Below are 288,358 nucleotides of genomic sequence, written 5' to 3' on the forward strand. Positions count from 1 at the left end.
CAACACAACATCAATCATTTGAAGTGCCCAAAGAAAACAACTTGAAACGAAGACCATAATTAGTGTTGGATTACAACTCAACAAAATCAGGTGTTGATACGCTAGATCAAATGAGCTCTTACTATTCTGTGAAAAAGGGTACAAAACGTTGGCCATTAGCAGTATTTTATGATCTTGTCGATCTAGCTGCACTCAATGCCTACAGACTCTTCTGTGTTGCTGTTGAAAAAACAGAGAGAAGTCTTTTTCTAATGAAGTTGGCCAAAGAAATGGCAAAGCCCCAAGTGGAACGTCGTTTGAGTTTACCACAAGCAAGGAACAAGGATATTATTAGCAGTATCAAACGGTGTGGATTTGATGATCTGTTAGACAATGGACATCCAGACGTAATACCCGACAATCAGAAGAGAAAGCGAGGCAGATGCTCCATTTGCCCACGATCAAAGGGCACAAAATACAGTTCAACGTGCAAAAAGTGTAACAAATTTGATTGCAAGGAACATTCTGAAATAGTTACTACTTGCAAAATATGTGCAGATGACTATGGTACGGATTCCGGTTAGAATTATGTTTCCTGTTGAGTTGTTCATCACATTTTCTGTAAATTTGAAGCCATTGTGAAACATTTAATAAAAAAGTTCTATCCTGCAACTGTTTTTGGCTGTCATCCTTTATTGTGAAGAATTTTAACAGTTGCTGCTGCAGCCATGTTTAAAATCTTGAATTTATGAGTGAAACAAATTATGACAGAGTAACTTCTGATATGTAATTACTCTGCCATACGTAATTTAATTCTACTATGTACATACCTGTTAAAAATGCTGTGAAATGTTTCTAAATAATAAATAAAATGTAAACAAACAGTATTAAACGACAGTACGTTGTTCTCTGAATGATTAGTACACACAGTCAATTATATATTGATTGGGGTCATGTATGACCCCAGATGGAGTACTAGGGAAATTTTAGCAGAGTGAGTCCTAGGGCTAAACTGACAAACTCTGGGAGGTTGTAGGGGACACCAAAACAAATATTTTCCCCTAATTTCATTTTTCCCTATGAGGATTATTTAAATTGGTGGAGGCTGTATTATGCTCTTCAGTTGTTAGAGGCCGTATTACACTCTTCAGTTGCAGGCAACTACTGTCCACCAATTTAGTAGTGCATTGTTTCTGTTTACTAATGGAGCAATACACCTGGAGTGAGTACGCCGATATGGTTGGTGCGTACTATGTAGCGCACCACAATGGACGAGCAGCACAGTGGGTTTATCAACAACACTATTCTAATTGCCGTATCCCGCATCATACGACCTTTGCTGCTGTGTACCAATGTCTGCATGAGAGCAGGTCATTTAGCAGATTACCTGGGCAGGGACGCCATCGCACGGTAAGAACGCTGCAATCTGAGGAAGCTATCTTGTAGCATGTGGAGCGGGATCCTTCAATTAGCACTCGTGCAATTGCACATAACATGGGGACGAATGTAAGAACAGTCCTTCGACAGCAATTGTTACGCCCACTTCACTTACAGCATGTCCACAACCTGGAACCAGTTGATTATCCACCCAGAGCACAGTTTTCGCAGTGGTACCTGGAACAGTGTGAAATGCATCCTACATTTCCATCCTCTGTGTTATTTACCGATGAAGAAACATTTGGGCATGATGGAGTCTTCAACGTGCACAATTTGCATGTTTGGATTGAGGATAAACCACATGCCACAGTTACTAGCATTCATCAAGTGCGGTTCTTCGTTAATGTGTGGGTCGGTGTTGTTGGGGACTGTTTAATTGGGCCGTATCTGCTACCTAGGACATTAAATGGCAGGCACTATTACAATTTTCTCGCCAGAGCATTGCCAGAATTTCTGTAAGACGTCCCGCTCCCTACAAGACAACGCATGTGGTTCCAACATGACGGGGCGCCAGCACATTTCAGTCATCATGTGCGTCGATTCCTGGACCCACGGTTCCCAGAAACGTGGATTGGCAGAGATGGTCCTGTACTGTGGCCTGCTCGATCCCCAGATATGTCCCCGCTGGACTTTTTTTGTGTTGGGAGAGATGCACAACCTTGTTTACGCAACTCCTGTTGCATCAGAAGAGGATCTGGTTGCCCGGATAGTAGCTGCAACAAGAACAATTCAGAATACTCCTGGGGTTTTCGGCCGTGTCAGACAGAACATAACCCGAAGGTATAACCTTTGTTTGTGTGTCAATGGACGCATTTTTTTAAATCTACTGTAATTGAAATTGGGTTGTGTTAATGTGTCGTCTCTTGGTCTTAAAAAAAAATGGAAAAGTGTTTGTTGGTTTAATTAATTTGCCACCAGAGAAATCTTCCTCTACCGGTTTAAATACTCCACATAGGAAAAAATGACATTAGGGAAAAATATTTGTTTTGATGTCCCCGACAACCTCCCAGAGTTTGTCGGTTGAAATACTTTTCACCCTGTATACACTAGTTCCCATCTTCTCAACAGATACTTTTAAGTGCAAAACATGCTGAACTGAGCTTGTGAGTTATAATTCGTCCATTTTAATTTGACTCGCGTGAAGTTTTAGTGATTTTATGCACACTGTTTCATTTAGTTGACAGCTATTAATGTCTTCCTCTGGTAACAAAAAGTTACTTTTGTTTGTATACTATGAGTCTTTGAAGTTAAAGTCTAAAATGTTTGTCATGAGCCAGTTTCACCTGTTCAGACTGTACCATACACATTTCTGCTGGTGCCTACAAATAGAAGGGTGAGCGGAAAACTGAAGTTGCAAGTGAGCACTTTGGTAGATCTGCCACTCTATAATATCCACTAATCGTCACTCTGACTTATTTGTTGTAAATGGTTTGTGTTGGGATGCTCACACTATTTATAATGTGATTTATGCAGCAAGGAACTGTACAGAATGAGAAAATACTTTGTCATCAGTGACCCACAGCTTTATTCTCTTCACTACAAATTCGTACAGAGTCCCATCACAACTTCAGAAAATAACAGAGCAACTTCGGCATCAAAATCTGAACTTTATATAGGATTACAATGATAAGTTAAATTTTATATAGGGAACTGTTTATGTACTACTTTGTCATGTGGGATCTAAATACAGGGTGTTTCAAAAATGACCGGTATATTTGAAACGGCAATAAAAACTAAACGAGCAGCGATAGAAATACACCGTTTGTTGCAATATGCTTGGGACAACAGTAAATTTTCAGGCAGACAAACTTTCGAAATTACAGTAGTTACAATTTTCAACAACAGATGGCGCTGCGGTCTGGGAAACTCTATAGTACGATATTTTCCACATATCCACCATGCGTAGCAATAATATGGCGTAGTCTCTGAATGAAATTACCCGAAACCTTTGACAACGTGTCTGGCGGAATGGCTTCACATGCAGATGTGATGTATTGCTTCAGCTGTTCAATTGTTTCTGGATTCTGGCGGTACACCTGGTCTTTCAAGTGTCCCCACAGAAAGAAGTCACAGGAGTTCATGTCTGGCGAATAGGGAGGCCAATCCACACCGCCTCCTGTATGTTTCAGATAGCCCAAAGCAATCACACGATCATCGAAATATTCATTCGGGAAATTAAAGACGTCGGCCGTGCGATGTGGTCGGGCACCATCTTGCATAAACCACGAGGTGTTCGCAGTGTTGTCTAAGGCAGTTTGTACCGCCACAAATTCACGAAGAATGTCCAGATAGCGTGATGCAGTAATCGTTTCGGATCTGAAAAATGGGCCAATGATTCCTTTGGAAGAAATGGCGGCCCAGACCAGTACTTTTTGAGGATGCAGGGATGATGGGACTGCAACATGGGGCTTTTCGGTTCCCCATATGCACCAGTTCTGTTTATTGACGAAGCCATCCAGGTAAAAATAAGCTTCGTCAGTAAACCAAATGCTGCCCACATGCATATCACAGTCATCAATCCTGTGCACTATATCGTTAGCGAATGTCTCTCGTGCAGCAATGGTAGTGGCGCTGAGGGGTTGCCGCGTTTGAATTTTGTATGGATAGAGGTGTAAACTCTGGCGCATGAGACGATACGTGGACGTTGGCGTCATTTGGACCGCAGCTGCAACACGGCGAACGGAAACCCGAGGCCGCTGTTGGATGACCTGCTGCACTAGCTGCGCGTTGCCCTCTGTGGTTGCCGTACGCGGTCGCCCTACCTTTCCAGCACGTTCATCCGTCACGTTCCCAGCCCGTTAAAATTTTTCAAACAGATCCTTTATTGTATCGCTTTTCGGTCCTTTGGTTACATTAAACCTCCGTTGAAAACTTCGTCTTGTTGCAACAACACTGTGTTCTAGGCGGTGGAATTCCAACACCAGAAAAATCCTCTGTTCTAAGGAATAAAGCATGTTGTCTACAGCACACTTGCACGTTGTGAACAGCACACGCTTACAGCAGAAAGACGACATACAGAATGGTGCACCCACAGACTGCGTTGTCGTCTATATCTTTCACGTCACTTGCAGCACCATCTGTTGTTGAAAATTGTAACTACTGTAATTTCGAAAGTTTGTCCACCTAAAAATGTACTGTTGTCCCAAGCATATTGCAACAAATGGTGTATTTCTATCGCTGCTCGTTTAGTTTTTATTGCCGTTTAAATATACCGGTCATTTTTGAAACACCCTGTAAATGCAAAGCCGAAAAACTCTCACAGTCCAAAAACAACCTCCCCCTTCCCCATTCAACTGGCTGCACAATTCTCAGGAACGCTGCAGATTGCAAGCAGCAGGCCTTTCTGATCTTTAAGCATTTAACATGAATAAAGGGAAAAGAGTGTGTGTGTGTGTGTGTGTGTGTGTGTGTGTGTGTGTGTGTGTGTGTGTGTGTGTGTGGAGAGGGGGGGGGGGGAGGGGGACGAACCAATGTTCCCTTGACCCAGCACAACACCCAGAGACACTGCTTCTGCATCCCTGCCGTCAGTTGGGTGTTCTGAAGGCAAAGAAGTAGGCTGTCACGATGCACCCAGTTCTAGCAGTGTGCAAAAACTCTGTAGATGTTGAGTGACACTCCCAGCTTGTCCATTTAGTGAGCTAATTTTCATCCCCTTAATATACTTTGATGGTAAGAATTCCTTGCACTTCTCTTAATAAAAGATTAAGAAACTAGCACTACATTCTGGCTTCTCTCTAGACTGCCACATTTGGGCTAGTCCACACCTTTAGTAGTATGAGGGTGGCTTGATAAGTTCTCGAAACTGAATAGAAAAAAGAAGTATTTATATCCTGAAACTTTTTTTATTTTTCAATGTAGTCTCCTTGTAGATTAATGCACTTGGTCCAACGATGCTCCAGTGCCTTGATTCCATCTCAAAAATGAGTTTCCTCCAGGCCTGCAAAATAGTTGTCAACCCCAGCTATAAATTCTTTGTTTGAAGTGAATCTTCGCCCACCAAGAAAAATTTTCAGTTTTGGGAAGAAATGGAAGTCTGACGGAGCCATATCAGGTGAACAAGGTGGGTGTGGCAACAATTCATACCTTAGTTTGTGTAATTTTGCCATGGCCATGGCACGTATGCGCATTGTCTTGATGGAAGATGTTTCTTCCTTGCTAAACCTGCCCTTTTTTCGCGTAATTTGTTGCAGTTTGTCCAGGAGGTTAGTACACTATTCTCCAGTAATTGTTTGCCCAGTGTAATCTACAAACAGAATCCCCTTCGCATCGCAGAACACTGATCCATAACCTTTCCTGCTGAAGGAACTGTCTTTGCTTTCTTTTGTGGGGAGAATCAGCATGTTTCCACTGCTTTGTCTCTGGGGTATAGTAGTGCACCCAATTTTCATCTGTGCTCACAAACCGGCACAAAAAATCTTGTTCATTTCTACTAACACAATCCAAACATTGTTCTGGTGTGTCCATTCTTACGTGTTTTTGATCCAGTGTCAAGAGTCGCGGCACCCATCTTGCAGATAACTATCATTTTTAATTCTTCAGTTAAAATGTGATATACCCTTTCAGATGACCTCTGGCAAGCATGAGCAATTTCATATGCTTTCAATCGGCAATCCTCCATGTGCACTTTTGCAGTTATTTCTGGAGTAGTGACACATCTTGGCCGACCACCATGCAGATCATAATCTGCGCTCTTCCGAACAAATTTAAATTTATTTGTCCACTTAGCAACAGTTGAATATGAGGGAGTAGAGTTCCCCAGTGTATTCTGGAAATCGGCATGAATGTCCTATGCTTACATACCTTTCTTTACGAAGTGTATTTACAGGCAACAGTCCAATGAATATCACTTTAACAACTTGTTGCACTAGTGCTGACCTCTTGTGGTGATTCCGAGAACTTTTCAAACCACCCTCGTAGTTACACTCCAAAGGGGGTAGGGAGCGAGGGATAAAGATGCACCACAAAGGAATTATCTGAATAGGACGGAAATCAAACAAATGATCATACTTTCAAAAAATTGGATGATTTACTGAAGAGAATGAGCTTCAAAAATTCAGCAGGTCAATAACCTCTGACCTTTATGTAAGTAGTTATTTGGCTTCACATTGATTGATAAAAGTTGTTGCATGTCACCTTGAGAAATATTGTCGAATTCTGTCCATCTGGTGAGTCAGATGGTCAAAATCCTGAGCTGATTTGAGGGCCCTGCTCATAATGTTCTAACTGGGGAGAAATACTTTGTTAGCCAAGGTGGTATTTTGCAAGCATGGAGAGAAGCAGTAGAAACTCTCGCTGTGTGCAGGTGAGCAATATCTTGCTGAAATGTAAGCCAAGGACGGCTTGCCATGAAGGGCAACAAACCGGGCATAGAATATTGTTGATTTATCACTGTGCTGTAATGGTGCTGCAGATGACAACTGAAGTGGCCCTGCTATGAAAAGAAAGTTCCCCAAACCATCACTCCCGAATGCTGGGCCATATGGCAGGCAACAGTCAGTTTGGCATCCCACTATTGCCCAGGGCGTCTTCAGACACCCCTTTTCTGATCATCGCGGATCAGTTTGAAGCAGGACTTGGCACTGAAGACATTCTACACCACTGAATAAGATTCCAGGCCGAAGATATATCTGGAGACGCTCCAGACAACAGTGGATTACATATCTGACTGTCCTCTGCCATATGGCCAGACATCAAATGCATTCGCTATTACGATTATGGACAAACATCAGTTGTAGAATGAAGAGACAACAATGAAAATTTGTTCTGGACCAGGACTCAAACCAAGATTTCCCATACATCGCGAGTGGTTGCCTTACCATTTGACAATCCATGCGCAACTCACGGCCAGACCCAAACTCCCATACGTCAATAACACAAGCACTGCAATATCGTATACCAGGAGTGACGGTCTGACGGTGCCATTTCTTTCCCCTTTGGTCCACGGCACCACTGCAGCACAGTGACAATATTCTATCTCCCCCCCCCCCCCCTTTTCCCTCCTGTTTTGTTGCCCTTTACGACAAGCCATCCTGGGCTTGCTTACATTTAAGCAAGACAGTGCTGGCCCGAACATGGCGGGAGTTTCTGCCATTTGTATTCATTCTTGCCAAACCCTACCTTGGCCAGCAAAGTTACCACATTTCTCCCCAATTGAGAATGTTTGGAGCATTATGAGTAGGGCTCTCCAACCAGCTCAAGATTTTGGCAATCTAACATGGCAGTTGGGCAGAATTTGACACAATATCCCCTCTGGATATCTAACAACTATCAATCAATACCAAACAGAATAAATGCCTGCATAGGAGCCAGAGGCAGATAAATGCATTATTGACATGCTCAATTTGTGCTGTTTTTCTTGTATAAATCGTCCATTTTTTCTGAAACTGTAACCATTTGTTCACCTGCACATGTACATCACAATTACCAATTTCCGCCCCATTCAGATAATTCCTTCAGGGTGCATCTGTGCTTCACTTAACCTTAGCAAAAGTATTAATTCAGAAGATTAGTTTTAGGACCTGCCAAATGGAACTCTTTAATTTATGATTTGCGCCTTGTGCTGTTGTACCGCCTCAAAAACCGCTATGCTTCACTCAGTTAATAACTGTAGCCATCCATCCCCCAACTTGCTTCTCTCTTGATTAGTGTTATATACCAACTGCAAAGATTGAAAACTGTGGCTGATATTACTAAAGGTGAGTAATTGCCAACAAAAAAATTACATTATAACTGACCAATTAATATTTTAAAAGATTTTGAAATGTGGTTATTGTTTAAATAGACAGATTACATGCTGTTGTCTTATATATATATATATATATATATATATATATATATTTGAGTTTGGAGTTTTGCTTAGTGCCCTTATGAAAAAGAAAACATAATTTTAAGTCTTTGGATGACCACTTATGTTGGTTAACAGGAGCGGACCTAGTACTGATCATCTTGGAAACAACATTTAAGGTTCCACAATTCTAAGTTGATCAATTTGATTATAGTAGCTGGTGTATTTGGAAGCTTTTGTTAAATTTTAATATCGTCCATTTAAAGAACTTCTCTATATGCACAATTTCTTCTGAGTATGACCTGAAAATGGCCTCTAGAGCTGAAACTGGTCAGCACTGATGTGTCAATAAAGTGTAATTTTAATTTTATCCTTGAGAGAATATTTAACAAAGTCCAAGTAACATGAAATAAACAGCTATTATACTTCTGTAATGAATGAAACGAGTAGACAGCAACCAGTGATGTTGCATTCTGAAGTAAATATGAAGTCATACAATGGATCTCTTCAGAGATGGAATCAGGAAAAATGTTAGACTAAAAGGATACAATTATACACACAATTTAACTTGGGTCTTTTCTGGGAACAACAGAAGTCCGATTATTTCAGGCCACTACCAAATGTTTTCACCAGCCAGTTGCCAACCTTAGCTACTGAACAAGACATCACATCACAGCATTAAAGTACGCACTGTGAATGAAATGTTGATTTCACCATGCTGCCTGCCTGCGAAAAAGTGGAGACCTACTACTCCTCCCCCCCCCCTTCCCCCCACAGCCCATCAACTAGGCAGTGACAGTGTGGCAATATACCTAACACCCCTGCAAACAAACCAAGTTATACTGTGCATGTAGTACCTTGATTAATGAGAGTATTTTCAACATAAAAAAAACACATACCAAACAAAGCTTGGGACCCAGCACTCTGAAAACTAAAATCATAGTGTCAGCTGAGAGCCACTTCTGCACCCTACAGGATCTACAAAAGCACCGAAAGACCATGAGAGCCACTTCTGCAGTTGGCAGGATCTGTAAAAGAATTGAGAGACCATGGTTCGCACTCAACCTTTAGTTATCCCATCCCAACACCACTCCACTCGACCCGGTGTGACTCTGGGGAGGGGGGAGCAATCACAGTGAAAAGGAAGAGCGATATAGTGAAGACTCATTCTACAGGTATCACCTGAAGCTCACAGCAAGGTACTGTCAAAATATCATGTTACGAGAATGACTGCGTCCACCTGGACACCCGTGAACATTACAAACAGCTGATCTGCTGGGAAAGCTTAACACCATACGCACTTTTCACTTGCTCTTCTGCAATTTGTTGTTATAAAATGTCTTGCCTGATGTGCTGAAGCAAACAACACTGCTTTAAAAGAAACATACATTAATTGTGCTTTATTGATGAGCTACATTGATATTCCTAAAGGCTGCACGTACTCAATGATATTCCACATACTTGTCACGAGATGGAAGAATTTTCCCTATACAATGCTTTAGTAAATTTTGGCCCATATGTGAGAAATAATATTATTCAAGGAAGGGGGATAGGAGTGCATTGTAATGGAAGTTCCTCTAATGATCTGTGATTAGGCAAATGGAGATTTGGAAGGTAGGGAAATACGTCCTTTGAAGAAATTATCCCTTTTATAGGATGTAAAATAAGGAAACCGAACATAAATGGATAAGGAAGATAAATACAACTGCTCAATAATGGCAGTGGCTGGCTGTCTTGCCTATATCTGTTACCAAAAAAGACACTAACCAACTGGATGAGGGAGGAGTGTAAGGGAACAGTCTTAGTCTGTGCCATCCAAATATTCAGGTGAAGTGAATTGGGATGGCCAGAGACAGATATAAAATGCTGTACACACAACACTACAGGATAAATAAAAACAAAGTTCTTCAGGTTACTGCACTTTCTTTTTAACACTCACATACATCAACATTATCTATACAACACAGTCACACATTTATTTTCAAAAATAAATTACTCATGAGCTCATATTCATCAACAATCATATCAGTCCTTCACCAACAAGAAATCACATAAAAGTGCAGAATAAAGATTTGTCTTCTACAGGAGATACATATCATACAAGTCACTTTTAAAGGATCTGCAGTTCATAAAGTAATAGCATAGCCCATGTTACATCACACAATTTGCTCAGAATTGAATCTACTGTCTCTGATAAAAGAAATACTCAACAGCATGTGTGTATTGATGTTAGTTTCTAACAATATTCAATAATTAACACCAGTTTGTTTGAACAGAAAAAAAAGCATTTGAAACCATGGGCTCCAATCCAAAGTTTTACATTAACAGTCCAGATATATGCAATGAGTATTCCAGAACTTTTAACAGATCAGCTTTGGCAAATTACTTCTCTACAGATGTATGTACATTAGTTACAAATGTAAAATAAAATACACTTAAGTTGCAGTGTGCAGTGCGCTGACATTTCATATCAATACATGCCTCCCAGAAGCAATGTTATAACAACTGTATGAGAAAAATATGAAATCCATACATATCAATATTTCACACACATCATGAAGGAATTTAATATTCCTTTACAAATGAACAGTACCTTTGGAAATCCTACATTAAGTAAACCTCACCAGAGCCTATAAAATACAGACTAAATGGAACAAAAGTAAGTTAATATTGCTAAATAAGTAGCTTTAACATTCAGCACTCAAAACTGGACACAAATTACTTGTTGGACAATTACTACAGATCAGGTGGGGGTGGGGGGGAAAAAATCTTGCTATCGTTACAAGCAGACCCTCAATCCCAAAGGTTGATATTTGCATTGCTGATATTGATATGTAAAAACATCAGAAAGCAGCAGTGTCACTATGATGTAAGTAAAAGCTAAATGTTCCACATATGTTCTAAAATACTGATTTATAGACAATTAAAACAAACATCTAATGCAGATAAAAAGCAAAACAAATATTTGATGACCTATTTCTCAACATACATTACTTTTGCACAAAATGTAAAGTCCATAAGAAAATTAAATTCTCACATATACAAAAGGATAGCAAATACAATCTTCATATCAGTTTCTATTTTAAGTGACACAACCACTCTGCGATGGAAATTTCATGGCTTTCACATGAACATTATTGTACTGAATACTAAGCTGCCTGAAAGTCAGCACGCACCATGTTCCAACACAGAACACAGCTGTTTATTATTGGGCAAAAATGCCCTGAAAACTGCACACTGCTAGAACTAAGACAGTTGTTCTTGCCTACCGAGATAGTGCTCTGTGCTATTAAAGCATCTGGTGGAAATCTTCAGGCTCTGTTGGGAAAATGTGCACAGGGAATACAAGCCTTCTAGCCACTGTCATGTATGAATGTGACATGACAAGTTTTGAACTGGAACCATGAGCTAGAAAGACACTGCTCAAATGGCCATTGCCTCATCAAGGAGAGCAGCAAGTTCTCTAAGGTGATGGACTTTGCTACCAGTCGCTGGAGACGCAGCTGTTGGCCGACCCGCATAACTGAAACAGACACATCGAACATACTTTATTCTGTCAAAATGAATGAACAAAACAATACAAATAGCATAGCTTTCCCTAAATGAATGACACATGAACATTTCGTTGTACTCAACTCCCCCCCTGGACAAGGGTTCAAAAAACTCAAAGCTACCAATGTCAAGTGTCATCATGAATCAACATCTTGCTTTACTGGACAATTTCTGTTAAAAATTATTAACAGGTAAGAAGTAAACATTTCTTAGCTGAAAGGAGAATACATCTATTCTGCTCTGACATGACTCAGTACTTTCCTATAAACAATTAGAAACAGCACCATTATATATTTAAGGAGAGTGGGCAAGGCGGGAAAGGCGGAGAGTGGATGGAGGGTTGGGGAAGGGTGGCTGGTGACTGGAAGAGGTAGAAAGCACATTGTATAGAAATGCCGTGCTTGCAAACTCATTCTGGCTGCAGGAAGGGGGAGTTTTGTAAAGTGTACAATGATGTGGAAGAATGGTTGAGGACAGGGAAATAGACTACATGTGGTGAAAGATTGTTGGAAAGTAGTATTGATAACACTAAATGGGTGAATTTAGGATCAAAGGGCATGGGTGGAGGTGAGTGTGGGCCACAGGGGCTAGCGGAGATTGAGGCCAGGAGGATCACAGGATCGAAGGGTATGCTGCAAAGGAAGTTCCTTTCTACATAATTCAGAGAAGTTGGTATTGGCATAAAGCACCCAGACAGCATAAATTGTGAAGTAGCCATTTAATTCAAGCATGTTGGCTTAACAAATGGATGGGCAAACTCTACTCTTGGCCTCAATCTGGGTGTGGCCATTTATTTGAGTGGACATCTGGTTGGTGGCCTTGCACACAAACAAGCAAGTTGCTGAGCACAATATCCTTGAATTTCATAGCTGCTCTACAACCCATGCAGTCTGGATTCTTTTCCTCCAATATCAGTTTCCTGAATTGTGAGGATCGGAACTGTTTTTGCAACATATGTTTCAATCCCATAAACTTCCAAAGCTTCAATCCCCTCTTGCCTAGTGAGCCACACCAGTCTCCACCCCAGCCGCAGGACCCAAAATTCCCTCATCCTGCACTAAATACTCTCCTCACCAAAGTCTCCTTCTTTTGTTCTATTTCCCAGTCTCAGTCCATTTCTCTCTGCCACTGTGTGCTGTGCACAACTTCCTCCGCCTGTGACCAGAACTATTTCACTGGTGCCACATTACTGTCTTGTGCACCTTATGTTTCTTATTCAAAGCCATGAACCATCTTTCCTCCTACTTTCCGCCACTTTTCTCATCTCATGTAGTCCACTAACCACTAGCCCCAGTCAATCTGCAGTGCCAGCACACTGCGATCAGCTGGGAGAATGTAGCCAAGCAGTTTTACATGTAATCTAAATCTCTGAAGAAGGATTCGTCTGAAAGCTAGCAACATTCTCACTTTGTTGTGTACATATTGATGACTCAGCACCTCATTGGTTACCTTTACTCCGTAAAACAACAAACAACCATTCTAACTAATTTGAAAAAGAGTAAATGTCATTTTTTGAATTCCATAAATACAAAGCACTGTATGCCACATTTTAACAGAATGTATTTCATATTTTGGCAACAGGATAGAAGCCAAAATATGTGGGGGTCTGCCCTATACGTTAGTTGATAAGAAGGCTGGTGATATACAACTTTTAAAATTTTGGTCGAACAGTACGTTGGTGTACTGCCAATTCACAGTGTCCAATGGGCACAATATTTCAGTGATCAGACATGTTGCCATTGTCAACTGCGCTGACCAACTGAGCTCCTGAGGATGCACAGCCAACTAATATCTCCTGCCCCCATGAGCTGCTTCATCGATGCCACGGCTGTATGTCTGCAGTTACAGAGACGCTTGCCTCTGTGTCTGTGATACTGCTGATTTACATCTCTGTCTGCCCTGGTCGCCAAATCATTTTGTTTGCTGAGAATCTTCTTAAATAAACTCATTGCTGGTTCCCAAGCCTTGCTAAGATTACAGCCACAGTTGACAATATCGTCCCTGGTGTGAATTTCTATGGCCCCTCTAATGAGGCTTTGGAAGTCTGTGCAAAGATCCTGGTACATTCATATTCCATCGCATGATTCTCGGGCAAATAGTGCTCTGCAACAACTTCCTTGTTGGAAAACATCAGTTGACTGTGCCTCTGGTGTTCTCGGCAATGATCTCCCACAGTTCGCACTGTCGTCCAATACATGTCTTCCCACACTGACATGTAATCTGGTATATGCTGGCCTTACACAAACAGAGATCATCTTTGATGCTTCCTAATAATGCTCCTGTTTTATTGGGCGGGCAAATGACAGGGTTTACTCGGTGCTTCTTCAATATGCAGAGTATGGTATAAAGGTACGAGTATTAGCAAGGCATGCCCTCAGGAGCTCAATTCGACATCACACCTGACGAGGCTGACGTGTCTGATCGCTGAAATACTGCGCGCATTGGGCACTATGAACTGGCAATACACCCGGACTGTTCAATCAACAAATACGCTGGGAGAAACTGAAGAGCCATATTGCAAATTTTATTCATTTGCTTGGAATCTAGAATATTTTAAGCTCCAAGTTTTAAGAGCATTGAAGAGTAAGTAGTTCATCTTAATTTATAATTTTTCTCATAAGTCTTAGAAGTGGCATTTTTAGTGTGGTTTTGTTCAAGCACATTATTTTAAACTCTAATCACACTCATCTACAGGATTTTAGTGCATGTGGCAAACACCTTATTCTCATGCATCCATGCAATAAACAATACCAGCACCAACACATAGGGGAACCTTGTTAAGTAACGCATGCCACTTATTTGAAAGTAGCATTGAATCCAAAGCTATTAACTATGTTAATCTGTGTTTGTCAACATGATGGTTAATCCAAGTTTCCAATACACCTCTCTCTCTCTCTCTCAATAGCGCTGGTCATGCAACACCATGGAAGAGCTTGTATTTAGTTTGGAGTCTATGAGAGGAGTTAGTGGTAGGTTGAAGCATAGAGGCAATCCATGAAGCATGCCATGATAGTGCACTAGACATTGCACTATCCACAGAAGGCAAGGCTCCAGCTCCCATAATTCTATTGAATATGGTAATTTATTATAGTTATGTTTCACATTTTCAGGTTATGGCAAATATTTCTGTCAGTGACCATGAGGCACTGGTAGCAACAATGATTACTAAGTACAAAGGGCAGCTAAAACAAATAGGAAGATCTGAATAGTTGACCAAGCACTGGACATACCCGTCTGTGAGAGGGCAAGCAGAAGTGATCCGAAACATAACCATCCAATCTCACTAACATCTGTCTCTTGTACAACTCTGTAACATATTCCCTGCTTGAATATTAAGAATATCAACCTGAATGAACTACTCCATGCCAACGAGTACAGATTCCGAAAACATCAATCTAGCAAAACTCAGCTAGTGTTTACTCACAGGGCAACCTGAAACTGATGTATCAATGCAGTCACACAGATGCAATGTTTCTGGTTTCCAAGATGCATTTTACTTGCTACCACAAGAACATTTATTGTGACTGGATTGGATTTCTTGGTAGGGAGCATGAAGCATGTTGTCTTGGATGAAGAGCCATCAACAGATGTAAAAGCAACATCAAGCATGTCCAAGGAATGTATTGGGGCCCCTACTGTTCATGTTTTACATTAGTGACCAAGCAGACAGTAGTAACATCAAACTTTCTGCAGATGCTGCAGTTATCAGTAATGAAGTATCACCTGAAAAAATTGCACAAAAATACAACCAGATCTTTAAATAAGATCCCTAAATGGTGCAAAGATTGGTAGCTTGCTTTAAATGTACAAATTAAAATTTGCACTTCATAAAAGGCATTATGGAAATGGAAGAGGATGTAGATGAAGATGAAATGGGAGATATGATACTGCGTGAAGAGTTTGACAGAGCACTGAAAGACCTGAGTCGAAACAAGGCCCCCGGAGTAGACAATATTCCATTGGAACTACTGACGGCCGTGGGAGAGCCAGTCCTGACAAAACTCTACCATCTGGTGAGCAAGATGTATGAAACAGGCGAAATACCCTCAGACTTCAAGAAGAATATAATAATTCCAATCCCAAAGAAAGCAGGTGTTGACAGATGTGAAAACTACCGAACTATCAGCTTAATAAGTCACAGCTGCAAAATACTAACACGAATTCTTTACAGACGAATGGAAAAACTAGTAGAAGCCAACCTTGGGGAAGATCAGTTTGGATTCCGTAGAAACACTGGAACACGTGAGGCAATACTGACCTTACGACTTATCTTAGAAGAAAGATTAAGGAAAGGCAAACCTACGTTTCTAGCATTTGTAGACTTAGAGAAAGCTTTTGACAATGTTGACTGGAATATTCTCTTTCAAATTTTAAAGGTGGCAGGGGTAAAATACAGGGAGCGAAAGGCTATTTACAATTTGTACAGAAACCAGATGGCAGTTATAAGAGTCGAGGGACATGAAAGGGAAGCAGTGGTTGGGAAGGGAGTAAGACAGGGTTGTAGCCTCTCCCCGATGTTGTTCAATCTGTATATTGAGCAAGCAGTAAAGGAAACAAAAGAAAAATTCGGAGTAGGTATTAAAATTCATCGAGAAGAAATAAAAACTTTGAGGTTCGCCGATGACATTGTAATTCTGTCAGAGACAGCAAAGGACTTGGAAGAGCAGTTGAATGGAATGGACAGTGTCTTGAAAGGAGGATATAAGATGAACATCAACAAAAGCAAAACAAGGATAATGGAATGTAGTCTAATTAAGTCGGGTGATGCTGAGGGAATTAGATTAGGAAATGAGGCACTTAAAGTAGTAAAGGAGTTTTGCTATTTGGGGAGCAAAATAACTGATGATGGTCGAAGTAGAGAGGATATAAAATGTAGGCTGGCAATGGCAAGGAAAGCGTTTCTGAAGAAGAGAAATTTGTTAACATCCAGTATTGATTTAAGTGTCAGGAAGTCATTTCTGAAAGTATTCGAATGGAGTGTAGCCATGTATGGAAGTGAAACATGGACGATAAATAGTTTGGACAAGAAGAGAATAGAAGCTTTCGAAATGTGGTGCTACAGAAGAATGCTGAAGATTAGATGGGTAGATCACATAACTAATGAGGAAGTATTGAATAGGATTGGGGAGAAGAGAAGTTTGTGGCACAACTTGACCAGAAGAAGGGATCGGTTGGTAGGACATGTTCTGAGGCATCAAGGGATCACCAATTTAGTATTGGAGGGCAGCGTGGAGGGTAAAAATCGTAGAGGGAGACCAAGAGATGAATACACTAAGCAGATTCAGAAGGATGTAGGTTGCAGTAGGTACGGGGAGATGAAAAAGCTTGCACAGGATAGAGTAGCATGGAGAGCTGCATCAAACCAGTCTCAGGACTGAAGACCACAACAACAACAACAAAAGGCATTAAATTAGTATCCTATTACTACAATATCAATTAGTCACAACTGAAATCAGTCACCTCCTATAAATACATGGGTGCAACTATCTGTGAGGATATGAAATTAAATGATCATATAACCTCCGTTGTTGTTAAAGCAGGAAGCAGACTTCAGTTCCTTGATAGCATACAGGAAAAATGTAATCAGTCTACAACGGAAACAGCTTACAAATAATTTGTGAATCCCATCTATGAATACTGCTCAAGTTTGTGGGATCCATACCAAATAGTATTAACAGAAGGTATTATGCGTGTGCAAAGAAGAACAGCACAAATGGTCACAGGTTTGTGACTTGCAGGAGAGTATCAATGAAATACTATAAAACCTGCATTGGCAGACACACTAAGATGCACACCAATTATCCTATGAAACCCTACTCAAATATCTTCAAGAACCAGCATTAAGTGAAGAGTCTAGGGATACTTCAGCCCCTCATATCAATTCTGAAGGTACTTTGAAAACAAGACTAGACTAATTATTATGTGAACAATGACAGTTAAGCAGTCACTCTTCCCGTACTTCATATGTGACTGCAATGGGAAGAAACCCCAAAACACACAAATTTTAAGCATCCTCTGCGAAGCACTTCTCAGTGGTTTGCAGAATATATATGTAGATGGTAGATGTAGCTGCTGTGGAATTTCATTAGTAAGTTTAAGCTGTGATTCTACAAATTTGCATCAGCCTTTCTTATGGACAGTTGTGAGATCTTTTATGATAAAATTGTCAGTAGTGTTACAAACCTTTTCATTGTTGAAGAAAGTCATCTATAGTGGTACTATCCAAATGAGTAAAAACTCGTTGAACAACAGAACAATCATGAGCCATTCACAAGGTAAGAAAATATTTGTACACTCTTAACAAATTTAGTGATCCCAGTCAAAAGCTGCTACATTACACTGATACTTTAACAGGGGACCAGAACTGAAAATATACCATAACTTAGCTTCTGTAATATAGTTACTAATTATAAGTGAAGCAGGTCAGAAGTTTATTATACAAATTGTTGGCTATAAATCCCATACTACCCCTCACCTAATTTGTCTGATTGCAGAAGAGGGAGGGTGAAGTTTCGAGCTCTCAGTTTCAGCGGGTTCAGACTGTCTGCCAAAGAACCTGCTAAACAACCCACCGTGCTGCACCTCAGGCGTTCTGGAAAATGCAGTAATCACAAATTCTTTCCTATCATGACCAAATTCAAAATATTCAACCACAAGTAACATACAGAAATGCAAACAGAAATGTATAAGGAAAATAACAATTTCACATTAGATACTACAGAAAGATGGCTTTATTTTCTCATGAACACCTGCATTTGTAATGGATAACTATGATTATGTTACTAATCTTGTGTTAATTTCACCTTCAATCAGTTGTGGTGCTTTTCAACCACCCTTCCCAGTTAGTAGCAAGATACAAGAACAAGACATTATTTGTGTTGTATGCATGCAAATCACAACATCCTCCTACACACACACACACACACACACACACACACACACACACACACACACACACACAAAACATCACTCCCTGCCTGAAGTGCTACTAGAGAGAGAGAGAGAGAGAGAGAGAGAGAGAGAGAGAGAGAGAGAGAGAGAGAGAGAGAGAGAGAATCTATGACTGCACTTGGAAAATACAAATATGTATCATAAAACGCAACAAACAAAACGATTTTGTGAGAGTACTCCATTTTCTGGAGAATAAAGCAGGAGTTGTCTTTAAAACAGTGAACATGAACTATCTGACACAAAAATCAACTATTTGATCTAATCAAGTTTACACAGGGTGTATATGACCTGGGGCAACCTGGAAAAACTCAGGAATGTTTTTAGAATTCCGGGAATTTTTCATTGTTTTAGTATTCATTTAATTTTATGTAATTTTGACTGGTAAGAACCGATAGCCTAACAAACGATATTACTTTATCCCACTACTGCAGAATAATATTGCAGCAACAAAATATGGACAAGAGAATAAAACTTAAATTGCAAAGGAAATGAGCCATATAAAAAAAACACAGTGCTCATACAAGCGTCTGCCATCAGCAAAATGTGTCAAAGGCTTTAGGAACACTATGCAATGCTTTGTAACAACAAGTTACCTCCGAAGAGCACGACATCACAACTGTTTACATTAGATTCATTTAAGTGGTTACAGGCGGGCTGATGTGCACGCACAGTTGAGTCGCTTATGAGTAGTACCTTCTCCCACTTCTCGCTATACATATGTCGCTGTTGGCTGCATAAGCAGCAAACCAGGGTATCTGAACTGGGTGGCGAATTTGCAGATGGGGGCGAAATCATATTCTTGATGAAAAAAACCTTGTTTCACAAAGCGCTTAGCATCTAGCACACATTAGTCTATTGATTATTCAAATGATTTTGAAATGCACCCCTGTTGGTTTTTGAACATTTTTGAACACATTTGAAGTTGATTTCTGAATTAATCATAAGTTGATTTTTGAACATGTGCATAGTGAACGTGATGTGTTTGCCAGGGGAATCCTTGTCGCATCTAGAAATACACTTTCCTGCAGACAAAAGGAGATGGGGCTACACGAGCTGAGCGGAATAAAGCCGAATGGGTGAATGCCAACTGCTGTTTGTTTATGTGATTGACTGGGCATGCGAATGATCAGCATTGTTATAATTACTACCGAAGTCCATAGATTCAGACTACCAGAGTGGAAATAAAAGGCCGGCCGATGTGGCCGTGCGGTTCTTGGCGCTTCAGTCTGGAACCGCGTGACCGCTACGGTCGCAGGTTCGAATCCTGCCTCGGGCATGGTTGTGTGTGATGTCAGGTTGGTTAGGTTTAAGTAGTTCTAAGTTCTAGGGGACTGATGACCATAGATGTTAAGTCCCATAGTGCTCAGAGCCATTTGAACCATTTTTTAGAAATAAAAGACTAACAAATAACAGGTAAGAAACATTACATATTATCTTCTTGGTGTATCCAAGAAAATGAAATTTTGACAGAAAAGTTTTGGCCAGATTGCTACACTAGAAAGGACAAGTTGTACAGTACCTGGCTAACAGCCGCGTAAGTTCTATTCTGGGAGTAGTGTGGAAAACATGTTGTACGAACTCATAAGACCTAACCAGAGAATAATCGCTGGATAACTAAACTGGCGATTTTGGCAGGGTTAGCAGAGTTAACCAGAGAATGAGTTTTGACAATGGTATGAATAGTTACAGAATTTGTGATGAGAAGATTGATTGTTAGAACGAGGAAGGAGAAGAAATTATGGAAGAATATGACGATTCCAAATTTATATAAAAATTTAGTACTACTACTTTTCAATCTCAATCTCATGCTTGAGAAACTGAGCGTATGAATCAAATAAGAAACTATTTCCTAACTTAAAGCTTTTTGATTGTAGTAGGCCAAATAGGCATTTCATATTGGTACTTCGCCAATTATATTCTGCTGTATTATAAAAATGACCATTATAACCAAAACAGCCACACACCAAATAAGTGAGTTACAATTGCTGCAATATTAGAAAGACCTATTTTGTTTATCTAGCAGATCGAGAAACCACGTTAGTCTTGGGTTACTATTTGTAATAACAGCTTTTTCAGTATTAGACATCAACATTTTGATTTTTCATGTTGCAAAATGTTTGACGAACTTTGATGAGGTAATAGATTCTTTCACAGAGAGAAAAGCACAAGCACGCCATGTAAAGCTGAAGCAAGATAGATAGATAGATAGATAGATAGATAGATAGATAGAGAGAGAGAGAGAGAGAGAGAGAGAGAGAGAGAGACACTAGGACCTAATGATTGAAGAAATGTGTACGGTCTTGCTTGTCTCTTGTCTTTACTAGTTTTATGTATCCTATATTTAATTTTATGTCACAGAGAACAGAAAGTTTTTTTTTTTTTTTTTTTTTTTTTAACAGGGGCAGGATGTCAAGCCGGCCGACTGGGAGCAGGAGAGGCACCCCAGGACATTTTAATTTCCGCTGTTCAGAATGTAGTTTGATGGGATCCATTACCAAATATACACATTTGAGTTCCACAGTGAGAAATACAGTGATGTGCAGCAGAAGAAAGCTGTGTGAAGAGGCGTGGCACTGCATTTTGGCACACTTAAGACCAAATAACACATCTTACATTTCCTCGAAGTAATTTGTTTTGTGCATCAGACTCATCGGAAAATGTGCACTTCAAAATGAACATATTTTTGAAAAGTCTTTATTTTTTAATTTATGATGTCCTATTGCAAGTGCTAGTGGGGGGGAGGGGGGAGGGAGGTGGGGACCATCTAGCATTGCCCTGGTTTGAAACATTGTAGGTCTGGGGCTGCTGCCCAGAGCAGTCAGTTATACGGAGGGGGAAGGGGGGGGGGGGGGGGCTCCACATCACGGGATCTGTGTGTTTACATTCAGTGACTGCTGTTTCCTCTTCGTTTACTGCTCTCTTTTCATTTGAAAAAAAAAAAAAAGTGAATTAAAATACATTCACATAATTACGTAAGGCTAAAATATGTTATTAGTTTCAGATTTTATTTTATTTCCACCTTTCTGACAGTCAAGCATTAATCGCCTTGCAGAACAATGAATTTATTTTTGTCGCTTTGCTAAAGAAATTCAGCTTTTGTTTTTCTTTTCCACTGAGGCAGCCAACTTATTTGAAATGAAGTGTTTAATTCCACACCATTGGCTAATTTCAACTGTTCGCTGCATTTCGAGTGCACGTTTTCTTCTTCTAGCACGTATGGCATTATGCCATAATAAAGAACCAAACATAAAATAATACAGTACTGGTACTCCAAGAAAATTTACATGCTGAAAACCACACTGAAAAGCTCAATATCAGGTCGAGGCCTACCGTATTTACTCGAATCTAAGCCGCACTTTTTTTCCGGTTTTTGTAATCCAAAAAACCATCTGCGGCTTAGAATTGAGTGCAAAGTAAGCAAAAGTTCTGAAAAATGTTGGTAGGTGCCACCACAACTAACTTCTGCTGTCGAATATATGTAGCGCTACACAGGCATGCTTTGCAGGCACAAAGATAAATACTGGCGACAAAACCTCTGCGTCAGTAAATAAATTAAAAAAAAGGTGGAAGACGAGCTTTTTACTCTCCGCTCCGAGTTTCGACCACTGCATTTGCATACATTATCCAACGAAGTAAATACGAATTCCGTATTGTTCATCTTCGAATGTAGCAGCATTTCAACGTACTACGAAAATCCGACTGGCAAGACTGTTGGGGATGTTTGTCAATATGGCCATCTCTACGTTCTGAATTGTTTCCTACCTGTGAGAAGAGATGGTTCCTTATAGGAACTTTTATGAATTGTGAATCACATGCAGTATTCTCTTCACCGTAAGAATAATATGAATATAAACATTTTGCCATGTATTCTTTCGTGTTTGCTGCTAACTCATTTAAATCCTGTCTGCCTAATAAACTACGAAACTAGAGTGAGACAACAGCAAACGCAGAAGAATATACATATCATGTCATGTTTATATTCGTATTACTCTTATGCCTAATAGTGATACAGTCAGAAATGAAGCACGGCAATTGACTAGATTTTTAAATCTAAGATGACTCTAATTTATGTGCAGAATGTAATGTACTAGAGAGGCATCTGCAAAGATTTTCAAACGGAGAAAAATTTTCGCTAAACTCTCGTTCACAACATCATCTATCATACGCAGTCTATTATTTGGTTCTTGTTGATCATTATCAATGAAAGCAGCAGTGCAAGTAACAACAAATAGCAGTCTCTTGTCATTGTTTTGCTAATGAGACAATTCCTCCCCCCCCCCCCCCCCCCCCCACTCTCTCTCTCTCTCCCCCCTCTCTCTCTTTTTTTTAAATTGTTAGCTGCGGTAGCGTGCACAAACGCAAGTCATGCCGCGAGTGGCGACAGGTCGTAAACACTCATTATCAGAATGCGACAAACAATGCATGACAGTACAGTAATGCATTTTCAGCTTAGAGTGACGTAAACACACATAACAAAGAGAATGGCACCTATCAGATCAAAGAAACATAAGCAATCAATTCAAACCAGACGAAGCACGTGAAAAAGGAAGGGTACCCGTATAAATACGAACGGAGCGCCTGGCACACAGCAATGGCTACCTGGTAAAGCTTAACTGTTTAGCTTACGACTCGAACCAAACTACTGTAGCTGTATCGTCATTCATTCGACCTAAATTGTGTCTCATATTACAATGGACCAACTTTGTTTCGATTTGGAGGTGCGGCCTAAAACTTTTCTTTCACCTTGAATCTCGAGTCTCAAATTTCAGGTGCGGCTTAGATTTGAGTAAATACGGTACTTTGTTGGGAATCTCCACATACAAATGTGCACTTTAAGCCGAATTATTCATTTCAGTATGGTTCATGACAATCCACCGCACTCAAGTATCCTCTGACGTCTTGTTTCTTTTATGACATAACGTACGATCTTCTAAAGTTTGACACATACGAACACACGGGCTTCCTACGTCATTGTAGCTGCCCAAGTGTGGTGACACCTCTTATCTGGCACTCTCTGTCAACTGCTCAAACAAATCTATTTCCAACAGATCGCGGGAAAATATTGCGAATTGTGGTTTGAAAAGCGTTAATTTCAAAGTAAATTTCCTTTTACACAAGATGAACTATGTGCGAGAATGTCCAATGAATTTCTTAAATCGGAGAGCCTTTAACTCTCATTCAAAAATCAACACTCTGATGGCAAGCCATTTAGAAGAATTTTGAGCCCAGAAGATTAAAGATTTATGTCGGTATTTAACATTTTACTGGCACATTTGTGTGATGTATCTTAAAGTGTAAAAAGCGCAACAAAGATTATGTGAAAGCTTAGCTTTTCTTGTAGCTCATTAATCTTCGAGACAAATATTATATAGGAAAGTTTTGCTTTTCTTGTAGCAACACTGTATATTAATTTAAACCATTAACTTTTCCTGTTTGCAACATGCGGTGTTTGGTAGAATTCAAATTTATACTTTCGTAATATGAAAATATGCAGTGTACATGTAGCTGCACATCAAAGAACTTTCTGAAACATGTTTTTTTCTCCTCCGAGTTTTGTTTTCTAAAGTGCTGGGGAATTCTAAGTCGCCATATAAAACCATAACCATTAAAATGATTGATAAGTTTTACTGTTCCAAGAGAAAGTATACTGTCACTTAACACAGAAGTAGTTTATTTTTAACCGGGAGATCTGGGAATTTTTTTTCCTTGTCCACTTATATACTCAGTTACAATAATTGTCATTTAGAGTTTTTCTGTACAAACTTTTGAGTCTTTCTCACATGCTTTACATAAGACAATAATAATAATAATAATAATAATAATAATATTGCAAAGAGCATGCCAAACTACAGGCAATGCACAGCTACAGATATCGGCAATGTGTTTACAATGCTATCTCTTATAGGAAAATCCCACTGATGTGGCAGCATTGTATTCTGGTCACATTGCCAGAGCAGCCAGAAATAGTGGTCATGTGAGCATGGGGTGTGCTTGCTTGTGTGAATGCTTTCGTTTTTGAAGAAAGCTCAATGCATAATAGTCCTTTTGTTGTGCCTGTCTACAACTCAACTGCATGGTGAGTAGCAACCTATCTTTTTCATAATATTGTTGATATTCCAACCTGGATTTTCTATTGTTCCATTTCACCCAAAAGCTTTCCTTCCATCCCACAACCCAGTGATATTTTCCTTTGTCACTATTCTTTAAAGCATTATTCTACTGATTCTTTCCTTAGTTATTTTATTGGATTCCAAACAGCACACGCTACAACTTCGAGCCACACTGCAGCTATGGTCTCATCCACACACAACACACGGTTATGTGACTGTGATGATTGCTGATGCAGCATCTCATGATCCAAATTCTTCCCACTGATAATTATTCCTACTGATCACACTTCCTCCTACGTTGTTGCTTATTTTTGCATGTTATTTTCCACACCTACATGTGCCACACCCTTATATTATGTTCATACTTCCATAACTCATACATTCCATCCTTTTTCTCATACTTTTTGTACGGGTTTTAGTTATTTGTTGATAAATGTACATATTTTTTACACTATTTTCTGTTATCCAGCTCCCCTCACAACCACAAATGCCTTCATTTGCCCACTTCCCCAACTCCGTCCGTACCGCAATGGACTACGGCTCCAGCTCAGAAATCTATCCATTTCCCTGATTAAAACTCTGTCCCACATAATGTTCTTTACATGCTGCCTAAACCATGGAACCCTGGACTTGTCAAATATCTACTCTCCTTCTCAATCCCTGCAACGGGAACATTTCTTTGCCACTAATCCCTCCAACCAAAGCCAACCTGTCCCAGTACCAACCCCTGCCTCTCCCAGTTCATGCCACCATCCAACAGTGACCCATCCTCCTCCCAAATAACCAGCCACTGCTCATCCTCCAGGAAATTCTTACTTCCAACTTGGCCACATCATCCTTCCCCAGGACCCTTCCTAAAAATGCTAACCTTTCTGCAGAACGAAGGACAGCCACAAACAGCCTCAAAACAGACCATGATCTGATCACCCTGCTAAAGACAGAATTTCCACCAAAGTCGCTATGGATCGCAATGGCCACCTGGAGGATGGCCACTGCCAGTTGCCTGATGACTCAACTTATAAACAATGCCAGAATGATCCCATCCCAGAAGTCCAACATAATTTCCAACCCCTGCTCCAGGCCTTTCGCAAAACCTCTAACTTGGATGCCTCTCCCTTCTCACCCCCTATGACAACCCACATACCCAAATTCTACATGCTCTCCAAAATCCGCAAACCCAACAATCCTGGATGGACCCACTACAGCTGCTTATTGTGTTCCCACTGAAAGGATTTTTGCCCTCACTGACCAAGACCTCCAATCTACTGACCGAAATCTAGTCTCTCAAGTCAGACACCAACCACTTTTCTCACTGACACTGCCATCCCCACCCCTTTACCTCTGGATCACTACTCGTCACCATTGATGCCACTTCCCCATATAGTGATATCCTTCAGGCCCATGGCATCTGAAGGTCTCGCAAAGGCCTTCACAGACAGGCACTATTCCCCATACCTAGTCTGCAAACACCTTTCCTGTCCTATGTCCCCACACATCAAATTCTCCGACACTCCTATGAACCAAGTACAAAGGAGCACCCCTTCATCACTCAATACACCTCAGACTGGGACAACTTAATGATATCCTTTGCTAGGGCTTTGATGATATGCCCTGAAATGACTAATGTCCTTCCCAAGACAATTCCCAACCCTCCTAAAGTCATCTTCCGTCACCCACCCAACATCCCTATCATCTTAGTCCCTATGCCACACCCAATTCCAACCCCTTGTCACAGGGAACATATCAAGACCCAGACACAAGACCTGCCAATCTATTGGCCCAGCAGTTCCTATTCCAGTCCTGTCACTGGCTAATCCTACTCCATCAGAAGCCAGCCCACTTGTGAAAGCAGTCACATCATATATCAGCTCCGCTGCAATCACTGCACAGCTTTTTACGAGGGTTGGCACTTTAATAGTGGCAACTATTTATTTACAGCTTGTACAAAATATATACGTGTTTCAAAGTTTTACTGACCTTCAAACTAGTCACCAGCACTGTTGCCACATACCTCCACCACCTCCAGCACCCGTTGCCAGCGATGTGGAAGTCTTAGGATACTCTTATCTGTGCCAGTTGTGTTGAAAGTTCGAGTGGCGCGATCTATTGCCCGACGAATTTGTAGCAGTTCTGAAGCGAATGCCATGAAGTGCTCGAACTGTCAACACAACTGGCATTGCTAAGAGTATCCTAAGACTTCCACGTCGCTGGCAACGTGTTATACACAATGCTGGTGAATACTTCGAAGGTCAGTAAAACTTTGAAACACTTATTTCTTTTGTATGAGCTGTAAATAGATAGTTGCCACTATTAAAGTTCCAACCCTTATATATTGTTGTGACTACCAACCAGCTGTCCACCAGGTTGAATGGTCACCACACAAGCAGCTGAACACAGCATGCTGGATTTTAATGACTGCTTCACAATCTGGGCCATCTGGACCCTCCCCTCCACCACCAGTTTTTCTGAGCTGTGTACATGGTAGTTATGTTTACAACACTCTCAAAATCATCCGGGCCTCAACCTACAATAACCTACTGTCCCCATACAGTCCACTCACCAGTTCCCTCCCCCTCCCCCCATCCTATCACCTCCGCCCAATTCACAGCCCCTCACACTCATTGTGCACCACTTTTTACTCTTCTCTGTTCCTCTCCTTTACTGCCTCCCATTCCCTCTCCCACCCCCACCCCCACATCATGACATTGGACCTGGCAGCCTTATCTGGCTATCATCTATTCCCTGCACACACTGCCAGGCAACACTTCACTCTTGCTCTACTTTCCTTCCGCCCTTCCAACACCACTCTGGGCTGCTTATGTAAAATAAGGGATAAGAATAGCTTTTCCAATGATTTTATCAGCAGCATGATTGCAGCAAAGAAGGGGCTGTATCCTGAAACGGTAAACAAAATACGAGCAAGGAATGCATGTTGTTGCTATGGCATGAGCACAAGTAAAATGTGGAAACAAGGACAAGAAAGAGTGCAATTCATTCTACATTCACATGACTACTCCACAATTCACACTTAACTGCCTGGCAGAGGAGTCATCTAACTACTTTCACACTTTCTCTACCGTTACACTCCTGAACAGCATGCAGGAGAAGCCAATACTTAAATCTTTCTGTGTGAGCTCAGATTTCTTTTTTTCTACTGCCATGGTCATTTCTCCCTATCAGGTCAGGTGTCAAATTATTTTCACATTTAGAGAAGAAAGACTGTGATTGAAATTAAAGGAAAAGATGTCATTGCAACAAAAAATGCCTTTATATCAATGATTGCCATCTCAACTCTCTTATCACATCCGGAACACACTCTCTCCTATTTTGTGTAAATACGAAACAAACTGTCCTTCTTTGAACTTTTTCACTGTCTTCCATCAATCCTCCCTGGTAAGGATCCCATACAACACAGCAATACTCTATCTCAGGATTAACAATTGTAGCATAAGCCGTCTCTTTAGAGGATTTGCTGCACTTTCTAAGTGTTGTACCAAAACTTGAATCTTGGTTCTATCAAAATGGACTAAAACTAAATCTAACTAAAACCAAAATGATGCAATTTGAAGCTAAATCAGTAGAAAGGAGTGAAATAAAGATAACTTGCAATGATCAGGATATCACAGAAGCAAACCACGTGAAGTTTTAGGCCTAAATCTTGACAAAAATTTAAATTGGAAGGTACACATAGGTTACTTAGCAAATAAACTGAACAACTTAGCATTTGCAATGTGTATTTTGTCAGGTGCCACAAACATGGATACCAGAAAGATAGTTTATCACTGCTACTTTGAGTCAGTTATTCGTTATGGCATAATCTTCTGGGGAAATTCAGCAAATGTCACTAGGCTCCTAGTATTACAAAAGAAAGTAATTAGAAACATGTGTGTTGCAAAAAAAACGGGAATCCTGTCGACCACTGTTAAAAAATTTAAAAGTACTATCTATCCCCTCACTTTACATATATGAGATGGTGGTGTTTCTATACAGAAATCAACATACACTAGACAATTTCCGTTTTGACCACAACTACAGCACTCGCCACAGAGATAACTTCAAACTTCCAACACATCGTTTAAAACTTTATGCCCAAACGCTAGAGTATATGGGGTTAAAAATCTTCAATAAAATAAAAGGCAGTAATATATTTAAAATGGAGATTGGTTCACTGAAAAGATTGCTCTTTACTCTCCTGGTGGAAAAGTGTTGTTATTCTGTCGATGAATTCATTGAGGACAGCTTCACAATCTGAACACAGGGATTGTAATACATTATTATTTTATGTACATGTGTAGCTGTAACTTAGAAATGTAAAATATAATGTAAACTTTTGTATTTCTCTTAAAAAAAGTGAAAAAAGTTTCTTTTGTAAACCTTGACATGTCTCCTGTACATCAAATCAAATGATTTGAAAATTGTATGTAATGAGATGAATAAACCACATAACATAACAATAAATCACAGTCTTTGGTTTGCTTTGCCCACAACATTTTCTATGTGATCATTCCAATTCAAGTTATTCGTAACTCCCTGAGCATTTAGTAGAATTGGCAGACTTGAATGAAATGTGTGTTACGTAACTGGCCAGCAGTTGTGCATGCCTAACTTGCAATGGAGGCACTCATGCTTCCACAAGGACACTAGTCACCGGACTTGTCCTAAAAGGTCCTGTCGCTAGGCGAACACCACAGTGGTGCACTGGGTCGAGTAAATGCAACACTGAGGCCGCCGCCGAACCATAAACCAAACTCCCATAGTCAAGGCGGGATTGAACAAGGGCTCTGTAGAGCTGCAGCAGCGTAGAGCGATCTGCACCCCAGTTGGTGTTGCTCAGGCAGCGAAGGGTACTGAGGTGCTGCCAGCAATTCCGCTTAAGCTGATGAAGGTGAGGAAGCCAGGTCAATTGGGCGTCGAAATCCAGTCCTAAGAATCGTTATGTTCCCACTACAGTGAGTGAATCATCATTAAGGTAAAGTTCTGGTTCTGAATGTATGGTATGACACTGACAGAAGTGCATAACACTCGACTTTGCGGTGGAAAACTGGAAACCATGGGCTAGAGCCCATGACTGCGTTTTGTGGATGGCTCCCTGTAGGCGCCGCTCAGAAACACCAGTACTGGAGGAGCAGTATGAAATGCAGAAGTTGTCTGCATATAGAGAAGGTGAGACAGACGGCCCTACAGCTGCTGCTAGACCATTAATGGCCACTAAAAATAGAGAGCCCTGCAGGACCCCATTCTCCTGGATATGGGGATAACTATGGGAGGCACCATCTTGGAAACGGAAAGTATGAAGTGACAGGAAATTGTGGATGAAAATCGGGAGTGGGCCTCGGAGACCCCACTCGTGTAATGTGGCAAGGATATGAGGTCGCCAGGTCGTGTCATGCACATTTCGTAAATAAAAAAAAAACGGCAACCCGGTGTTGGCATCTGGAAAAGGCTGTTCGGATGACAGACTCCAAGGACACAACATTATCAGTGGTAGAGCGACCCCGGCAGAAGCCGCTCTGACATGGAGCCAGTAGGCCACGTGACTCCAGGATCCAACACAACCATCGACACACCATATGTTCCAGCAGCTTACAAAGAATGTTGGTGAGGCTGATGGGCCGATAGCTATCCACATAAAGTGGGTTTTTACCGGGTCTGATCACCGGAATGATGGTGCTCCCCCACCACTGCGATGGAAAGACACCATCGCACCGGATCCGGTTGAATATGACGAGGAGATGTCGCTTGTAGTCAGAAGAGAGGTGTTTAATCATCTGACTGTGGATCTGATCTGGTAAAGGAGCTGTGCAAGGGCACTGAGAAGCTCCCACTCTGTAAACAGGGCGTCATAGGATTCACTGTGGCGTGTAGTAAATGAGGGGACTTTCCCTTCCAGGCACTGTTTGAGAGTGTGAAAGGCTGGGGGGTAATTCTCCGACACAGAGGCTCAAGCATAGTGGTCAGCAATCACGTCTGTGTTGGCAGATAACACGCCAGTTATGTTAACACCGGGAACACTTGTTGGGGTCTGGTACCCAAAAACACATTTGATCTTTGCCCAGACTTGGGAAGGTGACGTACAGCACCCAATGGTTGAGACATATCTTTCCTAACACTCCTGCTGCTTCCGCCGTTTGATAAGTTGGTAAACACGAGCACGGAGCTGGCACATTAGGCGCTCCAAGGAAAGGTGTTGCTTATGCCGATGTTCCCATGCAGGGGAGATTCAATGGTGACAGCAGAGGCGAAAGTTTCCAGTACGCCTCATTTAAAGCCCATCTGGGCAGCCGTCCGTGGGCTTGATGCCGGGGCAGTGACAGGAAGATGGGGTAGTGGTCACTACCACACAGGTCATCATGTGCTCTCCAGTGGATAGATGGGAGAAGTCCTGGGCTGCAAATTGATAAATCAATGGCCAAGTAAATACCTCTAGCCACACTGAAATGTGTGGTGGTCCCAATATTTAAGAGGCAGAGGTCGAAATGAGACAGTAAAGTTTCGACGTATCTGCCTCGGCCAATAAGCACGTTGCCATCCCACAAGGGGTTATGGGTGTTTAAATCTCCCAAAAGGAAAGGTTTAGGGAGTTAATCAGTGCAGTTAATACATTCAGGGATATTAAACCATCTGGAGGAAGATATACACTGCAGACAGTTATTTCCTGTGCCGTCCTTATTCTGACAGCCACAGCTTCAAGAGGGGTTTGAAGGGGCACAGGTTCACTACAGACTGAGTTTATGACAAACACAAACTCCACCTGACACTCGATTACAGTCGCTACACTTCCTGTAGTATCCCTTATAGCCGCGGAGGGCAGGGGTTTCCTGGAGGGCAATGCACAAAGCAGGTGTAAAGCTTAACAGCCGCAATTCCACTGGAGGATGACATCATCATGAGACTGGGAAGGCATGCAACATTCAATGAGGCAGTTTATGCCTCAGGGTCACCTGCTGCCACAGACTTTTTGCCTGAGCAGTCTATATCCATTTTGTCTGAGCTTCTCCAGCTTAGAAGTGGGGACGGACATCCCCAATGGTTGTGGGGGGGTGTTGCTCCTGAAGTAGGTGGTGCAGGAGCAACAAAAAAAATGGTTCAAATGGCTCTGAGCACTATGGGACTCAACTGCTGTGGTCATAAGTCCCCTAGAACTTAGAACTACTTAAACCTAACTAACCTAAGGACAGCACACAACACCCAGCCATCACGAGGCAGAGAAAATCCCTGACCCCGCTGGGAATCGAACCCGGGAACCCGGGCGTGGGAAGCGAGAACGCTACCGCACGACCACGAGATGCGGGCGCAGGAGCAACAGGGAGCAAATAACTCAAGCAGCAGGGAAAACTTTAGGGTTGGCCAAGAATAAAAAGAAGACATGGTGGAATGAGGAGTGTGAAGAAGCACTAATACAAAGAGCTCAAAAATGGAGATGTTCAAAAAAATGAGGAAGACCTTGAACAATTCAGACAACAGAGAAAAGAAACATCAAAAATAACACGGAAAAATCATAAGAAACTTTTAAAATTCTCAGCTTATTGAAATAGAAGAAAATTTCACCAAAAATAATACCAGCAATTTTTACCAAACTTTTAAAACACTTACTTAAAAGATATCAGGCACCAAGTATTTATTTCAAAGATGAAAATGGCAAAATGGGATTAAACAACAAAGAAAATTGTGAAATTTTAGCAAAAAAGCTGTTAAATTGTCCAGTTCCAATAGATAAATTAGAATTTCCAGTGACACCTCAAAATCTAGAGGAAGATTTCCAACCACCAGTTAGAAATTTATATATGAAGTCATCAAAACACTCAAAAGCAATAAAGCAAGTGGTGAGACTGCATTACAGCAGAATTATTGAAGTGGTCAGAAACAAAAATCATAAAGGATCTACAAATGCTTCTTGAGAACATTTGGAAAACTGAAAAGATTCCAGCTGAGTGGAATACAGCAGTAATCCACCCGCTACATAAAAAGGGAGACTATCAAAATGTCAATAATTACAGAGGAGGGTCACTTCTGCCAGTGGCATACAAAATACAGAGTGGTAGATATTTTAGACAAACAACTAGGAGAATATCAGGGTGGTTTACAAAAGGGAAAATCCTGTGCAAAACAAATTTTTAAGTTAAAGTGCATAATTCGCCACAGAATGTTAACCAGCAAACTAATAATAGTATCATTTATTGATTTCAAGAAAGCATTTGATTGTATAGACAGAGAAACAACAGATAAAGTCATTAGAGAATTTGGTGTCAAATCAAAATTAGCAAATATAATTCATGAAACACTAACAGGTACAATATATAAAGTCAAATTTATGGGAGAAGTATTTCAGCCATTTGAAACAAAAACTGGTGTTAGAGAAAACTGGTCTCAAAATTTTAGCTGAAAAAACAAAATTCATGACACACATAAAAAATGTGCCAAAATTCATAGAAATACAAATAGGTAAAATACAGCGAGTAAATAAATTTAAATATCCTGGAGAGACTATACAACAAAATGGACTAGAAAAATCTGCAATACATGTAAGAGTTAATAATATGGAAAGAGAATATGGTCTGACCAAAAATATTTACAACAAGAAATGTATATCCAAAAAAAAAAAAAAAAATTTTTTTTTTTTTTTACACCACAGTGGTACAACCAGAATGGATCTGAATGCCTAACGATGAATTATAAGACGGACAGACTAGAGGTACTGGAAAGAAGGAATATTAGAAAAATAATGGGCACAATAAAAACTGTAGATGGTTGAAAAACAAGAAGTAATGAGGAGATCTACAAAAATGGAGAAAATATCTGAAGTAATGGCCAAACAAAGATTAGCCTTTTTCGGACACTTTTACCGAATGGATGGAAATAGACTTAACAAAACAAATACTCCTATATTTCTGGAAGAAGAAATCGACAACAGCATGGATTACAGAAGTAAGGAAAGATCTAGAAAGAAACAACATCAAAAAATAAGAAATAACAGAAAGAAACCTTTTAGAAGTAATATACCAAATTTCGAATGCTTTCAAAGCAGAAGAAATAAAAAATTGGGAACAACATGGATAGAAGAAAGAAAGAGACTTCATGGGGAGAAAATGAGGGAATACTGGAAAAGTAGGAAACAACAACAACAAAGAAAGAAGAGGAACTGAAGTTGTTAACATGATCCTAGTTGGTCAATACAAATGTAAATAATAATAATAATAATAATAATTATTATTATTATTATTATTATTACTATTACAACAATATTGGCATGATGGAGGTTTAACTGCGGCTCGCCCACATTGCAGTCCAACACTAAACATGGCACCGTTGTCAATTTATGTTCCTCTATATGGCACTTCCTGTCCTTGGACCATTCACTGTCTCTATTTTGCAGCTTTTTCACAGTTCAGTACACCTTCCTCCTGTTTTCATGCTTGATCTGTGTTCAGTTTTTGATAGTCTGTCTGAGAGGGGTGCGACTGGATGTTTCCCTTGAAAGTCAATGGAAACACAAAATGCAGTCCTTTATGTCACGCATTTCGATACTTGCAAACTCACTCATTGAAATCTGTACTGTACTTCCTGCTGACCTAGAATCATGAAATATGGAAGAAGCATGGTTTAATAGTACAAGTAAAGCAAAAAGTCCCAGGGCCAACATATTACCAGTATCAATGTCAGTAACAGACAAAAATTATTGACATTCTCACTTCTGGGAACACGTGAACTGTCTATACAGAGTGAAAGTTCTACTTGCACCTGACCAATTTTTTGTATTTTCTTACTGTATTGGTCACTTAAAAATCAACAGTATGTTGGGAATTTGCATATCCTAGAAAACCAAAGGCAGAAAGACTTGTTAAATCACACACATTTAACAACTAACATGTGTCCACTGCACTATTTTATATAGGAACTGACCACCAATAAACTGGCTCTGTACATGAATGGACACAGAACAGTCTGTCTTGGGGAAACCCCATACCCAGGACAGTTTGAAACCTGATTTAGGTTTTCCACTGTTTCCCTAAACTGCTTAAGGCAAATGCTGGGGTGGTTCCCTTGAAAGGGCACTGCTGCTTTCTCCTCCATCCTTCCCTAATCCAAGCTTGTGCTCTCTCTCTAATGGCCTCATTGTCAGAAGGACATGAAACACTACTCTTCTCCTCCCCCAGTACCCATTTACTGAACATGCTCTACAGTAGAGCCACCCAATACTACAAAGTGTGTTAAAAAAGTAATGGTAATTTTGTGATTCTGCATGTGGCATTAGTCTGATTTGCATGATGTTTTTCATAGTTGTGATGGTAATCCTGTCTGAAAAGAATCTGTACAGTGTCAGCCATGTCAGACATTTAGTCTATTGATGGCTGACAAAATTTTTACAAGTGTTTTGGCAATATCAGCAATTAATTATTTTGCATAACAACTGGTCAGAAAATCTGTATTAAATTTTGGTGGAAGAACACAATAAAGTACAGTAAAATTTTAGAAATGTTAAAGAATGCTCTTGGTGAGTCTGCTACGAGTAAACCATGGTTTACAAACGGTATCAGCATTTTGAAAAAGGCTGAAAAGGTGACATACCATGGGTGCCCGAACAGATCACCACCAACATATTACTTGGTTCCTCCTAGTTCTTAATTGCACTAATCATTTCATTTCTCTTGTTCTTAACTCATCTTTGCTTCTCACTCTTTTAATCATCTCCGGATTGAAGCTGTCACAGTGCTTACCAATGTACTTTGATCTCCTACTGTGTCTGACACTCCACCATTCATCTTTGTCTCTCTTTTGTTCTTGCTCCAAGTGGACCCCTCTCATCCTGGGGTCTATGTGACTTGCCCTCCCTTTTTAGTATTCTCCAACCTTTCCTTCATTCTTTTGTGTTCAAGGGACTAACACTTTTGAAACCTTGGATAATTTCCTTTACTCCCCCCCCCTCTCTCTCTCTCTCTCTCTCTCTCTCTCTCTCTCTCTCTCTCTCTCTCTCTGTGTGGTGTGTGTGGAGAGATGGTTACTACCTGAAGGGTCATATTGGTCAGCAATTTGTCTCAATTTTACAGTGAAGCATACTTATGCTTACAGAAAATTAGTCTCTAATAAGCAACTGTATTTAGGAATTTTTACTGCAAAACACAAAATGTCTTCCTCAATGCAGATACGATGTCAGAAGGGAAAGCAGTAGTTTGTATCTGTCACGGAAGAATGAAAGTCATCTTCTATTTACAATGACTGTTTATGGGTGATGCAGTCACATGTGAAGAGAGGTGACACTGCCCAGGAGGACTTGCATATTTCTATGCTTAGTATCTCAGTCAATACAAAAAATTTAACAGAATGTACATTAACAGAAGAAACAATGTGTTGTTTGACTACATCATACATATATTACCAAAACATGATATTATTGCACTTGGCTGTTATTTGAAACACCCAATGATGTTACAGTATGCAAGTACAGTGGTCACTAAGGAAAATGCGCTGCATTGTCAATGCTTTCAGATCAGTTGTGCATATACTGCCAACTTGAATTACATGCAAACTCATCATAAGCAGACCAAAGCGATCTCACTCCCAGGTGCAATAATATTGTGGTCAACTTACAGTAGAGCCAATATCAGGAATAAAAGGCATAAAAGAAGACAAGATGATCACTTACCCAAAGCTGACCACAGCATAGAAACCCACAACAAGAAACTCTCTTCTCTATTTCTAGTATAGCCACACACACACACACACACACACACACACACACTCCATTATCATTCTTGCATTGGTCATTGCAGTGTGTATTTGGATGTCTGAACAGGTGTGTGTGTGTGTGTGTGTGTGTGTGTGTGTGTGTGTGTGTGTGTGTGTGTGTGTGTGTGTGTGTGTGCGCGCGCGCATCTGTGTACTTTTCCTAGAAAAAGGCCAAAGTTCGAAAGCTAGTGTGAATATTGTTTTCTGTTGCGTGTTTCAATGCTCCACACATCAGTCCACTACAGGTAAGGGGCTTTTCAACCAGGAAATTCCATTACTGTTATAGAGAATAATATGTATAGTTACAATCTGTAGAAACATTTGATGGAAAAAACATAACACACACTAATATCATTGCCATCGCCTGTTTGACATCTGCTGCTGAATGAAGACCTCCTTAATACTCGCCCAAAGCATCCATTTTGCTCCAGCACATTTTCCAATTTTATCTGCCTATCTCCCATTAGACAGTCATCTTCATCTTTTGTCTCTTGGAAAGGAGCAAACTACATTCCTGATACATTATCCGCCATTAGTCTAGCTCAATGTACTCCCTACTCCTTTTCATTTTCATTACATTCAAAATTAGACCTTACACTCCAGTTTTTTCTTCACTCATTTGTGTGCCTTTCTCACTCTCTTAGCAATTCTGAGCATATATTTCTACACTGCACAATAAGGTATCCTTAGTTTGAATTAAAAAGTCCATGCCATATTTCAGAACTGGTAACACACACTAACTGTCAACTTTCCCTTTCAGTCACATTGGAAATGTAGTTCCACAAACACTATTTACTTCACCAAAAGCACCACAAGCAATCTGTACTCTTATGTTCAATTTGGTTTTTTCACATATATCTAGTAGTTAAGGTCGACCTCCCTAAATACAAATGTGATTGAATCACTTCATTGTTAATTTCACCTATTGTCTTTTCAATAACAACAGCAACAGTCCATTATGTCAGTTATATATTTTTTCAGTCTTATTATACATTGAAAAGCTGGAGAAACTGGTATACCTGCCTAATATTGTGTAAGGCCCCCGTGAGCACGCAGAAGTGCCACAACACAACATGGCATGGACTCGATTAATGTCAGAAGTAGTGCTGGAGGGAATCGATACCATGAATCTTGCATGGATGTCCATAAATTCGTAAGAGTACGAGACAATGGAGGTCTCTTCTGAACAGCACGTTGCTAGACATCCCAGATGTGCTCAATAATGTCCATGTATGGGGAGTTTGGTGGCCAATGGAAGTGTTTAAACTAAGAAGAGTGTTCCTGGAGCCTCTCTGTAGCAATTCTGGATATGTGAGGTGTCACATTGTCCTGCTGTGATTTCCCTAGTCTGTCAGAATGCACAATGGACATGAATGGATGCAGGTGATCAGACAGTATGCTTACGTACGTGTCACTTGTCAGAGACGTATCTATACATAGCAGGCGTTCCATGTCACTCCAACTGCATGTGCTCTATACCATTAGAGAGCCTCCACCAGCTTGAACAGTTCCCTGCTGACAAGCAGGGTCCATGGATTCGTGAGGTTATCTCCATAATTTGTGAAAGGGTTGCACTTCTGTCACGAACAATTCTCTTCAGTCATCACTGGTCCCATTCTTTCAGCATAGTTTTCCAGCCACAAAAATGTCCAAGATTTGATGTTTTACCGGATTCCTGATATTCACAGTACACTCGTGAAATGGTCGCATCTCATCGCTCATGCACTGACTATAAAACAACATTCAAACTCACTTAGATCTTGATAATCTGCCATTTTAGCAGCAGTAACTGACCTAACAATTGTGCAAGACACTTTTTGTCATACATAATTGTCAGCGACTGTAACACTGTTATCTTGCCTATTTACATACCTCTGTATTTGAATACGCATGCCTATACTAGATTCTTTGGTACTTCAGTGTAGTTATCAAACAGAACTAAAAAGGCATACTTAATGTATACAAAGAAAAGTGGCATGAATGGTCAGAGGTTGGTTTGACTCATGTGCATCTCAGATCAGTTGGTAAACTCTAGAAGATAGATACGAACTGCTCCACAAAGGCGTAGTTACAAAATTTCAGGAACCAGTACTAAGCAAATAGTATAGTTACATTCTTCAATTTTTAAATTTTCACTCTTATAGAGACCGTGAAGACTGAAGAGGCATTTAAGCAGTTATTTTTCCCGTTTCCCACATAAAATCGAGATAAGAAGAAAGTAACATGTGGTACCATGCTAAGTAGCCTCTGTTGTGCACTTCACTTTGGCTTGCAGTATGTGTACATAGATACAGATGTTAGTTTATATTGCTAAGATTTATCTGCACTAAGAGATAAATGAAGGTGGTTCAAGTATGTTCCTTTTTAACACAATTTCTTTTTGTTTTCCCAGTTCATGGATCTACAAACTTCCTCCTGTGACGAAAGCTCCTGCGGCATAAATTTGTCCACTGTATTCCATACAACCCATCATGGAGGAGGACCTTTGCAGATGTGGAAGGAGTCATGGCAAACGTTAACAAAAGAGAATCAACTTTTAAAATATGAATAAACTACTAATATACTTCATCATACTATCTGTGCTTATGCCAACTGAATATAACATCATCAACTGGTAGTTAAGCCATTACTGTAAAGAGAGCTGCTGTTTCCTCAGTTATTTAATTAGTTATCATTCATCTTTTATTGTTAGTTTAATATTTACATGAGTACATACATATTTCACAACGAAAACAGTTACCTATATCTGTAACAATAGAGTCCTGTTTATAAAGCACTACTACTTGCCATACAAAATTTCAACCCCCGAATCTAAATTATCAGATAGTCTGTGAAAGTGATGCTTCCAATTTTCTTTTGAACTAGTACAGATTTCCAATTTATTGTTTCATGTCAGATGGGAGCATGTTTAATACCTTTGTGCCATAACACACTATTCAATCTTTAACTGTAGACGAGGACGTAAACTCTACATTAAAATTAGTTGTGTGTCTAATTGTGATGAAGCAAATTAAGAGTTCAGGTGAAACATATTTACTGCAAGTATCAAAAGCCAAAAGGTGTAAATGTACTGAGAAAAGAGAGTAAGAACTTTATGATTCATAAACAGATCTCTGTATGATGTCCAGTTACCTGTTTTATTCAATACTGTTACTCATTAGGTCAACAACCAGTAAACCCAGAGCCTTTGAATTGTACTCCCATGCATAAAACAGCTTCAAACTTCTGATTAAATAGTGTGTTATATATTTGACATTCAGCTTGTAAGCAAGAAAAGGTTTGAAGTTATGCTTAAGGTTTGTCGGAAATCACTAAGTGCTCTCATTATCAAACACTGGATTGAATATAGTCTGTCAAAGTTGTGCTCAGTTTTAAACAAAAGCTAGTTTTTTTGCATCTCAATGTTTTTATGATGTCACACTTCCTGGACTGTGTGTTGTACAATGATAGAATTTTGAGGTACATTCAGTGCCATACGTAGATGCTGTCTGCAAAATACATTGCAAATAGAGTTCATAGTACAGAAAATTAAAATGCCATGCATCTTACTAAAGTTTAACTTTTTATACCTGGGATTCACAGTCATGTAGAACTTTATAAAAGCCATCATTTTTACGCCAGTGACTGTAACACTTTCTTTATTTCACAAATGCAATTACGGCCTTAGGCCATTATCAAGCACAGTTGAAAAATACAGAATGTTTATAAATTATTTAACAAAATCTTTGTATATCTTGATATTCGGCCGATTACACAGAATGAAAAATTTAATTGTGCAAGCATGTTACTTACATTTTTGTGGCTTTACACCGTGTCAACTTAAAATGAGCTGACACATTTATATGTTGTCGTCATTACTATTAATTACATTCGTGACGCTGCTACACATTGCGAGCACACATATCCATATGTCATAAAACAACATAGTCTGTAGACACTCATGTTCGTTAGCCCATCACTAGGCACTTATGCACTAAACTTCAGCGGCAGATTACTGTTTACATGCTACTGGTAGCATGTTTGGGCACATAAAACGGATTACAGATATTGTTTTGCTCTGTGTGGAGCGCCATTGCTGTCCAGGGACTTTACTAGGAAACATGGTGTGTGCCCTCGTTGTACCACTATAATATTTTACGTAACCTATTTTTAATACATCGTACATAAATTACATGGATATTGATCACCGTTTTACTTATATAAAGGATATACATCATTATTCATCATATTACACACATAAAGCATATACACCATTATACATACTTGTAGGTATTCTTTTGTTGCACACTCTTTCTGTTAAATTTGTACAGGTTATTTATTTCTCCATGGTTTATTGTATTAACGTAGCATAACCAAAGTCACAGAGTCGGTCTCATGTCACACACAACCTCATAAACGTTCCAAATCAGCAACACACTCCCATAGAACCAGCCTCATTCAATTAAAACACCTTTTAAATGACCAAACTGACTTGAGGAACAAACAATACCTAGATAATTTTTACTCAATCTTACAATGCATACACAAATAGTAGCTTAGACATAGGCGCAGATTAATCTATTAAATCTAGTATTTATCAATTTGTTGTCTTCAGTCCTGAGACTGGTTTGATGCAGCTCTCCATGCTATTCTATCCTGTGCAAGCTGCTTCATCTCCCAGTACCTACTGCAACCTATATCCTTCTGAATCTGCTTAGAGTATTCATCTCTTGGTCTCCCTTTACGATTTTTACCCTCCATGTTGCCCTCCAATACTAAATTGGTGATCGCTTGATGCCTCAGAACATGTCCTACCAATCGATCTCTCCTCCTTGTCAAGTTGTGCCACAAACTCCTCTTCTCCCCAATTCTATTCAATACCTCCTCATTAGTTATGTGATCTACCCATCTAATCTTCAGCATTCTTTTCTAGCACCACATTTCGAAACCTTCTATTCTCTTCTTGTCCAAACTATTTATCGTCCATGTTTCACTTCCATACATGGCTACACTCCATACAAATACTTTCAGAAATGACTTCCCGACACTTAAATCTATACTTGATGTTAACAAATTCCTCTTTTTCAGAAATACTTTCCTTGCAACTACCAGTCTACATTTTATATCCTCTCTACTTCAACCATCATCAGTTATTTTGCTCCCCAAATAGCAAAACTCCTTTACTTCTTTAAGTGTCATTTCTTAATCTAATTCCCTCAGCATCACCCGATTTAATCCAACTACATTCCATTATCCTCGTTTTGCTTTTGTTGATGTTCATCTTATATCCTCCTTTCAAGACACTGTCCATTCCGTTCAACTGCTCTTCCAAGTCCTTTGCTGTCTCTGACAGAATTACAATGTCATCGGCAAACCTCAAAGTTTTTATTTCTTCTCGATGGATATTAATACCTACCCCGAATTTTTCTTTTGTTTTCTTTACTGTTTGCTCAATATACAGATTGAATAACATCGGGGAGAGGCTACAACCCTGTCTCACTCCTTTCCCTACCACTGCTTCCCTTTCATGCCCCTTGACTCTTATAACTGCCATCTGGTTTCTGTACAAATTTTAAATAGCCTTTCGCTCCCTGTATTTCACTCCTGCCACCTTCTGAATTTGAAAGAGAGTATTCCAGTCAACATTGTCAAAAGCTTTCTCTAAGTCTACAAATGCCAGGAACGTAGGTTTGCCTTTCCTTAATCTTTCTTCTAAGGTGAGTCGTAACATCAGTATTGCCTCACATGTTCCAATATTTCTACGGAATCCAAACTGATCTTCCCCAAGGTCCGCTTCTACCAGTTTTTCCATTCGTCTGTAAATAATTCGTGTTAGTATTTTGCAGCTGTGACTTATTAAACTGATAGTTCGATAATTTTCACATGTGTCAGCACCTGCTTTCTTTGGGATTGGAATCATTATATTCTTCTTGAAGTCTGAGGGTATTTCGCCTGTCTTGTACATGTTGCTCACCAGATGGTAGAGTTTTGTCAGGACTGGCTCTCCCAAGGCAGTCAGTAGTTCTAATGGAATGTTGTCTACTCCCGGGACCTTGTTTCAACTCAGGTCTTTCAGTGCTCTGTAAAACTCTTCACGCAGTATCAGATCTCCCATTTCATCTTCATCTACATCCTCTTCCATTTCCATAATATTGTCCTCAAGTACATCGCCCTTGTATAGACCCTCTATATACTCCTTCCACCTTTCTGCTTTCCCTTCTTTGCTTAGAACTGGGTTTCTATCTGAGCTCTTGATATTCATACAAGTGGTTCTCTTTTCTCCAAAGGTCTCTTTAATTTTCCTGTAGGCAGTATCTATCTTACCCCTAGAGAGATAAGCCTCTAAATCCTTACATTTGTCCTCTAGCCATCCCTGTTTAACCATTTTGCACTTCCTGTCGATCTCATTTTTGAGATGTTTGTATTCCTTTTTGCCTGCTTCATTTACTGCATTTTTATATTTTCTCCTTACATCAATTAAATTCAGAATTTCTTCTGTTACCCAAGGATTTCTACTAGCTCTCGTCAATTTACCTACTTGATCCTCTGCTGCCTTCACTACTTCATCCCTCAAAGCTACCCATTCTTCTTCTACTGTATTTCTTTCCCCCATTCCTGTCAATTTTTCCCTTATACTCTCCCTGGAACTCTGTACGACCTCTGGTTTAGTCAGTTTATCCAAGTCCCATCTCCTTAAATGCCCACCTTTTTGTAGTTTCTTCAGTTTTAATCTACAGTTCATAACCGAGTGGTCAGAGTCCATATCTGCCCCTGGAAATGTCTTTCAATTTAAAACCTGGTTCCTAAATCTCTGTCTTACCATTATATAATATATATGAAACCTGTCATTATCTCCAGGCTTCTTCCATGTATACAACCTCCTTTTATGATTCTTGAACCACGTGTTAGTTATGATTAAGTTGTGCTCTGTGCAAAATTCTACCAGACAGCTCCCTATTTCATTTCTTACCCCCAATCCATATTTACCTACTATGTTTCCTTCTCCCCCTTTTCCTACTCTCGAATTCCAGTCACCCATGACTATTAAATTTTCATCTCCCTTCACTATCTGAATAATTTCTTTTATCTCTTCATACCTTTCTTCAATTTCTTCGTGGTCTGCAGAGCTAGTTGGCATATAAATTTGTACTACTGTAGTAGGCATGGGCTTCGTGTCTATCTTGGCCACAAAAATGCATTCACTATGCTGTTTGTAGTAGCTTACCCGCACTCCTATTTTTTTTATTCATTATTAAACCTACTCCTGCATTACCCCTATTTGATTTTGTATTTATAACCCTATATTCACCTGACCAAAAGTCTTGTTCCTCCTGCCACCGAACTTCACTAATTCCCACTATATCTAACTTTAACCTATCCATTTGCCTTTTTAAATTTTCTAACCTACCTGCCCGATTAAGGGCTCTGACATTCCACACTCCGATCCGTAGAACGCCAGTTTTCTTTCTCCTGATAACGACGTCCTTGAGTAGTCCCCGTCTGGAGATCCAAATGGGGGACTATTTTACCTCCGGAATATTTTACCCTAGAGGATGCCATCATCATTTAATCATACAGTAAAGTTGCGTGATCTCGCCAAAACAAAGTTGTACAATATTTCACGATTAAAAATTTTGTATTTTTCGATGATACGAGGGCGGTTCAGAAAGTAACCTCCGATTGGTCACAGTGCGGGTTGTGGGGGGAGTAGCGACGCCATCTGTGCGTTCACGCACTCAACAGGTCAGTCGGCATCAAGCCGTGGTCGAGTGAACGTCGTACCTGCGCTAGTTTAGTTTTTGTGGCAGTTTGAAATGTGTGCTGCAATAGAAAACCCCGCCAAATGTGAAGTGCGTGCTGTCATAAGGTTTTTTACAGCCAAAGGATATTCTGCAGCAGCTATTCATCGTGAGCTTTGTGCCGTGTACGGACCAAGAGTTATGAGTGAAGGAGTTGTCCGTGAATGGGTACGTTTATTTAAAAGTGGACGAGAAAACGTTCATGATGAAGAGAGGAGTGGTAGACCATCATTGGTGACTGACGAACTCGTTCAGACAGTTGATGCAAAAGTTCGTGAAAATCGGCGTTTCTCAATGTCGGAGTTGTCTACTGGTTTTCCACAGATTTCTAAGACTCTCTTGTACGAGATAGTGACAGCAAGATTGGGTTACCGTAAGTTCTGTGCACGATGGGTGCCCAAAATTCTTACCGACCACCACAAAACTCAAAGAATGGCCTCTGCATTAGACTTTCTGTCACGTTATGAGGATGAAGGAGAACCATTGTTAAACAGAATCGTGACCGGTGACGAAACCTGGATTAAGTACGTGAACCCTGAGACAAAAGAACAATCAAAGATGTGGGCACATTCAAATTCGCCTACCAAACCAAGAAAAGCCTCGCAAGATTTTTCTGCCAGAAAACTGATGGCAACGGTGTTTTGGGATGCCAAAGGGGTGTTGTTGGTTGAATTCATGGAACGTGGTATGACCATTAATCAAGACGTGTACTGTGAAACAATAAAAAAGTTACGACGGGCTATACAGAACAAACGCCGTGGTATGCTGACTTCCGGTATCGTTTTTTTGCACGATAACGCCCGTCCTCACTCTGCTCGCAGAACAACGGCCCTTCTTGAGTCCTTCAAGTGGGACGTTATCAACCATCCACCTTACAGCCCAGACCTGGCGCCAAGGGATTATCACCTCTTCATGCATTTGAAGAAATGGCTCGGGTCACAGCGGTTTGATGACGACGAAGAGCTCAAAGATGCGGTCACAGGCTGGCTCCAGGCACAAGCGGGTGATTTTTATGCAGAAAAGTGCCTCAATCGCTATGGAGACTATGTAAAAAAATAGTGCAAAGATGTAGTTGTAAGATGTATATATTAAAATATTTTTATTTAACTTGGTGTATTTTTTTAAATCAACCGGAGGTTACTTTCTGAACGGGCCTCGTATTAACACTATTCTACACAACTGACACAGAAATACACATTACATTGTCATATCATTTTAGTATGCTATGTAACGATCAATTTGTGTGCTTATAATTTATGTAACATTGACAAAATGTCACACCAGCTGTGTTTTAATTGAATGAGGCTTGTTCTATGAGAGTGTGTTGCTGATTTGGAAAGCGCATGAGGTTGTGTGTGACATGTGACTGCCTCAGTGATTTTGGTTATGCTAAGTTAATACAATAAACCATGACGAAATAAATAACCTATACATATTTAACAGTAAGAGTGGGCAACAAAAGAATACCTACAAGTATATATAATAATGTACATCCTCTATGTATGTAAAATGATGAATAAGAATGCATATCCTTTATACAAGTAAATTGGTGATCAACATCCATGTATTTTAAGTACAATGTATTAAAAATAAGTTACGTAAAATATTATATTGGTACAACTAGGGCGCACACTATGCTTCCTAGTAAAGTCGCTGGACAGCAATGACGCTCCACACAAAGCAAAACAATATCCGAAATCCGTTTACGTGCCAAAACGGCTACCAGTAGCATGTAAACAGTAATCTGCCGCTGTAGTTTAGTGCATAAGTGACTAGTGATGGACTAACGAACATAAGTGTCTACAGACTATGTTGTTTTATGACATATGGATGTGTGTGCTCGCAATATGTAACAGCATCACAAATGTATTTAATAGTAATGACAACGACATATAAATGTGTCAGCTCACTTTAAGTTGACACGGCGTAAAGCGACAAAAATGTAAGTAACATGCTTATGCAATTACATTTTTCATTCTGTATAATCGGCCGAATATCAAGATACACGATTTTGTTAAATAATTTATAAACTTTGTATTTTTCAGCTGCACTTGATAATGGCCTAAGGCCGAAATTGCAATCGTGAAATAAAGAAAGCGTTACAGTCACTGGCGTAAATATGATGTCTTTTATAAAGTTACTGAAGTTTTATTGCATGAAGAGCAAAATTGTAGTAAGCAATATACTTTTTTCCTTTCATCATTTTATGGGGATGCCAGTGAGAAAAATTTTCAAATTAAATTTTAAGTTTGTTGCAAGTCACTAAGCGCTCTCATTCGTTAATACTGGATGAATACAGACCGAGTTGCCTCAAGACATACACAAAGTTTATAATTGTAATATCTGTCTTACTGTGTTAAACCTTCAACCTTAGATTGTCGCTCTTAATGAGTACAGTATAACAGCATTTCAAATTTGGTCAATAAGTATATGAAACACTAGCTGAGAAACCTGGCATTGCCCGGGTATTTATTTATGTCTGAGCCCAAGACTTCGTACATGGGGAATTCATTTTTGACTTATAAAGCTTTTTTTTCCCCTTACAATGTATGAAGTAGTGTGATTGGGGACATGACTGAAGAGCTTGTTTGGTTCATTACCATGGCAAAAAGCTACGCAGAGCAGGCCACACGAAAAGCAACTTATGTTAAGGACCACTTCTGCAACACGCAGCATCTGGCCTTTACGATCATGGGAGAACGTAACCTCACTGGGACTTGCAAATGTTTAAAGCGAAATGGTAAATTGTAGGAAGAAGTGGGATTCGGTGTGTAACAACTCACTCAGCTGCGCCTCTTCCCACAAATTTCCACTTGTATGATGTAATGTTCGGGAGAAGTAACTTTAACCCTCTGTGAGTGAAGGGTATTGAGGAGCAACATAACGCACGATGCTCTCTATCAGAGCTCCATCATGTCTTGCTTTCCGAATGCATTTGCAAAGGGCGAGTTAAAAGCCCAACGTCTTGCCTCAAGATCTTCACAAGGTTCTAGAGAGCGCACAGTCCTCAGTCTTAACAGCTCTGGTGTATTCAGAAAGACTATCATTTTCTAGGCATATTCATAAACAAAATAAAATGTAATGAGTATGGACCCAAATCACAAAGCAAAGTTAACAAATCCATATTTCCCAGCAAAGAACATAAATAAAACCTTTTGAAAGGAGCAAATCAATGGTGTTCAGTTTTTAATAGATGAAGCAAAAACAATAAATCCATGTATTCTAGCTATTTAAACTCAATTTTAGATTGTGGTGGGTGAATACCTCTGCCCCAAGGAAAAAAGACCCTTTCCAAGGAAACAAGTCAAATAAAAATAAAATCTACTGAAAGAAGCATAGCAATGCTGTTAAGTTTTTAACACACAACATGAAATCAGTAAACCTGTATATCAAAGCCAGCTAAAATTTGCTGTTAGTTTGTATTTACAAAAATAAGGCTGCAGTGCTTAGTTCTGTCACTGACAAACTTCCAAAAATACATCTGTCACAAATTAAAAAACTAACAGCACCATCTATTGGATCACGGGTGTGCTGTGAAACTGACATCACCATCTACTGGTTTCTTGGTGTACTACACCATGATGATTAAACATGCTAACTACTAGGATGAGAAGATGATTTTAGGTAAAACTTTAAATTATGGTACAGTTGTTTGCTTGTCCCGATTCTGATGAGATATAGCCTTTATGTTGCCTCAAGCTTCACTCAAGTTACCTGTGGAAACCTCACAAAAATTCGTAACATATATTTGGAGACTAGCCTGTACCAACAGAGATAATGGTTTTACAATTTTATTGTTAGTATAGATCGAAAATCAAAATTTTCATGGCCTTGGAACCCACCAAATAAGCAACCTGCAACAGGGACTGATTGCCATGAACCAGGTTAACAGTTTAGCAACATAGATATGGGAGCAATACATGCCAACCAAATTTCTTGATTACTTTACACTGAGGTGACATAAGTCACGGGTTAGTGGTATGCACATATACAGATGGCAGTAGTATTGCGTACACATGGTATGAAAGGGCAGTGCATTAGTGGAGCTATTATTTGTACTCTGGTGATTCATGCAAAAATGTTTCTGGCATAACTATAGCAGCATGACGGGAATGAACCGACTTTGAATGTGGAATGGTGGTTGGAGCGAGACACATGGGACATTCCATTTTGGAAATTATTACGGAATTCAAATTTTGAGATCCACACTATCCAGAGTGTGCCGAGAATACAAAATTTCAGGCATCATCTCTCACCATGGACAACTCAAAGCCTTCACTTAACGACCAAGAGCAGCAGCATTTGGTAGAGTTCTCAGTGCTGACAGGCAATCAACACTTTGTGAAATAACCACAGAAATCAATGTGGGACACGACGAAAGTCCCTATCCAGATGGGCAAAACCTAGCATAAATTGGCTATGGCAGCAAATGACAGACACAAGTACCTTTGCTAATAGCACTACTTTGCCTGTAGAATGTCTCTAGGCTTGTGACCATATCAGTTGGACCCCAGATAACTGGAAAACCATAGCCTGGTCAGATGAGTTCCGATTTCAGTTGGTAAGAGCTGATGGTAGGGTTTGAGTAAGGTGCAGACCCCATGAAGCCATGGACCCAAGTTGTCAACAATGCACTGTGCAAGCTGGTGGTGGCTTCATAATGGTGAACTGTATTTACATGGAGTAGACTGGGTCTTCTGGCCCAACTGAATTAGCCACTGAATGGAAATGGTTATGCTTGGCTTCTTTGAGACTATTTGCAGCCATTCACGAAATTCATGTTGGTAAACAATAATAATGTGTCACTGAGCCACAACTGATCTGGACAATTAGAGCAAATGATTTGGCCAAGCAGATCACCTGACACGAATCTCATCAAACATTTATGGGACATAATCAAGAGGTCAGTTCGTACCCAAATCCTGCACCAGCAAGACTTTCGCAATTCGGGCAGCTATAGAGGCCGCACGACTCAATATTTCTGCACAGGACTTTATGACTAAGCAAGCTGGAATCCTTTTACTTCCACTCTTGTTTTGCCAGGTGCCTCCTTAAATTCATTTTATTTTCAATTTTGCCTAATTACCATTAACATACAAGAGTAAAATCTGCATTTTCATAAAAGAGAAAGGTTGGCCCTCAGTCTTATGAAATGTAGCACCAGATCTAATTTTGTGCTTAGTTTTGTGTATGTAATTAATTTCCTAATTTATTTGGACTATTCCCATTTAATATTTTTTGTTATAGGGTGAAATCCGTAATTGGTTCATGACTTAGATTCTATTGTTGACTTATAAAAAAATATCAATTCTGTAATAAACATTTGGAAGAAGAACTGCCAGGATGCTTTTAAGTATTTATTTGGTTCTATTCGAAAACTATGTCAGCAAACCCAGTCCTTATTTAATTCCAAAATAATTACCAGATTTGTCAAAAGCATTGTTTGCGTAACTATATATGTTAATTTCATTATTTAAACAATTAATTCTGCCTAACCTTTGTAGTAGAAGAAACTGTTATAAATAAGGAATTTTTGATGTATTCATTTAATGGAATGAGTTATGTTTTAATTGTAATTTCTGTCAAACAACAACAATGTATTTTTTCAGTACCTATTATCACGAGGATATATAGAGGCCCAATTTTTGGTCCCAAGGCAGTCAGTCCACAGCTGATTTTCAGACGGGAAGTCTGTATCAGTTAGAGTAACAATAATGCTTTAAATGATGGAATTAGTGTAACACAAATAGGCCATGTGTTAAAACAATGGACAGCGTCCATTCAATTTATTTGACAAATAGCGTCACACATTCACTATTATTCTGCAAGAACTGTGAACCGTGTGGTTACGTATTTACTGCTACAAATGTTCAACAACAAACTATTGTAGCAGTATGCTGATGTTTGCCTACAAGCTATTAATGAAGCTTATCAAAATTTACCAACAGTGAACTGGCCATATAACAGCGTAGTATTGGAGGGGTTGTGAACAGTAAAAGTAAAGGCCCTGTGGAACGCAACTGTGTGCAACTGTTGGTTACAGCATTTACAGTAGTCAGTGTTGAATTTCCCTTCCCCCCGCCCCATTTTTTCATCCAGTATAGCAATGCAGTACGTTGACATCAAGGACTATCAACGAAGAACTAAAGCAAGCGAATGTTACAACTTGCAACGACTTGTTCAGTCCATGCCATGCCAAGTTGCTGTATTATGCTGGACAAAAGGAGGCCCAACATGTTATTAGGGAGGTATCCCATTACTTCTGTCACCTCAGTGTATCCATATCGAGTCCATTTCAACTTGTTATTCAGCTGGACATGGTGTTTCACATACCATAAGACCAAGCCTGGTTCTGGTGCTAGCATGAAACTACATAACATGAGCCTTTTTGAATTTAAGACAAACTATATGCTATGAGCCAGTTTTAGATTGGTTCACTTATCATTTGACAGCACAGATAAAAAATAGTTGTGCACTAATACACAACAGCAAGCTATTCTTTAGAATATAAGGAATCCTGTTTCTTTTTGTCCATTCTCTAAAGTCACTGTATCAGAGACGGCAGAGACAGCCCATACCACAAGCAAAGAAAATGCTTACCTCAGTGGGAAAACAAATTATTGTACCCAAGTAGGTGAAAACATTTCTAATTATGTCCCGCTCTCCATTTCATATTTCACAGTACATCTCATGTTTCTCGAATATACCTACACTTAGGACCCTGGGACGATTTATTTTCTGTCACACCTGTTTCCTTTATACTTAAAAAGAAACAGCACTTTTTCAAAACTTATCACGTGTTCTTATCAAACCAACTAGTATCCCGTCTGCTGATCTAGTTTTTCTGGCTTATTCATGTCAATTGAAGGGTAAAAGAAAAAAAAAATCACAATGCAATGAGAACACCATGTGAGGTAATTCACTTACACAATATCCCTGGTTCCATTTATTGCCGTGTGGAATCGTGGTTGAACGTATGTCCATGAACCTTGATTTTTGTGTTCCTCTTGTGCCCAGCATAGAAGGGCATTTGGATACTTTGCACACTCCTTCTTCACCAAGTCATATGGGAAAGGGGAGATCTGCAATTACAGCACAAAAGAATATTTTAGTTCTCTACTGAGCTATCTGGAATAATGTTTTGTTATTAGCAATATTAATATATTAAAAATACCTGCTCAATCCTTGTAATGGCTACATCACTGCTCAATTTTTTCTCTTCACGAGCTTTCCTTAAGTCATAGAACACCTTGCCTGTGCAGAAAACTAATTTCTTCACACCTCCTGGATTTTGGCTTGGGGCTCCGTCCTCTGGGATGACCCTGATTGCAAATTAAATAGGTTGACTAATTAAACACCACCAAATTAGCTGCAAACTATGCTACTTCATTTTATGTTTGGATATCAAGCAGCAGAGAGAAACAGTGATTTGAGAACTCAGGTAAGCAAAAAGTTACCTAATACAAACACTAACACTCACTTATCTCTGTGACTCAAGACTCAAAGAGAAAAGTGAGTATATATAAGTAACTGACTATGTTATCTTAAGGGAAAAGTGAGTATACATATGTAATTGGCCGTGCTATCTTAAGGAAAATGAACTGGATAAAAGGAACAACAATAATTTGTCTTGAAACACATAGAAGTGCTTAAAAGGGCAGTCCTCTTGAAAATTTCAAAACATTGATTTTTCTTTTTTGTCTTAAAAAATTTTTCTCTTGGACATCTGTTTTACTGTAGTGTTCACCCCAAGTTTGCCTGAAACTCCATTATCGAGTTACAATGCAATTTGTAAACAAGGGTGCCTGAAAAGCATTCACACAGGGAAAAAAAATTCTCAAAGTGTAACTTCAATGACTGCCTAACAAGCATTATGGAAATTGCGAAAGTGCTCGAACTTCAGTTCAGACCAGCCTATTACAACCTCTGCACAAAAGTAGATGCAAAACTTATTGAGTGAGCAGAGCAGTGGATGACAGAAAACCACAAAGAGACCTGAAGGACCATCATATGGAGGAGAATATGGAGGAGGACCTCCTTTTGGATCTGGGAGCATTGCTGTATACAGGGTTGTCCCAAGTTTCCCCAAGTGAAATTCCCTGATATTTCCCCCGATTTCCAGACATGTTGTAGCATTCTTCCCTGACAAATTTTGAGGTCTCAAGGTTAAGTAAAGACATAAGATGACAAAAAATGTAAGGACTTCTTTATTTCTACCCATGTGAGCAAAAATCTTAAGTACTAACACCAACATCTTTTGTAATGAACTGTTTTTAGACGGAGAAAGCAAGCCCAATGGTCTATTGTTTCATTAAGACCACTGATGTTATTTTATTTCAATAAAATGTAACACATTTGGTGGCAAAAATATGCATTTCCTTGGAGTCACAAGACAGATTTAAAACGCCTTCATTGATTTCAGAAATAACCTCAGTACGACGTTGGCCTATTGAAAGAAGTGTATGAGGCTGGGAAGAGTTGGGAAAATGAACACTATAGGCCAATAAAATTGATGAAAAATATTATTTAAAGGCAAGAAAACATTTTATTAGCTTTGTAATTACACCCTGGATACGAAAAAAAAAAACACATTTACTGTAAGAAAATACACAGAAGTTACACACAAGCCAAGAATAAAGATATTGACAGCAGAGTCATGGAGCAGCACATAAATAGAGACGTCAAGGAATTTTTTCTTTTCTTTTAACACTTCCTCCAAAAGAAAAAAATCATGAAATTATTGCTTTGTCTCTTGCATGCCAATTTCTGAACATAGAAAATTAAATCGAACTCGTTCAAGAGGTTTCGTCAAAATATCTGCCAACTGGTTGTGTCATCAATGTGTTCCAAGAAAATCTCACCGTTCAGATATCTTTCACGAACATAGAAATGTCGGACCTCTATATGTTTAGAACGTCGATGATATTCTGGATTTTTTGCCAACTTGCATCAGGGACGTATAAAACATTGTCCATTCTAGCATTGTACCATTTATTGTTTCGTCGGATTTGGATGTAAACTGTTCCTTGACCGTACGCACATATTTTCACATTTTGTTTTCCCAATGAAATTACTTGAGGAACATCAAATTCACTATACGAAACAAAATACTGTTTGTTGGGAGTGACATGATTTGTAGCGCCACTGTCGCAATACCATTTATTTGGGTCACTGTGATTACTGGTACACACACCCATAGCGTATGAAGTAAATGCAGCGTATTCACAGTCTCCCTTCTTCTCTTTTCTTTTATTGCTGTCACAAGTGTTCTGTGGACACTCTGCTGCCCAGTGACCTAATTGTTTGCATTTATTACACGGAAACTTCTGTTTTAATTGTGACTTCGTCATCTTTACTTGCTGATTACTTGTTTGCCGTTTTCTTGTTTTAGAAACGACAAAAGCTGCACTACCATTAACGTCTTGTTCACGCAGTTCAATAGTACAGAGTTTTTCAATCAATAAATTCAAGCTTTGCTTTTCTGTCGGTATCGTATCCCAGAGATCCTTAAAATTGTCGTAGTCTTTTCCCAGTGTAGACAAAATTCGACCATTTAAGATTCTTTCAGATAGCGTATTTTCTTCATGTTTTGATAATTCATCGTTCAGGTCCACAAATAACTTTTGCAGTTTGGCCACATGTGCACTAATATCTTCCGATTCATCACGTTTAACACGGAAAAATGTTTCATTCAACATATTCAAACGCTGATTACTGCTACGTTCAAATCGGGCGCGTAATTTTTCCCAGATTTCTTTAGCATTCTTGCACGTTAAGACGAGTTCTGCAACAGGTTTACTTAGCGCACTTGCTATAAGACTTGCTGCCTTTGCATCGTCCTTGAGCCATTCCACATACGCTTCTTTTTGTTCACTTGTCGCATCTTGCGGCAAATCTACACGTTCACGTGTACCGTTAATAATGTCTTCTAGTCCATATGAACGTAGCACCATAGAAATATGCCATTTCCATTTCGCCCACGATAAAATAGGCATGGGTCTGCATCACTGTTTGAAAAACCAGCTTTCTTCATGAACTCAACAAAACGTTTGTTCCAGCAACGTGGCGCTTGCTTCAACCCATAAAGACCTTTTTTTAAGAAACATACTCGGCCTGTACCATCTTCGAAACCTTCTGGTTGTTCCATATATACTTCATCTTCAAGTATTCCATTCAAAAAAGCTGTCTTTACATCGAATTGTTCTAACAGCATTTTCTTTGAAGCAGCTACAGCCAACAGAGTTCGTATGGTGTCATAACGTGCCACAGGGCTAAAGGCGTCGTCATAATCAATTCCTGCTTTCTGAATACAGCCTTTTGCAACCAATCTGGCTTTAAAGCGAGTACCTCCATTGACTGCGACCTTTCGCCGTAGAACCCAGCGGTTTTGCAATACTTTGGCATTCTTCGGACGGTCAACCAGCACCCAGGTATTGTTTTCCTCAAGTGATTGAAGTTCTTCACTAATAGCTTGCATCCATTCTTCCTTCTCGTTTGACTGCAATATTTCTGAAAAACAGTTTGGATCTTTGTATCCAAGTGCATCAACTTTTGTTGCCATACAAAATTCACCACTTTCCATCCAGGTTGGTTTTCTTTGTTGTCCTTTATTCTTCTGTTTCTCTTCATTAGAAGATTCAGCATCTTCTGCTTTTAGAAATTCTGTTAATTCTTTATTTTCTTCAGATTCACTCGACTCTTTACTTTCTCTAGAATCGAGAGTGCCAATTTTTTCTTGAGTTAGGCTTCCTCCAGAAGTGTACAGCCTAGGAGATTTACATTGGTCATCTTTAGATGAATTCGGATCATTAAATTCTTCCCGGGGGACTTCAAATCCAACATGATCACTATGTAAATCACAAACAATTTCTGGCTTAAATTTTACATCGTGACTCTATTATTTTACAAGTATTGTGTGATTTATCTATCAAGGAATACATGAGTACGTAGTGTACAAACTGTCAGCCACTGCCACAATTTTCTTCTTCTTATCATAAACACTTTCCAATATATAACAATATTAGAGTAGGAAAGTTGCTACTCACCATATAGCGGAGATGCAGAGTCATGATAGGCACAACAAAAAGATCCACACAATTACAGCTTTCGGCCAATAAGGCGTTTATCAACAATAGAGACACACACACACACACACAAAACTTATACACACATCTGAAGTCTCAGGCAACTGAAGCCACAGTTTCAGTTGCCTGAGACTGTACACATGTTTGTGAATTGTGTGTGTGTGTGTGTGTGTGTGTGTGTGTGTGTGTGTGTGTGTCTGTCTACTGTTGACAAAGGCCTTAAGCTATAACTGTGTTAATCTTTTTGTTGTGCCTATAGTGACTCAGCATCTCCATAGCAACTTTCCTTCTCTAATATTGTTACATTCCATCCTCGATTTTCCATTGATTGATTCGAATATATAAACTACCTTGAAAGTGTGAAAATGTACGAGAGTACATAAAATGTCTACAAAAGATCACAATGTACACAGTACTTGTGGTGAGACGATCGGGATTCCTGAAACCCATCACCCGTGGCCTCTAGCCTGCCGAGGAGCACCGCAGTCCTGTGTCCATGGACAAACCATGATAATCCGGAGCATTACACCTCACACAAACAGACCCTGCAAGTAGATCAGTGAGGCTAGATCCAATGGGCAGGTCCTGCACATTAGTGGGAAATGATGGGCTTCAAATCAGCAGGCCTGATCCATTACAGGTACCCACAAAAACTGCCTGTGGCTTCGGACCATCTTTAAGTCCACTTGCGTGGATTTGGAATGAAGATTGCGGACAGTGCACTGCAACATATTGAGAATGCTCTTCTGAAGATCGGAAAAGTGGCACAAGGAGGAGCATATATGAAGAAGGAAATGAAGAACAAATTACTAGAGGCAGTGAGTGAAATAAGAAAATGCTTAGAATCTTTGAAAAACGAAACAAAAGCAAAGGAGGAGGAGAATAGGAATCCTACGAGAGAGGTTAGGAACATCCAACAAAAGGAGACGAGCGAGGGAGAAGACAGCTGCACTGCCGAACAACTAGCGACATCAGAGAAACACAGGAAACAGCACATAGTGGACTGCTGGGCACTTAGTGACATCTATTAGCAAAATGCAGGAAACAGCACATAGCACACAGAGGCAGACGGAAGACACACCTACAAGATCTGAGAAGAACTTCAACGGAGACATTGGAGTGTTTCGCTTCCTGGAAAAAAAAAAAAAGACAGAAATGGGAGAACTGAGGCATAAAGTGGAGGAGATAACTGATTTCCTAAAAAACCAACTAGGGATATTAATACAGGAACAAATAAAACACTAGAAAAGGAAAGTCACCTAGACCCAGAGAAAACCAAAACTGATTGAAACAACATACAAACTAAATACAACAACAAAGTTAAACCGAGGGGAACAACAATATTTGCTCCAGCAACAAAATCAGCTAAAAGTCCAAATCAATGCACATGAGCAACATAATAAAACCTGAAATCAGGTTAATGAACTAGAGGAACCAACTTGGAGTACTGTGGTAGGAAGGAGCCGGTACGGAAGATACCAGAGTAAAAATAAAACCATACTGGGTACAAAAAAAGACAAAGAAATGCAAGCAGCAGAAACAACAGAGTGGCTATATATCGTTAACTTAAAGAGAACCTCCATAACTGATACAGTAGTGAAATACCTTAACAAGAACGGAATACTGGGACAACTAGAATGTGAAGAACTGCGCACACTGGGTGACAAAAAAGCTTTCAAAGTAGGCATTCCATTTGAAAAGCTACAAATCACACAAGAACCAGAATTCTGGCCATAAAACATAAAAGTACGTTGATTTCATTTTCCAAGATGATCAATGGAAGAGGGAGCAGAGTTCAGCTAAACTAAGAAGAAAACCAGAAGAGCAAGAAATAAAAGCAGTCTTGTGGAGTACGTAGGGAATAAAAAGTGCTCTTAATCTAACACCAACAGACATCCTGCAAAACTCTGATCTTGCAATTCTAACAGAAACCTTCCTGATAGACAACTGGCAACATAAAGATTTCTACAATTATCACCTAATGGCAAAGAAGGGGGAAAGAGGATGACCCATGGGAGGAATATCTATCCCACTGAAACCCTGTTTGACGCCCACCAAAAAAAATCATGAAACAAGAAAATGTATGCTACCAGAAGCAGCAAACATAAATATAATTGCAGCCTATTTTAAACCGCACACAAATGCTGTAGAAATAATTGACGAAATAGTCACACTTATCAAACAATGTGACAGCAAACCCACCATTATTGCAGGCAATCTCAACTGCAGAATAGACACGGAGAACTGTAAAACAAAACTAGTCACTGAAACCCTAGAAGAAGATGGTTTCACCCTACTGAAAGATAGACAGATACCTACATACATATGCCACAATGGGAAAAGCACCATTGATATCGCATTAACAAGAGGAGAAATAAAAGGAAGTATTCAACCAATATGGCATGACTCCATTACTCCTATACGAAAGCACATTCCAATGAAGATGAAAATAAATAACGTCACGTCACCGCCAGCAAGAAAGATTCACCAAATCACACAAAGAAAAATAGACATACAAAAATTAACAAACCAGCAAGAACAAATAACACAAATAGAAACTTTAATAGAGGAAGGAGACCTTGAAAAAGCAATAGACCAAATAGAAGACCTAAAAAATTCAGTGATACAAACAAACCCAAAAACAAGGACAGCAAAAAGATGGTTCGATGCTGAATGCTACAGCAAAAGGAACACTGTTCTAAGAATGCTCCACAGACTAAGAAACCAGCATGACGAGGAAACATACAAACTGTACGCAGAAGAGAGGAGAATCTACAAAAAAACTAATAGAAGAGAAGAAAAAAGAATACGTAGAAAGAGAGGCAAAAAGAGAAGTGGATGAAGCAGGGAAAGACCCATACATAGCAGCAAGACCAAGAAAAATGGCTCATACACCAAATATAGACTTGAAGGAATGGGAAGACCACTTCAGTGAGATACTGAACAAACGAGGAATCAAAACACCCCCAAAGAAAGAGAAACAACATCAAACTAAGGAAAAAGACAATATATGGGAACCTCTAAATGAAGAAGATGTGAAAGAAGTAATAAGAGCACTGAAGAACAAGAAAGCAGCAGGACCCGATACAATATATAATGAACATATAAAAGATGCAAAAGAGGCCCTCCAACACGTATGGACCAAACTATTTAACAAATGCCTGGAACTTGGAAGAATTCTGACACAATGGAGACACTCGACAATAAAAGTTCTCTACAAAGGTAGAGGAGACCCAACGGACCCAAACAAGTACAGAGGCATAGCCCTGGAAAATACTCAATTCAAGATGTTTTCAAAAATAATAACACAAAAAATCAAAGCCTCTGTGGACAGTAATCTCTCAGAACGACAAATGGGTTTCAGATCTGGAAGATCAACACTTACAGCAGTCAGGCTTCTTCTAAACAACATCGATGAAGTGCTACAAAAGAAACAAATGTTCTACACAGTGTTCATACGTTTTACCAAAGACTTTGACCTACTGGAAAGAGATTTCATAGTCCGAAACCTGGAAAACACTATGGGAGAAGATGGCGTACGGGCAAGAATAATCAAGTCAATCCTCGAATACAACTTAATCACAATATCAGACAACCTCTCTTTTTCGAACCTCATTCTGCAATCGAATGGAGTCTTACAGGGTGGCCCAATGAGCCCTTTGCTTTACATTCTTGCCACTGAAGAAGTACTCCGAATTGGTGAAAATGAAGAAGATGTATACATATATGCATACGCTGGCGACATAGCCATAGGTTCAACAGATATACAGAAGCTGCAGAAAATCATTGAGAAAATAGACAAATGGTGCATTGAACACAAACTACACATAAACATAACAAAGACAGAAATGGTGATTTTCAGAAAAGGAGGCAAAACACCCAAGAATGCGGACACCAACATCAGAGGACAAAAAATAAAAATCTCATCAGACTTTAAATACCTAGGGGTGACATTGCAACCAACAGCCAAATGCTTCACAAAACATACAACAGAACATGCAGCCCAAGCAATAATATAATAGCAATACAGGACATCAAAAACATCCGCCTACTCAGTCTAGAAACAGCCATGAAATTATTCAATGCAAAAATCTTGCCAATCCTGGGGGATGGAGGTTATATGGGACCAGCTGACAGAAAAAATCTAGAAACACTAGAAAAGGTAAAATTGACTTATCTAAAAAGAGCACTAGGTCTCTCAAAGACAACAAGATCTAGACTAGTGTACCTGCTACCGAGAGACACATTCCTAATTGAAGACATCAAACTTTGATGTATGATGCCACACACCAGGGCTTCCAGAAAGCAACTGAAGATCATGGAGGACTAACAAGAAAAAGTATGGCCGGAGTTCTATGGCACTGAGGCAAAGACAAACCACTCATGGACAGCACCAAACTTCGAGCTGCGTCATGTCTTAACTAGACTTTCTATTCATGGCTTTCATCATCTAATTTGCAAAAACAAAACTTATCACAACCCAACCACAACATGTGTATGTGAACTGTGTAACGAAGCCTGTGAACAATATCACATAGAACTGTGCAGTAAAAGAGTGAAATCGATAAATGAATATGCAAAAATGAAAAATGTAGAGGTAAATGTAAAATCTTAAACAAAGTAACTGTATATGGCTATTTGGCTGCAATTTTATTAAATAAAATAAGTTCACTTGTGTGGCCAGCTATTCACGTCACAGGCACCATGTTCATGAAATGACACCGTGATGATCAGTCCAAGAAACAGATAACTTCTGCGAATACTCTTAGAATCAATACTAATGAGGGTAGATAGCAACTTACCATAAAGATGATCACTGAGCCGCAGACAGGCACGTAGAAAAGATAGTCACACTCTCACAATTAAATTTTTGGCCTTAGCCTTTGTCAGAAAATGAGAGAACATACACATTCACACAATCATTCAGACACAGCTTTTGCTCATGTGACTGCCATCTCCAGCCACTGCATCAACAGAGTCTGAGAATCAGATCCAAACAAACCGCTCAGCATGCCTGCTTACCTCTCATCGGCAGCTGCTAGGTTAGTGGCAAGATGTGATGGTAGGACTGACTGCAAGCTGAAGGGAGTGGTAGAAAGGGGAGAAGCAGTAAGAATGAGGGAGTAGGGAAGTGGCACATATACTCAGCTGCATCCGGCCAGTGACAGTACTTAAGATCTCAGTAAAGAAACAATTTCATCCGAGACAAAAATGAGATTTTCCAGAGTTTTTTTTCCAAATTCTCCTGATATTTCCCTGATAAGTTTGAAATTCCCTGATTTCCAGATCTTGTGGCAACCCTTTGTATAGTCCAGGGATTGCTGACTAGAGGCATTTTTAACTACAAAAGAATGCACAACTCTAAATGATTTTCTTCAAATTGGTGGGAACATAGTTTGAGAATGGTATCTATGATTTTGATCAGAATTTGATGCTGTATGTAACATTTTGTGATACCTTCAAAAGCCCATTTCTGGTGACCGCTTTTGTCTCAATTTTGTGGGTGAAGATGATAACATATGTTTCAATATGTCAACATTTTGTTAGAACTTAACATTTTTCACTATCCTATGGATGATGATAAATATATTGAAAAGACTTATACAAAATTATTTTGTTACAAACCCAGAAGAAGAGCTTCGGGAATTCCCACTGATGATGAATGTTCTACTTGCAAGGTGTCCTTTCACCTAACACAGCAGTTACTGAGTGTGTCCAATGTGAACACAACAATGACTTCTTGAAGACAAAGCATAAGGAATAAAACTATATCATCAGCCACAGCATTACTTTTTATTTTACTTGAAATAAGAATAATGAAAATTACATATTTTTCATGCATTCAAAGACAGCTACTCCCTTCAATGAATATTACGAACAGGATATTCATAGCAATTTATATATAAGTTATTACTCCAACATTCAATTCAATTGTATGAATTACAAAGGGGCAAAAATAAGCTGAATAATTTGTTTCTCCACAGCCTGTTTTCTGCAGAGGCTTGCATTAGGCAGCAGCAAAGATTTTTGTTACAAATTTCATACTTTTTATAGCCAAAGCTTGCTTTGTACTTTACGATATAGAGTGCAACACTGATGTCCAATATCCTGAACCACGTGTCAGTGTCAAAAGAGCTAAACAGTCAATTTACTCCCTGTCTTTTCTTTCTGTTCCCCCACCCCCATCTCTCACACATTGTTCTCAAAGACAGACAAGCAACTCTACTGTAGAATATAGGAGGATATTCTCTTTCTGAACACAGTGCATTCACTCCTCATAATCAACAACACTGAACAGCTGCATATGCGAAACTGTTGTTCATGGTGACAATACATGTGGGGCGGAATGGGGCTTTTTCAGTTAGGCACAGTTAACAATATATTAATGATTCAAGCATCAAATTCCTAGCACAGGTGTTTGATACCATCGTAACAAAAATAAAACATATAGCCTTCCGATAACGAAAGATGGCAATTACTTAACACTGTACAAATCTCGATCTCGCTGTGGAACAGATTTTGAGATGTAACTCAAAAATTAGCTTGCTGTACAGATCAACAATAAAATGACAACATATGAAATTAGAAGTGCTAGCTGAAAGGAATGCAAAATTACTTTGAAATGAATAGAGAAGAAATATGGAAGTGAAGGATGGTTTATCTTTGTAACTGCTCCACATCCGCAATTTTCTAAAGTGTAAGTGGTCAACTGGCACAAGGAAGAACAATTATGATACCAATGCTAGATGTTTCATACATAAATAATTAATAAGGAAAGTTACTAAGTTGGGTGATCAAAATACACTTTTATTCAAATCATAAAATCAAATAAAAATAATCTTTCATTATGGGAGCAATTCTGTAGTGGTTTATACAAAAACTTCATTAGTAGTTTATCAATGAAATACTTGTCTTAGATACTAATCTAGAAAGGGAAACTAAAGTACTAACAGATGACATCAAATAAGTGATATATAAAAAAACACCACTCAACTCTAATCTTGCACTAATTCACAGTCCTATTCTGAACACACAGCTTGACTAACGGTACACACAAAACAAGTCTTCGTGAGTGTAAAATAAAATAAGTCATAAAAAGGTTAAAATACCTGAGAAGAGAAGTGCAGCGATAGGTCACTGAGGTGAAATGGGAAAAAAAGTAAAGGGTACAATCAAGCAGAAATTAAGCAACAGAAGGATTATGTGAGGACACTGAACATGCAACTCAGTGATGGTGAGAATCTAGTAATCATGGGTTGGAGTGGAATGCCACAGCAGAGGAAGGAACTGAATGCAGAGTTATGGAAGAAAATAATTTCAGTAATAAGAATGAGAGAGCAGGAAGACCGAGCTCTGCAATAAATGTCAGTTATTAATAGTGAAAACACTGTTTAAAAATAATAAGAGGAAGAGGTATACTTGGAAAAAGGCCTGGAATTACAGGAAGAGAGAGACTGAAACATCACGTATTGGATTCTAAAGTGTACTGAAAAGAAGATATAAGCTCAGATCACAATTTAGTAGTGATGAATAGTAGACTGGAGTTTAAGAGAATCATCAGGAAGAATCTATTAGTAACAGTACATCAATGGCCTCTATGGGGAGGGCGGGGGGAGGTAGTGAAACTTCGTAGATATGCTAATGCATTAATGCAGAACCAAGAGATGCTGAAAAAAATTGTTACCAATCTGGCCACCAGGTGCAAATTTGGCGCTGTACAGCATCTCATCGACGTCTCCAAAGCTCATACTGTACAAACTGTGAAGTCGCGCTTAGTAATAGGGGGGGGGGTGGTGGTGGTGGTGGTGACTGTCTCCTGAAGTGAATACACAAGAGGAAATGGTATTAGATTAAATGTCTGAAAGAGCTTTGGGACACTTGAAATCGAACAAAGCAAAAGGCGCCTATATCATTTCTTCTGAACTTCTGAATGATTGGGGGAAGTGGTAACCAAAGTATTTTTACAGGTAGGCTAGCCAGTTTAGGAATATTTCAGAGTTTCAATATAATTTTAATTCTGATTTATTTTATTTTATTTACGCTGTTCAACTAAGTATTTACCATGAGCTCCTTCAGACCCTAAGTGCGTGGTGAACCATGGCATAATCATCAGACATTATTGTTTCCTGAACTTTGCTGACAAAAGCACCCAAATCCATCACAAGATGCAAACCATAAGGGAAGTGAGAATCGTGTCACATGGTGGTTGCTGGCTGCATCTTTGAGTGCAGAGCCTATTCTAGTCACTCTCTTGTGCTCCATGTTTTCTGTCTTTTGGGTTCCAGCCTTCTTATAGAGCAGATGGGTTAGGCCACCCGTCTCTGTAACTCTTTTCCTCCTTGATAGGCCATCAGCTTATTCACAAGTTAAATGCCTTCTCTCCCTCAATCTAGTCCCACATTCTATAATCTAGAGTGGTGGGTGCCCACAGTCAAGCCTGGACAAGCTCTTCTGTAACCCAAATTGTAGAATTTAACTAAAATTTACTATGCTTCACTCTTTTATTCAAAAACTACCTGCAGACACCCATCTTCATCCATCCTGACCAGGCTCCAATTTTATGCCTGAACAAACTGACATCAGAACTTGAGACAACAATCTATTGGTCTTAAGAGAGCCCGCTAAAAGTTTGGTTCATATGTAATACTGTTTGGTCAGTGGAAAATTTGTCACCAGGCTGCTGCTGTTGTTTCGCTGCACTATATCAGCACATATCACTCTGAACTTCGAGCAAAGCCCACTTCACCACACTGCTTGAAAGCAGTGTGCCATCCAGGTACACATGAACTTACCGCAGACTAGCCAGCACCTGCCTGTGAAATGCAAAGTGCATGAGCCTGCTGCCTGCCACTGTCGTAGCCTGGCCTGCTGGCCACACTGTACACACCACTGGGCATGCTGTTTGCTGCCATTCAGTCATGTGACCCACCTGCTGCTCAGTATCGTGTTGCCCACTATTGTGCCACCAATGAAGTCCAGCAGGTTGTGCTCAGCTGTGTGCCCATCACTGGTTGTTCTTGGCCACAGCTGGGCAGTGCCAATTCATTCTCATGGACAGCTAGTTTGTCATACTCACATAAAATGTGTGACGATTTGGCAGGGGAAGACAGCCAGCAGGCTACGTCTGGGGGACTGTGCCTCTGTCGAGGCCTTTGTGAGACTTTCACCACACTCGACAAAGAAATTCACATTGCTGCAGATATGCCATCCCCACGTGGACAGACAAACTGGGAGCTATTTTTAGAATGGAAGTGGTGAAAGCTTTCAAAATGTAGGTATGATGGTTAGTGGTCTTCATATGGACAGAGTTAAGAATGGAGCCATCAGAGAAATGGAGGTCAACATCTAAAAAGCTGGCATGCTAGGCTCAGGACCAGTTGAAGTGGACAGAGGAAAACCTGGAAAGGTTGTGGAGGAATGAGGATAGGGTGTCTTTGTCCTGGGTTCAGATAATGATAATACAATCAGCGAACCTGAAACGGACAAGAGGATTGGGGGGTCTTGGGAGGCTAGAAAGGTTTCCTCTAGATGGCTGACAAACAGGCCAGCACAGGAAAGTGCCATGTGGGTGCCTATTGCTGTATTACTTTTTTGTTTATACATCTTCCCTTCAAAAGGATGTAGTTGTGTGTGAGGATGCAACTGGTGTGGTTTACAATGAATGAAGTCATGGGTTTGGGCTCAAAAGGACTTTGGGGGCGGTAGTGTTCGAGTATAGCTAGGCTAGGGAAGTGCAACAGTGACAGTAGGGATCCATGTGGTAATGTTTGGGGATGGTCAAGAATCTGTGACGGAAGTAGTCTGTATCTTTGATGTGAGAGGCTAGGCTACAAGCAACTGGTTGGATGTGCTGGTTAACAAGAGTGGTGATTTTTTTCAGTGGGGACACAGTAAACAGTTACAATCGGGTGCCCAGGATTACTGAGTTTCTTGATTTTGGAAAGAATGCAGAATGTGTGTGTGTGTGTGTGTGTGTGTGTGTGTGTGTGTGTGTGTGTAGGGGGGGGGAGGAGGGGATGACACACATTGAGATGAGGAGGGAAGTGGATTCAGGGAAGAGATTCTGGAATGGGTCTAATAATATGAGCAGGAATTTGAGGTTATGTTGGACTTCTGGGATGATGGGATCACTATGGTAGAGCTTGTAGGTGGAGGCGTGACAGTTGGCCTTCATTCAAAGAATAAATTTCTGAGAATGTTCAACTGGAGTATAACACTATAAGGAAGAAAAGCATTTGAGATGTGGTGTTACAGAAGGATGCTAAAAATTATATGGACCCATACGATAAGAAATGAGTAGTTTCTTTGCAGAATTGGCATGAAAAGAAATATGTGAATAACTGAGAATGAGATGAGACAGGAAGCTAATATACGTTAATATATCAGTGAATAACTACCATGGTACTCGAGGTCATGATAGAGAGACCAAAAACTTACAACTAAGACAGAGACTGGAATAAATACAACAATAACTGAGGACACTGGGTACTGCTCTTAGATGAAGGGATTGGTACAGGAGAGGCAAGCTGCATCAAATCAGTCAGAAGACTGGTAGGAAAGAAAGTATATGCTACTTAAGAAACAAAAATTACATAGTACCCACAATATTTCAATACTCACACTGTATTATAATAATATAAAATTTTAATCAACATAAAATAACTGAGAATCTGCCACCATTTTTTTGTGGAATCCATCCTCCTCTATACGAAGAAAATACATTTAACCCACCTGAGAAATTGTGTCTCCTCAGTCATTTCGTCAAAACTTGATCTGGCCTCAGGATGACGCAACAGTGATTTTGGTGTCATCAAAATGAGGGGCTTGCGGAATGGAAGGGCTATCTGCCGGCGCAGAATGTGGAAATAGTTGGCTGGTGTTGAGCAGTTTGCTACCTATTACAGACCGAGTAGATTCTAGTTTTACATTTAAGGTCTGACACATTATAAACACACAGATAAAAGCTGGAGAATCAAAGGACATTTACAATAATAAGATTTATTTACTGCATTGAGACTCAAACCAGGAGCCTCCAATTTTGCTGGCAACGTGGTAACAACTGCATTATTCATTTGTGCCTTATGGAGCAACTCAGTTTCACCTCGTTACTTATGTTCTGGGATCCGAAGCCAAGAGCTGGACTGATACATAGTTTTTTAACCTGTCACCGAATATTCAGTGCAGATTACATTTTCCTAAAGAGCAGAAGATTTTTAATTTGTACTATTATCTTTTCAATATCCACAGCTGTACTTTGCGAGCCACCACAATGTGGCCCATAGTGTATCAGAATCAGTGGTCCATAGCGTACCAGAGCCATTTTCCCTGTTCTTATTCCATTTACAGGAGGTATGTGGAAAGGAGAGCCTGTCAAAACCTTTCAGTATGAGCTCACATTTCTCTAATAATAGTCTTGTGATCACTACACAATATGTATGCTGGAGGATGTAGGATATTTCTTGAATTGTTTTGGAATACGAGCTCTCGGAACTTTGAGAGTAAGGCTCTCAAGGGACACACAATGCCTTTCTCATAGTGTCTCCCACTGCTGTTTAACAAGCTTCCCCATAAATTCAGCTAATTTAATTTGGTGATGGTTCTACATCAATGAATCATACTCAAGAATAGGTAAGCAACCTTGAGCACAAATGACAATTTCTAACGGTTTAACCTACACATCCAAGTTTTACACCTATCTTCCCCACAGCTAAATTTATTTTGGCATCCACTTTAAATCATATCAGACTAATACTTCCCAGATACTTAAGTTGTGAATGATTCCAGTGACTAATCACCTGCCAGATAATCAAACAATATTTTATCTATTCATTATTTATGCGCTTGATGCTATGTATGTTCACAGGCAAATGCAAATCTTTACACTAGTTACTGATCATCTACAAGTCTTTCTGCCTTTCAAAACAAGTTTCTGAAGATGTCACCACAATGTACACAACTGCATAGCCTGCAAACAGCATCATAACACCACAGACTATCTGCACAGTCATTTTATACGTATTGTGAACAGAAGTGACCCTATGCCACATAGTACATTATCATTATCACTAAACATTATTATCATCTTATAATATCTTATAATAACTGGTTTCCTGGTCTACCATCTCATTTGTTATAATAATTTCTTCCAAACAATGTTGAAGTTTACCTTTACAAGAGGGAAAGAGTATAATCTCTCTCTCTCTCTCTCTCTCTCTCTCTCTCTCTCTCTCTCACACACACACACACACACGCACACACGCACACACGCACACACACACACACACACACACACAAAACATAGGTGGTTTAAATGTTAAAACATGATCCATTAAAATGTATTTCTTTTCATTTTTTTCCACTTTATGAATCTGAAAACTACAGCTACTGAACATAATTCCCTCAATGCTGCAAAGTCATACTGTTTTGATGAAATCTGATGGAAGCTGTGTCCTTTAACTTATCCAGACCAAGGATTCCTATATCTGTAGAATTAAAGGTCAGACATCTTCACAAGGGCATTCAAGCTTAAAGATGACAAAAGGAAAACTTTCAACAGGATCATAACAAATTAACAAACATGGATTGCATGTGAAAAATAAGCATAAATGCTATATACATTGTGTGTGGGCAGAATTAATTTGATATTTTTTCAACATGACATATATAAAACAAGAAACTTTGTTATGTTTCTGGGAGATACAAGATCTGAAACTGTTACCTACCTCAAAAACCTATTACAAGTTAAAACAAAGGTAACGATGTTTGCGGTTATCACAAAAGAGAAACATTTAGCATGTAGAAAATTTAGAGTTGGTAACTACATTACATATCCTCATATTTCTTTCACATCAAATTATATTCCAAATAATTCAACAATGATCATATAAAACTATATTGTAGCTGTATAGCCTTGATAATTCTGGTTATACTTACAATCCAGTTGATATCGTGTAACTGTCGCACGGCAAACTCTTCACTCTCTGGTGGGAAATAGTCAGGGTCATCAGAAGACATCTGCAGGAATCTCTCTAGACGAGCACTAGAATGCTCAGGACCCTGAAAGAAATATAAAACATTTAATTAGATATATTTCAACAGCACATAGATAAAAGTGAATAATTCTGGTTAAAACCCAAAAATACTTTAATCTTTGAGTTAAAATACAACAATAATTTCAAAATTGTATAACTTTTTACACACTTCATGTCTTCATGATTAGCCCCAGCTATTTAAAAAAAAAAAAAAAAAAAAAAAATCAAATGAACGCACTCCACAAAAAGATTGTTATTACTGATACATGCAATAAATTTCCTGACGTATTTATTCCTTTAACAGACCTGCATGAAAAACTTGGAGGAGGAGGAGGAGGAGGAGGATATTAGTGTTTAACGTCCCGTCGACAACGAGGTCATTAGAGACGGAGCACAAGCTCGTGTTAGGGAAGGATGGGGAAGGAAATCGGCCGTGCCCTTTCAAAGGAGCCATCCCGGCATTTGCCTGAAGCGATTTAGGGAAATCACGGAAAACCTAAATCAGGATGGCCGGAGACGGGATTGAACCGTCTTCCTCCCGAATGCGAGTCCAGTGCGCTAACCACTGCGCCACCTCGCTCGGTGAAAAACTTGTCTTATCAGTTACTGCATACTTTTTCCTGTCATGTGTACTTGCAGTTGTGCTCCTTGAATTTAATTTTGCTAACTAATACTTTGTAGATTCAGGAGGGGACAGTTTATCTGTGTTCTGTTTTTCCTTGTGTACATCTAATACTATTGCGCTGACAGTCCATGGTGCTCCATACATTGTCGCACTCTATGTATGGGTACTTGTCCTGCTACAAATGAGCCCATTTTCTCTCTCAAGGTACTTGCCACAGTTATACGATCCTGCACAGTTGAGTGGACCAATATGTCTGCATACTCTGGCATCAGTCACATAGGATTCCTGAGATCTCTCCAGAACCCATTTCTTCCATGTTCATCTACACCTAAACCTACACCTCCATCTACGTACTACTCTATAAATCACACTTAACTGCCTGGCAAAAGGTTCATCAAATCACTTTCACAATAATTCTCCATTATTCCACTCTTTAACAGTACATGGAAAAAATTAAGTTCTATATATTTCTGAGCAAGTAGGTCAGTATCAACGAAGTCTTTTCGCATTCTGAGAAGAAAGTTGGTGATTGAAATTTCATGAGAATATCTGGCCAAAATGAGAAACTTCTTTGTTTTAATGATGTCTACCCCCAAATCCTGTATCATGTCCATGACACTCTCTCCCCTATTTCTCTATAATACAAAACCTGCTGCCCTTCTTTGGACTTTCTCGATGCGCTCTGCGAGCTGTGCTGGCTCATTTCACCATCAACAGCATTTTTTTTTATTATGATTTAGAAGCTGCTGGGCTCTGATATCACTATTTTCCAGCCCTTTGAAGATTTTTTGAGCACCTGTTAGTTATAAGACCCAAGCAAGTTTTTTTTTTTAATTATATTCCATCCTGGAAGAAATTTTAGCTTCCTTCCTGTATTTCTCTTTTAGCGAAGCTTATTTCCTAGGGCATAAGAACTTACTGGAAACACTCTATAGGTGCCATCATGGCTAAACCATAACTTAACTTGTAGTATAATCCAGGCACTTATCTTCTTTGTTGTTGACAGCACTTACTAAGTTGCTGGGAGAATGTTCCATGTCTGTGCCTTCTCGCTGCATGGGCCTGGCTTGCTTACGACCATGTTAATGGCTCTCGAGCATTTCCTACTGTGGCTCGCTGTTCGTTTGCACTTGCACATACTGGCTGTCTGGGCTCAAGCTGAGTATCTTATGCTATCTGATTTGCACTGAAAATGAAAGTTTGCTGTTGGCAAAAAGGCCTTTGATTAACTGGCTTTGCACAGAAGTTTTCCCTTTAATACAAATTGTAACCTTGTTCTAAGTTTACTGTACATCTTTTGATACTGAACTTTAGTGGGTCTGCCTAATGTTTTGGAGAGAATTATCTAGAACTGTTTAATTATTTTAATTGGGTAGTTTATGTAAAATCATTTAATTCAAAAATTTTAGAAGGCCAATACTGTTAAGGTCTTATGTCTTGAATTTGTTTGAGATGATTATTATTGCAATTGAATAGCTGTCTTTCTTACCATTTTGAATGCCTTCATATTTGTAATGTCAAATCAACTTTAATTTTCTTAACTGTTTTTCAAAGGGGACCTGTTATTATCCAAAGAATAATTATGTTGTTTTTGTTCAAGGATAAATTATGTTAGTTGAAGAGGTCTAGTCCTCCTATGACATTTCCCTGATCCTGGCAATTCACGATTTCACTCTGTAGACCCTATCTGGTAAGGATTCCACACTGTGCAGCTTTCACCAAAAGAGGATAAACAAACAAAGTTTAGGCAGTCTCTACTAGATCCGTTGCATCTTCTGAGTGTTCTGCTAAAATATGCAATCTTTGCTTTACCTTTTCCTCAACATTTTAGATGTATTGTCCTCAGTTTAAGTTGTTCGTAATTGTAATTCCTAGGTATTTAGTTGACTTTACAGCCTTTAAATTCGATTGATTTATTTTGTAACAGAAGTTTAATTGATTCTTTTCAGTGCTCATGTGGATGGCCTCACACTTCTCATTACTGGGTCAACTGCCAACTTTGTACCATACAGGCATCTTTTTTAAATTGTTTTGCAATTTGTTTTTATCTTCGGATGACTTTACTAGACGATAAATGACAACATCATCTGCAAACAATCTAAGACGGCTGCTTTTACTGTCTCCTAAATTGTTTATAAAGATAAGGAACAGCAGAGAACCTGTAACACTATCTTGGGGAACAACAGAAATCAATTCGGTTTTACTTTATGACTTTCGGTCAATTACTACGAACTGCAACCTGTCTGAGGAAAATATGAATCCACTCGCACCCAATCTGCTTCCAGGTTACTTTTGAGGTATGGTGTTGAAAGCCTTCTGGAAATCTACAAATAAATACAGTATAAACTTGAAATCTCTTGTCGATAGCACTCAATACTTTGTGTGAGTGAAGAGCTAGTTGTGTTTCATGAGAATGATGTTTTCTAAATCCATGTTGACTGTGTCAATAGACCATTGTCTTCTAGGTAATTCATAATGTTCAATCACAATACGTTTCAAAATCCTGCTGCATATCGCTGTTAATGATATTGTCCTGTAAATTAGTGGATTACTCCTATTGCCTTTCTCGAATATATTGGTGTGACCTGTGCAACTTTTCAATCTTTGGACATGGATCTTTCATTGAGTGAGCACTTGTATATGATAAGTATGCAGCTACTGCATCAGCTTACTCTGAAAGGAATCTAACTGGTACAAAGCTATTGTTAAGTGATTTAAGTTGCTTCTCTACTCTGAGGATATCTGCTTCTAAGTTCCTCATGTTGGAAGCTGTTTTCGATTTGAATTCTGGAATATTTACTTCATCTTGTTTGGTGAAGGAATTTCAGAGGGCTGTGTTTAGCAACTCTGCTTTAGCAACACTGTCATCAATATTATTTTCATTACTATCGTGCACAGAAGGCACTTGATTGTGTTTTGCAGCTAGCACACTTTACATACAACCAAAATATCTCTGGATTTTCCTCCAGGTTTTGAAACAAAGTTTCACGCTCCTGTAAAAGATCGTTAATCTTGGAAAATTTGGCACTTTTATTGCTGTTTCTGCAACAGTATTCTGACCTGTTTTGTGTACCATGGAATGTTTGCATGACAGTCGTGGTATCCTGGCCAACATAAGCAACAACATCATGGAATAATGAACTGCAGTCTAAATAGACGATGATCCTGCTGCTGTCGAAATACAACATACGCTGGAAGTCACTTCTCACTAACACAAATGTCTCCGAAACAACCAACATTCAATGCAATGTCTCAACTTTGCACAGTTGTACTGAAATGGAAATCATTTGCAGATCGAAGTATGTGGTGCATTTTATGCCAATTTTACATTTTTCATGATGTCGGAATTTTGATAGCCAACATTGTATGACACATTTCAAACATGCAGCATTAATGAAAAATCTACACAAAATACCAAAAAATTTTGACTGGGACTGATTAGAATATATTTACTAATTTAAACAAGCACTGATGGTCTTTTTTTTTAAAAAAAAGGAATGGGGGCAATATGTCTCCAGATTCTTGTACAATTTACTTTCCTCAGATAGGCTGCTGAGAGAGAAAATTCATGAAGACAAAAAAAGCAAAGAAAATTGCATTACCTCTGTGTGCCAATATTTGTGGAAAGCTATTTCAATTGTATAAAACACTATCTGCACTAACTGGGATGACAAAATTTTTTGGAAAGGTTATTTAGAAGTTTATGTGCAAAAATTGGAGCAGAGAAAGACAAACTGTTCTTATTATTAACAGATTCTCTCCATAATCAAAAGTAAACTTATTTCTTAGAAGCAGTAATGTAGTGGGCATTCCTGGAATGGCAGAAATCACCTGTACCTGAGAAAATTGACATAACGCATTCTGTGAAAGCAAAATACTCAATTTCATCCTTCAACAAAAAACAAGGAACGCCAATGCATATTTGAAAAAAAATCGTGTATGTTTGTTGCTGTTTGTAATGACGTGACTCCAGATACTGTGTGTAACTGTTTTCTAAATTCTGGCTGCAGTACACAACGATACACACATTTTAACTTTTTCTTCCATTTCAAAAGTATGGGTAACTATTCCTCCTACCCCTTTTCTTTCTACCTGAAAATTTCACAATCTGAAGGATGTCATTATCTGATGGAATGGATACACTTGTTTCTCTCAGATTATTTTTATCCTTTGACATTTTGTCACCTATTTGACCCTTGTTTATATTTTATGTACATCTATTGCTTCAGCTTGTCCAAACATTTAGGCAGCTCACAATCACCCAGGGTGAAACCACCTATATGTATTATCACAAAAGTTTTCATGTATTCAGAATTGGTTAACAAACTGAATGACCAGGACCAAGTTACTGAAACTTCACTCAAGACTTCCCAAGAACTGCTTTGTTCCTCCCCGCATTTTGCCCATATTACTGTATCAAACTGAGACCTTGTCACCTTCCTCCCTCCATCACACGATCTGTGTGCTCATTGCAGGCAAGTTCTGGACTGTGTAGTTTACAATCACTGTTTACTAAAATTGCATGTCTCCTGCGTGAAATTTTACCCCAAACAGTCTCATTTAAAAGAGCACCCAGGTATCATCACAGAAAATGAGTTACAATCAAAACTTAAAGAACCCATTAGTCATAGCAGGTACCATAGTGTTTAATATAGGATATTCTTGGTTTGGCATCACAACTATTTTAGCATTATCTCGATCACCAAGTCTCCAAGACCTTGCCAGCAACTTTTATTTTACGGTATCATAATATAAACTTCTTGTCTCCCTGGGGACCTACCCCCTACCCCTCCCCCTCCCGGCCGCTTTCACTGCACAGAACCGGGAGAACACTCCCTCACCCCCCTCTCCTTCACACGCCTTCCGCATTCCTCATGCCAGACCCTCTTGTCACCGCCAACCATGACCCGCAAACATCGGTCGGCAGCCTCCTCGGGCAATCAACACCCGAATGCACCAAGCTGCATATTGCACATGCAAATGTCCAGTCTCTGCCAGCTCACTTCGACGAGTTCAAATATATATTTCAAACTGCTGATATACAAGTAATACTTTTGTCAGAGACTTGGCTCAAACCAAGTATTCCTACAACTTCCGTAAACCTAGATGGCTATATCTTTCTCAGGCACGACAGATGCAACAGACGAGGGGGCGGAGTAGGGGCCTACATACGCTCTGATTTGTCACCTACAGTACTACACACATCCGACAACAATGTAGATAAACAAGTGGAATATATGTTCATAGAGATCAAATCACTTAACAGAAAGTGCTTAATATGTGTCCTTTACAAACCTCCTAAAGTAGGTGGGTTCGCCTGCTTCGAAACTGCCCTCTCTAGTCTCGAATCGTCATATGAACATGTAATTATAGCAGGTGACACTAACATTAATTTTCTGTGCAATAGTCCTTCCACTGGGAAATTTAAGAGGATGCTTTCTTCCTCAAATATGACGCTACTTCAGCTGGCACCTACTCATCACACAACTACCAGTTACACTTTCATAGATATATTCGCAACGAAATCTCCGAACAGAATAATCCGCACCTCTCAAATATCTGCGCCTGGCATGTCTGCCCATGACATCATTTCCGTGACGTATTCACTAGAATGCCCTAGAAAGAAACAAAAACTGTCTACATACCGAGACCTCAAACGCATAAATTTGCCTGAACTCGAAACTGAGGCACAAGAAATAGTTTGGGGGATGATCTCTACTCCCCTCATGGACATAAACGACAGACTCCAGGATTTCACTAACAAAATTACTCAACTATATGAAAAATATGCTCCAATAAAGACCAGAAAAGTAAAAAGGCAACCTGCACCTTGGCTGATTGATGAACTAAAACAGCTCATGAGTCTCAGAGATGCTGCACATCGAGCATACAAGATACACCCTACACCTGAAAATCATGCTGTATACAAGCAGAAATGAAACAAAGTCGTCAGTCAAGTGGTGAGAAACGCAAAGTTCAGACATGCCCATACATTAGCTGACAATAGATGTAGACCAGCTATCCTGTGGAAAATTCTCTGTAGTCTCGGTTTAGGCAACATAAAAGTTGCAGAAAATCCCATGGTCCCAGCTGAAGAACTAAACCGATTCTTCACATTACCTACAACCAAAATTGATCCGCAAAAAAAACAGAGAATCATTGATTACTTCATGGGGATGAACGACTGTAGCAAAGAAAAAGTCTATCTACAGCACGTCACCTGCAGTACTGTCAAGAAAGCCATAATGCGGATTAGATCAGCATCTACTGGACATGATGGTATCACTATCCAGATGGTAAAACTTATTATTGACCAACTACTGCCCTCTATAACAGACATTTTCAACGATTCATTAATCACAAGTGTTTTCCCTGAGGCCTGGAAACTGGGACAAATTAAGCCACTGCCTAAAAAGGACATCGCCACAGCACCCTCTGACTACCGCCCCATCTGCCTTCTTCCTGCACTACCAAAGGCCTTAAAATATATAGTTCATGACCAGCTCACCAACTACCTAACAACTAACAACCTACTAGACGAATACCAATCAGGTTTCCGTAAACATCGAAGCACAACATCCGCTCTGATAAAGGTGACAGATGACCTGAAACTTGCCATGGACAGACAAGAAGCGACTATCATTTGCTTCTTAGATTTCAGCAAAGCATTTGATACTGTCGACTTCGACATCTTACTAGCCAAACTTAGCGGTCTAAATTTCTCACCAAGCGCAGTGCAATGGTTTCGCTCATACATGACGTCTCGTCAGCAACGCGTCCTGTCTGGGAATATAAAATCACAATGGCGTTCCCCAAGGCTCAGTATTAGGTCCTATACTCTTCTGTCTTTATGTCAATGACGTGTCATCGGTCCTGACCTATTGCAAATATCACATGTATGCTGATGACCTTCAGTTGTATCTAAGTGCGAAACCAAGCAATCTCAAGAAAGCTATTGAAAATTTCAATACTGACCTCGAAGCACTGTCAAAATGGGCACAGGACTTAGGTCTAAAACTAAACCCATCTAAAACCCAAGCGGTACTTGTTGCTCACTCTAAGCTCATTAGCCCAAAACATTGGGAATCTGTACCACCTCTTATCCTAAATGGAACAAATATTAACTTCTCTCCCTCAGCAAAGAGTTTGAGAGTAATAATAGATGAAAATCTAAATTGGACAGAGCACGTAACTGCAGTGTGCAAAAAAGCATCAGCATCCCTTCATGTCCTACAAAAATATAAAAAACTCTTCCCTTTCGATCTGAAAAAGAAATTAGTGCAAACTCTTATACTCTCAATCATTGACTACAGCGATATTATCCTACAAGGCCTCTCTCAGGAAAATTCCCGACATCTAGAACTGGTCATGAATGAACCTGCGTTCGATATATCTGTGACGTTCGACTTTTGGATCACATTTCACCAGCATATGCAAAATTGTCCTAGCTGCGTGCAGACAAACGCAGAGATTTCCATACACTCTGTCTCATCTACTGCCTTATAAATGTACACTGTCCCTCATATCTCTCCTCGTCCCTAACGCTCATGTCGGAACAACATGACAGAAACACACGTTCCCATTATAATAAAATCCTTTCTGTTCCTCTGCATCGCTCAGTCACCTTCTCCAAGTCCTTTACAGTAGCGGGAACCCGACTCTGGAATAACCTCCCTCGTTGTTAGAGAACTTAAAAACATGTCCTGCTTCAAAAACCAGTTCATGACGTATCTACTTAAGCAACAGTAATGCCTTCCTCTGTACATGAGTGCACTTCACCTCATTACTTCCCTCTTTCCCCCTCCTTAAATCTCCCTTACCCAAAACTCGCTATACTAGTAAACATCTACTTTACACACCAAGATATTAATGTACATCTGCACAAAGCTTCATTACTATTGCCAATCTTTCTCATGTTTGTCATTATTATTATTATTATTATTATTATTATTATTATTATTATTATTATTATTTACTGTTATTATTATTGCTTTCACCATAAACTGTATGTATAGCACCTGATGTAAAAATACTGCCAGCATTTACTTTATTAGGTCTTAGTCATGTTTATCATTATTATTTGATTCTTTATAATGGAAGGAAACATATATATATTATTTGATTCTTTGTTTTACTGTTATTATTATTGCTTTTATCATTATCTGTATGTATAGCACCTGTTCTAAAATACTTCCGCATTTACTTTATTAGGTCTTAGTCACTACTCTTTATTCATATTGTCACTAGAGTAAGCTAATTTTCTCATTTGAACTATGTTCATGATGTAACTCTGATGTGTGAAATGCTGCATGTGTGGAACACTGGTCCGATGTAAGAGATGGCCTGATGGCCCTAATCTGATCAGGTTAAATAAATAAATAAATATAAACTTCTTGTCCTGTGCTTAAGTACTTAAATGTTCCTTCTTTCATCGCCCCCCCCCCCCTCCCCTATCCCTCATTTTGAACTATGTTATATCGTTAACTTCCAGTACTTAGTCAAATAGTGGTAAGATTATTGCTGCAGAGGGTAGCTTTGCCTTCAGATAGATGATAGGTATCCCACTGGGCAAAGAAACAAAGCTACATTTCCCTCAAACACAGCTGTTAAACACAGAAATGAGAGCCGTGTTTTCAGCAAGCAAGGGCCCTGTAAAAACACCTTTGGCAGAGCAGGTTCCATTCTGTGACTAATTTATATTCCAAATACTCTAAATGCACAACATCAAGTCATTGAACAGTGCTGTACAGAAACTTTTGCCTCAAGTTCTATTTAGATGGTAACCAATTTGAAAGTATGAAAATATTCATTTGTTTACTATACATTTTTACACTTTGTAATTCAAGAGTGTCAATTAGTATGCTAAAGAAACACTTTAAAAAAAATGTAGACTGACTCACACAAAAGGGGAAGATAATACACCATAATTAAACAGAAGAAGCAATTGTGTAGTTCACTCAAGAAGCCACTAGACAAGGCTGTAGGCCAGAGAACATTTTACCCCTTCCAGAAAACATTTTCCTTTTTCTTTTTCAGTTCATTTCTGAAACTTATTTTTCTCAATTATCATTAAACAATAACTTATACATACCATCCCTTCAAGTCCATGGGGTAGCAACATCACCAGACCAGACTGCCGCACCCACTTGGCCTGGCCTGAAGATATAAACTGGTCGATGATGCATTGTGCTGTATTGTTGAAATCTCCAAATTGGGCTTCCCAGCAAACCAATGCATTTGGATTTGTCATAGAATATCCCAGTTCAAAGCCTGAAATTATGTATTTTATTATACAGGGCAAATGCCAGTGAAGATGGAGGTTATAATAAAAGAACTGAATCTGTAATTACGCTACTACTGAACTTGAAATGAATCTACGCTGATTACATAGGAGCAGCATGCAAATTCTTTTCTCAATAACTGATGCTGTTCAATGAGTGACGTACAAATCTTTCAGCAGTTTTTTTTTTAACTATAGAGAAGATTAGGGTTACAAATTCCCAAAGGATCATCATCATCATCATCATCATAAATGTTAGTCACACCAATCATTTGACATAAATTTAAAGTTATTAACTTACCCAACACTCCAAACTCTGACAAAGAGCTATTACAAACAATATAAGGACCCTGATCAGGGTAAATATGACACAGAGGTCTGTATGTAGCTTTATCAACTTTCTGGTGGTGAAGTACATGGTGTCTGTGACTGTAAAGTAAAAGAAAGGACAAAATGAATGAAAGGAACATCAATTTTATGGAGGGTATTGGTACTACTACTATCATTACTCTCATTTCCACCACCACCACCACCACCACCACCACAACAACAACAACAGTGGTAGAATTAAATCATCCGCATTTAAGGAAGTTCTTAGAGAGATACCTGAGAACTTAAGCAGAAAATCCTGGTAATATATGTTTGGAACATTCATTTACAATATGTTACCAATTTTTGAGGGAGATATACCAGGGGGACTCTAGCAGAACAGTATGATGATAAATTTTTGGAATATTCATTTACAATATGTTATTAATTTTGGAGACAGACAGCTGGGTGGAACATTCCAAAAATGTATTATTGGCAAACAAAGCTAAACACTCTAAAGATGCCTGGAAAGAGCAACTAAGAAAAAAACATCTTTGCAGAATTGCAAAGATTACAACTCACTTCCACATGAGGCAATTACCTAAAAAGAACATATCTTAAACTAGGTGGATAATAAATCACATTTTTTAGATATTTTTGTACGTTACTGGGCATCTACCATTCTCTGACTTCATCTCCTACCAAGGGCACAAATATCAAACAATTAAGGTCCTTTTGATGTTCCAGGTCAAGGCAGCCAACTATTTAGTACCAAAAGTCCAAACGAATAACAGCCTCTCCAACTGAAGGGTGGAATGACAATTTTCTAATGTGGAACAAGTATTTGTAACAATCCAGCAAAAGTCTGCATCTCATGAATTACACCAACACAACGTCCTTGTTTCAATTTTCAAACAATGGAAAATCCCAGGTAGACTGCAACAATATTAAGAGAAGGGAAGTTGCTACTCACCATATAGCGGAGACTCTGAGTCGCACATAGGCACAACAAAAAAAAGACACTCACAATTATAGCTTTCGGGCATTAAGGCCTTCGTCAACAACAGATACACACGCACCCCCATGCAAACACAACCCTCACGCACAACTGCAGTCTCACGCAACTGCAGCCACACTGCGAGCAGCAGCACCAGTCCACGATGGGAGTTGCGACTGGGTGGTGGTAAGGAGGAGGCTGGGGCAGATAGGGGGAGGGATAGTACTGTGGGGGTGGCGGACAGTGTGCTGCAGGTTAGACGGGGGGCGTAGAAGAGGTGGGGAGGGGGGGACGGGGGAAGTAGCGGAAAAGGACAAAAATAAAAGGGCTGATTGTGGTGGTGGAATGACGGCTGTGTAGTACTGGAATGGGAACAGGGAAGGGGCTGGACTAATGTCTGTCCGCCACCCCCTTCATACTATCCCTCCCCTTCCCCGCCTCAACCTTCTCCTTACCCCAACCCAGTCGCCACTCACATCATGCACTGGTGCTGCTGCTCGCAGTGTTTTTTGAGTTGCCTGAGACTGCAGTTGTGTGTGTGAGTTGCGTTTGTGTGAGTGCACACATGTGCGCGTTTGTGTGTATGTTGTTCAGAAAGGCCTTAATGGCCGAAAGCTATAATTATGAGAGTTTTTCTGTTGTGCCTATCTGCGACTCAGCATATCCGCTATATAGTGAGTAGCTACTTTCCTTCTCCTAATATTGTTACATTCCAACCTCTTTTCATTTTGAAGTTCCCAATGTAACTATAGGTGGATGAAAAATAAATGCAGCAAACATTCCAAAAATCAATAAATCAGGACAAGGTGAATCCCATTTGCTCTCAGGATATATTTAACTGTAATGTCAGAGGTGAAGTTGCATACCTGAATGTGCCTCTCTCCACATCTTGTCCACTCAAGCGTACATGGATTCCTTCCTTCAGCAGTGAACCAAAAGCCATTGCTTCACCAAGAGCCCAGTCAACTGTTCTTGACTCCACCATTTCCATTCGTGCTTTCAATATACGTTCCAAACCTAAACAAAGCATAATAAATATTAATGCAATGATTACTATTTTGCCAACAGCAAAAATAAAATGGCTGTGAAAACTACAAGACATACAGTAAACAGCATCAGTGGATAGAGCCTCTCCAAACTCTCATTTACAATATGTTATTAGTTTTGGAGCACCATTTGTGATGCAGCAAATGCCAATATGTGCATACAATTCACTGAAGTCACTGCTGCTGTGGTATCCAGGAGAGCACAATGAAAGCAGCCTGCTTTGGAAAACTTCGATGGGTTGCCTATCAGCATGGGAGGTGCATGTTCATTCAAGGCAACAATACAGAGCAGTTGATTTGTCTACTTGTTCTGATACACCTGCCTACCAGTGGTGAGTTCTCCAACAAAACCACAGCACATATGACAAATCTAAACTTTTAGAAACTGAGGTACTTATTAATAACCCCATATATTTATTTGGTAAATTTGCATTTGATTACACATTTTGAGCTTATCATACGTTACATCACTACAGTTAAATTAGTCACAGAACAAACTGAACACAAACTAGAAATCAGTCTTAAATCACATGCAAAATTGAATGAGTAAATTACTCAGGACCTGACAGAAGTTCAATGAGGCACATCACACTTTTGTTTCTTTCATTTAGATCGGAAAGTATAATGATTCTGCTTGCACACCAGGAGTAACATTAGCCAGCACAGACATCAATTCATATGGTGGGAGGAGCAAGGGGGTGGGGGGGTTCAAAGCTGAACACCCGTTGCTGAAAGAGGTGAGGCCTTGTAGTGTCAGTGCTGTCAACACTGACAGAGGAACGTATGGAGCCCAAGCATTGAACCTATATTACTGACAATAAGAATTTCTTTGCTGCATGTAAACTGATTGTGAATTGGGCATGTAGAAAATCCTCTGATGAATGAACTTTAACCACGTATGTTTTTTCTAAGTGTTTTGTACTTCAAGTAAGAAATGCACAAATGTATACGAACATTATAAAAAGACTGGAACACGAGCAATGACGTATGAACTTTTACAGTTGTAACTGAATCTAGAAAGGGAGTCTGTCACTGCCACACCATCATGTCTATAATGCACACATAGCAAGTATTGTGTGACACCATAATGAGAACTGTTTGTTTATTGTTGTGCTATAATTTGCAGAAATAGTCCAAGGGACATGAAGTTAAGGATGGGGCTGCACCAAGGTTAATTTTAGAATGATAATGAACCATGGACCATGCCGTTGGTGGGGAGGCTTGCATGCCTCAGCGATACAGATGGCCGTATCGTAGGTGCAACCACAAAGGAGAGGTATCTGTTGAGAGGCCAGACAAACATGTGGTTCCTGAAGAGGGGCAGCAGCATTTTCAGTAGTTGCAGGGGCAACAGTCTGGATGATTGACTGATCTGGCCTTGTAACATTAACCAAAACGGCCTTGCTGTGCTGGTACTGCGAACGGCTGAAAGCAAGGGGACAAACTACAGCCGTAATTTTTCCCGAGGAAATGCAGCTTTACTGTATGATTAAATAATGATGGCGTCCTCTTGGGTAAAATATTCCGGAGGTAAAATAGTCCCCCATTCGGATCACTGGCCGGGGACTACTCAAGAGGACGTCGTTATCAGGAGAAAGAAAACTGGCATTCTACGGATCGGAGCGTGGAATGTCAGATCCCTTAATTGGGCAGGTAGGTTAGAAAATTTAAGAAGGGAAATGCATAGGTTAAAGTTAGATATAGTGGTAATTAGTGAAGTTCGGTGGCAGGAGGAACAAGACTTCTGGTCAGGTGACTACAGGGTTATAAACACAAAATCAAATAGGGGTAATGCAGGAGTAGGTTTAATAATGAATAAAAAATAGGAGTGCGGGTTAGCTACTACAAACAGCATAGTGAACGCATTATTGTGGCCAAGATAGACACAAAGCCCATGCCTACTACAGTAGTACAAGTTTATATGCCAACTAGCTCTGCAGGTGATGAAGAAATAGATGAAATGTATGACGAGATGAAAGAAATTATTCAGGTAGTGAAGGGAGATAAAAATTTAATAGTCATGGGTGACTGGAATTCGTCAGTAGGAAAAGGGAGAGAAGGAAACATAGTAGGTGAATATGGATTGGGGGGAAGAAATGAAAGAGGAAGCCGCCTTGTAGAATTTCGCACAGAGCATGACTTAATCATAGCTAACACTTAGTTCAAGAATCATAAAAGAAGGTTGTATACCTGGAAGAATCCTGGAGATACTAAAAGGTATCAGATAGATTATATAATGGTAAGACAGAGATTTAGGAACTAGGTTTTAAATTGTAAGACATTTCCAGGGGCAGATGTGGATTCTGACCACAATCTATTGGTTATGAACTGCAGATTGAAACTGAAGAAACTGCAAAAAGGTGGGAATTTAAGGAGATGGGACCTAGATAAACTGAAAGAACCAGAGGTTGTAGAGAGTTTCAGGGAGAGCATAAGGGAACAATTGACAGGAATGGGGGAAAGAAATACAGTAGAAGAAGAATGGGTAGCTCTGAGGGATGAAGTAGTGAAGGCAGCAGACGATCAAGTAGGTAAAAAGACGAGGGCTAATAGAAATCCTTAAAAATGCAGTAAATGAAGCAGGCAAAAAGGAATACAAACGTCTCAAAAATGAGATCGACAGGAAGTGCAAAATGGCTAAGCAGGGATGGCTAGAGGACAAATGTAAGGATGTAGAGCTTTGTCTCACTAGGGGTAAGATAGGTACTGCCTGCAGGAAAATTAAAGAGACCTTTGGAGAGAAGAGAACCACTTGTATGAATATCAAGAACTCAGATGGCAACCCAGTTCTAAGCAAAGAAGGGAAGGCAGAAAGGTGGAAGGAGTATACAGAGGGTTTATACAAGGGCGATGTGCTTGAGGGCAATATTATGGAAATGGAAGAGGATGTAGATGAAGACGAAATGGGAGATAAGATACTGCGTGAAGAGTTTGACAGAGCACTGAAAGACCCGAGTCGAAACAAGGCCCCGGGAGTAGACAACATTCCATTAGAACTACTGATGGCCTTGGGAGAGCCAGTCATGACAAAACTCTACCATCTGGTGAGCAAGATGTATGAGACAGGCGAAATACCCTCAGACTTCAAGAAGAATATAATAATTCCAATCCCAAAGAAAGCAGGTGTTGACAGATGTGAAAATTACTGAACAGTCAGTTTAATAAGCCACAGCTGCAAAATACAAACACGAATTCTTTACAGACGAATGGAAAAACTAGTAGAAGCCGACCTCGGGGAAGATCAGTTTGGATTCCGTAGAAATGTTGGAACACATGAGGCAATACTAGCCTTACGACTCATCTTAGAAGAAAGATTAAGAAAAGGCAAACCTACGTTTCTAGCATTTGTAGACTTAGAGAAAGCTTTTGACAATGTTTACTGGAATACTCTCTTTCAAATTCTGAAGGTGGCAGGGGTAAAATACAGGGCAAAAGGCTATTTACAATTTGTACAGAAACCAGATGGCAGTAATAAGAGTCGAGGGGCATGAAAGGGAAGCAGTGGTTGGGAAAGGAGTGAGACAGGGTTGTAGCCTCTCCCCGATGTTATTCAATCCGTATATTGAGCAAGCAGTAAAGGAAACTAAAGAAAAAATTCGGAGTAGGTATTAAAATTCATGGAGAAGAAATAAAAACTTTGAGGTTCGCCGATGACATTGTAATTCTGTCAGAGACAGCAAAGGACTTGGAAGAGCAGTTGAATGGAATGGACAGTGTCTTGAAAGGAGGATATAAGATGAACATCAACAAAAGCAAAACGAGGATAATGGAATGGTTCAAATGGTTCTGAGCACTATGGGACTTAACATCTGTGGTCATCAGTCCCCTAGAACTTAGAACTACTTAAACCTAACTAACCTAAGGACATCACACACATCCATGCCCGAGGCAGGATTCGAACCTGCGACCGTAGCAGTCGCACGGTTCCGGACTGCGCGCCTAGAACCGCTAGACCACCGCGGCCGGCATAATGGAATGTAGTCAAATTAAATCGGGTGATGCTGAGGGAATTAGATTAGGAAATGAGACACTTAAAGTAGTAAAGGAGTTTTGTTATTTAGGGAGTAAAATAACTGGTGATGGTCGAAGTAGAGAGGATATAACATGTAGACTGGCAATGGCAAGGAAATCGTTTCTGAAGAAGAGAAATTTGTTAACGTCGAGTATAGATTTAAGTGTCAGGAAGTCGTTTCTGAAAGTATTTGTATGGAGTGTAGCCATGTATGGAAGTGAAACATGGACGATAACTAGTTTGGACAAGAACAGAATAGAAGCTTTCGAAATGTGGTGCTACAGAAGAATGCTGAAGATAAGGTGGGTAGATCACGTAACTAATGAGGTGGTATTGAATAGGATTGGGGAAAAGAGAAGTTTGTGGCACAACTTGACTTGAAGAAGGGATCGGTGGTAGGACATGTTTTGAGGCATCAAGGGATCACAAATTTAGCATTGGAGGGTAGCGTGGAGGGTAAAAATCGTAGAGGGAGACCAAGAGATGAATACACTAAGCAGATTCAGAAGGATGTAGGTTGCAGTAGGTACTGGGAGATGAAGAAGCTTGCACAGGATAGAGCAGCATGGAGAGCTGCATCAAACCAGTCTCAGGACTGAAGACCGCAACCACAACAATGTTAATTAGGTGTCTCCAGGACAACTTCCACACAATACCAGATTGTACGAAAGATTAATAAGAGACTTAAGTGTGGCTTTAAGTAATGAGCCGGTTGTCTTCTAAAATCTGTCGACTAGTGAGGAATTTTGCAAAGTAGACATGCTTTAACAAACACAGCCCCAACTAATCACGAAAATCACTATAGGCATCAAAAAGTCTTTTCTTATTTTGAACTATCACAACAGTCTATCACCCTCATACTTGTGCTCTCAGACAAATAATCCATGTTTAAAAGTTGAACCAATATGTTCAACTTCTTGTTAAGCTGCCCATCGAACATTTAACATTTCCATTAAATGATGAGTGGTCTTCCTTTTAATAACAGCATTGTATCAAAAGCAGAATTAATTTGAGAATACTATAAAATTTTGAGACCGAACTTTTGATCAGTACACCTTCCAGACAAAAAACTTTTAGTACTGCTACTACCCCCCCACCCCCTCCTCCAAACACACACAGAGCACAGTTGTCCTAACTTTTGGAACTATTAGTTCCTTCCTCAAGAAAGAAAAAGTGATATCTTGGGCAATGTTATACAGGAAGGGCACATCATTCAGACCCAGAATGAAAGGGAGCAAATTACTGGTCCGTCTCATCCCTCATCCTATAGTCACAGTGATCCACCCTCCCATCAATTTTTTCCAACCTATCCCTCTTTCCTCTTCAAGTAGTACCTAACATTTGTGAAAGGTAGGATAATTTTTTCTACTCTGGCCTTGCTAAAACCATCTCAGCTATTTCCTCAAGGTAACCTCTTGAGAAAGAGAAAGAGAGAGAGAGAGAGAGAGAGAGAGAGAGAGAGAGAGAGAGAGAGAGAGTGTTATTGAATAATTTAATACAAACCTCTATGTATTTCAAATTCTGCAGCATTTGGTGGTGGTGATGACATTTTCTTGCCAATGTGAACCAGGGTGTCCTCCTTGACACCAGTTGGAGATACTTTCAGTGGATCTTTGCCTTCAAAGAAACCAGACCATGGAGAATCAAGCCAGTCCTTATACTTTATGTGTGTCTCTTTTCTCGCATTTTCCAAAGCATCTTCACATATTTTTTCATATTTGTCACGAACATCCTGGAAATAAAGTTTACCTTGTTTCACGTAAATACCATGATAATCTTGTAATATCTTTTTTGTCTGTTTACTCTTTAAAGCCAATGGTTGTCATCTGTTGAATCTTTATCCAGGAATTTCACAGTGCAGTAGTGTAGCAGCTAACGAAAGAATCTACTCACCAAGCAGTGGCAGGAGAAATTGCATACAAAAGTTAAGGAAATGTGCAACCTTCTGGAGCCAGTGGCCCCTTCTTCTGACAGATAGGTTGAAGGGGAAGGAAGAAGGATGAAGGGAAGAGACTGGCAAGGTTTATGGAATGAGTGTTCAGAAAAGTTGGCCTGAATCCTGCATCAGGTTGGATTTAGTGGATGGGATGAGAAGGAAAGACTGATTGTTGGATGTCGCACAGAATGAGATTTGAAAACATAAGGGTTACTGACAAAACATTGTACACAGTGATAGTCCCAGTAATTCTGAACAAAAAATGTTATACGAACATAGGTCCGCAAATGCTTCGTTAGGGAGGTATGGGTATTGAAAGGAACTTCAATTCTGCAAAATTGATGTGCACAACGTGAACGTATATGCAATACAACTGGACTGTAATGTGATTTTCTTGAAAACAATGTTACAGAGAAGTACAGTTATGTTACACAATTTTACATAATGTTTATTTACTTTGCATTTAGTACATAATGCATTACAACATGCATGTTGCATGTATTCAGTTGAAAAAGATGTACCACATCTTTTGCAAATGGCTTTAACACTTATCGCACAGATGTTGTAAAGTTCACAGAACAGGTTTGAATATCCCACCATGAACGTCAATGTTGTGTTGCTTGTTCAATTGCCTGTGGTTGGTTCCTAATCAATTCAGCAGCGTCCATGATGCGACGAAGCAGTTCATATTGTGTATTTACCTTCACTTTGTGCACTTCTGATTTCATCCAACGCCACAAAACAAATCTAAAGATATAAGGTCAGGTGATCTTGGAGGCCAGTTAATAGCACTGCCATGGCCAATCCAGCGATTAGGGTGGGTGCGTTTGAGATGGTCCCTCACACGTAAGGTAACATGTGGAGGGGCACTGTCACGTTGAAAGTACATTCCGGTTCGCTTGGCTAAAGGAACGTCTTCCAACTGTTCCACAAACGAATTTTCCAAAAAACGTGAGTATCTCTCTCCCAATTGCTGATTGATAACAAATGGACCTACCAAAATGTTACCAATCATGCTGCACCAAACATTTATCGCAAAATGAACTTGGAAATTGATATCCACTGAAGCTTGTGTATTTTCCCGTGACCATCAATGATTATTGCGTGTGTTGTTTATTCCACGTCGTGAAAACTGGGCTTTGTCAGTGAATAGTATATATGGAAGCAAATGACTATTCTCAATTATCCAGTGACAAGAGTTGAAGTCATTGGACATTGTCGCCAACATAGACATTTTGGACATGCTGTATGCGAAATGGATACAGGTTTTCCGCATGTAATGTTTCCCATATACGTGTGGACATGCACGCTTGGACAAAAAATGTCTGTTGCATGCAAAGTGATAATCATCAAGTCAGAAAGTGTCTGTGGTATTCCTCTCTTGCAGTGGTAGCACTACCTTCGCAGAAGCCGTAAACATACACCATATCTGCATATTCCTCACTACTCTAAATGTGTGGCATTGTTAGCAGTGCTTGTACAAACACAGTGAACACCATACACTACACAGCTAACTGATCCATCGCTGGTACACTACACAATGCGGCTAACACAGTACAATTGCAGAAACGGTGGGTGATTGTACTATGTATGTCACATAAAATGTGGTAGGTTGCGTAGCATAAACATGGCATGTACCCGTGCACTGTTTGCAAGAAAATCATGTTATGGTCCAATTGTATTGGGTATACGTTCATACTGTGCAATCAATTTTGCAAATTAAAGTTCCTTTCAATACCCATACCAATGTTCATACATCATTTTTTCTTCAGAATTACTTATACTATCACTGTTTAAAATATTGACCTTTCCTCCCCAAACACCCTGTATAGCAGACAGGTTAGACATGGGAGGTGGGGGGGAGTGTAAAAAAGACAAGACAGAAAATAAAAGATATAGAAAACTAAAAGGTAGTGAAGAAAGGAATAGTGACTAAAAGAAAATTTTGAGATCTAAGGTGTTAATGTAAATTAAGGCCAGGTGGCTGGCAACCAAGGGCGTGTTGTAATGCCAATTCTCACATATGAGATACTGAGAAACTGATGTCAGGCAGGAGAATCCAGATAGCACAAGAGGTAAAACAGACACCAAGATCATGACTCATGTAGCAGAGCATGTTCTGTAACAGGACAATGTGTGCTGTCAGTATACCCCCTTTTCTAAGTCCATTCATCATAACTAATGACTTGGTGCTTGTTATACCAATGTGTAAGTCTGAACAGTGTTTCAATTTACTGGTACACAGCATCATGTCTCACAGATAGCTCTCCCTTTGATTGTATATGTTTTGCCAGTTACTGGGCTGGTGCAGGTGGTAGTAGGAGGGTGCATAGGGCAAGTCTTACAGCATGAGTAATCATAGGGATTGGAGCCATAGGGTAAGGAAATGGGTGCAGGAGCAGCATAGAGTCTGACCAGGATACTGTGGAGATGGGGAGGGGGTAGGCGTAGTGGTGGTGAAGCTATTGTAGGTGTGGTGGGAGGAAAAAAAAGTCAGGACAGAATGGACCCCACTTCAGGGTGTGATTTCAGTAGTTTTTTGGATGGATCAGCAGTACTAGGATTGGATATGATGTCTCAAGGAATCTGCTTTTGAACAATGGGTAACTTTGTCCAGTGAAGACTGGATTGACAATTATGGTGCTTTGTTGTAAAGAGTCTGCATGGGATGGAACATTTGACATGGAAAGGATGGCAACTGTCAAAATCTAAGTACTGTTGCTTGTTAGGAGGTTTAATATGGACAGAAGGTGTTAACTGAACCTCAATGAGGATCAGGTCAATATCAAGGAAAGTACCATGGGATTTGGAATAGGTCCATGCGAAATTGAGTTGTGAGAATGTATTTAGAGATCATAAAAATTTTAATTAGTCAGCCTCACCATGAATCCTTATGGCAAAGATGTCATCAATATATTTAAACCAAACCAGGGGCTGAATGCTAATAGATCCCAGGAAACCAAAAAATTGGCATAGGAAAGAGCCATCCCGACTCCCATGGCCATGCTTTTGATCTGTGTATGTGTATGCCCATCAAAGGTAAAGAAGTTGTTGGTAAGTATAAAGTTGATCAAGGTGAGCATAAGGACGTTATAGGTTTGGAATCAGGTGGGTGCTAGTTCAGGTAACGTCCAGTAGCAGATACATCATGTACATAGGGAATATTGATACAGAGGAAGGTGGCATCAATGCTGACAACCAAAGGAGTGGGGTGGGAGTGGGATAGACACAGATTTCAGGCAATCTGAGAAATGATAGATTTCTTTAACATATGAGGGGGTCTTTGTACAATAGATTGCAGATATATGTTTAGTGGGTACACTGAAGCCAGCAACTATGAGACTGCCAGGGTGACTGGGTTTGTAGATCTTAGGAAGAAGCTAAGTGCTAGGTTAGGGTGGGGTAAGAAGTTCTATGGATTGAAATATTATACCTTGTGTGGGCCAAGCTTGGGAACCAGCCCTGGGTCTAATTACAAGAAGTTCAGCAAACACCAATCTGGCGACTAGGGTGGACAGGGCAGCAACATCAACGCTACCACAGACGCCAATGCAATCATCTCCGTGACTGCTGACGAGTGCCCTATGGAGGGAACTGCTTGCAGTGGGTGGGGATATAAATCGGCTGCATGCCCTCAGGAGCTCAGTTTGTCAGCACACCTAATGATAGCGACATTTCTTACCATGGACTGTTTGAACAACAAACATTCCAGGAGAAACTGAAGAATCACAGAATAATTATGCCTCTTAGAAAAGTGCAGAGGAAGAATAACTTTTCCCATTTATTATCTGACAAAGGAATTAGACAATGGAATGAAAAGGATGGTGGATACAACTTACTATAACACTGTACAATGGCTTGCAGTGTGCGACTGCAGAAATGTGTGTACGCAATCTATTCTCAATTTCTCTTGATGTATTTCAGTGGTTGATGCACAAAATTTTATTGTATGGACATTGTACTCTGACAACTCCTGTGGATAGTTAAACTGAGCACACAGTCACAAATTATGTTAAATATACATTTCAAGAGAGATACAAATGACCAAAATTCTTGATAATTATCAGAAAATGTGCTTGAAAAATATACTTTCAAACTCTCCTCCTTCCAGCTGCATGCCTATATACATACTGTACAAAAAATTATGTACCTTCATCTCAACAACAAATGAAACACACACATTGTATCACATGGGCTGGCAGTGCTGCTCACTAACCTAGTCTCAAAATTAAGGAAACTATTTTCTTGCCAACCAGTCCTTTGTCATGGCAGTTTAGTTAAATGGAAACATTACGTGTTTCTAGAACTAAAATCTTTATTTGGATAATTTGCTACTGACTGGTTTTCTCTAATACATCAATCTCAAACAGGAATCTTGTAAAGCATTTGTACACTGTGTGCACTAATCTCTTACACATGCCAGATTGCAGAAAGTGTATGTTGTACCACTCAAGTATCTGCAACCACCTGTACATACAGGTGACATAATACACCAAATTATATACTTGCAAAAATGCAAGATAACATAATGCAATACAGATTTGTTTGACACAAGCAGACAATTTGTTTTAAGAAAATTATGTTTGTAAATGCAGGTATATTCTAAGCTGAATTGATATGTCGGCTGACAATCGCATCTGACAATTTAATGAGTACCTATAACATAAGCAATCCGAGAAACTACTTAATTTACAATAAAGCAATCGCAATAACAATTAATAATTTACAGGTATTTACTTAACTTTCAAATCGTACGAAGGGTGAAAGAAGTGACTGTAATTAACAACAATTCATATGCTTTATTAGGTGAAATAACGAAAGAAAATTTAAACTGGATGACTGGAAACTTGCTGTACATACCTGAAGCTAACAAGCTTATCACACCAAAGGCAATGGGAAATCACAATGGGTATAATCTCGAGCCACATATTAATTTTTGGTCTAGCAGGTTTAAATGCCAAGAAGACGAAAGAAATGACAATTTGCCTAGGGGGAACAGGAAGTAAGAAACCTCCGGGAACACGTGAACAAGGTGACTAGAAAAGAATTTATGCCAGACAATGGAAAACACAAATTCAGTCAAATGGGAAAATGGGCTATGATAGAATAAAAAGGGGTTACAAACAGAAAGAACAGCAGACAATAGAGAAGAACATCTTGAAAGACAATTCCTTTTTTTTGTCAATCCTGTTATAAAATTGCTAGCAGCAATGCTTCAGAATTGCTAAATATATATGGGAATGGATATGCATTACAATCCCCACACTCTGCCCACCTCCTTCTACCTCCATCTTTGCCCATCTCCTCCCCCTCCTCTGACCTTAAGATTTTGTTTGTTGTTATGGAGACGCAACCTGGGAACTTAAATCACTTCAAATGAATGGGTAAAACAGTTGTGACAACTGGTCTACAGTGTAAGAGAGAGACCTTTCTAGTTGCTGGATTTGTGAGGACAGCAGTTTCAACGATAGTATTTTGTATAGTTTTAATCTGCGTAAGGGTCAGCTTACAAAGTTTCAGATGATTCACACTACTTAATGATATTACAATTATAAGCCAATAAGATATAAATAAATTGTCATTCAAAAGATATATGGCATATGTCCATCTGAATGTTTATTAGTATATTGTGTAAAAATTTCAAGTAAATTGGCTAAGAGCTCTGAGATTTTTGGTAACATTTCCCCTTTAGACAATATATGTAGCCTATGTTCATCTGAACATTTATTAGAGTAGGGTACAAAAATTTGATGCAAACTGGTCAACTACTTTTCAAGGTGTTTTGTGATGAAGTTAAACAATGACTTGTCCTTATGTAGTACCAGAAATTGTCATTTGTACCATAATGACCTGATTTCAGCTGTTTTCCATTATCAAGCGCATATGTCGTACTCATAAATTTGCACAATCACTGTTCATGGGTGTATACAAATGGTACATCCGTCATATTCATATGAAACTGGTTATAGTAAACAAAAACACTATAGCACTAATGTTTTAAAGTGGTGATGAACGCGAACATTGTTCTCACTTGTTTACTACAACCATAATTATGTATTAAAATGACACACACACACACACACACACACACACACACACACACAGGTGATTTATGGCCCCCCACAGTGGAAAACAGAATTGTTGTTCATTGCATCACACTTAAAAATCTAAACAAATATGGCTCATCGTATGACGGGTAAAGTATAAAGTGGCGCCAGCTCTCAGGGATTTGTAGGAAGTAATACTTTCCTGCAGTGATCCACAGGAATTAAATTTACACAGTTTGACAGTTAAAATTACAGTTACAACCCAAACACTGGGACCAGTGAGAATTCACAATATCTTCCGAAATATTCAGAGGGGAACTGGGGCCACTAAGAGTTATATAGACTGTACTGAAACTCGTGTTTTGAGTTATATACACTCTTTCAATATAATATGAATGTCACCAAATTATTTTTTTCTTTCGACAAAATAGTGTTTTCATCCAAGAAAGTTACCTTTCAGCTTGACAGAATATCGCACTTGATTTAAAAGATATAAATGTGGTGAAGAGCAATCTACATATTAAAGACACTGATTTGTATCATCTCTGTCAGAGGTTAGACGGGGTACTTTATTAGATTACTTTTTATAACACTCTAAACAATACAATTTAAGGTGTAATCCATTTGACCATGGCATAACAGCCAGGAACATTTTATAAATTGTGACAATTCCAGCCATGGAAGTTAACATTTCACAATATGCTTTGTCTACACAGAATCATTTCCAGTATAAGTGATCCATTCAAAGTGCAAACTGTAAGTATTGTCATCACTGCAGGAAATCTTTCTCCTGTAGCATCTTCTATGCCTGTCAATATTGTTCCACAAACATGACAGGGCACAGTCACCTAGAATACAGGAGGCCATAATTACGAACTAAACGAAGGTGGCCTTTGAGAGATGGTATCACAGGCAATTCTTGCTGCACCAGTTTCATAAAAGCTCATTTATAAGGACTCTCACGTTCAAATGTGGAACTTATTTGTACTCATAAACAGGAAATTAAATTAAAGCAGTAAAACACTTACTATTATTACATCACAGATTGGTAGCATTGAGAAGTGGTCCGACGTACATCAGCATGTACCAACAGCTTCCAAATGGAGCTGTAGCTGTCTAATCGTGAAACTTTATCATACACTCCTGGAAATTGAAATAAGAACACCGTGAATTCATTGTCCCAGGAAGGGGAAACTTTATTGACACATTCCTGGGGTCAGATACATCACATGATCACAACGACAGAACCACAGGCACATAGACACAGGCAACAGAGCATGCACAATGTCGGCACTAGTACAGTGTATATCCACCTTTCGCAGCAATGCAGGCTGCTATTCTCCCATGGAGACGATCGTAGAGATGCTGGATGTAGTCCTGTGGAACAGCTTGCCATGCCATTTCCACCTGGCTCCTCAGTTGGACCAGCGTTCGTGCTGGACGTGCAGACCGCGTGAGACGACGCTTCATCCAGTCCCAAACATGCTCAATGGGTGACAGATCCGGAGATCTTGCTGGCCAGGGTAGTTGACTTACACCTTCTAGAGCACGGGATACATGCGGACGTGCATTGTCCTGTTGGAACAGCAAGTTCCCTTGCCGGTCTAGGAATGGTAGAACGATGGGTTCGATGACGGTTTGGATGTACCGTGCACTATTCAGTGTCCCCTCGACGATCACCAGTGGTGTACGGCCAGTTTAGGAGATCGCTCCCCACACCATGATGCCGGGTGTTGGCCCTGTGTGCCTCGGTCGTATGCAGTCCTGATTGTGGCGCTCACCTGCACGGCGCCAAACACGCATACGACCATCATTGGCACCAAGGCAGAAGTGACTCTCATCGCTGAAGACGACACGTCTCCATTCATCCCTCCATTCACGCCTGTCGCGACACCACTGGAGGCGGGCTGCACGATGTTGGGGCGTGAGCGGAAGACGGCCTAACGGTGTGCGGGACCGTAGCCCAGGTTCATGGAGACGGTTGCGAATGGTCCTCGCCGATACCCCAGGAGCAACAGTGTCCCTAATTTGCTGGGAAGTGGCGGTGCGGTCCCCTACGGCACTGCGTAGGATCCTACGGTCTTGGCGTGCATCCGTGCGTCGCTGCGGTCCGGTCCCAGGTCGACGGGCACGTGCACCTTCCGCCGACCACTGGCGACAACATCGATGTACTGTGGAGACCTCACGCCCCACGTGTTGAGCAATTCGGCGGTACGTCCACCCGGCCTCCCGCATGCCCACTATACGCCCTCGCTCAAAGTCCGTCAACTGCACATACGGTTCACGTCCATGCTGTCGCGGCATGCTACCAGTGTTAAAGACTGCGATGGAGCTCCGTATGCCACGGCAAACTGGCTGACACTGACGGCGGCGGTGCACAAATGCTGCGCAGCTAGCGCCATTCGACGGCCAACACCGCGGTTCCTGGTGTGTCCGCTGTGCCGTGCGTGTGATCATTGCTTGTACAGCCCTCTCGCAGTGTCCGGAGCAAGTATGGTGGGTCTGACACACCGGTGTCAATGTGTTCTTTTTTCCATTTCCAGGAGTGTATTTGCCAATGTCTGTAAGTTCCTTAAAAACTTCCATTTTGATGGTGTTTATGAAACGAGATTTATTTATTTTTGTTATAAATGTTTGAAAAACTGCTAAATTCAAAGATGAACAATATTAAATTTGAGTTTCCCAAGGGGCGGAAAAAAAACAACAACATTCTATACTCAAAACATTGCCACAACGGTTTCCGTGGCTAAATAACTACTTATAGTGGCTTCTAGTGGCATTTCTTGGAACTTCCTTAGGCTTTGCCCCTGAATCTGTACCACAGACAGATTTTTGGACTATGAAAATTGGGAAGAAAGGCCAGCTTGCATTTGGGTAAATAACGGTAACTTATAGAAGAAAGTCTGACTGAAAATTAAAACAATAAACAACATCATAAACATGAGCAACAAAAGAGTAATGAGTGAAGAATCAATGTATTCATAAACACATGAAGACTGACAGAAACTGTGGCAAGGAAAGGAGAAGAATATTGGTAGAAGGAGAAATAGGAGTGGGGGGGGGGGGGGGGCGGGGGGGGGAGGGGAGGAGGTGGAAAAATGAGTAATGGCTGTGGAACTGAGTGCAAACGGGCAAATAATAATAAGCACTGCCTAAATTCATGTGCGAGACAATTCTGTTTCTGCTGCGAACACAGACCTTTGTGCACAGAGACAGTGCAAGCACTTTTTATTTCCCTTAGTAGACATAAACGTCACTGATTGCTGAATGATATGTGACAGACTGTAGTGGGCACATATAATAATCTGCTGCATAATATATCAATAAACACAACAGGAAGATTTGTGAACCAGGTCTCAATAACTTTATACAAGCACTTCATACAGGTGTAGATGGGTGTACACTTTGGGGTACTCAACCTACCATCAACTGTTGTATTTAATATGCCCTGGCTTTGTCCCTTTTTGTCAGTCTTCATTTTCTCTCATCCTTACTTACCACTTAGTGTGACACAAACTATCAAGATATCAAATCTACATTGGCACTGACTCTTTAGATCAGTGTCTACAGCAATTTTCAGCAAACTCTGCAAGTTTAAGTCAAACATTTTACTTTCACTCCATCTCATTCAGCATTAAGTTATGGTAAAATATCATTAACTATACTCTGTTCGTCATAATAATAAACCTGATGCAAACAAACACAAACACGATGATTGGTCAGCAGCTGCAGCTCTCTTACACTGGTGGTGTTCCGCCCTTGGAAGTAGGTCCAACTTAAGTATTAGAGATCTTATTACTACGTCACTGTGTATGAACCTTAAATATATTCTGATGTGTTAACAGCCATCAACATCTTTCTTAACCGTACTTTAGCAATATAATTTTTATTTCAATAATTATGTACAGTCAAAGTCTCTGTAAATGTTACTTATGCTATAACTGTCTTGCTGTTCATAAGTACCGTGAAAATGGATGACACTGCTTTCTGCTCAGTAGTGAAACACACACATGGAACACCACTAATGACTAGAAACAAGTTGTTCTTAATGTTTCCATAGAACTATAGAGAAAAATCAGCCTTTAAGTTTTTTGAGGAACAGTATGTACTAAATGTAAGGGAACAAAATTTAATCATATGCATGGCGTAATCAGTAGCAACATAGATTAATATACGGGCATGGTGGCAGACAGCAATTCAAAACTTGTTGGAGAGTACAAATCTATTTTTATTTTCTGTTCGGGTTGAATACCTAAAATATTTAAATTCATCAAATATGTGGTAAGTAAGAAAAAAAATGAAATGATCGTACGGCATTGTTGGCCGGGAGACCCCATGCGGGGTGTTCGGCCGCCGAAATTGCAAGTCCTTTTTCTGTAGCTGACGCCACTTTGGCGACTTGCGAGTCAATGATGATGAAAGACACACAACACCCAGTCATCTTGAGGCAGAGAAAATCCCTGACCCCACCAGGAATCCAACCCGGGACTCCATGCGCAGGAAGTGAGAATGCTACCACAAGACCACGAGCCACGGATGGTAAGTAAGAAAAATGCATGTCTTTTAGTTTCCAATAACATGTCACACGCAAAATTCTGGTTTTCACTGAAAATACACATTCTTAATTATCGATCTTTTATAAAAGATTGTTGAAGTTAAAAAATCATTACAGAATTAAAATGTTTGGAGAAAAATGAGAAATCAAATAGTCTTTGTCTGAATATGCCCAATGTTTTGTAGAACGGATGTGGTCTCTCACGAACCAGAATGATAAGCATCGTACAAACATAGAAAACAATAATTTTCAGGGCATTGAGCACACACTACCCTTGCTGCATTTTTACTTGTGCCACATCAACAATGCAATCTGAATCCAATAAAACTGACCTAGAGCAAAGGTAAGGAATTTGTTGCGAGAAATAACAGGACATTTAAGTTGCCAAACATAGTGGAACTAATGCACAAAGTGTTGTAACATATCACTGCCGAACAGCCTGTCATAAAAAAGGAGGACATGTGGACTTATTGGTGGCTTGGGATTCTGTTGCTGGTCGCCTCATTGTCGACATAGCTGTACTGAAATGAAATGTATTCCTCGAAGTCCGATATGGAAGTAGTTCTGAGATTACCAGATGACTGACTGAAACACCTTCAGTGGTTCAATATTTAACAATGTGGTAAAATCCCATCAGTGTACTTTTGCGCCGCACATAGGTCACGCAGAAAAATGACCACTGTTGAAGCCGGCATTTTTATAACTCGTTTTTAATTACAGTACTGTGTTAGCTATAATCAAGAGCGCATTGTTTTCCATCCAATCACTTACGAAGCGTATCGCCTGAGTTTTACCACACATTATTTTCTTCTGTTTCAAAACTAAATGACATTCAAAGCTATATTGTTCTCTGCTCATCACTTTTTACGTCTTTACTGCAACTGTTTGCATCACTGCAGGTTAGTTGGATCACTTGTCTGGCCAGTGCTGTCGAAGTCAAATGCGCCGGTAAAGCTGCTGCCCCATATTATTGCTGAATCTATGTTTGCATAATGCACAGCATAAAACTTATCCTCATTATCATACTTTACTGTACTCTAGACAGCTTGGCCTCCGATCCATGTAAAACACAATCCAATGAGGTTCCAGCAAACGTGGAAGAATACACAGTGCAATGTTTACATAAGGTTTATTCTTATGATGAACCGAGTATAAGAGAGGCAGTCTGCCTTGTCCCCTCCTCCATCTGTGTGCAGCTATTATTAACTTTCTAACACCTCTGCTCCCAACCAAATTATCCATTCTTCTGTAATTTTGATGACTTTGGATAGATATTTCATTCTTCCATTTTTCTTGAAACTCTGTGTTGAGATATTGTGTTAACTTTTGTTTGCTGCTGTTATAGTTATACTTGTCTGGTAGTATCGTATATATCTACTATACATTACAGACAACACTCACCTTAACCTCTTCTGCTGTAACAACGCCTTCATTTATTAGTTTATCTGCATATTTGTCCAATGCTGGCGGTGTTTTACGGATCTTGCGATACATTAATGGCTGGGTGAACATGGGTTCATCAATTTCATTGTGGCCATTGCGTCGGTAGCAGACCTACGATAGCAAAGAGAACACACATACATCTAATAAACACTACGACAAAAGCAGGAAATTAATAAAAACTCAATAACTTAAAAGGAGCCTACCTACATATAATGAAATGACCATAAGTGATTAGACTCCTGTGCTGCAACTTATAATGTTAAGTCTTTTGGTAATGGTATCAATTACGCACAAAAGAATTGCAAGTGACTCAGAAACCAATGAATGTGTGATGAACAGAACTGTAGTGCCATATTAAATGTTTCAATTAATTAATGTTGTGAAACATACAAGAGAACAAATATGAACATTTTCATGCTCTATCTAATAAAGCATTGCAACTGATAGTAACTCAGAGCTGGTACAGTGATCCAGCTTGCACATTTGGCTATTATGTCAATGAATAGGGTCGGAGTGGTTGGAGGGGGGGGGGGGGAGGTGGACAGTTATACACACACTGACCTTATGAAAAAAATAAATAAGTAATAACTATTGTTTTATCTAGACCTGAATCGTAACCACACACAAATCAATTTAATGTTTTGTACAGTTTCCGCAAAACACAACAGCAGATTTATTCTACTTACAATATCAATTACAACATCTTTGTGGAATGTTGCTCTCCATTCTGCAGCAATTTTACACACATGCATTACAGCTTCAGGGTCATCTGAGTTGACATGGAAGATGGGTGCATTTACCACCCTGGCAACATCTACAACATAATTTAATAGTTAGACATAGAATGTATTACACACACCACTAACAGATACACACAAAAAAGTAACAGAATACATACCAGTGCAATATGGGGAGGACCGTGAATGCCTTGGGTCGGTGGTGAAACCAATCTGATTGTTGACTACAATATGAATGGTTCCATGTGTAGTGTAATCAGGCAGATCTGACAAGTGAAAGGTCTCATACACTATGCCTTGACCACAGAATGCAGCATCACCATGTAGCAGCATGGACATAACCTGGTAGAGGAATGTAAGGCATATTTACTCACTTACTTTTTTAAGTAAAAGATAGAATTTTCTGTAGCAACAGACGAATTTGATGTTCGAGTATCTTTATATTCAAACAGAACAGACATGAAACAATGTTCAAAATATTTCACCAAACAATCAAAAATTAGTACATAAAGATGGGAAGGCCAGACTGCTTCACACCACATAGAGGATGCTCCAAGTTGCAGAAAGGTACAATGAAAATACTGCTAAACATTTAAGCTTTTGGACAAAAAAAGGCAATCTTTGGAAATAGAACAAACAAACAAACAAACACACACACACACACACACACACACACACACACAAGCGGCCACTGTCTCCAACTGCACCTGCCATATATCAACACTCTGCCCACAAATGAGCACTTTCTCATGACTTAGTACCACTCAGGAATGGGGCAACCAAATCAAATTCCCCAGCAGTATTTCAACCTCTTCTTATCGTGGTCTGAAAGAAGGAATAGCTTACTCATTATCCTTCCCACCCCTTCCACAGTGGTGTTCCACTGCTCATTGAATCTGCGTAATATCCTTGTCCACCCCCACTCCAGTCATGCTCCCAACCCCTTGCCTCACGCTTCATCTCTCTGCAATACACCTAGGTGCAAGACCTCTCCCATACATCCTTCTGCTACCACATACTGCAGTCCTGTCACAGAAATCTCCTGTCCCATTAAAGTCGGGGCTATTTTTGATAGCAGCCATGTCATCTACAGACACAGCTGGGTCATTCCATGCCAAGTGGTCTAAACCTTCCCACCATCATGTCTCCAATTTTCTTCAAATTTTATCTGTAGCACTAGTCAAGTGCTAAATTAAGTTTCTCAAGATTTCAAGCCTCTAGCTGCAATACTTGCTGATCTACACCCCCTTGTCTGAAGGGTAGTAAGTTCGCATGCGCGCGACATCAGACAAAATGCCATTTTTGGGGTCTCATAAAATTGAAACCAATTCATAAGAATGGTTAGTAAGATGAGACCCTGTACAGTTTTTTGTGCTGATTCAAACGAAATTAATTATAAGATTACTGATGCAAAATCCGGTCAAACAAGTCGACTCAAAGTGTACCCCTAATTCTGTCGTGACTTAATGCGACAAATTTTGACCAATATTCAGACTGCAATAATTTCCTTGCAGATAAAGATATGGACTTGAACTTTTTACCAAGTCTTATCTTTGTGCTGGACATAATACAGCTGGATTTCCAACTACCCAGGCTTTATAGTCGCCTTGCAAAATCTCTTCAAATTTGGCAGTGTCAGCGCAAATGGCTTTATTTACCAAAGTTCAAAGCCCATTACTACAAAATAGTCAGCCTGGATTTAATTGTGAATAGTATCATCTGAAAGAGAAACTCTTGCTCTACAAGATGGATATATTTTTCTTTTGCAACGCTTCCATTAAGTGCTTATTTACTCAGGTCAAAGTATCTTATATTTTGTGTGCGCAGTGCCCTGCGTTGGTCCATGATGGCTGAGCCATTACTGGTTATCACAATAAAACCAGCATCCCCATCGCCATAGGGGCCACGCCCGATAGCCATGCAGTAACAGCCACGGGTGGGTATCTTTACTGCAGGTTCCCAAGCCTGATTACAGGGTGTCTTTACCACAGGATCCCAAGCCTGATTGTGGGTTTCTTTATGCAGGTTCCCAAGCCTGTCTTCCTCAGTTACTTCATCATTCTGGAAGCATCGTTGATTTGCAAGAGAATGCTTTCAGGAAAACTGTATTGCCGACCAGATGATGTCACTGATGGAGCTGGAATAACACCAATGATAAGTTGTTCTGGAATCCAGCAAGTATCACGTCTTAAGGGCCAATAAAATGAACTTGCAGGACCATGAGGATGCATAAAGCTTATGAAAGCATCTTTCTGTTCGACTGAGATTTCAACGATGTTTCCAATCCACCATTTCTTTTCATAAATGCAAGCAACATACTGCCCAGGCTGAAGATCCATGACTTGAACTACTACTTCAGCAGCACTAATTTTGGCCAAAAAAAATGTCGCATCATTAGAAACTCTACTGACCTTAATTGTCGTCATATCAATGGGCAAAAAATGGTGGTTTTCTCTTGTGCCAGCTAGAGTGTGCCCTTGCAGGAATCTTTCTTCTTGAGAAGCTTTTTCTTCTTCAACTTCCTCTTTGCTGATGAAAAAGAATTTGATTCCATTGATATTATCATTGCAGAAGTTGAAAAGATCTTTGGGTGTTAGAATCTGGTTTTCATATGGACGTTGCAAACTTGCTCTTGCTGCCAACCGTTTTGTTGTGCCTCCAATGCCATCACAAGGCGACTTTCCATGGCTTGTTCCAAAGAAATTCCATTCTGCTGTTATTTCAAAATCTTCTTTGTGATAGCATAAGTTGAGAAAATTCTTGAAATTCTTATATTGTGCAGCTGAACCATCACTGAAGTAGTGGATGTGGCTTATTTTGGAAAATTGCATCTTCAGGTAATTGATTACTTTTCCAATGTAAACATGGACAGTAATCGTATCGTGTCGAAGGCAGTCACTAATAACACAAAGATTCACACATTGCACCTCTTCGTTTTCACAGTAGTAGACTACAAATGGATGAACTGTTGCTTGACTGTTTTCCCAGTGAAAGCCTTGCACTGCATCTTGAACAATAAATGAATAGTTTTCAGCAAAATCCATTAGTATTATGAATTCGCCTTCTTTCAAATCAGTTTTGAGAGCTTTCAGGTGCTGGCTTTGATGCTTGGCAATGTAGTGATGACAAGACAGGTTCCAAATTTTTGCTGCAATATCTTCAACATACTCTTCTGTTGAAAGCTGCTTTGTTTCTAAAGTATCCCTGTCGGTATGAATCCATTGTTTGTACTCAATCAGTTCTTCAGGGTCATTATCTTCAAAATATGTTGCAATAACTGCTTCTACACCTTCTGGACCAGGGCAGTTTTCACAACGATGAAGCATACAATCCTTGTTTTCCAAGCTGCAAACAGCTTTGCTAAGAATTTCCTTGTAGTCTTCATTGATTGATGCACCAGTGAGCATAAGCTTGACATTTTGGTGTATTGTACAGACACAAACTGAGTGCATTCCAGCAGAGCCAACTGTAACACACCATTTTGGTCTAAGCTCGCAAAACTTTGAGAAGCCAATTTCTGGTCCATTTTGCTTCTGATAAGACACGTACATTTCCTTCAAATTGCAAAGCAACAACCGCTTTTGCTTGTACACCTTTGTTCCTGAAATTCTCACAGGCACACAGTCTTTCTTCCCTGGACAAAGTCTGCTGAATTCGTCATCTTGAAAAAAGTCATGTACTTTCTGGACAACTTCATCTGAAAGCTTCCTTCCTTGCCGATTTGCTGGAAAAGCTAGAACACCTTGCTCATTCTTCAGTTTTCTCGCTTGCTTTACCATTCTTTCTGATACATTAAATGCTGTTGTCGTATCTTTAATTGTCCAGCTTCTTGGAACCAAGGTCAATATTTGAACTTTTGTCCTACGATTTGACACTTTACATTTTTCTTTCAACTCTTCTATAAGATTATCAAGATCTGCACAATTATTGCATGGGCGACTTTTACTTGAACTTGGCTGTTCATCGTAATTGATTCCTACAGCAGCAGCAATTTGATTCCCAATTAAACTTTGTGCATCCAAGATCTTTCTTTTTGCATAGCTTTGCTTATCTCTTTTACTTAGTTGTCTTCTTTTCAATGGTGAAGCACCAATAAATGATAAACTTTTGTTGATGGCTGGTTCAGTTTCATCCGTTGTGAAATCTTGTTCAGATTGGGTTGATAGTGATGATGAATCTTCTAGCTTTTGGTTCAGTGCCGACATGCAGCGAGGGCAAAGCTTCTGACCAGGTTTTATATCAATCACTTCTTTTTTCTTTAACAGGCAAAGTTTGGCAGCTGTTTCATTATCAAGCAGTCTAAGTCCAGCTTTTACATTGTGATTCCTCTTCTTGAATGGATTGCAACATTTCTTTTGCATCGCTTGATATTCATGTAGGAAGAGGGCTTCATGGTGGAAGCAAATGATGGAATTTTCGTCAAGTTTGGCTTCTGAACGCGAAACAAGCAATTTCTGGTCACATTCTGTGAAATCACTAAACGCTTTGAATCCAGTCTTCTTAGCATAGAAGATAACATGGCACTTCGATGCAGCAGCATCTTTTCCAATTGAACAGGGGGCCAACGATTCTTCTTCTTCATTAACTTCTGACATCTCTCACTGGCCAATCACTGAATAAAACACGAATGAAATATCCAATTATATCAGTAATTCTAAGCGACTATTAAGATTCAAATTCCTAGAAATGAAGAAAAATTAGTGCATCGCGCATACAAAATATAACAACTTTGATGTGAGTTAATGAGTACTTAATGGTCGCGTTGCAAAAAAAACAAATGTCAGTCTTGTAGAGCAAGAGTTTCTCTTTTAGGTGATACTATTCACAAGCAGATTCAGGCCAACTATTTTTTAGTAATTGGCTTGAAACTTTGGTAAATTTTACCGTTTGTGCTGACACTGCCTAATTTGAAGAGATACTGCAGGGCGACCATATGGCCTGGATCATTGCAAATCCGGCTGCATTATGTCTAGCACAAGCATGAAGCTTGGCCAAAAGTTCAAGTCCATATCTTCAACTGCAAGGAAATCATTGCAGTCTTAATATTGGTCAAAATTTGTCGCGTTGTGTCACGACAAATTTTGAAGTATACTTTGAGTCGAGTTATTTGACCGGGGTTTGCATGAGTAATGTTATACATAATTTCGTTGGAATCAGCAAAAAAAACTGTACAGGGTCGCATCTTACTAACCATTCTTATGAATTAGTTTCGATTTTATTAGACTCCAAATATGACATTTTTTTTATGTTGCATGCACACGGACTAAGTACACTTCAGACAAGGGGGTCTAGATCAGCAGCTATTGCAGCTAGAGGCCTGAAATCTTGGGAAACTTACTTCAACACTTGACTAAAGCTACAGTTAAAATTTGACGAAAATTGGAGACCATGATGGTGGGAACTTTTTTCAGTTTTAGACCACTTGGTGTGGAATGACCCAGCTGCAACCATTGCACTGCATTCTACATGGGCATGATAACTAACAAGAGGTCGCCACCAAACGTGCCAAGAGACAGCTGGACCAACTACTTGCTGAACATACTGGCCAACACCATGTGCTTCACCTCAATGACTGCTTCACAGCCTGCACCATCTGGATCCTTCCTAATAACACAGCTTTCCTGAATTGCACAGCTGGGAGCTCCTTCATTCCCGTAACCTGCCTGATCTTGGCCTTCAGTAGTCCTTCCCTGCTCCCCTTCCAGCACTATACATGGCTTCTATTTCACCAAAACTTTCAGTCTTTTCTCTTTCCCTACATCCTCCACCGCTCCCCCTCCCCCAGCCCCACCGAATACAGCCTACCGACTCTGCACCTAGCAGCCCTATCCTTCACCTCCACCCCCCCTCCCATGTCCCTGCATGCTCTCACAGGCAGCACATCATCTTCCATCCCTACCCTGCTATCCCCCTCCCCCCCCCCCCCCCAAAATGCTTCCTTCACATGCCACTAAACCCTAGATTGCTGTTCACATCAGATGCAGTTGCAGTCTACACTCTGGCCACAGCAGCAGGAGACAGAAGCTGTGTGTGTGTGTGTGTGTGTGTGTGTGTGTGTGTGTGTGTGTGTGTGTGTGTGTGTTCTGTTTCTGAAGAACTATTTTGTCTGAAAGCTTAAATGTTTAGCTGTCTTTTCACTGTGTGTCTGCAATTCCAATGTCTCCTCCATGCAGTGAGTAACAATCTATGCTTTTCCTAATACTGTCATTATTCCATCTTGTACTTTCTACTATATTTAAAAGTAAGTAGGATGATGTGGCCTCACCTTCTTTCCTTCTCCATCGCCACGGTAGAATTGTTCAGCACGTGTCTTCCCCTGAACAACAGGGTCTACAGCCTCAAGATGCGAAGGGTTGGCTACCACAGCTAGTCGAATGTTTTTGTTAGTCACACGGTTTAAACGTTCAATGTAAGTACCCAAATGGTATTTGACATCACCTGACCCCTGAAATTAGAAATAGTCAAACTGGATTACCAACACATCATACGGCACACCACTCTCCAAGATAATGGGTATAATATGAAAATAAACAGATAGAAGGAATTTAAGGTGCTTAATTAAGATTGTAACACTATGAATTAGGATAGGTTGCTACTCACCTCATAGAAAGGCACTGAACAGCAGGCAGGCATATTCACAAGTAAAATAAGGTATCAAAGTCCCTCTGATTTAACACACACACACACACACACACACACACACACACACACACACACACACACACACACACAGCTTCGCTCACCTCCGGGCACTGTAGCAGAAGGACGACTTGGTCCAATAGCCTAGGCTACTTTTAAATGTGCCTATCTGCCACTCAGTACCTCTATATTTAGGTAGCAGTATACTCTAATTCATATTGTTATCATATTATCCCACATTTTCTATCATTTAATTAAGGTTCTAGAGGGCAAATCATGTAACTGGATACAAGCTCGACAAACAGAATGACAGTTTGCAGCAAATGAAGTCAGATAAAAAGAAAAATGGCAAGAAATGAGGAACTATATAAAGCAGAATACTACTGTGAAAATAGTAAATGAGAAAGTACATAAGTGAAAGCTACCATAAATTTTTTTTTTAGCTGGCAGCATAAATAAATCGTGCATCAATAAATACAAAATACTGCAAATTGTGGTAAAACTGAAACATTACATACCGATATCTACAAGACAAGAAAAAACAAAGGAAAACAAAAAATACATTTTTCAACTTTCTATTCAAAATACACCATATCTGTGAACAAATAAGAATGCATTATTTAAAGATTAGGGAACAGACTTAATATTGTAATTTTAGCCTAAGGCCACTATCAAAAGGTGCTGCAAAATATTTTGTTTCAGCACATCTCAGACTTTAAAATCCCCTGATATGTATACATCTCATCTCAGAACGAAGCCTTTTCATTGAGAGAGAAAAAAGAGAGAGAGAGAGAGAGAGAGAGAGAGAGAGAGAGAGAGAGAGAGAGAGAGAGAGAGAAGCACTGAACAAGCCTTACGCTCCATACATCGTGAAATGATGTAAATTAAATGAACTATTGCCTATGTTAACATCCTTAACATAAATCCGAGTAAACTTATGTTAACACAGCAGTTTATATGTGAAATAACATCATACTCTTTATGTACTGACTTGTTACTCGAAAGTGTGCACTGAACACCATGTTCAAAATACGTAAAGTATATTAAGCCTGTGTAAAACAAGGTTTCAAAGCTGTAACCGGTCCATGTACATAACCAAATCAATAATTATAACAGAGCAAGAAACTCAATCCTTGTCTTATCACAATTTTCAGGAGTCATACCTTTCAAAATATTAGTAACATAATTTTTATGAGAGACTGGCTTAAGTGATTCACTGCTGAGTAGGATAATTCGAAGTGATACACATAATCAGTTGTAAAACACAACAAGCCCCAATACAAAACAAAAATATAGAAATGAAGGGAGGATTCAATTTAAGTTGGTAATCCATATAAAGACCCACAACTAGCTACTGCACTACCATTGATAGATAAAAAGAAGGCTAAACCAACATTATGGTCAATTTATTCTAATTCGAGACTATTTTGTTGTTTTAAAAATTTTAAGGAATAGTTATTTACATCATCTGCAGCTTCCAGGGCAGCAAATTGGGTAAAAATCTGTTCCAGAGGCTTCCGACAAACATTGGCCAAAACATTCAAACGACCTCTGTGTGGCATACCCATCACAATAGATTCCACTCCAAACTCTGTTGAGCTATCAATAATCTGCTTCATGGCTGGTATCAGGATTTCACAACCCTCCAAACCAAACCTTTTTTCACTTGACCATTTTCTTGCCAGAAATGCTTCAAACCTGAGGAAAAATACGAAATGTCAATTAATTTCATCTGTAACTGTTCTTTTAGAGAAATATAGTTTACAAATTACATTTAAAGATATAGTTGGTACAGGCTAAATTATCGTTCTCTTGCCAACCTTTTAAACAGCAACAATTTTTACACAAATTATAGTTGCCTGTACAAAATAATACAAAGGATAAAACCATTTTTCTTTCATCTAGAATGATTTATTCTGAAGTTGACCCATTATCTCACAGACAAGTTTCTGCCCTGTTGTTATTTTCAAATGGTATGCGAGTCGTGCGTGCATCATTTTGTTAAGAAATGTAAACACCTTATGCATGTGTAGAAAAATATACAACCGAAAACTGTAAACTTTAAAGAGTACCATAGGGAAGCGAAATTCTAAGTACTGCCAGCAGAGACATGCAAAGGTCCAAAAAACTATTCTAGCTTTTGGAACTATTAATTTATTCCTTTGGGAGGAAAGAGGAAGAAAGAGGGAGAGGTTGTAGAATGTTAGAGAGGAAAGAAATGTCACTCAGGCTCCATGATGAGAGGAACTCACTTGGGAGATTTTCAATATATTTATTTATTTTTTGTTTGCCACAGAGTGGTTTCACACAAAACTGAAATCACATTTCAAACAAAATTATGGGTTGTCCACCCTTATGAAAACTGTGTTCACTGACCAAAACTAGGGCTTTAAGATATACACGTGTCAATGTCCTGTACAATGATGAGTCCTTCTACCTGTAGAAGAGCTATGCTAAAACCAATGCCAAGTTAACAGAGTACAGCAGACCAGCAGACTGACTGCAACTACTTGTCTCTCAGTTCCAGCCATTCCAACTCCCAACGATGCATGAGCCTTCTTGTCCATGGATAGCTTACAGCATATAGAGGGCTTTTAGGATTTGCCACTGCAGGAACAGGCCTCGGCTATCACAACCAAGATCATTTGCCTGATTTTCAACATGCCCTAGCTTCCATTAGAATATCACCTCCGTCTCAGATGTACGTGAAAGAAGGTGTTCTCGACAAACAAAGCAATTTTGTCTGCTGAATTGATGCACTGTATGGCTTTTGGTGTTCTAAACAGTGGAAAACTCCACGTTGGAATACGAACAATACAGTGAAATCGCTTTATAACGTTTTCCTCTATGTTACATCTGTTTTTTTCGGTCCCGACTAAAAGCCCATATAAACAATGTTAAATTTTCCTCTTTACTGCGTTTCCTCTATATTACAATTTCCTCCATGTAATGCTCATATTTTTGGACCCCTGGTCAATTATTTACCTCTTTATAACGTTTAAGTGACTGGATGTAGACGCATCGTTTTCCGTTCTGTGGATCCGCAGTATGCACCGGCTCGGAAAGCCTGCACTCAGCGTGTTTCGTATGTCAGCGGCAGAACCTGGTTGCGTTACATGTGACGCACATTCTGCTTGCGATCTTTTTGGCACCATTTACTTTCACCCATCCACCTACTGGCCCCCATGTTTTAATTACAAAAAACTTATCATTTGATACATTGATCATTTGCAAATGAATATCATACTACAGTATTATGGAAGTTTAAAATGTCATCTATGGCACCATTTGTCAAAGCTGATTAGTGGTATCCCAATCTTCAGTAATGCCCTGTAATTATTATTTGGAAGCCTTCCTCTTTATAGTGTTTTCCTCTATAAAGTGTTTAGAATTTGTGGTCCTTTGAAAAACGTTATATAGAGGTTTCACTGTATTATGAAAAGAATAAAATCAAAGAATGGCAAATCCAGGACGAAATAATGACAATATTATGAAAAGGATAGACTGGTACTCAGTTAACAGTCTTTTCATTGTGCCTTTCTGCACCCGAATGTGTCATCTTTAAGTTGAGTAACAATCTATCCTTCTCATACTATTGTTTTAGTGTACCGAGGGAATGAAAACTGACATAGAAGTTATGACCAACACACATCTCACCTGCTCCACTGTCCTCAAGATTGCATATACCTCAACGTTGTGAACTGTGAATTCTCTTGGGATGGACACGGTCTAAAGAAACAAGCTAAGTTTGTCCAATTGCTTAGGAACATTAGAGGAAATTAGTAATTTACTGTGGTTCTGGTACAAGATATTGTGAACACACAACTTTTAAATTAAATCGTGGGTTCACCAGCCCAGCATAGACGTTGGTGTGGAGCTGGTTCTTCAATTGCCTTTAGCCAGCCTAATCACGCCATGGTGGACAGTATCAAAGGCATTTAGACTTCTGTCTCACTGATCAACACAATTGGAAAACTTAACCAAATCAGGACAATACAAAAGGCTCCATAAAATTGGTCGAGATGTGCTCTACCTGTATTCTTAGACCTATGACTAAGGCACTTACGAAAGTTCAGTGCATAAGGAGAGCCCGTTTTCAAAACTTGCTGATGCGATCCTGGTATTTACTTTAAGTAATTTTGGGAAACCTGATAAAAGCTGAATCAAAGTGGTTACATGTTGGTTGAAATGCTGCCCCTTTTAAAGCGTCTTCAGTTTCTTCAGCGTTGTGCTACCTAGATTGGACAGAAATCTCAGGGTATCATTCACCTTGTTCACAAATACGGTCTTCCTAACCGTGCATACTATGATTTCATCAGCAATAAGAAAGGTGGTAGCACCCATTCCACTCCAAGAAATTTTCCTGCTGAAACCTTACTGCAATTCAATATTTCCCCCAAAGCCCCATTATGGAACTAAGAATATTATGGCCCCAGTGGCACCACAAGCTTTCTCCAGACTAAGGGGGGGGGGGGGGGGGGGGGAGAGACTCCTCTAGATGATGCCTACATACGGAAGCTTGCTCCATAGCTGGTTACAGCAGGATCAGGTGATGAAAGGTGTAATGAACAACTGACACCTCCAAATATGAGAAAGTGTGAGTAAGTATTTTGAGACCACCTGAAGTATTTCAGTCTTATCAGCAATTACTGAAAGTAGTGACACTGATTATGAAGCTGCACCTATTCTCACAACATGAAATATGGTAGCAGTACAACTCAGGTTGTGGAAAAGTCAAAGGTTACACTGCAAACTAGTAGTGGGAAAGGCAAAGGTCACACTAAAAACTATGAAAGGAAGAAAAGAAACTGATTTAACGATATAAAGCATGTATCTCACGGTAATCATTACTCACCAAATACAAGCAGCATAGAGCGTCCCTTAGAGCGAGAGTGAACGCCATACTGCGACTTTTGTTGAAACAAACATCAACAACCGTGCTAAGTGTCCTCCTGGAGTGTTGTTAATATCAGCTTATGGCTTACAGATAACTACTGTTGCTCAACTACCACAAAATAAAGTGCATGCAGTTACTGACAATGGACTCCCAGAAAAATGAAATATTATATGAAACGATGATCAAACAATAAATGGAGTCAAACTTTGTAGATTATTAGAACTCACTGACATTTTTCTTTGTAGCAGAAGGTGAGTTATCTTCATTGAAGGAATAATCCCCACTGTCACAAACTGAAATGTGAATGATGTTTTAAAACTCTGCTGTAATGACCAACAACTAGGTCACATTTTGTCAGCTCTACGCATTCACAACAAATATTCTTAGCCCAACAAGAGCAGTCAGCATGATCTGTGATGTTAGTTCACAAACCTCAATTGTATGCTATTGTTCAAACATCTCAAAACACTACCTCTTCATTGACACCAATGAATTTGTGGTTACAGGAAATACAACATTCACTCAGTGAATGGGAGGCAGGAAAACAATTGGCACTTGGATGAAGAAAAAAACTAAAGACATATTATTGTAGTAGCAAGTAGTAAGCAAGAGCCTATCCCTCAGTCGTGTTTCCAGTAAACAATTTACTGCATTAGCAGAACCAGAGAAGAAAATATCGATGAAACAAGAACATACAAAGGGCAATGAAAGGGTTAAATGATATAAGACATGTTAACGTAGTCTTTCCCCCTGCCAGCATTTGTCAATAGGAGTAGAGGGAAATAGGGAGAGGAATGAGTATGAGGATGCAAGTAATAGAAGAACAAGACTACTTCCACATCATGTAGTGTGTAATTAAAATTTAACTAACAGCTCATATGCACTAACAAAGAGATAGAGGGGCTGGCCAGTACTTACCTCAGCTCAGTACAGCCGATAGATACACATAAAACAGAACTGAAAATTTACATTCCTAGCTTTCGGAACTTTGTTCCTTCATCAGGGAGGAGAGAGGGGAAAAAAGGGAAGAAGGGAAAGTGGATTCAGTTACTCACAACCCAGGTTATGAAGCAACAGGGAAAGGTAAACAGGGAGGGTAGCAAAGATGGAGGCATGGTTGTCAGAGGGAAGCCAAAGATATTCTACTGTAAGTACTGTGCCAGCTTCAAACCAAAGAGGATGCATACAGAAGTAAAGAGGTATATAGTATAAAGATAAACACAACTATGTAGGATGAAAAGATGCGTGAATGGCTAAAGAGGAAAGGGAAAGAGGAGAAGACTGAAGAGTGAATGGGAGTGAGGTTGTTTAACGTAGGTTCAGTCCAGGGGGATGGCGGGATGAAAGGATGTGTTGGAGTGCAAGTTCCCATCTCCGTAGTTCAGAGGGACTGGTGTTGGGTGGGAGAAGCCAAATGGCACATACGGTGTAGCAGGTTCCTAGGTCCCTAGAATTATGCTGGAGGGCATGCTCCGCTACTGGGTATTGGGCATCTCCTAGGCGGACAGTTCGCCTGTGTCCGTTCATGCGCTCAGCCAGTTTGGTTGTTGTCATGCCGATGTAAAAGGCTGTGCAGTGCAGGCATGTCAGTTGATAAATGACATGTGTAGTTTCACACGTAGCCCTGCCTTGAATTGTGTGTGTTTTACCAGTAGCGGGGCTGGAGTAGGTGGTTGTGGGGGGATGCATGGGGCAGGTTTTGCAGCGGGGTCGGTTACAGGGGTAGGAACCGCTGGGTAGAGAAGGTAGTCTGGGAATATTGTAGGGTTTAACAAGGATGTTGCGGAGGTTAGGGGGGTGACGAAAGGCAACTCTTCTCGTCCTTCCCTCCGTGTTTTAGTCCTTCTTATAATTACTATTTCAACTTTAGTTATTTAATTTCCCTACCCACCAGTTACCCACTATGTACCCTAATCCTATACCACATTATTTACATTCATTCCGGAAACATGCATTCACCGTAGCCAAACTGCAATTCCACATACTTTTCCTCCAGTCCTGCTTAACCTTTGGAATTACCCCCAAAGGGCTTACCTTAAAAGTTCCCATCTCCGGGTGCAATTCCTCCTTCCACCAGTCTCTCCTGGACTTCCAGAACCTTCAATCCTTAGCCCTTACCCAACTTGTCCTGAATCTCTACACTACTTCATGTAACCACCACTCCCAACAGCTCCTATCTCTCTTCAAAGTCCACCACCTTTCAAACCCTTGCTTGGAGAACACACTGAGGAACATCATCCTAGAAGCCAGCTGCAAACTTGAGTTCCATGCCACACACCACCTGAAAAAACTATCCACAGTGCTAGTGCAACACCTAAGAAGTGGGGTCCCTCTCCCTATCCCTCACAAACACCAACCACAACAGAACCTTCAACAAACCCCCCTCATAGCCAACAAACCTAGCCTAGCCACCCTACTCAATCTCCCCATCCCAGCACATACCCCACACAGACCAAATCTCAACTATAACCACAGTCAAATGCCAAATATCACCAGTCCCAATTCAGTCCTAAACCTCTCATCCAGATCCCTCTCTCCTCCAGAGACATCTGTTCTATCAAAAGGCTTAACCTTTAGCCCCACACCTAAATTCAACCACACTACTGCCCTGGTTAAAGATCTCCTCTCATTCACCCGGAACCTCAACTGGAAATATCACTTCACTACCCAAACACAGCCCCCAAGTACTAGACCCAGTGTTGAACCCTGTCTAGAACAGTTCCGACTGCCTTCTCAAAGGGATCCTCCTCCCCTCCCCCAAAACCATCCCTTGCAGACATTTCAGGAATTCCTCACATCCAGTGTTGCCTCCCAGTCCTTCTTGAAGAACATCCCGACAACCCCCAACATCACCCCAGCTGAATCCCGTGCCATTAAGGAGCTGAAAATAGACCTCTCTATTGTCATCCTCCCGGCGGATAAAGGCTCCACAACTGTCGTACTTGACCGTGTGGAGTATGTGGCAGAAGGACTGTGTCAACTCTCCGACACCTCAACCTACAAAGCTGTTACCCAGGATCCCATTCCCTCCATCCAGACTGAGCTGCAAAAAATCCTAAAAATCCAAGGTCCCTCACAAGACCTCACAACGGCTTCCATAGACTTACTCACTCCACCTGAGCCACGTGCCCCTACCTTCTACCTATTACCCAAAATCCACAAAGAGAACCATCCTGGCCATCCGATTGTAGCAGGCTTCAAATCCCCAACCGAATGTATCTCAGCTCTGGTAGACCAGCAACTACAACCTATCACCCGCAGACTCCCATCCTACATCAAAGACACAAACCACTTCCTAGAACGCCTCAAATCCATTCCCACTCCTCTCCCACCTGAAACCTTTCTTGTCACCATAGATGCTACATCCCTTTACACAAACATCCCACATACCCATGGTCTCTCTGCCCTTGAGCACTACCTTCCCCAACGCCCACCCGAAGATCTCCCAAAAACCTCGTTCCTTATCACACTTACCAACTTCATCCTCACCCATAATTACTTCACTTTTGAAGGCCAGACCTACAAACAAATCAGGGGAACGGCCATGGGAACCAGGATGGCTCCCTCCTATGCCAACCTCTTCATGGGCCGCATGGAGGAGGCTTTCCTGAAGACCCAACAGCTGCTTCCCCTGGCCTGGTATAGGTTTATAGATGACACCTTTGTGGTCTGGACTCATGGTGAAGAAACACTCCTTAATTTCCTCCATAACCTCAACTCCTTTTCGAATCTGAATTTCACCTGGTCCTTCTCCAAAACCCAAGCCACCTTCCTGGATGTTGACCTTCATCTTGTTGAAGCTCACATCCACACCTCTGTCCATATCAAACCCACAAACAAACAACAGTACCTTCACTTTGATAGCTGCCATCCTTTCCACATCAAACGCTCCCTTCCCTACAGCCTAGGTATTCGTGGCAAACGTATCTGCTCCAGTGACGAATCCCTCAACAACTACACCAATAACCTGACCAGTGCTTTCCTCTCCCGCAACTATCCTGCAGACCTTGTCCACAAACAGATTTCCTGAGCAATACATTCCTCCCCGTCCAACAACAATGTTCCTACCCCCCCCCCCCCCCTTAGTCTGGAGAAAGCTTGTGGTGCCACTGGGGCCATAATATTCTTAGTTCCATAATGGGGCTTTGGGGGAAATATTGAATTGCAGTAAGGTTTCAGCAGGAAAATTTCTTGGAGTGGAATGGGTGCTACCACCTTTCTTATTGCCGATGAAATCATAGTATGCACGGTTAGGAAGACCGTATTTGTGAACAAGGTGAATGATACCCTGAGATTTCTGTCCAATCTAGGTAGCACAACGCTGAAGAAACTGAAGACGCTTTAAAAGGGGCAGCATTTCAACCAACATGTAACCACTTTGATTCAGCTTTTATCAGGTTTCCCAAAATTACTTAAAGTAAATACCAGGATCGCATCAGCAAGTTTTGAAAACGGGCTCTCCTTATGCACTGAACTTTCGTAAGTGCCTTAGTCATAGGTCTAAGAATACAGGTAGAGCACATCTCGACCAATTTTATGGAGCCTTTTGTATTGTCCTGATTTGGTTAAGTTTTCCAATTGTGTTGATCAGTGAGACAGAAGTCTAAATGCCTTTGATACTGTCCACCATGGCGTGATTAGGCTGGCTAAAGGCAATTGAAGAACCAGCTCCACACCAACGTCTATGCTGGGCTGGTGAACCCACGATTTAATTTAAAAGTTGTGTGTTCACAATATCTTGTACCAGAACCACAGTAAATTACTAATTTCCTCTAATGTTCCTAAGCAATTGGACAAACTTAGCTTGTTTCTTTAGACCGTGTCCATCCCAAGAGAATTCACAGTTCACAACGTTGAGGTATATGCAATCTTGAGGACAGTGGAGCAGGTGAGATGTGTGTTGGTCATAACTTCTATGTCAGTTTTCATTCCCTCGGTACACTAAAACAATAGTATGAGAAGGATAGATTGTTACTCAACTTAAAGATGACACATTCGGGTGCAGAAAGGCACAATGAAAAGACTGTTAACTGAGTACCAGTCTATCCTTTTCATAATATTGTCATTATTTCGTCCTGGATTTGCCATTCTTTGATTTTATTCTTTTCATAATACAGTGAAACCTCTATATAACGTTTTTCAAAGGACCACAAATTCTAAACACTTTATAGAGGAAAACACTATAAAGAGGAAGGCTTCCAAATAATAATTACAGGGCATTACTGAAGATTGGGATACCACTAATCAGCTTTGACAAATGGTGCCATAGATGACATCCTCTTTGGTTTGAAGCTGGCACAGTACTTACAGTAGAATATCTTTGGCTTCCCTCTGACAACCATGCCTCCATCTTTGCTACCCTCCCTGTTTACCTTTCGCTGTTGCTTCATAACCTGGGTTGTGAGTAACTGAATCCACTTTCCCTTCTTCCCTTTTTTCCCCTCTCTCCTCCCTGATGAAGGAACAAAGTTCCGAAAGCTAGGAATGTAAATTTTCAGTTCTGTTTTATGTGTATCTATCGGCTGTACTGAGCTGAGGTAAGTACTGGCCAGCCCCTCTATCTCTTTGTTAGTATTTGTTTCACATATTATATGAGATTTTCCATTAATCATTTAGCTCATATGCACTAACGCACACACAAACTCTAGTCTCTTTCCTCTGTTCTTCCTGCTGTCCTATCTTTTATGCTCTTCCTCTGTGTTTACTATTTGATGGTATTCCCTTTCTTTAGTTTTGAGTGACCTTTTGATTGCTTAGCATTTAATTTTTAATATGTGAATGGTGGTTCCACATAGAAAACTTTATTTTATCAATAATTATAGAAAGAGTTATCCACTAACCCAGTTGCTCGAGTGAGTCTTGCAAGAATAAGCCTCTTTTCATCATTCGTTATTTCCATCACACCAGGGCTTTCCAGTTTTTGGCGTATCCAGTTGCACTGTTCCAGGGAATTTATGAACATGAATTCTACACCAATGTGACGGCAGTAGGCATTTTCAAGTCTTCTCAGGATCTCTCGTAAAGAAAGAGCTTTCTCTTTACCACCAATGAATGTAGTTGAGGGCAGCTTGAAAACACGGTCCATGTCGGTCTCCTCTGTATGAAAGCAGGTCGTTTGAAGATTAGTTTCACAATCAAAACACTCAAAATATCAATCTTATAACTATAACTAATAAATTTATATATCCACAGTGGTCATTATCACAAAGCTAACACTCTTACTTTCACCCTCAACTACATGGATCTTGCCTTCCATAACAGCTGTAAAAAAACAGACAAGAGGTGACACCTTTGCCGGAAACATCAATTTCTCATATTCAATGGTTAAAAATTACATCCCTATATAAAAGGTTGCTTTTGTGCACTAAACAGAGCATTTTGAAGCAGAATTGTAGCATTCCCAACAACAAGATGAAGTTTGAAACCTAAAAGGTAATATCAATCATACATTACCATAACCCAAAACATGCAGGTTACAAACAAGCTTCATGCATAATTAAGTTGTGGCACTAAATTTGCAGAATGTTAAAAGCAATTGCACATCAAGTGGTACTATCAGAACACAATTATTGTGCTGTGCAAATGTGTGTTTAAATTAATTATTTATGGAGAAAGTTAGCAAAGTTTAGACGTATATTAACATTAAATGTGATTTATTCACTGCAGGAAGGCAATGGTGTATGAAGGAATAATTCTGAATTGGCCCTGGTACGTACTTTCCATCATCGAAGCCACTTTCCGCTGCAGATCTTGAGAATAAGTGGTGCTTGCTCGCTTGCCTAAACAACACATTACAACATCAACATTCCACAATCAAATCAGCAAACAACAGGACTGCTGGAAGCAACTGGTAATGGAAGTCAAGATATTTGCACTTTCGTAGTTTAAACAGTGTTTGTAAATTTTATCCCATGCTTCCCCAAAACCAGGGGGATAATCCGAAGAAAGAGATTAAAATTTGAATAGTTATATGGTTAACATAGTCTTTAGCTGCATTTTTATGTATTAGCAGTCAGTAGCCTGTGACCAAAAGCAACTCTGCCAGGCACTTAAGTGTGAATTGCAGAGTAGTCATATAGATGTAGAAAGCAAATTATGACTATGTTCATCAGACACCAATTGCTTTCAACAGTTGACAAATTAGTAAGAGCTAAGCACTGTAGGCAGACAGAAAAGAAACTGCTGTTACAACTAGCATCACAAAAACATGAAAGAGAAAATGTTGCATTTACTAGTGTGCAACACTAGAGTAATTAATATGTATCATGCAAAGCTATGTAAACTGCTAAAGATACAATGAAAGCCTTTGCTTTAAATATGTACAAATTAATATAACGAACAAAAAATTGCTGTAGGACCACTAACTAGTCACAGATTATATTACATGTGTGTTATCTAAACATGGTTCACACTATATTACACACGTGTATCTAAACATTGTTCACACTACATTACACACGTGTATCTATGTGGTCCATGTAACATTACAGGTGTTTATCTGAATCAGGATATGAGCCACTACTTGCCTTAAAACTACATCAACACAGGCAACAACATATTGAATTTGCACAGTCCGGGTGGTCCCATGAGTTTGCATCAAATAAAGTGACAACATAAATTCTCACTTTGTTAATAATCTCTTGAGTACAGTGTCAATGCAGTAATACTCATTATGTAACCAACAGACTCATGACAGCCATCATTCTTTCTTACAAAGAGGCCACCTACATGACGAATGGTGTGTAGAATATCCTTCACTACTGTTACAGTTTTTAATATTTTGTGAGGGCTTTCCACTAAGTTCTGATGCAATGAAGACTGGATTTGCTTTGATTACTACTTAAACCTGTGAACAATTGTTGCCAGGTGTTTGGGTGACTGATTTCTCACCCAGACAGTGCAAAAGCCCATCCCAATAATGTGTGACGACGTTTCAAGCTCACCAAACCAGCAAATTGATATTTTCTTCAAATCTGTAAGAACACGAATTGTATAAAATGTTTTCAGAAAAATCCTTGTGTAATTTTGCCATTAATCAACTACTGGTTTGGATCACAAAACAAGAAAAACAACACAGATGCATCACAGTACCACCCACCAAACTTAATTTCTGCCACATCGCCAGAGCTCTCTGCTGCACTTTGTTTGTCATCATAGCAACTGCTCAGCAACATCAAGTCTTGTCATCTTTCATCTTGCAACTTTCTTTATGGACTTTTTATTTTCCTCCCTAACAGCGCTATTAAGTCTACTTTTCTCCTTCATAATTAATTTGCCAAAACAATACTTACAAAACCTGTTTGTCAACACAAAGAAATCTCCTCACTACATTTGATTATTTCTGTAATGGTGTGCCTATACTTCATCACTGCCACAACAAACACTAAAAAATATTTCAGTTCCTTCTCACACTGTATTAGAAGTCTCCAACAGGTATCTGTTCCACAGTAATGTTGCTCCCAGGGTAGTATCCCTGGTGGACACTAAAAATTCATCCAAATTCTACCTTGGCAGCTCCCAGAAGTCGAACTGCCAGTGTTAATAACCAGTAGACTGCCAGCTGTGGAAATGCTGAGTGGCTTGTAGCAAACACGGGAACAACCAAGTGCCAAAATCTGCTAGGAAAACATAATGATATCATGGAAGCTGAGAGATACCATCATACTAGTGAAAAAGCAGAGTTTCTTACAGATGGCTAAGTACAATGCAACTTTAAATATACAAGTGCTGAGCTAGCAAAAAAGAGCCTCTGAAAGGTGAAGTTCCGAAAGTCTGAAGTCACTAGGAGAACTGACAGTGAAGTAAGACCGAGACACACGTCATAGCCATTCCTCCATTGCAGAGCGCATGGGTCACACTAACATAATGACACCACCCTTCTTAATAAATACCTGACTGATGAGTGCCGACTGCCCAGTGAGTAGTCTTGGCCCTTGTGTCAGCTGCAGCTATCCAATGAGATGGGAGGCTATGGAGTTCAACCTTCGGCACACCTAGCTGTCTTTAATTGCCTATGGAACCACAGGTCTGGCTGGAAGGACACCACTGCTGCCAGCTGCACTGACAGCTTCCGAGGCCACACTTACCAGGTGCGGAGGCTGCTATCATCCTGCAGATATGCTGGAGGCTTTACCTACAAAGCCTGGACACTGTCCATCATCTGCTTCAAGTGAGTGGGCACCGCTCCTGCTCCTCCCATTCTTGTGGCAGACAGCAATGCTGCTGGCTCCTGTTTCCTAAATGGGTAGTGACAGCCACCCTTGCATGCCAGTGAGTACTCCAGGTAGACCAGGGGCTAGACGCCCGAGTGCATATCTTCGACAACCATGAGAGCCCTTCGAGATCGATACACAGAGCTGGAGATTCTGCAGTTGACAGCCACTTGTGACGTAGCAGCCATCACACAATTTTTCGTTGTGTTGGTGATACTGTGGGATGAGAGCACGCCTGCCTTCTGCACCTGAAGAGGCTACTCAACTGGCCTAGTTGTGTGTGGCACTTTATTGTTAATGATGTTTTCTTGGTGATCATTAGCATAACTAGGACCTCAACACCACATCCTGCCCCGCTCTCTCCTGACAATTGTAGGAGTCAGGATCTGGTACAGTAAAGTAACCCCTACAGTAAAGTAAAAGTTTCTAATTAATCGGAAATTTTCCTGCATAAATCAGAAGCAACAGACTGACAATGGTCAGAAATATTTCAGTGTGAGACTTTTGAATAAGAAGATTCATTTCACACCGATTTTATCAAAACTATTTTATGAAACACATTAACAATAAGTCTTGCCATCCAGGTACATACAAAAGAGCTTTTTTTTTGTTGTACCTCCCTCCCACCGATAAGGTTAGGAGTATGTGTAGTGAATGACTGAATACTGATGCAAATTGAAAATATGATCACATTTATTTCTTTGGATATGCTTGGGCTAGTACTTCACTGTGTATGTGTTTACCTGCACTTGTGACCACACAGTTGGTGCAATGCATATTTCATGTATTCTTTTTGTGTGTTTGACAAGCCAACATGATGATGTTTCCTGCAAGTGGAAAGTGGTATCATAGTGGTCCATAATAAGAATTTTCCAAAGATCTGATGATGACAGCAATATGCTGAAACCGGTCATTGTGAAATAAAATAAAAATACCATGCGATCTTGGCTGTAGAAGATTTTCCTATTCGTATTAATAACAACTAGGTAATAAAATGAGAGTCTTAACATTTCCCAAATTACACCATTGTGTGAAAATCAGATAAATTTGCGAAACATTCAAGAATGCAAAATCAGGAATTAAATTCCTAACCAACAACCCTCTACAAAAGCTAATTCGATTTAATGAAAGAGAACCTTTCAATAAATCAATATGTAAAATAGACCTATAGTGGATTAGTATATCAAGTGCAGAAACATGTAACAGAAAATGTATTCTCCAAGCCCCCCTTCTCTCCCCTCCCTTTCTTCCTCTTCACTTCCTCTTCATCTTCACCTTCACTTTCACCTTCCTCTTGTCACCCCCCCCCCCCCCCCCCTTAGTTTCCACGACCCATTCTCTCTTTTTGTACTCTCTGTGCACTTTTTGTCTTGTTGTGCAGCTGCAGAGTCATCTGCCTGTTTCCCACTAACCCTCATTGTCAGCTCAGTCAACTGCTTTCAATAATCTAATATCAATAATTACACTTGCTGTGGTCACAGGAGTGTGCGTTTGGGTGTTTGTATGTGAATGTGTGTACTTTTGCTAGAAAAAAGAGCTATTGCTCAAAGCTAGTGTGAATACTGTTTTCTGTTAAATGTTTCTGCACTCCACACATCAATCCGCTATAGGTGAGTGAGGTGAGTGGGTGCCTCTCCCTAATTTTGAGTATTGCCCAACCCAGGAATTTCAATTTTGTTATTCTAACAATAAATCAAGAGTCAATAACATCCATTGTGGTACATGCTTCAATGAATATATTAGACAGACAAGATATATCTTAAATATAAGGCTTGAAAAATGTTACACATTGGCTCACGAAACATTTTAAACATTAGTAGTACCTCCATATTGAGCATTCATCTTAGGAGAGTAAACGTACAGCAGGCAATATAGAGGTGTCCTCCCATATAGAACCATGAATATTGTGGGGAGGAAATGGAAGTATATGATCATCTTAAGACTTGTCCAGAAAAATATGTTAAATGAACAAACAGATACTTATAAGATTTTTGGATAACTTCAGTTTGGTCTTCCAAACTATGGGAAATGGTAGATGAATGCTCCATGTGAACACCTACAGCACCGTACCTCCTGACTGTGTATCTCAATATCTCTGTAATATACTACATGTCAATTTATATACCATTCAAATACCTATGTAATAGCAAAGGCTTTGTAGGCACACCATAGTATTATATGTCTCTGCATGACTAAGTAGTGTTTTAACTCTTTTTCAAATGTATCGACCAATGCTTTTTACCACAGATAACAAAGTGTTGTATCCCTCATTTTCCCAAAACTTTTAGCTCCTCGCAAGAGAATATTTGTTTATGATGCCAAAGGCTTATGTATCATGATGCCTGTGTGCACCTTCAGTATGGTCTTTGGCATTGTTCTAAATATGTTGAAGCTGTCTGCCATCTGTTTCCCACCAGTATGATATGAGATGTGTAGGCATCAAAAGGTCAGTTCCTCAAGAATATTTTTAACTGTACACACTGGTAAACTTACAAAAGACTGATTTATTTGTCTGTCAGTTTGACAACAGGAGGACACATTCTTTTAACATGACATATTTTGCTTTTTATACAGGCAGTTTGTACAACAAATATCAACAAGAGATATGTAAACTCACATCTACTGTTCTTTATTTCTGTTTATCTTGTTGGCAGCTGCTGTATTTCAGCATTTAAGTAGTTTTTTCCAATTGTCAGTTCTGATTATTTCACTTACACACTACGTAGTAACTACATCCGATTCCTGCGAAATGTTGAGCTTTAATCTTCATTAGTTATTTGTTACAGCTGAACCACTTGATAATAGCATGAAGCTGAAACTGCAATTGTGGGATTTGTCATAAACACATGCAGCCATGGGTGGTGAAAAGATAGTCATTCAAAACATATTTCTCAAATATTTATATCCCTTTCTCCAAATATCAGATGTATATGTAGATCAGGAAGTCTTGCAGCTTTCATGGAAAGCAGCCTTATGATGAACTGTACAGCAGAATCTCTGGTTCATTCACTGTACACTGTCCAAATAGAAGCATCAGACTACAAACCCAAAATCAGAGAATTAAATCCTGTCCCCATCATTGTTTTTCTCTCTTCTGGCACTTAAGGGGGGTAGGATGTCAAGTGGCCCGACTTGGAGCAAGACAGGCACCACAGGACATTTTAATTCCCATTGTCTATACTTTTACAAATAAATTCGTAAAACTTTGTCAGCATGACCAGCAGGGATTCAGGATTCACACTCATAGTAGTGGAAGTTCAAAAACATAACAAAATAATTTTTTTTTCATGTGAAATTTCATCATTTTTTTCATTCACTACTGGCTGTATTTGTTGCTATAGGTACACTTTTCTTTGTAAGCAAGGGAGATTCTAGGATGAATTTTGGACAGCACACAAACCATACTTACAGGTATATGAAACTCTAGAATTTATTTAATTTATGAAAAAATGAATGAGCTGTTGCATTTTAAACTTCATGTTTAGAAAAAAAACTCAACTCTTATAGTTATTTACCTCAATTTTTAATAGATTTGGAAAATTCTAGAGTTTCATACACCTGTAAGTATGGTTTGTATGCTGCACAAAATTCATCGAACAATCTCTCTTACTTATGAAGAAAAGTGTACCTATAGCAACAAATGCAGCCAACAGTAAGTGAAAAAATGCTGAAATTTCACAAGCAAAAAAACTTTATTCTGTTATGTGTTTGAACTTCCACTGTTATGAGTGTGAATCCTGAATCCTTCCTGGTCATGCTGACAAAGTTTTACGAATTTATTTGTAAAAGTATAAACAGTGGGAATTAAAATGTCCTGTGGTGCCTGTCTTGCTCCAAGTTGGGCCACTTGACGTCCTACCCCCTTAATGAGACATATACCTAGCAATATTCAGAGCACATAAATAATGTGAGATTATGACATGGTTCAGATTGCATACTACACTATGCCTCGTAAATGGCTGTTTCAGCTGTTAATGTTATGTAAAGACACAAGCATACCACTGGAGTATAAAGGTACGCAAATCCCTAATCGTTATCAGTACTGACAACTCACACTCCACTTTCTGTTAGCATTAGCACCAGTTATGAGTGACGACCTCTTATGTCTGTCAAAGCCTGTTCATGGGTGGCACATATGCAAATCTTTTGGTTTTGTTTCTGCAGGGTAATTCAAACTGAATATAGTGATTACAAAATGGCTACACCTATTAATGCATAGCAATACCTCAATAAACATTACAGAGAATCTAAAACAAAGTTAAAAATTTTGATTGTTGTACAAGAGCAGTGAACCTGAAGCCAGTGCTTATATGGTTGAGTATTTTTCTTCACTGAGCTGTTTATTTTGACATATATTTATCTGGACATCCTTCAGCAATGCCTGATGCCCCAGCCTGATATGAATTCCACCTTTCTGCAAGATCCAGCACCCCAACACTGTGGTAAGGAAGATCGCACATGATATCGGTTGTATTGGGTATGACAACAGAGTTCTGCTCCTGGCCACCTTGATCTTCAGACCTAACACCATGGATTTATATTTAAGGGATTATGTGAAAAATCTTATGTATGTGCCTGAAAACAATTCCGGAAATCAAAATGTATATTTCTAATTTGTTCACATTGATGACTCCACACATGGTTCAGAATATATGGTGAGAAATGGGTTATTGTTTCGGTGATGTCTGCATGACCAACTGGATCAAATACAACAAATATATCTTTTTAAATTTCTTTTACATTATCTGTAATTCTTATCATTGTATTTCTATGCAATAAATAGTTATAGCCATTTGTAATACAGGGTGTATACGCAGACAAGGAAAAAAAATTCCCGGGTTATACCCGGATATTTCATTTAAAAAATATACTTTTTCCTGGGTGAAAATACACTTTTTCCGTGCTAAGCGACAGCAAGCAGAGCACGTCAGAAAACACACATTAATGTGCGTGCGCAGCTGCAGTGGTGTAGGGAACCCACATGTTAGTGTGTATAAAGCACTAAGAGAGCTTACATTGTGCCATAAAAGAAACAGGGCATCAGAGGATACTCCAAGAGAATTGGAATTTCGTAAACAATGTTAAAATGTGTAATTCGGCTTGAAGTGTACATTGGTTTTTTCCAGATTCACAATGAAATAGGTCCCATATGATATTAAGCTTTTCAGTGTGGTTTTTGGGATGTAAGTTCTCTTGGAGTACCAGTACTGTACTATCTCATATTTGATTCTTTATTATGGTATAATGCCATACATGGCAGAAGATGAAAATGTGCACTTGAAATTCAACAAACAGTTGGAACCAACCAATACTGTGGAATGAAACACTTCGCTTCAAATAAATTGATTGCCTCAGCGGAAAGATTAATAAAGCCAAATTTCTTTAGCAAACTGACAAAAATAACTTCATTGTTCTGCAAGGCAATTAATGCTTAATAACTTGGAAATAAAATAAAATCAGAAAACTGAAAGTAATAATATATTTTTGCCCTCCGTAATTATGTGAATGTATTTTAATTCACTTGATAGCTGCCAGCAACAGAAATCCGTTTTGTTTTCATTTGACGTGGGAGCTGTAAACGAAGAGGAAACAGCGAAATCACTTAACGCAAACACGGGACATATGGAGACTAACCCTCTCCCCACTACAACTCTGCGCATGCACAAATCTGGCAGCTAGGGCGCGGGAGAAAAATTTTTCTCATTAGCATCTGGCTGCTTGCTACTGCTGATACAGTTAGCAGCCACACTTCAAGCAGCGGGAAGCGGGAGAAGGTACTGTTCATATAAGCGAGTAGACTGTACATGCACATGAACCCACTGGCAACTGGTCAAACAAACCTAATGTAAACAGTTGTGGCGTAATGCTCATAGAACGCAGTTTATTGTTATGAAGTATTACCTAGTCTTCACCCTAAGGCCGTTGACATATTTTTACTGTTTGCAGACACTTGTGTGCGTGCACGGTGGTTTTTTTTCTTTTTTTTTTTGTTAATGGCGCATTTCCTTTGCCACTCAAGTGTTTCCCCCTCCCCCCCCCCCCCTCTCATTTATATTCTATTGCTGTAGTATCATTCTCCACTAGCAGGATACAGTAACATTCTTTGCTAGAGAATCAATTCTTACCAGTCAAAATTACAAACATTTTACTGAATGCTAAAATAATGAAAAATTCCTGGGTTTTTCCTGGTTTTCTCCCAGATGAAAAAATCCCCGGATTTTTCCCGGTTGTCCCAGGTCATATACACCCTGTAATATCGCTATATTTCTTTTTAATTGCCCTGTGGAAATCTTGGGTGTATATGTATGATTCCTGTTGGCTGACATGTAACAGCATTACTCCACAGATTACGTATTTTCTCACTGGGAACCATGCAAATTCATTCTTACCAAGTCACAAGCAATTTTACAGCAGGTTTCTTTTTTAAATACTCAATCTTTAACATAACACAAAATAACACACTTTTTATAAAATGTTAGAATTTGGAAACAAAATACTATAGAGAATATTTACTTTGCTGAAGAAACATCATGAACCCATTTGTGTTCAGGTATCTTACCAAAGCTGTAGTGGCTGTACAGCAATTCTGGAGGAGTTTTGTCATCCAGGTCTGCACTTGAGATTCCCAGGGGATCCAGCTTGGCGATGTGATGACCTCGAATCTGGCAACACAATTTGGATGGAAGCAAACCGCTGAAGATGTTACTGATCAAAAAATACTTAAAATGACCATCAACACATAATCCCAAAACTCTTACCAAGTTTTGAGAATGACCACATACTTCAGTCCTAATGTATCAAATTCAGCACCTAGGAGTAAACAATAAATAACCACAGTTATTCGAAAAAGGAAACGAGTCTAGAAATCTTCAGAACAGTGTCAACCATAATGAATTAAAAACCCAAGGAGATGTTGAAGAGAACTGTCGAAGATATGTGTAGGTCTCGCAAAATTGCAGGGACACATGATCATGAGCCTCAATTTTGTCTGCAAGCTTCTGCGCAAAAATTATGTGCAATTGCTGAATACTGAAAATACTGAATAGATGTCCGCCCCCGGTAGCTGAGTGGTCAGCGCGATAGACTGTCAATCCAAAGGGCCCGGGTTCGATTCCCGGCTGGGTCAGAGATTTTCTCCGCTCAGGGACTGGGTGTTGTGTTGTCCTAATCATCATCATTTCATCCCCATCGACGTGCAAGTCGCCGAAGTGGCGTCAAATCGAAAGACTTGCACCAGGCGAACGGTCTACCCAATGGGAGGCCCTCGTCACACGACATTTCATTTCACTGATTAGATTTGGTGAATGTGTAATACTAAGATAATGGTATTTAATGCTTGGACCAGTACAGCACAACACACAAAAGCACAAACTAATTAATCTGAATATCCCAGTGCATTCTACCTAAAAAAGAGGTAGTTTTTAGTTGATGGTAAATGTGGAGACTTGCCAGTCTCATACTGAACCTTTCCAATTAACCACAATAACTTTTAATCTGCTACTCTCGAAGGCCCTCTTACAGATTACTAAAACTGACACTTCTGTAAATAATTTTAACATTCAATGTTCTTCCGTATTACACCATATACAGGTGAAGAATGAAGGGTTACAGTTTTCCAATAATATTTAATAACTTCAGATAGACTGTGGTACTCTCCCTCTCAGCCTCTTACATGAATATGAACACAAGCTTTCTGCAATACCCTTGGCAGAAAAACTACCAATCAAAAATTGGGGACACTGCACCAAGTGAAAACAGAAGTAAAGTTTACTGATAACTTTTCATAACATTTACACACCAGAAATGTATTGACACCACCAGTAAAGGTAAAATGCCTGAAACAAACAAGGCATATACATCAAGAAGTGTATCCAAGTGTAAAAATATATAATTTTACATCATCAGTATGGTTTATAGAGTTTGCCAATACAAATGTACAATGAACCAGTCACCCATAAGAAAATCCTCCACCACAGCAACTGCAACATCTAGAGTTGCATGACAAATATTGTCTTAACCTAAGCCATACAATGAGCTTCTTACCATGTTATACAAGCTGTCCAATTCCTTTTTGGATGTGTAAAACTATAATTAGCACATGCAATAAATTATATTAAGTAGTATGCAAATTTTACCTAACTGCTAATCAAACACAAAAACTAAGAAGCATCACTGCTTCACGTATCTTACCTGTGATAGTGAAGATAGTATCTTATTTACACAGAAAACCTTACTAAACACAAACACAAACATAGCCACCACCTCCAAAATCCATGGAAAGATAAGCAACTAAATACTGCATGTTTCAAACTTCATAAGTTGCTGGGGAAAAGCTATTTCAAAATAGCAGATTAGCTACATCTTATCACTGACACACAAGAAAAGTGCACATGAAATTTACAAATATATCCACTGGCACATTTACTATGAGCAATTAGTAGGAATCAGTAATGATTTCTGTCACTTCAAAATGGAACCAATATGATTTTCGGATGATTTGCCACTCTTACTCAAGTTTATTCTGTCATTCATAGTAAATCAATCCCATTATGATGAAAGATTGTATTAAGCACAGAAACTCTGGCAAACTGTAAAAGCAATTTCAGAATGATGAACGCTAAGTGTCCACACAAAACTTATGGGATATAGGCCCATGGCTTAAGAAACACTTAGAACACAACGACACAGAAGTTTTCAGAGGAACTACATGACACATAGAGGCCTTTAGTGTTAAGATTACCTATGGAGTGAGCATTCAGATGCACAGAACAAGGTCTTTAATATCAACACACACTGCATACCAAGTCACAAGACCTTGTATTACTTACCAATGAAAAGTAGGTATTAATCTTTCCATAAAACTTGACTTGCAATTATAGCAGCAAAACTCATTCAACCCTGCTTTTATTAACAAATAAATGTGCAAAAACAGGACAAACATATATAATATTTAAGTTTCAGTCTTAATGCAAAACATAAATATTGTTCTCGTTTAACGTAGGCAACAAGTTTAGTATGCTATTCTCACTCCATAGATATCCTCACTCCATGGCTAATTCACCAGACACTGGTTACACTGAAAACCAAAGCAGTGAAGCTTAGTGTCGTGTGTATCCTTTGAAAATGTTAAAGAGCCAGGTATAATACGTTATTTATCTCAGGCGATAGGTCAATATCCCAATACTTTATTTTCCGTACTCTGTAACTAACTATTATAAAAAGCATTTCTAGATGATATACTATCTTACATGAAGCATTATCATATATTTCAGTAGTAACACAGAAATTCTGTTCTCTGATGACAAACTGTTGTTTACAGTATCATATTAAGTACCTCCAACTATCTGCTTTTCAATATGAAAGCCACTTCAAAAGTAAAAGAACTTTATGTTTAAACATAAATTTAATAGAAGTAAATATGCACCTTAAATTACAACAATATCTTTAGAGGCTATGTCGATGTCTACCACTACGTTACAAAATCTACAGAGGGAGAAGATGGGAAATTGCATGTTTAAGTGGAAGTATGAGGACTGATGCTGGTGATGTATGATTTGAGACGAAAAAAGGGATAACAGAAGAAATTGTACTGTATTGACAACTAGGGAGAAAACTTACATCATCAACTAAAACAAATTTAAGTAACGAGAGAAGAATATGCAATTAGTCAAAAAGAGTTGAACCAGTTCTCAATTTGAGGAGGGATAAGATATCAAGTATTGTAATAAAACTACAAAATCTAAGGAACAAAAATCAAAATGTGCACTATCCAGAGTAAGGTAACCAGAGCATGTGTATTCCACAACACTAATTTGACAGTAAACTGCAAATGTGAAAATGAGAACAGGATTTTGAAAACATTCAAAATGGGCTGGTTAAATAAATTTTACACCCCTCTGCAATCCAACAATGTCTGCAACCAGTACACTTTAGGAGAGACATTCCAATATCATATTTCATGCTGAGCTGACAACTATTTCAGAAATGGAACCACCCTACCAGACAAACCACAATTTCTATATTGTGGTCTTATTATCAAACTATAGTCACTGAGATGAAAATGAATGCTGTTACATTCAAATGCCAAGGCAGAAAATACATCTGTCATGCCCCTTACCAATCAAGCAATGAAACAAGACTCAAGCATAGTACATGAAGCATCTGACCCAAGTTATTTCCACACAAACTGTACTTAACAAGAAGAATGAGAAGTTGTAAACAGTAATTGAAGATTATATGCCATTATTACATATCAAATTGTTCTCGGAGTGTTTCCAAACTTACCATTCATTCCAGTAGAGCAGACAACTGTGCAGGTTAAAGGTTTGCTCAATAGTTCGTGTATCAGTGACAGGATATATTTAAGAATAAAAATGTATACATTTATTTAGGTTAGTCTCAGAGCAAATGGAATGTGGAAGCAATTTCACTTAGGAAAGCACAATCTCAAACCCAGCACTAGAAGCAGTTCTAATGAGGATTGCGAACAGAATTAGATAATGTGTTGTGAAAGACTGGGGGGGGGGGGGGGGGGGGGGGGGGGGAATATAATGAACAGTCACTTAACCAAAAGACTATGTTTTGACTTAAGAGCATTCTTTATGAGGGTTGTCTTAAGATTTTACAAATGACCACTAGATGGCAATACAGAGGTGTGATATCACTATTGTTTTACAATTTGTTTTCCAACAATGGCACTTGAGTAACTGCCTGAATGGCATTTAAAGTAACTTTGGCGAGCCCATGCTTCTGTCAGCAATGAATTTCATGAAGGTTGACCACAGTGCATTGTTCCAAGCAACACTGATGGTGTGTAGTTTGACCAAAAAGGACCAATACATAGTACATTCCTGATTATTCACACATTTTTTTTTTTTAGAAAAGAAAAAACTGCACATGCCAGACCAGCAGCAGAAGACGACTGCACTGAACCCCGCATGAGTGCGCACAGATGTCTGCTGCTAAGGCTGCCACCACTCCCCATCTGTTAGACACTGGGCCGAATATGCGCTTAAAAATAATTGTTATTCATGCATCTTCTCCCACACATGATGCAGGCTTTGATACAAACCAAGATGCCACAAATATGCAACACATTCCGAAATAATTGGGAATATATTGCATTTTTGTGGCATCCTGATGTGTACCAAACCCTCCATCATACATGCGATTTTGCATGAACATTTACCTCTAAAAATACCTGTTACTGGCAAATTCAGCTCGACCTGACAAACTGAGGAACAGTCTCTTGTCAACTGATTAAAGCAAATGATCAAAAGTTTCAACAGAGGAAGTACAAAATCTATACATAAGATCATATTAGGAGACGAAAGTTTAATATACTCATATCAACAAGAAACCAAGCAGTGATCAAATGATTGGATGTTCAAAAATGATTAAAAACCAACAAAAGTGGTTTGTTCACAAAGCACTTACAAAAATTGACACTAGTTTCTCCAATTACGCTGTAAATATTTTGACCATTGCTTTAGAGGACTGAAGAACCATTAATGCTGAATGGAAGGCATACTATACAACCATTTGTTTGCCACCAGTCATCAACGAAATTAGGAAAACAACCAATAAACATTTCATCATTCTTCTGTGTAAAAATGCCAGCTGTCTTATAACGTGTCTGACAAATGATTACTTGACAGTGAAAAACAATGAACCACTGTCTCTTCACCAGTATTCACCTCATTTGTTACCTAAAGACTTCTTTTTGTTCTATGTCAAACAAAAAACCTGTGGACTGCTATTTTCATCACCAGGAAAAACTGTTGAATCCTTCCGACACCAAATTAAATTGGTTCCAACAAAGCAAAAAATGTATAAATTTTGAAGGTGAATATTTTAAGAAACAATAAAAATATTTGCACCTAAAGAAAGATGAAAGAAAATCAGTTTCTGTAAAAATTTGAAAGGCAGTCCTCAGATGTCCCCTGTGTTATTCTTTAGCATTTATCTTCACTACTTTAAGCAATATTCACTGTCATTTTGACAGAATATTGCTACAAAACATGGCATAACTGGCTAAATATATACTTTTTAAGGAGCACACCTTACAAAACATAAAAAGCAGAAAGACTGAAGGCCTTACAACATTAGAACCACAACATTAAGATACAAGCAAAAAAAAATTATATTTAAACTAAGTGTATAACAATCAAACTATCGCTATTTTTTCCAACAATATTCCACAGCTGAAGAGTGTGCTGAGACACTGGCATATGAGGAAAGTAAAGTCTATGGCCATATATTGCACATCTGCAATTAAGTGCAATGTAATAGCTCCCCTTACCCAGCATGTACTGCCGGACAACAATCTCGGGTGGAGCGCCCTGGCGATCTTTATACTTGCTGTGAAGATCTGCATACATTATCCCCAGAGGATCCAGGTCTGCCACCAAGTGGCCTCGCGCCTGCAGCACATCAAACTTTGTCAGTGACATAAAAATGTGCTCACAGTGTTTCTGCCTACTGTGTACACCTTCTCTCTTGTTGCATTGCCTTTGCAGATGGTCATTACAAATAGTTAATGCACAAGTCCAGAAAATTAATGTGGAAAGTAAAATTACTGCATTAGCAGTTGTGTTGTTATGAATTAATACTTTTTACAGTTATGAAACTTTTGTTCTTGAAAATATGTTTGGTAAAAATCAACTACAAACACTGCAAAGCATGGGTTGAAAGTCTTATTACTTTGATGTACTTAAAGCTGTTTTAACCACACAGCTACAATTAATATTTTTGTACAAAATCTGCATACTTCCTTCAGTTTACTGCTTCCAGCAAATAACAGCAATACAAAACAAAATAACTTGCAATTTGAATGGTATTGAAATCTTTAATCTCTTATTACTTGCACTTAATACAACTTTCCTGAAACACTTATTACAACACAAAATGTTACCATGCCTATTTTATATTACAGTGATACAGAAATGTGAAACACGTAATTAATAAGGACTGCATTAAATTATTAAGAAATCTTTCCTTTATTTTGACTGTATTTTTCTGTTACAATAATTTCAAACTGAAATAGATTTACATTGAGGTGACAAGAGTCATGGAACACCACCTAATAACATGTCAGTTTTGCCCTGCATAGTGCAGCAACTCCACAAGTCACGGACTCAACAATTTGTTGGATCCCCTGCGGAAATATTAAGCCATGCCACCTCTATAGCCATCTGTAGTTGTGAAAGTGTTGTTAGAGCAGGATTTTGTGCACAAACACACCTCTCGATTATATCCAATAAATGTTCAGTGGGATTTACTTCGGGTGATCTGAGTGACCAAACTGTTTGCTCAAATTGTCCAGACTGTGCTTCAAACAAATTGCGAACAATTGTGGTCCGATGACATGGTGCGTTGTCATCCACAAAAATTCCATTGTTGTTTGGGAACATGAAGTCTATGAATAGCCAAACATGGTCATTTACAGTCAATTATAAATTCAGATGGACCAGGGGAGTCAGTCCATTCCATGTAAACACAGCCCACGGCATTATGAAGCCACCACCAACTTGCAGTGTCCTGTTGACAACTTGGGTCCATGGCTTCCTGGGGTCTGCACCACACTCAAACCCTACCATCAGCTCTCACCAACTGAAATCAGGACTTACATGACCAGGCCAAAGTTTCCCAGTCTAGGTAAACTATATGGTCACAAGCCTGAGAGAGGCACTGCACACGATGATTTGCTTTTAGCAAAGGCACTCACATCTCTTGTCTGCTGCCATAACCCATTAATGCTAAATTCCGTTGCACTGTCCAATTGGCTACATTTGTCGTACGTCCCACATTGATTTCCACAATTATTTCACATAATGTTGCCTGTCTGTTAGCACTGACAACTATACGCCAACACTGCTGTTCTTTGTTGTTAAGTGAAGGTTGTCTGCAACTATGTTTTACAGTTGGTGGTGACTTTAATTTACCCTTGATACGATGGTGAAAATACATGTTTAATTCTGGAGGTATGCATAAAACATCAACCGAAATTTTGCTAAACACATTCTCTGAAAATTATTTCGAGCCCATGAATAGTAAATGGTTGTGGAAACACACTTGACCTCTTAGCAACAAATATTCCTGAGTTGATGACAGGCATCAAAACAGGCAGAGGGATTAGTGGAAACTGGGCAGTCTTAGTGAGATTGAATATTATAACCCTCAAATCCTCCAAAAATAAACAAAAAATATAGCTATTCAAAAAGAGCAGATAAAAATTCACTTGATGCCTTCCTGAGAGACGATCCACTCCTCCCAAATTAACAGTATAAGTGTAGACCAGATGTTGCTTGAATTCAGAGAAATAGTATCAGCAGCAATTGAGAGCTTTATACCAAATAAATCAACAAATGATGGAGCTGACCCTCATTAGTACACAAAACGGGTCAGAACACTGTTGCAGAAACAATGTAACAAACATGCCAAATTTAAACAGACGCAAAATCCCCAAGATTGGCGATCTTTTACCGAAGCTCGAAATTTAGTGCGGACTTCAATGTGACGTGCTTATAACAGTTTCCACAACAAAGCTTTGTCTCGAAACCTGGCAGAAAATCCAAAGATATTCTGGTCTTATGTGAAGTATTCTAGCGGCAAGAAACAATCACTGCCTTCTCTGCGCTATAGCAATGGAGATACTATCGAAGACAGTGCTGCCAAAGCAGAGTTACTAAGCACAGCCTTCCGAAATGCCTTCACAAAAGAAGACGAAGTAAATATTCCAGAATTCGCATCGAGACAGCTGCCAACATGAGTAACGTAGAAGTAAATATCCTCTGACTAGTGAAACGACTTAAATCACTTAATAAAAGCAAGTCTTCTGGTCCAGACTATATACCAATTAGGTTCCTTTCAGAGTATGCTGATGCAACAGGTCCATACTTAACAATCATAAACAACCGTTCACTCGACGGAAGATCCATACCCAAAGACGGAAAAGTTGCACAGGTCACACCAATATTCAAGAAAGGTGGTGGCAGTAATCAACTAAATTACAAGCCCGTGTCATTAACGTCGACATGCAGCAGGATTTTGGAATATAAATTGTGTTCGAACATTATGAATTACCTCGAAGAAAACTGTTTTTGACCCACAGTCAACATGGATTTAGAAAACATTGTTCTTGTGAAACACAACAAGCTCTTTACTCGTAAGAAGTGTTAAATGCTATTGACAAGGGATTTCAGATCGATGCTGTATTTCTGGAGTTCCAGGAGGCTTTTGACACTGAACCACAAGCAGCTTGTAGTGAAATTGTGTTCTTGTGGAATATTGTCTCAGTTATGTGACTGGATTCGTGACTTCCTGTCAGAGACGTCACCATTCATAGTAACTGAAAGACATCAAATAAAACAGAAGTGATTTCTGGCATTCCCCAAGGTAGTGTTATAGGCCCTTTACTGTTCCTTATCTATATAAACGATTTGGGAGACAATCTGAGCAGCCGCCTTAGGCTGTTTGCAGATGACACTGTCATTTATCGACTCATAAAGTCATCAGAAGATCAAAACAAATTGCAAAATGATTTAGAAAACGTACCTGTATGGTGCAGAAAGTGGCAACTGACCCTAAATAACGAAAAGTGTGAGGTCATCCACATGAGTGCTAAAAGGAATCCGTTAAACTTCGGTTACACAATAGCTCAGCCAAATCTAAAGGGCTTACGTTCAACTAAATGCCAAGGAATTACAATTACGAATAACTTAAATTGGGAGGAACACATAGAAAATGTTGTGGGGAAGCTAAAAAAAACTGCGTTTTATTGGCAGGACACTTAGAAAATGTAACAAATCTACTACGGTGACTGGCTACACTATGCTTGTCCATCTTTTAGAATACTGATTCACGCTGTGGAGTCCTTACCAGATAGTAAGTTGCAATCACCAACTTTCTCCTCCAAATGCAAAAATATTTTGTTGATACTGACCTACACAGAGAGCAAAGATCACCATAATAAAATAGGGGAAATCAGAGCTCGTACAGAAAGATAAAGGTGTTCCTCCTTTCCGAGCGCTATATGAGATTGGAATACTAGATAATTGTGATGGTGGTTTGATGAACCCTCTCCCAGGCCCTTAAATTGATTTGCTATCAATGTAGATGTAGGTTTTGTTTGTGGTGAGAGGTAATCCCTGAAATTTGGTGTTCTTGGCACACTCTTGACACTGTGGATTGCAAAATACTGAATTCCTTAACAGTTTGTGAAATGGAATGTCCCATGCGTCTAGCTCCAACTACGATTTCACATTCTAAGTCTTAAATTCTACTGTGTGACCATAAACATGGCGAAAACCTTTTCACACATATCACCCGAGTACAAATAACAGCTCCACCAAAGCACTCCCTTTTTATACCTCATCCACACAATACTAGCACTATCTCTATACATGCATATCACTATTCCATGATTTTTGTCACCTCAGGGTATATGTTCAAAGGCAGACATCAACAGTTGCATTTCTGTACATCATTACGAAAAATATGACTCTTTAGACAGCTTACTACTCAACTTGAACCGAAAGCAGTTTAAATCTGATCCCACTGGCAATCAAATATTTCCAAAACAATGGTAATAATAGTTGTGGACGGCATGCTTATTTTAGGTAAAAATTGGAACCAAATTCTAATTGAAGGTACTTTGCAGTGAATGGTCTTATTCTTTACTTTTGTGAACTACATTTAAGAAAATATTCACTAAACAGACTTTTGAATTTTAGTTCCAAACAAACTATTATGCTGTCATATTTTGTTGTTAGGCTTAGAAACAACAGCACACTAGTTACTTGTCCTCAAAAACAGATAACACAAACACAGATCTCATACATAATCAACAGAAGAAGCCGCCTCACATACTTCCACATGCACAAGTCAAATGCAGCACGTATCTAGGACGACTAGCAAATATATCCCAGTTATGATGTAATATACAAAAGTGTTCTACAGTTAGGAACATAAGGAAACAATGGTAAATGACAAGGTGCACACTAACATACTATTACATTAACATACTAACATAAACATGAGCTCTAAAATTACAAATGCAGCAAGAAGCATCACACACTTAAAAAGATTGCTGTTATTTTGCACAAACAACTGGACAAATATTACGAATACATGTTCAAATGGATGCTGGTTCTTTGTACATTTACTGACTAACACAAAATCTTTAATTCTGCAATGTTAGTATGAACAAAAAACAAATTCAGAGGCTAGAATAAATTAATGTATCTTTCTTTCACACGAGGATCTGTTGTGTAATAATAATAATATAATCACACTTTTAATAAACACAGTATTCTGTAAGAACACCTCTTGCAGTAAATCTGAGCAAAGATCAACAAAAGAATGGTGAAATAAGACACAAATTCTTCACAGTTAACATGTGAAACATGCATGGAGTACAATAAAGGGAGCTGTCATGTCGTCACAAACTTTACACCAACATCCAAATATTTTGACCAAAAATGCCAGCTTGCATCATTTACAGGTGTATTAATCAATTTGATTATAATCTAAAGTGTAAAGGAATCATTTGATTTGTAAGTGGATTCATTCAAATAATGTTTTCTTTTATATACATGAAGTTGCAGAGTTTAATTTTGTTACTGGTTTTATTTCTGTTTTTTGACTTTACACCTCCAATCAAGCCAACTCTCAATGCTCTCTGGATGAACGCTGCGAGAAGGAAATGTCGTAAACTGACCGTACACAGAAAATATATTTTTAACAATGTGGAAAACAGATTGCTACATACAGTAAAGGAGATACATTAAGTTGCTGACCGGCACAATTAAAAGACACTTACATAAAGCTTCGGCCATAGCCTTCTTCAACAAAAGAAAAACACACACCACTCATAGACACAAGCAAGCACACCTCATGCACACATGACCAACCAACTCCAGCATCTAGGACTGGAATGCAACTATAACACAGAATGCAAACAGCAATCTGGAGGGGGCGGGGAAGGGATAGTAGTGTATGGGTGGGGAGAGGGACGAACACTGCCTGGTGCAGTATGCAGCGATCAGAATGCCAACAAGTGCCATTTCAGGAGGTTGTGGGGCAGGAGGTGGGGTTGACGAGGACCATATGAAGCAGACGGGAGAGAAGATCATCTATAAGATCTTGACTCAGGGCCAAGACACCCTATATCATTCCTTCACAACCTCAACACCTTCTCTCTCATTTGCTTCACAAGGTCCTCCTCAACCCAGCATGTCACCTCTCTAAATGCTGACCACCTCCTTTCTGAAGGCTCCATCTGCACCTCTGTCCACATTAAACCCACCAATCACCAACAGTACCTGCATTCCGACAGCTGCCATCCCGTTCACACAGAAAAAGACCTCTGATACAGCCTGGCCACTGCAGTAACAAGAACCCCCATGCTCAGTATGCTGAGTGTCTCACCAAGACCTTCACAGATAGGCACTATCCCCCAGGCCTAGTCTGCAAACATATCTCCCGTGTCATTTCCCATCACACCCCCATCCTCCCATCAGCCCCAAGAAACAGCCACAAAGGAGTGCCCCTTTGTCACCCAGTACCACCCCTGACTGGAACAAATGAACCACATCCTTCACCAGAGCTCTGACTATTTATTATCATGCCCCGAAACGAGGGACATCCTACTCGAGATACGTCCCACTCCTCCGAAAGTGGTGTTCCACCACCCACCCAACCTCCACAACATCCTAGTCCATCCCGATGCCACTCCCAATCCCAACGCCTTGCTACAAGGCTCATACCCCTAAGGAAGACTGACATCCAAGACCAGCCCAATCCACCCACCCAGCACTTCCTATTCCAGTCCTGTCAGAGGTTACCCTACCCCATCAGGGGCCAGGTCACCTGTGAAAGCAGCTCTGTCATTTACCAGCTTTGCTGCAAACAATGCAATACCAACTGGCTGTCCACCAGGATGAACGGCCTCTGCCAAACAGTGGCCAAGAGCAAAGTAGACCAACCTGTGGCACAACATGCAGATGAACGTAACAGACTTCATTTCCATGGCTGCTTCACTATCTGAGCCATCTGGAACCTTCCCACCACCACCACCTTTTCTGATTGCACTGACGGGAGTTATCATTACAACACATTCTCCACTCCTGTTATTATCCCAGCCCCAACCTACGGTAACATATCGTCCCAACAGTTTCCACCCCCTGTCCTAACATCTCCTCCAGGTTCTTGTCTCCCACCCTGTTAATGTGCCACCCTTTGCCAATGCACCTGCCCACTTCTCCCCAATCCTCTCCTTTTTTCCTCACCTCCCTGCAACCCAAGTCTCCTGGCGGAGCACTTGTTGGCATTCTAGTGCACACTCCACCAGACAGTATTCACCTCTCTCCCCATCCAAACACTACTATTCCTTCCCCTTCCTTGTACCCTGCAGATTGCTGCTTGCATCCCACAAGATATTTGGATTCCAGCCCGAGATGCTGGTGTTGGTGGTCATGTGTGCATGAGGTGTGCTTGCTAATGTGTATGAATGGTGTGTGTTTCTCTTTTGCTGATGAAGGCTGTGACCGAAAGCTTTATGCAAGTGTCTTGATTGTGCCTGTCTGCAACGTAGTATTTCTTTTTTACGTTAAGTAGCAATTTGTCTTTTCTAAATTGCTGGTACTCCTATCTGTGGTTTCCACTGTTTGACAATACAAATTTTCAGCATTTTTTGGAATATGACATAGGCGGAAAATCAGTTTCATCAGTCCATATTACGGAAAATACTGGATTTGACATCACATACACATGGTTATTCGAAATGTATTATTAAAAAAAACGTTACACTAATGAGGTGGAAAGTGTCATATTACTGGATCAAATATGCATTTAACACCAGAGGAGGAGGAGGAGGAGATTAGTGTTTAACGTCCCGTCGACAACGAGGTCATTGGAGACGGAGCGCAAGCTCGGGTGAGGGAAGGACAGGGAAGGAAATCGGCCGTGCCCTTTTTAAAGGAATCATCCCGGCACTTGCCTGAAACGATTTAGGGAAATCACGGAAAACCTAAATCAGGATGGCCGGAGACGGGATTGAACCGTCGTCCTCCCGAATGCGAGTCCAGTGTGCTAAACACTGCGCCACCTCGCTCGGTTAACACCAGAAAAATGTTTGAAATTGCCTTCCTGACACTGTGTTATTCACGAAATTTGTCATAACATTTTCTATTTAAAACAACTGTTGCATGCACAAGACAGAAAGTAAGAACAAGAAGTAATTGTAAACAGTAGTTTGCTAATGTTTTGGGGCATGTAACAGGGTAGTACTGACTTCAAAGCAATGTAATGTGCAAATCTGTAGTGCCATCTCCCTTTATTATACCCCAGGGAAGCATTTCTGGAAGTCTAAACGAGCTTATATGTTCAATTTTTCACACAGTATTTCGAAACGGACCTTGCCATAATCAGGGTTGATCTTTAATATACAGGGTGGGCCAAAAAGAACTTCACAACTTTGGAATTATATAGAAATTTAATGAAATAACTTACACAATTAGTACACGTGTCATTTTGTAGCAAACAACCTCAAGATTCACAATAAAGTGTCGTGTTATTTTGGTTCGATGTGACTGTCATTTGTGATGCAGCAAACATCACAATGGTATTCCACACTCACTGCAGCAATTCGGGCATAAATTGTGCGGTAGCAATGTAGATTCCATTTTCCAGGTCTGTTAAATTGTTTGGTAGTGGAGGAACATACACATGGTCTTTAATGAAATCCCAGAGAGAGAAATCCAATGGCATCAAGTCTGAGGAGCAGGTTGGCCATGTGATTGGCCCTTCATGGACAATCCACCAACATGGGAAGCAATTATCGAGAAAACCTTGAACTTCCACTAGGAAATGAGGTTATGCATCATCTTGGCAGTAGTAAACTGTCCCATCTTTGTCATCTTCATCAATCTGTGGAAGTTTAAGCATATCCAGATACATATTACCAGTGATAGTACTCTCCATGAAGAAAGGCAGTAAACTTTCAATTTGCTAAGGGGGCACAAAACACATTATCTTTGTCGCTGTCATGAATGTGTTCTAGGGTTGCATGTGGATTTTTCGCTGCTCCATGAAATACTGACTCATCTCTGAAGATTACTGTGTTCAGGAATGTGCCGTCATCCTCTATCTGATGCAACATTTCCGCACAGAACTCCACATGAGCAATCTTATCTTTATCACTAATGTGCTGTGCCATTGTGAATCTAAATTGTTCCAAGTATAAATGTCTACACAGTACTCATCAAACAGTTTTGTGGAATGCCAGTCTCACGAGACCCACATCCCATTGATTTTTGTAGACTGTGGGCAAAGCTCTTCCTATTCTGTTTAACATATCATCAATATGTCGGCTACCTGGTGATTTATCATGTTGTACTGAACAGCCCGCCTCAACAAAGTTCTCGCGACAGGAGTAAACTGCAGACTCGCTTCGAGGTTCTGTAGCATGTTCGAATTGAAATTTACATCAAACAGTTGCAGAAGAGTTCATTTCTTGAAAACGAAACACAAAGCGAGCAAACTCCACACCAGTGAAAGTAGCCATTTTAACTGTGTGCTACGCTTGCATTCCTAGTGGCAGAATGGGGTACTGATGCACTATATGAATCAAACTTTATGTTGACTGCTACAAAATGACACACTTAGCGATTCCGTAAGTCAACTCAATAAGTTTTGATGTCATTCCAAAGTTGTAATGTCCTTTTTGGTTCACCCTGCATATGCCATCCAGATTCCAGGTAGTATGTGATAGGCTTTCCACTGACATAACACCTTTTATTGGTGAGCTCAACTCTTTATTTAAGAAAAATTGAACTATTAACTTCACTAGCCTTGTGGTAATTTTGCAGATATTCTGTGAAATAACACACACATCTAGTAACAACCTAAACACTCCTAAGGTATCACCTCTTGGTCCAACAGGATTTTTTAAAATCAATGCAGCTGGAAAAAGTTTGCATTACAAACATGTTTCAAATGATGAGCATTATCTGTTTCTGGATTAAGATATTAAATAAAAATTTATGATCACTGCACACGAAAGATTATGGAATTAGAACGGTTACCATGACCAACCAATGGATGATAACCAGCTTTTACAGGGTGACCACATAAAGCTGGCCTAGAAAATAAAAACACTGACCCTGAATTGAGCTTTGTTAATGAATAGGAGAACTGTTTGTCACAGAAAATGCTGAAAACTGTGATTTAACTGCACCAATCAGTTGCTGTCATACGTCTGTGGTGGATTCTGAGCAAATTGGAATCAGGAGTTTTAGATGCTCAGTTTTTCATTTCTTAGATAAGGCTCGGTTCAGCCCGGCAGGGTATGTGACATTAGGACATGCACCATTAGGCATCAGAAATTAGAGACGAAATTACAACTGACTGCGTTCTTGACATTTTTTACATACATATCAGCTGTTGTCCCACCATTCAATAAAGCTTGAATGGCTGCACCCAAGGCTCAGCAATTAGTATGGCAATGCCCTCCACCACAGTGAATACCAATTAATTGTGAAGTTAAAAGCCTTTAGATCTAGCACTACAACTTGATACTATAACATCACGACCACCAAGTGGAATAAATTTCACACTTTTGCTGTTACAATAGAACCCCTTATCGGTCTCGTCAAATTTCATAAGCCCACAATGTTAATTTGCACCTGATTTTGCATCAACATATTTATAATTTCCCGGCAATTTACGCATTACGAAAAAATGTTTGTTGAGAAAATACGATGCTGGCATAATGTTGGCTGTCCAGTAGTGTTTGCTAATATTAAGTGGTTAAGTTTCTTAGAACCAGGGCACTCTATTCAGTGGATTTGAACAGGCAAACAAGTAAAAGTTGTAAAAAATTTGTGCTGCATCTCCCATGCTCTATTTGGCGTGGTGGCTGATGGGAGTAACTAGGTTCGTTCAAATGAAGATATCATGACCAATCACAACCATTTCCAAACTGCCTCTACTGCGCAAATGCAGTTTCGTGATTGTTGTGATCATTGTGACACCTTTGTCGAACCAAATTTAGGGTGTTTCGCCATATGAAGCACAAGTTAGCACCATCATTCATTTTGTGTTGCTCAAATGTTTTTAGTGTAAACACCGTGCCGGTTACATATTGTATTCATTCTGAGCAAAATGTGTTTTGAGAATTTATCCTCGTTCTCAAGTACAGTATTTACATATGTATTTTTTGTGGTGTTACACAAACAAACAATGTGAGTGACAGTTTGTGCGTGCGCGCAGATAATGTGCATTCAGAACATTCAAAAATTTACATCACTAAGTTGTTCCAAAGATTAAGGATGCCATACCGAATTACTACTTTAGCAAGAGCAGGCATTTCCCCCAAGGGGAGTGACTGTTAAAACCAAGTTTTTGAAAATGGCCCTAAGTCGCATTAAGAGCAACTTGTGGCTGTTTTCAAAAACTGAATTCCATACTGACGATTGAGAATACAAGAACATGTTGAAACTGCAAATATATTTACATGAAGTTTCGAGTAAAATAAAGTTTTCTCCTTAAGGAATACCTGTTAAGCTACTACTTAAAATAAAGCTTTTATTTGAAGGTGTTTCCTGTGAGCTTTTCTGACATTTCAAGACAGTATATGAAAAATGGCTTCATCAAAAGCCAGATACTGAAGACCAGTCAAAGTAATGGGCAACAAGAGGTGAAACTATGATACAGAAAGTGGTTACATGTGTGATTCTTGTGGTGTGTTATTCATTCATATTGGCAGATATACTATCTAAATGGAATACAACTACAAATTGAGTAATGTTATTCAAGAAAAACATCTACATCCCACAAAGAAGGAAGTTCCTTTTTATCATGAAACCTACTCATACTTCTCATTGTTGATGTTATTTTTAACTCAAACACCTTTGCTCAGAACTGTTTCCACATCCACTCTATTTACCAGATTTGGCTTCCTGCCATTACTCCTTTCCTCTCAAAGCCAAATAAATTGATGGGTGGATGAAAATTAACTTCCAGTGTTGAGACAAACTGAGGCATACTTATTCTGTACTCCCGGGAAAAAATATTTTATTCTGATCATTAATGTGTAGCAGAGTCATTGGCCTAAAGCATTGATTTACAAGGTGACCATGTAAGATAGTTTAAAAATTCTATTAAATTTTATGTTTTACTTGTCAGATCAAGACCTTTTTGAATGACCTTCAGACTTACTGTAAGAACAACAACTTTTTACTAAATAGGACACAATCACTCACACAGAAGCAACTACTCTGATCCTTGGCTTCATACAGAGTGACAGGTTTGAACCTAAACAAACGTCACTTGTTACAAGTAGAAAAGTAATTATGACTACTACAAACAATTCATTTCGTCTTGCCCAAAGTGGAGGCAGCTGCAACTGCACCCAATGAAACAGAGCTGCTCACTTGTGTTCATAGTCCTGCTTCACAGCAAAGGTGCAAGAGACAACCTTGTTCTCAAGATAGTTCTAGCTGAATGTTAGCAGATGAGTGCACTGAGCTCACATGGCCTCTCAGCACTATGTACTGCATTTCACCATATGAATAACAGCAAGGACTTCTTCCAGCAAGCACATATTATCCTTCCCTCTACACTGGAAATAGCACTTTTTTTTGTTTGAAAGTTCCACCTGTACTCTGATAATTTAATGAACATATTAAAAATGTACCTCAATGTGCAGCAACAAATTCAGCTGAATACACGAAAGCAACTTACTACCAGGTAAAGCACGATAAGGAGCAAGTAATCCCGTGAGGCAGAATTACTTGCTGTTAGAATTATTTTTTCCTGCACTTAAAACAGTACATACAACACATGCACTGATCTTCAAACAAAGACTGAAGACAATGGATGGTCTCCAGGTCCTATGCAATCCGTTATTACAAATTACCATCATTTTGCAATTTAAACAAAATTCACGATGCTAATAAGACACTTTCGTTCCTGCACAGTCTCAACTCTTTCTATTGAGCAACCCTTTTAATTATTTCCACAGCAATTCATATAGTCCAACTCCTGCTCAGTCAGAATATGGTAACACTGACTGCCCACGCCCAAGCTGTGCTTGCCCCATCCCACAACCCCCAGAAATTAAATGGCAGCTTGTGCATAAGGAGAGGAAGGGTATCAGTGTTTAACGTCCCGGTGACAACAAGTTCTTAGAGACAGAGCACAAACTCAGATTAGGGAAGGAAATCGTGCCCTTTCAAAGGAACCATCCTGGCATTTTCCTGAAACGATTTAGGGAAATCATGGAAAACCTAAATCAGGATGGCTGGAGACGTGTGTGAACTGTTGTCCTCCCGAATGAGAGTCCAGTGGGCTAATCACTGCGCCATCTAGCTCAGTACCTTGTGCATAAATGCTAGTCAGGACACTGTCATACTGAATCATAGCCAAGAACGTCAAAATAGCATTTTCTGAAATTATAGTGAATGTAAACACTTCAATAAAATCTACAAACCAACACAAAAATGTAGTTAAAAATGTGGAAAACAACAACAATGTCATAATTTCATATTTGCAAATTATTTGAGGCCAGCATTAGTTTTATTAATTCATTAATTTTTGTAATTACACAACAGCTACAATTGTAATTCATCTGGAGGAGGAAGAAGAAAGAGCTTTCACGCAGTCACTCATTCAGCTACGCATTAGTTCTGTTCTGATCAAGCCTTTCACAAATTATTTTATTTATAGTATTTGTGTTTCTGCTATTACATGTAATAATACAATACATATTTACAGATGTGGCTATGCATTACACTACTTAACTGACCAACTGCCAGTTAAGGGAGCAGGCAATGGATTACATATAGCAGCACAACACACAGCAATCATTACTGTGTATCAGTACATTTCTCATTTCCTATGGCAATAACCAAAAGAACTGACACAGCAATAAAAGAACACATGTGCAAATCTCTCACAGCAGCTGTAACTTGAGTCTAGTGGCATACCTGGTATGAACGGATGATCGCCTGTACAGCCAAGTGGTCATCAATTATCTTTTCATTAACTTGTCCATCAAGAGCAGGCACTGATGCTCCCAAATAAGGAGCAAGACTCGTAATGGGAACCTGGTTCTTCCCTGGAGGAGCTAATGAAGGCGGAGGCTGGTATGCTTGGCCTGGCGCAGCACCCGCTGAGCTGCTTCGGAAAAATGTGTCCCATGACTGAAAATATTAAAGACGCTTCATTTTCGATAATCATTTAGAACAGAGACAAAGATTTTCAACAATAATATCTAATCAAAATAAACATCTCTGTTTCGAAAACAAACAAAAAATAAAACAACGCTAAGGAAAAGAGAGACAGCATTTAATACGTTTTTATGCATGCCAATGCATTGGTGCTTGACCCTGGAGGTATCAGTTTCAAATATTTGTGACACATAGATTTTCAAAGCCAGAATTTCACTACAAGCGGAAAACTGCCAGTGGCAACCACTTACTAATCACTAGACTGTGAACCAATAAAATATAGATGTGTTCATGCCAATGACTGGTTTGAAGACCACAGCAGTATACCCTTTGTTTCGGCCAATTTTTGAACTGATTTATGTAGCCAATTACAAGAGAACTTACGATTTAAAATGGGCCCTGAAGAACGGTGCAACTTCACTTCTCAAATACATATGTAACTGCTAGAACTAAAAGAAGCAACTAACCAAAAATAGTTCTAATACTGACTGAGAATTAAACCATAAACCTTTGAATACACACTCAAGACACTTCTCCACTGAGATATATTGTGGGTCAGTGTTATTAATTATTTCCCAGTTATCAGAAATTTCCTCGCTATATATTCACAACAAATGCACACAAAGCATCTCTAGGGGGCTCTGAGAGGAGTAAAGCTGGCAATGGTAGATCTAAGCTGTGTGCAGAATGTCCAAGGTTCGTGACCTGGTACTCAACAACTGAATACACATGTCATGATAGATCTTTGTACGCAATTGTTCATTTCTAATATGTATGTTGTGCCACACATCCATCATGTGTCAGATTTCCAAACTCTGTTTCAGTATTTCCTGGTGTCTAATAGTCACAGCCTACCACTCATCTCAACTCCTATTAAAAACTGGCCCACAACACTGCACAGACACGGACAGATGTTTATTAAACCCTTAAACTCAACTATGTTACATGCAACAGAGAAGGAAACAAAACATAAACAGTAAATATACAAAGACTGTAGAGCAAGTTGTGCAAGTGGAACTTCTGAGCGTATATAATTCCGCAGTAGCTCTCAACTCAAACATCCGGCAGTGTAAAGTACTTTAGCCACGAGGAATTACAAAATAATAGGAAATTTGAGTATCCCTGAAACACTTGCAGAATAGCAGTGTATTTTGGAAAAAATGAGATGAATGGACACTGTAGCCTAAACCATGCAATGCTTGTCACAAAAATTACCCCGAAAGTATAAAACATTCACTCTAATAATATACAACTTTAAACTAATGGTCAAAATCTAAAACAACATTAATTCCACTCATTATTAAATCAGATAACTTTCCTACAGGAGAGTACACAGAAAGAAGTGGCGTCAAAATAGGTATTAACGAAAAAATTAAAGAAACATCTCAGTCTTACTAAAATAATTACAAAAAAAAAAAAAAAAAAAAAAAAAATAAAGAAGCCGTACAAGAGACAGACAGAATAAACAACATTCTCACAAATGTTCAAAAAACACATTCACCCAAAGACAAATTATTGTGCCATGCATACTCTGCAACACCTCTAACAAAAGCTCCATTAACGACATCAATAACACATTACATAAATGCCCTTTCCCTTCCCCATTTCACAATTTTTATACGAAATTAATGATTAACAACAAAACTGGAGGCTTATATTAAACGTTACCACAAGACTTGCCAACTTCTAGTAACCTCGGCCCCCACCCCAATTTTGCCCATACTACTAATTACAACACCCCCTCCCTTCCCCTATCCCTTACTAAAAAAAGACCCATACTGAATTCTCACAGAGACCCACCTTATAACACACAAAAATCACACACACCGCTTTAAACAAAATTCAAAATTAAATTTAAATATCTCAAACCATGTAGGTACCCTTCCTAACTGATCACAAGTGATTGTGCCAGCAACACTTCATTAACCCACTACTAGTCCTAGGTTTAAGATCTGCTGGGTTCCCACAGTTTAAACTCATTTGATTTTACCCAAACAAGCTGCAAGGTTTCAAAACATCCATTGATTCTTTTTGTCACTGCATACACTCATAACAGAGACTGAAATGTGGAAACTAACGGTTTCCTCTTTCTGAATCTGTGGCAGAAGAAAAGGGGACTAACATGACAAATTCCACTATTAGCAACAGGATCAAGAATGACAATGCCTAATAAATTTTATACTCCATTTATGCAAAACCAACATGTCACAAAATACAAACCAACCACAAAAATCAGATGCCTATGATGGCTCTCACATAACTGGCATCTATATAACAAATACATTGCAGATTACTTGATATTTGACACCACACTTCAAAGTATTCACAGGTGTCTGGATCGTTCACTAGATGTAAAATATGACTAATGGAAGAACAAATTTTAATTAAATGAAATCTGAAAACAAGGCAGAATCTTAATGTAGTCACATAGAACAGGCTACATAGATGTAATTATACAGATCAAACAGAACATCTAGGATGGTCTACAATCTTTTGTGAGTGATATCAGGGACACTAAAAGCTCAAAATCTGATAAATACAGTCTTATACGACAGTAAAAATATTGAAAGATAAAATTAGCTGATGCAGTGCACATCACAGAACAAAATCCACTGAAATTAAGTAATGACCTGTAACAGTGGAGACAGCCATGGGTGAAGATAAAAACACTGACACAAGACAAGAGCTAAGGAACTGTGACATAATTAAATTACTTTAATCCAATATTGAGGCAGACACTTTATGTGATAACACTAGTCACAATTTTTAAAAAGGTTCAGTGTAAATTAATGATAGGAAAACTATCCAGCATGGCCAGTTCATGAGATTAAAGACAGCAGTAGCATGCACACAGACTGATACAGTCTATAGCACGGAGGAGATGCAAGCCTCAAGAAATGACCCCATGGATGACATCAATTACATTAAACCAACAAACTAACTGACTCTTCAAGGGGCTGTGGTTGTTACTAGTGCCTTAGTATTAATAACTTGAAAATGTCAGACCACACAGGAAAACAAGGATTCTAACAATGGAATGAATAAGACAATGACAGCATATTCACTCGCACCACCAAAGTTCAAACAAATGCTGCCTTTCAACAGCCATGCCTGACACTACACTATATTTCAGTTCAATCACCTCAGACTTTTTTAAAAAATAAAAATGCTACTTGCTTGTAACCCAGAACACAATACAAAATATTATCTCCCTACTCAATGGATTGCTGTCTCCACTAGACCTATAAATGTCTACAAAACAAGGCAATCTAAACAACCACCAACAAGAACTAAATGAGATATTGTAAACAGCACACACAACCGACATCTACATTGGAAATATACAAACCATTTTTTTTCCCCCAAATGCCATCCAGGTAACATATAATGTCATACTTCAAAGATAATATGGATTGTTCACCTTGATCCCTACACCCCAATACTGGCTACAAGACAGTCACAAATATGTATTGAGAATATAAGGACACAAACTACAAGTGCATCTGCAGTCAGCTTGTAATTCAGAGATAAAAGAGATGTGCTGGATGTCAATCAAGTTTCCTACCAAATAACACTGGAAAAGCAGTGGCCAGTAGCCTAAATTTGTAACCAAGGCATGGCAGATGAAATTGTAATGTCATACAGCTCAATACAGGTACACTATTCACTATTACTGCCAAGAAGGAAAGCAGTAACTGTATTAAAACCACAGAGTAATTTAAACAAAATAGGGAACTGTGAAATAACCACAAGTAGACCTATCATTAACAAAAGTAAACTATAACTTTCTGCAATATTTCGTGGTTAATGTTATGCAGTGGACCCCCTTGCTTACTTTTTAGCTTATTTATGATATATCCTCAAAATAGTCATTGGAGAGTGGACCCCTATGTAATATGTGTTTCCTGAATTTACCTTACAGTTTTGGTTGTTCTGATGAAAATTGCATTAAATAAGGCAAATTGCAATTACACATAAACTAAACACATTAGTTTACATGAAAGGTCAACCTGTTACTACAACCTTCACTTGGCATTCACTTCTGTTAGCTTCAACCCACAACCAAATTATTCTTTCACTCTAACTTAGACCTTGGGCTATGCTACTGATCACAGCCTGTCACCACACCCAAGACTTCAAACAGGAGATACATCATCACACTTTAGCCCAGTTTGCTATAACATTCAAGAAGTTTCTTTTACTTCACTCACAGGAGAGGTTTACTGAAACAGCCGTGGAGACACTACACAACCATAGGTAATCACTGTGACAGTGGACAATGTGGAAGTGGAGATTAAAGAATGTGAGCTCAGGGTAATGAAAGCTATGCTAATAACTAAAGTGTGCAAGTACCTACAACCAGGAAACAGACTAAAAGCAAATAGTAATATTTGCCAGAAATAAAACAGACAATGCTGCCTTTCTACCAGCACATATGTAACAAGAAGGTTTCCTTGAACTTTGAAGAATAAGACTGATAAACTTATGAAAAAAGATCAATTTTAAATGCTGATCACAAAAAGGCAACAGAGCTTAATTAAATTAAGAAATATAATTTTTATAAGATTAAGAAACTAAGCTGGCTGACAGTTATTCAACATAAAATAGTTTGCAACTATTTCAAATCAATCAATACAATAAGATAACACAATAAAAACAACTAATAGAGGGCTACAGATGCAGGAGTAAAACCCACCAAGTCCATGTGTCACTAAAGATTAGAAGTATCAACAATACTTTCGTCTGAGAAAATCACATACTAGAAAGAACAGCTGTAAGCACATGCGAAGAGAACAGTAATTGTCAAAATGTAATGCTGCCCCCCCCCCCCCCCCATCTTGATTAACAAGACATGAAGCACGAAAATTGCAGGAAATAAAACAGAATGAAATGAGGGTCTCAGATAATGTCAGTACGACTGTGCTGGATGAACTTTAACACAAAATATTCTGAAATACGGGTAGCGTTTCTTAATATAAAATTGTTTCCAGACTACAAGAGAGGTGAATATAGACGGGTAATACAATAAATAAAATCGAACTTCTTTAGTCTGAAAATTAAATGGTATTACTCACCACATGAACACTTTTTGGGTCAGCCAACCAAGCATTGTACATTTCTTCCACATATGCCGACGAACTGCCATTGAGAAAAGGTTCTGCTGCTACAGATGCGCTGTAATTTCGGGTACTGGTAACTGACAGTGAGGTGGTGGCACTTCCTGATCGCAATAACCATGCTGCAAATCGTTCAGGTCCTGCAGCGTGTGGAATTAATGGTGTAAGTGGTAACAGATTTGTTAATACTGATCTTGCACGATGCATCTTGGGTTGCCTGTAACACGCAAAACCGGAGATGTTATGATTTTCGAGTACGGGGAAATAGTAACACAAATTAAAGCGACGCGTTTGGGAAGTTACCCTGCGGGTACCCGAGGGTCTCTAAACCAATTCCTCTACAATAACACGGACGAAAAGCATTAAGCACTACACCCAAGTCAAAAACACAGTATTTTACTAATCAACTGTGATATATAAATAGATGACATTGACTTACGAAAATCTTGATACACTGATTCTTAGCTTACTATTTCACTCTTTACCACAAGTTCTTTATCACTTGTCCATTGCAAAATTTCACACGCACTTCAAAGTAAATGTTGTTATAACAATTGTATTGGCATACTTGTGTTGTTACGATCGATAAAATTGGCGCAACCTCTTGCGCAACTTATAACTTTAGTATATTAGCGAACTGTTACAAAATTGAGGTAAAAAGAACACAAGAGCCTTAGAAAGTGGTTCAGAACTGAAACTTGTCCAAACGTTCTCCCATTACGAATTTTTACCTTAATTTTCCTAGGTGTTATCTCCGCACGAACCTCACCGCAACTCACCACCAGCTACCATTTGTAGCACCTCAGGCTAGGCAACCTAAACAGTGCAGTATTGAGTTGTGTCACTTTTCAACTTTGCATTTGTTTATGGACACAAATTATCAAGTAAAAAGAATAATTTTACTATTGAAAACGGCAAATAAAAACAGGAACAGTTTATAAAATATTACAATAACATAAAGATTCGTAAACTGGTATATTTGTCACAACGGTAAAACTTTGTGCTTGCAATGTTGGTGACGCTGGCTTTGATAATTAGAACTCCACTCTCTGCGTAATTAAGCGTGTTTTAGAAGGTGCGAAAAACGTACAATAGCCTTGTGGCACACAATATAGCTTTCGCCATATAATTAACAGCGTTAAATAAAAAAATATGTTAGGAAAATATGAAGAAAGTCTTCATGTTTAGTATTTTATCTGTCTTCAACAATTGTGCCGGTATTTATCGAAATAATCAGCAACCAGCTGCATAGAAAGAAATTTTATTTCCTTAACCGGTTTCAAGTACTTAGTGCTCTTCTTCAGAAGGCTATAAAGTTTCCTTTATACAACTGGATGCTGATTATTTCTATAGAAATCGTTATAGATACTGTAGTATAGGTTTAAACTCTTCTTTTCTTTTCGCAAAGTGACGTACGGTAACTAACGACAGTTAAAAGTGATTATTACTGCATTACTTAGAAAAGACACGTTTAAAACGAGTGAGTCGTTTCGGTTCCACATGAAACTTAAAGGACATTAGTTGAAAGGCTAAAGTTTTTTTCTGCCCGCATCTCGTGGTCGTGCGGTAGCGTTCTCGCTTCCCACGCCCGGGTTCACGGGTTCGATTCCCGGCGGGGTCAGGGATTTTCTCTGCCTCGTGATGGCTGGGTGTTGTGTGATGTCCTTAGGTTAGTTAGGTTTAAGTAGTTTTAAGTTCTAGGGGACTGATGACCATAGATGTTAAGTCCCATAGTGCTCAGAGCCATTTGAAAGTTCTTTTCTCTCATTACAGATCAGCTGTTTAACTGTGTATGACTGAAGCGACGAAGTTGAATTAATCAGTCACTTACGGGTCAAATCTTGAGGAGAACTTTACATTAGCGAGAACACTATACGTATTTGACGCCGCAGTACTTGTATACCGGTATTTACAGAATACATTAGTAATCCTCAAAATAATGGTACAATTTACATGATTAATCGTAGTGATATACATGACGACGACATTTGCGCTCATTTTGCTTGAGTACGGTAATTGATTCGAATGCACGGAGCAGCTGGAAACGGACTCCTAATATCGGCCCTAAAATCGATGGCGAACTATGACCAGTGCTTAAAAGAATTTCAAGTACTAAGTGCTCTTCTTCAGAGGGTTATGAAGTTTTCTTCATACAACTGACAGTGGAGAGGCTTGTCACCTGGCTTCACTCCTTTGTTAATGACAAAGCTTTCACTTGGGCTACTGAATATCTTTATTTTTGCTCTAGTCTCTGTTTTTGGCATTCAGATTATATTTATTACTTTAGCACATATAGCAACTTCTCGCAGCACAGTGTTTAATTCCTGCCGATTTATGGTGTCAAAGGCTTGTTCGGTATCGACAATAGTAAGTGCAGATCTACATCATGTTCAAAGAACCTTTCCATCATTTGTCTGATTACAAATATTTGGTCAGTTGTTTCTCTGCCTGGTAGAAATCCACGGTGATATTTCCCGAGTATTCTTATGAGCACTTTTGTATCCTTTCATTTAATACACTTGTGAAGATCTTATAAGCTGTACTTAGTAGTGTCATACCTCTGTAGCTTTCACATGCTGCACTATCGGCTTTGTTATATACAGGGATTCCTATTCCATTTCTTTTCAGTTATCCTGCATGGTTTCTGTTTCTCATATGTCTGATATTAGCATGTGCAGTTTCCTTATTAGAATTTTCTTATTTCAATATGTTTCCTTAGCTTTTCTAGTTCTTGCAACTTCTTCTTAGTCCTTTTTTTTATATTTTTGGTGTCTGTCACCGTTCATGATTCTGCAGCTGTATCTTCTTCTTCTTCATTTTGCGTTACGGCCTCTGTAGGACCACGCATAGCCCCTTCATGGATTGCATTTTCCTCTTCTTCTGCCAGAACCTCTTCATTCTTTCTCTTCTTCTCTCCCGCTCTTCTTCCGAGATCTTCAGTTTCCGTTTCTCCTGGCGGCTCCACTGGTGACATTCTAACCTTTTCCTATATTCTTCTCTGTCATTGATTCCGGCATATTTGTCGGTGTATATTTGTTCCTCCAATTTTCCTTTCCTTCGACCTTGATCCCCAATTCCAACCAGTCCCTCCGAAGTTCAACAATCCACTTGGTTCCTGTCTTTCCCCTTGTCCTCCCTGTTGTTTCCCACACTCTCTTCGTCATTCTGTCCATACTCATCCTAAATACATGCCCAGCAAACCTGGCCCTTTGGAGTCTGATTTCCCCGGATATTGTTCTCATGTTCCGGTACAATTCTTCCCTAGGTCTTCGCGTCCACGTCTCTCCACCTCTTTTGGGACCTAGTATTTTTGCCGGCCGGAGTGGCCGAGCGGTTAAAGGCGCTACAGTCGCAGGTTCGAATCCTGCCTCGGGCATGGATGTGTGTTATGTCCTTAGGTTAGTTAGTTTTAAGTAGTTCTAAGTTCTAGGGGACTTGTGACCACAGCAGTTGAGTCCCATAGTGCTCAGAGCCATTTGAACCTAGTATTTTTCTCTCTTCTTTCTCTAGTTGTTCTGCCCCATTTCTTCCTAGTGTCATCGTCTCAGCAGCATACAATACTGCATTCCTCACTGTTGCCTTGTAGTGGCTTATCTTTGCCTCCGTGACTTCTTATTGTATATCTCTCTCGTCATGCAGAAGGCTGACCTCATCTTCTTTATCCTCTCTGTTATTCCCTCCTTGCTCCTGTTCCTTCCTGTTATAAATTCTCCCAGGCATTTAAATTTGTCCACCATTTGCACAGTGCTTTCCGGTGTTTCCTAGTCTGCAGTGGTGTTAAATGTCTTTGTCTTGTTATAGGCGATCCTCAGTCCCACCTTTCTGGCTACCTTACTTAAGTTGTCGAGTTGTGTCTTTGCGTCTTCTTCCGTCTCACTTACTATTGCTATGCCATCTGCAAAGGCTAGGCAGTCCACTTGAGCCCTGTTGTCCTTTTTGTCCCCCACATTGGTCTTTGGTATTCCCATTTCCTCGTTTATTGCTCTCCACTGCCTGATCACTTCGTCCAGTGCTATATTGAACAACAATGGTGACAATCCATCTCCCTGTTTATCACCAGTCTTGATCTCAAATTCTTTTGACATTGTTCCTCTGAATCTCATCCTTGCTTTTGTGTCTGTCAGAATTTCTTTTATGAGTTCTTGTGTAGTTCCATCAGGTCCTCTGTTCTTCAGGATCCTAACAAGAGTCTGTCTGTCGATGGAGTCATATGCCTTTGTGAAGTCCACGAAGGTTATTACTGTCTTTTGCAGCCGTATATATGACGAAATTGAACTCCGACATTAGTCGCGATCTGGCATCAAAACTAATTCAACGACGACGAGTGAAAATTCGTGGTGGGCGGGGGTGGAATGTTAACTCTTCCCCTTAATACTCTATATTGTTCCACACTATTTATGGTTTATGTTTGCAAGAATCTCGTTCTTGCTCTATTCTTTACTTCTACAGCTCATCTGCAAACCTTTGTCAAACCATTTCTGGATTATTCTGTTTCTTCTCACTCCTATTATTTCTCATGCAGCATCTTTAATTGTTTTTTTTTCAATATTGCTCCATTTTCACCTATTTATCCTGATGACTCTTCACTACTCAAATTCCTATTTAGTGTCAGCTGGATTTTTTTATTTCATAAGGAAGTTTGTCTGTATTTTAGATCACCCTCTTTTCTGTCTTGTTGCAAGGTGCTACCAACAGTTTCTCTCTCTCTAGACTGATTTTTCCACAAAGCGATCTGAATTACAGTTTCGTCCTCTGCAGCTCCATACTTATATAACTAAGGTAGAGTGGTGGACATTAATGATACGGCCAATCTGGTTAACTATTTCATTGACTACAGACCTACATGTAACCAGATGAATTATTTTGTGAGAGAAGCAAGTGCTCTTCATTATCATATTATTCTGTACTGCCAATTGGCAGTGTAGAGCTCCGTTCTCATTGCTTTTTTCGTGTAACGAGTATTCTCCAGTAACTCCATGTTGATGCTCATTCCTCCCTATTTTTGCATTAATATCGCCTACCACGAACATTGCATCATACACTGAAGGCCCAAAGCAACTGATACAGGCATGCGTATTCAAATACAGAGATATGTAAACAGGCAGAATACGGCGCTGCGGTCATCAACGTCTATATAAGACGACACGTGCCTGGCGCAGTTGTTAGATTGGTTACGGCTGTTAAAATGACAGGTTATCTCAAGACTGAGGTGAGTTTGAACGTTGTGTTATAGTCGGCGCACGAGCGTGGGGAAACAGCATCTCCGAGGTAGCGATGAAGTGCGGATCTTCCTGTACGACCAGTTCATGAGTGTACCGTGAACGTCACACGCTGCGGCCGGAAAAAGATCTTGTAAAAACGGGACCAACGACGACTGAAGAGAATCGTTCAGTGTGACAAGTGCAGCCCTTCCGCAGATTGCTGCAGATTTCATTGTTGGGCCGTCAACAACTGTCAGCGTGAGAACCGTTCAACGAAACATCTTCGATATGGGCTTTCGGAGCCGAGGACCCACTCGTGTACCCTTGCTGACTGCACGACACAAAGCTTTGTGCCTCGCCTGGGCCCGTCTACGCCGACATGGACTGATGATGACCGGAAACATGTTGCGTGGTCGGACGACTCTCGTTTCAAACTGTATCGAGCAGATGAACATGTACGGGTATGGAGACAACCTCATGAATCCGTGGACCCTGCATGTCAGCAGGTGACTGTTCAAGCTGGTGGAGGCTCTGTAATGGTGTGGGGCGTGTGCAGATGGAGTGATATGGGACACCTCATAGGTCCAATGCATCGATTCGTGTCCATTGTGAATTCCAACGGACTTGGTCAATTCCAACAGGACAATGCGACACTCCACACGTCCACAATTGCTACAGAGTGGTTCCAGGAACACTCTTCCGAGTTCAAGCACTTCCACTGGCCACCAAACGCACCAGACATGAATATTATTGAGCATATCTGGGCTGCCTTGCAGCGTCCATGGCACGTCGTGTTGCGGCACTTCCGCATGCTCGTGGGGGCCATACACGGTATTAGGCAGGTGTACAGTTTTGCTTGGCTCTCCAGTGTACTTAGCTACACTGCAACATACTTTTTCCAGGTTTTCATAGAACTACTCTTTCAACAATAGTGTCTTTTCTTCTGTAGGTGCACATTCATTTACTATTGATAGGTTCCTAAAATTTCTCTCTTATTTAAGTCTGCACGTCCTTCAACTGTAAATTACAATTCTAATAAACTTTTCCTAGCTTTCCTGATTCCAAATTGACAGATTTTTGCTCTGGGCCAGTATATACTAATGAGTGCTCAGGTTTGTCTTCCTGTCTATTTACTTGCAATCTTGTTTCCTGTAGCCCTACAACATTATATGTACATTTCATTGGCTGTTTCTTTCATTTTTCCAGGCTGCAGCACTGTCTCTGTTGTCAGTTTCTTTATACGTTTCCTTTGCCAGGGCCGATATATGTATTTTCCATCCAGTATCCTAGGCTTCTGTTGAATTTTCGATATTGTCTTTTTCTTAAAAGTATGGGGTTACGTGTCCCACGCTCAATTCGCAACATGGAGGACCAGCATTTGTATCAGATTTACTCTGTTAGGAAACCTGGCTACACTGTGCCAGCTGAAACTGATGTGGTTTCACTTGCCTGAGACTGTAGTCTTGTGTGTGTGTGTGTGTGTGTGTGTGTGTGTGTGTGCGTGTGTGCGTGTGTACATCTGTCTATTGTTGAAGAAGGCCTTAAATGCCGAAAGCTATAATTGTGAGAGTCTCTTTGTTGAGGAAGGCTTTAACGGCCGAAAGCTATAATTGTGAGTCTTTTTGTCGTGCCTATCTGCGACTCAGCATCTCTGCTATATGGTGAGTAACAACTTTCCTTCTCATAATACTGTTACATTCCATCTGTATTTTCCATTGTTTGAAAAATATAAAATATAAACATACAAAAAATACATAATATAAAATAAATAAGATAATAGATCTGCAACGATAAATATATCTTTTCTTATGTACTGGGATCTTCTTGACAAGATTTAAATAAGAAATTGTTAAAACTTTCTAGTTTTCTCTGTATTTAGGCCATTATCTTCTGTATTGCCTTTAATCTAGTACACCATTTCCATTTCTTTTTGTTTATCTATTACTTGAGAATTACAATCTTATTTTATTTGAGATAAGTAAGTGTATGTATATGCATATGTGAGTTTGAACATATTTTCCAACACTTTCTTACGTTGTTGTTACCTGAGTAGGTACCTGTCAGGCATATGTCTACTATAAGATCTCTAGAGTCAAATTTCTAGAGTCACTGAAAATAGTAGATAATGTTCTATATTTCGGCAACAAAATGTCTCACAATGGCCAAAAAACAGAGGATATAAATTGCAGGCAGGCAACGGCAAGAAAAGCTTTTCTGAAAAAGAGAAATTTGTTAGAGTCCAATGCAAATTTAACTGTTAAAAATCTCTGTGAAAGTACTTGCGTAGAGGGAAGTCATGTGTGGAAGTGGATCAGTTGGTTGATTTGGTGGAGGTGACCAAACAGCAAAGTTTCGCTCCCATCAAATTAGGGAAGGAGAGTGAAGGAAGTCGGCCATGCCCTTTCAGAGGAACCATCCCGGAATTTGCCTGGAGCGATATAGGGAAATGATGGAAAGCCTAAATCAGGAAGGCTGGATTCGGGTTTGAACTGTTGTCCTCCCGAATGCTAGTCCAGTGTGTTAATTATCGCGTCACCTCGCTCGATGTGTGAAATGTGGGCTATAAACAGTTTAGACAAAAGGAGAATACAAGCTTTTGACATGTGCTCCTACAGAAGGATGTTGCATATTATATTGGTAGATCGAAAAAGTAGTGCAGAGGTACTGAATCGAATTGAGAAGAAAATCAATTAACAGCACCAACTGACCAAAGGAATTGACTGATAGGACTCATCCTGAGGGATCAGGGAATCGCCAATGTGTTAATGGACGTAAGTATTAGGGCTAAAAATTGCAGAGGGAGACCAAAGCTTAAATTAGTGATGTAAGGGTCTACGGGTTGCATGCGGCCGAACGGTACGTAGCACGCGCTCGCCAGCCGGCCTATCTGGAATGCTGACAGTTTGCTTGATCACTACACGTGTGTCCGGCAGCCTCAGTCGGCAGCACGCCCTGTTAACTAGCGTTGCCTCGGGCGCGAATATGTCTTTTTCCTTAGCTCTCCATAAAGCCTGAAACGTCCCCTTAGAAAAATCATGAATGACTGTGCTGGTAAACTTCTACGTTATTTGATTTTCAAACAGCTGAGCAAAACTCAACGTACTCAAACAGTTTTGTCTTTACTTACAGCCTACAAAATGTAAGTAGGCTGTTTAGGTTTTTATGTTGGTAACGCCACTTAGCGCTCTGTATGAAAATCACTGACTGTGCTTTGTGCCGTCTGTGGCTGGTTGGACTCATTGTTGAAATATCGGTTGTGTAGTGTTGGACAGTTGGAGGTGAGCAGCCAGCAATGGTGGATGTGGAGAGAGAAATACCAGAGTTTTGAGTGGTAACTATAAGCAGACGATCTGGGCGTGTGTTCGCCAGAAAAAGGAAATTTGTAAAGATGGATGTCATAAACTGATATATATATATATATATATATATATATATATATATATATATATATATATATATATAATGACTTCTGAACACTATTAAGGTAAATACATTGGTTGTTCTCTATCAAAATCTTTCATTTGCTAACTATGCCTATCAGTAGTTGGTGCCTTCAGTAGTTAGAATCCTTTATTTAGCTGGCAGTATTGGCGCTCGCTGTATTGCAGTAGTTAGAGTAACGATTTTAGTGAGGTAAGTGATTCACGAAAGGTATAGGTTATTGTTAGTCATGGCCATTCTTTTGTAGGGATTATTGAAAGTCAGAATGCATTGCGCTAAAAATATTGTGTGTCAGTTTAGTGATGATCAGAACAAGTAAAGAGAAAACTGTTTGAGTACGTTGACTTTTGCTCAGCTGTTTGAAAATCAAATAACGTAGAAGTTTACCAGCACAGTCATTCATAATTTTTCTAAGGGCGTTTCAAGCCTTTCGATACGACCGTAATTAGGATGTCATACACAGTGATGATGGGTGCGCGTTTTATAATCAGCTTTTGTTAATAAAACTGTTTAAACTTACTTCTCGGAGTTCGCTAACTGCTGTACCTCAAGGACCCACCGATTACAAATCCTGAAAAATATTTTGTCTAATTATCATCTGGGGCAACTACACAAACAACCCCTTTATAGCGAATAGGCGCAAATGGATGTAAGTTGCAGTACTTACGGTGTGATAAGGAAGTTCGCACTGGAAACAATAGCGTGGACAGCTGCATCAAACTGGTCTTCACACTGAAGGCCACAACAACAATTTAACGTAGAATATGAATGAAAAATAATGTGTGAATGTTGCCTTTGGATATTCATTTTTTATGGGTGTAAATAATAGTACACTCTAATGTTCAAAATTTGAAACAGATGTTCAATAATTGACGCTGTCGTTGCAATCATGCTAAAATGTTGTTGTATCATCATCATTCTCGTCATCGTCAGTATCATCATCATAACGTGTTCGCCAGTGGACAGGCTCCTGTTACCATTACTCTCTCCAGCTGATCCTGTTCCAGTACAGCTGCTTCGTAATCTGGTATGTCACTCTTTTCACTTCAACCGAAATGTTTGTTCCTTTTCTTCCTATTTTTTTCCCGTCCTTCAGCCGGCCGCTGTAACCGAGCGGTTCTAGGCGTTTCAGTCCGGAACCGCGCTGCTGCTACAGTCGCAGGTTCGAATCTTGCTTCAGGCATAGATGTGTGTGATGTCCTTAGGTTAGTTAGGTGTAAGAAGTTCTAAGTTCTAGGGGAATGATGACCTCAAACGTTAAGTCCCATAGTGCTCACAGCCATTTGAACCATTTGATGCCGCCCTTCAACTAGACCTTCGATTGCTGTTCTCAGAATATACTTTCCTTGCAATAAACATCGTACCCAATTCCTGATCTTATTTCTGTTTCACTCGTACAGTTAACAGTTTGCACATTTCCTGAGTATCTTTACTGTGCAACCTGATAGATTTGATATGTTGTTTTCACGATCACTCCTTCGGTTATATATCCTCTTCACATTAGTTTTCTTTCCGTTGGTTTTCATTCCCCACAATTGCAAACCTTCTTCATGTCTGGATAACGTTCTCTGCTGAGACATTGTTTTATCTGCAAGCAGTGCTATGTCATTATCAAATTTGATGAACTCGAACATCTGATCGCTAAAGGCAGAGAAGGAAGGAGTAACATTAGAAGCTTACTCCTTCCTTCTCTGCCTTTACTGTCTTCATTATCAAGTCTTCGATACATATAGTACACTACTGGCCATTAAAATTGCTACACCAAGAAGAAATGCAGATGATTAACGGGTATTCATTGGACAAATATATTGTACTAGAACTGACATCTGATTACATTATCACGCAATTTGGGTGCATAGATCCTGAGAAATCAGTACCCAGAACATCCACAAAAATGGTTCAAATAGCTCTGAGCACTATGCGACTCAACTTCTGAGGTCATCAGTCGCCTAGAACTTAGAACTAATTAAACCTAACTAACCTAAGGACATCACACACATCCATGCCCGAGGTAGGATTCGAACCTGCGACCGTAGCGGTCACGCGGTTCCAGACTGAAGCGCCTTTAACCGCACGGCCACATCGGCCGGAGAGCATCCACCTCTGGCCGTAATAACGGCCTTGATATGCCTGGGCATTGAGTCAAACAGAGCTTGGATGGCGTGTACAGGTACAGCTGCCCATGCAGCTTCAACACGATACTACAGTTCATCAAGGACAGTGGCTGGCGTATTGTGACGAGCTAGTTGCTCGGCCACCATTGACCAGACGTTTTCAATTGGTGAGATATGTGGAGAATGTGCTGGCCAGGGCAGCACTTGAACATTTTCTGTATCCAGAAAGGCCCGTACATGACCTGCAACATGCGGTCGTGCATTATCCTGCTGAAATGTAGGGTTTCGAAGGGATCGAATGAAGGGTAGAGCCACGGGTCGTAACACGTCTGAAATGTAACGTCCACTGTTCAAAGTGCCGTCAATGCAAACAAGAGGTGACCGAGACGTTTAACCAATGGCACCCGATACCATCATGCCGGGTGATACGCCAGTATGGCGATGACGAACACACGCTTCCAATGTGCGTTCACCGCGATGTCGCCAAACACGGATGCGACCAGCATGATGCTGTAAACAGAACCTGGATTCATCCGAAAAAATAACGTTTTGCCATTCATGCACCCAGGTTCTTCGTTGAGTACACCATCGCAGGCGGTCCTGTCTGTGATACAGCGTCAAGGGTAACTGCAGCCATGGTCTCTGAGCTGATAGCCCATGCTGCTGCAAACGTCGTCGAACTGTTCGTGCAGACGGTTGTTGTCTTGCAAACATCCCCATCAGTTGACTCAGGGATCGAAACGTGGCTGCCCAATCCGTTACAGCCATGCGGATAAGATGCCTGTAATCTCGACTGCTAGTGATATGAGGCAGTTGGGATCCAGCACGGCGTTCCGTATTTCCCTCCTGAACCCACTGATTCCATATTCTGCTAACAGTCATTGGATCTCGACCAACGCGAGCAGCAATATCGCGATACGATAAACCGCAATCGCGATAGGCTACATAGTCGGAAACGTGATGGTACGCATTTCTCCTCTTTACACGAGGCACCACAACAACGTTTCACCAGGCAACGCTGGTCAACTGCTGTTTGTGTATGACAAATCGGTTGGAAACTTTCCTCATGTCAGCACGTTGTAGGTGTCGCCACCGGCGCCAACCTTGTGTGAATGCTCTGAAAAGCTCATCATTTGCATATCACAGCATCTTCTTCCTTTCGGTTAAATTTCGCGTCTGTAGCACGTGATGTTTGTGGTGTAGCAATTTTAATGGCCAGTAGTGTATATAAAATTAGTGAAAGATAATAGCACTGTCTCACTCCTGATTTCAAATCAGTCTGTCATGCTATTTCTTAGCTTCATGATGCTTTCCGCTTTATGCATAATTCTTTAGTCTATAACATGTACATTTGCTAATATGTATTTAAAGGCCTCACAAGATTGTGCAATACTGCGAAAAGCCTAGTCTCTGCATAGAGGGACAACATGGTATCAGAATGAAATGGAGATTACAGCATGGCACCTACGCTTGGTGTCATGGCGTCACTCACATCATAAGCTTGCTATTGCCTGTGCAGAGCTCCAGTACATACAGCAACACAAAATTTCTGCGGCTGCGATTGGTTCAAGCGAATGACGCAGAATGACGCAGAAGCTCCCTTCTGTCGGCAGGTACTCGAAGATCAGGGCTAGAAGCATCAGCATTCTACGAGGGTTGACTGAAATGTAATGCCTTCACGTTCGTAACTCTTCAACAGTTGGCAGCATTGCTGTGTGGCTGGTACTGGCTTGTTCCGTAGCCTCTTCTCTACAGCTCCAGATGGCGGGAAGCCTTAGCATTGAATGGTTGTGTTGTTACAGTGTAAAGCAGACGGTCAATCAATGCGATTTAAGCAACGTGCAGTCACTGAATTCTTGACAGCAGAAGGGGTCACCCCAGAGGAGACTCATCAGAGAATGAAAGCAGTTTATGGTGATTTTGTTGATGTGAGTACTGTGCGTCGTTGGGCGAGTAAGTTTATACAGATGTTGAGGCGGGAACACCTGACCAGCGTGACGAACAGAGTTGGACGTCCTGTGACTGCAACCACCGAGTTTCACAAGCAAAATTTTGACAAATTGATTCAGGACGCTCGTTGTATCACTTAGAGAGAAATTGCATACACAATCGGCATTTCACAAGAACGCGTGGGTCACATTATTGCTTTGCTTGGCTAATAGAAGATCTGTGCACGATGGGTACCCCAGATGCTGACTCCTGAAATGAAAGTGCATAGACTTGAAATTTGCCAGGAACTCCTCTCGTGTTACGAGAATGAAGGCGACGCCTTTCTCCATTTAATTGTGGCAGGAGACGAAACGTGGGTACACCATTATGACCCGGAGACAGTGAGACTGTGGTTGCGGGAGCAGTGGCAACTTCTTCCGTGATAGCTTCAGATAACTTGTTCATCGTTGGCACAAATGTATCCAATTTGCTGGTGATTATGTGGAAAAGTGAATATTGGTAATTAAAAATCACATTCAAAGGATTATTTCTGCGTTTGATTTATTAAAACATTCCCATTCAAACCCAATTAACGAAGGTGGAGGCATTATGTTTCGTTCTAGGCGCTTCAGTCTGGAACTGTGCGACTGCTATGGTCGCCGGTTCGAATCCTGCCTCGGGCATGGATGTGTGTGATGTCCTTTGGTTAGTTAGGTTTAAGTAGTTCTAAGTTCTAGGGGACTGATGACCTCAGATGTTAAGTCCCGTAGTGCGCAAAGCCATTTCAGTTGAATGCGACGCCTGATAAACGGCTGTTATAGTTTCTGATTTCGTCAGCATAATCGCTATTTCACTTCAATTAGACGAGGCGTTAACAGCTTCAGTCTAGTATCTCAACTTATCCTTCACTGTAGAAAAAGCCATTCCGTCTGTATTAGCCGAAATTTTTTAAAAACAAGACGAAGAAATTGGAAAACCGACAACTAGAAGAGGATTTCCAGAATCGATTTTGAAATGTTTACATGACCACCGAGAAGCGGCATTGGGAGATCGGTGTACGAAATCCGACTTTGGGAACCCCATGTAAACGTGGTGGTTGGGTTGGGTTGGGTTGTTTTGGGGAAGGAGACCAGACAGCGAGGTTATCGGTCTCATCAGATTAGAGAAGGACGGGGAAGGAAGTCGGCCGTGCCCTTTGAAAGGAACCATCCCGGCATTTGCCTGGAGCGATTTAGGGAAATCACGGAAAACCTAAATCAGGATGGCCGGACGCGGGATTGAACCGTCGTCCTCCCGAGTGCGAGTCCAGTGTTTAACCACTGTGCCACCTCGCTCGGTAAAACGTGGTGGTAGTGGGAGCCACAGTGAACAGTCGTATCTGTGGTGGCTCTCGCCAGTTAATTATTACATTACAAAAGAAGCCGGCCGATGTGACCGAGCGGTTCTAGGCGCTTCAGTCTGGAACCGCGCGAACGCTATGGTCGCAGGTTCGAATCCTGCCTCAGCATGGATGTGTGTGATGTCCTTAGGTTAGTTGGGTTTAAGTAGTTCTAAGTTCTAGGGGACTGATGACCTCAGATGTTAAGTCGCATAGTGCTCAGAGCCATTACAAAAGACAGTCTCGGAGTGAGGGCCACAGTGCATAGTCATATCGATAGTCGATTTCGTCAGCTATTGAGATTTATCGTAAAAAACATTGGGTAAGATTGCATAATCGCAGGCTGGTCTATAGTATGGTCGTGTATAGGCGTTAGAAGTAATTAAATTATCATCTGCTCGCAGTTGCAGTTGGTATTGGTAACTAATATATAGTGCAACATATTAAATGTGCAGTGAGCTATGGTGTGATTAAAACGACAGGATTCATTCAACGGAATCCCTTGAAAAGTTTAAACTGTTTGCTCTTTACTGTAAGCCAAATAGTTAAGTATTTCCTCCAAATATCTCCATTATAGCGCTACACCCGCCACTTCAGTACGAGCTCACGACCAAGCGCTTCCACTGCCATGAATGGACATATCTGAAGATGCAAGGTTAGGGGAAATTCGGGAAAACTGCGAGATGTGACGGATTTACTCATCTTCAACGACAAAGCCACATGTGCAGTATCTCTACTTCAACTAGAGGCCAGGCACATCCTGCTAACGCAAGGAAAATGTTGAAAGTCTCCTATCTTTTCAGTTTATCTTCTTCAGTTTTACAATTTCCATCATCTTACTTTCTATCACATTTCCTAGGTCTGTGAAGCACAAACTCATTCCTTTCCCTCGATCTATATATTTTGCACCAATAATTGTAATTATTACAATATTAACTCTTACGCCTCCCCTTTTCTGAAACCAAATTGCTGTTACCTGTGTCCTCTTCCATTATAGTACCATTCTACGATTCAATATCCTCTACACAATTTTGGGTGCACAGATATTATAGTTCACGTGTTCCGTATGTGCATTTCTTGGCACAGTACTCGATTCCTTGGGGGACTGGAATCATCACTGCCTTGACAAAGTCTTAAGGCCATGTACCACTTCCGTATACCGCACTGCATAAAATTGACATTTCTGCTATGCCCTTTTCACCCATACACTGAAACAATTCTATAGGAACACCATTCAGTACAGCAGATTTACCTGTCATCATTTCCTTTATCGCTGGTTTTTAGTTCTGGATTTAGAAATGAAGTTCATTTTTACTCTGCTTCTAACTCGTCTTCCATTTAGTGGTTAGATAGGGCTTCTCCTTTACTCTGTTTAAGTCTACCATACAACCTTTCCATCGGTTTATTATATCTTCTTCCTCGTACAGTGTCTTACCATTTTCATACACTATGTGATCGAAAGTATCTGGACACCCCAGAGACATACATTTTGCATATTAGGTGCATTGTGCTGCCACCTACTGCCAGGTACTCCATATCAGATACCTCAGTAGTCATTAGACATCGTGAGAGAGCAGAATGGGGCGCTCCGCAAAACTAACGGACTTCGAACGCAGTCAGGTGATTGGGTGTCACTTGTGTCTTACGTCTGTATGTGAGATTTCCACACTCCTAAACATCCCTAAGTCCACTGTTTCCAATGAAGGGATACGTACAGCACAAAAGCGTACCGGCCGACCTCGTCTGTTGACTGACAGAGACCACCGAAAGCTGAAGAGGGTCGTAAAGTGTAATAGGCAGACAGGAATTCCAAACTGCAACAGCGTCAACTGCAAGTACTATGACAGTTATGCGGGAGGTGAGAAAACTTGGATTTCATGGTCGAGCGGCTGCTCATAAGCCACACATCACGCCGGTAAATGTCAAATGACGTCTCCCTTGGTGTAAGGAGCGTAAACATTGGATGATTGAGCAGTGAAAAAATGTTGTGTGGAGTGACGAATCACGGTACACAATGTGGCGATCCGATGGCAGGGTGTGGGTATGGAGAATGCCCGGTGAATGTCATCCCCCAGCGTGTGTAGTGCCAACAGTGAAATTCGGAGGCGGTGGTGTTATGGTGTGGTCGTGTTTTTGATGGAGGCAGCTTGCACCCCTTGTTGTTTTGTGTGGCATTATCACAGCACAGGCCTTCATTGATGTTTTGTGGTAATTTGTGGCAATGTCTTATGGGACCAGACTGCTGAGGTCATTGGTCCCAAAGCTTGTGCACTACTTAATCTAACTTAAACTAGCTTACGCTAAGGACAACACACACGCCCATGCCTGAGAGAGGAGTCGAACCTTCGACGGGGGGAGCCACGCGTTCCGAGACAAGGCGCCTGAGACCGCGCGGCACATTGATGTTTGAAGCACCTTCTTGCTTCCCAATGTTGAACAGCAATTCGGGGTTGGCGATTGCATCTTTCAACACGATCGAGCACCTGCTCATAATGTACGGCCTGTGGCGGAGTGGTTACACGACAATAACATCCCTGTAATGGATTGGCCTGCATAGAATCCTGACTTAAATCTTATAGAACACCTCTGGGATGTTTTGGAACGCCTACCTCGTGCCAGGCCTCACCGACTGATATCTATACCTCTCCTCAGTGCAGCACTCCGTGAAGAATGGGCTGCCATTCCTCAAGAAACCTTTCAGCACATGACTGAACGTATGTCTGCGAGAGCGGAAGCTATCATCAGGGCTAAGAGTGGGCGAACACCATATTGAATTCCAGCATTACTGATGGAGGGCGCCACGAACTTGAAAGTCATTGTCAACTAGGTGACCGGATACTTTTCATCACATAGTGTATCATCCCATTTTCATCCTCTATTTCTCTTCTACTACAGCTCATAGTTCATTTATCGGAAGTAACTCTTCACACCTTCTCATGGAGTAGGTCATATTGTCATATTCTCTCCAGGTCTTCTACATCATTATATTGTTCTTTTAACGACTGTTTCCTGGCTTCTTCTATTTACCTTGTTTGTAAATGGAAGAGCGGCCAGGAAAGTCCCCACTTCACCTACTTCGTTAAGGCACAATGATCACCTACATGCTGTTTCACGAAATTATACCTACTCTTCCACAGTGCACATTTTAAATTAGTGGTAGTGTTTATTTTCCACTAAACGCGTTACAGTATATTCAATGCAGAAATTAACAACTAACTAATGCTGCACCATAATAGAACCTACGTTAATCACTACTAGAGGGAAAACTGATTCTTGGACCTCTTGAATGGCAATTGTAGCGTTCTTCCAGGAAAGGCCACTGCACGCCGCCTCCTCCCCCCCCCCCCCCCCCCCCCCGTCCTGCCCAGCCCCATTACAAGCGATGCTCGCTCTTCAGTTTACAGACAGACTGTAGAAGGAAAGTAATTGGCAGTCAGAAATGCAGACACGGTATTTGTCCTGCGTCTTGCATATTCTACTGATTGAGCATCAGGCAGATGCAAAACAATGATAAAGTTCACGACTGGTACCTTTGAGTGTTACTTTGGTCTAACAGGGACACTGAACGTATTCAAAGAAGGGCGGCACAAATGGTCATATGTTAGCCCGACTCATGTGACAGTGTCACAGAGATGCTGAAAAATCTGAGTTGGCAGATTGTTAGAGACAGACGCCAATTAGCCCAAGGTAGCCTGCTTGTTATTGTTGTTGTTGTTGTTGTTGTGGTCTTCAGTCCTGAGACTGGTTTGGCTCTGAGCACTGTGGGACTTAACATCTGAGGTCATCAGTCCCCTAGAACTTAGAACGACTTAAACCTAACTAACCTAAGGACATCACACACATCCATGCCCGAGGCAGGATTCAAACTTGCGACCGTAGCGGTCGCGCGGTTCCAGACTGTAGCGCCTAGAACCGCTCGGCCACACCGGCCGGCTTGAGACTGGTTTGATGCAGCTCTCCATGCTAAACTATCCTGTGCAAGCTGCTTCATCTCCCAGTACGTACTGCAGCCTACATCCTTCTGAATCTGCTTAGTGTATTCATCGCTTGGTCTCCCTCTACGATTTTTACCCTCCACGCTGCCCTCCAATACTAAATTGGTGATCCCTTGATGCCTCAGAACATGTCCTACCAACCCATCCCTTCTTCTACTCAAGTTGTGCCACAAACTCCTCTTCTCCCCAATTCTATTCAATACTTCCTCATTAGTTATGTGTTCTACCCATATAATCTTCAGCATTCTTCTGTGGCACCATATTTCGAAAGCTTCTATTCTCTTCTTGTCCCAACTATTTATCATCCATGTTTCACTTCCATACATGGCTACACTCCATACAAATACTCTCAGAAACGACTTCGTGACACTTAAATCTATACTCGATGTTAACAAATTTCTCTTCTTCAGCAACGCTTTCCTTGCCATTTCCAGTCTACATTTTATATTCTCTCCACTTCGACCATCATCAGTTATTTTGCTCCCCAAATATCAAAACTCATTTACTACTTTAAACCTCTCATTTCCTAATCTAATTCCCGCAACTTCACCCAGTTTAATTCGACTGCATTCCATTATCCTCGTTTTGCTTTTGTTGATGTTCTTCTTATATCCTCCTTTCAAGACACTGTCCATTCCGTTCAGCTGCTCTTCCAGGTCCTTTGCTGTCTCTGACAGAATTACAATGCCATCGGCGAACCTTAAAGTTTTTATTCCTTCTCCATGGATTTTAATACCTACACCGAATTTTTCTTTTGTTTTATTTACTGCTTGCTCAATATACAGATTGAATAACATCGGGGAGAGGCTACAACCCTGCTTATGAAGTTTACATGATCAGTATTTTATAGTGAAGAATCTAGAAATATGCACTAGGTGGACAGACATACGGACACACCAAAAGCACAACACCTTACCACGCCTGATACGGTGTAGGAAGCCAGTTGGAATTCAAAACAGCTGCCATTCGTCTCGCAATGGATAAATACAGGTCCTGCAGAGATTTCAAGGGAACCTTACTGAAAGTAATGGCGAGTTCAGGTAAAGATGATGGAGATGGTTAGCGATCACGCGAGAACTTCCAGCAGGACCGGTCGCAGCGAGGTCTCGGTCACAGGCGCCGCCGGCGACTGACGCTCGGACTTCACGGCAACCCGGCCCCACGGCGCGTGGTCCGTCCATGACGGGACCTCGCGGACATCGCGACTGACGGTTTCCCAGCCGCCGGTGCAGCAGGCGGCGGCAGCTGACCTCACGGCGACGCGGCTCCGTGGGCGTGCCCGTACTGGGGCGCCGAGCGGCGACGAGTTCATCTCAACCACAGGGCATCCTGGCTTCCGTCCAAAGTAGATCGCAAAGACTCAGTAATACTGAGATCTGGTGGTTGTGATGCTCACGAAAACCAGTCCTGGATGACGCGAGCCGTGAGAATAGGGGTGCTGTCGTTTTGGAACCTAGCATCACTATTGGGGAACAAACATTCTACCGCAAGACAGGCCCAATCAGCCAAAGTGGTCGCATAATCTTTGGCAGTAATGCGATCTTGCAGAGTACTGATCGGGCCCATGGAATAACACGACATGGCTGCCCAAATCATCACCAAATCCCTTCCACGTGTTTCGGCCACTTGTAGTAAGCATTGCTTCATGCAGTGGAGAATGGCAAAACAGAGGCATGCCGGCGACCAAGGTGTTGCGAAGTAGGCAGGCACAGATAGCCTTGCTGACAGCAGCAGTCTACCAACAGACTGAGGTGTACCAGGTTGAGATTCATTGGGAGAGTCCTTAGAAAATGTAGTCCATCAGCAAAGGAGGTGGCTTACAAAACACTCGTTCGACCTATACTTGAGTATTGCTCCTCAGTGTGGGATCCGTACGCATTTTGTAACAGAGTTATTTGGTAAGCGTGATAGCGTTAAGGAGATGTTTAGCAAACTCAAGTGGCAGACTCTGCAAGAGAGGCGCTCTGCATTGCGGTGTAGCTTGCTGTCCAGGTTTCGGGAGGGTGCGTTTCTGGATGAGGTATGGAATATATTGCTTCCCCCTACTTATACCTCCCGAGGAGATCACGAATGTAAAATTAGAGATATTCGGGCGCGCATGGAGGGTTTACGGCAGTCGTTCTTCCCGCGAACCATACGCGACTGGAACAGGAAACGGAGGCAATGACAGTGGTACATAAAGTGCCCTCCGCCACACACCGTTGGGTGGCTTGCAGAGTATAAATGTAGATGTAGACGCAAGGACGCACACAGACCAAGCGCCGAGTGAAGCCTGGAGAGTGCCGAGTAAGGGGAAGTGAGGCCAGCACGCTAAGTTACGCTGCAATACACTGCTGGAGTAATAACAAAAAGCTACCACTGAGGGTAAAAAACGTCCTCCTGCCGGATATAAATAGTGGAGCGCAGGCAGCAACAGACAGAAGCCATTAGGAAGCAGTTCGGATCTGAGGACGAATGTGGCCCGTGTCCAAATGTTCAATCTTCGTAGGTGACGATTCCGGAAGTTTGTTCCAGTTCGCAGGAGTCATCCGTTCGCCGCCAGATGTCAACTTCAGCTCTGGAGGTCAGCCCGAGTTCGGTCGGCACCGTGGCTGATTAACTACAGCGAGAACTTCCAGCAGGACCGGCCGCAGCGCGGTCTCGGTCACAGGCGCCGCCGGGGACTGACGCCCTCACTTCACGGCAACCCGGCCACACGGCGCGTGGTCCGTCCATGAGGGGATCTCGCGGACATCGCGACTGACGGCTTCCCAGCCGCCGGTGCAGCAGGCGGCGGCAGCTGACCTCACGAAAACGCGGCTCCGTGGGCGTGCCCGCACTGGGGCGCCGAGCGGCGACGAATTCATCTCAACCACAGGGCATCCTGGCTTCAGCAGAGCACTGGTGGCCTGAGGCTCCCGAGTGCGATCAGCGGTGCGCGTTGCACGCATTGTCGGAGAATCTACACAGCAGCAGCCAGGCGGAGGGATCTGCAGGGGTGGGCAGCAACGACGAGGGAGAAATTGTAAAGAAAGTTCAATAAATAATTGTAAAACTCCACGCCGTCTCAGTGGTGCAGAAGTCGTAACACATTGTCCAGAATTTGGGAACAATGTGAAACGAGACTCATCAGACCAGATGATTTTCTTCGGTAGCTCCATAGTCTAGGTTTCATGGTTTCGGCACCGAGTTTTGCTATTAGGGGCATTTGCATCGCTGATGTGTGTTCTTCGAATTCCAATTAGCCCTGCAATCCCCTGATTATGGACGTCCCGTCGTGTTGTTTATGAGCTGACCTGATTTGTCAGTGCGACATCGTTATCCTCCTCTTTTTCGTCACAATGACCGTCTGTCACGATCACTCAACACTTACTTTCGTCCGTGTTGTGACTTAAAGGCTGATCTTAAACCCTTTCCCCTGTATGCGGTATAAATCTTCAGTACGATACCTCTTGAAACACCAAACACTTCGACTGCTTTGTGTGCAGAAATACCCACCATATGAGAACCAATAGTTCGGCCATGTTCTAATTCAATTAGCTCCGATGTAACGCACTCACAGCTGTACAAAGTACTGTTCTGACCATGACAGGCATTGCACAGATGCCGTTAGTGGTCAACGCAACAGCGCAACCTGCAGGGTTGGTTAGCAAAAAAAATGGTTCAAATGGCTCTGAGCACTATGGGATTTAGCATCTGAGGTCATCAATCCCCTAGAACTTAGAACTACTTAAACCTAACTAACCTAAGGACATCACGCACATCCATGCCCGAGGCAGGATTCGAACCTGCGACTGTAGCCGTCGCGCGGTTCCAGACTGAAGCGCCTATAACCGCTCGGCCACACCGGCCGGCGTTGGTTAGCAACTTCATTTGTTTTCCAGCATCATTTCTCGCGGTGTTTCCATATTTTTGTCCAGTCCCTGTACTTTAGCCTCCTACGTATTGCTCCCGCAGTGACAGTGAAGACAACATTATACTAATTACAGTACGCACAGAAGCATCTATGCAGCCGTTCTACTTGGAACGGGAAGAAACATATGATGCAGCACACTCTGCCATGAGCTTCATAGTGGTTAGCAGCATATTTAAATAGACGTAGATGTGGCCTCGCATTATCATACCAATCTGAATGAAGGAAGGAAGATTTTGGTTTAACATCCAGCCGCCGACGAGGTCACTAGAGAAGAGGCACAAGCTCGGATTGGGGGACGAATGGGAAAGGAGACCGGCCGTGTACGTTTCAAACGAACTTTCCCAATATTCGCATCAGCGAGTGAGGGAAACCACGGAAAATCCCGAAACTAGTTGGCCAGCCTGGGATCTGAACCACCACCCTTCAGAATTAAGAGTCCAGTGTGCTAACTACTGCGCCACTTTCCTCGGTATAACTCTGAAGCTTCATGACTGTTGGTCTACCTGAGTCTCATAATGTATTCGTTTTCACACCTTAGGCAGTAGACTGTGGCAGAATTGCTTTCTCAAGGAATAAAGAGTGATAAACTGTCAGATAACGTCATTTTTAATAGTGAAATGAGAGTGCGTGAATTGACAGCAAATGTGGAAAATCCAAATTAGTCCAGTGCTCTCGTCACATTGTAATACCTAAACTACTCTATGGGGAATAAGGTAATTAGTGGCTCGAATATTCGGAAAAGTACGATCGGCAAGGAGACGAAACTGTAGCGTGAATAGTTTCTGCAGACAGCTCCTCATGTCAGAACGTCCAGAGAAACTTGAGGATAAGCTGGATTCCTGAAGTTGCAACCGGAGTTGTCCTCGATGGTGAGTGTTCATCGGAGGTGAGGGTATCATCTGGAGTTCCCCAGGGAAGTGTGGTAGGACCGCTGTTGTTTTCTACCTACATAAATGATCTTTTGGATAGGGTGGATAGCAATGTGCGGCTGTTTGCTGATGATGCTGTGGTGTATGGGAAGGTGTAGTCATTGAGTGACTGTAGGAGGATGACTTGGACAAGATTTGTGATCGGTGTAAAGAATGGCAGCTACTCTAAATATAGATAAATGTAAATTAAATGCAGATGAGTAGGAAAATGAATCCTGTAATGTTTGAATACTCCATTAGTAGTGTAGCACTTGACACAGTCACGTCGATTAAATATTTGGGCGTAACATTGCAGAACGATATGAAGTGGGACAAGCATGTAATGGCAGTTGTGGGGATAGTCGTCTTCGGTTCGTTGGTAGAATTTTGGGAAGATGTGGTTCATCTGTAAAGGAGACAGCTTATAAAACACTAATACGACCTATTCTTGAGTACTGCTCGACCGTTTGGGATCCCTATCAGGTCGGATTGAGGGGGAACATAGAAGCAATTCAGAGGCGGGCTGCTAGATTTGTTACTGGTAGGTTTGATCATCACGCGAGTGTTACGGAAATGCTTCAGGAACTCGGGTGGGAGTCTCTAGAGGAAAGGAGGCGTTCTTTTCGTGAATCGCTACTGAGGAAATTTAGAGAACCAGCATTTGAGGCTGACTGCAGTACAATTTTACTGCCGCCAACTTACATTTCGCTGAAAGACCACAAAGATAAGATAAGAGAGATTAGGGCTCGTACTGAGGCATATAGGCAGTCATTTTTCCCTCATTCTGTTTGGGAGTGGAACAGGGAGAGAAGATGCTACTTGTGGTACGAGGTACCCTCCGCCACGCACCGTATGGTGGATTGCGGAGTATGTATGTAGATGTAGATGTAGCGATTTGACGCGTCCTGGGAGCTGTAACACGATAACTGGTACCATTATAACATGCCTGTAGTAGCAGGTTAATTTCCCCACCAATGGAAAAAACTTGGTTGTGAAGGTTTACGATTGTTAGGTGGCACGGAGTGGCCCAAGGTTGGTGTCTACAAGTTTTGCAGAGGAGAACATGTACTCCAATCCTAGAAGATTTTACCTAACAATTCCGAGGCAGCCATTTGTATAGTTTTGCGGAAGGGGATGGGGAAGCATGTGATTGTTCAAGGAGGGAGGAAAAGGACCTGGAGATGGGAGGCAGACTTGTTCGAGATGGAAGGTGGCACTGGCCTGGTGTGATCACGCATGGAGCGAAAACAGGAATCGCGAGGCTGAACGAGAGCGAGCATTCATCTGAACGATGAAACGGTACAACACTGAATGATTTTGTTAATGTTTAATGACCGAGTGAGGTTGGGTGGAAAATACTGAACCATTCTGGCGTAGGGGCGAATGTAGTACACAGGAACCCAAAACCAGGATTCACTGGAGAAGGTCATGCTATTAATTAAATACGTTTCCAGTGCTGTGGTAGCATTCGTAAGTGCAGCGAAACCTTAAGAGGGGACGTTCATGAAAAACACGCACTATTTAAAAGATGCACCGAATCCACAACGTTCAAGATATGGCAATGAAATTTTGTACCATGTTTTACGTGAAATTAACACATTTGGTATTAAGTTCCTTGGATTATGTACATTTAACTTTTTATGGAATTTAAAAATTTTGTTTTCAAAAAATAATACAGATTACTACAAAATTGTCTCTGTTTAACCTCTTTGCACATAATAAGCTTCTCTCATGAGGTTTTTTTTAATATATCGAATAGGAGAATTTTAATATTTCTTAATTATAATTCTATAACTATAAATTAAAATTCGTGTAAAATTCCAAGCCCTTTTCCCCGTACCTCAGCTTGCACTCAGAATTTCAAGATTTGCTCTTGGGAGAACATTTATTGAATTTATAGGAATAAATGTACAAAATTTCATAATTCTAGCTTTCGTTGATTCTGAGAAGAAGGTACATAAGCTTAAAAAAGTACTTTACAGGAAATGCAGTTTGAAGTACAACCTAACGCTTTTTCTTATGTCACCTCTTCAGAATGCTCCTGATTTGTACCCAGGGTCCTCTTTTCCTTCAAGATTTCTCTTCTGGTTTCTTATTTTCTGCCGTCTTTTCTTTACCAGGTCTTCAACTGACTTCTCAGTTGTATAGAGGCGCTGTAAACCTACTGTTTTTACGAGATTTTTTGAGTGAAACTTCCTTTTTTAAAACCCATTCCTTCTAACACCTTCATACTTCCTACGTTCTCATCATTAAATACAAGAACTACATCATAAGTGCCATTCTGACAACTGTAACAGATCAAAATGTGGTTTTAGGACACCGTTTCCATACGAGAGAATTTAGAGGCTCACTTGGAGTCTGGGTTTTGACATGAACACATATTTTTAGAACTTCAGGATCGGTCATAAACCGCTATGTACACTTAACAACATCCAGGATACAATTTGGCAGCCTCTCCTTGTGAATATGGGGGTTGTTACCCCTCTGAGCCTGTAGGTATTTACACCAGCTAATGTGGCACAGATGATGAATGGGATGTTCGTCTGTTGACACTACTGGAAGTACGTAGCCCATACTGCACTTCTCATGTCACTTACATTTGATAGATTCTGACTGGTAGACTTGCATAATACACTTGAAGGGTGTCTATCATCTTCTTTGTGAGTCTGTTGTATCCACCAATGCCCTTTCCATCTACCAACTATTTGCCCTTCATATCACTGACAAGTTTCTTCAATCTAGAGCCCATTATCTTTTGCACGTGTCCAATGCAGCCTTATAGATGCATCCCGTGCAAGTTTGCTCGAAAGTAATCCTCAGAATCGTTGACCGAACTAAAGTTGTAGTGTTGCTTCAAAGAAACTAGGGGTGGGAGGATGGTCGCGTCACACATTTAATTATTTTTCAGGCACTTCGGATGCGATTTCATGGTTGAAACTTTGGAAGCTTATTGTCCATGATTCCTACTAATAAAAAAAAATGAAACTAACCTTTTCGACCAATTTCATGAACTTTCCACCTTAACTAACTGCATACTCCTCTCTGTGGTCGAGGTCGCGAACGCACAGCTTTGCGGTGCCACTCGATTCGGAGGTATGCAGATTCGAACCCTGGTAATGGATAAAATCATTTACACTGCCAGTATTTGAGCGGCAAGGGGAAGAGAGATGGTAGTGGTCAGTTCCTGACCACCTCTCATGAAGTGAGGGCATGTGACACTGTATATGGTGATGGGTCTGTCGGATGTGGACGTTGCCGGCCGCTGTGGTAGAGCGATTGTAGGCGCTTCAGTCCGGAACCACGCTGCTGCTACAGTCACAGGTTCGAATCCTCCCTCAGGCATGGATGTGTGTGATGTCCTTAGGTTAGTTAGGTTTAAGTAGTTCTAAGTATAGGTGACTGATAACCTCAGATGTTAAATCCCATAGTGCTTACAAGGGAAGCTCCCCATCGCACCCCCCTCAGATTTAGTTATAAGTTGGCACAGGGATAGGCCTTGAAAAACTGAACACAGATCAATCGAGAAAACAGGAAGAAGTTGTGTGGAACTATGAAAAAAATAAGCAAAATATACAAACTGAGTAGTCCATGCGCAAGGTAGGCAACATCGAGTAGAATGTTAGCTCACGAGCGCCGTGGTCCCGTGGTTAGCGTGAGCAGCTGTGGAACGACAGGTCCTTGGTTCAAATCTTCCCTCGGGTGAAAATTTTAATTTTTTATTTTCAGATAATTATCAAAGTTCAGCCACTCACACATAATCAACTTCGCTCTCCAAAATTCCAGGACATGTTCAGATTTGCTTGGACATATACAGAATTTGATGGTCTACGCACAGAAACATTTGAAAACGTAAAAAAACATATGTTTTGACAGAGCACAGGGAAAACTGTGCGACTCTGAAACTATTGCATTCATTTGATGCAGTTTATGTGACAAACTGTTATGTTTTCCTCACTTTTTTTGGAGTGATTATCACATCCACAAGAAAACCTAAATCGGGCAAGGTAGAAGAATCTTTTTACCCATTCGCCAAGTGTACAAGTTAGGTGGGTCGACAACATATTCCTGTCATGTGACGCACATGCCGACACCAGTGTCGTATAGAATATATCAGACGTGTTTTCCTGTGGAGGAATCGGTTGACCTATGACCTTGCGATCAAATGTTTTCGGTTCCTATTGGAGAGGCACGTCCTTTCGTCTACTAATCGCACGGTTTTGCGGTGCGGTCGCAAAACACAGACACTAAACTTATTACAGTGAACAGAGACATCAATGAATGAAAGGACAGATCGTAACTTTGCGAAAATAAAGAAAGTAAAATTTTCACTCGAGGGAGGACTCGAACCAAGGACATTTCATTCCGCAATTGCTCACTCTAACCACGAGACCACGGCGCTCATCTGCTATCGTTCTCCTTTATGTTGCCTATGTTACACATGGACTACTCAGTTTGTATATTTTGCTTATTTTTTCATAGTTCCACACAACTTCTTCCTGTTTTCTCGATTGATCTGTGTTCAGATTTTCAAGGCCTATCCACTGTGTCAATTTATAACTAAATCTGAGGGGGGTGCGATGGGGAGGTTCCCTTGTTAGAGCCATTTGAACCATTTTGATGTGGACGTTAAGCTCAACTGCCACCTTGGTGTTGCTGGGGTGGAGCAGGTTATGTGAGGTCACTAGGTTCACCTTCTCCCTTTTCTCATTATCATTATACAACACAAAAGTAACACTCCACTATTCACGCATCCATTACACTCGCCTACACTCTACAAATAGACATACGACACAACTCTCATACATCCAGAAGGAAAGGGGCCATTGTGCGTTGAGGACAAACATCCTTTACGACAGGCTGCTGAATAAACCCTGTGGTATATCCCAGTCAACACCGCCATACAGCACTCACATTTTTACATTCAATTAACACTATTTTTCTTATTGAACAACAAATCTAGTTAAATGGAATATCCGATAGTCTTTGTCTCAGGCGATTTTGATTGTAAAGAGAAGCTGGTGATTCTACTATATTAGTTTAATCTATGAGGTACGTGTAGAACCAAACAGTAGTCGGATAGTATGCACGTGAGGTCTCTGATTGGTGGGGCGAGTATTCGTGAGACAATACGATGCGGCTAAGAACAGGTACGTACGTTTCAGCATCATGAATGAGGCCAAGAAATGTTGTGGAGTGTCATTAGTAGGTTTAAGGCAGGTCGAACTCATACAGAGGCAACAACGCGGTTAGATGTTGATCCAGAAGGTTTGGCGACGAAGACCGGTATTTCCTGTTATATACTCGATATAAAACAACCCGATTACAGTCTGTCAGTACAGGAGCTATCAGAAGGAAAATTTCGTCGAGTGCTATGTACAGAATTCTTCTCGAATGTGATACGTACGCCAGGTGAGCAGACATCGATGTACCACTCACCGCTCGTGACTGGAGGGACTGCAGATCAATACAGGAGCAGCCTCGGCACGGGCGTGTTCCAGTGTAGCTTACGTAGTAACAGAGACGCGACTGGATTACTGAAAACACAGATCCTCTTACAATCGGCCAAACTTCCATCTATGGGATATGTTCGGACGAGCTGGTGTTTCAGTGTGTGAACTGTTGTCTCTTTAGATGGATATTGTAATATTATTTGGCTTTCCGTCGTATGAAAGCTATAAGTACCCTTGGAAAGCCATTCACCAAGCTACGTATAAATGATCAACTTATAAGATGAGACCTATTCTATGAAAGACATTTGGTTTATATGATTTACGTAACTGTAAAGATGGGCATCTAGCGCAAACGCTAATACATCGACTGCGCAGTCAGAGAAACATGTTAACAGAAGCTGAACTGAGCGTTCCGCTTCGATCTAAATAAAAAATATGACGGTAGAAACTTTTTGTAGATCTTCAGATTTTATCGCACTTCTTCTAGTAATGTGAAAGGGTAAAAGAGGTCGATTGTGAGCCATAAAAATGAGTGGTCTTGCCAGCGTGCAGACAACAGTTATTAATTGGTAAAATTCAACTAATTTTTGTTCGATACTGTAAATCGGCAAGTTATTATTACAAAATTGTTAAACAGTGAAAGAATTTCCTCGAAAGAAAGAGAAAGAAAAAGAGTGTAATTTGTGATATAGACGTGAACCAAGAAGCGATCACAGGACAGGCTGAAAACTTATCGCACCAACATAGTCAGAAAATTACTTACGTAGGTTATACTGTTTATGAATAAGCCATAATAGCTTGTGAGAATTATTTGAATATATTTAGTGTTTAGCAGAATTCTTATTCTATTCTTTTTCTTTTTTTATCTCCATGTCATATTATGTTTATAAAAGTCAATCAGCCTTTAGTACAGCAGAGAATACTGCGGCATCCTTGCCGTAGACAGAAGGCCGTTCCTTTTTTTCTATACAACTCATAGCCGCCCCATTCTTTTTCATTAATGATTTCATGCAATTTTTATTATTCATTGTTAAAGGTCACTTAGGTAATTATAAAATTCATACCGATTACGTAATGGAATTCGGGTAGTCCTTTTCGAAATAATAGAAGCCTTTGCGTAATCAAAAAACTAGCCTCCTTCTGACAACGACCAGGAGCCGACCAGAAGACGGACGTCTTCGACCTCTTTCGTGTTTCCCGTGGCAAAGCTGTGCCAAACTGGGAACACGATATTCTAATATGAAATACAACACCTATATAAGTATTAGATTAAAACTGAAAAAAAATGAGATATATGAATATTTAATTTATATTTCTATCATACTAGAATATACAGACTTCGATGTTCTTTTGTACGGAACTGGAATTTTGCAGGTCGTTAGAGGTGGCATTCTGATACTTTTTTTAAAAGTCATACAAGTGCAATAGGTGGTGATTTTATCCTAGAAGGCGCCCTTCACACAGGACTCGTCTTGTTTAAATAACAGTTCACCGCATGATGTTGCATAATTTTCCTAAATAAACGCAAGCGATGCAATATTCCGTCTTGTTTTACGTCAAGAAATATGTAGAGCGGCAAGCCTGTTTGATATTGGGCTAAAGCCATATGTGCTATACCCTAGAAAATATGCAAACAGACAATACCGCCTGACGTAAGCGTTAAGTCACACAAAAATGCTACAATTGACGAAGTTTTAAATGAATGAAACGAAACGCGTATGGTAAAATAAATACACATTTTTATGTAGTTACAATGACGGATTTCAAATACTTGGAATAATTATAAAGTAAATACGGACCCAAAACCACATAAATGAAGAATCTAGTGGTTATTATACTTTTTTATTGCGGTTAATTTCTGTATCGATCAGCGAAGTATATTAATTTGCTATTCACGCCGCTTTCAGCTGTCAAGGAGGACGAATTGACAGATGCAGGCTCTGGTATCCTCTATAATGATGAAGTTGATGCATTAGCCAAACAAGCAGCAACCTTAGGCACCGTCCTGGATCTGCACCTTCCTTATACAGACTACTTACGTGAAGTCAAGGATCATGCAAGATAACAATGGCAGGAAATGTGGAACGTTTCTCAACAGACAAAAGGCGGTTATTACGCAGTGCTACAACCTCGGATTCCTTCACAGCCGTGGTTCATGAGGACACATCTGGACCGATCCACGATTTCTACCATCATAAGACTCCGATTCAATCATGCCTATTTCCCACAACATCTACATCGGATCAACGTTTACAGTTCACCAGCATGTGAGTGTGATCCTGAGTCGGAAGCTGATGTCAACCACATCTTATTTATGTGCCCCAAATTTGACCGTGAACGGTTGGTCTTTCTGAAGACATTGCTGAGTATGGGCTACCATCTTCCTCAGTCAGCTTCTTCTCTTTTGTGTACTAAAGACGTTCGTCTATGTAAAGTGATAGTTAACTTCATCAAGACTACTGGTCACAATCTGTAGATTTTAATGGTGTACGTAAATTACAAATATGTCTTGCTGATGAAGATATTTCAGAATTGGTGTGAACTGTAAGCCAAGGCACTTTTAATTATTTTCCAATTCAATTCAATTCAATTTTTAAAACATTATGTACAAACCTGTAACAGTTAAGTTTTTTATTATTGTAAATATGCATTTCTGTATTTGTTTATTCAATTATGTGTACATTGTCACTATGTGTTGCCGATGGCTAAATTGAGTACACACTCAAAGGCCAAATAAAAAAAATAAAATAATAAATAAAAAAATAAGACTGAAGGACGCTGATGCTTCCATTGTTGAAAACTTACACGTAACCTCGGTTTGTGTGGCTGATGTATCTACGCCAATCTTTTGACAAAGGCAGTGTTATTCACTGACTATTCTACGACTTGCTGCAATGAGCTAAGGTGAGCTATTTATAAAACCAGTGGAATCATCATTTCATCATTTTCTTTGGGCTTTTGTCCCCCTGCAACGTGGGGTCGGCCTTGTTACTTTGGATGTGGCGTTGTTAGTGTCAGAGGGTGTCGGTTGCCCTTCCTGACGCCACCCCGAACCCCCCAGGACGGAATTAGTGTACCCCAGCTGTATGCGTCTAGTGTAAGCCATGGAATCAGCAACGTTATTTAATGTATTGTAAATACTCTCCCTGACTTTTGACGGAGGTCTTATACTGGGAATACCCGACGACATTAATCGCAACATACATACGTCTGAAGGTGTATATTTAAGTAGCGAAGGAGACACGTGCGTCACCTTTCACCTTTTGATATGAGCTTTGTCACAAAAAGGCTGTTGCTTCCTACCAAGATCAAAGGCGCTATCAGCAATAGACTCACACATTAGTGTGTATGCTAACTCTTGGTCGAATAGACAGTGATAGACGAGAAGGAGGAAGTTGACGTGGTAGTAACAGGCGATCCAGTCAAGTGGTCAGAATCTGTCAGAGCTCTAAATGATATGAGTTCAAACAGGACAGCAACAGTCGATGCTAAACCTCCAGAGTTGCTGTTATTTGCGAGAGCGGTGGAAACTAGGAGATTAGTGGAGTTGGTGGGAAAATCTATGAACGATACGATTTAGCATCAGATTTCCAGAAAATAACTATCTTAACCTTGCTAAATAAGGCACATGTGGACATACTCAAAAACTAAAAAACTATCAGAGGATTAGTCTGACATCTGTCCGCGGCTCGTGGTCTTGCGGTAGCGTTCTCGCTTCCCGCGTACGGGGTCCCGGGTTCGATTCCCGGCGGGGTCAGGGATTTTCTCTGCCCCGAGATGACTGGGTGTCGTGTGTCTTTCATCATCATTTCATCCTCACTCACTCGAAAGTCGCCGTAGTAGTGTTAAAGAACTTGTGGTTCAAATGGCTCTGAGCACTATGGGACTCAACTGCTGTGGTCATCAGTCCCCTAGAACTTAGAACTACTTAAACCTAACTAACCTAAGGACAACACACACATCCATGCCCGAGGCAGGATTCGAACCTTCGACCGTAGCAGTCGCACGGTTCCGGACTGCGCGCCTAGAACCGCGAGACCACCGCGGCCGGCGAAAGAACATGTGGAGCGGCGGCCGAACCGCCCTCCGAGAGGGGTCTCCCGGCCACCAATGCCATTCGCTCATTATTATTAGTCCGACGTGTTACCCTTTTAACTGCTTACCAGGATAGTATACTGGTGTGCAAAACTTAAAGGCGAGAGTAGCTTTTTCATGACGTGTCACTGCCAAGCACCATATCTAGATGAAAGATAGACCATAGATAGGAATAACTGCTTCACTACGGTGCAGAAGGTAACTGAAAGAAACACGCAATGAGATGAACATACGATACTTTTATTCAAAGACAATGTGCAGCTGTCAACGGAACACGACGTACTGGTCGTCGGGCGAAGAGGACCACCTCCACGCAGTCGTCGTGCCGTTGTGGACAGTGAAATCGTGTGCCTTGCAGTTCTGTTGAATATGGTTGCAACTGTACCCGCTGTTTCATATAGGCCACTTATTGCCTATTGCATAACTTAGCGGTCACCTGCTGCTCCAGTTGGCCGTGGTCGACCGTCTCCTCACCTTCGGACAGCATGTGAAACAATGCTGTGAGTAATACCAAACCCATGGACTATACTCATCACACTTCGTCCCTCTTCCAGTTTCCCGACGATATTTCCCCGTGTTAAAGTAATCCCAATGTCTCCGGCCCATGTGGTAATGAAGAACACCACCACAGTGCACCGTAACTGATCGCTGATTGACACACACTATCGTTTCCTGTTCCGTCAACTATCTCGTGTTGTGGGGCCAGCGTCATCAGTTACGCTTACCCATGTGACGTTCAGCTCTCTGTGCACGATTGGGAGACGCTGACAACATGATCCCACACTTACATTCATTTCCACTGGGCTGTTATTATACACTGAACACTGAAGAGCCAAAGAAAAAAAAATGTTCAAATGGCTCTGAGCACAATGGGACTTAACATCTGAGGTCATCAGTCTCCTTGAACTTACAACTACTTAAACCTAACTAACCTAAGGACATTACACAGGATTCGAACCTGCGACCGTAGCAGTCGCGCGGTTCCGGACTGAAGCGCCTTGAACCGCTGGGCCACCGCGGCCGGCGGACTCCACTTGTGTCTGAAGTAGTGCTGGAGGGAACTGTCACCATGAATCCTGCAGGGCTTAAGAGTATTAGGGGGTGGAGATGTCTTTTGAACAGCACTTTGCAAGGCATCCCAGATATGCTCAAAAATGTTCATGTCTGGGCAGTTTGGTGGCCAGCGGAAGTGTTTAAAATCAGATGAGTGTTCCTGGACCCACTCTGTAGCAATTCTGGACGTATGGGGTGTCACACTATCCTGCCGGAATTGCCCAAGTCGATCGCAAAGCATAATGGACGTGAATGGATGCAGGTCATCAGGTAGGATGCTTACACCTGTCAGAGTCGTTCCGAGACGCATCAGGTGTTCCATATCACTCCAACTGCACACGCCCCACACCACTACGCAGCCTCCACCACCTTCTAGAGTCCCCTGATGACATACAGGGTCTACATCTACATCTACATCTACAGCCATACTCCGCAAGCCACCTGACGGTGTGTGGCGGATGGTACTTTGAGTACCTCTATCGGTTCTCCCTTCTATTACAGTCTCGTATTGTTCGTGGAAAGAAAGATTGTCGGTATGCCTCTGTGTGGGCTCTAATCTCTCTGATTTTATCCTCATGGTCTCTTCGCGAGATGTAAGTAGGAGGGAGCAATAGCCGGCCGAAGTGGCCGTGCGGTTAAAGGCGCTGCAGTCTGGAACCGCAAGACCGCTACGGTCGCAGGTTCGAATCCTGCCTCGGGCATGGATGTTTGTGATGTCCTTAGGTTAGTTAGCTTTAACTAGTTCTAAGTTCTAGGGGACTAATGACCTCAGCAGTTGAGTCCCATAGCGCTCAGAGCCAACCATTTTTGAGGGAAAGTATGTTCTCGAAACTTCAACAAAAGCCCGTACCGAGCTACTGAGCGACTCTCCTGCAAAGTCTTCCACTGGAGTTTATCTATCATCTCCGTAACCCTTTCGCGATTACTAAATGATCCTGTAACGAAGCGCGCTGCTCTCCGTTGTATCTTATCTATCTCTTCTATCAACCCTATCTGGTACGGATCCCACACTGGTGAGCAATATTTAAGCAGTGGGCGAACAAGTGTACTGTAACCTGCCTCCTTTGTTTTCGGATTGCATTACCTTAGGATTCTTCCAATGAAACTCAGTCTGGCATCTGCTTTACCGATGATCAACTTTATATGATCATTACATTTTAAATCACTCCTATTGCCTACTCCCAGATAATTTATGGAATGAACTGCTTCCAGTTGCTGACCTGCTATATTGTAGCTAAATGATAAAGGATCTTTCTTTCTATGTATCCGCAGCACATTACACTTGTCTACACTGAGATTTAATTGCCATTCCCTGCACCATGCGTCAATTCGTTGCAGATCCTCCTGCATTTCAGTACAATTTTCCATTGTTACATCCTCTCGATATACCACAGCATCATCCGCAAAAAGCCTTAGTGAACTTCCGATGTCATCTACAAGGTCATTTATGTATATTGTGAATAGCAACAGACCTACGACACTTCCCTGCGGCACCCCTGAAATCACTCTTACTTCGGAAGACTTCTCTCCATTGAGAATGACATGCTGCGTTCTGTTATCTAGGAACTCTTCAATCCAATCACACAATTGGTCTGATAGTCCATATGCTCTTACTTTATTCATTAAACCCCTGTGGGGAACTGTACCGAACAGTCCATGGATTCATGGGGTTGTCTCCGTTCTCGTACACGTCCAACAGCTCGATACAATTTGAAACGAGACTCGTCCGACTACGCAACGTGTTGCCAGTCATCAACATCCAATGTCGGTGATGACGGGCCCAGACGAGGCGTAGAACTTTGTGTCGCGCAGTCGTCAAGGGTGCACGAGTGGGCCTTCGGTTCCGGAAGCCCATATCGATGATGTTTCGTTGAATGGTTCTCACGCTTACGCTTGTTGATGGCCCAGCATTGAAATCTGCAGCAATTTGCGGAGGGGTTGCACTTCTATCACGTTGAACGATTTTCTTCAGTCGTCCGTCTTTGGTCCCGTTCTTGCAGGATCTTTTTCCGGCGGCAACGACGTCGTAGATTTGATGTTTTTCCGGATTCCTGATATTCACAGTACACTCTTGAAATAATCGTAGGAGAAAATCGCCACTTTGTTGCTGCCTCGGAGATGCTGTGTCCCATCGCTCGTGCGCTGGCTATAACATCACGTTCAAACTCCCTTAAATCTTGATAACCTGCCGTTGTTGCAGCAGGAACAGATCTAACAACTGCGCCACACAATTGATGTCTTATATAGGCGTTGCCGACCGCATCGCTGTATTCTGCATGTTTACGTATATCTGTAGTTGAATACGCATGTCTATACCAGTTTCTTTGGCGCTTAAGAGTATTATATTACTCTATCTATTGCGTCTGTAAGTTTCGCATAACAGTGTACGAGGGTTGGAACTTAAATAGTGGCAACTATTTATTCACAACCGATTCAAAAGAACTACATGTTTGTACCTGTTACTGTCCTTCAACGTAGTCACCAGCATTGTGTAGAACCCTTTGCCAGCGATATGGAAGGCACAGTATACCGTTAGCAGAGCCTGCTGTGTTGATGGTGCGAATGGAGCGGTCTACTGCCGATCGAATCTCTGGATCAGTCCTGAAGCGAATGCCACGAAGTGGTTCCTTCATCTTCGGAATCAAACCAAAGTCACAAGGACTTAAGTCCGGGGAGCATGGTGGATGGTACAGTACTTCCCAATCCCATCGACCGAACAGAGCAGCCACAGCTTGCGCTGAATGCGTCCGCGCATTGTCGTGCAAAATGATGGGAGGGTTGCGCAGAAACTGTGTGTGTGTGCGTGAAATCTTATGGGACTTAACTGCTAAGGTTATCAATCCCTAAGATTACACACTACTTAACCTAAATTATCCTAAGGACAAACACACACACCCATGCCCGAGGGAGGACTCGAACCTCCGCCGGGACCAGCCGCACAGTCCATGACTGCAGCGCCTAAGACCGCTCGGCTAATCCCGCGCAGCGCGCAGAAACTGTCGCTGCTTCTTTCGCAGAGCTGACGGTCTGCCGTGGAGGAACGTGATGCGTTAGGATAACACCATCACAGTCGTACACGAGAATCACCATCAACAGAACAGGCTCTGCTAACGGTATAATACGCCTCCCACATCGCTGGCAACGGGTTCTACACAACGCTAGTGACTACTCTGAAGGACAGTAACGGGTGCAAACATGTAACTCTTTTGTATCGGTTGTGAATAAATAGTTGCCACTATTTAAGTTCCAATCCTCGTATATTTCCTTATGCATTTGATATAGAAAGAGCAAACTAGGGTTCACTGAGTTGTTCGAGTTCCAGGAAAGTCTCTGTACGAGAGCAGAGCACCTGCTCCATAATTCATAATTTCTAACTTTAGGTCAATTTAAAATCCTGTAACATTTTTCTGCTTGCGTATAACGTTATTTTTCGAAATACACAACTTCTCTGAATTACGACGGAAACGGTAATAAGCCGAAATTCCGCTGACTAATTCTCGTTCATCAGTTCTAGAACGCAGCTACGAACGGTGTGTAGGCCAAGATCATGAACCACGATTTGCGCGTAGTCCTTTGTTGTATACTGCGATGTCGCTTAGCCTGTCTGTTCTAGGTGGGCGCTAGCTGGTTACGAACTCGTTACGCAATGCAGTCAGATGCACTGTCGGACACACTCGCACACGATAGTACACAATACTGTAAAAGCGAGGCATCCGTAGTCCTAATTACCGAACTCTCTAGGGGAGCGAAGAAGCACTGAATGAGGATTACACTGAGATGACAACAGTCATGGGATATCTCCTAACATCGCGTCGGATTAGTGAGGCAGTCCGACGTGGCGTGGCGTCAACAAGTCATTGGAAGACCACTGAAGGAATATTAAGTCATGCTGCCTCCATAGCCGTCCATAATTGTGAAAGTGTTGCCGGTCAGAATTCTGTGCGCCAACTGACCTCTCGATAATGTCCCATAAATGTTCGATGGGACTCACGTCGGGTGATCGTTTGGGAACATTGATAATGATGATGATGATGTTTTACAGAAGTTCGAAATATGGCGCGTACTTCAATGCGAGATGCTTTTAATAATTTCCACAACGAAATTCTGGCAGAAAACCCAAAGAGATTCTGGTCATACATAAAGCACACCAGTGCCAAGACACAATCAATACCTTCACTGGGCGATAACAACGGTGAAGTCACTGATGACAGTGCCACTAAAGCAGAGTTATTAAACACGGTTTTCCGAAACTCCTTCACCAAAGAACACGAAGTAAATATCCCTGAATTCCAATCAAGAACAACTGCCAAGATGAGAAACATTGAAGTAGATATCCTCGGTGTAACAAAGCAGCTTAAATCACTTAATAAAGGCAAGGCCTCCGGTCCAGATTGTATACCAGACAGGTTCCTCTCAGAGTATGCTGATAAAATAGCTCCATATTTAGCAATTATATACATCCACTCGCTCACAGAAAGATACATACATAAAGACTGGAAAATTGCACAGGTCACACCAATACCCAAAAAGGGAAGTAGGAGTAATTCGCTGAATTACAGGCCTATATCACTAACGTCGATTTGCAGTAGGGTTTTAGAACATATACTGTATTAGTACATTATGAAGTACCTCGAAGAAAACGATTTATTGACATATAGTCAGCACGGATTCAGAAAATATCGTTCTTGTGAAAGACAACTAGCTCTTTATACTCATGAAGTAATAAGTGCTATCGACAGGGGACGTAAAATTGATTCTATATTTTTAGACTTCCAGAGGGCTTTCGACATCGTTCCTCACAAGCGTCTTCTAATCAAACTGCGTGCATACGGAGTATCGCCTCAGTTGTGCGACTGGATTCGTGATTTCCTGTCAGAAAGGTCACAGTTCGTAGTAATAGACGGAAAGTCATCGAGTAAAACAGAAGTAATATCCGGCGTTCCCCAAGGAAGTGTTATAGTCCCTCTATTGTTCCTAATCTATATTAACGACGTAGGTGACAATCTGAGTAGCCGTCTTAGATTGTTTGCAGACGATGTTGTTATTTACTGTCTTTTAAAGTCATCAGATGGTCAAAACGACTTGCAAATTGATTTAGATAAGATATCTGTATGGTGCGAAAAGTGGAAATTGACCCTGAAGAAAGAAAAGTGCGAAGTTATTCACATGAGTATTAAAAGGAATCAGCTAAATTTCGATTACGCGGTAAGTCACACAAAGCTGAAGGCTGTAAATTCAACTAAATACTTAGGGATTACAACTAAAAGTAACCTAAATTGGAGCGATCACATAGATAATGTAGTGGGGAAAACAAACCGATGACTGCGACTCATTGGCAGAACACTTAGAATGTGCAACAGGTCTACCAAAGAGACTGCTTACACTACGCTTGTCCGCCATATTCTGGAGTACTACTGTGCGGTGTGGGATCCGCATCAGGTGGGACTGACGGATGACATCGAAAAAGTACAGAGAAGGGCAGCTCGTTTTGTATTATCGCGAAATAGAGGAAATGGTGTCACAGACATGATACCTGAATTGGAGTGGCAATAGTTAACACAAAGGCGTGTTTCGTTGCGACGGGATCTTCTCATGAAAATTCAATCGCCAGTTTTCTCCTCCGATTGCGGAAACATGCTGTTGACACCCACCTACACAGGGAGAAATGATCATCACGATAAAATAAGAGAAATCAGGGCTCGCACGGAAAAATTTAAGTGCTCGTTTTTTCCGCGTGCCGTTCGAGAGTGGAACGGTAGAGAGACAGCATGAAAGTGGTTCATTGAACCCTCTGCCAGGCACTTTATTGTGAATAGCAGAGTAATCACCTAGATGTAGATAAAGTCCCACACTCCTAGACGGAGAGATCCCCACCGCCGTACTAGGCAAGGTGGTTTGCCACCGCCTTCCTCCGACCATAATGGCGATGAATGATGATGATGAAGACGACACAACAACACCCAGTCATCACGAGGCAGGTGAAACTCCCTGACCCCGCCGGGAATCGAATCCGGGACCCCGTGCTCAGGAAGCGAGAACGCTACCGCGACACCACGAGTTGCGGACTTGGGAAGATTATGAATAGCTGCAAATGATCTCCAAGGAGCCGAACATAACCATTTTTAGACAATGCTCCATGTAAACACAGCCCACGTCATTATGTAGCCACAAGTAGCTTGCACAATGCCTTGTTGATAACGTAGGTCCATGGCTTCATGGGGTCAGTGCCTCACTCGAACCCCACCATCGTCTCATACCAACTGAAATCCGGACTCGTCTAACCATGTCACGGTTTTCCAGTCGTCTAGGGTCCAACCAACATCGTCGCGAGTCCAAGAGAGGTGCCGCAGGCGATGTTGTATTGTTAGCAGTAGCGCTCTCGTCGGTATAGCCCATGAACGCTAAATTTCGCCCACTGTCCCAACAGATGCGTTCGTCATACGTCCCACATTGATTTCTGAGGTTGTTTCACGCAGTGCTTCTTATCTGTTAGCACTGACACCTCTATGCAAACGCCTCTGTTCTCGGCCGTTAAGTGACGGTCGTCGGCCACTGCGTTTCCCGCCAGCGGTAGGTGGATCAAAACAAAATGTCCAGACACTCTGTGACCAAAATGGTACTGAAACAGAGGATGACAGACTAAAGGCCGAAATACTAAATGTCTTTTTCCAAAGCTGTTTCACAGAGGAAGACTGCACTGTAGTTCCTTCTCTAGATTGTCGCACAGATGATAAAATGGTAGACATAAAAATAGATGACAGAGGGATAGAAAAACAATTAAAATCGCTCAAAAGAGGAAAGGCCGCTGGACCTGATTGGATACCAGTTCGATTTTACACAGAGTACGCGAAGGAACTTGCCCCCCTTCTTGCAGCTGTCTACCGTAGGTCTCTAGAAGAGCGTAGCGTTCTAAAGGATTAGAAAAGGGCACAGGTCATCGCCGTTTTCAAGAAGGGCCGTCGAACAGATGTGCAGAACTATAGACCTATATCTCTAACGTCGATCAGATGTAGAACTTTGGAGCACGTATTATGTTCGAGTACAATGACTATTCTGGAGAGTAGAAACCTACTCTGTAGGAGTCAGCATGGGTTTCGAAAAAGACGATCGTGTGAAACCCAGCTCGCGCTATTCGTCCACGAGACCCGGAGGGCCATAGACACGGGTTCCCAGGTAGATGCCGTGTTTATTGACTTCCGCAAGGCGTTTGATACAGTTCCCCACAGTTGTTTAATGAACAAAGTAAGAGCGTATGGACTATCATACCAATTGTGTGATTGGATTGAAGAGTTCCTATATAACAGAACGCACCATGTCATTCTGAATGGAGAGAAGTCTTCCGAAGTAAGAGTGATTTCAGGTGTGCTGCAGGGGAGTGTCGTAGGACCGTTGCTATTCACAATATATATAAATGACTTTGTGGATAACATCGGAAGTTCACTGAGGCTTTTTGCGGATGATGCTGTAGTATATCGAGAGGTTGTAACAATGGAAAATTGTACTGAAATGCAGGAGGATCTGCAGCGAATTGACGCATGGGGCAGGGAATGGCAATTGAATCTCAATGTAGACAAGTGTAATGTGCTGCGAATACATAGAAAGAAAGATCCCTTATAATTTAGCTACAATATAGCAGGTCAGCAACTGGAAGCAGTTAATTCCATAAATTATCTTGGAGTAGGCATTAGGAGTGATTTAAAATGGAATGACCATATAAAATTAATCGTCGGTAAAGCAGATGCCAGACTGAGATTCATTGGAAGAATCCTAAGGAAATGCAGTCCGAGAACAAAGGAAGTAGGTTGCAGTACACTTGTTCGCCCACTGCTTGAATATTGGTCACCAGTGTGGGATCCGTACCAGATAGGGTTGATAGAAGAGATAGAGAAGATCCAACGGACAGCAGCGCGCTTCGTTACAGGATCATTTAGTAATCGCGAAAGGGTTACGGAGATGATAGATAAAATCCAGTGGAAGACTCTGCAGGAGAGACGCTCAGTAGCTCGGTACGGGCTTTTGTTGAAGTTTCGAGAACATACCTTCACCGAGGAGTCAAGCAGTATATTGCTCCCTCCTACGTATATCTCGCGAAGAGACCATGAGGATAAAGTTAGAGAGATTAGAGCCCACACGGAGGCATACTGACAATCTTTTTTTTTCCACGAACAATAAGAGACTGGAATAGAAGGGAGAACCGATAGAGGTACTCAAAGTACCATCCGCCACACACCGTCAGGTGGCTTGCGGAATATGGATGTAGATGTAGATGAGAGTTAATACCTAAATTTCGTGTTCTCGGCACACTCTTGAGACTGTGGTTCTCGGAATACTGAATTCCCTAACGATTTCCGAAATGGAATGTCTCATGCGTCTAGCTCCAACTACCATTTCGCGTTCAGAGTCTGTTAATTCTCGTCGTGCGTCCACAATCACGTCAGAACACCCAGAACTGCACAAGCGACACAAGCTGCCACTTGAGTCACTAAGCTGTGAGAAGTGCCAGAGGCGCCACAACTGTAGGATTTCTATACAGAACGTGACAAAGTTAGTAGCGGCCGTCTGGGACGCCAAGTTGAGAGGTGCTCTCAAGTACAGTGTGTACCACAATTAGTAGCGAAAACTAACACGAATGAAAGTGCTCGAAGAAAAAGTACATAGGAGGTGGCTGGGTGGGAGGGACGGGTGGGCACAGAATGATAAGTCGCTTTTATGGGGAAAAATGCTCTCGAACTGGCCCTGCATACACCTCGCATGAGTATCTTATCTTTGCCCTTCTTTTCGCATGTATCGATACCTTGCTGTTGGAAGCGTCGCAGAGCCTGTGGGTGAATCGCAGGGTGCCATATTTTTACGCCCCTGTAGAGCAAGGTTGTAGGCACCTTTGGGCTAAATTTCACACATCTGCGTAGCAATTAGGTAAAATGACGGGGTTTAAAAAAAGTGATGCTTTAATTAATTTGCAAAGTGTGTAAATAAAAACGATCTGTATTGTGGCTTAGGAGGCTGTTCGCTGACAGAGCCGGGAAGGCTTTTCGCGGATGATGCTGCAGTATACAGAGAAGTTGCAGCATTAGAAAATTGCAGCAAAATGCAGGAAGATCTGCAGCGGATAGGCACTTGGTGCAGGGAGTGGCAACTGACCCTTAACATAGACAAATGTAATGTATTGTGAATACATAGAAAGAAGGAGCCTTTATTATATGATTATATGATAGCAGAACAAACACTGGTAGCAGTTACTTCTGTAAAATATCTGGGAGTATGTGTACGGAACGATTTGAAGTGGAATGATCATATAAAATTAATTGTTGGTAAGGCAGGTGCCAGGTTGAGATTCATTGGGAGAGTCCTTACAAAATGTAATCCATCAACAAACGAGGTGGCTTACAAAACACTCGTTCGACCTATACTCGAGTATTGCTCATCAGTGTGGGATCCGTACCAGGTCGGGTTGACAGAGGAGATAGAGAAGATCCAAAGAAGAGCGGTGCGTTTCGTCACAGGGTTATTTGGTAAGCATGATAGCGTTACGGAGATGTTTAGCATACTCAAGTGGCAGACTCCGCAAGAGAGGCGCTCTGCATCGCGGTGTAGCTTGCTGTCCAGGTTTCGGGAGGGTGCGTTTCTGGATGAGGTATCGAATATATTGCTTCCTCCTACTTATACCTCCCGAGGATTCGAGCGCGCACGGAGGATTTCCGGCAGTCGTTCTTCCCACGAACCATACGCGACTGGAAGAGGAAAGGGAGGTAATGATAGTGACACGTAAAGTGCCCTCCACCACACACCTTTGGGTGGCTTGCGGAGTGTAGATGTAGATGTAGAAGGTGCAACACGGGAAGACCAGCAGAGGATCGCATTTGGTGCAGGGATTGACTCTTAACCCTGAACATAAGAGCAGACAGATCCATTACTGTCACGGTATACAGTTGACAATTGACTGTTGCAGAAGCAACGAAAAAAGCATACCAAATTTAAACGAACGCAATATATCCAAGGCTGGCGATCTTTTACGGAAGCTCGAAATTAGGCACTTCAAAGTGAGATGTTTGCAATAATTTCCACAACGAAATTTTATCTCGAAACCTGGCAAGAATTCCAAAGAGCTTCTCGTCGCATGTAAAGTATGCTAGCGGCAAGACACAATCAATGCATTCTCTGCGTCATAGCAATGGAAATACTATTGCTGACAGTGCTGCGACAGCCGAGCGGAGTGGCCGCGCGGTTAGAGGCGCCACGTCACGGATTGCGCGGCCCCTCCCGCCGGAGATTCGAGTCCTCCCTCGAGCTTGGGTATGTGTGTTGTTCTTAGCATAAGTTAGTTTAAGTAGTATGTAAATCTAGGGACCAATGACCTCCGCAGCTTGGTCCCTTAGGAATTCACACACGTTTGAACAGTGCTGATAAGGCAGAGTTACTAAACGCAGCCTTCCGAAATTCCTTCACCAAACAAGACGAAGTAAATATTCCAGCATTCGAATCAAGAACAGCTGCCAACATCAGTGACCTACAAGTAGATAAAATGTGTGTGTGAAATCTTATGGGACTTAACAGCTAAGGTCGTCAGTCCCCAAGCTTACACACTACTTAACCTAAATTATCCTAAGGACAAACACACACATCCATGCTCGAGGGAGGACTCGAACCTCCGCTGGGACCAACCGCACTGTCCATGACTGCAGCGCCTAGACCGCTCGGCTAATCCCGCGCGGCTGGAAGTAGATATCCTCGGGGTAGTGAAGTAACTTAAATCACTTAATAAAAAACAAGTCTTCCAGTCCAGACCGTATACCAGTTAGGTTCCTTTCAGAGTATTCTGATGCAATAGCTCCATACTTAACAATCATATACAACCGCTCTCTCGGCGAAAGATTACTACCCAAAGACTGGAAAGATGCAGAGGTCACACCAGTATTCAGGAAAGACAGTAAGAGTAACCCACTAAATTACAGGCCCATATCATTAACGTCGATATGCAGAAGGATTTTGGAACATATATTGTGTTCGAACATTATAAATTACCTCAGAGAGAACGGTCTATTGAGACACAGTCAACACGGATTTAGAAAACGTCGTTCTTGTGAGACACGACTAGCTCTTAACTCACACAAAGCGCTGAATGATACTGTCAAGGAATTTCAAATTGATTTCGTATTTCTAGGTTTCCTGAAGGCTTTTGACATTGTACCTCATAAGTGGCTTGTAGTCAGATTGCATGCTTATGCAATATCGTCTCAGTTATGTGACTGGATTCATGTAACTGACGGCAAGTCATCGAGTAAAACAGAAGTGATTTCTGGCGTTCCCCAACGTAGTGTTATAGGCCCTGTATATAAACGATTTAGAAGACAATTTGAGCAGCCATCTTACGATGTTTGCACATGATGCTGTCGTTTATCTTCTAGTAAAGTTACCAGGAGATCGAAACAAATTGCTAAACTATTTAGAAAAGATATCTGTATGGCGCGAAAATTGGCAGTAGACGCTAATAAAAGAAAAGTGTGAGGTAATCCATATGAGTGGTAAAAGGAATCCATTAAACTTCGGTTACACGATAAATCAGTCGAATCTAAAGGCTGTAAGTTCAACTAAATACCTAGGAATTACAGATACGAACACCTTAAATTGGGAAGAAGACGTAGAGAATGTCGTAGGGAAGGCGAACCAAAGACTGGGTTTTATTGGCAAAACACTTAGAAGATGCAATAGATCTAAAGTAGTAAAGAGACTGCCTACGGTACGCTTTGTCCTTTTCTTCTTTTGGAGTGCTGCAGCGCGGTGTGAGATCCTTACCAGATAGGATTAACGGAATACACCGAGAAAGTTCAAAGAAGGGCAGCACGTTTTGTACTACCGTGAAATAGGGCAGTGAGTGTCACTGACATGATACAGGATTTGGGCTGGACACCGTTAAAACAAACGCGTTTTTCGTTGCGGCGGAATCTTCTCACGAAATTTCAATCACCACCTTTCTTCTCCGAATGCGAAACTATTTTGTTGACGCAGACATACATAGGGAGAAACGATCATTATAATAAAACAAGGGAAATCAGAGCTCACACGAAAGATACAGACGTTAGTTTTTTTCCGAGCGCTGTTCGAGAGTGGAATAATGAAGAATTATTGTGAAGGTGGTTCGACAAACCCTGTGCCAGGCACTTAAGTGTGATTTGCAAAGAATCCATGTAGACGTAGATGTAGATATAGACAGTAAGTTACTAGAAATGGTAACAACCATTACTATCCTAAAGTTAAATGAACACATAAAATTAATTTTTAGGAGGAGGAGGTGTCAGGCTAAGATTGACTGAAAGAATCCTAAGGAAACGTAATTAATCTGCGAAAGGGATGGCTTACAAAATACTTGTTCAGTCGATTCTTGAGTACTTCTCGTCAATACGGGATCCTTAACATGTGGAGTTAATAAAGGATACAGAGAAGATCCAAAGAAGAGCGACTCTCTTGGTGACGGGTTCACTGTGCAAGCGCGAGAGGGTTCCGGACATGCTCATAAACTACAGTTGCAGCAGAGGCGTTGCACATCACGGAGAGGTCCACTCTGAGAGCGTACGTTCCTGCAACGTACGACTCGTTATATACACTCCTGGAAATGGAAAAAAGAACACATTGACACCGGTGTGTCAGACCCACCATACTTGCTCCGGACACTGCGAGAGGGCTGTACAAGCAATGATCACACGCACGGCACAGCGGACACACCAGGAACCGCGGTGTTGGCCGTCGAATGGCGCTAGCTGCGCAGCATTTGTGCACCGCCGCCGTCAGTGTCAGCCAGTTTGCCGTGGCATACGGAGCTCCATCGCAGTCATTAACACTGGTAGCATGCCGCCACAGCGTGGACGTGAACCGTATGCGCAGTTGACGGACTTTGAGCGAGGGCGTATAGTGGGCATGCGGGAGGCCGGGTGGACGTACCGCCGAATTGCTCAACACGTGGGGCGTGAAGTCTCCACAGTACATCGATGTTGTCGCCAGTGGTCGGCGGAAGGTGCACGTGCCCGTCGACCTGGGACTGGACCGCAGCGACGCACGGATGCACGCCAAGACCGTAGGATCCTACGCAGTGCCGTAGGGGACCGCACCGCCACTTCCCAGCAAATTAGGGACACTGTTGCTCCTGGGGTATCGGCGAGGACCATTCGCAACCGTCTCCATGAAGCTGGGCTACGGTCCCGCACACCGTTAGGCCGTCTTCCGCTCACGCCCCAACATCGTGCAGCCCGCCTCCAGTGGTGTCGCGACAGGCGTGAATGGAGGGACGAATGGAGACGTGTCGTCTTCAGCGATGAGAGTCGCTTCTGCCTTGGTGCCAATGATGGTCGTATGCGTGTTTGGCGCCGTGCAGGTGAGCGCCACAATACGACCGAGGCACACAGGGCCAACACCCGGCATCATGGTGTGGGGAGCGATCTCCTACACTGGCCGTACACCACTGGTGATCGTCGAGGGGACACTGAATAGTGCACGGTACATCCAAACCGTCATCGAACCCATCGTTCTACCATTCCTAGACCGGCAAGGGAACTTGCTGTTCCAACAGGACAATGCACGTCCGCATGTATCACGTGCCACCCAACGTGCTCTCGAAGGTGTAAGTCAACTACCCTGGCCAGCAAGATCTCCGGATCTGTCCCCCATTGAGCATGTTTGGGACTGGATGAAGCGTCGTCTCACGCGGTCTGCACGTCCAGCACGAACGCTGGTCCAACTGAGGCGCCAGGTGGAAATGGCATGGTAAGCCGTTCCACAGGACTACATCCAGCATCTCTACGATCGTCTCCATGGGAGAATAGCAGCCTGCATTGCTGCGAAAGGTGGATATACACTGTACTAGTGCCGACATTGTGCATGCTCTGTTGCCTGTGTCTATGTGCCTGTGGTTCTGTCAGTGTGATCATGTGATGTATCTGACCCCAGGAATTTGTCAATAAAGTTTCCCCTTCCTGGGACAATGAATTCACGGTGTTCTTATTTCAATTTCCAGGAGTGTATGTGTAACTGACCTGGTGAATAATATTAATCGCCCAATGGAGCATCATCAGAAACTTGCCCTGAAAAACAGAGAGACTTGCACTTGGTTAGTGCAATGTTAGTTAAATGCACTATCTGACCGGAAGTATGCTGGCACCTTTAGGTAATGCGGAATTCTGCACTAAACGTTAGGAGAAACGGACTCATCAATATAAAAAGGAGGTGGTGAGTACTGTGTTGTCGACAGAGAAGCAGTAATAGCAGAATGAATCAGTGAATGAGAATGTAGTCTACTTATTGGACGCCACCTGAGTAACAGATTCATCAGGGACATTTCAACCCTTCTAAAGCTGCCCAAGTCGATTGTTGGTGGTGGAATTGTGAAGTGGAAACGCGAAAGAACCACCACAGCTAAACCGAGACAGAGCAGATGTCATGTACCGACGAAGGGACCGTCGAGCATTGAGGAAGGGTAGTTGTAAAAAAAAAATCCCACGAAATCAGCGGAAGGAATCGCTAGCGAGTTCTTAAAGTGCTATCAGAAGTCAAGTCAGGACTGTAAGTGTGCGTAGGGAGTTAAAAGAGTGGGGTAGGATGGTAGAGCTGCTCTATAGATGGTGTAAACATAGACGCCACTCGACGATGGATGACAGGAGACTAGTTGTTCAGAGTGGTGCCGGCACGGTAGCTCAGCGTGTTCGGTCAGAGATGTGCAGTGTCAAAAGTACGGAGCAATTAGGGATATGATATGCGGGTGTCTTTCGAGGTTAGTGTGTGTCCTCTTGTTGCACACAAGGAAACACTAAATGACGACGGATATGAACACATTCTACAGCACCGTGTACTGCGTACAACAGAGGGACATTTCGGAGACGGTGATTGTTTGTATCACTATGACAATACTCCCTGTCACAATGCATCATCTGTGAGGCAATGGTTTTGTGGACAATAAAATTCCTGAAATGAATTGACCTGCGCAGATTCCCGATCTGAACGTGGCGGAACACCTATGGAATGATTTACAATGTCGGCTTCGCTCCAAACCCCACCATCCAATAGCACCAACTTCTCTGGTTCCGCCCCTTGAGGAAGGATGGGCTACCAATTCTCTACAGACATTCAGACACCCCGCTGAAGTGTCCCCAGCAGAGGTGAAGAGTGGCTACACCACATATTTATATGTACTAGCATGTGTCCGAATATTTTTGATCAGAAAGTGTAAGTATACGGTAAAGCACATAACCAGACAGAGAAGTCCGGTAATGTTGGCCTACGCGGTCAGAAGCCAGTTTCTGGAATCAGTCTCACCTTTCAAGTACGAAGGTGTTTCTGTTTGGAGCGATTTAACGTAGGTCGACCACATACACTCCTGGAAATTGAAATAAGAACACCGTGAATTCATTGTCCCAGGAAGGGGAAACTTTATTGACACATTCCTGGGGTCAGATACATCACATGATCACACTGACAGAACCACAGGCACATAGACACAGGCAACAGAGCATGCACAATGTCGGCACTAGTACAGTGTATATCCACCTTTCGCAGCAATGCAGGCTGCTATTCTCCCATGGAGACGATCGTAGAGATGCTGGATGTAGTCCTGTGGAACGGCTTACCATGCCATTTCCACCTGGCGCCTCAGTTGGACCAGCGTTCGTGCTGGACGTGCAGACCGCGTGAGACGACGCTTCATCCAGTCCCAAACATGCTCAATGGGGGACAGATCCGGAGATCTTGCTGGCCAGGGTAGTTGACTTACACCTTCTAGAGCACGTTGGGTGGCACGGGATACATGCGGACGTGCATTGTCCTGTTGGAACAGCAAGTTCCCTTGCCGGTCTAGGAATGGTAGAACGATGGGTTCGATGACGGTTTGGATGTACCGTGCACTATTCAGTGTCCCCTCGACGATCACCAGTGGTGTACGGCCAGTGTAGGAGATCGCTCCCCACACCATGATGCCGGGTGTTGGCCCTGTGTGCCTCGGTCGTATTGTGGCGCTCACCTGCACGGCGCCAAACACGCATACGACCATCATTGGCACCAAGGCAGAAGCGACTCTCATCGCTGAAGACGACACGTCTCCATTCGTCCCTCCATTCACGCCTGTCGCGACACCACTGGAGGCGGGCTGCACGATGTTGGGGCGTGAGCGGAAGACGGCCTAACGGTGTGCGGGACCGTAGCCCAGCTTCATGGAGACGGTTGCGAATGGTCCTCGCCGATACCCCAGGAGCAACAGTGTCCCTAATTTGCTGGGAAGTGGCGGTGCGGTCCCCTACGGCACTGCGTAGGATCCTACGGTCTTGGCGTGCATCCGTACGTCGCTGCGGTCCGGTCCAAGGTCGACAGGCACGTGCACCTTCCGCTGACCACTGGCGACAACATCGATGTACTGTGGAGACCTCACGCCCCACGTGTTGAGCAATTCGGCGGTACGTCCACCCGGCCTCCCGCATGCCCACTATACGCCCTCGCTCAAAGTCCGTCAACTGCACATACGGTTCACGTCCACGCTGTCGCGGCATGCTACCAGTGTTAAAGACTGCGATGGAGCTCCGTATGCCACGGCAAACTGGCTGACACTGACGGCGGCGGTGCACAAATGCTGCGCAGCTAGCGCCATTCGACGGCCAACACCGCGGTTCCTGGTGTGTCCGCTGTGCCGTGCGTGTGATCATTGCTTGTACAGCCCTCTCGCAGTGTCCGGAGCAAGTATGGTGGGTCTGACACACCGGTGTCAATGTGTTCTTTTTTCCATTTCCAGGAGTGTACTTGTAAATATAACCGCGGAGTAAGCAGATGGCTCACTCTGATTTTTTGGGAGAATTGTAATGGAAAGTGATTTACGCACAAAAATGGTGCTAACAAAACCCCTGTTCGTAAAATTCTCGAATATCGTTCGTCGGTCTTGCACCTGTGACAAGTTGGATTACCGTAAGAGGTGTAAAATTTTCAGCTATCTTGGCGGCCGTGAGATTAGGCAATGTCTTCCTGTCCACCGATATGGATATTGTTCACGCAGAGACTCCCGGATGTTTATTGTCCATTGACGTTGTGCCCCATCTAGTTGAAACATTACGTAAGGTTTTCAGCACTTGAGGGTGAGGTAATGCCTGCCTCACTGACTTGAATGATACTCCTGTAAACACTGTTCTGTTGTTTTCGACAGAAGTTGGTAGTTGACTGCTGCTTTTCTTCTTTTCAGCTGTAAATTTCATCAGTTTGCCGTAACTTACGTTGCGCCTATGTTAAACCATGTTTGGAGTTTTCATCTCAGCCATCCACACAACACATTGTACCTTTTCCTGTACTGAAGCTATCATTTTACGCTTTAATTCGTATTGGTGCTCCCATAGATAGATTCAGGAGATGAAACACACCATCACGGAGTTTATCGACACACTAAATACGTTATATCACACAATAGCATGCGTAAACAGTAATACCTGTTTAGAGTTGCATAAACATTTTGGGAAGTGTGGATAATGGCCTCCTCTACAAACCGTATCATGGTGTGCCAAGCATGCATACAGATGTAGGAGGACAACGTTACACATTTTACAATGTGATGCTAGAAAACCGTTACTGAATACAGAAAGACCTACAAAAGTAACATCCTATGCAACAAGCGCCAGATGACTCGTAACAGATAAGCAAATGCAACATGAGGCGACATAAACAGGCTAGTAGATAAGATAAAAGATTGTTCGTCTACATCTCCGGTGAAAATTCTTTACAGGTTGATACAACAGACAAACATTTAGGGTGCCCTCCGGGGTTGATGAAGGTTTGAACGACGGAGTAAATCAAACGGTGGAAGATGCAAATTCCAGACTGCAGATACTGGGGACATGCAAATCGCGTGCGAAGGACATTACTCAAAGAATTCTTTTTAGGTTCGTTCTTGAATATTGTACATTTGTCAACGTAGGAAATAGACTCGCATATTGGCTGAGATATTCGTCACAAGTCTGTTTTTTTGGCGCCAGGGCTTCACAGAATTAGGTTGCTTTTCGTGCAGGATGCACCAAAAGAAATATTACGGGCATCAGATGGTATTTTTGGCTTGCGAGAAAGTATAACGGGAACGAGGCAAAATTAATTCTGACGGAACGAAAGAGTTTGTGCATCGGTTAGAAGGGCTATGCATGAAGGCTTCAGGGATTTTCAGTCAGGTCCTAAAGCATTATCTTGTAGAAAATCTTCGTAAGTTGTGGTCGTTTATAATGAATGGAACTAAACTTCCCATTCAGCTTGCCGGCCGGTGTGGCCGTGCGGTTCTAAGCGCGTCAGTTTGGAACCGCGTGACCGCTGCGGTCGCAGGTTCGAATCCTGCCTCGGGCATGGATGTGTGTGATGTCCTTAGGTTAGTTAGGTTTAAGTAGTTCTAAGTTCTAGGGGACTGATGACCTCAGTAGTTAAGTCCCATAGTGCTCAGAGCCATTTGAACCATTCAGCTTCCCGTGAATGCCTGTGGTGCTCAAATTGAAGCCAGCATACAGAAAACATAAATATTAAATTCTGCATTTAAAATTGTATTTACACTACCGTACTAATATTTGACCGTCGTGTAGATTCACAAATGGGAGATACTGATATAAGCAAACCTCGTACTGGAATATAATTAAGACTACTTAAAGGACATGGAATTCCAGTTATATTTTAAACTACATTTTACTCTTAGTACGCTGTTTTCCTAATTTTGCCGAGAACTTCATGCTTAGCCGATAGTCACCCGTGACTGAGAAAGAGTGCAGTCAATCCTGTTTACAAAAAAAGATATGACATCTGACGCCCACATTTACAGACCCTAACAATGAGGTCAGATTATCGCAGTATTCGAGACCATATTGTAAGCTCAAATATGTCGATCCTGGAGAAAACTAGTTCCTCTCGAAGAATCAGTATGAATTCCGGAAAAACCACTTCGTGAAAAACAGCTGGCTTTATTCCTATAGGATATCCTGCAAACAATAGCTGCAGGTGGACAGGCAGTCCGCCTTCGAAGGATCCCATAAAACGTTCAGCACAGTACCACATTGCCAACTGTTAACAAAAATACATTCATAGCAACAATCATCGCAGAAATGTGACCCGCTCGATGAATATTTGACTAGTAGAATCCAGTGCGTTTTGTTGGACGGCGATCGCAAATAGAAACGAAGCGACAAAGACAAAACATACTGCCTTAGGGGAGCACGTGACTGGCTTGTAAACTTTTTTTATACGTTTTTGCCTCAGGTCAAACGATGACTGATCGGCGGATTGCGAGGCCAGAGGATAAGAAATGCACTAAAAAAACGAAAGTCGCATCGGACGTGTCTCAAAGAGGTGTAATATGTTCTTCGTGGTAGGATCAGCAGCGCTATAAGGTTGTTCACTTATGATACTATTGTGTATAGGAAACTATGGCCGCCGGACGATCGTAAGAAAATACAGAAAGACTTGGAGAAAATTTTCACTAAATTTAATGAAAGGCAATACTTTTAAAACGTGGATATATGCAAAATAATGCCTATAGCAAAGAGAAAGGACCCGTTACTTTCCGATTAGAAGATTTGCGGTGGAGAGCTTGAGAGCATCATATCGTGTAAGTGGAGCTAGTACTGAAATACGATATGTAATGGACAATCAAGCAAAACCGTTATTAGGGAAGGCGAATGAAAGACTTGAATTCAATGAATGAACAGACAACATCTGAAACGCTTTTTATTTCATATTGTAAGTAGGCTGTTTAGGTTTTTATGTTGGTAACGCCACGTAGCGCTCTATATGAAAATCACTGACTGTGCTGTGTGAAGGCTGTGGTTGGTTTGCATTGTTGGAGTATATGCTATTGTAGTGTTGGGCAGTTGGCTGTTAACAGCGCGTAGCGTTGCGCAGTTGGAGGTGAGCCGCCAGCAGTGGTGGATGTGGAGAGAGAAATGGCGGAGTTTTGAGAGCGGATGATCTGGACGTGTGTCCATCAGACACAGTAAATTTGTAAGACTGTATGTCATGAACTGCTACGTATATCATGACTTTTGAACACTATTAAGGTAAATACAATGTTTGTTCTCTATCAAAATCTTTCATTTGCTAACTATGCCTATCAGTAGTTAGTGCCTTCAGTAGTTTGAATCTTTTATTTAGCTGGCAGTAGTGGCGCTCGCTGTATTGCAGTAGTTCGAGTAACGAAGATTTTTGGTGAGGTAAGTGATTTGTGAAAGGTATAGGTTAATGTTAGTCAGGGCCATTCTTTTGTAGGGATTTTTGAAAGTCAGATTGCGTTGCGCTAAAAATATTGTGTGTCAGTTTAAGCACAGTCTTGTATAATATTTCTAAGGGGACGTTTCATATGGCGACCCTGCCAGGATACCTCACTGGAATCTTCTGATTTTTTTCTTGTAGTTTGTGTAATTAGTGTAGCTATTGTTTATTGCTAGTGCATAATTGTAGAGAGAATCTCCTTTGTAGTTGCAGTCTTTCATTGTTGTTGTGGCATGCATGTAGATTTGCACCAAGTATTTCACAGCTGCGCTTGCAATTAACTAGATATTATTTTCAGTGCTATGTTAATGTGTTCTCTTATTTTTGCTCTTCAAATTGTGTTTTTCTGTGTTGTCATGTGAAATATTGCGACAATAATGGCATGTGAAAAACGTAATACAAGGCTCCAAAGTAAACTGAGAAATGACAGTGAAGACGAAAGCAGTGTGTTAGTGCCATCATGTAATGAATTAACTAATGTTCAAAGTAGTAATTTGGTAATTGTGCATAGGGAAATGGAGCGGGCTGCAAATAATGGTGTAGGCAGTGAAACAATTAGTGAACAGGGGAGCATTATTGATCGATTGGTCAGCAACAGCTCGCCTCAGGAATCCGAAATGACAGGACACAATCTCGCAAATACTGTAGATTCAGGTTTTGGGTCCTCACCGTTTTCTCAAATAAGTCAAGACACATTTTCTGCTTGTCAAAATGTGAATGTTGCCGGTGCAAATGCACTGCCGAAAAGCACTGAGGAACATGTTTCAGACACCAGTGCGTTGTTATTACAATTAATACAACAAATGGGACAAAAGCTTCAAAAGTCATAATATATATAACAGTTCATGACATCCAATCTTACAAATTTACTGTATTGAAAGTCAAGATTGCGTTGCGCTAAAAATATTGTGTGTCAGTTTAGTGTTGATCAGAATAGGTAAAGAGTGAGTACGTTCAGTTCAGCTCAGCTGTTTGAAAATCAAATAATGTAAGAGGTTTATCAGCACAGTAATTCATTAATTTTTCTAAGGGGACGTTTCAATATTTGACTACGTTTGAAAGCTTATAAAACCTTCCTTCGACCGATGCTTAGGTACTGTTCTGTGGCTTAGGACCCTTACCAGATTAGGCTGGCAGCAGAGATAGAATAACGTCCTGAGAAGAGCTGCGCGTTTCGTCACAGTTTAGTAAGCGCAAAGCGTCTCGGAGATGTTGAGCCAATGATTCCGAGAACGTACGTTCGTTGGATAGCCGACCAATACATTGCCTTCCGACCGTTATGTCGCGGAAATACCAGGAAGTTAAAAGAAGAGACACTTGAGCTCACACGGAACCTTACCAACAATCGTAATTCCCGTGCTTCATTCGCGACTGGATCTGAAAAGGTGTGGGGCGGGGGAAGTAACAGAGTTACACAAAGAATCATCCGTCTCACATAATAAAGTGACTTGGGGAGTAGAGGTGCTTAAATCCAGACAAATAAAACTTTTCTTTAATAAAATACACTGAAGAGCCAAAGAAACAGGTACACCTGCCTAATATCGCGTAAGGCCCCCGCAAGCACGCAGAAGTGCGGCAACACGACGTGGCATGGACTCGACTAATATCTGAAGTAGTGCTGGAGGAAACTGTCACCATGAACATTGCAGGGCTGTCCACAAATCTGTAAGAGTACGACGGGGTGGAGATCTCTTCTGGACAGCATGTTGCAAAGCATCCCAGATACACCCATTAATGTTCATATCTGGGGAGCTGGGTGGCCAGCGGAAGTGTTTAAACGCAGAAGAGTGTTCCTGGAACCAGTCTGTAGCAATTCTGGACGTGTGGGGTGTCGCATTGTGCTGCTGGTATTGCCCATGTCCGTCGGAATGCACAATGGACACGAACGGATGCAGGTAATCAGACAGGGTGCTTACGTCGTATCTGGACGTATCTGGGGTCCCATATCACTCCAGCTGCGCACACCCACACCATTGCAGAGCCTCCACCAGCTTGAGCAGTGAATCCATGAAGTTGTCCCCTTCCGCTCGATACAATTTGAAACGAGACTCGTAAGACCAGGAAACATGTTTTCAGTCGTCATCAGTCCAATGTCGGTGTTGACGGGCCCAGAGGATGCGTAAAGCTTTGTATCGTGCAGTCATCAAGGGTACACGAGTGGGCCTTCGCCTCCGCAAGCCCATCTCGAATATGTTTCGTAGAATGGTTCGCACGCTGACACTTGTTGTGCAGAAGGATTGCATTTCTGTCACACTGAACGATTCTCTTCAGTCGTCGTTGGTCCCGTTCTTGTAGGGTCTTTTTCCGGCTGCAGCGATGCTGGAGATCTAGTGTTTTTCCGGATTTCTGATATTCACGGTACACACGTGAAATAGTCGTACGGGAAAATCTCCACTTTATCGCTACCTCGTAGATGTTGTGTCCCTTTGCTCGTGCGCCGACTATAACACCACGTTCAAAATCACTTAAATCTTCAAACCCGCCTTTGTAACAGCAGTAACCGATCCAACAACTGCGCCAGAGACTCATTGCCGATCGTACCGCCGTATTCTTCCTGTTTACGTATCTTTGTATTTGGATACGCATGTCTATACCAGTTTCTTTGGCGCTTCAGTGTACAAATGAAAATGAAAATCCTTTTACGTATAAGTATTGGTATCATTCAAGAGTAACATTACTCGGTGTAACCCACTTCAGCCGCAATGACCGCCTACAATCTTGTCATGAAGCGATCGCACGTACTCTTTAAAACAGCGTTGTCCGTATCCGCGAAGGCTGCTTCGGTAGCGGTGCACAGAGATGCGATATAAGGATGCCTCGTCTTATTGGTAACTCTTTCGACTACGCTCCAAACATAGTAGTCGAGGGGGTTCAAATCCGGGCTATTTGGGTGCCAGAACTCCTTTGACCACAACATGTCAACGTTATCGGAGAAGCGGTTTTGGACTAAATGGCTCATACGACATCCTCCTCTCCCGTCCGACGATTTACATAAACGATTTTCTTGATGGTATTGACAGCGGCCTTAGACTGTTTTCCGATGATGCTGTAGCCTACAGTAAAGTAGTATGACACGGAAGTTGTGAACAAACCAATGAGGATTTGCAGAAAATAAATGCGTGGTGTAATGACTGACAGTTATCTCTCAATATTAGTAAGTGTAACCTACTGCGTATAACAAGGCGAAAATCCCCGTTAATGTATGAGTACAAAATAAATGATCAGTCTTTGGAAGCGGTAACATCAGTCAAATATTTGGGTGTGACTATTCGAAATGATCGCAAGTGGAATGACCAGATTACACAAGTAACGGGTAAGGCGAACTCTAGATTGCGGTTTATTGGTAGAATCCTGAAGCGTTGCAGTCCTTCAACAAAGGAAATAGCTTACAATACGTTAGTTCATCCAGTCTTAGAGTATTGTTCGTCTGTATGGAAGCCTTACCAGTTGGGTCTGATTCAAGAGATTAAGAAGGTCCAAAGAAGAGCGGCAAGATTCATGACTGGTACATTTAGCCATCGCGAGAGCGTTAGAAATCTCATAGAAACTTTGAAGTGGGACACTTGCAGACAGACGACGCGCTAAACAGAAGGGGCTGCTCACTAAATTCCGAAATCAAATCTTCACCGAGGGTGTAGAGCATATATTATTACCACCGACTTTCAAATCGCGTAATGATCATCATTCAATGATAAGGGAAATAAGAGCTCTTACTGAGGCGTTCAGACAATCGTTTTTCCCTCGCGTGACACGCGAATGGAACATTGGCGAGGGGGGGGGGGGGGGGGGGGGGAATGTGACTTTGGCGCGAATTGTGCCCTCCGCCACACACCGCTTGGTGGCCACGGAGTATATACGTAGATATCTAGATTGGTCGCTCACTGACGTTCAGTATTTAAACCAGTTTCCTCAGTGATTGCCCCGGGTCCTCCGAAATCAAATATTTGTCAGATTACTGTGTAAAAAGCTGATGTAAATCGCTCAAGAACTTAATCGAAATTTTTGCTAACAGTGTTTCTCTTTTATATAACATATAAATATTTATACACCGTAAACATAAAAAATGTAATCTATGTCTGTCCAAACCTGCGTTAGAGTACTGTGTAAAAATAAAAAGTAAAGGGATCAAGAAATTTCGAGAATTTTTGCTAACAAGGTGTCTCAGTCCAAACCAATGTTACAGTACAGTGTAAAAATTTGAAGTAATTCAGTCAGGAATATTTCGATATTTTTGCTAACAATTTTTCTCTGTTATATGGTATATATATTTATATACTATACGTATTGAAAAGTATATAGCGTATGTTAGAGTATTGTGTAAACAATTGAACAAAATGGGTCGAAAACTTTTCGAGGTTTTCGCCAATAATGTTTCTCGTAAATACGAGGGCTGTTCAGAAAGTAAGGAACGATCGGTAGCGAAATGGAAACCATAATGAAAATCAAATGTGTTTTATTTGTGACAGTTAGCTACACCTTACAGCTACTTCTCTACATAGTCACCACTCCGACTTAGATACCTGTCGCAGCGTTGTGCTAACTTTCCAATACCCTCGTCACAGAAGTCAGGGAACTGGAAATTTATGGTGAGGTCTTACGGGACCAGTCTGCTGAGGTCATCGGTCCCTAAGCTTACACACTACTTGATCTAACTTAAACTAACTTATGCTAAAGACGACACACACACCCATGCCCGAGGGAGGACTCGAACCTCCGACGGGGGAAACCGCGAGGACCGTGACAAGACGCCCTAGACCGCTCGGCTACCCCGCGCGGCTACAGAAGTCAGCTTCCTCTGCTTTCCAACAGTTTTCTACGCTGGTCTGGAGGTCATTCTTGCCAAAACGTCGTATTTATAGCCAGCGGTGCAAGTAAGCAGAGATGAAAACATAGTGTGGGCGATCAAACACTTCCCAGGGAGAATGCTGCAGGAGCGATTTCATTGCCCCTGCAGTGCGCGGCCGAGAACTGTCAGGTAGAAGGAAATGCGTGACATGTACGATATGTGGGGTTGCATGAAATCCGAAATCTCGCAGTGGCCACCCATAGTCGGGGGGAGACACAATTGTTCTAGGCGTCTTTAGGCGCTCACTGTGCGCTCAGGAACTGAGAAGGACAATATTATCCCATCTACGGGCATACTAGAGACACTGCCCAACATATTTGTGCGAAGCTTCATCGGCTTTTTACTGTGGTTTCCATTTCGCGACCGATCGTTCCTTACTTTCCGCATACCCCTCGTATACATATTAAAAAAATTGTAGCACATATCTGTCTGAAAGTTTACTACACTATCGTGTAAAAATTTGAAGTAGATCGTTGAAGAGCTTTTTGAGATTTTTCTATTAACCTTTTCCATGTTTATAGTATATATATCTACTCATATACCACACATATTTTTAAAGTTCATATCCTACGCCTTGCACAGGATAGAGTAGCATGGAGAGCTGCATCAAACCAGTCTCAGGACTGAAGACCACAACAACAACAACATCCTACGCCTGTCCGAAAGGTTATTAGGGTATCATGTAACGAAAATTTCGAAATTTTTGGTAGCAAAATTAACTTACGACTTGTTTTCATTTAAAAGCTTAGGTTTGCTATATATAGCCTCTGTCTGTCCGAACGTTTATTAGAGTACTGTGTAAAAATTTGAAGTAAATTGGTCAAGCACTTTCTGAGATTTTTGTTAAAGATCCTTATCTGTTATATAGTACACAAGTATTTATATACCATATACATTAAAATGTGTAGCCGGCCGGGGTTGCCGCGTGGTTCTAGGCGCTACAGTCTGGAACCGCGCGACCGCTACGGTCGCAGGTTCGAATCCTGCCTCGGGCATGGATGTGTGCGATGGTCTTAGGTTAGTTAGGTTTAAGTAGTTCTAAGTTCTAGGGTATTGATGACCTCAGATGTTAAGTCCCATAGTGCTCAGAGCCATTTGAACCAAAGAATGTGTGGTTTACGGCCACCCGAACGTTTATTAGAGCAACATGTAAAAATCTGAAGTAAATTGACCAAGAACTCTATGAGATTTTTGTTAGCAATGTTAACTATGACATGTCATTTATACTGTAGTATATATTGTTGTTAGTATTCTGTATATTAGTTAATGTCGGACATATTAAAGTTCCAGATTTAATTATTATGCTTGGTTTTCTGTTAATTTCCGCGTTATGACGTAAGCTGCATCACGACGTTCCTTATAGAAGAGTCAAGTCAAACAAAAATTAAATTAAGCATCACATTCGCGGATAGTTGCGGCGTTCTCTGTACAAATAAGAAATTACCTGCTTGAAGACACACTCTGATATTATCCGAGGGATTAGCTCTGAATGGCGATAGTGTGAGATGATCTACACACTTTGCATGTAACTGTCGTAAAGATAAGATAAACTCCGCACCTTGAATGATTCAGAAGAGCGCTTGCGGCACTGACTCCAAGTGTGTACGCTGCAGTGGACGTGTCTCATAGATGGAGTACTGCTTGCACGTCATTCACACTAAGAGTACCTGTGAATACTGTCAACACCGAAGCAGGAGCAGGGGAAAACGATTCATGTGAAACTTAGCGCCCTACTGGTTGCTCAGTCAGCTATCACGCGCTGTGGCTTGTGTCTACGAGCGTTCTGTTTGTGTGTGTATGTGGGTGGGTGGGTGACGATCGGCAGTCCCGGGAGGGGAGCGGTGGGGAAGGGGAAGGGTGGGGTAGTGTTTGGGAGGGGGTGGGGAAGGAGAGACGGGTTGTTGTCAGCTGCGGTTGCCTTCACCTGGATTGCTTCATAAGAGATTTCTTGTGTCGGTTGGAGGCTGTTCCGCCAGAGACCACAATGGCCTTACAGATCCGCAGAGCGAGGCAATTTCACAAAGCTATTGGAAGGTAAATCTGAATGGTAGCGTTGACAATTCAACAGTCTAACGGAGCGTTAAATACAACCCGAAGGTACCTGGAATATCATTTGAGCCCAACAGAGGAGAAACAATATTTCTCTGCGCCAAAATTCCTATAGAGATTAGTAAATTATGAGGACGAACTACCCACATTATGTAATGTTTGCGGAAAGGGAACTACAAGAAGTAAGTTGCTCATTATTATGGCAGGCCGAAAAACTTTTATTAAATGATGACCTATACTTCAAAGTGACACAGATACATGACTGTTTTTCATCGTAGTCACCAAGGCTGTGTAAACAGCAGTCGGAACGTTCTAGCAATCATTCAGTTCTTCGATGGTAGAAATTCGCTCCTTGTTCACGGTGCACTTCGAGTATCGATGTGTGAACGTCCTCATTGTCGGATGATTTGCGAATCAGTTCCTCGATTTTGCTTTAAAACGGTTGAAAAACAGTCTTGACTGCAATAAAATATTTATTTATAACTAGTGAACCCAGCAATTCTTTGCAGCTGTTAAATATGTATGGGAGTTCCCCGCTCCCCCCTTTTCTCTCCATCTTCTCATCCCCCCTCTCTCCACAAATCTCCCCCCACCCTCAATCTCGCTGTGCGTAACCTCCTCCCCTCTCTTTCTGTCCATCTCCTCCTCACCCCCTCTATGTCCATTTCCGTCTGAATGTTTCGCACCTCTGTACATCTTTTCCTCCCCCCATCTCTCGGTGCATAACGTCCTTCCAGCTCTCTCTATCCATGTCATTCTGCCCCCTCTCTCTGTCCGTTTCTATCTGAATGCTCTTCAGAGTATCGTGAAAAAATTTGAAGTAAATCCGTCAAGCTCTTTCGAGTTTTTTGGTAACAACGTTTCCCCTACATATATTACATATGTGTTCGTATATTATACAGGGTGTAAATTTTAAGTGGACAAACCAAAATAACTCGAAAAATAAGCTTCACACAAAAAAAATGAGTAGAATCCAAAGTTGATTATTTTCGAGGGGGACATCTGCTGGTGCTAAAATTAGCCCACCACCCCAGCCCCCTGGGGGTGGGGCGGGAGGCAACTTTAAAATTTCAAATAGGAACCCCCATTTTTTTATTGCAGAATCAGATTCTACATAAAAAACTATATACATTTTGTCTTAAACGTTTGTTTTGATTCTTTGTAGTTGGTGCTGTAATTCAAGAAAATCCATGTTCTCATTTCTGCGTGGAAAATGGTTAAGGATAAATAAAAAATACTTATTTACTTCGTAAATTTTGATTCGCTAAAACTAAAACTCTCCCTCTCTCCCTACAGGGTGGGGTTTGAGAGAGAGGAATTAGAGTTTTACAAATGTTGACCCAAATATTAATTTTTTCCGCAGATTCGGATAAGTTTTCTTTGTTTCGTGGTCATGAGGCCACACAACTTTGACAAACATGCAGAGATGTGTGCAGGGATTTGCAGCACGAGTCACTAAATGCATCGAAGTTGGAGGTCATCACTTTGAACATTTGATTTCATGAAACGGTGAGCTGCAAGGGGTTTACGGACAACAAGCAGGCCGAAAGTGAGAGGCGAGGGGACTCACTGGAAACAAGCACCCCGAAATTCATTTACTTGCAAGTATTTGCAAATAATCAACAATAAAACGGAACCAATCGTTCCTTTTCAGGACCACCAAATCTCATACGGGAATACGTTTATCTTTAGTTAGCGAGTGGGTTAGTCTTTTACTTTGTTTACTCCGTGAGTTAATGAGTTCACTCGTTAGTAAGTAGGATGTTTGGTATGTTAGTTAGGTAGTCAGATTATTTGTTTGATAATTAAAAGTAGTATGGCCTCATGACCACGAAACAAACAAAACTTCTCCGTATCTACGGAAAAAATTAACATTTGGGTCAACATTTGTAAAACTCTAATTCCTCTCTCTCAAACCCCACCTTATGGGGAGAGAGGGAGAGTTTTAGTTTTAGCGAATCAAAATTTACGAAGTAAATAAGTATTTTTTATTTATCCATAACCATTTTCCACGCAAAAATGAGAACATGGATTTTCTTGAATTGCAGCGCCAACTACCAAGAATCAAAACAAATGTTTAAGACAAAATGTACGTAGTTTTTTTATGAAGAATCTGATTCTGCAATATAAAATGGGGGTTCCCATTTGAAATTTTAAAGTTGCTTCCCGCCCCACTCCCAGGGAGCTGGGGTGGCGGGCTAATTTTAGCACCAGCAGATGTCCCCCTCGAAAATAATCAACTTTGGATTCTACACATTTTTTCGTGTGAAGCTTATTTTTCGAGTCACTCTGGTTTGTCAACTTAAAATTTACACCCTGTATAAGTAACTATCAAACTGATTTTTTTGTTGTGAAAACATGTGGCAGCACAACTGCCAGACTGAACGCAAAAAATTTTTAAATTTTCTTTTTCATACCAAAAATACAATTACCATCGCTAAAAAAAAAAAAAACTTCTCAGGCGATGATCTTTCACAACTGATTTCAATTTCTGCCTTTTTCGGTGGATTTTCCAAAAATTTTCTTTCATATAAACCTTTTCTTGACAATTACGAACACAACAAAGACAAAACTCAACCAAACCTGTCGAGACATTCTTAACTGATGATACTGGATACATGCATAATTGATATTAATGTCCGACTTTTCCGGTGGATTTTATAAAAATTTTTGTTCGTACAAATCTTGTCCTGATAATAGCGATCACAACGAAAAAGATCAAGTAAATCAGTCAAGCCGTTTTCAGGTGATGACCTTTCATACATGCGGCAGTTGATTTTTATTTACATACATGTTTACCAGTTTCAGTCAGAACGCTCTCCAGACCATTTATACCATTGTGACAGGCGGTGGCGGTGAACGGAGCATGTGCTTTGACTCCGCGAACGTGATCTTGATCAGATAAAGTTCGAGGAGTCATTACACTTGCTCCGTTCACCGACACCACCTTCCATCATGGTATAAATGACCCGAAGATGGTCTCATTCTGATCGAAACCGGTAACCATTGTAAAAAATTTGTATTATGGCGGTCAAGACCGTTTTTAATCTACTTAAAAGTTGAGCCAGACCGCTGTTTCTCCACGAGAAATGTCATACAAAATTGCTAGTTCCTCGACTGCCTCTGCCTGGACATTATCGCCTGTGATCGACGTCGATCGCCTTCGTTCCCGATCAGCATCACCCACTTACGTACAGCCTTGGTTAAATAGTTGGCTCCATTTTACTACGGCTGGGCGCCACAATGCCTTTGGTCCATAGACCCCCAGAATTTCACGGTGAATATGTGTGCAGTTCAGACGTCCTGCTCACAAGAATCACACAACTTCTGTTTCCAGTTGCCGAGTCATTTGACTCACACAATGGGAAGTACCTGTTAACTGTACCGCAGCAGAACTTCGTCTGTAGGATATTCGGAACATGTACTCTCTCCTGAATTTGTACCACTATTGTTGCGCAATGTTCTTAGCGTGGCATGGCATGTGTAATTTAGTTCTTGAAGTCCCCTCGTAATTTATTACCCGTGCTTCTTACGGGCGGAACCTAAATTGCTGGGTACTTTGCGTGTGACGGTGCTCGGCTGCAATCGTCATTGTCGTTCTTCTGCAGACTAGTGATTGTAATGGCTCTTAGCTGCGGCAATCCAGAGCTCTGCCTACTGAGAGACATTTAAGTATATATGATGAACGAAACTGCAGTTCCTGTGTTATTCTGATTATGGTGCATGCATGTCAAAAGGAACAAGCACTGTGGCGACCACAGCCATTGCGAAACACATCAAATGAATTCGCAGTTGCGAATAAGGACTACCATCAGCTGCAGAATGGAATGGCGACATGAAAATTTGTGCACGACTGGGACTCGAACCCAGACTTCCCGCTTATCGCTAGCGGTCGCCTTACCATTTGGCTATCCATGCACGACTCAGGCCAGACCCAAACTTCCATATGTCGTCAACCATGCGTCTACGACCTGTACTCGTACATCTATTATGTATTTTCCCGTACAGGTCAGACATTGTACTTGAAAAAAAAATGGCTCTGAGCACTATGGGACTCAACTGCTGAGGTCATTAGTCCCCTAGAACTTAGAACTAGTTAAACCTAACTAACCTAAGGACATCACAAACATCCATGCCCGAGGCAGGATTCGAACCTGCGACCGTAGCGGTCTTGCGGTTCCAGACTGCAGCGCCTTTAACTGCACGGCCACTTCGCCCGGCTGTACTTGAAAGTCGCTTGTCCGATTCATTTGATGCATTTGACTTGATGTTTAAGTACGAGGGTCACTCCATAAGAAATGCACATTAATTTTTAAAATTCATCTTTTATTCTACATGTTTGAAACTGTTACAGTGTGTAGTAACAATATTTTCATTTCTCCACATAATTTCCATCCCTCTCAACTGCCCAGGCCCCCACAACCGCACTAGTGGTCGACTGCGAAGAGCGGACAAATTGAATAGCTGCCCGGCGGCCATTAGAGTGGTAAACTGACGCGCGGATTTCGAATGTTTATACATCGCTTTTGGTTATAAAATGCCTTCCCTAGAGATAGGTCACAAACATAATGCCTCATTTAAATACGTTACTACAATATAGTTTTTAATTTATGAACAAACAGCAACTAGTCACTGTTTATGAATTTATATTACGTAGTACATGGAATCAGCCGTAGCTTAAAGTTATGCACTGGACCCCTAGCATTTTTCGTAGTTCATTTACAATAGATGTACGCAAAATGCATCAAAATACTCGAAAATTTGCCCACTATGTCAATAGATATTTTCTGACTCTACCTTGCTTTAGATTTTATGACGAAAAGTGCGTTATATATGGCGTAGTGCTTTGGCAACTCACGACCAAATCATCAAGTTTCAACCTAACCTAGACCATGAAAACACTACCGATCAGACAGCTACAACAATCAAGACTTCAGGCAGGCATCCGGTATCGCATTAGTCACAATATTTACTTTTGAAGATGTACACTTCAGTTTATATGTGTGGTTTTTTCATATAATAAATAAAACTCAACAACTGTTCCATCAAGAGAAGTTGTGCAATTAGATTACAATTACACACATTCAGTTGCATTTTATAACGATAAAAAACCTGCTAACTCAAATTTCGTGTTGCTTGCAACTCAACTTTTATAGTTAAAATAAAATGTGGTTCACAAAGAAAAATTTATCTTCTGCTGTATATGGTTTGGAAAACGAAAGATGGATGGAACAGCATCATCTTTCAGCTTTCTGCGATTTACGTAATTTTCAAGGAAACAACTTTCTTCAAAATGATCGGAACATATAAAATGGTATTCTGTCGGTCGGAAATCTTGCCTCCTGACAGCGTGTAACCATTTTTGCAACAGCTGTGGTTTTGAGAAAGGAAACCTGCAAATATATGCACAGACATTATGCTAATACCGTGTTACAAAAAGATTTACTAAGCAAGTGCAGTGACATACAAAACAACTTAAAATATCCACATACCTGTGAAATGTAATATTCGTTCCTTTCTCGAATTTATTTGTACAATTAATCGCTGCACAACTCTTCACCATTGTACTTCTTTTGATTGGAACGTACAGACAGTAGAATTACGAGTAACAAATACTGTATGTACGCCCCAACAAATATACAACGTTGAATCAGGCTCTTCATAAACAACAATACAACACAACACATCAGACTACTACCACTATAATGGCGTCCAGCCGAAGGTTCAAATTATCCCGCGACTGCAGCGCCATCAGTGAGTCTAGTTATTTTTTACAAGGTCTTTGCAACTGCCTTACGCCATCTTGGAACCAGCGCCTGTATGCCCGCACGGTAAAATTCTGGACCAACCTATTGGAGCCACTGTTTGGCAGCGTGCACAAGGGAGTCATCATCTTCAAACCTTGTTCCATGAAGAGAGTCTTTCAGTTTCCCAAAGAGATGATACTCACATGGAGCCAGGTAAGGACAGTAAGGCGGGTGTTTCAGTGTTGTCCATCCGAGTTTTGTGATCGCTTCCATGGTTTTTTTTTACTCACATGTGGCCATGCATTGTCGTGCAACAGCAAAACATCCTGCTTTTGCCGATGTGGTCGAACACGACTCAGTCGAGCTTGAAGTTTCTTCAATGTCGTCACATATGCATCAGAATTTATGGTGGCTCCACTTGACATGATATCCACAAGCAAGAGTCATTCGGAATCGAAAAACACAGTAGAGATAACTTTTCCAGTAGCAGGTGTGGTTTTGAATTTTTTCCTTGGGTAAATTTGCATGATGCCACTCCTTCGATTGCCTCTTTGTCTCTGGTGAAAATAATGGAGCCGTGTTTCATCACCTGTCACAACTCTTCCAAGAAATTCATCTCCACCATTCTTGTACTGTTCCAAAAGTTCGCTGCATACCGTTTTTCTTATTTCTTTGTGAGCCACTGTCAACATCCTGGGAACCCACCTGGCACAAACCTTTTTTAACGCCAACACTTTCAGTATTCTGCAAACACTTCCTTCCCCTATCCCAACGTAGCGTGACAATTCGTTCACTGTGATGCATCTGTCAGCAGTCACAATTCGTTAACTCTCTGCACATTGTCTGGAGTGTGTGCAGTACGAGGCCTGCTGCTGCGAGGACAATCCTCAATATTGCCGTGACCGCTTTCAACACGTAACCTGCTTGTCCACCGACTTAACTGTACTGCGATCGACAACAGCATCTCTATACACCTTTTTCAACGTCTTGCGGATGTTTCCCACTGTCTCGTTTTCACAGCACAGGAATTCTATGACAGCACGTTGCTTCTGACGAACGTGAAGTGTATCAGCCATCTTGAAGACATGCTGTGATTGCGCCACTCACGGGAACAGGTTGAACTAAGTTTGAAAACAAGCTGGAAGGATGTATCTACACACTGTAAAACTTTCACACATGCAGAATGAAAACTGTATTTTTACAAAAATAGTGTGCATTTCTTTTGGAGTGACACTCGTATATAGGCTACACTAGTAGTGCAGGTAGTATTTTCTGATCTTGATTTTGCAGTTGATGAAAATTACCGTTCTGGAGAACATCGAATGCCTCCAAATGTAGCTTCTTTCTTAGTATCATCATTTTTTTCCTAACGTGCTCTCGTTGTCTAGGGATTCACTTTCTTATTTATTTTTATGGTCTGACTAACATTTTTGTTATAATATATATATATGTTATTATATATATATATATGTTGTTGTGGTCTTCAGTCCTGAGACTGGTTTGATGCAGCTCTCCATGCTACTCTATCCTGTGCAAGCTTTTTCATCTCCCAGTACCTACTGCAACCTACATCCTTCTGAATCTGCTTAGTGTATTCATCTCTTGGTCTCCCTCTACGATTTTTACCCTCCACGCTGCCCTCCAATACTAAACTGGTGATCCCTTGATGCCTCAGAACATGTCCTACCAACCGATCCCTTCTTCTGGTCAAGTTGTGCCACGAACTTCTCTTCTCCCCAATCCTATTCAATACTTCCTCATTAGTTATGTGATCTACCCATCTAATCTTCAGCATTCTTCTGTAGCACCACATTTCGAAAGCTTCTATTCTCTTCTTGTCCAAACTATTTATCGTCCATGTTTCACTTCCATACATGGCTACACTCCATACGAATACTTTCAGAAATGACTTCCTGACACTTAAATCAATACTGGATGTTAACAAATTTCTCTTCTTCAGAAACGCTTTCCTTGCCATTGCCAGCCTACATTTTATATCCTCTCTACTTCGACCATCATCAGTTATTTTGCTCCCCAAGTAGCAAAACTCCTTTACTACTTTAAGTGCCTCATTTCCTAATCTAATTCCCTCAGCATCACCCGACTTAATTAGACTACATTCCATTATCCTTGTTTTGCTTTTGTTGATGTTCATCATATATCCTCCTTTCAAGACACTGTCCATTCCATTCAACTGCTCTTCCAAGTCCTTTGCTGTCTCTGACAGAATTACAATGTCATCGGCGAACCTCAAAGTTTTTATTTCTTCTCCATGAATTTTAATACCTACTCCGAATTTTTCTTTTGTTTCCTTTACTGCTTGCTCAATATACAGATTGAACAACATCGGGGAGAGGCTACAACCCTGTCTTACTCCCTTCCCAACCACTGCTTCCCTTTCATGCCCCTCGACTCTTATAACTGCCATCTGGTTTCTGTACAAATTGTAAATAGCCTTTCGCTCCCTGTATTTTACCCCTGCCACCTTTAGAATTTGAAAGAGAGTATTCCAGTCAACATTGTCAAAAGCTTTCTCCAAGTCTACAAATGCTAGAAACGTAGGTTTGCCTTTCCTTAATCTTTCTGCTAAGATAAGTCGTAAGGTCAGTATTGCCTCACGTGTTCCAGTGTTTCTACGGAATCCAAACTGATCTTCCCCGAGGTTGGCTTCTACTAGTTTTTCCATTCGTCTGTAAAGAATTCGTGTTAGTATTTTGCAGCTGTGACTTATTAAGCTGATAGTTCGGTAATTTTCACATCTGTCAACACCTGCTTTCTTTGGGATTGGAATTATTATATTCTTCTTGAAGTCTGAGGGTATTTCGACTGTTTCATACATCTTGCTCACCAGATGGTAGAGTTTTGTCAGGACTGGCTCTCCCACGGCCGTCAGTAGTTCCAATGGAATATTGTCTACTCCGGGGGCCTTGTTTCGACTCAGGTCTTTCAGTGCTCTGTCAAACTCTTCACGCAGTATCATATCTCCCATTTCATCTTCATCTACATCCTCTTCCATTTCCATAATATTGTCCTCAAGTACATCGCCCTTGTATAGACCCTCTATATACTCCTTCCACCTTTCTGCTTTCCCTTCTTTGCTTAGAATATATATATATATATTTCCTACCGCCACAGCCATTACTTAACCTAAGGGAGAAGAGCCGATTCCATCATCTGCCTGTGAATCGTGTAGTGTTTGCTCCCAGTGTTATCGTATTTTCACTGTTTGTGTTTCGTGTTTTCTGATGGACAGATTGCGGACGAGACTAACATTTGCCTAAGCGAGCATCGGAAACAGCCTGAAAGCCACTCTTGGGATAGGTGTGTACTAGACGAGGTCGTTGATCTGGTGTGTGGACATGATTCGGCTGTGGTTCACCTCTCGGAAGCTAGCGCCAAAGGGCTCTTATGCAATTATTGAACTATATGAAATAAAATTGTCATAACTTCTGAACGGTTTGCATTAGGACGTTCAAACTGCACTGTTGGCAGCGGGGTATGATGGGAATTAATGTGCGTATGTATATGGTTCGGTTTAGCGATGAAGCCCACTTTGAGTTGGATGGGTTCGTCAATAAGCGAAATTGGAGCATTCGGGGGCCTGAGAATCCGCATTTCGCGATCGAGAAATCCCTTCACACTCAACGGGTGGCTGTGTGGTGTGCAGTGTCCAATTACGGAATAATTGGAGTGATATTCGTTGATAGCACGGTGACTACCGAATGGTAAGTGAAGGTTTTGGAAGATGATTTCATCCCCATTATCCAAAGTGACCCTGATTTCGACAAGGCGTGGTTCATGCAAGACGGAGCTCGACCCCATCGAAGCAGGAAAGTGTTTGATGTCCTAGAGGAGCACTTTGGAGACTGCATTCTGGCTCTCGGATACTCAGAGGTCACAGGCATGGGCCTCGATTGTCCGCCATATTCTCCGGATCGCCCTCATCAGGGAGTGATACTGACTCACCGTTTTTTTGTTTTGTTTTGTTTTCAAGAGGCTGGTGGGGGGACATGAAGACGTGCATGGGGCATAATTGCATGTTTATGGCCTGAGGGTCAGTTTTCCGAACAGACTTGAACTGGTGCAATGGGCGTAGCAGCAAGTTCGTGGTCCAGGAGGTTCCAGCGGGTGCAGTTATGTGTGCAGTGATGTAGTACAAAACTATGTTTTTTACTATAAGTTACCTTGTGCAGATTGTAAATCAAAGAATATTGTACAATTTTGTTCAAAGAATATTCTATAATACTGTACAACGGAATGAGGCAGCGCACCTGTTAAGATGCCGACCTCAATTGAAGAGGATGGATGGAGTTTGCACTGTCCGGCTATCCTGATTTAGGTCTTCCGTGGTTTTCCCAAGACATTTGCAAGGTGAGCATGTCGTTTTCGATTTTCGTAAGTTATCTATGTGCACGTTAGAGAGAGAGAGAGAGAGAGAGAGAGAGAGCAGGTTATATTACTGTTAAACATTCTTTGGTTTTGTTGTGGCACAGTCTTTGCTTCTACACAGTCTGTCGTATTCTTAATTGAAGTGCGGTGGGTGATGGACGTCTTCAGTAGTGCTGTGTTGACTTGTGATTGTACCAGTTAGATGAAGAAAGATTTACTATAAAGGACAGCAAGGATGAATATTATACAGGGAGGTCCATTGATCGTGACCGAGCCAAATATCTCACGAAATAAGCGTCAAACGAAAAAACTACAAGAACGAAACTCGTCTAGCTTGAAGGGGGAAACCAGATGGCGCTATGGTTGGGCCGCTAGATGGCGCTGCCATAGGTCAGACGGATATCAACTGCGTTTTTTTAAATAGGATCCCCCATTTTTTATTACATATTCGTGTAGCACGTAAAGAAATATGAATGTTGTAGTTGGATCACTTTTTTCGCTTTGCGATAGATGGCGCTGTAATAGTCACAAACGTATAAGTACGTGGTATCACGTAACATTCCGCCAGTGCGAACGGTATTTGCTTCGTGATACATTACCCGTGTTAAATTGGACCGTTTACCAATTGCGGAAAAGGTCGATATCGTGTTGATGTATGGTTATTGTGATCAAAATGCCCAACGGGCGAGTGCTGTGTGTGCTGCTCGGTATCCTGGACGACATCATCCAAGTGTCCGGACCGTTCCCCGGATAGTTACGTTATTTAAGGAAACAGGAAGTGTTCAGCCACATGTGAAACGTCAACCACGACCTGCGATAAATGATGATGCCCAAGTAGGTGTTTTAGTTGCTGTCGCGGCTAATCCGCACATCAGTAGCAGACAAACTGCGCGAGAATCGGGACTCTCAAAAACGTCGGTGTTGAGAATGCTACATCAACATCGATTGCACCTGTACCATATTTCTATGTACCAGGAATTGTATGGCGACGACTTTGAACGTCGTGAACAGTTCTGCCACTGGGCACAAGAGAAATTACGGGACGATGACAGATTTTTTGCACGCGTTCTATTTAGCGACGAAGCGTCATTCACCAACAGCGGTAACGTAAACCGGCATAATATGCACTATTGGGCAACGCAAAATCCACGATGGCTGCGACAAGTGGAACATGAGCGACCTCGGCGGGTTAATGTATGGTTTACCATACATTATGGGAGGAAGGATAATTGGCCCCCATTTTATCGATGGCAATCTAAATGGTACAATGTATGCTGATTTCCTACGTAATGTTCTACCGATGTTACTACAAGATGTTTCACTGCATGACAGAGTGGCGATGTACTTCCAACATGATGGATGTCCGGCACATAGCTCACGTGCAGTTGAAGCGGTATTGAATAGCATTCACGCTGTAACAGCATGCGTTCTCAGAAATGATAAGTTCACAAAAGTACATATACCACATTGGAACAATCGACATAAAATGTTCAAACGTACCTACGTTCTGTATTTTAATTTAAAAAAAACTACCTGTTACCAACTGTTCGTCTAAAATTGTGAGCCATATGTTTGTGACTATTACAGCGCCATCTATCACAAAGCGAAAAAAGTGGTCCAGCTAAAACATTCATATTTCTTTACGTACTAAACGAATATGTAATAAAAATGGGGGTTCCTATTTTAAAAAACGCAGTTGATATCCGTTTGACCTATGGCAGCGCCATCTAGCGGGCAAACCATAGAGCCATCTGGATTCCTCCTTCAAGCTAGACAAGTTTCGGACTGTGTAGTTTTTTCGTTTGACGCTTATTTCGTGAGATATTTGGCCCGGTCACGATCAATGGACCACCCTGTATATACACTGAAAGGTGAAAAGAATATAAATTTTGAATAATGTTTTTATCTCTGTTAACATTTTACCCTTTTTAAATCATTGCTTACTTTGTTAAGCGTAGTGTTGTTCAGAAGTTTACTCTGTCTTTTTGAATACAGCCTTCGTTATAAAATCGTTATCTTGGAATATCATTTCATAGGAATAGTTACTCTCCCCATCTCACTGTTTAAAGAAGGTTTATCATTACGCGTTACCATATTGTAGCAAGTGGTATGCAACAGTTTGAATATTGCTTGGAAATTTTATTTAAAAATGGAAATCTAACTTAGCCGCTGCTTCCTTGCTGTTTGCTGCTGGCTTTCGAGAAATCTGCAACAATGTTGTCAAGACGTAAGTGAAAATTTTGATTAGGGCCAGATAACTGTTTTGCTTCAGTCTCGCATTTAATATAAAGACAAGTTGTATTCGGACCGGTAACAATTCAATTCTTATTAGGTTTTGTTTAGTCAGAAGTTAGCATACGAGTTTAAGGCAATTGTTGGTATATATTTTTGGTAATACGTAGATTTTTTATAAAGTGGGAGGTAAATTTGGTCTCAGTCTCGTACGGAAACACATAGTGAGCAGCTTACACGTTTCAGAGAAATGCTGGGATGGTTGCATCTTCGAGGCCACGGCCGACCGCCTGTCTGTCTTCATAAACGAGTATCTCTTCTGTGTGTATGTGTATTCTGGAATACTTATTTTAATTGTACACAGTAAGAAAAAAAAACACGACGGACCACAAAGAAATCCTAGTTTAATCGCTGCGTTTATAAAGCGATCGTTAAAGTACTCGCAGCTTGCGAATTATCAGTCACAACATTGTCATTTAGTTGCTGTTGTGTTATTTTTCATGTACGTATTCCAGTTTGTTGAAATTCCTTTTTATCACGTTTGAAAAGACAGATCTTGTGACCTTGGCATGATAACGTTCCATTTCAACATGCGACTGCGTCGCTGCTGTAGCATTTCAGCGAAATTCGTCATAAAAGGAAACCATATCCACTTTCTTGACTGTCATATAAATTGTCGAAGTCTTAATAGCTCCACCAGAAGGTTGTCGTACCGCTGTAACAGCAGAACGCTTTACCCTTGTACATCTCTCTTTTCTCCTTGATCTTCCTCATTTACCTGTCTTCCCAGGCGATGCAGTCTCCGTACATTTCCTTTTCCTAGAATTCGCTGTATCAGAAAACATCTATTTTGTAGACCAGTAAATACTTCTTACATCTGCCACTTAATTGTTGTTATTAATGTCATTATTATTATTATTATTATTATTATTATTATTATCATTATTGTTATCACTATAACATGCAGCAGCTGCGAGCCGGCCGCTGTGGACTACGTTCTAGGCGCTTTAGTCCGGAACTGTGCTGTTGCTATGGTCGCAGGTTCGAATCCTACCTGGGGCATGGATGTGTGTGCTGTCCTTAGGTTAGTTAGGTTTAAGTAGTTCTAAGTCTAGGGGACTGATGACCTCAGATGTTAAGTCCCTTAGTGCTTAGAGCCATTTGAACCATTTTTGAACAAATAATGGCAGTATTGACACTGTTAGTTCATGATCAGTATAACTTACTTACACCGCCACTGCGGACACTTAAATCATTTTAACACTAGTTGTCACACTGAAACTGTTACTTCCTTAGGCAACAATGATGTAATACATACTATATGTGCGAAACCCTGATCCAATGTAAGAGAGGGCCATAAGGATTAGATCAGCATAATCAAATAAATAATAAAATAAAATTTTTTTATTTAGTAATCCACTTCTCAAGGTCTGTTCAAAAGAGTGCTAGAGTTGACTGTGTACCATTCACGTACACATGACGTTAATATAAACCCAACGCAATACTGACTGACTTTCGTGTATTAGCGCTCAGCGCAGGTGCCCGGAGTGACAAATCGTCCACGTGCTAGGGTTGACAGTTAACAAACAAATGGAAACACAAAGCAAATGCTTGCTAGTCAATCCGTGAATCGTTTTCAGTTGAAAATGGCTCTGAGCACTATGGGACTTAACATCTGAGGTCATCAGTCCCCTAGAACTTAGAACTACTTATACCTTACTAACCTAAGGACATCACACACATCCATGCCCGAGACAGGATTCGAACCTGCGACCGTAGCGGTCGCGCGGTTCCAAAATGAAGCGCCTAGAACCGCTCGGCCACACCAGCCGGCCGTTTTCAGTTGAAGGTCTGTCTGAGTACAAAGAGAAAATAGAAATGCTACTCACATGTCGAGAATGTGAGTTAGCAGATCAGTAACTGCAACAACATTTTCTTATTGGCAATACGAGTTACTGCAATGCAATACAATATGAGTACTGCAGTACTTTTAAGTGATATATTTTGTACACGGAAAAATCTTTGCTTAGAAACAGCACCATCACTAATTTGCTTTTACTGTTGTTGATGGTAAGTGTAATGCTATTTAAGCCGTCGCCACTCGGACCGTGCGCTCGAAAGCTGAGCGTGTGAATTTCTGACGTCATAATCGGGAAAAAGCATGCCGCGGATGCAGAGCAATATCTAGCGTGTCAGGTATTTCTGGACGTGCGTTTGAACGTAGACCAGTGAGATGGAAGAACACACCACCTACGTCACATGCCCGCGACCTATCATCAGTTACAGAATCGGGAACGCCATACTGGCTCTCATTTGAAGCCCATATGTACTCTGCATATACACCGTTTCGAAGCACTAGTAAATTGAAGTACTCTCGAAAATACGTCGTTAGTTGTATGTTCTGCTGTAATAAAACGACGGGAAAAGTTATAAGCCGGCCGCTGGTGGCCGAGCGGTTCTAGGCGCTACAGTCTGGAACCGCGCGACCGCTACGGTCGCAGGTTCGAATCCTACCTCGGGCATGGATGTGTGTGATGTCCTTAGGTTAGTTAGGTTTAAGTAGTTCTAAGTCTAGGGGACTGATGAGCTGAGATGTTAAGACCCATAGTGCTCAGAGACATTTGAACCATTTTTGAAAAGTTATAATGGTGTTTAAAAAAGTTATAATGGTGGTTAAAGAATTATTCTAACTTACATATTATGAAATTATGCAGTTTCAAGGCAACGTCGCTTGGAGAATCCATCAAAAACACAGTACTTGATACAAGTAGTTATAATTAAAGTCAGTTAAAAACATACCTACGTTTAAAGCTTTCAGTAGATGGTAAGACGCAAAGTTTGGGGGTAGATCATGCATGGTTGGTGTAGCGTCATGAATAATGGCACAGAATTGCATGATGTCCCCTGAGCTAGTGCTCGTTCGCGTCGCACTGGATTCAAACATTTTTGCCAACTTTCGGGTTTGCAGTAGGTTCTCATACTTTATTACTTCATATTCTTATTTTAATAGAAGTATGCTCTATAATATTCGCTGTTATATTAATATAAGTGTGTTCTTTTTTAGGAGGGAGTTTGTTCAATTGGCCTTATCTACACTCCTGGAAATTGAAATAAGAACACCGTGAATTCATTGTCCCAGGAAGGGGAAACTTTATTGACACATTCCTGGGGTCAGATACATCACATGATCACACTGACAGAACCACAGGCACGTAGACACAGGCAACAGAGCATGCACAATGTCGGCACTAGTACAGTGTATATCCACCTTTCGCAGCAATGCAGGCTGCTATTCTCCCATGGAGACGATCGTAGAGATGCTGGATGTAGTCCTGTGGAACGGCTTGCCATGCCATTTCCACCTGGCGCCTCAGTTGGACCAGCGTTCGTGCTGGACGTGCAGACCGCGTGAGACGACGCTTCATCCAGTCCCAAACATGCTCAATGGGGGACAGATCCGGAGATCTTGCTGGCCAGGGTAGTTGACTTACACCTTATAGAGCACGTTGGGTGGCACGGGATACATGCGGACGTGCATTGTCCTGTTGGAACAGCAAGTTCCCTTGCCGGTCTAGGAATGGTAGAACGATGGGTTCGATGACGGTTTGGATGTACCGTGCACTATTCAGTGTCCCCTCGACGATCACCAGTGGTGTACGGCCAGTGTAGGAGATCGCTCCCCACACCATGATGCCGGGTGTTGGCCCTGTGTGCCTCGGTCGTATGCAGTCCTGATTGTGGCGTTCACCTGCACGACGCCAAACACGCATACGACCATCATTGGCACCAAGGCAGAAGCGACTCTCATCGCTGAAGACGACACGTCTCCATTCGTCCCTCCATTCACGCCTGTCGAGACACCACTGGAGGCGGGCTGCACGATGTTGGGGCGTGAGCGGAAGACGGCCTAACGGTGTGCGGGACCGTAGCCCAGCTTCATGGAGACGGTTGCGAATGGTCCTCGCCGATACCCCAGGAGCAACAGTGTCCCTAATTTGCTGGGAAGTGGCTGTGCGGTCCCCTACGGCACTGCGTAGGATCCTACGGTCTTGGCGTGCATCCGTGCGTCGCTGCGGTCCGGTCCCAGGTCGACGGGCACGTGCACCTTCCGCCGACCACTGGCGACAACATCGATGTACTGTGGAGACCTCACGCCCCACGTGTTGAGCAATTCGGCGGTACGTCCACCCGGCCTCCCGCATGCCCACTATACGCCCTCGCTCAAAGTCCGTCAACTGCACATACGGTTCACGTCCACGCTGTCGCGGCATGCTACCAGTGTTAAAGACTGCGATGGAGCTCCGTATGCCACGGCAAACTGGCTGATACTGACGGCGGCGGTGCACAAATGCTGCGCAGCTAGCGCCATTCGACGGCCAACACCGCGGTTCCTGGTGTGTCCGCTGTGCCGTGCGTGTGATCATTGCTTGTACAGCCCTCTCGCAGTGTCCGGAGCAAGTATGGTGGGTCTGACACACCGGTGTCAATGTGTTCTTTTTTCCATTTCCAGGAGTGTATATGACAGCTGGCTGTACTGGCAGTAAGATGTTTTGCACTTCCTTGTATCAAGTTTTGAATTTCTCGTATTGTAATGAGTCTGCTACCGAATAGGAATAGCGATCAACGAAGATGACTTTAGAGTTGTACTAAAAAGTGAAAATGATGAAATACTTTTTATCTTGTGTAAGTGCAAATTTGTACCGCACTATTTGTAATGGAAGTTTTATAAGTCGATGTCCTGATTAACAGGACATAGTACTTTCTTTTTTGCCTTTTATAAAACGTTCATGGATATTGGAGTTTTTATTTACGTATGCTACAGAAAGTATGACTAACGTATGGACAAGGGAGGAAATTTGCCTTTTAATACAGCTGATGTAGGAATTTTACGACCGTCCATTCTGTAAACAGTGTGATCTACGAGCCAGATACAGCGGACAACTGCCAATTGAGTGCGCTGCGATCTGGAATACCACGTTGAGGCACACGTACCGTATGCAAAACCTGAATCGCTCCTGAGAGTTCAGCAGCATGTTGAACTCGGCACGCTCAACGATGACGTTCAAAAGCACGGTCTGTGTGCCGACTGATTCATGCAGAGGAACTCTACAGAGAGTGATATCCCGACGAGTATAGTGTACAGTTCCGGCAGGAGGAACAGCAGCAAATCCTCACCAACCAGAACTTCATCTCCGACGTTCTATTTACCGATGGATGTTGCTTCCCAAACAAAGGACAGGTAAATACAAAGATCATGCATTATTGACCCAGTGAAGACCCACGACAGCTTAGAAAGGTCGAACATTAGCATCAATGGATACTTAATGTCTGCTATAGGGTGCTCAATTCTACAATTATTTATTTATTACTAGTGACCTAAGCGGCAGGGCCTATGCCAACTTTCTCACATGAATTCGTCGTCGTCTTGGAAAAAGTGCCGCTAAAAACCAGAACGCTTGTGTTGTAGCAACATGATGGATTAGATTAGATTAGTACTTGTTCCATACATCATGAATACGACACTTCGCAATGATGTGGAACGTGTCAGGCTAATAAAAGGTGTCTGTACAAGCTATTACATTACACAAAATATTACATGACACTTGATATTTTTCATTTTTTGTGGGGGCTGGGGAAATTACCCACTTACTATATCCAAAAATTCATCTAATGGGTAGAAGGAGTTGCCATTAAGAAATTCTTTTAATTTCCGTTTAAATGCTATATGGCTATCTGTCAGACCTTTGATGCTATTAGGTAAGTGACCAAAGACTTTTGTAGCAGCATAATTTACCCACTTCTGAGCCAAAGTTAAATTTAACCTTGAGTAGTGAAGTTCAACCTTTCTCCTAGTGTCGTAGCCATGTACACTGCTATTACTTTTGAATTTGTTCGGATTGTTAATAACAAATTTCATAAGTGAATATATATATTGTGAGGCTACAGTGAAGATCTCTAGCTCTTTAAATAAGTGTCTGCAGGATGATATTGGATTAGCACCAGCAATTATTCTGATTACACGGTTTTGTGCAATGAACACTATTTTACTCAATGATGAGTTACCCCAGAATATGATGCCATACGAAAGCAGAGAATGAAAATAGGCGTCGTAAGCTAATTTACTGAGATGTATATCGCCAAAATTTGCAATGACCCTAATAGCATAAGTAGCTGAACTCAAACGTTTCAGCAGATCTTCAGTGTGTTTTTTCCAGTTCAACCCCTCATCAATGAATACACCTAGAAATTTTGAATATTCAACCTTAGCTACCGATTTCTGATTGAAGTCTATACTTATTAATGGTGTCATTCCATTTATTGTGTAGAGCTGCATGTACTGTGTTTTGTCAAAGTTTACTGAGAGCCCATTTGCAGAGAACCACTCAATGATTTTCTGAAAAACATCGTTTACAATTTCACCAGTTAATTATTGTCTGCTGGGTGTGATAGCTATACTTGTATCATCGGCAAAAAGTACCAGCTTTGCATCTTCGTGAATATAGAATGGCAAGTCATTAATATATATTAAGAACAGCAGAAATTATTCAGATAGTGAAGGGAGACGAAAATTTAATAGTCATGGGTGACTGGAATTCGAGTGTAGGAAAAGGGAGAGAAGGAAACATAGTAAGTGAAAATGCAATGGGGCTAAGAAATGAAAGAGGAAGCCGTCTGGTAGAATTTTGCACGGAGCATAACTTTATCATAGCTAACACTTGGTTCAAGAATCATAAAAGACGGTTGTATACATGGAAGAATCCCGGAGATACTAAAAGGTATCAGATAGTTTATATAATGGTAAGACAGAGATTTAGGAACTAGGTTTTAAATTGTAAGACATTTCCAGGGGCAGATGTGGACTCTGACCGTAATCTATTGGTTATGAACTGCAGATTAAAACTGAAGAAACTGCAAAAAGGTGGGAATTTAAGGAGATGGGACATGGATAAACTGACTAAACCAGAGGTTGTACAGAGTTTCAGGGAGAGCACAAGGGAACAATTGACAGGAATGGGGGAAAGAAATACAGTAGAAGAAGAATGGGTAGCTTTGAGGAATGAAATAGTGAAGGCAGCAGTGGATTAAGTAGGTAAAAAGACGAGGGCTAGTAGAAATCCTTGGGTAACAAAAGAAATACTGAATTTAATTGATGAAAGGAGAAAATATAAAAATGCAGTAAATGAAGCAGGCAAAAAGGAATACAAACGTCTCAAAAATGAGATCGACAGGAAGTGCAAAATGGCTAAGCAGGGATGGCTAGAGGACAAATGTAAGGATGTAGAGGCTTATCTCACTAGGGGTAAAATAGATACTGTTTACAGGAAAATTAAAGAGACCTTTGGAGAAAAGAGAACCACTTGTATGAATATCAAGAGCTCAGATAGCAGAAAGGTGGAAGGAGTATATAGAGGGTCTATACAAGGGCAATGTACTTGAGGACAATATTATGGAAATGGTAGACGATGTAGATGAAGATGACATGGGAGCTACGATACTGCGTGAAGAGTTTGAGAGAGAACTGAAAGACCTGAGTCGAAACAAGGCCCCGGGAGTAGATAACATTCCATTAGACCTACTGACGGCCTTGGGAGAGCCAGTCCTGACAAAACTCTACCATCTGGTGAGGAAGATGTATGAGACAGGTGAAGTGCCCTCAGACTTCAAGAAGAATGTACTAATTCCAATCCCAAAGAAAGCAGGTGTTGACAGATGTGAAAATTACCGAACTATCAGTTTAATAAGTCACAGCTGCAAAATACTAACGCGAATTCTTTACAGACGAATGGAACAACTGGTAGAAGCCGACATCGGGGAAGATCAGTTTGGATTCCGTAGAAGTATTGGAACACGTGAGACAACACTGACCTTACGACTTATCTTAGAAGAAAGATTAAGAAAAGGCAAACCTACGTTTCTAGCATTCGTAGACTTAGAGAAATCTTTTGACAGTGTTGACTGGAATACTCTCTTCCAAATTCTAAAGGTGGCAGGGGTAAAATACAGGGAGCGAAAGGCTATTTACAATTTGTACAGAAACCAGATGGCAGTTATAAGAGTGGAGGGACATGAAAGGGAAGCAGTGGTTGGGAAGGGAGTGAGACAGGGTTGTAGCCTCTCCCCGATGTTATGCAATCTGTATATTGAGCAAGCAGTAAAGGAAAGAAAAGAAAAATTCAGAGTAGGTATTAAAATCCATGGAAAAGAAATAAAAACTTTGAGGTTCGCCGATGACATTGTGATTCTGTCAGAGACAGCAAAGGACTTGGAAGAGCAGTTGAACGGAATGTACAGTGTCTTGAAAGGAGGATATATGATGAACATCAACAAAAGCAAAACGAGGATAATGGAATGTAGTCGCATTAAGTCGGGTGATGCTGAGGGAATTAGATTAGGAAATGAGACACTTAAAGTAGTAAAGGAGTTTTGATATTTGGGGAGCAGAACAACTGATGATGGTCGAAGTAGAGAGGATATAAAATGTAGACTGGCAATGGCAAGAAAAGCGTTTCTGAAGAAGAGAAATTTGTTAACATCGAGTATAAATTTAAGTGTCAGGAAGTCGTTTCTGAAAGTATTTGTATGGAGTGTAGCCATGTATGGAAGTGAAACATGGACGATAAATACTTTGGAGAAGAAGAGAATAGAACCTTTCGAAATGTGGTGCTACAGAAGAATGCTGAAGATTAGATGGGTAGATCACATAACTAATGAGGAGGTATTGAATAGAACTGGGGAGAAGAGGAGTTTGTGCCACAACTTGACGAGAAGAAAGGACCGGTTGGTAGGACATGTTCTGAGGCATCAAGGGATCACAAATTTAGCATTGGAGGGCAGCGTGGAGGGTAAAAATCGTAGAGGGAGACCAAAAGATGAATACACTAAGCAGATTCAGAAGAATGTAGGTTGCAGTAAGTACTGGGAGATGAAGAAGATTGCACAGGATAGAGTAGCATGGAGAGCTGCATCAAACCAGTCTCAGGACTGAAGACCACAACTACAACAACAACAACAACAACATAACAGTTCAATGCAACTCTCAAAATTCTCGAGAAAAATCGAATTCGAAATTTTCCGAGCATCTGTAATACCCCACAACAGTGTCGGTTTTCCTAGGGGCCATGTGGCTCTGTGGTAGAATAATGATCCACCATGTGGGGGCCTGGGTTCGACTTCCATCCAGAGTAGAATTTTAAACGTAAGTGCATGTTCCATGAACATTCCAACGTAACGTACAATAAATAAGGATGAAAACAAAATTAATTACTAATCTCTTTTTTAATTTAAACAATATATTATAAAAGATTAGTAATTAAGAATTTAATATATAGTGAAAATTGGACTGCTGTATACGAGATGTAATTATAGTCCGATTAAAATTACTTGATAGTTGGCGTCTGTCACTCACGGCTACGGTGTTCCCCATCGGCTGCCGGCTAGCGGTCGGCTATAGCTGACACACAGACACGGCGAGTCGCTTCAGAAATGCTGTTAATGTGTAACGCCGATCGGTGTTGGAAGTGATCGTCTTGATGTACGTCGGAAATGCGAGATGCTCTGTCGACATTTGATTTTAAGTGACCAATGACTAAACCGCAGCAGACAACACATTCTGCAGCCTTGAATATAACGTCATGTCCTAAGCTAACCGCAACCTCGTGATGTGCAATGTATCCAAGAAAAAACGGATGTTAGCAATCTGCGGCACAACTAAAATCACGATTGCTTTGGTCACGACGATTAAAGCCAACCTCTGCGAGCAAACTCAACACAGAAAAAAATCAGTTTCAGCCCCAAAAGCAAACTGTAATTTCTCGCTCTCATTGGCTAGCTGAAACTATCCTCACACTCCAGAATGAAATTTTCATCGTGCAGTGGAGTATGCGCTGATATGAAACTTCCTGGCAGATTAAAACTGTGTGCCGGACCGAGACTCGAACTGGGGAACTGGGGACCTTTGCCTTTCGCGGGCAAGTGCTCTACCAAGTTTGGAAGGTAGGAGACAAGGTACTGGTGGAATTAAAGCTGTGAGGACGGGTCGTGAGTCGTGCTTGGGTAGCTCAGTTGGTAGAGCACTTGTCCGCGGAAGGCAAAGGTCCCGAGTTCGAGTCTCGGTCCGGCACAGTTTTAATCTGCCAGGAAGTTTCATATCCTCACACTGGCTACACGAGCTGTCGTGTTACCAACCATAGAGCAGTCCTCGTTGGCACTTGGAGTCAGAGGCAGACGAAAACGAATGATAGGAAGACAAATAAGAGCACATAAAAAAGTCGATACGATGGTAAAATAATGCGGTAAAGTATTAGATATAAAAAATTACATTTAAACCAATCAATCGAATAAAAATAATAATCAGACGTTTTTAATTATATCTAAAATTAAAAAAAACCTTACATTTAATACGATTCGAACTTACATCCTTCCGTACATTTGATTTACACGGTGACCGCTGCGCAATGCAACACTGGCTTAAATTGTTATATTTATGGCTGTGGCGAGTCAGTCGCAACGATGAATTGCAGCCATCAGAAATTCGTCTTCACGCAGTGTCTTGCGAAACTTACCTAATTTAAGCCCATCTCTGTGGATGTGCGCGGAGGTATTCAGTAGTGTTTGATTAGCGCTGCCTATGAAACGTGTGTATTTCATTAGCATCGTTGTGTGCACGTGTGTTTTACATGCACTTACACGTGTGATGAAATATGACTTAAATGTGCCAGATCCATGATTCGAGATCCAAGCACATCAAGAGAGAAAGCCAGACAAAGAACGAGAAGTGAACTACCAATTGTTGTGGCAATTTGGCAACGACGAACAGTTCGGGCGTGAGTGTGACGTTGAGGGCTCTGATTGGAGGAAACGAACTCCAACACGTGAAGTGTCAACTAACAAGTAATTTTAACTAGTCTATAGAAATCAGGGGCGGTGGCAAGGGGGGGGGGGGGGCTATGGGGGCTATAACCCCGCTCCCAAAGGAGTATCATATTACACTGGATAAAATGACTCCAGAAATTAGCAAAATATATTACTTCAACAGATTCAATCTTTTTTTCATAATTATGTGGCAATATAGGTTACAATGTATTTCAAACACATTTTAACAATAGAATAAGAGCGGCAAATAGCTTACTGTCTGAACCAATAAATATCGCTTAACTTAAAATGGGCGTCTTATTATTTATTAATATACGTTGGATGTATATTAATGAAAGGAGATCTGAAACTATGGAAGAAAAAGTGGGTTGATGAAAGAAAAGACCTGAAACAGCAACTGAAGCATTAAATAACTGTGACGAGCAGTTTTTCCCAAATGTATATGTCTTACATCAAATATTTGGGACTATTCCTGTCACCACAAGCACTCCTGAACGAAGCGTCTCTACTATGAGACGAATGAAGACTTATTTGCTTAACACAAAGGGGCAGGCGAGATTAAATGGATTGGCTCTTGCAAATATCCATAAAGAAAACGATATGGACGTTGAAAATATCATTGACATATTCAGTAAAAAGAAACAGAGACGAATATGACAAGTTGGGCAGAAGACGGAAATATCCAGTGAATTTTGTTACAGATTTTTTTAAAATTCTTGTCAAGTTCAAGTTTTTACATTCATGTCATCTTCTGTATCCAGAATATTAATGAAAATTTATTTGTTAAAAGTTGACCTTTTAATGGCTTACGTAATTTATACAATCTCCCATGTTCAAATAAGTTTTTTTTTTTTACCCTGAACTCCAAAACAGTTACCAAAAACTACTTTAAGAAACACCAAATTTTACCAATTTGTCGTTGGAGGACCCCAACTCTCCTTTAGCTAAGCGATATTCCATTCCCCCAAACCCCCTCCCCACCCCCCACACTCCCATTATCCGCCCCCCCCCCCTCTGACCGACTTATAGAATCGCCCCTGATAGATAATAAGAAGCCCGTTTTTCATAGGAATGAATGTCCCGACTGACTGGCTCACGCATCATCGTCCAGCCCAAACCACTAACGATAGAAACTTGAAATTTACGGTGGGTGTTGGTCTTATACTGCAGCCGTCGTTCAAGAATGGATTTTTCGAAATTTCTTCCGTAAGCGGACAAAATAGGGGGATGAAGGTCTTTTTTTAAAAAAGTCATTACTAAGGCTGTTTTGAAGCTAGACCCACGAAAATTGGTAATTGGTTTCTCGCTCGGAAATAAGTGTTTCAACATTTATTAGAAATTTAACCCTATGAGGGTCAGATAGTGGGTGAAAGCTGTTTCTTGAGGATATGTCATTATTAAATAACTGCAAAAGTATTTTTAAAGCTACGTCTATGAACAATGGTATTTGATTTCTCGTTTACAAGTAAAAAAAAAGTGTTTTACTGTTTTTGGAAATTCAGATCCTGATGGGGTAAAATAGAGGATGAGATTTTTTATGAAGATATTTATTATGTAAGCATTTTTAAGCTATTTCTATGAAAATTTAAATTTGGCTTCTCAAGTGTAAACGAGAGAATACGTGTTTGATTGTTTTTCGAAATTCAACGTTAAGTGGGTGAAATAGGGGTGGTGAAACGTTTTATGAAAGTAGTTCATTGCGAAAGCATTTTTAAACCTAGATCTTTGAAAATTGGTGTTTGGTTTCTCGGTTAGAAATGAATACGATACGTGTTTCACTGTTTTTGGAAATTCAGGCACCAAGGGTGTACAATAGGGTCAGACTGACCCATCGACATCATCGCCCAGCCGAAACCGCCAAGGATAGAAACTTGAAATTTGGGGAAGGTGTGGATCTTATACTGTAGGCATCGTTTAAGATGGGGTCGTCCGAAATTCTACTCTTAAGAACGTGAAATAGGGGACGAAATGCTTATTTAAAGCATGTCGCTATTAAGGCAATGTTGAAGCTACAACTACGAAAACTGGTATTTTGTTTCTCAGTGAGAAATAAAAAATACGTGTTTCAGCATTTTTGTAAACTCAACCGCTAAGGGGGTGAAACAGTGGGAGAAAATTTTGTTGAAAGTAAATCATTACGAAAGAACTGCTACAGCATTTTGAAAGCTGCTTGTATGAAAACCGGTATTTGACTTCTCGGTTAGCTATTAAAAAATGCGTTTTCAGTGTTTTTGGCAATTCAGCCCCCACGGCAGTGAAATAGGGGATGAAAATTTTTAAGAAAATATTTCGTTACATTAAAAAAATTTAAAGGTAAATTTATGAAAATTGGTATTTCACTTCTGGATTAGGCATAAAGAAATATGTGTTAGGAGATGATAGTTGCTATGGAAATATCTGCACAAGAACGCAAAAGACGTGATTAATAAAATCTTTAGACTCCAACTATTTGATTCTCTTTTTCGTCAGAAATACATTCGGAAAAGGCCATGCTCCAATGGCCTTAATTAGCGAGAAAATCTCAGAAGGTGTTGCAATTTGTGAAGAACATAGAAATTCGACTAAATAAAAAATAAAAAAAAATCCCTGCAGACCTTACAGTCGACGCGTGCGAAGCAGCGTGCGCTAAGCTAGTACGCGTATATTCGATAAATTTTATATTTAAATGACACGGGTATTCAGACCGAATGGAAGGAAACGAGAAAACTAATGACCGAAACGAGAATCGAACCAGCTGTTTCCGGTCTTCAGCGCTACTGACTTTTTGCCATCTTTATGTGTTTTACACTTCACAGAAATTCTAGTAGAACATGCACCTGTGTTTAAAAACTCACACTGGCCAGGAATCGAACCTAAGACCTCTATATAGCATGCGAGCTTTCTGCCTCACGATCACGCTGCCTGTCGAGAAAAAGCGATCTTATTTTAGCATATTAAAGATGGTTGGATAACCTCAAAGTCGATTTTCTCGAGAATTTTTGAGAGTTGCATTGAACTGCTTTGGTTGATTGATATTGAGTCCTGAACTTCAGGTACCATAAGCATAAATAATTGCAAGAATACGATTGCTGTGTGACCTCCTTGTGAGTTGTCAGAGCGGCTGACTGCTATGTGGAGGACTCGGGTTCGATTCCCGTTACTGTAAATGATTTTTCGTTGGTGGGAGGACTGATACGGGGTGCATTCAGCCTCGTAACGCCAGTTGAGGAGCTATTCGGTCGAAGGGCAATGATTCCAAGGTCAAGAAACACGATAACGACCGTGAGAGCAGTGTGCTGACCGCTTGCCCTTCCTTACCGCATGCAGCGACGCGATTGGCAGAGGATGACACAGCGGTCGGTCGGACCCAGTTGGCTCGTCTAGTATCAGAACGCGTAACTGAACCTTATCTTTTAGTTACGTTCTGTTGTTCGAGTCAAACAGGCGGATGCTGCTCGTGTAACGCACGTAAGCATTCATGGTTGATTCTGTCTAGAGCAGGGATCTCAAATTCAAGTCTACGTGCGGCCCGCGGTTCTCAGCCGTAGTTTTATGAAAATATGCCTCTAGCAACGAACAGCTGAAGCCATAAGTGCCATCTAACGTTAATAGCTTCTTAAGACTGTGAATCTCCTGCTCAGTACCGAACAATAATATCCTCATGATAAGAAAAAACAGAACACCTTGAATGACTAGAGACAGGACGTCCGTATTGACAGGACATGTACATCAGTATGTTCTGCAGAACTGACTAGCACGTCAGTCATCTTGGTTCAGGATGCGTCCTGTTCCCTAGTAGGCGCAGTGTCCGCCATTGACCCTGATGACCAGTTCCATCCATGATGGAGTCGACGCGTGTAAGGCGCGAATGGCCTCCTGTGGTAAAGCCATCCATCCTGCATTCACGTGGTTCCAATATTCACCTGTGGTGGTTGGCAATGGGTCACAACGCTGCACCCATCGTTTCACCATATCCCACGCATTTTCGATTGGCGACAGGTCTGGTGATTTGACAGGCCAGGGCAAAACGCTGACATCCTGTGACACCAAGAAGGTAGGCGTTCGTGCAACAACACGTGATCGTGCATTGTCTTGCTGAAAAATGGTGTTTGGGTGCTGTGCAGAAATGGTATGAGTACGGGCCGCAGGAAGTCATTCACGTAGGTCACACTTTTCACAGTGCCCTGGACACGAACCAACTGTGATTTGTGGTTATACCCAATAGCACACGATAAGGCCTTGAGTTGGCGCCGTATGTCTTGTGCGAATGCAGTCACTGTGATGCCGCTCCCCTGTCTGCGGCGACCCAAAATGCGGCAATCATTTTCAAACAAACAGAACCTGGATTCGTCAGAAAACACTATCTGATGCCATTCCTGTCTCCAGTGACATCGTTCCGTACGCCATTGCCGTCTAGCATGCTTCTGCTCATTCGTCAAAGGTAGGCGGAGAAGTGTACGAAGCGCTCGTAACCCACGGCGCAATAAAAGGCGCCGGACTGTAATCCCTGATAGTGTACGATGTGTTACACTGTTCACCGTTATACTGTTGCGCCAGAGTCGAGGACGATGCAGATCTGTCCTGCAATGCCATTCGGATAAGGTTTCGATCTTCTCGGGGGGGGGGGGGGGGGGGGGGAGGGAGAGGTAATCGGGTGGTGCGACCTGACCCATCTCATCGTGTTCTACGGCCTTCAGTGAACCATTCTGCACACGCCCGTTGCACTGTCGAAACACTCCCTGCCACACGAGCAGCAATGTCCCGATGGATCACATTCTCTCATGCCAATAATGGGCCGTCTTTCAAACTCATTACTGTTTCAACGGTACGGTTCGCACATCCTTTTGCGAGGCATCCTGCACGTGTGCTGAGTCCACAGTGATCAGTTACCTTCGGTTTATAGCGACAGCGATATCCGCATTTTACCGGTAGGTGATGTAGCGCCGCGATATCGATGTTGACGTTGAACCTGAGGTCCGACATGGTTCAAATGCTAATCATTTCTGCAGACAAAACGAATATACATGTCCTGTGAATATGAACGGGTCTCTTACCTCTGGCGGAGAGAGATTAGTAACGTAGCCACTACGGAGATAGAGCATGTGAGATAGGAATGTTTTATTGTGCTTTTAGTACTGAAAACTCACGCGTGTCCGTGATCCATACCGATCAGCTGCTATGGTATAGATTTCGACACGGAAGTAACGTGGGTTCGTGAAAGTGCATTACAGATGCAATTATCTTCACATGACGTACTTATTTGTACTAAAGAACATTAATTAGTCATGGCTATGGTAGTAGAATACGGCCTTGCCGCAGTGGTAACACCGGTTCCCGTCAGATCCACCGAAGTTAAGCGCTGCCGGGTTGGGCTAGCACTTGGATGTGTGACCATCCGGTCTGCCGAGCACTGTTGGCATGCGGGGTGCACTCAGCCCTTGTGAGGCAAACTATGGAGATACCTGATTGAGAAGTATCGGCTCCGGTCTCGTAAACTGACATACGGCCGGGATAGCGGTGTGCTGACCACATGACCCTCCATATCAGCATCCAGTGACGCCTGTGGGTTGAGGACGACACGGCGGCCGGTGGGTACCTTGGTCCTTCATGGTCTGTTCGGGTGGAGTTTAGTTTAGTTTACTTTATTGTAGTAAAATGTAGTGAGTAGAAGAAAACTGGTGTTTAAATCATTTATCAAACTTTTCTGGTAGCTCCTCGTAATAAAAAGCACATTTAAATACACGCACACACACTATTATTAATCGAAATCATTCAGTGCTTAATCTCATTACTGTTTGCATAGTAAAACTAACAACACTTCACTACGTAACGGTGGTGTCACAGTTGTTACACAGGTGATGTTGGCAGCTGTCTGAAACAGACACAGCCGACATGTAGTGTTCCCAATGGTGCCTACTTTTAATGATCATTTCTCTGGAGCGTCGGCCAACTTATTGAGTCCTTGCTGTAGCTAGTCCATTGGTGGCTCACAGTATATTAATTTATTCAAGTGCCAATTAATATTGAGATCGGTACGTATGCAGCTTGAGGTGCCAACCCATAAATTACAAAAGCCTTTGAGCAAAAAGCTTGAAGATCATTAGTCTAGAGTCTTCTCTACTAGTGTCGTGTTCGATTATAGGGCAAAAGGGGAGGTTCGACAGAACGAATGTCTGAAAACTTTTAGTTTCACGATCGGGGGAACTATTTTCCTAAATTTGTGTATGGTATAGAGGCAAGCGGACGTCTTCTTTCACGTGGTGACAGTATTTTCCATCCAATGTAAGTGCTCATACAAATTCTTCACGGTTTTACCATTCGGTAGTGAGATGCCGTCGACAAGAAAAGTGGTTCAAATGGCTCTAAGCACTATGAGACTCAACATCTGAGGTCATCAGTCCCCTAGAACTTACAACTACTTAAAGCTAACTAACCTAAGGACATCACACACGTCCATGCCCGAGGCAGGATTCGAACCTGTAATCGTAGCGGTCGCGCGGTTCCAGTCTGAACCGTCGACAAGAGTACGGGGCAGTTGTCCGAGGATTTTGCCCGACTGTACATTGAATACAAGTCCTCATCTATATTATGGCAGTATTGACAACTTCAGATAAGTAAGTAAGTTGGAGGAATAGAGTGTATAGTTACAGGACAGAACCGACGAGATGGCGTGGCAGGAGAACAATAGAGGATCGAGGACTGACTCCTGTGACACGTTTTGAGAGAACTTCCTTGCAGGACGACTTTTTACTTCCTCACACGATGTGCTGACGTGTGTTTCTAATGGAACTCTCAGTCCATTTCAGGATACAAAAGTACGGTAAGCATTTAAGATGGAGGTAGGTTGCAGTAGTTATATGAATAGACTTGTAACCGATAGAGTGATATGGAACTTCCTGACAGATTAAAACTGTATGCCGGACCGAGACTCTAACTCAGGACCTTTGCCTTCCCCGGGCAAGTGCTCTACCAACTGATCTACCCAAGCACGGCTCACGACCCGTCCTCACAGCTTCAGTTCTGCCAGTACCTCGTCTCCTACCTTCAAAACTTCACAAAAGCTCTTCTGCGAACCTTGCAGAACTAGCACTCCTGGAAGAAAGGATACTCTGGAGACACGGCTTAGCCACAGCTTGGGGAATATTTTCAGAGTGAAATTTTCACTCTGCAGCGGAGTGTGCGCTGATATGAAACTTGCACTTGCCCGCGAAAGGCAAAGGTCCTGAGTTCGAGTGTCGATCCGGCACACAGTTTTAATCTGTCAGGAAGTTTCATATCAGCGCACACTCCGCTGCAGAGTGAAAATCTCATTCTAGACTGATATGGAGGTTACACCAAACCAGCAGCCTTCGAACTGAAGACTACAACGGCATTATGGGTCAATGTTGTCGTGGTTGCTATAAGAAATTATCAGTGTAGATATTACCAAACGGCTTTCCGCAACAGTAACATTAAACTCACCTTTCGAGCCAGTGGGATTTGTATATATTGTTGTAATTTCTTACGTCACAACTAAATCTGTCTTACGATTCATTTAGACGAGCTGTATCCATCTCTCTAATTAGCTAAGCAGAAGCTAAGATCGGCAACAGTGGAACTAACACATTCAAAGAAGCACAAGCAAAGTTTTAAAAAAAAGTCCCTAAAGACAGAGATGCAATTGTATCACCAAAATACAAGTCTGTCATTCGAAGAAGAAACTTGGTCACTTCTGTTTGCCACGTCTGTTGACAGCAGAGAGATATTTGTGTGAAACATGGACGGCTGTTATTGTCCTCGCCAACAGGGAAGTCCTCTCCATCACAGCTATTAGAATGCTGTTCAGCTAGGAGGTCAGTAACAACTTCTGTCTTCTTGTTTTCAGTCACAATGCAGAAGTACAAGAAGAAAGCATCCTCGTCAGACAGGCGTCCGACAAGGAATGCCACTGTCAAGACTCCCGGGATCTGAAGGACGTGTATCTCCGCAGTAGGTGGAGTTGTGTAAGAGTGGCACGTGGCATTGCCAGCACGGCAACGTGTCTGCGTGCATTGTGAGGCTTGCTGACATGCGTCTTACACTTTTCTTCTTCGCCATATCTAGCTCCTGCGATGCTCTCAACTGTCCGAAAAAAAAATACCTTGGGGGAGTGTTTCCAGATGATAATGGAATAGGACAGCGCGTAATTTGATGTCACTCTTCACTTCCGAGGATACATATAATTTATTCAGTTTTATCAGATATAAAGGAATTACATACTGTACATGAAAAAGTTCTCCTTTGTGTCTTTTGTTGTGCTACACTTTGATTTTCGTGCTCCATAGCCTTCTTTCAAAAGATATCATCATCGTCAGTCATCGTCGTCAGTCATTTTGCATAAGTTATTGAGTATTAAAGCAACTGTTTATTTATATTACTTCCTACGTTTTTGTCAAAGTAAAGATCGTGGAACCATGCACTCTTGCAACTAAAGGTTTAGTGTTAGATTAGCGTATTCTTGTCCTCCTCCTATGCAAAAATTTGTATTTCTTTAATTGCCCTAACATGTCTCTGCCCATTTCCATCATCATCAGTGAATATTTGTATTCTGGTTCCAATTTTTTAGAATCTTAGGTTCCGTGGGACAATATTTATATTATTATGTAGTTTAAGATGCTTGAACATCAATAGGGACCAAGCTCACAGCAGGAACATATACATAGTATTTTGTGAAGTTCGACGTTAAGCTTGAGAGTATTGTTCAAGGGCATTTCTGTGCGTATGGTTGCAACAAATGAGTATGAAGATAGAGAAAGGAGACACGAGAAAAGCTGTGAAAAGGTATATAATAATGTAAAGAAAGTCCTACAGAATTTTTGTGTGTGGAAAATTAACACTTGTACAAATGTACCCAATGATTATGGCACAAATGCGACGAAATTTACTTGTGCAATAATAAGATTAGTTGTTTCCGTAATGGACACATCTGAATTCCCACAATTTAGTCTGCAAACACGCCTATTGCTAGTGCTTTAAAACAGAGACAGACCTTGCGAAACGCGAGCTTGAGAAAACGCAGACAAGGAAATGAAAAACGTGGGACGAGAACAAAAGTAACAAAACTACCAGAAAAAAATTACAACTATTTCTCGTACCTGAAGCCGTGACACTAAAACAGTACGAAACACCATTATGCATCATACCCCTGTACCTTGCACAACACGCACGCGTTCGCCCACACAGCCACACATGATACGTGGCACACCCAAAAGAATTTTAATGAGACAGCTATACCGTTTACCGACGAATTATAAATGACTACTTAGTAGCGTGTAACACCTGTTTTCGTCATCACGACGACAGCGACGCGCCGCGATGCGGATTCCAGGAGACATCGTATGCGTTGGTGAGTCGCCGTGATCCATGGCTGCTCGATCGCCTCTCAAAATCCGCGGATATTGGTCTGGGCTGGATCTAATACGCGAGGACAAGACAAAAAGTAAAGGCGTTATTTCAAAAAGAAACTTATTATTAAGCAAACAACATTGGGCAAGTAATATCGTTTCTCCCTTAACCTTTAAGCACTTGATCCATCTCTTGATAGGGTTCGTTTCTCCGTCCTGGAAGAAGCTGTGTCCCATCGTGCTCATCCACTCTTGCTTCGCCTCCACAACCCCGTCACCCGATAAAAACTTGGATTGAGGCAGGTGCTCCTGAAACAGACCAAAAAGGTGAAAATCATTTGAAGCTATGTCAGAGTTGCGTGACAGGTGGTCCAGAAACTCAAACGCAAGATTTTGATTGCTCTGGATTGTTATTTCGGCTGTATTAGGAAGCGCTTTATTATAAGAAAATAAGAAAAATCACGCCTTTTGAAATCATCCCTGTCGTTTTCCTTGAGCACTTGCGGTAGCTCACAATATCTGTCATTATTCACTATTTGACGTTTACGATTGTAATGAATCAGCAAAGAACCTTTCACATCTCGAAACACTGTCGTCATCAACTTTCCTACAGAATATGGCTTTTGAATTTCTTTGATGTAGTCGACGATGGATGTCTCAACATCACGCCCTGCCGCTTATTCTGTGGTTCAAGTGAACCACTTCTTATCAAACGGTTACTATGTGACTTGAAACGCCTTCCCTTTCCTCTTCTGAAAGCCTTAAATGTGATTTTGACATTTACAGACGCTTTTTGATGTGCTTGTTGGTTCATGTGGTACCCAAAGAGCTGCGATAGTTCAGAGATTTGCGGACGACTGAAAATACTGAACCGTGCTTAATGTTCAATTCACGTGCAACATCATCAGTTCTGCCAGGAAGATCATCATAAATATTCTCTCAGCTGTGTCGATATTCCTGTCTGTTTTCGAAGTGGATAGACTGCCCAAACCTTCTTCTTGGCAGACAGATAAACGTCCACTTTTGAAGCACTTTATCTGCTAGTCAATTTTTCGTTCACTAAAACAGCTATCATACAATACTGCACTTGCATCCTGCGACTAATTTCCGCAGCGTTAGTCCCTTCAGACAAATTCTCCGACGAGGGATTGTGTACAGTCTTAGTGATATTACAGACGGTCTGTAGGTTGTTGTAAACGAACAAAAGGGGTGTACATGATCGGGAAGTTCATTCCAGTATTAAACTTCCTGGCAGATTAAAGCTGTGTGCTGGACCGAGACTTGAACTCAGAACCTATGCCTCTCGTTGGTAAGTGCTCTACCAATTGAGGTACCGAAGCATGACTCACGATCCGTCTGCACAGCTTCATTTCCGCCAGTTCCTCATCTCCATACCAGAACACATTCTGCTACAGAGTGAAAAATTCATTCTGGAAGTACCCGCCAAGGCTGTAGCTATGCCATGTCTCTACAATAACTTCTCTTCCAGGAGTGCTAGTCCCATAAGTTTCGCAGACAAACTTCTGTGAAGTATGAAATGTAGGAGATGACGTACTGGCGGAAATAAAGCTGTGAGGGCAGGTTGTAAGACGTACTTGTGTAGTTCAGATGGTGGCAGTCTGCCATAGTCAGTGATATGGTGTGGACATGTGACTTTTTTCTGGGCGTGGGGGAACGCTCGTCTGTGTTTGTGTTTATATCAGCCGTTACCCACACGCTGGCTGTACTAGCAAGACCACATGGCGAAAGAATATCGTAAAGCAGTGGTGCAGTTCACCTTTAGTGCGATTTTTGCGTGACTGAAAATATTCGATATGGAACGGTTCCTAAGAGATTAGGTAGAGATACCAGCATCAGGCATCATAGGCATACACTTTTCCATCATCGGCAGTACAGTATACGTGAAGTTTACCAATGACGCTATTTGAGACAAGGTCATAAGGGAGAAAATTCAAGGACTCTCCTTCTGCCAAATGGCAACGTGGGCACTGCGACCATGGATCATGTTCGTTTAGGTGCCCAAACAATTAGCATCTTTGAGCTTCCTCTTGAACTACCTGTTAAAGCTGTAATAACCACCCACTTCCCCTACAGCTTGATTCTCGATGATTTATCTGAGAAACGGGAACAGTTCAGGACAAATCCTGTCCTGAATGGTGTCTGACAAGGGCTTAGCGATCTCTGTAGCCATGTGCCCTCCTACCTCTGTATTGCGGAGCTGCAGAGCCATTATCATGAACGACGGCCAACCCTGCACATTTTCGGGATGCAGAAACGAAGGACATGCTCGGTTGAAATCTATACAGCTCTGGAACGTACAATTACCACCTACGGACGTGAGGTCTACGCCCAATCTGACCACTTTGCTCGTGATATACCATATGGAGCGATGCTTACAGCCAACATGATTTCACGAAGCCTGGCACTTAGCCTCTCCAGCCTGCAACAGGCACCACAAAGCGATGGCTCGGGGGGACACAAAGGGACCAATAGGCAGGGAGGCTGCCACGCAGGGCCTCCTCCATCTAACGCCATGACTGGCTTCGCCACCATGTCACCAGTTGGCTACCTTGTGGTGCCGATGGAAGCTTTCAGTACTGGATGTTAAGACTTGTTGTCGTCGTCTGACACAGAAGGACATGTTCACTACAATATTTGCCATGGTAATGCAAGTAGACGCGTAGGTCGATACCAGGAATCAGTGACAATCTCTCAGACGAGGATGATGACGTCACATGTATAGATGATTCCCACCTCCTTATGTCAGCTGACAGTGACAGTGACAGAAAACCTTGCTCGACGATGACACCAGCGCCTGTTCCCTCCATGGACAGTGTAACGAACACTGTGCAGGTGGAGACAGCTGTCTTCGCACCCTCGTTATACAACCACCTCCTCCCACTGGAAGACTCTATGGATAATGAACTCTCTGCGGTCACAATGGCATGGGCACACGATGAAGAAGATGTATTAGCGATGCCACTGGGGCCAACACACCCAGTTTAGCGCCACCTGCTAGTTACTTACAAGTATGTCCCCCGCAGTTGGAGGGTGTGGGTGAAGTCAGACGTCACTCTTTTACTACACCATTTCCTCTCCCAGCAATGGTTGATCTACTTTCAGCGGCTCCATGACAAGCATACGGATTAGCCACAGTCGGCACCAATATGATTCACAGTATGTCAAAGATACACTTACTCCAAGACATGCTTTGCATGTGAGCTTGTAACCTCCCCACCGTAATTTAAAAGAAATAAATTACAATACTTAATACAAATGGGAGCCGAGTATAACCTCCCCACAAAAATTTGAATGAAAAATGAAATATGACAATATTTAATTATGAATGCTAATGGACACTGCTCTAAGCGTAACCTGCCCACAATGAAATGTACTGACAATGGCAACAAAATGTGAAATACGCAATCTGACTCAAATATAAATTCTTCACAAAATTTAAAGTCCGTTCAGTGACAAGAAAATACAATTAAACCGAAATATCGGTCTTTGGCCCTGTGCAAAACAATCAGAATTAAAGTCTTACCTCAGAATAAATGGATGTCACATTTCTGCTCTTGTCTTTCTGCACGGCTTGGAGGAACTGCATTGCAAATGATAATATTCTCTTTTTTTGTGATTTTAGTGAAATTTTTCTTCAAAAGAAGTGGAGTGAAATGGGAAGTGCAACGAAATCTTTAGTTCAATAAAAAATTAAATTTTTGAAAAAATGCTTTTGAAATAAAAATTATTATTGGGGAACTTGTTGGAGAATAATTACAATAAATAAAATTTTTCATTATCTAATGATTATATTATTTAACAGTATACCTTATTCACCATCTTGACCAGTGTTGCCGACCGCTCTCCATGACGACTATTGGCGTACTGCACTGCACGACTACTACTAGAGTACTGCTCTCAACTAGACAGAGCTACAGACTCGCAACGACTGACTGACCGACTCGCAACGACTGACTGACAGACTGAGAACCGCTCGCAACACTCGCGCGGTCAAGCGCAAACTCTCTGGTCACAGATGCTACAATGCCTCGCCATCGCTGCTATGTTACATACGTGTTTCATAACCCTCCACTGGGGGGGGCAAAAATTTGGCAGCGATGGTGAGTCATTTGGACTTGCCAATCGCAGCAAAATTTTTAATTAACTAATAAACTTCTACAATTTACAGAATAATTAGATGTAGTACATAAAGTAAATGTTGTGCACACGCACTAAGTACAAAATATATCAGACAAAGACAAAATGTGAATACAAAACATAGTAGCAAATCAGAAAAATATATATACAAATTTTTTTGACAGATAACAAAGTGCACAGGCACTGAAAAAATTCTTTAGCATATTCAGAACAAATAAACAGACTGGCAAAATATTATGTTGACAAGTGACATGAGTGTACTTAATGAACATATCAGGAAATCATAAAAGTTATACAAATCATATTGAAAAATGAGAAAAGTGCACAGGCACTGAAGTTCAGTAAATCGAAAAAAATGTATACCCTACGAACAGAAATGATGTTACCAAAAAAAAAATGATTTTCATTATGTGACAAGAATTAGGATAGGAAAAGGAAGGATTGCATCATGGTTGTAGCACTTTAGATTGCACACAGCTGTTCTGAAAGTCCATATCTTTCCACAGAAGTACAACACCAAGTGACACAACTTGAAGTTCTTTTCCCATCAGAATTTATCAGTGTAGCCAAGACACTGAACTGTCGTAGTAATGTTCCATGTTTTCATTTTGGCAGTACATTATGTACACCAAACAGTGGGACCATAATAACGTCTTCATTGCTCACGGTGGTGGACAGCATGTCGTGTCAACACCACGCTCTTACAAGGCACACCAACGTAGAAATAGTGCAAAAATCCAATATAGTGCTCCATGATCACTAGGATAAACAGGACAAATGGACATTGCAGTAATTCAGGGTAGTTAACTCATGAGGTGAAGGACATTATGTCACATAATATTGACAATTACAGTCTTCATTGATAGTTTGTGGCATTCATAGCCCAGTTATTGAACATTTCTGTACCAAGTATGTAGTATTACAGAAAAATGTTCATTAATTGTTTTACATAGAATCAGTAGCCTTCTTTTCCTGGTTACAAAATATTATGAAATAATCGCATTCTTTTCAGTTACAGAGTATAATTAAGAATCATTAACCTTCTCCTAATTACAGTTAATTAATCATTTGTCATTCCAATAAAAATCATTAGCCTTTTCCTAATTACAGTTGATTAATCATTTGTCGTTAATTAATCATTTGTCTAATTACAGTTAATTAATCATTTGTCGTTAATTAATCATTTGTCATTCTAATATAGTAAGAATCATTAGTCTTCTCCTAATTACAAAGCATTATTAAACAGTACCATAGTTAATTAATTATGTGTCATTCCAATCTATTAAGAATCACTAGCTGGCATCATGGGTAATCGTATTACAATAAACAGTGGCAGTCCTTGGCCAGTTACAAAGTATATTTAGTACGACAGAATAATGTTCATCAGAAGTCTTAGTTGAAAAGGAGAGTCAATTATTGGCCTAGCATTAACATAATACATTGAGTGATACAAATTATTGGCACTCATTGGCCATTAACCAAAACATGAAAACTCAACATGGGAAAAAAAGGGCTAATTAATGGCATAATTAATAACAATTCTTCAAGTGACATTAATTATTGGCACTCAGTGGCCAGCAAGTATTGAATAGAATCATCATTCAGTATTATTCAGATTATTACGAAGTCATTATTAAAAATCAGTTAATTACAGTCATAGCATTAATAATCATGGGCATTACAAGTACTCATTACAATAAACAGTGTTCCTCATTCAGTAATATTCCGATCATTACAAAGTCATTATTAAAAAACAGCTAGTTACAATCAAAGCATTAATAATCATGGGCATTATAAGTAGTCTCATTACAATAAACAGTGTTCCTCATTCAGTTATTAACTAGTGACAAAGCATTATTTTAAATATATACTTTTTTTTTGTCTCATTAAGAAGTCATTACTCAAGTGACATACTATTCAGAGCTAATCAGTATTATTCAGAATTTTCTCAAACTGGTATCACTATTTGGGACTGGTAATACATTTTTTTTTTTAGCAATGCATTGCGTTGAGATCGATAATTAATTGCTGAGGCATAACACTATTTGCTTTTGACCTATTGCTGCAAATGAGGATAGGTAACGTCATTCGTCATGAGTCAGCTGTAGCAATGTTATGCAACAAGGCAGTATATGTGATCACATTCATAAATGATAAACACAAATGGGTAAAAAATAAAAATGCAAGTACTAGAACAGGTATAATAAGTAACAGGTTTAGCAAGTATCATGAAAAGCTTCTCTTGAAAAAATACAAAAACGGATTATTGACCTGAAAGAAGAAACGCACACTATGCTGAAAAGTAGTGAACTTCGAATTAACAGGTAGTGAAATGTGTACAAAATGTGTTCCATAGCTGTCCTTTCCAAAACTTTCCGTCATCCTACTATGCAATATAACACCTGCTGTCAAAGCAAACTGCAACAAATACTTAAATAACTACATAACATAAATACATAACTTCAACATTATCCTCATCTGTAAAGAAAACTTCATTATCCATATCATCATAACTTCACTATTATCATCACCTGTAAAGAAAAACTTCATTATTCATAACATCATATTCTTCATCATTATTCATCAGCATTCATTATCATCTGTAAAAAAAATCACTTCATTACTCATTATACAACTATTCCTTATCTCTAGCATATTTCATCACTAAAACTAAGATGTGTAGTTCTGTCTGACAGCCTGCATCAATCACCTTGTATTCTGAAAGAAAAAATTAGTTAAGACTGCTATTCTACGATGAGTATAGTATATTCTTGTTAATGCTTGTTAATCCTGATCCATTTACTCTTCCTCATAAAGTTATTGCATCCTCTTTCGTTTATTCCGTAGGTGAAATTCCCATTTCTGTTGAATTTATTTCTTACACACATCATTTCTTTCTGAAATTGATGAACAAAGATTAATGTCTTGCATTTAAATCATATACCCACTAGATAATGACTGGTTTATGGTAACATAATTAACCATACAGCATAACATGACAGAAAACGTAATATGTCAAAGACATTGACAGTGTTCAAAGCCAAAATGTACAGAGAATATAACAATGCAGCAGCAAAATGTAAAACAGTCACGATCTTGAGGTGTCATAGGCCAACAAATGTCAAAGTCAACTGGTGTGTGTTATATCTTAACTATTTCACAATACATACAAACAAAACTGGAGTACAATCATATACACACAAAAAAATGGAAAATGTGCACGGTCTGATGTGTAACGACAAGAAAAACGACCTGCTAACCTTACCTTGCCGGGCACTTGCCAAGAAAAAATACGATAATCATCAGTAATTAGTCATGTGAATATAATTGCATAAGTAAATGGCATCATAGCATGTTACATCATAAAGTGGTTTCACTCAATAAACGGTTTAATGTTTGAGATATGGTGATTGCCTTTCGATTTTCTGGTTCTCAAAGTTTCGACGTGTACAACATTGGGATGAGGAATGCTGCGAATCCGATATGGACCTGCGTATAGAAGTTCAAATTTACTGCACTTACCTTTTAATTTGCTGGATAAATAGTGTGTACGCACTAATATCTTCTGTCCAACGTGAAAGTCGCGGCGTGTACAAACCTGTTTTTGCTGTCTTCTCCGGCGCTCTGCGGCACGTTTGATGTTGTTCAGCACAATGTCAATTATTTCGTGGTGTCTTAGTCGACGACATTTAAGGAAGTTTACTAATTCTTTAATTTTGTTTGGTGGCTCAACGTTTTTCAGTATAACAGATGGAGATAGCATAGTGGATTCATTTGGAATGGAATTAATTACATCTTGGAATGAGAGTATGTGTGTGTCCCAATCAATATGTCTTTTGTGGCAGTATATTCGGCACAGTTTACCAATTTCTTTCATTAATCTTTCACAGGGGTTCGAAGAAGCATGGTACTTGGATATATAAATCGGAGAAATGTTTCTGGCTCGTAACATGCGTGTCCATACGGTACTACGAAATTGAGATCCATTGTCAGAAATTACTTTCATTACATGCCCTACATGAGATAGAAAATGTTTTACAAATGCTTTCGAAACAGTTTTGGCAGTAGCTTTGCGTAATGGAGTGAAAGTAACAAATTTTGAAGTGAGCTCAACAGCGACAAAGATGTAGCAAAAACCTCTGTTAGTTCTGGGAATCGGACCAAAAATATCTACTGCGGCCATGTGTCTTAATTTAACAGGTATAATGGGATATAAAGGAGGAATATGTGAAGTGGTGTCTGATTTAGCTTTCTGGCAAATTTTACAAGACGCTAAAACTCGTCGTATACGTTTCTCCATGTTGGTAAAATAACAGTTCTGTCTCAGTATAAGAAAACATTTTCGTGCTCCGTAATGTGCGTAACTTAAATGTGTGTACCAGATTAATTTGTTAACCAGTTCGTCAGGAATGCATAATAACCAATTGTTGCTGTCTGGATGAGAGCGGCGAAACAGAATGTCATTGCGCACTGTGTAGTGGTTCCTAATCGTAACATTATTCTTATCTTGCCAAAGCTGTTTAATTTCTTTCCACACATTGTCTTTATTTTGCTCCTTTGCTATGTCCTGTAATGACGATGAAATAAAGTTTTCAAATGCAACTTGCTGAATGTACATGACACTGAAATTTGTTTTGCAGAAGTTGGTTGCTACGTCTTGCTGATTGTTGCCGAGATAACGCGATAGTGCGTCTGCTATAACATTTTGTGTGCCGGGAATGTGAACAATCGTAAAATTAAATTCTTGTAAATATAGTTTCCATCTACTTAACCTGTCGTGTGTGAATTTAGCCGAAAGTAAAAATTGTATCGCTCTGTGATCTGTGTAAACAGTGGTATGTCTGCCATAAAGAAAATGCCGAAATCTCGTAAAAGCCCATACAACACATAAGGTTTCAAGTTCTGTAACAGAATAATTTCGCTCAGCAGGTGACAGAATGCGACTCGCAAATGCGATGTTTTTAATTGCTATTGAGCCATCCTCTTCAATTTCCTGGAAAATATGTACACCTAAAGCGGTGTTGGAACTGTCGGTGGCAATGGAAAAATTTCTAGTAAGATCTGGGTGCGATAAAAGTGGAGCATTCAACAGAGCATGTTTCAGGTTCATGAATTCAGAATGTGCTTGCTTATCCCAAGACCAAATAGTGTTTTTACCTGTTAATTGGCATAGTCTAGGCGTGTCTAAAGCGGAGTGATGAATAAATTTACGAAAAAAGTTAATTAAGCCCAAAAAACTGCGTAATTGCTTCTTTGTCGTCGGAACAGTAATATCACGTAGAGCTTGAAGTTTTTCTGGATCAGGTGCAATGCCTTCTGCTGAAATTACGTGTCCAAGAAATTTTATAGAAGTTTTGCCAAAGTGCGATTTACTAAGATTAACTGTAAGTCCTTGTGCATAAAAAGTTTGTAACAGTTGTTCAAGAATCGGATTGTGTTCAGACCAGTTAGCTTCTGCGATAAGAATGTCGTCTACATACGTCGTAATTCTGTCCTTAAGTTCTGTCGGAAGTATTGTGTTCAAACCGCGAATAAAAGCTGCAGAAGAAATAGTTAAGCCGAACGGTAATTTGCAAAATTGATAACAGTCGCCGAAACAGAGAAAAGCTGTATATTTTCTGCAATTCGGATGAAGTTGAATTTGCCAAAATCCCGATTTCAAATCTAGTGTAGAATAAATAGCAGTACCATGAAATTTTTGTAGAAGTTCCTCTAATGTCTGTGGTCGATCAGTTTCATTAATAATAATGTCATTAATGTGACGTGAATCAAGTACAAGGCGAAGTGAGCCATCTTTTTTCTTAACAATATGCAACGGGTTTATGTACGGACTAACTGCCGGCTCTATAGTTCCTTGATCAAGCATATCCTGCAATTCTTTTTTAACTTGTTCTCTGTGAATATATGGAATGGGATAATGCTTTGCTTTAAATGTGTCGTGCTGTTTGACTTGAAATTCATACATAAAACCGGACATAGTACCAGGAATGTTGTCGAAAACTGGAGCTTGCTGTAAAAGAATTTTGTGTAACTGCGTGCGTTCGTCGTCTGTATTTGCACTGCTCTCTTTAACCTTATCAGAAATCAATTGCATTACGTCGTAGTCAGCTTCGTCTGGAGTATTATAGTTGTGTACGTACGTGTCCGTGAACAATGTGGGATTACAGTCTATGTTACGTGTTGCGGAAATGACCTCTGTGCGGTTAATTGTTTGTTCTTCCGCAGATAAAGAGTGCTGAAATTCTAAAGCCAATTGTACATTTTCATCCTTTAACATTAAATAAGAATTTTGAAAATCAATAACTGCGTCGTGTTGTACCAGAAAATTCGTACCCAAAATAACGTCTCTTGTCAATAAAGGAACAATCCAAAAATTAGAGTGAAAAGTGTGACCTGCGATACAAAATGATAAATGCGTCTGTAATTTGACGTCTACTCCTTTACTCGGTACTGCTCCTTTCACTTTTGTTTTGCCTAATGGTAATGTCGGATACGTATTCTCTTTGTTGCACTCGTTGAAAGTCTCCTCATTTATTACTGATATAGGTGATCCGGAATCAATTACTGCTGAGAATTTCGATGAACCAATATTAATTTCGATGACAGGATGTGAAATGGTTTTCTGAATAACTGGTCTTTCCTGTAAAAGAGTGTCTCTGATGTCGTCAAAAGTAATTACATTTTCGTGAACAAAAGTAGTGCTTGTATTATTGGAAGATGCGTCCTGTGCAGTATCTAGTCAGATTCTATCTGACGTGTTATTATTATTAGGAGGGTTCTGTGGCATTTCTACTATTTGAACTGTCCTATTACTTCTTACTGACGTATTACGCTATGGATGACACCTATTGTCTGTTTCATTCATCATAATATGTTGTTGCTGATGTTGTTGCTGCTCATAAGATCGACTGTTATTAAATGTACGCTGAAAATTGTGCTCGTTATTTTTACGTCTGTTATGATAGTAATTTCTATACGGCGCATTGCGATACGAGTTGAAATAGTGTGTTATCTGTACGTAGTTATTTCTTTGCTGCCATGCGTTACTATTTGTTGGGGCTGGGACTATACGTGCACGCGGCGAAACATTAAAGTTTGGTTGACCTTGTAGACTGCATTGTTGTTTAGGTATGCTAAGCGGTTGACTTTCATGCTATTGTGGTGAAAAAGGTCTATTGTTACCAAAATGTGGTTTGCTATTGCTGATAATTTACACATACTGATGATTACGATTTTATCTGTTATTAAAATTACGGCGGTAGTTGTCATTACGGGAGTGCCTACTGAAAATTGTCACATTCGGTAAAAAATTTGTAATGTCCGGTTTTCATTACATATGTCTCTTAATTCAAGAAAGAGCAATAGTTAAAGAGCAGTTTGGATAGATATAAAGGATAGTAGAAGAAAAGGCAGCAGTGCAGAAAACTAAAGATGAAACAGCACTACTACAGCTCGGGGCCCTATGCTCGCTACGGCACATATTCATTAAAGCATAATGAATCCCCTGAGGTCAATTACGCACTGCAAATAAATTTTAGCTTTTGCGTTGCACGCAATAGCGGTGAAAATCCAAAAGCAAATAGTTGTATCCATGTTAATTCTAATTTCTGCATAATAGATAATGCTGATGAAAATACAAAAATAAATTGTCGCATCTGGTTCAAAGCTAGCTTCTGCATTACAGGTAATAACGGTGAAAGTACAAAAATACAGCTCAAAGCGTGTACCTGTGTTCTGTCATTATTAAATTCTTTACATTTTCTTACAAATACAAATTGCTTATAATTAACGTTCTCGTCACTGAATTTGAGAACACGTTCAGGTTTGTGTGAAAGTCTGTTCGTCTGTGTCGTTTCGTACTTCAAGTTACGTAGCTTTTCAGATTTTAAGTCGCGTGGCTTTTCGGATTTTAAGTCGCGTAGTTGCTGTAAATTGCTCACATTATACACGCTGCGTAAGTCAGACAAATGTTCATCAAGTGGCGTCTGTTGTGATGTGTTATTGGTGACTGAAATAGTTTTTAATTCTGTTACTGTAACACTTTCGACATTTTGGTTGTTCTGTCGTTTACTTTTATTATTGACTTCCGTATTCGGAGTGTGTGAAACTTCCAATGACTTCAAATTAAACTCGTCGCGTATCTGTACTGCGTTTTTACGGCATTGTTTGGTGACTGCATTAATCCCGTCTTTATGTGATTCTGTTGTGTCTACACGTGTGCTACTTAATTCTTGTGCAACAGTGCCAACTTCTTCATTACTGTTATTAGCACAAGTCTTAGTATCTACACGTAATTGTACTTTATTGTCCCGACATTGCACGGTAATAGCTGTATTCTGTTCACTAACTTGTCTGCTCCGTTCGTTAAGGTTGTCTTGTTTTTCGTTCGTCAGTTTGAAACTTTCATTAATTGTTTCGCTAAGTTGTTTGTAATGGTTGTCAAAACTTTCATTAAGTTGTTCGAAATAATTATTCATCATTTCCTTCCGCTGTTTGTACTGTTCACGAAGTTGTTTGAGATCTTCGGCATTTTTGTCAAGTTTTTCATTTAAGTGTTTGTTATCTTCCGTAAGTTGTTTGAAATTTTCATCATTATTTTCTAGTCTTTTACTATTTTGTAGCAATATTGCCATAATTTGACCCAATGTAACATTATCTACTCCATTATCTGTGCTGTTTGATTGTGTACTTGGAATTGTCGCGCTTTGTGTGACCATTTGGTCATTCCGTAATTTGCAAAAAGATTTGTCAGTCGAACGTACACTGTCGGTCATTATTTCGGAATTAAATGGATCCGTCGTACTTTCAGAACACTGTCCATTTACATTAGACAAATTTGTCTGTACATTACTTGGATTTTCTAAATCGGGTGTGCTAAGCTCGGCAGCGCTCATTACAATAGAGCGTTCTGCGTCATCAATTGTCGTCAAATTAACAGACGAGACAATTGACTTCGTTTGTTCATTATCAAGGTAAAAATCATCACTAGTGGTTGGAATGCACTGATTGTTAGTGAACGCAGGATTGTCATCATTACACTGCGTGTCACATGTCCTATCGGTAAAATTGTTTGCGTCGGTAATTTCATTCATAATACCTCGCGATACACTATTCACAGTCTTTCGCGGCATTTTTGCAATAGTCACAATTATTCACAAAACAAATAAGCACAATGCAAAAGTAACACACAAATACAACAGAGCAAAGAATTGCCGTTGACCTGTAGAAAGAAAGTCACGAGATTAGTAAAAGCGTTGCGCCAAATTCTAATTATATCTAAGCAAATAAGAGCAGATATCTGACTGTTGTGCAAAAGACTCTCAACGAAATACGATCCTGGACTGGGTGTCGCCAAGTGTAACCTCCCCACCGTAATTTAAAAGAAATAAATTACAATACTTAATACAAATGGGAGCCGAGTATAACCTCCCCACAAAAATTTGAATGAAAAATGAAATATGACAATATTTAACTATGAATGCTAATGGACACTGCTCTAAGCGTAACCTGCCCACAATGAAATGTACTGACAATGGCAACAAAATGTGAAATACGCAATCTGACTCAAATATAAATTCTTCACAAAATTTAAAGTCCGTTCAGTGACAAGAAAATACAATTAAACCGAAATATCGGTCTTTGGCCCTGTGCAAAACAATCAGAATTAAAGTCTTACCTCAGAATAAATGGATGTCACATTTCTGCTCTTGTCTTTCTGCACGGCTTGGAGGAACTGCATTGCAAATGATAATATTCTCTTTTTTTGTGATTTTAGTGAAATTTTTCTTCAAAAGAAGTGGAGTGAAATGGGAAGTGCAACGAAATCTTTAGTTCAATAAAAAATTAAATTTTTGAAAAAATGCTTTTGAAATAAAAATTATTATTGGGGAACTTGTTGGAGAATAATTACAATAAATAAAATTTTTCATTATCTAATGATTATATTATTTAACAGTATACCTTATTCACCATCTTGACCAGTGCTGCCGACCGCTCTCCATGACGACTATTGGCGTACTGCACTGCACGACTACTACTAGAGTACTGCTCTCAACTAGACAGAGCTACAGACTCGCAACGACTGACTGACCGACTCGCAACGACTGACTGACAGACTGAGAACCGCTCGCAACACTCGCGCGGTCAAGCGCAAACTCTCTGGTCACAGATGCTACAATGCCTCGCCATCGCTGCTATGTTACATACGTGTTTCAAGCTGTTGACATTGCCCCATTACAAGTTACAAGACGTGTATATTTTGATGATTCTGGATATTTTCGGATGCGACTTGTACCACTCCATTAGAGATCAGGTTGGATGTAGGGTGACGCTCTCCATTTGAGAAGGGCTACCAGTGGTAGTTGTGACCATATTCTCATACACATGGGACATGGCCCTTACCATATTTATAAAGCTTATCATCAATCTACATGCCCTGTTGGGCATGTCAAACTGATGTCAGTGTTCTGTTTCCTACTTCGGAGTCGTCGCCTACATTTTCCTAGGTTGTTTTGATCACTCTAGTGTTGGAGGCGACTTCAACTGCACACTCCATTCGAAAGACCAGCATCCCAGCTACATACGATGGTGGAAGAACTCCACCACGTTGAAGCATCGGAGAAGGTCCACGGCGACGCCTCTATCTGCACACATCTTACACTCCTGGAAATTGAAATAAGAACACCGTGAATTCATTGTCCCAGGAAGGGGAAACTTTATTGACACGTTCCTGGGGTCAGATACATCACATGATCACACTGACAGAACCACAGGCACATAGACACAGGCAACAGAGCATGCACAATGTCGGCACTAGTACAGTGTATATCCACCTTTCGCAGCAATGCAGGCTGCTATTCTCCCATGGAGACGATCGTAGAGATGCTGGATGTAGTCCTGTGGAACGGCTTGCCATGCCATTTCCACCTGGCGCCTCAGTTGGACCAGCGTTCGTGCTGGACGTGCAGACCGCGTGAGACGACGCTTCATCCAGTCCCAAACATGCTCAATGGGGGACAGATCCGGAGATCTTGCTGGCCAGGGTAGTTGACTTACACCTTCTAGAGCACGTTGGGTGGCACGGGATACATGCGGACATGCATTGTCCTGTTGGAACAGCAAGTTCCCTTGCCGGTCTAGGAATGGTAGAACGATGGGTTCGATGACGGTTTGGATGTACCGTGCACTATTCAGTGTCCCCTCGACGATCACCAGTGGTGTACGGCCAGTGTAGGAGATCGCTCCCCACACCATGATGCCGGGTGTTGGCCCTGTGTGCCTCGGTCGTATGCAGTCCTGATTGTGGCGCTCACCTGCACGGCGCCAAACACGCATACGACCATCATTGGCACCAAGGCAGAAGCGACTCTCATCGCTGAAGACGACACGTCTCCATTCGTCCCTCCATTCACGCCTGTCGCGACACCACTGGAGGCGGGCTGCACGATGTTGGGGCGTGAGCGGAAGACGGCCTAACGGTGTGCGGGACCGTAGCCCAGGTTCATGGAGACGGTTGCGAATGGTCCTCGCCGATACCCCAGGAGCAACAGTGTCCCTAATTTGCTGGGAAGTGGCGGTGCGGTCCCCTACGGCACTGCGTAGGATCCTACGGTCTTGGCGTGCATCCTTGCGTCGCTGCGGTCCAGTCCCAGGTCGACGGGCACATGCACCTTCCGCCGACCACTGGCGACAACATCGATGTACTGTGGAGACCTCACGCCCCACGTGTTGAGCAATTCGGCGGTACGTCCACCCGGCCTCCCGCATGCCCTCTATACGCCCTCGCTCAAAGTCCGTCAACTGCACATACGGTTCACGTCCACGCTGTCGCGGCATGCTACCAGTGTTAAAGACTGCGATGGAGCTCCGTTTGCCACGGCTAACTGGCTGACACTGACGGCGGCGGTGCACAAATGCTGCGCAGCTAGCGCCATTCGACGGCCAACACCGCGGTTCCTGGTGTGTCCGCTGTGCCGTGCGTGTGATCATTGCTTGTACAGCCGTCTCGCAGCGTCCGGAGCAAGTATGGTGAGTCTGACACACCGGTGTCAATGTGTTCTTTTTTCCATTTCCAGGAGTGTACAAGACATTCTGCAAGGACGTCAGTTCGCATCTATATCTTTGGCACCCTCCACCCTGAGTACTCACCACAGAAAAATGACCATTCGCCTTTTCGACTGTTGAGCGCTTATCAGTTCCCTTCTACTTCCGCTATAATCAGTCTAGCGCAACCATGGGACATTGAATCTTTACACATCTCTCTTCCGCTTTCCCGTTTGTCAACAGCGTGTCGCAGTGGCGTGTATCTCCAGTGGACGCTGCCTTCCCAGGTATCCCTCTACACTAATGTGGTAACTCACCTGCGCCAAAATAATGATCAGAGGCAATTAGTCCAATGTGGGAATGGCGAGATCACACAGGATATCACGTCCAAGGAACTACCATCTGTGATTCATACCACGTCCAATCACCGTCGACCAGCTTGTCTCCAGCCTCCTCAAACGAGACAATAGTCGTGTCACTACACAGACGACTATCGTAGACAACTGTTGTTTCCCCCTTTCCTGACCACTGCCGTCAATTTTACAATGACAGAACTGCAGATAATGTGACAGCTCAGTATGTTCTCCAACATGTCACACATACTCTCGATACTGCGGAGGCAGCATCCTTAGTAGTGGCAATCGCTACAAGCGAGATGGCGCATGCTATCGCCAAAGTGCGAAAAACAAATCGTCAGGCCATGAGGGTCTTCCAATTGAATTCTATTGGGTGTTTTGTGATCTTATGATCCAGTGGTGGACTGAAATATTCCATGACCTGCTTCAGTCCCAACTTCCATGTGACAACGGCCTTTGCTGTCAGCATTTTAATTCTGGTACATAAACTATCCAGAGATCTGGAGATCACAAACTTCTGCCCACTCACTGTTTTCAGTGTGAACTAAAGATCTATGCACGCCTACTGGTGGCAAGTGTACACACAGTATTGCCTTCAATCCTTATTATCAGAGGAGATGATGTGCAGCCAAGGAGCCATCCTACAAACTACCATGGGCGAACGTCGGAATCTCATCGTGCTTGCCTCGTCCTGCCGGCTCTGTGGAGTAATGGTTTCAGTCGACTTCGATTCTGCCTTTGATAGGGTCCAACACCAGTTTGTTGTATTGGTGGCGAAGTGTATGAGTTTCCCATCGCCATTCGTCGACACCCTGACATGCTCACTTACTAGTGCCACATCAAGTATTCAAATCAATGGACGACTGGCAGGACCAATTCCAATTTAGAATTCTATCAGACAGGGCTGTCCCCTGTCTACTGTGCTGCTTGGAATCACCCTCGATCTCCTTATATAAAGCCTTCTTATAGGAGGCCTCCTGCCCAACCTTGCAGGAGTCACCCTATGCAACCATACCTGCTGTTGTCAGGCATATGCAGATGACCTCCTTCTCCTGGCACATACACCTATGGAAATACATAACGCCATTGCATGGACGCGACGCTATGGAAGAACCGCAGGAAGCACTCAAAGTGTGCCAGATCAGCAGTTATGAACATTGGCCGTAGCCTCCTAGATGAAGGGATACTGCCACTGCCCACAGTGGACAAACTCCATTATCTAGTTATCACATTTACCAGATATACCTATGTCAGCACCTATGTTGCACCCTAGTTCTTATATGTTGCCCAAATTTTCCTTCTGCCAACGATACTATGACGACAATTCCAGGTGGCCTTCGGGTACTACGACATCATGACCCTCCCCACTTCAGCAGGAGAACTCTGCCTCATCCATGTTCGAGCCAGGACAATGGCTTCATGCATAATTACCATGGCAAGACATTGGTGCAAACCTTCCAGAGCCAACACGCAGCCTCTTGGAGGTTCTTACTCTGGCCCCATCTGTCTCCACTGTTTGGCCCAAATTGCTCCAACTGTTTCCCACATATCGATATACCTTATCGAACTCAGCTACATACCTGATGTCCTTCTGACCTAGTGTGCATAACTTACAGAGGATTTTTACAAGTTGTTTTTGCAACGCACCCTACGCAGTATGTTATAGAACCTTCGCCCAGATATCCATTGGACGATGGTGTTGAAGAACATCCACGCACGCTTCCTTACAACCGACACACGAGCCCTGTGGTAACACGTCATCAACGGCACCTGTCAAACCATCGACTTCACTGTGCTGAACTGGCTGTATCATCGTTATGTACTCGCTGCCACAGCGAGGATACTGATTAGCATTGTTTCACATGTCTGTCGATGTACGATGTCTTCTTCTTCTGGAGGACACAAATTTTCCACTCACAGATAATACGCTATCACATGGTTCAAGGGCCTGATGATTGCTGTCCTCTTCAGCGATGGGGCGCAATAAGAGCTCGACTTCTGGTGCTATGTTTCGGATGCTCATACCACGCTTGAACGGAAACCATATTACCGTCGTCATTTTGACAGTTGCTTATACATTATGTGAACAAAAGTATCCGGACACCTGGCTGAAAATGACTTACAAGTTCGTGGCGCACTCAATCGGTAATGCTGGGATTCAGTATGGTGTTGGCCCACCCTTATCCTTGATGACAGCTTCCACTCTCCCAGGCACACGTTCAATCAGGTGTTGGAAGGTCTCATGGGAAATGGCAGCCCATTCTTCACGGAGTGCTTCACTAAGAAGAGTTATCGATGTCGGTCGGTGAGGCCTGGCACGAAGTCGGTGTTCCAAAACATCCGAATGTTGTTCTGTTGGATTCAGGTCACAACTCTGTGCAGGCCTGTCCATTATATAGATGTTATTGTCGTGTAACCACTCCGTCACAGGCCGTGAATTATGAACAAGTGCTCGATCGCGTTGAAAGATGCAATCGCCATCCCCGAATTGCTCTTCAACAGTGGGAAGCAAGAAGGTGCTTAAAACATCAATGTAGGCCTGTGCTGTGATAGTTCCACGCAAAACAACAACGGGTGCAAGCCCCCTCCATGAAAAACACGACCACAACATAACACCACCGCCTCCGAATTTTACTGTTGGCGCAACACACGCCGGCAGATGACGTTCACCGGCATTCGCCATGCCCACACCCTGCCATCGGATCGCCACATTGTGTACCGTGATTCATCACTCCACACAACGTTTTCCCACTGTTCAATCGTCAATGTTTACGCTCCTTGCACCAAGCGAGACGTCGTTTGGCATTTACTGGAGTGATCCGTGGCTTATGAGCAGCCGCTCATGAAATCCAAGTTCTCTCACCTCCCGCATAACTGTCATAGTACTTGCAGTGTATCCTGATGCAGGTTGGAATTCCTGTCTGTCTGTTACACATTACGCCCCTCTTCAACTGTCGGCGGCCTCTGTCAGTCAACAGACGAGGTCGGCCTGTACGCTTTTGTGCTGTACGTGTCCCTTCACGTTTCCACTTCGCTATCACATCGGAAACAGTGGACCTAAGGATGTTTACGAGTGTGTAAATCTCGCGTACAGAGTTATGACAGAAGTGACACCGAATCACCTGATAACGTTTGAAGTCCGTGAATTCCGCGGAGCGCCCTGTTCTGCTCTTTCACGATGTCTAATGACTACTGAGGTCGCTGATATGGAGTATCTGGCAATAGGTGGCAGCACAATGCACCTAATAGGAAAAACGTATGTTTTTTGATCACATAGTGTACAGTGAATTTTACGTCCCTCCCGCGCCTTCTTATTTGGGGCCCACGCGACTTCCAACGTACCTGACACCTCATGATGACCTTTTAGGAACAGTTCTGCGTACCAGCCCAGTCACGGCTAGCAGTGGGAGACCTACCTGAAGAACTGCGCACTACGCGTCCCAAGTTCTTTGGAAATTTGTGGTAAGGTCTTATGGGACCAAACTGCTGAGGTCATCGGTCCCTAAGCTTACGCACTACTTAATCTAACTTAAACTAACTTACGCTAGAGACAACACACACACCCATGCCCGAGGCAGGACTCGAACCTCCGACGGGGGGAGCCTCACGGAACGCTGGGAAGGCGCCCTAGACTGCGCTTCTACCCCGCGCGGCCCGCCTTCTTTGTTGTCATCTTTATTACTCCTCTTTTGTTTCCGTTTCTTGTAGTGCCCCAGTCTTCATGGACTTTGAGCCGTTATAGAAGTTACCCCAATAGAGCACAGTTACTCAAAGAAACATTCTGGAAAAATTTGCAAACGGAACTGGTCTGAAAATTTCAGCTGAAAAAACAAAATTCATGACAAATATAAAAAATGCACCAAAATACATAGAAACACAAATAGGTAAAATAGAGCGAGTAAATACATTTAAATATCTTGGAGAAACTATACAACTATTGTTTGACCAAAAATATATACAACGAGAAATGTATATCTAGAAAAACAAAACTAAAACACTACACCACAGTGGTACGACCAGAATGTTTATGTGGATCTGAATGCCTAACAATGAACTATAAAATGGACAAACTAGAGGTACTGGAAAGAAGGATTATTAGAAAAATAATGGGTGCAATAAAAACTGCAGATGGTTGGAAAATAAGAAGTAATGAGGAGATCTACAGAAATATAGAGAAAATATCTGAGTAATGGCCAAATGAAGATTAACCTTTTTTGGACATCTCTACCGAATGGGTGGAAATAGACTAAAAAACAAATACTCCCATATTTCTGGAAGAAGAAATCGACAATAGCATGGATTACAGAAGTAAGAAAAGATCTTGAAAGAAACAACGTCAAAGAATCAGAAATAGCAGAAAGAAACCGTTTTAAAAACAAAATACTAAATTTCGGAGGCTTTCAAAGCAGAAGAAATAAAAAATTGGGAACAACATGGACAGAAGAAAGGAAGAGACTTCATGGGGAGAAAATGAGGGCATACTGGAAAAATAGGAAACAACAACAAAGGAAGAAGAGGAACTGAAGTTGTTAACGTGATCCTAGTTGGTCAATATATTTGTAAAAAAAAAGAAAAAGTAAAAAATAAATAAAAAGTTATTTGGCTCTTCCCATTCTATACCACTTCTGTACACTTCCTAACCTGACACAGCGGTCGCCGCGGGTGATGGGGAAATCGTGGTCAGACCTTGGGTTGTAACCTGTAAAGAAATTTAATAATTTTTTCGTATTGATAAATGTATAGATAATTATTCGACTCTCATACCAAAGATTCATTTGAAAAGTTTTTATCACTGACGGACAAAAGAAGATTTACGCTCTTCGTTTATTAGTTTTAGTAATAGTTACCTTTTGTTGTTCTCATGTCATGGTGATAAGACGTATAAACGAAGTGCTCTATAATTTCAATTGAAATTGTGCTAAATAATCAAAGTAACTTCTGAAACAAGACAGTTTTATCATTTACTATAACACGGATCTTAACTCGTGTAGCTCTGGAGGATTATTATTATTTTAATTTTGTATGGTCAATTTAGATGGAGGCGACGAGCTTCACGAGCGCGCTGCTCAACAACAGAAGTACGTGACTGTGTCATCTCTTTCCCTTCGTGGCAGTAAAAGTCAATTTCAATATTTAGGTCATATGTGCCCCGACATTTTCATTTAATTACGAAGTCCAATTATTTTCTTTCTCAGATGAATAAACGCATTTTAACCACAATTCTTTATTCCCAGGTAACGGGGAATAATAGTACTCAGAACGTACGCGCCTCTATTGCGACATTCACACTAATCCTCATTTCAAAATAACGACACCGGTTACTAAGTTTTTAAGAATTTAACAGGGCGGTTACAAACCCCCGACCACATCGCCCTCCAACCCCTGACAATCATTGTGCCACTCCCTCATTAGTGTTAAGAAAAGCGAGTAAGCCCTTTGTTTCATAGGCGCGAGGTAACCCCTCCCCCCCTTCTCCCCCCTCCCCCGGGGGTAGTGTTAGTATTGTCATAGTCATTTCATCTTAGCTTCATTGATGCACAAGTCGACGAAGTGGCTATATAAAAAAATAAAGAAACCTAAAAAAAGGAAATAAAAGGTGGTAGAGCACTTGCTCTTGAAAGGCAAAGGTCCCGAATTCGTGACTCGGTCCGGCACACAGTTTTAATCTGCCAGAAGTGTCATATCAGCGCACACTCTGCTGCAGAGCGAAAACTTCATTCAGGTTCCAATACCGTTCGCTGGAGAGGGACGGTGACTTATAACTACTCTACCGCCCTCTTTCTAGTTCTCAAACGTTGCGATCTTTTTACGTCTGTTTCTACGAGAGTCTGATCGCATCTGTGAAGCAGCGTGACCTTGCCATGACTTTGTCTTTCTCCCGTAGCGACTAAATTCGGACTCTCGAACCCAACCAACGCACTCATTACTAATCGTGAGAGCATATTTACGTGGCTGATTTTTAGTTTGGCTGTGAACCTCTTCTGAGTGGCCGACAGTCTACTGAGTGGGTCGTTTTTGTTTAGTAACAAAATATTAGTTGCTGTTCACCGCTTGAGTTATCATTTTGATAATTTATGTTTTCCACAAAACACAGTGATTGCATTCACCACTGGAACGGGAATCGTGAGTAAACTCACCTTAAGCAATTCCTCCTGAATTTCAGCTTCAGTGTTTGTTGCTTACGATCACTGCGTTCAGGTGGAACGAATTTGAAAGTTAAATTTGTTTATTTAACTTGCAACAATTATTTAATTGTTGCTCTTGAGAACCAGAATGAAAATTACAAGATATTTATCGACTTGCTTTCGTTACTTTAAGTCTTTTTCACAAAACATTTAAAGTTAATAGTTGTCATTTGAATAAAGTTAATAGACTCTTGAAACTTTAAGAAAATGATTTTAAGCAAACAGTTTTTACTCGAATACTGCAACAACGTGATCCATTAAAGATGTGTTATACCCTGTATCAATGAATTGTCTGCAACAAAGAAATTACTGTCGCTGCTGTTGCACTTAGCATTAATAAAATTTAATATAGGATTTAAGAAAACTGAAATGGGTAATTGAAAATAAATGCCTGTATATCGACTAACTACACACTTGTACACAGCTCGTCTCGAATTAAGTCTGACTTTCCTTTTACAAGAACAAAAAAATTAAGTAGTTTCGTGGTTTCCCTTATTGGGAGCACTGCAGGTGACGATATGGTGCCAAAAACAATTCTGTAAATTCACTTTTGTAAATTCTTCCGTCTCTGGTTAAAATGATATGACAGTGGCGACATAGTGGCTACCCTGGTTAATTCTGCATGAAGCAAGTTGTACAAACGCTTCAAAAACATAATTTAGCCTGGGAAGTCCTGCAACCGAGGCTTATAATTACCAGAGACGACTTCTTAATGCAGAAGCATTAATAAACTTAGTCTTCCACTAATATGTGCCTATATCAGCACAAAACAGTAATGTCTTACGAAGTGCAGCAAGACAAGAAAACATGACCACTCCCTACTATTGCTTTTCTCTGCTCAGTCCGTGTGCGGTAAACTTTTTTCCACATAGAATGCGTTTCCCGAAACAGAACGTGACAAGGCCTCCTGTTACGCCTGTTTGAACACTGTCTGCTGGGTCTGCCTTCCGCGGCCTTTCTCTTGTAGGAAAGGCATTTACCAAACGAAAACGACAAGGGCAAGTGTTTGGCCTCTCTCAGGCCCAATGACTTCCTTCTTGATTATTTTCGTAATAATAATTAGTACCAAGTTAAGGATGATCAAAGACTCTACAGAAATGATCTGTTTTATCATTTCAATTCAAGAACTATAATTTAATCGTGCATTTACCATTCCAATTAAACGATTACAAAAATTGTTTAATAAGAAGGCCAGACATTTGACACTGGAGAAATTATATAGAAGAGAAAGTAAAAGAAAGAACCGAATTATCCGTGAATTTACCCCTTTTCACAGACTAGTTGGAGAAAATAGAAGAAGTAGAAAATTTTGTGAAGAGCTTGAAAAGACTATAGAGGTGGTTAAAAAGACGATGATTAACGAGGTATTAGAGTTTACTGTAGAATAACTAGAGGAATTCGATTGGAACTAGGGTGAGATTAACGGATCGGTTTCCACAATTTAGGCTTGAAGGGTACACACATTATTTAAGAAAATAACTTTTCGGAAGTCATTAGCAAAGCGATGGGAGGACGCTAGAAAGCAGATTAAACAAAATTATCTAATGCAGCCCAGTGTGTACACACTTACATGTTTGTGACAAGTTTGCTATCACTTAATAACTAAAATACGTTTCGTATCTTATGAGTTATTCAACCTCTATGAGAGTCATTTTACTTACGAACTGGAGAAGGAACATTAGCATATCTTTTTTTGTGAATATGTATAAAGTATTTTTGGTTTAGAACATGCCCTACTTACTTCAATATCCTCCTACTACAGGAATCTGTGGGGCAACATATATGTCTAAGCTAATCTAAAGGCATTTTCGAAGTTTAGTGTTATATGAAACGAAATCCGGACGATAAACAGGAAGGCTACTACATAGCCTGAGACATCAAGGTACGTTTGTACAGGGAGAAGTGAAAATTCTAGAGGGAGGCTCAACAAGAGGAGGTTAAAGTAGATGTAGGTTGCAATAATTCTGCAGAGATGAAAAGCTTTGCACAGAAAAGACTAGCGCGGAGAACAGCGTCTAAACAGTCTTTCGGCTGAACGATATACCGAAATTCAACATGACAAGAAATCCATACTCGAGCTATATTGGCACCCCAGCACAATTAAGTTCAGACGCAGGTTCAGTCGCTAAAGCTGTCCTCACGCAGGGCTAGGCAGCTGCCCTCGACGTGGACCCGGCCGCTGAAACCCATCTCAAGCGCGTCACATGGGACGTGCTGGTTAACCTGCAGCGCTCTCCAGCGGCAGTTGTCACCTGTATCTGGCTCGCGAATCACACAGTTTGTTTACGAAAAAGGACAGGCAAAAAACTGCTACTTTAGCTTCATTAAAACACACGTTTCCTCCTTTGACCACATGCTAGCCATGTTCTTCTGGCTGTAGTATAATTACAAAAACAAAAAAGTCCAATAGCCACTTACTTATTATAAGACAAAAAGGAAACTTCCATGTTCAGTCAGTAACGACATCAACTTGTAAAATATCCATTACAAATAACGTGATACAAATTGACAATAATCTTCCAAATAAGATAAAAAAATATTTCATCATTGTTATTTTGTAGTAAAATGCAAACGTCATTCTTAACTGATCACTGTATCTACAGAGTAGCAGAATCTTTAGTGCAAGTAAACCACAAAACTTGAACAAGAAACTGCAAAATATTGTAAAGTTGTGCAAGCTCTCCTGTAGACAAAGCCAAATAATTAATTATTTACTGCAGTATTACTGTTACATATATGTACTTCGTGTGCTCGTACACTGCTCTCAATATCGCGACGGACCTCCTTTGGTGTGGTGCAGCAGCTCGACGTGACATCTATTCAATAAATCGTTGGAAATCCCCTGCAGAAATATTGAGCCAAGCTGCCTCTATAGCCATCCGTAAATGCGAAAGTGCTGTCGAGGCAGGATTTTGTGCACCAACTGACTTCTCGATTATGTTCCATAAATGTTCGACGTGATCCATGTCGGGCGATCTGGGTGGCCAGATCATTCGCTCGAACTGTCCAGAATGTTCTTCAAACCATTTGCGAACGGTTGTGACCCAGTGACATGGCCCCTTGTCATCCATAAAAATTCCATCGTTGTTTGGGAACGCGAAGTCCACGAATGGCCGCAAATGGTCATTTACAGTCAACGATCGGTTAAGATGGACCAGAGGACCCAGTCCATTCCGTGTAAACACATCCACCACCATTATGGAGTCACCACCAGCTTGCACAGTGCCTTTTTGACAACTTGGGCCCATGGCTTCGTGGGGTCTGCGCCACACTCGAACTCTGCCATCAGCTCTTACCAACTGAAATCGGGGCTCCTCTGACATGGCCACTGTTTGTCAGTCTAGGATCCAAGCGATACGGTCACGAGCCTAGGAGAGCCGCCGCAGGAGATGTCGTGCTGTTAGTAAAGGCCCTCGTGTCGGTCGTCTGCAGTCATTGCCCATTAAAGCCAAATTTCACCGCACTTTCCTAACGTGTACGTTCATCGTACGTACCACATGGATTTCTACAGTTATTTCACGGACTGTTGCTTGTCTGTCAGCTATGACAACTCTACGCAAAAGCAACTGCTCTCGATCATTAAACGAAGGCCGTCGGCCACTGCGTTGTCCGTGATGACAGGTAATGCCTGAAATTTGGTACTCTCGACAGACTCTTGGCACTATAGATCGCGGCATACTGAATTCCCTAACGATTTCTGAAATGGAATTTCCCATGTGTCATGCTCCAGCTACCATTCTGCGTTCAAAATCTGTTAATTTATGTAGTGCTGTTGTAATCCCGTCGGAAACCTTTTCACATGAACCACCTGAGTACAAATGACAGGTACACCAATGCACTGCTCTTTGTACATTGTGTGCGCGGTGCTACCACCATCTGTATATGTGCATATCACACTCCTATGAGTTTTGCCACCTGATTTGTGTGTGCGTGCGTGCACGATCATAAACAATATTTATAGAAGAGTTATGTATCCCAAAATATAGACCGTTTTTTGGATGAGTAAACCAGTACTGAATTGCGATCGAATGAGGCAGTGATACAGAAGCAATCTTGCAATTCGTTGGTCCATGTACTTTGGCATGTTCACAAAACCGAACAAAGTCCTGGAAGTCTTATAAAGAAGACGCGAATCAGCTAAAAATTATTTCGAAACTCTGCACCTCTATCTTGTGCACTATGCTAAACTCGTGTACGATACAACCATGTATTTATTTTACAGTCCCCTTAAAGTTTTAATGGCTGATGTGTTACTAATTATCAGTTAGTTACAACGAACCGTAACAAGAACAACACGTTCTTGGTGAATCATCAATGTGCCGTTGTCTTAAAACAGCGTAAGTTCTTAACATGCAAATTATAATACAAACATTCTTTAACCACTTACATGAAGTTTCCCGTCATTGTATAACAAGAAGGTGCACCAATAACCACGCTTTTTCGAGAGATCCTCCGTGTGCTGGTGCTTTGAAACGACGTGTATTTATAGCACGTGAGCTGTAATATAAAACCCACCAAATATGGCCTTCAATTGCAAACGACAAAATCCATTACGTCTCCCTAGTTCTGCTTCTGACGAAGAGAGCACTCTTGCATCTTACTGGTTAAACTTTTCGCTTCACGTTGTCGCAATATCGCAGAACTTATTTCTTGTTTGACGGGCGGCAGTGTTTCCTCAGCATGAAATAACAATAACTGACGTCACAAAACTTGTACAGCTCCACGTCCCGTGTGAGGGCGGCTTAAAGGAAATACGATGCTCACCTTCTTCTCTGCGCTATGAAGTCACCAGCGTCATTTGAATGCGAGAATGCGCTCGTGACGGTATCTCGTGCTCACACGCTTCGCCAGTGTGAACAACCGGAAAGAATGACGTCAGAGACAGAACGCCAGCGCACCGAGGCGGTCTGCTTGCTCTTATTACTCTCGATCAGAGTCTGACTCAGTGGGACAAGGCCGGTGCTAACAGGTTTTCGCAGGCTTCAGTACGAGTTCGCTCCTTCATATCTGTCCCACTTCAGCTTACATTCCGAAGCTTTAAAGCCATATTGTGAAATAATTGTTGAGAAATATGTGGCTCGCTTCATCAAATGCTATTATTACTTACATATAGTGCTTCTGTAAATAACTTTGTTTTAAGCCTGTGCATTGCACAAGCAAAATAAAGTATGGTAGACGAAGCAAGGAGGACAAAAAAGCAGACCAGCACTGGTATAGAAAGCATTCCTGGACAAAAGAAATGTACTAGTATTTACTAGACATTGGACCTGATCTGGAAAAGAAATGTGTGAGGCTGTATATTTTGGAGTGCAGTATTCTACGGTAGTGAAACATGGACCGTAGGAAAACCTGAACAGAAGAGACTCGAAGTATTTGAGATGTGGTGCTACAGAGGAATGTTCAAAATTATTTGTACTGGTAATATAAGAGATGGAGTTCACTGCAGAATTGACGAGAAACGAAATATGTGGAAAACACCGATCAGAAGGAGGGGAGGATGATAGGACGTGTGTTAGGACATCACAGAATCACTTCCATGGCAATAGAGGGAGCTGCACAGGGTAAAAACTGTAGGAAAAAGAGATTGGAATATACCCAACAGATAATTGAGGGTATGGGTGTAAGTGCTACTTTGGTATGAAGAGGAGAGGAAGCCGTGGCGGTCCGAATAAAAATAAGTACTGACGGAAAGAAGAAATGAAATTCAACTTGTTTCCTGTGCAGAAGAGATTGACACTTGTTGCTCATTAAAGATCATGTTGTGGACATCGAAAGTCTCGTTTGGAGGTTGGACATTGGTAGAACAAATCAAACATGATCTATATCTACATCTACATCTACATGATTACTCTGCAATTCACATTTAAGTGCTTGGCAGAGGGTTCATCGAACCACAATCATACTATCTCCCTACCATTCCACTCCCGAGCAGCGCGCGGCAAAAACGAACACCTAAACCTTTCTGTTCGAGCTCTGATTTCTCTTATTTTATTTTGATGATCATTCCTACCCATGTAGATTGGGCTCAACAAAATATTTTCGCATTCGGAAGAGAAAGTTGGTGACTGAAATTTCGTAAACAGATCTCGCCGCGACAAAAAACGTTTTTGCTTTAATGACTTCCATCCCAACTCGCGTATCATATCTGCCACACTCTCTCCCCTATTACGTGATAATACAAAAAGGGGTTGCCCTTTTTTGCACCCTTTCGATGTCCTGCGTCAATCCCACCTGGTAAGGATCCCACACCGCGCAGCAATATTCTAACAGAGGACGAACGAGTGTAGTGTAAGCTGTCTCTTTAGTGGACTTGTTGCATCTTCTAAGTATCCTGCCAATGAAACCCAACCTTTGGCTCGCCTTCCCCATAATATTATCTATGTGGTCTTTCCAAATGAAGTTGTTCGTAATTTTAACACCCAGCTACTTAGTTGAATTGATAGCCTTGAGAATTGTACTATTTATCGAGTAATGGAATTCCAACGGATTTCTTTTGGAACTCATGTGGGTCACCTCACACTTTTCGTTATTTAGCGTCTACTGCCACCTGCCACACCATACAGCAATCTTTTCTAAATCGCTTTGCAACTGATACTGGTCTTTGGATGACCTTACTAGACGGTAAATTACAGCATCATCTGCGAACAACCCAAGAGAACTGCTCAGATTGTCACCCAGGTCATTTATATAGATCAGGAACAGCAGAGGTCCCAGGACGCTTCCCTGGGGAACACCTGATATCACTTCAGTTTTACTCGATGATTTGCCGTCTATTACTACGAACTGCGACCTTCCTGACAGGAAATCACGAAACCAGTCGCACAACTGAGACGATACCCCATAGGCCCGCAGATTGATTAGAAGAGAAGATGTGTAGCCTTACTTGCATTCGATATATAGGCCACATGTATGGAGGATCTGGACTGAAAATACACTGGTATGCAAAACTTAAGGACGAAAGTGGTAGTAGGGCAACAGCGGCGTCACCCCCCATTGCACTGTTGAAAAATTTATTCAAGATCGCGGCCATAGATGTGGCAACATAGCATTGATTTCATGGCGGAAAATTCAAATTTTGACGGGAAAATATGCCAATTGAGCTACCTCCACTAACCTAACTCCACCCACCCCTACCATAGGATGTGGTTGGAAATTAAAAAATGGTGGGAAATTGAAATTTATTGGTGGGAACATCAAATTTTGTGTGTTCACCTTGAGGTCTGGAGACCAGCTGAACTAGTTCACAACAGCACCACCAGAGGCGCTGTTGACCCTCCTCCACTCCCCCCTCTGCTCCCCACCACCCCACCCCTATCTCGAAATTGGCAGGAAAGTCGCTCACTGTGTGTCAAGCTGCTGGACTGAGAGGGCCTCACGAAGGTAGGATAATATAGCTTGTGTGAGGCATTGTTTAAACAGTTTCTTTAAGAATATTGTTTATTTATTTCTGAAATCGCAATACACCTCGAAACTGACACAGATGTTTGAATAATTTAGACGATGTTAAACAACGGTGGTACTTTTATTCCGATAGCAAAAGGAACCACATAATTACACTGTCACAGATTACACCAAACATATGTGGAAAATTTTCTCGCACACACTCCATGTACCAGACCAGAGTCGCGGCCGCTGGAAGAAGCCATGCACCGGGCTGATCCACACTGGCCATTGGCCAGTGGCAACCGCAGGAGCACGCTAAGCACTTCCTGTCATGCAGGGAAATACCTTAGCCTTCCTCCTCACCGACACGCTTTCTTTCTTTGTGGCAAACGGATGCCCTTGTCACTGAACACTAACTGTGTCAAGAGTTACTAAACCTGGTGTTTAAGCAGTGTGTGAAATATTGTCACAGACACATCTTGAGGATGTTACGAAATCGACTATCGATGTAACTGTGCACTGTGGCCCTCACTCTGAGACTGTCTTTTGTAATGGCTCTGAGCACTATGGGACTCAACATCTTAGGTCATAAGTCCCCTAGAACTTAGAACTACTTAAACCTAACTAACCTAAGGACATCACACACACCCATGCCCGAGGCAGGATTCGAACCTGCGACCATAGCAGTCCCGCGGTTCCGGACTGCAGCGCCAGAACCGCTAGACCACCGCGGCCGGCACAAAATCATCACTTCTGCATCCTGCATATAGTTAACGATTACCAGACACTCGTACATACTCGTATGCCCCGAAGACAGAGAGATCCCAAGAAACATAAGCACATAATGACAGTAGCAGATACTGCCTGCGAGGTCAGTCGGTCATCCAGCGCAGACGACGGTCACAAGGCAGGCAACTGCCCCCACACACAACACACTGGCCTGATGCGCGACCAGAGCGCCCTCCGTGGACAGCAGTCACTGTCCAAACTTGTGTGCAAAGCTTCGGCTGGTTCCTCCAGCACAAGGCGTCCGCTAACAGTACTGTTTCTGATCTGGCCTGCTTGCTGCCGTGGTTTCTTCAACAAGTTGCGATCATCTCTAGAGTCTGGTATTACAAGAACATTTACTTTCTGAACACTGTTGATGAGAAAGGCTTCATTAACCACGAATTAATTTACCGATCTCGCAACAGATATCAGGGGCAATATCCGATTTTACACGCCAAAAAACGCCATATTTATGACACTTTTATGCCGAAATCATCAAGTAGCATATGAACATTTCCGGAATTTCATGTATTTTCACGTGGTTTGCCAGAATACATACCATTTATACGATAGTTCTCGATATGAATCACATAGCAGTATGCTACCGATCGCTTACACAGTATTTCGAAGATAAAGAGCGGGAACTACACACATCAAAAACAGTTTTGCATCACCTCGGTTTCGAGAGTTCCGGAACCTGTACAGAAAATTGGAATAGAGATCAACGTAAACATCACTTCCGCCCTTTTTATTCCTCATGAAAACCACACATTGCATGTTGTACCACCATACAGCGAGACCTTCAGATGTGGTGGTCCAGATTGCTGTACACACCGATACCTATAATACCAGTAGCACGTCCGCTTGCATTGATGCATGCCTGTATTCGTCGTGGCAAACTATTCAGAAGTTCATGAAGGCACTGTTGGTCCACACTGTCTCACTCCTCGACGGCGATTCGGCGTAGATCTCTCAGAATGGTTGGTGGGTCACGTCGTCCATAAACAGACCTTTTCAATCTATCCCAGCTATCTTCGATAGGGTTCAAGTCCGGAGAACATGCTGCCCACTCTAGTCGAGCGATGTCGTTATTATGAAGGAAGTCATTCACAAGATGTGCAAGATGGGGGCACGAATTGTCATCCATGAGGAAGAATGCCTCGCCAATAAGCTGCTGATATGGTTGCACTATCGGTCGGAGGATGGCATTCATGTATCACACAGCCGTTACGGCGTCCTCCATGACCACCAGCGGCGTACGTCGGCCTCACATAATGCCACCCAAAAACAGCAGGGAACCTCCACCTCGCTGCACTCGCTGGACAGTGTGTCTAAGGCGTTCAGCCTGACTGCAGTAGTAGCCCTTGGCCGGCCTGAGCGAGGCATGTCAAATGGTTCAAATGGCTCTGAACACTATGGGATTTAACATCGGAGGTCATCATTCCCCTAGACTTAGAACTATTTAAACCTAACTAACCTAAGGACATCACACACATCCATGCTCGAGGCAGGATTCGAACCTGCGACCGTAGCAGTCGCGCGGTTCCGGACTGAAGCTCCTATAACCGCTCGGCCACAACGGCCGGCGAGGCATGTTAACGACAGTTCCTGTCTCTCCGTATCTCCTCCATGTCCGAACAACATCGCTTTGGCTCACTCCGAGATGCCTGGACACTTACCTTGCTGAGAGCCCTTCCTGGCACAAAACAACAATGCGGACGTGATCGAAACGCGGTATTGACTGAACTACAGATAACACTAGCCGTGTACCTCCTTCCTGGTGGAATGACTGGAACTGATCGGCTGTCGGACCCCCTCCGTCTAATAGGCGCTGCTGATGCATGGTTGTTTACATCTTTGGGTGGGTTTAGTGACATCTCTGAACAGTCAGAGGGACTGTGCCTGTGATACAATATCCCCAGTCAACGTCTATCTTGAGGAGTTCTGGGAACCAGGGTGATGCAAAAATTTTTTTGATGTGTGTGTATCTCTAGAAATCCAGAACGTTAGCAAGGTCATTATGCGGGATGTGCTGCAAATCACTAAGTAACTCTAAATTTATCTCGTCTGCGAAGATCTTTACATGAGAACTCGAAAATAGATGAAACTGGTAGCTCCATGGGTAGTTCTTAACGAATACCGACGTCAATTGTAAACGCTAACCCATACAGAATCTTCTGAAATTTCCACAGGGAGAAGTTGCATCACACACGTGATCATGAAGGCTGCCTAACGCATACCGAGTATTAGTTTTCTATTCACCCACCTAGAGGGCGACGTGGTTATGTCAGCTGCACATCTGTACCACAGTCTTTCCAGTTCAGGCGGCTCATCGATTTTTTCCGCAGTAAGCCGGAAACGTCACTTCATTCAGGTCTCTGGCTACTGCTGCCACGCACCCATACGCCAGGCAGAACTATCCTAGAAAACCAACCACATATTTATCAGTGTAATTACAATTAAATAACGATTGTAGCGCCAATATGGCGGCTCTCAAAATATCAGTATCTGTACCATTCTTATGACGAGACATAATTTTCCAACTAAAATCTTCCATGGCTCATATGGTTATCAGTGCACTGAAATCGCAAGTTTTCAAGTCATATCCATACCTCCCCTAAGACCGGACAAAGTCATTTTCTTTGCATATATTGGAACACTGGCCACAGTAACTTTATTCCCCAACACATACTTTCTAAGCCTGCTGATTACAGTGAATTTATCTCACATCCCCTGCTAAGGATAATACTTCGCCTGTAACTAAATGCTGATGGCACCAAACAATACTGTGCAAAAATCCGCGTTGGATGGACATGTCTCATTGTTTTTCTTGCGTGTGGTATCACTGTTCTAGGCGCTTCAGTCCGGAACTACGCTGCTGCTGCAGTCGCTGGTTCGAATCCTGCCTCGGGCATGGATGTGTGTGATGTCCTTCGGATAGTTGGGTTTAAGTAGTTCTAAATCTAGGGGACTGATGACCTTAGACGTTAAGTCCCATAGTGCTCAGAGCCATTTGAACCATTTGGTACCACTGTGTATTATAAAGAGAGACGTAATCGTTTTATAAGCTACCAGCTATTAAAAACACGGTCGTAACGACAATGTTAGTGTCACCCCGCATAAACACCTGTCTTGGTTCTATAGGCACGCACAAGTATCGCTAACTACATCCGTGTTAAAAACTATACAATCTTTATAAGTCGAGGTATGGTATTGCTTCCGGATGGTCTTCCACACAAATACCACGACAATTAATATGGATGGTGATGGCTGCAGTGTGTATTAACAGACCGCACATCGCTGACGTTGTAAGCTCGTAATAAAATCAGCATTCTCACCGAATTTAGAACGCGATTCGGCTAAGGAACGCGGTATTAAGCCGATATTTGCAACTCCCTCATGGCACCGCTAGATATTTCTCACGCTAGTAAACAGTATTTGTAACACTTTCTGTCTCAATGCTGTGTAGTAGTGTAACACAAGTTCTGCGATATATCAACGGGATTATAGGTGAGGGAGGATGATGGTTGATTGAGAATGATCGCATACAGTAGATGGCGTGATATGTCATGAATCACTTAAAAAATGCGACCCTAGGTTGAAATCATAATAAAAGTACAAAACATTATGACCAATACACTGGCTTTTCAGATCTATAGTGATACGTTTTCTGGTAGATGTGCTGCCTACGATTTGGAATTAAATCTCTCCATTCAACCACATACTTGCGTTGGATCTTATGGAAACGTCTTTTCATGAGTACAGCCACTAGTGAATCATATTCACGGCACTCTCATATCTCGAAACGATTCACCTTTTTCGAACCTATCTGCTAAGGACCTCATACAGCAAAACTTCAATGTGATTTAAGACAGTCCCTCTGCATCTTGGAACTGTTACTCAGTCTCTGTCCCACCCTACCTACAGCTTTGTCCATGTGATCAGCCCATTTTAAATCAGAACTAAGCAGAAGTCGGAGAGCTATAGCTACCACCTTCTGCAACCCTTGGAGAAACAGGGTGAGCTGAGTTAATGCGACAGGACTGTGTTCTGGCCACTTGGTGGAAATGTACTCCGCCAACCGAGTACAGTGTTTAAGGCCAGAGCCAACCGAAGTTTTCTCCTGGAACACGAGGTAGTATAAAAGATAGTACAAGCATTTATGGTGGTGTTTCTTATCAGGAAAATTGGGAAGACTTCACATCATAAGGGCACTGGAAGAAAGACAAGGATTTTGCTACTGCAGTGCAATGCATTTCCCAAACTACATACAGATACTGCAGTCCAAAGGAGATCTGCATTCCTTAGGGTGCATTCATGTCTGTCACCCAAACATGCTCTCTATTCTCGATATTTTGTACCATACAACACAGTAAAACTAAGAACTATAACAACTTCACTAATGTCACCTGCTAGAGAACTCAATAAGATTTTACCATATCTCCCTCTTCTGATATATCGGGAAGCAAATACTGTCTGCTTATTGACATTAACCATATGTTATGAGCCCATTAAAAGCACATGTATTGGTCTACTGGAGCAGCCGACCAGTGATCGAAGTTGCTTGCACAGACCAGTGTTAAGTTTTATTGCCCGTAGTGTAGGAGGACCATGTCCCACAGACTATTAGTCATGAGAGAGCTTCCCTGCGTTGTTGTCTGACAGATTTGCTCCAAGGCAGTGTATGACTGCAGCTGTGTACATATTCCATCCACAGAGTCTTTATATCACAAGTCGGAGGTAATCTCTTTCTCCATCGCAGTCGTAATGAGTCTGTGATCAATGTAGATCACTTGCACAGTTACACATAAACATTTGGCTAAAAGAGAAAAAGTGATAGAAAAAGGGTGATACTACACTGCTAATAAATTTGAATTTCCTACTATTACCTGGAATGAGGGTGGATGGAGTTAGATTAGTGAAGGTAGCCCAAGTGACCTATTTTCCCGCCAAAATTTGAATTTCCGCCATGATATCAGTTCCACGTTGCCACGTCTATGGCCGCCATCTTGGATCCGCCATCTTGAATAAATCTGGCAACAATGCAGTGTGGGGTGATGCTGCTGTTGCTCTACCACTGAAAATAACTTCCACATGATGTGTGACTGGCAAGTAGCATAGCTCGAAGAAATTTGGACTGCTACAGTATAGCGCAGAAAGTAACTGAAAGAAATCCAGAATGAGATCGACAAAAATGACACTTTCATTCAAAAACAGTAATTAAACTAAAGTCACCTCGATTCATGATAGTTCCCTAGAGTTTACAAGAGGTGGTAAATGGTTCTTAATATGGTGTGTGATCACCACGCACAGTAGTACATGCTCTACAAAGTGCTCCTATACTGCTCACGAAGTTGCGCTGTTCGTTGTGGTAATGCATTGTCGTCCATAAAAATGATATCAGAGCCAAATGCAACGCTGAAAAGATGCACATGGATAACAAGTGCAGTGTCACTATCGCGTTGACTGCTGACCACACCTTGTTCAAAGATCTGGAGGTAAGTGCACCCATACTCCCATGCAACATTACACTTCCCCTCACCATACAACCTTGACCACCAAAACGACCACGTTCGACGATGTTCCTTGATGCATTATTCCTTGATGCATTACATGTTTCCATCTCTCATCATATTCATCATATCAGGATACATCCAACACTGTTGAATATGATTGTGTTGGTCGTACAGGTGTTACAGTGTGGGATAGCATAATGTTACATGAGCATATTGACCTCCAGATCTTTGATTGCGATACTCTCATCAGTCAGTATTACTGTGACACATACTCTTTCTACATGTAAATCTTTTCAGGAGTGCATCCGTTTTTATGGATGCCAATCTACGATTGCATCGAACAGAGCAGATGGTGGAGCTCTTGGAAATAGAGAATATTTGGCAAATGAACTGGCGTGGACATTCGCCTGACTTAAATCCCATTGAGCATGTGTGGGATGCATTAGGGAGATGTACTGCTGCACGTCCACGTCCACCAAAGACCATCCAGCAGTTGCTATCCTGACTAGTGGAGGATGGACCGCCCTGCCATAAGAACTCTGCACCAACCTTGTAGCCAGTATGGGAGCACGTTGCAGAGCGTGCATTGCCATCTATGGTGATCGTACACCCTATTAATAGTCACGTCCCTCCATTTTGTAATGTACAGCGGTCCACCATGAACAGCGGTGATATCAGTATAATTATTGCCTTTGAATAAAAGTGTCATTTCTGTTCATCCCATCGTGTATTTCTCTGTTACCTTTGTACCATGCTGTAGCAGTTCATTCTATGTGTGGTCCAAGTTTCATCGAGCTATGGTACTTGGCAGTGGCATGTCATGCGAAAGTTACTTTTATCCTTAAGTTTTGGCATACCAGTGTTCATAAACTATTCAGTATGGCCACCTGATATCCATTACAGTTACTGCAGTTCATATTTATTAATTTTTTCATAGTCCACATCTTAAATGTCAGACATCTAATAACCATAAGTAATGTGTCAAGTAGATTACAAAATTACTGTTTTTATGGGTTAAAAATGTCTTTATGTTGATCATAAGAGTGAGTGATTACATTCTGTATTTACTCTGTATTCTACATTATAGTATCAAACGATGGCATAGCTGTGGAGGACAGAGAAAAATTAGCAGGCTATGCAGATTTGATTATGTCTATTGTTAAGATTAATAAAAACACTAATATTTGTTATTTAATAATTTTGTATACTGATTAAACTACATCACTTACTAAACAGGTATACAGTCTGTTACACAGAATGGGGACTAAATAGTTGTCATCTCATCCTAATCGCTACACAAGGTCTTATCTATCCAGTTACCTAACTGTACCCACCGAATAAAACAATAACAATAGCAACTCCTGCAAAGCTGCTATCGACCTTTGCAACAAGCAGTCACACACTCTGCACACGATTCAATATCCAGTGCATTCAGTACAGAATTCAACATTTAATTGTATTTGAGAAAAATCTGAAACACTTCATACAGTCAGTCTCATACCTTTCCCCTAAAATGTTGTCATATGATGCCATTTCTCCCTATCGAACAGTGATGTAGGTTATCACTTCTTCATCCAACTATGCTTCGTCCTGTTTTCGTTTCTCAGTTACGGGCGCCACTTCCTTTCTTCCCCTCTCTTCATTAGTTCTATCGTGTTGTTCTTTCTCTCTTTCTCCCATCTCTTTCTTGCATCCACCGCATGTAACTTACCTTTATTATTCAACTTTCCATAAACAGGTATAAAGTATGATATTATTTATGCTTCCACTATGTGTGTTATAATTATTTCATAGAGTTGGATTTCATATCAGGTGTAAGACCTCTTATAACATGTATGCTGTAATGAATGTAACGTAAAATATGAAGAAGGCCTGGTTATCTGTAAGAGAAGGCCTTATTTCCCTAATCTTGCCAGGATAAAAAAAGAGTGAATAATTTTCCTAATGATCCGACGATACTTCTGATCTATCCAGCTAGCAGCCCAGTGTTAAACACTCGCATGCATATAAAAATTTCAGTCTTACAGGTGTTTTAGTTTCGTATGTTTAGAGACGCGCTCTTTTTTGTAAATTCCTTTAAGTTAACAGTGTGCTCTTTACATTTTATTCATTCTTACACCTACTGCAGCTCTTTTCAAATCATTTTGTTCTAAGCTTTCTCTAGGATATTTAAATTTACCCATCTTTTCTGATTTATCAATTTCTGTTTCTATACAGCTCGGACAGTGGGGAGGAATGAGGAAAATTAAGAGCCTTATATGTGACTGGAGATTATTCTTAATGATGATAATGACAAGTTTCATTTTTTATGTTTAGTTTTTCACCTGAAATTTTACTTTTTTCTCTAAGAGATCAATTTGGACAATTACACCTGGTAGATATGCTGGCAGTAGTGCAAATTCATCTGTAAAGCTAGACAGTTAACTTTAATTCCATTACACTGCTTCCCCTTAAATTATTATTGGTTTAATGATGTGATTTTGAGCTCCAACGCATATTTATAGAATACAATTAAATACTGAACATGATAACCCATCCCGCTGTCTTAGACCAGCTTTTGTTTCAAATGGCTGAGATATTCTTGGGTTTGATCAGCCCCACAAGATCTGGTCAACTCTGAACCGACTAAGAACTGGGCATGAAAGATGTACTGACTCACTCTTCAAATGGGAACTGCTGTCTTCGCCAGCATGTGACTGCGGCGCGCCTAAGTAGACCATCCAACACATCAGAGTAGAATGCAGTGCCAGAGCGTCAGCGGGGACTTTGAAGACTTCCTCGTGGCATCCCAAAAATCTATTGAATATATCTGTGGCTTGGTACTAAAGGGCCAATGTCCAACATCAACGTTTTTCAGTTATTGGCTCTACGACACTGTCTGTAAGGTCATTGATTTGGTGTAAAAAAGGCCAATGTCCAGCTCCTTTACTAACGGAGATACAGATTCATTTAGGGCATATGTCCAAACGGAATGTCAGAATAGCATTAATTGGAAGAAAGGCCAATATACACTTAACCCCGCTTGAAATATATTTTTGTATAAATAAAAGGGCCAAAGTGCACATTGGTCCTTTTAACCCATATGTGTTTGAGACATTGGCCCCCTGTCAAGCAACTTGTATTGACATTGTTGTATAACCTTGTGTTGACATTGTTGTGTAATTGTGTGTTGACACTGTGTTGAAATCGCTTGTCGAGATTGTTTTATAGTGTTTGTTTAAAAGCCAGTTAGACCATTGATACAAAGGTTACAAGATGGCAACAAGAGGGAAAAGGCTGCTACAAATGGGTTTGAGAGAAACTCCAAGCCAAGGTGATGAAAACTTGTATTATTCCTTTTACTTTATTACACTTGACTCTTAAGCATTAGGTTTGTTTGCTTTACGCTATAATAATCTGTATAAAATTAGCAATTATTAGTACATTTGTGTTTTAAACAAATTATTAGCATACGGGTTCTCTTCAGGTCCGTCTCGGAAGCCCCAGCAACAGGCACTGTCGTGCACTGACGAATTTTTTCAACTTAGTAATGAGATTGATGTCACCAGCTCACCACCTGATTGTGGCTATCTAAATGACTTTTCCTCTGATGAGTATTTTCCCTCAGAAAGTAATTCAAGCGACACAGACAATGAAGCGAATGGACAGAATGAAGCGAATGAAATGAATGTCGTGGACACACCAAATGAAATGAATGCTTTGAGTGAATTGAATAATGACGAGAACAAACAGGACCATTTTTTTCAGGAACAAAATGCATCGACAACGAAAAAACGTGAAAGAAAGAAGGTTGAAGGAAATATTACCAGAATAAGGATGAGGAACTCAAACTCGTTGGCAAGAGAAATAAGGAAGAAAAGAAGAAACGCAGGGTTAGAATATAAAAATGCTACAGGAAAAACGGTTAAGGCCAAAGGTCTTAAAGCAGCCTGTACATGTAGGCTGAAGTGTTTCGAAAAATTCAGTGAAATTGAAAGACAAACTATATTTGCAGACTATTACTCATTAAGTAAGGAAGCAAAAAACCAATTCATAGCAGGATTGGTTTGTGAAAAAGGTAAAGCTCGCCAAAGATTACGAGATGGTAGAGAATTGGAGAGTAGGCGAACATTCACTCGCCTCTATTCACTCCCTAAATCTGGTGAGCATATTGCAGTCTGTCAAAAAATGTTTTTATATACACTTGATGTCGCCTTAACCCTGCGGCAGGCGCGCTTAAGATTTTTGCTTCAGCGGGCGCGTGCGGGACTCAATGGAATTAATTATTTATTGTTTATAACATCATTCTTAACAGCAACTTTTAATATGATTTGTATACATATATCCAAGGTGCATGGGAAAATTAAAACTGTTACAGAATATCTGACATACGTTTCCAGGATATTTCCTAAGCGCTTCTTTAATACCAAACTCTAAATAAATTATAACCACAGATATGATTCGATTGTTTACCATTGTTAAAGCAAGTTTTACAAAAACGTGTAATATGTATAAAAACTTTGTAGTAATAATAAAGAATAAGGCAGTCAGTAAATACATATCAAGAATCACACACGTTCGTCCTCCGGAGAAGCTCTGCAATCATTACATGTGACAACATTGTGGCAATGTTGCTTGCAAACGAATCTTTTGCAACTATTGCAAGTGACAGTAGTTTTATTATTTTTTTCCACCACAAATTTGGCACCTCCCACACCTTCTTACAGTCTCATCGTGATTGGCGGGAATTGATTGATGAGGTGACAGAAACCCTTGAATATCTCGTGGTAGAGTAGAGAGCTGAGCCCTTTCTTTCAAATGACAGTCCATCAGAGCCAAGGCCAGGTTTGTTAGGTAGGTTCTTCTTCTGAATCTATTCTCTAGATTGTTTGGAAAAAACAAGACCTGGGAATTTATCCCAGCAATATCCAGATAACGAAAAAACAATGTTAAGGGCCATCCTCTTGTGGTCATTTGTGTAGAGTAGATGTACACATATAATCCACGTATCTACTCCATCTTTTGTTACATTGTAGTCCAAATTTACAATAGACCTGCCTGTAGCGGTGTCGATTTCAGCAGTTTCATGCATTGACGACAGGAAAAGCACAGCCGTGTTCCTTTTTGTTTGGCACGAAACAAGACAGAAGTCATCTTGAAATCCGAAAAGACGATTTCCAATTTCTCGCGATCTGTTGGGCAAAAATTCCGGAGGAATTTCCTTCTTGTTCTTTTTCAATGTTCCAATGAACGTTAGCCCATTTTCTAAAAGATGCTGGGCTACAGGGTAACTACTGTAGTAGTTGTCCGTAGTTACATTCCTGTGAGTTCCCCTGATTGGGTCAACCAATCTCTTCACAATATCCATTGGCTAGTTAGATGCAACATATGATCCAGGATTCTGTCTGCCGCAGTATGCTTCAAAATTAAAAGTATAAAATGTCTTGCTATCGCACAATACATACAACTTCAATCCATACTTATCGGGCTTATTGGGCACGTTCTCAACAAAACCACAACGTCCGCGAAATGGGACAAGCATTTCGTCTATGGTTGTGAACTCCCCTGGACTGTAGTTATTTCTGCAGTTGTTCAGAAATGCTGAGTGGAGATTGCGGATGGCAGCAAGTTTATCAATTGCTAGTCGTTCTTTTCTTGTAGAAGTATCGTCAAAGCTGAATGACTGGAGCAAGAACAGAAAGCGCTTGTAGCTAAATGCTGCCCTTAGAATAATCATTCCTGTTCCATTTGATGCCCACATAAGTGCGTCCTCCTGTTTGTACAGCAATGAGAAACAGTGCTCCTAAAAGAGCCGTTATTTCAGTAGCAGAAGTAGTTTTGCAATCTTTAGCCCTTGAGTAATTCACAGGTGATCTCTTGTTATTTATGCACTTTTTTGTGTTTACAATGACATAATCAATTATCTCAGAATCAAACTATTTGAGAAGACTTTCAATTTCATTTTTAGCTTCTCTACCATTGCGTTTCGGGCCAGGTAGGACTTTGATTGTATTCTTACGTTTTGGTTTCCCTGGTAGTGCTAACGGATTATTTATCCACAAAGTTTCTTGGTCCTTACCAATATAAAAACGGCAGTCATCATGCGGCATTCCTTCCACTTCATTCCCGTCAACGCATGACTGCTCAGATTCGCTGGAATGATCTGCAGTTTCAATTATTTCTGCTTCCTCATCGTTGTCAGAGAAATCTCCGTAATCTTTTTCGTCAGATGATTGCAGAAGAAGACGCTCAATTTCTTCTGGTGTTAGTCCTTTCCTTTTTGCGGACCTGGGAGACAATGAAATAATTCTAACACCAAAGCGATGTTAATAACTAAATCATCATTCACCCACAGAGTTGTAAAACAAAACTTCTATCATCAAAACATTCGGCAGTGGTACAGCTACATGTACTTACATTACCGGGCGCGTGCGGTACGCAGTGCCGTCTTGGTGCAGTCGTCCACTTCACAGGTGAGTCACAGCTGTTATGGTGGGTGTAATGACGGCGCAGTAATGCAGTTTGGCGCGTGACAATCGAGGCATATCTAGCACCACTGTTGTGTGCTCGGCACACTGACGTAATTATTGAACGAAAACAAAATTGGCGGCACTGTATGCCGCCACGCGCCCGCCGCAGGGTTAAAAAAAGTCCGAGTTGTAACGGAGAAAAGAAGCAAATCTAAGTCAGGTATGTGTGCTGAAGATCTGCGGGGAAGCATGGGAACCAGCCAAAAGTGTCTCAAGAGGCACGGAAGATTATTCTCGATCATATACAGATGTTTCCTGCCATTGAGTCTCATTACTCTCGCTCACATACTGCAAGAAAGTACCTTTCACCCGATCTGTCAATTTCTAAAATGTACCAACTGTATGTGGACTTTTGTACAGAGAACAACATTATACCTCAGAGTAGGTCTTTCTACAGGCTGATGTTTGTGGAAAATTTCAACTATCAATTTAAAAAGCCCAAAAGTGATACTTGCGCAAAATATGATAAATTTGATATGATTATTAAATCTACCGACCAGGAAGAAGAGCGAATAATTGCTGAAAAGTTGAAAAATGAACAGTTTGACTTTGCCCAAGCTGCGTATAAACAAAAGGATATAGGCAAGAAGTTGTCTTTGAAGGATAAAAAGCTAGCTGTCGTTTCCCTCGATTTGCAAAAGTGCCTTGCAACGCCGTTTTTAGTGAATGGAGTACCTTTTTACAAGAGGCAGCTCTGGACCTAAAATCTCACACTATATGAGACAAGATGTAATCAAGCTAATCCA

The 288,358-nt window shown here is 41.1% G+C and overlaps 1 protein-coding gene across 5 annotated transcripts; it reads right to left on the minus strand.

The window, feature by feature from the left end:
* Window positions 1–10,106: 10,106 nt before the first annotated feature.
* Window positions 10,107–152,329, minus strand: LOC124711137 (2-oxoglutarate dehydrogenase, mitochondrial-like). 5 transcript variants are annotated; one of them, XM_047241029.1, is made up of 21 exons: window positions 152,245–152,329; window positions 151,472–151,730; window positions 146,154–146,369; window positions 126,725–126,827; window positions 117,670–117,732; window positions 116,794–117,049; window positions 107,520–107,754; window positions 105,683–105,862; window positions 99,579–99,759; window positions 99,367–99,494; window positions 98,639–98,791; window positions 86,203–86,431; window positions 80,508–80,658; window positions 78,637–78,764; window positions 78,147–78,325; window positions 68,333–68,455; window positions 66,131–66,294; window positions 51,490–51,637; window positions 51,243–51,397; window positions 18,228–18,344; window positions 10,107–11,723 (listed from the first exon to the last, which is right to left on the minus strand). In XM_047241029.1, exons 2-21 carry the CDS (start codon window positions 151,718–151,720, stop codon window positions 11,624–11,626), a joined length of 3,258 nt encoding a protein of 1,085 aa, XP_047096985.1. In that variant the 5' UTR covers window positions 151,721–151,730; window positions 152,245–152,329; the 3' UTR covers window positions 10,107–11,623. The 5 variants fall into 5 exon arrangements, with proteins under 5 accessions (XP_047096985.1, XP_047096987.1, XP_047096988.1 ...); XM_047241031.1 differs by lacking the exon at window positions 117,670–117,732; XM_047241032.1 differs by lacking the exon at window positions 18,228–18,344.
* Between the last annotated feature and the right edge of the window lie 136,029 nt (window positions 152,330–288,358).

This window comes from Schistocerca piceifrons, chromosome 8 (genome assembly GCF_021461385.2).
Source record: "Schistocerca piceifrons isolate TAMUIC-IGC-003096 chromosome 8, iqSchPice1.1, whole genome shotgun sequence".
Lineage (NCBI taxonomy): Eukaryota > Metazoa > Arthropoda > Insecta > Orthoptera > Acrididae > Schistocerca > Schistocerca piceifrons.

Coding starts and splice junctions, on each gene's coding strand:
- LOC124711137 (XM_047241029.1), bottom strand. CDS start 151,720: ATGCATCGTGCAAGATCAGTATTAACAAATCTGTTACCACTTACACCA. Junction 68,456..78,146: donor CCCATGGACTTGAAGGGATG/GTATGTATAAGT, acceptor TATTTCTTTCAG/GGTCCTGAGCATTCTAGTGC. Junction 66,295..68,332: donor TACACGATATCAACTGGATT/GTAAGTATAACC, acceptor GGTCTGTAATAG/GTAGCAAACTGCTCAACACC.